Here is a 251,704-nt window from a genome sequence, read left to right as displayed (position 1 = left end):
GCAGCCGTAACGCTGCCAAGGTATCGACCCACAGCCTGCCACGGCACTGCCCCTGCCCTGGGCTGCGGTGCATCGCACCCCACCATCGCCTGTCCCCCTACGACTGCAGCTGTGCCGGTGCAGGGACAGCCTTGCCTGCCCGAGCACTGTAAGGTACTTGTGGCACTGGGGGGGCTCCACGCAAGTGACACACAGAGGAAACACGTACACATGTGTACACGCCTGCAGGGAACACCAGGGCGGAGAGCCCACCCATGGCCCTTCAGCAAGAGCCCTGCGTGCCCGTGGGCTCCGGTGGGCTGGGGAGGGGGGTGCTTACAGATACAGACACACAAGCCTAGCCCAAAGCCTGGCAGGCACAGGTTTTCACCCACACGCTGGCAGAGCACTGAGGAGCAGACCAGCCCATGCCAGGCGCTGGCTGTGCTCCGGGCTCACTCCTGCCAGCCTCGCACGGCCTCGCACCGCCCCGGGAGTGGGGGGCTCAGCCCCGTGAAGTGCCCCCCGCCCCTGCCGATCCCGGCTGCTGACTGCCAAGCTGCTGCAGGGCCGACATGTCAGCAGCTGCTGCGCTGCGGAGAGGGGGCTGGGGCTGCCCTCAGCCACACCGGCTCTTGGCAGCTCATCTGCTGCATCCCCGTGGGATCCCGTAAGGGCAGGCGCAGGGCCACAACACCCCTGTGCACCCCGTGCCGCGGCGGGCACTGCAGGGCCCTGCCGGGGAGACCTCAGGGCTGGGTCCCCCCACGGCTCCCGCTGCACCAGCTCAGCCAGCGCTGGCATTTGGTTTCTCCAGCTTGGCTGTGCCTCTCGAGGGGACGTGGGGCAGTGAAGACGCTGCTGAGGACCACTTCTCACCACGGCCTCCAATGCCTGTGGTCACAGAACTGAGCCAGGCTGCAAAAGCGTTTCCCTGTTTGCCAAGGTTCTTTAGCTTCTCTTCACCTGAACGGGACATTATGTGCTTTGTGTGCAACTCCCAAGCTCCCCTTAAACTGGTGTGTCTAATTGTTTCACTGAGTCATATGTTGAAGCTCACTCCTTGCCATGGTGGCACAGGACTCATTAGGTGGGAACACACTGTGATAACCCTCAAGATTAAGATCTTATCAGACGACCAAACGCGGAGCAGGAGCTCTAATTGTCATCTGGATGTAAAGGCCAGAAACACCCAAACGAGCTCTTGCTTATTCCTGGGCAAGACTGGGGAGGACCATCAGTTACTGTAGGATTATAAAGCTACTAATGCCTCGGCTGCGAAGGGAAACCACAAGCTACCGGACACCCAGGGAGACTGGCAGTGCTGGGGTCCCACCGCACACCCCGTCCCTCCTCCCTGCTCAGCTCTAGCGGGGCTGTCCCAGCTGCTGCAAGGACACGCTGAAGCAGGGGGGCCCTGGGGGGAGAGCCCACAGTTCTCGGGGCTGTCCGAGACAGCTCCAGGAGCACGCTGCAGGGAGAGCCTTCCCCCAGCACCACAGCAAGAAGCGAGCCCGGGATGGCCGGGTGCAGGCAGCCAGCGCTGCGAGGGGCTGGGTCCACCCAGCCCCCCGTGCCCCCATGCCATACCAGGATCACGGTTACCTGACTGGATCTGCCCGGCCCCGGCCTGCAGAGGTGTCGGGGTGAGAGGAGAGACCCCCAGGAGAGAGCCTGGCTTCGTGACAGCCTCAGGACCTCTGCAGCCACCGCTGGGACCCTCCACCCCAGTGGAGCTGGGCTCAGACCGGGGTGCAGTACTGCTGCTGAGAATCAGGTCTGCTCTCCCTGAGACCAGCCGAATTAGATCCTCCCAGGAGGACATCTTCCAAGCCGGAACCAAGGGCACTGAAAGGAAAATAATTCCCTGCGCTTCCTTTGGGATCGTGCTCCAGCGCTGACCCACCAACTGGAAAAACACGCGTGCTTTTGGCTTTCCTGGCTGCCCACCTCCGGCACTGGCCTTGCCCCACTCGGCCTCCGCTGCATGGCCACGAGGGCACCTGCTCCGGTGAGGGCAGGGCAGGCACCCGGCAGCACAGGGTTAAAGCACAGCCCTAGCCCCTCTGCTTCCCACAGACAGACTTCCTGGACGATAAAACCTCTTCCTTTCTTTCGAGAAGGCAGCACAGGATGGCAGACGTGGCTGCGGTGGCTTGTGACACAGTTCTGCCCAACTTCAAGAGAAGTCTTATCTTCTGCAGCTGGATGCTAGAGCAGGGGCAACTTGTGCAAGCCAATCGAGTGATTGGCTCCGGCTCTGCCCTCGACTTTCCTCTGTCAAACCTCACACCTCTGACGTGTGCCAACGTGGGCAGCGCCTGGCCGCTTACGGAAAACCCCTCATACCTGCCGTGAAGCAGCCACAGCCCCCGGCCCTTCCTGACACACGCCACAGCCATCACCTCACCAGTGCCACCGGGAAGCCCAGGGGCTCTCCCAGCCCCACGTCGGAGCACGGCAGGAGGGTCCTGCTGCACCAGGAGCAACACTGCTTCCCGGCACCGGCCGTCCCAAGGGCTGCGGCGGGACATGCGGTTGCGCAGGGGCCGTTTGTCCTCGCTGCCCGGGAGACGGGGAGCCAGGCGACAGCGCTGGGGCTCGGTGGGGCTGGCTGTAGCGGGCAGAGCAGGAGGGCTGGGGCTCAGCTCCAGCTGGTGGAGGCAGCAGCCACGACTGCCCAGCTCCAGCTCTGCCCCGAGAGCAGCGGCACGGGCAGCGGGCGCAGCGCAGACCCGCCGGCGGCTCTGCCACTGGGCCCCGCTGCGCACCAAGGGAGCGGCTGTTTCCCCAGGCTGTGCCAGGAGGAATTCGGCAACCCTGCCAAGCGCAGGATGCCTCCCACAGCCCGGCAAGGCCCCGTGGGAGTTAGGGTGATGGTGCTACCAAGACACCGAGCACACCGCGTCCAGGTGGCCGTGCCAGCAGTACTGGCTCAGCCTCCGTGGTTTGTCACTTCCACCCCAGCCCCACACAAAGGGGGAATCATAGAATCGTTTAGGTTGGAAAAGACCTTTAAGATCATTTAGTCCAACCATAAACCTAGCACTGCCAAGTCCACCACTAAACCATGTCCCCAAGCACCACGTCTACACGTCTTTTAAATACCTCCAGGGATGGGAACTCCCCCACCTCTCTGGGCAGCCTGTTCCAATGCCTGACAACCCTTACCGTGAAGAAATTTTTCTTTATATCCAATCTAAACCTCCCCTGGCACAACTCGATGCCATCTCCTCTCATCCTATCGCTAACTACTTGGGAGAAGAGACCGACCCCCCCTCCCTGCCCCCTCCTGCCAGGAGCTGCAGAGCGATCAGGTCTCCCCTCAGCCTCCTCTTCTCCAGGCTGAACACCCCCAGCTCCCTCAGCCGCTCCCCACCAGCCCTGTGCTCCAGACCCTGCCCCAGCTCTGTTGCCCTTCTCTGGACACACTCCAGCACCTCAATGTCCTTCTTGTACTGAGGGGCCCAAAACTGGACACAGCATTCCAGGTGCAGCCTCACCAGTGCTGAGCACAGGGGTACAATCACCTCCCTGCTCCTGCTGGCCACACCATTCCTGACACAAGCCAGGATGCTGTTGGCCTTCTTGGCCACCTGGGCACACTGCTGGCTCATGTTCAGCCGCTGCCGACCAACACCCCCAGGTCCTTTTCGGCCAGGCAGCTTTCCAGCCACTCTTCCCCAAGCCTGTAGCATTGCATGGGGTTGTTGTGACCCAAGTGCAGGACCCGGCACTTGCGCTTGTTAAACCTCACACAGTTGGCCTCAGCCCATCGGTCCAGCCTGGCCAGGTCCCTCTGCAGGGCCATCCCACCCTCCAGCTGATCAACACTCCCACCCAGCTTGGTGTCATCTGCAAACTTACTGAGGGTGCACTCAATCCCCTCATCCAGATCATCGATAAAGATATTAAACAGAACTGGCGCCAGTGCTGAGCCCTGGGGAACACCACTTGTGACCAGTCACCAACTGGATTTAACCCCATTCACCACAGCTCTTTGAGCCTGGCCATCCAGACAGTTTTTTACCCAGCGAAGAGTAGGCCCGTCCAAGCCATGAGCAGCCAGTTTCTACAGGAGAATGCTGTGGGAAATGGTGTCAAAGGCTTTCCCTCATCCACTAAGTGGGTCCCCTTGTCATAGAAGATCAGGTTAGTCAAGCAGGACCTGCCTTTCATAAACCTATGCTGGTTGGGCCTGATCGCCTGGTTGCCCTGTACGTGCCATGTGATGGCACTCAGGATGATCTGCTCCATGACCTTCCCCAGCACCGAGGTCAGGCTGACAGGCCTGTAGTTCCCCAGATCCTCCTTCTGGCCCTTCTTGGAGATGGGCATCATATTTGCTAACCTCCAGTCAGCTGGGACCTCCCTGGTTAGCCAGGACTGCTGACAAAGGATGGAAAGTGGCTCAGTGAGCACTTCCACCAGCTCCCTCAGCACCCTTGGGTGGATCCCATCCATCCCCATAGACTTGTGCGTGTCTAAGTGGTGTAGCAGGTCGCTAAACATTTCCCCTAGGATTATGGGGACTTCATTCTGCTCCCCATCCCTGTCTTCCAGCTCAGGGGGCAAGGTACCCTGAGAAAACTGGTCTGATTATTAAAGACTGAGGCGAAGAAGGCATTAAGTACCTCAGCCTTTTCCTCATCCTTTGTCACTATGTTTCCCCCGGCATCCAATAAAGGATGAAGATTCTCCTTAGTCCTCCTTTTGTTGCTAATGTATTTATAGAAACATTTTTAGTTGTCTTTTACAGCAGTAGCCAGATTAAGTTCTAGTTGGGCTTTGGCCCTTCCAATTTTCTCTCTGCATAACCTCATGACATCCTTGTAGTCCTCCTGAGTTGCCTGTCCCTTCTTCCAAAGGCCAGAAACTCTCCCGAGTTCCAGCCAAAGCTCTCTGTTCAGCCAGCACGGTCGTCTTCCCCGCCAGCTCGTCTTTCAGCACATGGGGACAGCCTGCTCCCGCACCTTTAAGATTTCCTTCTTGAAGAAAGTCCACCCTTCCTGGACTCCTTTGCCCTTCAGGACTGCCTCCCAAGGGACTCTCTTAACCAGGCCCCTAAACAGGCCAAAGTCTGCCCTCCAGGAGTCCAAGGTGGCTGTTCTGTTGACCCCCCCTTACTTCTCCAAGAATCGAAAACTCTAAATTTCGTGATCACTGTGCCCAAGACAGCTTCCAACCATCACATCACCCACAAGTCCTTCTCTGTTCCCGAACAACAGGCCCAGCGGGCGCCTTCCCTAGTTGGCTCCCTCACCAGCTGTGGCAGGAAGGTCTCTCCCACACACTCCATGAACATCCTAGGTTGTTTCCTCTCCACTGTATTGTATTTCCGGCAGACATCTGCTAAGCTGAAGTATCCCATGAGAACAAGGGCTAGCAATTGTGTGACTCCTCCCAGCTGCTTATAGAATATTTCATCTGCCTCTTCATGCTGGTTGGGCGGTCTGTAACAAACTCCCACCATGGTATCTGCCTTGTTGGCCTTCCCCCCTGATTCTTGCCCGTAAACACTCAACCCTATCATCACCATCATTAAGCTCCAGAAAAATCAAAACACGCCCTAACGTTCAGGGCTACCCCACCGCCTCTTCTTCCTTGCCTGTCCCTTCTGAAGAGTTTATCACCATCCATTGCAGCACTCCAGTTGTGTGAGTCATCCCATCATGTTTCTGTGATGGCAACTACATGGCTTTCCTGCTGCACAATGGCTTCCAGCTCCTCCCATTTGTTGCCCATGTGCTGTTGTGGTTTAACCCCAGTCAGCAACTAAGCATCACACAGCCGCTCGCTCACCCTACCCCTCTGGTGGGATGGGGGAGAAAATCGGGGAAAAGAAAAGTAAAACCCATGGATTGAGATGAAGGCAGTTTAATAGGACAGCAAAGGAAGAGAAAATAATAATAATGGTAAAGGAATATACAAAGCAAGTGATGCACAATGCAATTGCTCACCACCTGCTGACCGATGCCCAGCCCGTCCCCAAGCAGCGATCGCTGCTCCCCGGCCAACCCCCCCAGTTTCCATACTGCCCATGACGCCGTACGGGATGGAACAGCCCTTGGGGCAGTTGGGGTCAGTGTCCTGGCTGTGCCCCCTCCCAGCTCCTTGTGCCCCTGGCAGAGCAGGGGAAGCTGAAAAGTCCTTGCCTGGTATCAGCACTGCTCGGCAACAACTACACCATCTGTGTGTTATCAGCATTATTCTCATCCTAAACCCAAAACACAGCACTATGCCCGCTACTGGGAAGAAAATTAACTCTATCCCAGCTGAAACCAGGACACACACATTGGTGTAGATGCACTTCAATTGGGCTATTGATCCCCGCTACATTTTTGCGGGGAGACACCCCAGTTCCTACGTGACCATTCTCAGGCGCTTCTGTGGTTTCTAACACATCAATAACCCTGTGTCTTTGCTGCCGCATGGATCTCCATCCCCTGCCTCCACTGAGACAGCAGACCGAAGGACCTCACTAGCACACTGTCCCTCACACAGTGGCGTGCCACCCCCAGGATTACCTCTAGCGAGCCTGGGTTTATCCCTTTGCTCCTTCAAATCTGTTTTAAAGCTCTTTCAATGAGCCCTGCTAACCCCTGTGCAAAGATCCTTTTCCCCCTTTGAGACAGGCATACCCTGCCTGTCACCAGCAGGCCTGGTGTTGCGTAAACCGACCCATGATCAAAAAAACCCAAAATTCTGCCGGTGACACCAGGCTCAGAGCCAGGTATTGATCTGCTGGCTCTTCCTGTTTCTTCCCTCATCATTCCCTGCAACTGGAAGGATAGAGGAGAACACTACTTGTGCTCCTGATCCCTTAACCAGTTGTTCCAATGCCCTGAAGTCTTGATTGCCCTCAGACTTCTAGCTGCAACTTCATTGCTGCCTACCCAAAAAATCAATAATGGATAATAACCAGAGGGCTGTACCTGGGTAGGAAGGTTTCTCTTCACATCTTTTACCTGGGCCCTGGGGAGGCAGCAGACTTCCATAAGAAGCGGGTCCAGTCTATTGGGCCTTCTGTTCCCCTCAGAAGGGAGTCTCCTATGACAATGACCCCTTTTTTCTTTATGGAAGTGGTTCTGACACAGGGCGTAGGCCGACTTAACCTCAGCGATGCCTCCAAGCTAGATGAACCATCGTCCTCATCATTCGGTTCCACTTGCAGAGCCTCCTACCTATTACGCAAGCGCACTGGGCAGGTGGGGTGGTCACAGAGGAGTCGTGCCTGCTGCGCTGGGCAGGAACTTGTCACCATTGCCCCCTGTCCCTCAAGTCACCGTGTTCAGTCAGGCAGAGAGAGGACAGGGAATCCGGACATCATGTGTCCTGTCTGCCTGTCGGGCCTGTCCCAGGGAAGGCAGGGTGCGACTCCAGCAGTCTCCCTCGCTCTCCCCGATACTCCTCAACCTACTCATCTCCTCCCAGAGCTCTAACCGGAGCAGGCCGCCTCCCTGGGCGCACCTCCCGCAGGTGTGCTCCCTGCTGCACTCTGGTGCCGGCGTAAGAGCCGGGCACAGCCTGCAGCCCAGCGCCCAGCTGGCAGCAAGTTCCCACGAGAGCTGCCTGGGAAGCTGCGCCGGTCACGGTGGGTGCAGAGTTTAGAGAGGCCGTGGCTTTCTGCTGGCTGGTCCGTGGTAGAGCTGGCAGAGCTTCACCGCCCTTCCTGCGCACCCTTCCGCGCGAACTGCTGCACAAACCACCGCGCCGTGCCCTCGCTGCTGTGCCCTCACTGCCATGCCGGGCCCTGTCTGCCCGCCCTGTTGGCAGCGCTCCCCAGGGGCTTTATACACGTGGGGGGCTCAGCCACCGTTGCTCCCAGCCCTGCCCCGGTCTCATCAGCTGCTGGGGCAGGAACTGCGGGCTCCTGGAGGCTCTCAGCTCCCGCGGAGGTTCCCGATTCGGGAAATCCCCCCTGCGCACTGTGCTGGAGTGCTCCACTGCCGATCTTGCCGGCACCGGAGCTGCTCACCTCGGCAACCGAGGCAGGCGCAGGGTCTGCAGCAGGGGACGATGCCCTCCCCGCCCGTGGGCCGGCTGGCAGCCGGGGAGGCACCGGGGCCCCCGGTGGCTCGGTCCCCTCCCCTTCGCGCAGAGCGAGCGCCCAGGGCAAACGCTTCCATGCCCGAGCAGACGGCAACAGGCGGCGGCGGGGCCCTAAATCCAGCGCCCCCGCCTCTGCGGCACCGCTCGGACGCGGCCGGGGGCCCCTGGCGAGCCGCGCCCCAGGCGGGAGGCCGGGGCTGGAGCCAGGCCCCCCCGGCCGGCCAGCGGGAGCCCTGCCCCGGCGCTGCCCCGCTGCCCGAAGGGACCCCGTGCGCGACCCCGAGGGCGGCCCTTCCCTCCGGCGGCCGCCTCGCCCCAGCGCCTCGGCGGGTGGCGGAAAACCCACAGCCTCGCGTACGGGAACCGCACAGCCCGCACCGGGCCCCGCCCGCAGCACCCGGACCACCCCCGCCTGCAGCGACCCGGAAGTTCCCCCCACGCCGAGCTTCACTTCCGGCGGTCACTCGCCGGCGGCGCGCTCCGCTTCCGGCGGAAGTGGGAGCACGGTTCCAGTTCCGGGTGAGCGGCTGCGAGGAGCCGTTGTCAGTTGCCGCTGCTCGGCCCCGGCCCCGGCGCCACCATGTCGGTCCCCAGCGCCCTCATGAAGCAGCCGCCGATCCAGTCCACGGCGGGCGCCGTGCCCGTCCGCAACGAGAAGGGTGAGTGGGGGGGGCAGCGGCCGGGGCCGGCCCAGCCGTGGCGGCGGCGGGGAGAGACGCGGGCCCGGGGCCGCTGGTGACGGCCCGGGCGCCCGCAGGCGAGCTCTCCATGGAGAAGGTGAAGGTGAAGCGGTACGTCTCGGGGAAGCGGCCCGACTACGCGCCCATGGAGTCTTCGGAGGAGGAGGATGAGGAGTTCCAGTTCATCAAGAAGGCGAAGGAGCAGGAGGTGGAGCCCGAGGAGCAGGAGGAGGAGCTCGCCAACGACCCCCGGCTCCGGCGCCTCCAGAACCGCATCGCTGAAGATGTGGAGGAGCGGTGAGTGCTGGGGTCAGCGAGGAGCTGGGTCTCTGCCCGCCCCTGCCGTGCTTCCCTGCAGGTTTGCGCTCGCAGGGGGCTGGGGGGTCTGAACCCCGCTCTGCTGCAGTGCAGTGAGGAATCGCAGGAACGCCGGGCATAAGCTGAGGATGTTCTCCGGGCAACGTGGGAGAGTCTCTGACTCTCTCACGCCTGCGCTGCCCTGTCCTCGGGCTCTGGCCCTGCCATGAGCAGCCCTTCCAACCAGGACTCACCATTTCCAGGGCATAGCCCCGCATCTAGGGCTATTACCTCTGAAATAAAAATTAACACAGTGTGCCGAGGCTCAGGGTAGTCAGAAGGGATGGTGTCACATGAAGTATGCTCCGGGCAGGGAGTAACCGAGTGCCATTTGCCTCCTCCCGTGGAGCTGCTGCTGCTTTCAGTTCCAGTAACGGGGAGCCTTCCCCCTGGGAGCTGTGTTCCAACTCGGAGCATGGACAGGGAGGGGCTGCCAGTGCCCGGCCACTCCAGCCTCCTGGGAAGGAACGTGTGGGGTCTGCCCATGCTCGGCAGTTCTGGCGTTTACCACGGCCTCATTAGGAACAATTCATGAATAGTTAACTTCTTGCAGCCTCTTTATGCTCGAAGTGCCGTTGTTTAATTGGGGTCTGTTGCAGGCTGGCAAGACACCGTAAAATCGTGGAGCCTGAAGTGGTTGGAGAAAGCGATTCAGAGGTGGAGGGGGAAGCTTGGCGCCTGGAGCGGGAGGACACCAGCGAAGAGGAAGAGGAAGAGATCGATGATGAGGTGCGCTTGCAGAGCCAAATAATGGGCCTAGGGAAGCCCCTGAATGGCACAGGCTGGAACTGCCTTTTGCACAGACGTGTGGGCTGTCTGGTGGACCTGGATAAATGTCACAGCTGGCCGTGACTTAACTCGTGGGTTATTGTCCTCTTGTGGGGACGGGACGCCAGGAGAGGCCACCCTGCATCCGGAGGGACAGGCGTATCATCTCGTAACCAGCACTCCAGATGTCACACGTTTTGGACAGAAGACTCAGACGGAAACAGTAGCGGGGCTGGTCATCTAACTCATCTCTGTTTGTCTCCGTTAGGAGATCGAGCGTCGGCGCGGGATGATGCGTCAGCGAGCACAGGAGAGGAAAACCGAGGAGATGGAAGTGATGGAGTTGGAAGATGAGGGTCGATCCGGAGAAGAGTCCGAGTCCGAGTCTGAGTACGAGGAGTACACAGACAGCGAGGATGAAATGGAGCCACGTCTCAAACCTGTCTTCATCCGCAAGTGGGTGACGCGGCCGCGTGGGTCAGCCCTGGGTGAGGACACGGGAGTTGGGAGCTAGGGGCCGAGCAGACACTGCTGCCGTGGTCTCCTCTTCCTTGCTGTGGGGCAGCGGTTCACCTCCCCGGGGCGGGCGAAGGGTGATCCCTGTGCTGACAGCCCCTTGTCAGCTGCGTTGGGCGCTGCGGGATCAGGCTGTGGGTCACAGTTGCAGCTGGGTCTGACCGGAGCCCTTGGGCAAGTGCCGTACGGTGGCAAAGGGAAGGCGTCAGCAGGCTGTGCCGCACAGCTGGTGGCTTGGTCTCCCGTTGCTCGTGTGCGCGCCTGCAGCCGTAGGGCAACAGCGTGGTAGCCCCGGCATGGGCAGCGCCAGAAAGGGGAGAGCCCTGGGACTCAGCCCGTCCTTGGAGAGAGCGAAGGCTGAAAGTGGCTGCAGTGCAGGAGAGGGGAGAAGTCTGCAAGGAGCCAAGCGGCCGCGCTGGCTCACGGAAAGGCTGAAAGCTGTTGTGGTCCTTGCCTGCAGGAAGGACCGGATCACAGTTCAGGAGCGAGAAGCAGAAGCCTTGAAGCAGAAGGAGCTGGAGCAGGAGGCGAAGAGGCTGGCGGAGGAGAGGCGCAAGTACACGCTCAAGGTGCCAAGGGGTGGGCTGGGGGTCGCACGGGGGGATGGCAGTCACCACAGCAAGCTTAGCCTGCTCCTTGCTGCAGATCGTAGAAGAGGAAGCGAAGAAGGAACTGGAGGAGAACAAGCGCTCGCTGGCAGCACTGGATGCACTTGATACAGATGATGAGAACGATGAGGAGGAGTACGAAGCCTGGAAAGTACGTGAGCTGAAGCGTATCAAACGGGACCGTGAAGAACGAGAAGCGTAAGTATCGTCTGTGTAGACACAAGGCTGAGAGCCCGCAGCCCCAGGCCCCGCAGGCCCGTGGGCAGTTGAGGCGTCTCTTCCTCGGGCTTCCCTTTGGCAGCATGGTCTGAGCTAGACCAAGCGCCCAAAGCCTCTCCTGCCCGCCCTCGGGGTGCCTCTGCTCCCCTGCAGAGTCAGGAAATGTATGGGATGGCAGCTGGCAACAGCAGCTGTCCCGGGAGGGTGGTGTGGCGACGCAGGGTCTCAGGAGTTTCTCTCCTGCCCAGCATGGAGAAGGAGAAGGCAGAGATCGAGCGTATGCGGAACTTGACAGAGGAGGAGCGCCGGGCCGAGCTTCGGGCCAATGGCAAGGTCATCACCAACAAGGCTGTGAAGGGCAAATACAAATTCCTGCAGAAGTACTACCACCGTGGCGCCTTCTTCATGGTGAGTGGTGCTGCGAGGGCCTGGGCACGGCTGCGCCGGCAGCAGGGGCTGGGTCTACGTGCCGGAGGGGCTGTTCAAGACCACGGGGACGTCGTCTCCCTGCGGGGAGCCTCCCCCCGCGGTGCCCTGGGGCTGAGGATGCCCTGAGACAAGAGCTGGCCCTCGGAGGCAGCACGGGGCTGAAGCGACCGAGGTGCTCTGAACTCGGGCAGCTCTTGAGGCAGAGGGTGAGCAGTGACACCAGTGCGGTTGGGAGAGGGTGAGCGGTGACGCCACGGTGGCCTGCCAGGCGCTGGCCTGCAGCTGCTCTCCAGAGCCTGAGCAGGACAGGCACAGTTCCGCCTGGAGCTGGCCTGCGCTGCCTCTCCAGTGCACGTTAGGTCGAGGGTTCCCAGCTGAGACGGAGCTGAAGCAGCAGAGGTGTCCCTGTGCTGCTGTTTGGGCTGGGGGACCCTGCCAGAACCAAGCCAGCTCCACGTGGGCTCTGGAGAAGTGGCCTGAGGAGACGCGAGGGGGGGCTACCAGAGACAGGCCTGGGGGACAATGCTCGCGTCCTCCCCCTTTGGCAGTGGGTTAATAGGATTGCAAGCACTGTGGCAGCCCCTGGCAGAGCAGCGATACAGGCTTCTGTTGTCTCTCCCCCTCTTCTGCTGGCTTCTGGCACTTGCTGGAAACTTGCAGGCTGAGCAGGCGCGTTCTTCTCCTGCAGGATGAGGATGAGGAGGTTTACAAGAGGGACTTCAGCGCTCCGACCCTCGAGGACCACTTCAACAAGACCATCCTGCCCAAAGTCATGCAGGTGGGTGTGCCGGCTGGAGGGTGTCCAGCCTGTGTGCCGCGCTGAGGGGTCGCGGTTCCTCGACAGGAGCAGGAGCTCGTGCGCTGGGCGGGGAGGAGCCGCGGGTCCCTGCGTCCTCCCTGGATGGCTGCTCACGAGCTCTTCTGCTCCCCAGGTCAAGAACTTTGGGCGCTCGGGGCGGACGAAGTACACGCACTTGGTGGACCAGGATACCACCTCCTTCGACTCTGCCTGGGGCCAGGAGAGCGCGCAGAACACCAAGTTCTTTAAGCAGAAAGCAGCGGGCGTACGCGACGTCTTTGAGAGACCCTCAGCCAAGAAGCGAAAAACCACTTAAAGCAGTGGGCAGAAGGGCATTTCTCTGCCAGCTGCCAGGAGCCTGGGTAGGGACAGAAGGGACACGGCGCTGTGCCAGGACTCCTGTGGTGACAAGCCCTTCCTCTGTGCCCCTGCACCACGCCTGCCCTGTCGACGCAGTATCCCGCTCCCCACACTGTGGAGACCCGGCGGGCTCCCTGCCCGGGTGCTGGGGAGGATGACAGCCTGTCCGTGCTGGCCCGGCTCGCAGCCACACCACCGTCCCACCAGCAGCCGCCCCCAGCGTGTCAGCAGCACCTGACAGGGCTGTGGGGGAGCGCGGCAACGCCCCCGGCTCCAGCACACCCGCTTTCGGAGGAATTAATGGACTTTTATACCCGTCTGGTCCACAGCATCTCCCTATCACTTGTACTTCCCCCATTGCCATTTTGGGCCCTTTTTTTTGGTGTGGAACAGTGGTGACCCCCATCTCCTCACCCTGTTTCTGCAGGGCGTGGCTTTTCTACCTATGTGGGGTGGGGTGGGGGGGTCGGTTTGATTAAAGCAGTCATTTTCTTACACATTCTGGCCATGCTGTCTGTGGAATATGGCTGTCCTACTCTGCACCTTCCTGCGAGCCAGGGCGGGTGGGCGGGCGCAGCCCCGGGGGCGCTGGCCTGGGCAGGGTGTAGGAGAGCAGCCGTCACTGCACCTGGCTCGCCGCCACATGCCCCACGGGACCCATGGTGCCCAGCGCTGTGCAGACCACAGTGACAGCAAACTCCCACCGGTGCCTTTATTGGGTAAGGTAACACACCGCGTCTCCAGCCAACCCTGCGTCCGGCGAGGGAGCGCCCGTCCAGCGGGCCCGGCGCTCAGTTGGTGAGGGTGATGAGTGCCTCCACCACGTTCCCCATGTGCTCCCGTAGGCTGCGCTCCGCGGCTGCCCGCGAGATCTCCATCTCCGTCATCTGCAGGGAAACAGCCGCACCCCCGTACAGCGGCCGCAGAACAGCGTCGCGGGCCGGGCTGGGGGGGGTTGGCAGCGGGGGCTGCCCAGCCGCACGCCCGCTCGGCCCCAGCGTCACGGGCAGCTGTGCACCAGCCTCATCATTCGGTGCAGTTTTGGTGACCAGACGTCGGCTGCACCCGAGCTTTGGGACACGCCACCGCCCACCCGGCGTCCCGCCCCTACTCACAATCAGCTCCAGGTCCTCCTTCTTGATGGTCACTTTTGCCAGTTCCTTCTCCCTGTGGCAAAGAGACAGACAAACCGGTGACCGAGAGGCCCCCGCCAGTGACCGCCCCGGCCGCTGGTTCGGCTGTGCAGCGGGGCGGGAGCAGCCCCTCGCAGGGCTGTGCTCCGGGAGGATGCCGGGCGCCGCCCCGGCTCCCAGGAAAGGGACGGGACGCCAGGCAGGGAAGCCGTGGGCCGGTGCCCGGTGCCCGGGCCGTGTTGCGAGGGGCGGGACGGTGGGGGAACGGGCGCGGACCGGGCCGTTCCCCAGAGCCCCGAGCGAGCGCGGGCCGTTACCTCTCCTGCTTCGCTTTCTGCTCCCGGGATCTCCGGTCTCCGATCACCGACATGGCCTGCCAGGACGAGCGCAGTCACCGCGCTGCGCAGCACCGGGCGGCTCAACGCCGCGCCCCGCCGGGACGGGCACCGGGACGGGCGCAGCGGCGGCCGTACAGGCGCGGTGCTCAGGCCCCGGCTCGCCCCCCCGGGCAGGCAGCGCCCGGCCCCCCGCCCCGGTCCGCCGCCGCCCGCCGCACCGTCTCCAGGTTGGAGCTCTGGATCTCCTTCTCCTCCGCGTAGTCCGTGACGCGCTCCAGGTCCGCCGCGCCGCTGTCGTGCTTCCGCGGCTTCTCGGCCGCGCGCCCGCCCGCCCCATCGCCGCCGCCGCCGCCGGAGCCGTTGGGCTCCGTCTCCAGCTCCAGCTCCACGTCCCCCTCCGCCGCCATCCCGCCGCCGCCGGGCTCCACTTCCGGTCACGTGCGCCGCCGGAACCAGCGAGCGCAGCGCAGCGGCGGGGCAGAGCGGCGGCGGCCCCGCCCCCAGGTCCCGGCCCCGCCCCCCAGGTCCCGGCCCCGGCTCCGCCCCCAGGCCCTGGCCCCACCCCCAGGCCCTGGTCCCGCCCCCCAGGCCCCGGCCCCGCCCCGTCCCCGCCCCTCCGCGCCCCGCCCCCAGGCCAGGCCCCGCCCCCCAGGGCCAGACACCGCCCCCCAGGCTCAGGCCCCGGCTCCGCCCCCAGGCCCCGGTCCTGCCCCGCCCCCGCCCCAGACCCTGGCCCCGCCCCCAGTCTCAGGTCCCGCCCCCGGACCCGCCCCCTCCTCGCCCCGCCCCCAGGCCCCGGTCCCGGCCCCGCCCCCAAGCCCCGGCCCCGCCCCCCGGCCCCTCCGCGCCCCGCCCCCAGGCCCCGGTCCCGCCCCGGCCCCGGCCCTCGCCGCCGCTTCCCGGGCAGCGGCCCCGTCCCGGGCGCGGCCGAGCTGTGTCTGCCGCGGGCGCTGCCCCCGGGCCCGGGGCGCTCGGTGCCGGCGGCCCCCGGGCCGCCCGCCGGCCCAGCCGGCGCTAAGCCGGGTAAGAGGGTTAGGGATCCCGATTTGGCTCCCGCCGCAGTCACACGCGATGGAAGGAGGGGACCGGCCGAAGCGGCTTCCCCGGGCGCTGCCCGCAAGCGGGAGATGGCCGTGCCGTACCTGCAGCGCAGCCCCGGAGCCCGGCAGCAATGGCGCCTGGCTGCCCCGGGCACGGGCCGGGGAGAGCCAGGTCGTCACAGAATCGTTGAGGTTGGAAAAGACCTTTAAGGTCATCCGGCCCAACCATTGACCTAACATTACCAAGTCCACCGCTAAACCAGTTAAGGGGAGAGTCATAATTTCATGTTTCCTGGCTTGGTGGCTGGATTATTTTTTAATGAAGTAAAACTAGGAATCACTAAGGTTGGAAAGGATCTCTAAGATCATCAGTGCAACCACCAACCCAACACCCCCATGCCCACCAAACCATGTCCCCAAGTGCCACCTCTGCCCGTTTTTTGAACACCTCCAGGGATGGGGACTCCCCCACCTCTCTGTCACCACCGCATCCCTCCTGCACCACGCATCTCCCACCATGCCCTGATGGGGACACTGGGGACACTGCAGCCCCTCTGGGGACAGGCTGCACCCCACGCTGTGTGCGGTACCAGGCAGCTCAAGGGTGGGGTGGGGCAGGGAGCCCTTCCCATGCAGACCCCCACGCTGCTCTGAGTGGCTGCTTCAAGCCCCCGGGGCAGGAGCCAAGGGGTTGTCACCTGAAGGCAAAAGCACGGGCAGACCCAGGCACGTGGCAGAGGGATGTGTCCCTGCCAGGGGCTGTTGTGGCTGTTGTGCGGTGATGGGTGCTGAGATGCGCCCCGGGAGCCCTGCCATGCGTGGCCACACAGGGCTGCGGTGCCAGGAACGCTCCTCCCTGCACGCTGCACAGCTGCCAGGGCCGCCTCGGCAGCCAGCCAGCCCCGGTGCCACCCCGACGCTGCTGCGGGCCCTGTGCTGGGGGGCCAAACCGTGGTGGCAGCTCCATGCCCGCTCGGCAGGGCTGGGTGCCCAGGCTGGAGCACTGGGGAGATGTGGGACCTGCAGACCCTGGGGGGGAAATGCCACAGGCGCAGCGCTCCCCTGCCCTGGTCTGCAGAGCATCCCCGTGGGACTGCAGCCTCCCCTTCTCCCTGCTGGGCAGAGCGGCCGCCCCGGCTCTCTGGCCTTGGCCCCCGCGCTGCTTCTCCCTCGCAGTGCGCTGAGCCCAGGGGATCTTTACAGGACCCTGGCGCTACCGACCAGGGCAGCACAGCGCTCTGCTCCAGCCCCTCTCCGCTGACTCTGGAGGACAGCCCTGGGCTCTGCCCTGGGCTCTGCCCCGGTCCATGGCACACCTGTGCCTGACCAGGGAGCGCTCCCGGCGCGGGGTGGGCGAGCACAGGTCGGGTCTGACTCATGGGCCGTGCCAGGCAGCCAGGGACCCTGCGCCACCATTGCCACTGGGCTCTGCCGTCAGCCAGCCACGATGCCAGGGGCTGACTCCGCTTCCAGCTCTCCAGGTTGGCACCAGGGCCTCGCACCGGCCTTGTGGCACCTCCCGTCCTGTCCCCATGGTGCCTGGGGCTGCGTCCAGCTGTGCCATACTGGGCTGGCAAACCTGCCAGGGAGTCAAACAGAAACCAGCCCTGAGAGCGGCCTCCTGTACCAGACCTGGACCTGTGTCTGTCGGTCCCGTGCCGGTTCCTCCGTCTCCTGCACCCGCTGCGCCATGTGCTGCACCCACCTCTGTGACAGCCTCCGGGGCCCTTTCCCCCCACTGCTCCTAGTGCAGGGGCATGTGTGTGGGGACAAGGCAGCCCGAAACATCCCGCAGGATCCCAGGGGGCTGTGGTGGGCTGACCCGGCCAGCAGCCGAGCACCTACACAGCCTCTCCCCCCCTGCAGCGGGATGGGGAGAGACTAGGAAGAGCAAAAGCAAAAAAGCTCGTGAGTCAAGATAAAAGGCACTTTAACCTGTGAAGGAAAAAGGAAAAATAAAACAAACCCCAGGACTGTAAAGGCAGTTGCTCACTGCCTCCCACCAGCAGCCGGTGCCCAGCCAGTCTCCAAGCAACAGCCATGCTGGGAGCCAAAACCCTTCCTCTTCCTTTGCCTCCAGTCTCACCGCCAAGGGGACACGGTGTCATGGGCCGCCCCTTTGGCCACTGGGCTCAGCTGTCCCGGCTCTGTCCCCTCCTCGCTGTGGGGGAGTGGGAAGAAGGGAGAGCCTTGACCCCAGAGAGCCCTGCGCAGCGGCAGCCCCAACACCTGCGCCTTGTCAAGGCCGTTCCAGCACAAAGCCAAAGCAGCTGCGGAGGAGCAGAAGGAGGGTGATGCCAGCCCAGCCGGACCCAGCACAGGGCCTCTGGGGCAGCAGCAGACCCCCAGCATCCCTCTGGTTTGTCCCCAGCTCCTGCCCGCTCTGGGGAGATCCCGCTCTCTGGCTGGATGTGCTTGTTGCCATCCTCTTGCCCACACAGCCCCTGCACCCCCCCCAGGGCACCCTTGGGTGCCTCTGTGCCCGTGGGTGCCTTTGCAGCCCCCCAGCCCTTTGGGACCCCCACACGCCCCAGCCACACCGTACAGCACAGCTCTGGGACCAGCCATCGCCACGCAGGTGATGGCACCCGCAGACCTCACGTGCCCCCCATGCCAGTCCCTGCGCGAGCCGGCTGCCAGGGTCCCAGGCAGGGTTCCCTGGGGCAAGGGGTCACTGGTGGACCCTGGACAGGCTCCCCGCAGAGCACCCCGACGGCGGCTGCCAGGGGGTGGCAGCGAGCAGATGGCGGGGCGGGCCGAGCCGACAATCCCCCTAATCCCATCAGGGCAGCAGGGCAGAGCAGAGCCAGGCCAGGCCATGGCGGGCACACGGGCGCACGGCCGCCTCCTGCACTCGCTGCTCTGCCAGGTGGGACCAAGGGGCCTGTCAAGGACTGGGGGGGGGCTGGACCAGGGTGGGGGTGCCAGGCGAGGCTCAGGGGCAGCTCTGGCCCGGTGGGGTCCCTGCTGACCATGCCCCCCCCCAGCTGTGCTGCGGTTGTGGCTGCAGCTCCTGCCGCGGGCTCCGCGTGTCCACGGGCACCCGGATCCTCTACACGCTCCTGCATGTCCTGGCCTCCGCTGTGTGCTGCCTCATGCTGTCCCGCACCGTGGCCCAGGCTGTCAGGGAGAAGGTGATGGCGGGAGCTGGGACACCCAGGGTGCTGGGACTGCTAGGGTGCCAGGGGTCCCAGGGGTGCTGGGGGTCCCAGCAGTACCATGAGTGCACTGGGGGTGCCAGAACTGCCAGGGGAGCCAGGAGTACTGGGATGCTGGGGATACTGTGAGTAACAGGGCTGCTGGGAGTGCCAAGGTTGCTGGAGGTGCCAAGGGAAGAATGGGTGCCGAAGATGCAGGACTTTACCAGCATGCTGGGGGTCCCAGGGGTGCTGGGGATGGAGAAGGTATTGGGAATGCTGGGGTGTCAGGACCCCAGGGGTGCTGGGTGCCGTGGGCACCAAGGGGTGCTAGGCACACCAGCAGCCCCATCCCATTGCTCACCGTGCCTGCAGGTGCCCTTCTCGGCGGTGCTGTGCGAACACCTGCCCGGGGGCATGGACTGCGAGCGGCTGGTGGGCTCCTCGGCCGTGTACCGGGTCTGCTTCGGCACCGCCTGCTTCCACCTGGTGCAGGCTGCTCTGCTCCTCAACGTGCGCTCCAGTGCCGATTGCCGCGCTCAGCTCCACAATGGGTACGGGGATGGGGCGTGGGGCTGGGCCGGGCTGCCGGGGGCTGCCGGGGCTGCTGGGGCTGCCGGGGGCCCTGTCTCCCAGACGCTCGCTGCCCCGCAGGTTCTGGCTCCTGAAGCTGCTGGTACTGGTGGGGCTCTGTGCTGCCAGCTTCTTCATCCCCGAGGACAGCTTCATCCGAGGTGCATCCCCCACCTGAGCTGGCACCCCGGGCCCCCGCCTGCAGCCCCTGTGTGCCCCCCGGGCTAGCCCCACCTCTGCCCTCTCCCTCCAGCCTGGCACTACACGGGCGTCTGTGGGGGCTTCGCCTTCATCCTCATCCAGCTGGTGCTGATCACCGCCTTCGCGCACACCTGGAACAAGAATTGGTGAGTGCCGGCATGCCGGGCAGGCGCCTGCGTGCTGCTCGCTCTCACCCGCTCTCCCGGCAGGCTCACGGGCGCTGCACAGGACAAGCGCTGGTACCTGGCCGTGCTGCTGGCCACGGCCGCCTTCTACACCCTCGCCTCCGCTGCCTTCTCCTTCCTCTACAAGTACTACACCCACCCGGCCGCCTGCCACCTCAACAAGGCGCTGCTCACCGTCAACGGCAGCCTCTGCGGCATCATGTCCTTCATCTCCATCACGCCCTGTGTGCGGCTCAGTGAGTACTGCATGGCATGGCACGGCACGGCACGGCACAGCAGGGGCCTCTGCGTTGCAGGGCTGGCTGCATCCTGGGGCTGTGGGGGTGGCTGTGGGGTCCCAGCTCAATGCAAGTGCTTGGGTACCTGGGGAGGACCCAGCTCCCCAGGGCTCCTGCTGGCCCCTCCTGTGCCTTGGCCTTGGGCAGGGGAGCGGCAGGAGGGAGCTGCCTGGAGCTTGTGGCACTCCTGGGGCTCCAGCAACACCTCTGACCCCATCCATGCAGAGCAGCCACGGTCGGGGCTGCTGCAGTCCTCAATCATCAGCTGCTATGTGATGTACCTCACCTTCTCCGCGCTGTCCAGCCGTCCCCCGGAGAGAGGTGGGTGCTCCTGCCTGCCACCGGCAGCCCCTGCCCCGGCCAGGGTGCGCACCCGTCTCACCTCCGCCTCCCCACAGTGCTCTACAAGGGGCAGAACCTCACCGTCTGCTTCCCAGGCATCCGGCAGGACGAGCTGCAGACGGAGGACACTACCGTCGCTGTCCTGGGGGCCACCATCATGTATGCCTGCGTGCTCTTCGCATGGTGCGTGTCCCCGCGGGGCGGGCAGGGTGCCCGCAGCGCTGTCCCTTCTGGGCACGGGCAGCCCAATAGGCACCACGCGGGGACCCGGTCCCCAGCCAGTGGCATGGCCAGCGGAGCAGGGGGATGTCCCAAGGAACGGCAGGGCCAGAGCAGGCTGGGCATCTGCGGCTGGGCAGGGGCAGCGCAGTGACCCCAGGCATGGCATGGCAGGTTTCCTGCAGCCATGTCAGATCCATGGGATGGGCTGGGGGCCTGGCACAGGGCGGTGGGTCTGTGTTATGCTTTCTGCCTCTCTCCCGGGCACAGTAATGAAGCCTCCTACCTCGCTGAGGTCTTTGGGCCCCTCTGGATGGTCAAAGTCTACAGCTTTGAGTTTAAAGTGAGTATGGATGCTGCCCCTCCCTGAGCTGTGCCACGGGTACCCCAGACCTGCTGCCCCAAGCCCGCCCGAGCCCCCATCCCAGCCCCAGGCCTGGCGCAAAGGCAGGTTCGTCCAGCCAAGCGCGGGGGGCTTCCCACAGCACACCCCTGCCTGCGCCGGCTCCTCAGAGCCAGGCAGCCCCAGCGCCGGGTACGGCCAAATCCCGCAGCAGGGTCAGTCCCGCAGCAGTGGCCGCGGGGCCGGGCTGCCCTGCCCCAGCAGCAGTTGCCAGTGCACTGTGCTCTCTCTGCAGAAACCCTCCTGTTGCTTCTGCTGCCCCGAGAAGATGGAGGAGGAGCTGAGAGGTGGGTGCAGTAACACACCCCCTCGGGCGCCTGTGTGCCAGCCCGGCTGCGCCTGCGAGGAGGGGGTGCAGGAGCTGCCGTGCCCGTGTGCTCTCCCAGGCACCGAGCAGATGTGTGAGCAAGTGGAGGAGACGGCTGGGGGACAGTGCATCGTCCAGGATGAGCGAGACCGGGTGGTCTACAGCTACTCAGCCTTCCACTTCGTCTTCTTCCTTGCCTCGCTCTACGTCATGATGACCCTCACCAACTGGTTCAGGTAGGGCCCCGCGCTGCTGCCCGCTGCTCCTTGCTCTCGCTCCCCTTCCCTCTTGCTAGTGCAGCCATCCAGCTGGGGCTGCAGCCCTGCCAGCGTTGTCACCCCTGCAGCATTACCACCCTGCCAGCTCCAACCCGCTCCCCACGCGGGCTTGGGCTGCAGCATCGCACTCCTCACCAGCCCTCTGCTCCGGGCCATGCCAGCGTCACCAAGCTGGCGCCTGCTGCGGAAGCGCGTAGCTCTGCACCCACCAACCTGCACCGCTTTGCAGAGCTGCATGCGCTGCAGCGAGAGGGGCTGGGGTCTGCAGGGCTGGGGGGCTCCATGGCAGGTGGGATGTGCCCAGGGACACGTGGCTGCTGGGACACGGGGTGACCTGGCAGCTGCAGCTGGTGCTGGGATCCCCCATGTCAGTGTCCCTCAGGCACCCAACGCCTGCCCTCTCCCACCAGCTACGAGAATGCGGTGCTGGAGACCACCTTCACACACGGCAGCTGGTCGACCTTCTGGGTGAAGATGTCCTCATGCTGGGCCTGCGTCCTGCTCTACCTGTGGCTGCTGCTGAGCCCCCTCTGCCTCCACGGCTCCCCCCAGCACCGGCGCAGCAGCCCAGCCCTGCGTGTCCTGCGACGACGACGTGCCCCGCAGCGCATCAGCGTCTCCACGTAGTCCCTGCTGGGACGGACTGTGCCTGGCCCTGCACGCGGTAGCAGCTGCGGCTGGTGTCTGCCATGCCCTGTGCCCATGCCCATGCCCTGGCCCCGCTGGCCTCCCCTGACCTGCTCTCCCAGGAGACAGCGGCATCCGAGAGCCTGAGGGGGACCCAAAAGTGGGAGCTCCCAGGGACACCGGTCCTGCACTGAGCTGTGGCCACCCAAGGGGCGGGTGCATGGCACGAGGCGGCTCCTGCCATGCACCGTTTACTAGCCCATCTGCCCTGGCCCGGGGCTTGCCGGGGGAGCGGGGCTCTGCCCTGGCCACCTCCGTGTCTCAGCTTGCCTGCCAGCCATGTGCTCATTGTAAATAGCTCCTTGAATACATTTTTACATAAAACTCTGAGCTCAGCCTGTGCCATCTGTCCCCATGCAGGCAGCAGCTGTGGGGCTGGGCACGGAGGTGCCCACAGCACCGGCCCTGTCCATGCAGCAGTCATGGCCAAGGGTGCCTTCAGAGCGGCTCTGCTGGAGATGGGGGTTGAGCAGAGCAGGGAGCGCTGGCCTGGGGTCTGGGGCTCCAGGAGGGTGCTCAGCCCATGGCCAGTGCCCCCAGCACGCTCCCAGCTGAGCCCCTGGAGGAGCCAGCCCCCCTGCTCCGAGGACACAGGGATGGCTCCCACACAACATGGTGCTGGGTGCACTGGCCCAAAAGGTGCCAGCGGGCTGTCAGGGCACTGAGCCCCAGACAAACACCTGCCCAGGCAGCAGGGACTGTCCTGAGCTGCTTGGCCAAGGACCTGCCCCAGGATGCCGGGGACAATGTCAGCCCACGGGCACATGGGGACACGGCTGTGGGCACCATGCCCAGCCCCGGCTCCAGCTGCTCCCACCCCATCTTGTCCCACCACAGCAGCTGCCCTTCTCCCTGGGGACCATGGTCACAGCATCCCCAGACCTCCCTCCACCCCTTCCGCTCTCTGCAGCTGAGAAAAGCCTATGGAGGATGGATGGACAGGTGGCCAGATGGACAGAGCTCCTGGCACCTGCCAGTGCCCAGTGCCTCAGTGGGCCTGGCGGGAGGGGAGACTCGGGGGGAGCCGGGGGCACTGGGTGCAGGTACTGGTGCAGGCACCGGAGCGAGCCAGGGCATCATGGGGCGGCCCAGCCTGGCTGCCCGGGACAGCACAGTACCGGCACTGCTGCAGGATCATGGGCCGGCCCCGGGCCGCCATGCCACCCGTGGAGCAAGCAGGCAGGGCAGCTCCATGGGCCCGGCAGCACCACGGGGCCACGGCACCGGCTGCACCCAACGGGCCCCACGCGGTGGTGGCGGCAGCGGCTGGTGCTGGACAGGGACCAACATCCACGGCTGGGACCCCGTGCCCACCGAACCAGCACAGCTGGCAGGATATGGCCCCAAATGGGACGAGCAGCGCTGGGACCTGGCCTGGCCCCGTCCTGGTCCCAGTGCAGCCACCGCAGGGTCCCTGCCTGGAGTGGTGGCAGCTGCACTGGGAGCAGCAGGGGCAGGGGTCTGCAGCGCCCAGTGCCAGGCTGCCCCGGGGGCTGTGGCCTGCACCTCTCCCTCCCCGGGAGATGGAGGGACCCATGCGGGGCTCAGGGATGGGCATCCAGCGGCTGCAGCACCAGCCTGGGGACATGGCCCAGGTAGGGCTGGGAGGGGGCCGGGCAGGGGTCCCTGCACCCCAGGCACCCGAGGGCTCCCCAGTGCACCGCGCTGTGCCCCAGCAGGGACCTGTCTCACCCCGCCCAGAACAATTGGCTGTGTCGCACCCTGCAGAGGCCGAGCACCGCCTCTCCCAGCTGCAGGCGGAGCTGGAGTGGCTGCAGGGGGACTTCTCTGAGCGGGTCCAGCAGCGTGAGAGGTGGCATTTTGGGGGGAAGGGGATGGTGGGGCTGCCCCCAGCTCTCCAGGAGACCCCCGCTTGCACGTGGCCCAGCGCCAGTCCCGTGCAGTGCTCCAGCAGCTGAGCAGGCGGCACTGCCGGCGGGTGCCCCGCTGAGCCCGGCTGCAGGCAGAGGGGCTCTGCCAGACCCTGTGCGCTCCTGCCTGCCCTGCGGCCGTGGGGAGGGCCGGGCACCCATTGGGGAAACGCTGCCCTGTTCAGCCCAGCCATGAGCACAGGAAGCTGGGAAGCCTGCCCGGAGCTGCTGGCACATCCCACCAGGCCTGTTGTTGGCAAGCCCTGCGACGCTGAGTGTCCTTGGCGCTCCCCAGCTTTCCCAGCACCCCCCCGGGCCCCTCTGCCTCCCAAGGTGCGGGGTGCCTGCTGGGTTGGGGCTGTGCCAGCCGAGAGGGCAGGTGCCCCCAGGGACCCTGCCATGAGGATGCTGTGTCCTTGCAGGGAGCAGCTGACCCTGCAGGAGATGGCGGAGGAGAACCCGGCATTCGCAAGCTACGTCAGGATGCTGCAGTACATCCAAGCCTGGCCGGGCAGCAGCGGGGGGAGCAGCCAGGGACATGTTCCTGCCTGGGGGGTGCCACTGCTGCGGGTTCAGCCCTCCCCTGGGTCAGGCCCTGCTGCCCCCGGGCCTCAGGCTGCTCCCTCCTGCCAGGAAGATGAGCAGGAGCCTCTGCAAGAGCAACAGCAGCTGCGCTCAGCCCTGCTGCTTGGCTTGCACGCCAACCCGCAAGCAGCGAGCCCTGCAGCCGCTGCAGAGCGCAGGGCTGGCACCCACACAGCGGGGGAGGGACAGGAGCAGCACCCACCCCAGCAGTGGGGGAAGGCAGGGATGCCGGGCCCAGGGGCAGGCTGACCCGGCTGCCCTCACTCGCCCTGCCTGCACCCCTGCCTGCGGGGAACACAGCACACGAGCTGCTGCCAGCACTCTGGGACCCACATGAGCCCCTGGAACTGGAGGCCACAGAGTCCACCCCAGGGTACTCCCTCAACCCCCCACAGGGTGCCTCCATGCTGAATGCCACCTCACCCGCAGCCCCCTTGCTGCCCACCCGGAGGGCACCCGCAGCAGGTCAGCAATGGAGGGCGGAGGGGCTGCGGACCCCCTTCCCTGAGCACTGCCCTCCAGCACAGGAGCAGAGGGGACGACTCCCACCACAGCCCCCCTCCCCGCTGCAGCCCCCTGGGCAGACAGGAGACCTGGGCCACAGCGGTGCCGGCCTCGGGCAGCCGGGGAGCTCGACCTCCAGCACGGACACAGCCTCCTCGCTCAGCAGCACAGGCAGCCGCAGCTCGGAGGACAGCCCCCCGCCAGGCACCAAGGTGAGGGACCTGACCCCGGCCCAGCACCCTGGGCTGGGGAGAGGGACACAGGTCTGCTTGCCCACAGCTCCCAGGCTCAGGCCCCTCACCGTGGCATCTGTCACCCAGCAAACCCCGGGCCAGCAAGGCAGAGGGACCCCGCTGCTCTGTCAGGCGCTGCAGCAAGAGGAAGCTTCCTGCCTTCACACCGGAGGTAACCGGCAACTCCCCATCCGGTGCGAAGGGCAAGGCTGCTGGGGAGCTGGGGCACACCCACACCGGCCCCCCACCGCTGCTTGTCTCACCAGGGGTGCGAGAGGAGAGGAACCCATGCCCCCCTGCCCCACATACCAGCTGGTGCCCCCCTGCCCCACGTACCGGCTGGTGGGGGCAGGGGCACAGGGAAGTCCGGCTTCCTGCTGCACCTCCGCACGAGTTCAGAGGAGACATCTCCATCACCCTCGGTGCCGCCCCCCCGAGCACCCCCGGAGAGGCACAGGAGCAAACCACGTTACAGATCTGGGAACCCCCCGGGCGGGAGAGGCGAGAGCACGGGGCTGGGGCTCTCACAGCCAGGGCCAGGTCCTGCTCCAGCAGCAGCCCCGTGGGCCGGCAGTCGCCACACCGGCAGCAGGGTGGGCCTGGCCTGACCCCGCAGCAGTGACACCCCCAGCCCCGGGTACCGGGGCATCACCCAGTCCTACTTCCACAAAGCCCACGGCGTGCTGCTCCTCTATGAGATCAGCTCCCGGAGCAGCTTCCTCAGCATCCACCAGTGCATTGGGGACGTCAAGCTAGGGGAAGGGTCTGACAGGCACCCAGCCCCCATGGAGAGGGGCAGAGGCCTTGGGGCTTCCTCAGGGCAGGCTGGGCTGTATCGTGCCCCAGGCAGTCCTTGGGGAGCAGGAACAAGACAGGAGCAAGCCGGGCTGCTTGCTAAGCAAGGCGCAGGGCCAGCCCCTGGGAGCAGCAGGAATGCTTCCCCCCAGCTTTTCCCTTTTGCCGGTGTTTGCGCAGAGTCTGGAACCACACTCTGCTCCCGGGCACGGCACAGGCATGACAGAAGGCAGCTGGTGCATGGAACAGAGCTCTGTGGCTCCTGGAGGAGATGGGCCATGGCAGTGCTGCGGCTGGAGGCTGCCAGCCCCACGTAGCCCTGAGCCACCCCTCCCTGCTGCAGGCCACCGCCACTTGTGCTGGTGGGGAACAAGAGGGACCCGCAGCGCGGCCTGCCAGAGGCAGCCAGGATGTGCAGAGCCCACAGGCAGCAGCTGGCCATGGTGAGTGGGCGCCCAGGGCAGCGGGGACCCCACTGACACCCACTGCTCCACTGCTCCCCCCAGCTCCCCGTTCTGCGAGACCAGCGCCAGGGATGGCGCCAACATGGTGGAGGCTGCGGTGCTCGTTGCGCGGTGAGGAGCCCTGCCTGCCACGGCACCCAGCTCCAGGCTGCGCAGGGCTCGCGGCGGCTGCCGGGCTCTGTCCTGCCAGGGTGGTGGGACCGGCTGATGCTGCAGCTCATGGCCCCGCAGGGAAGCGGACAGTGGGCCAGAGCCAAGGCCACAGCGCTGGACCGGACCTCAGCGTCCTTCTGAGGGCAGCTCCGCGCTGCTGCTGGACCTAGCGCAGGAGGTGGGCTCGCTGCGGCTTCACATCCTCTCCATGAACAATCCCCTGCTCTGACTGTGCCCACAGAGGTGCTGCGGAGCAGGCAGCTCACCCCGCTTCAGCTCCTGCGCCTGCTTGTCCCAGCAGCTGCGGGAGCAGCTCAGTCCGTGCGCAGGCCCGGCTGCCATCTCCCCGACCCCAGACCCCCATCGCCTCCCCACACCCAGCCCGAGCCCTCCCTCCTGCCCTCACTACAACCCGTCCCTCTCCGCTGCAATCCTTTTCTGGCTTCATTTTTCTGGGCTTCCAGCAATCCCATCCTCCCCAGAGCATTTACCCCTCACCTCCCTCTGCCCACACCTCGCCTCCGAGGCTCCCTACATGCCCGCGGCTGCGCTCGGGGTCCCACGGGCTGCTCTGACCCCCCCGGTGATGCCCACGGAGACACCACAGGCCAGGCCCCACCTTTGTTCCTCACCGTGAGGATGCAGCTGCTCCGCACCGCAACAGCCGCGCACGGCCCATCCCTGCTCTTCGCCAGACGAAGGGCGGCCGCGCAGGCTCCCTCCTAGCCGGGGGCACGGCGGCGGTGCCCCCCCGCTCCCCAGGCAGCCCCAGCCCCCCCCGCCCGGGCGCACGGAGGGAGAAGACAGGGCCTGCAGAGCTCCACAAGCTACTTTAATAGGAGACGGACCCGAGGCGGCCGCAGGGCGCTACCGGGGTCCCCGGCGGGGCGGCCCGGCCCCGGGACTGCGCTGGGCATCCTGCCGGCGGGCGGCCCGGCCCCAGGGCGGCGGCCCGGCCGCGGGCTACTTGGCGCCCTCCTTCTTCTCATCGGCTTTCTTCTGCTTCTGCTGCATGATCTCCGAGTCCCTGCGGGAGAGCGCGTCGCCGGGCTGGCCGCGGTACCGGCACCACCGCCGGGACGGGGACGGGGATCGGGGAGGGGGAGGAAGGGGGTCGGCGGGGCCGGCCCGGCGCTCACCTCTGCTTGCGGGCGGCGGCCGAGAGCCCGTCGTCCCGCCGCTTGCCCTTGCCCGAGTCGCTCTGCTTCTTCAGGTTCTTCTGCCGCGCCAGTTCGCGCTGGTTCCCGCCTGCGACGGCGCGGCCGCCTCAGAACAGCGCAGCCCCAGGGCCCGGCCCCAGGCCCAGGCCCAGCCCCGGCCCTGGCCCCGCGGCCCAGCCCCGCGATCACGGATCACGGCGCCGCGCCGCACCGCACCACCACCCCCCGCCCCCGGCCCAGCGGGTAACGGGGCCGCCACTCCCCCGGGCCCGGCCCGGCCCGCACTCACGGGTCATGGCGCCGCTCCCTCCGCCCTCCGCTCCGCCGCCACGTCCCGCACTGGCCCCCCCACGCCCCGCCCCGCCCCGCGCTTTAAGGGCGCGGCACAGCCAATCGCCGCGCTGAGCCTGCCCCCACCGCCCTCCTATTGGCCCTCCGCTCAGGCTACGCTCCGCCTGATTGGCCGCGGGCTACGGCTGCCATTCCGCCGGCGGGGGCGAAAAAGCCGGAAGCTGCGGCGCAGGCGCCAGAGCCGCGGAGCCGCGCCCACGCACAGGGAGCGGGCCACGCCCCGTCATGACGCGGGGGGCGGGCCCCGAAGCCGTGCGGGGGGCGGGGCGAGCGACGTGGGGCGGGAAAAGGGGCGTGGCCAACGCTTTCCCCGCCCCTCGGCCGGGCGCGCGGAGCCGCTGCAGCCGCCGGGCCGGGCCCCGCAGCCCGTCCGCCATCCCGGGGGGCTCCGGGGAGGGGCCGCCGTGACCGCCCCCGCGCCCCCCCTCCGCCGCGGCCCGTCCCCGGGCGGCCCGGTTCGCCGGCGCGCCTACGCACCCGGGGCTCGGCGGCGGCGCTGGGCCGTGGCGGGGCTCCTGCGGGGCCGGGGGGCTCCGGCGCTTCGCCAGCCGCGAGAGCTCGGCGTGGATCACCTGCGGGCGGCGGGGCGGCTGCGGCGGGGCGGGCTCCGGCGGGACCCCCGGCGGCCCCGGTGCCCCCCGAGCCGGGCTCCCGCGGGACCCCCGCCCGCCCCGCCGGACCTTGCTGGTCGGGTCCAGCTCCAGGGCTCTCCTCAGGACGAGCGCGGCCTCCGCGTCCCGGCCCTGCTGCGCCAGCAGCTGCGGGGAGAGGAGGGGGCGGTGGCGGGCGGGCGGCCGGGGCGGGCGGGCGGGGGGCGGCGCGGGGCTCACCTGCCCCCGCCGGAGCAGGGCCCGGCCGTTGTCCGGGCTGATGCGCAGGGCCGCCTCGCAGGCCGCCAGCGCCTCGCCCGCCCGCTGCAGCTTCAGCTCGGCGGCCGCGCAGTTGTTGAAGCACTTGACGCGCTGCTCCCGCAGCTCCTCTTCCTCCTGCGGCCCGGGCGGGGCTGCGGGGCGAGCGCGGCCTCAGCGCCCCGGCCCTGCAGGAGCCCCCCAGGAGCCCCGCAGCCCCGGCTCCCCCCTCCCCGCCCGGTCTCACCGGCGGCGGGGCCGTCGAGGGCGCGCAGGGCCAGGCGGTAGGAGCGCAGCGCTGCCGCGAAGTCGCCCCGCGCGAAGTGGAAGTTGCCCCGCTCCCTCCGCTGCGCGCCCAGGCGCAGGAGGGCGGCGGGCGGCAGCCGCTGCCGCTCGGGGCCGTCCCGCACCTCCAGCAGCGTCACCTCGAAGAGCAGCGGTGCCTCGGGCGGCACGTCGGGCTCCCTGCGGGCACAGCGCCGGCTGCCCCCGGCCCCCGACGCCTCGACCCCCCGGCCCCGGCCCTCCCGGCCCCCGCCCGCCCGCCCGCCCTACCTGCCCGGGCGGCCGTAGCCGTAGGGGAAGGCGGCGAGGAAGAAGGAGACCTCCCCGGGCTGCATGGTGGGGACGCCCAGCTCCAGCGCCTGCGGACGCGGGCACGGCGGGGCTGGCCGGGCGCGGTAGCGGGAGGCGCTCAGCCCGCACCGCGGCCCGGCCGGGGCTGACCTGCACGACGTCGCCGTGGCCTGGCACGAAGCTGAGCCGCGGGTCCCGCTCCACCAGCCCGCCGTCCTCCAGGGCGCCCAGCACCTTCACCGACACCTCCTGGCCCGGCCGCGGCCGCGGGCCGCCCTGCCCGTCCCGCACCACACGCTTCCGCAGCAGCCGGTCCTCTGCGGGGGGGGGGCGGCCCTGAGAGCCGCACCGGGACCCCCGGGGCCCGGCACGCCCCCGGCCCGGCTCCCCCCGGCACCCCCGACCCGGCTTCCTCCGGCACCCCCGGCTCGGCTCCCCCCGGCACGCCCGGCCCGGCTTCCCCCGGGGCCGCCCGCGGGCGCTCACCCGTCAGGTCGCTCCAGCCGTCGGCCGCGAAGAGCGGCCCGAAGCCGCCGGGCCCCGGGGCCGCCAGCGCCTCCAGCCGCCGGTAGAAGAGCCGCTCCTCCTCGCACACCGACGGCAGCGCGATGGCGGTGTGGGGCAGGCGGAACCGCACCCGCCTGCCCCGGCCGGGCCCCCCCGGCCGCCCCACGGCCCCCGCCTCCCTCTCCGGGGAGCCGCCGGGCAAGGGTCCCGGCATGCCCGCCCCCGGCCAGCCTCGCCGCCCGCCGCTACCGGCCGGCCTCGCTCCGGGCCCCCCCGGGGCTCGGCGGCGGGCGTCCCCGGCCCCCAGCCCGCACCGGGCGCGTCGCCGCCGGCCCCGCCGCGCCGCGACCGCCCGGGGCTGCCCGGTCCGGAGCCGCCGCCGCCGCCGGGCGCATCCCGCCGCGCCGTTACCTAACGCCGGGAAGCCGCTCAGGGGATTAGCCCGGGCCGGCGGCAAAAATAGCCGGCTCAGGCCGAGCCCCGGTGCGGGGCTCCCGCCCCGCCGCTGCCCCCCGGGACCGGCCCGGGACCGCCCGCCCCGCCCCGCCCCGCCCCGCCCGCCGCGGTCCCGCACTCCGGGCCATGCCGCGGCCGCGGGCGGAGCTGCGCGGGAGGCTCCGGTACCGGCGCTGCGGGCCGGGCCCCCGGCTCAGCCTCCTGCACGTGCGGCTCTCGGCGGCGGCGGCGCGGGCGCTGCGGGGCTGCGGGCGGCGGCAGGTGGGACCGGGCCGGGCCGGAGGGCCGGGGGCGGCGGGCGCAGGCGGGACTCACCGGGCCCCGCTTGTTGTTGCAGGGGGCGCCGGGGCCCGTGATCGCCTTCCAGGGCAGCCGGGGGGTGAGTGGGGAGACCGGGGGAACCGGGGAACCCAGGGCGGCCGGGGAGCGGGGGGACCGGGAGGACCGGGAGGGACCGGGGAGGGGACCGGGGAACCCAGGGCGGCCGGGGAGCAGGCGACCAGGAGGGACCGGGAGGGACCGGGTGGGACCGGGAGGGACCGGGGGGGACCGGGGAGGGGACTGGGGAACCCAGGGAAGACAAGGAGGCGGGAGGGACCGGGGAACCCAGGGCGGCTGGGGAGCGGGCGACCGGGGGGGACCGGGGGGGACCGGAGGGGACCGGGGGGGACCGGGGAACCCAGGGCGGCCACGGCGGCGGGGGGCCGGGGATGAGTGGATCGGGGACCCGGGGAGATCGGAGGGCCGGGCCGGGTCCCCGCGGGCCGGGCCGGCGGCACCGGTGCTCCCGCCGGTGGGAGCAGGGGGCGGCCCCGCGGGGTGGACGGGGGGGCTCGGGGCGGCCGCGGCCCTGACGGCCCGTCCCGCCGGCAGTGCCTGACGGTGCCGGGAGGCCCCGGGACCCCCCCGCGGTTCTTCACCTTCTCCCGCTCCCGCTGCAGCCGGGACGAGCCGCAGGGCAGCTTCGAGTGCGTGCGGCTGGCCGTGCCCCGGTGAGCCCGCCGGACCCCGCGGGGCCGGCCGCCGGTCCCTCTGCGCTCGGGGCTGCGCCGGCGGCACCGCCCCGGGGTCAGCCCCAGCCCCGCTCCCGCTGGCGGGGCCGCGGGCACAGACGGGTGGGAGCGCGGCCACGGGGTCCCGGCCCCCACCAGCCGGGTTCGCTCCCGCTCTCCTCGGTGTCCCCGGCTGAGCAGCCCGGTGCTTTTGGGGTCTAAAAGTCCCCGACGCCCTCCCCGAGCTCGTGGCATCCTGAGCCCCCCGGTCCCCATAGGGGCATCCAGAGCGCTGGGACAGCGGCAGCCCTGGAGCCGGGGCCTTTGGAGACAGTCTGGGGACAGACTCCCTGCTCCCGTGCTTGCTGGGGTGCCCACCTTGCAGGGCCTTTCTGGGCATCGCATGGGGCCAGGGGGAGCAGGCTGGGCTCAGCTGGTGGGAGGTGTTGTCTTCTCCCAGGCTAGGTCAGAGCTGCCTGGACAGCCTGGGCAGCATCCAGGAGAAAATCACAGTCTGTGCCTGGGAGAGCACCTGCCCACCCCCGCGGGAGTGTGTGTCCTTAGGGAAGGAGCCCTGCGGCAGAGCAGTTGTTGAGCCTGATGCGGCTGTGCTTGGCTACGGTTAGTGGGGTGCTGCGGGCGGCACTGGCCCGAATGACAGTGGGTGCTGAGCCTTCACCCCCTGCCAGGCTGGGGTTTGATGGCTGCGGCGGCCCTGCTGTTCCCCTGGGACAACGGTGCTGCCTCCTCAGGGACCAGCTGGCCCTGGGACGTGGTGGGTGCTGCTCGCCATGGCCGGGTGGCAGCTCCACGTCTGGGGGTCTCAGGCCACACCAGTGAGCAGGAGGCACCAGTGGCACTGGGAGAACTGTACAGTGTCCCTGTCCCCTCAGCCATGGGGGGGGGGGGGGGCATGGTGGGCTGGGGGCACAGGGGCTTGGGGGGCTATTATGTGCCGAGACTGATGGGGGAGGAAAGCAGAACCTGGTGTGATTACCCCCAGGGGCTGACCCCATTCTGTCCTGATGTGTCCACAGGCAAAGGTGTCACAGCTCCTGAGAAGGTCGGTGTGACCGGCCTGCTAGGGAAGGGCTCTGCCTGCCATGTCCATGTCCCTACAACAGCCAGCCCCAGGGCTTCTGTTCAAAGCCTGGTTCAGCACCGGGCCCTGAGGCCCCATCACAAGAGCAGGCTCCTGCAGCAGCTGGATGGGATGCCGGCAGGCAGGCCTGACGGGGCACGGCTGCTGGCAGCGCTGGAGGAGGTGAGGGTGCTGGCTGCAGCGCCTGCTCGGGTGTGAGAGCGCTGGACCATGCCCACCCTGCTGTGCCCCCCCGCCCCAGGTCACAGAGCTGGATGCCACTGCCCACCGCTACCGTGTGAAGGGGACCCAGGCAGGCCAGGCACAGGAGGACTGGCCAGGGAACACGGCCCAGGAGCCGCAGCGGGCTGCCCTGCTGCAGCACAGGTAGAGCGGGAGCCCTGGGGCAAGCAACAGTGAGAGCAGCAGTGTCTGGGGGTGCTCGATCGCTGCTGGGGTCCAGCCATGGGCACGCTGCATTCACTCGGCACCCTTTGGGCAAGACTGGACCCACCCCTCTGCTGCCTGGGCACTTGGTGTCTGGAGTTGCCTTCCCCAGCCTTGGTCTCTGGTCTCTGCTGTCTCTCGTGCCCCAGGAGCCAGGACTGCAGACCCTCGGCCCCGTCCTTCCTGGTGCCTCTGCAGCAGCCTCCGGAGCACGGCTCCCCTCAGGCCACCAGCAGAAACCTTCCAGGGGTGGTAAGTGCTCATGGGCTCCAGCAGCAAAAATCCCCTGTGTGTGCGTGTGGGGAGAGCCTGGTTCAGTATAGCTGCTTCCTGAAGGCATCAGGCTTCTTCCTCTCCGTGCCTCCTTCCCAGCAAAGCCCCCTCAGGCCCCCCAGCCCAACTGCTCTGGGGCTCTGGAGTCTGCCCCTGCCTTCTGCCCTGGCCACCCCTGGGCAGTGGGGGAGCTGGCCCTGCTGTGACACCCCCAGCACATCCCAAAGGACAGGGCACACCTGAGCCGCGGACATGAATCAGATGCAGAGGCCCTGGGCTGCGCAGGCTGAAGCTGGTGGGAGATGCTGCAGCACCAGGTCCCAGCGCAGGGGTCCGGGACAGGCCTACGGCAGAGCGAGTTTGTCTTTCAGAAGCGCCTGGCACTGCTGGATTTCTCAGATCCAAGAGCCAGCAAGAGGTCCCAGGCCCCAGCATTTGGCCCTGGCTTGCAAGAGTGGCACCGGAGCTGCTCACAGACACTCAGCACACGGCACCCAGGAGCATGGGGCCAGCAGCAAGCTGGGCCTCTGCCCCCCAGCAGCCATGCTGGGGAGCTGGAGAGCCCAGAGAGCGAGGAGGTGGCCGGCGATGACCGGGAGGAGAGTGCCCCGCGCCCGGAGCAGCACCTCTCTGCCCCCAGAGGTGAGGGGCTGCCTGGGGAGGGGGGCCAGGGACACAGCCCAGGAGCACTGGGCTGGCCTTGCCAGCTTGTGCAGCAGAAGCTGGACCAGACCCTGGGAGGTGGTGGGTGGCCCAAAACAGGACTCCTGGCAAGCAGAGGGGCTTTAGCACAGAGGGCCAAGGCAAACATGGGGACGGTGCAAGCCTGGGTGAACTGCCCAGCCTCATGGCCTGGGGCTGTCTCTGCTGCAGCTGCATGGCCGAGCGGGGCAGACCCTGCACCCTGCTGTCCCCCGGCGCTCCCTGAAAGGCTGCTGGGATCTCCCCGGTGGGCCAAGGGCTCTGTGCCCACCAGAGCTGCGTGACTGCAAGCTCAGCTTTAGGGAAGGGGCCTTCCAGCAAGCCCGGGGCAGGACAGGTTCTGGCCGAGGTGGAGGAGAGGTGCTCCAGAAGGTCTTTAACCCTCGTGGATCTTCTGCTCCTTGCCAGATGCCAGGTCCCAGGCTCACAGTTGCTCCTTAGCAGAGATCCCGGATTACGTGCGGTAAGAGAGCTTGGCACTTGCTGCCACAGGGCTCCCTGTTGCTCAGTGTAATTTGGCCCCACAGACAGGCTACCTGCCTCACCTCTGACAGCAGCAGCAGAAACACCTGCAAGCCAGGCACAGCCTTGCATGCTCGCTGCTCCTCATGCCAAGGGCCTCGGCAGGAGGACACAGCACTGCTAGCCCCCCACCCCACCAAGAGCAAGGGCTCTGCTCTGCTGCAGAGGTCTTGCAGGCCCAGGGAGAACAGGCTTCTCCTGGTTGCGGCAGGAAATACCATACCATCTGCTCAGCAGAGCAGTGCAGAGCTTACGAGGCAGTGTTTAGTGCAGACTACACGGAGTACCGCTACCTGCATGCTCGCATTGGTAACGTGAGCCAGAAATTTATTCAGCTGGGAGCCAAAATGAAGACATTGAAACAAGGAACAGAGGAACGCAAGGCAAGTGGGAGACCTGGGGCATGATAGCAAAATACAGCCGTGCTCTGGTTCTGCTCACCCACTTCTTTCGGGTTTCAGGCACTTGAAGCTACAATTCTGCATGAGTACAGCCACTTCAAGAAGGTGAGGCTGGACACATGGCAGGGACGGGGTTCCCTCCCAGAGCTGATCCATATATATTTTATTTTTTTTCCCTTCAGACTTATCCTAGCTATCAGCAGGAGAAGCAGCGCTGTGAATACCTCCACCAGAAGCTGTCTCACATCAAAAGCCTGATTCTAGAGTTTGAGGGAAGGGAGAGCTCCTAGGCAAACCGCTGCTGCAATTTTTTTTTTTTCTTGCTTATCAGGACATATCCCCGAAATGGTGGAGGAAGCAGATCCCTGAGGGTGAGGTTCAGGAATATCCTGCTGCCATCAGTGCATCCTTCCTTAGCTGTCTGTTTCTCCTCAACTGAAGCCACTTTAGCTTCAGTTTAATTGCAGCACACAGTAAGGGATACCTGGGCAGCCTCCAGCACAACGCCCTTTCTCACATCCTTTGTCCCTCTCACCAGAAAGCTTCACCACTTTGACCAAGCCTGTGCTTGCTTCACCCCTGCGGGTCCGGGCACTGGCACCGATGCTGCCCAGGCAATGGGCTCTGGGCCAAACCCGCTGAAGAACGCAATTCGTGGTTAGCACCCAGCTGCCACCGGGTCTGAGGTCACAGAGTAGGGAGCAAAGCGAGGATCAGAAAAGCTTCCCCTGGCTCTCCCTCGCCTGGTGCAGGGCAGTACCCTGTCCATTAGGGAAGCAGTGCTCCAGTTTGGTTTTATGGAAGGTAGTCGTCAGCAGTCAGAAGTAGGGCCTGTTGTATTCCCCTGTTCCTCCCACTAGCGCCTGAAGTCTGCGGCCAGCTGCAGGCGTGCGGCCAGCTTGAGGTGCAAGGACCAACATCACACACGTACTCCCCCCGCCCCCAGGGTGCCTTGATGTCTGATCTGGGAGACAGAGCAGCCGATAGCCAGCAAGCAGAGTACAGGAGGTAGACATGGTTTAAGATACTGATGTAGCTGGGGAAGAAATTCTTGTACTGCATAGCTGTTGTAGACAGAGAACCGCGTGCTAAGCGTCATATGATCTACTGTACCTGGAGAATTCCAGCACCAATAAATAATTGGTACACAGCCTTTGGAGCCGTGGGGGAAGAATCCACAGAGAAAGCAAGCGCTGGCTCTTACCATGGTAACGGCTGCAACACAGCAGTGCCTAGAGTCTGCTGATCCTCACTTCAGCTCACACACAGCCCGAGAGACTTGGGGAGCCAGGGCAACAGCCCCTCTCTCCTCACCCACCGTCTCTCCTTCCCAGCCAGCACATTCCGGGCCAAAGGAAGGTAGGACTGCCTGTACCCCGAGACGGTCGGTCACAGCCCACACCATCCAACTGCAGCATAGGATCCTATTCCCCTCTCTCCTGAAAAGAAAGCCACAGCTACCAGCCTGCTTTCTACCAAGAGAAGTAATGATCTTACAATTAACTGGTCTTAACCACACGCAAGCCACAGACAAGCCTACTGGCTGTGAGAAACACCCTCAGCGCTGGCCCTACCTGTGTTTGGGTAGAGTAGGTAGTTAGTAGCACTCCTCGCCTACACTTGACTACTACTCTACCAGCTTAAAAGCAAATTTATTGCTGTTTGTATACTGCTGAGCAAGCCCTATGCCAGACTGCTCCGTACGCCTGCACTTGTCTAGATCCAACAGTCACATTAAGTACTGCATACCTCTGAACTCCCCGAGGCAGTGCTGCTACCCTATCAGGCAGAATGCAGAGAGCAAAAGCATTTGTGACCAGAGTCCCTAAGCCCAAAATCTGCATAAATATAGCACCTGAAGCACAGCACATTGGGACAGTTGCTGCTACGTTCTGGAAGGATTCGCATCAGCCAAGGAAGAAGGAGAACAGACTAAAGGCTGAGCTTAATATCTAGAAACAGACTTCTAAAGGCTCACTGGAGGAAACTAGGCTCACAGTAGGAAGTCGCTGCCTATGAAGAGCAGGATCCTGGCGTTACATCTGACAGGTCTCCATAGGACACGGACGCTTGGTCTTAAGGGGGTCATTTTATTATGTCTCTTCTCCGAATGTACAAAAGAAATTAGAAAATAACCCTACCCCCCACCCCCTCCCAAACCACAAAACAAACCAGTCTGGGGAGCCCCACAACAGTGCAGCTAAGAGACGTCAGGAAATTAAACAGAACTAGATACAGCAGCTGGGTCCCCTCAGCCCACATAGTCACTGGCTCTCCACAACCCAGAACTGGCCCCAGTCTGCCCAGTGCTTCCCCAATTCACACAGAGCTCATCCTGACAAGATGGCAAGTGGGTACTTTACAAATCCTCCTTCACCTTCTTCTTGGATTTCTTGGTTTTATCTTCCTCCTGCAGCACGGGAGTGTTGGTTGCCTCCCGCTTCAAGTAGCTAATGAAGTCACTCACTTCTCTGCCACCCTGCAGAAAGCACAAGACAGTAAGGCAGTGCCTGTGCTCCCTGTGGGACTCCTTCGCTAGAGGGGGAGTGCAGGTGCCAGGCAGGAGACCAAAGTGACTGCGAGCAGAGCTCTCCCCCGTGGGCCTGCAGCACACAGAACATTCCCAGACGGTACCACCGGGTGCGTTCCCAGGGTAACTAATGGGACAGAGTGCCACCCGCAACTCCAGAGAGGTTTGGCATTATTTGGACACCTGGATGCTACTTCACTTCTTTACAAAGCAGCAAGAGCAGCAAAAGACTCACCTCATACTTCTTTGGACTATGCTTCTTGCCAGCTGGAGCAAAATAGATGGTAGGGAAGCTGGGGAGAGAGAAGAAACATCCGAGCTCTTAACGTGCTCTGTTTTCTTTCAGACCAGCAGGCTAGCCCTCACCAAAGGAACTCGCACCCTGCATTCCTCTGGTTTAATGTGGTAACAGCTTCAGCAGCTCTTAAGCCAGCAGGTGTGGCCTCCAAAAGCCTGGCTATGTCTGCAGAGTTAGCTGAGCTCAACTATGTCCAAGTTTGCTAGCTAAACTGTTTTCAGAAAAGCCCAGCATTGTTTTTACACTGCCAAGAACAGAATCACAGCAGATTCAAAAGCAGAGGAAGGGGTTCAGCAAGACAAGCCTCCAGGCATAGCCAGGACACCAGAATCCCAGAGGAGCAAGGCAGATGAATGTCCTTTGTTTTCACTCTTGATTTCTTCACTCTAAGCAAATGCTTAGCAATTGCATGCCAATTGCCCTCGCCCATCCTCCCCGGGAGACTCTTTCAGCTCTTCTGTTGTGGTTGCTGGTGAGAGACAGAAGCCTGAACTCATCCACTGACACCACGGTGTAACAACAGTAAGACCTACCCTCTGACTTCATATGGAGAAGGCACATCATTGGCTGTAGCATCCATTTTGGCAATGATGATATTGGGGTCTTTGCTGAGCTGTTGGTAGAAAAAGCTTATTAGTAACCAATCCATAGTAGTTAATACCAGGAACTCACAGGTCAACATCATCTAAAGACAGTGATGTCAGAGGACAGTACACATGGTATGCTAAAAGGTGAGCAAATTTCTCCTGAGCTGTTCTCTTCTGCCTCAACAGGGGCACAGGAAACAAAGTCCCTCCTCGGTCAGCTGTACGCAGCACACATCTCCCAGTGGTACAGGCCAAATTGGTCTGGTATAACTTCTGGAGAATGCTTACCCCAGAGCAACTGCTTACCTTCAACCCTAGGAAGTGAGCTGTGAGGATATGCAGTGCTCAGGAAGGAGGGATGCCCGACAGCCAAACAGCAAAAGGCTGCTCAGATCTGGGAGAACAGATTTATTTACTCCACTCGTGAAAGCGTGCAGGGCAGTGTTATCCTTCACCAGATGGGAGACTATAATCATGCAGAGGGAAAAGACCCAAAAAGGAACTTTGCCAGTTGAGGCCAGTAATTGAATCGGGGAATATCTATGTGCCACAGCAAAGGGTGCAGGCTAAACCTACTAGCATGGTTGCTACCGTGCTCCAGATCCTGCTAATGCACTTCTGCATTCACAGCAGATGCCAAAACTCATAGTCCTCAGGAAGGCAAATTATGCCCCATTAACATAAAGGCTAGATAGACAGAACCTGCAAGATTGTTTAGTGCTGCAAAATTCTAGTTTGCATTTGCAACAGAGTCCCAGACCTACCTTCTCCCCCAATTCTTTGTATTTGGGCTCCAGATTCTTGCAATGGCCACACCAGGGTGCATAAAACTCTATCAGGACATCTTTGTCTTCTGCATTAACAATTTCATCAAAGTTCTCAGCAACCACCACCTGATAATGTTTGATCATACAAGTTAGTTTTTTCTCAGTGACGAGTGAGGCTGTAACATGACATGCTCCATACACTCTGCCCAAGAAAGCCTGGCCCTCCCACAGTAAGCAGTAAGAGTCACACTGCACCTACACAGCAAGCAGCAAAATGACCAAACACACAATTCTTCACCAACCTATGACATCCTCAACTTGCAGGTAAAAACCTGTCATAAGGTACCAGCACTACATGCAAGTGAGGTTTACATCTCTTATCCTCACAGGATAAGACAAAGGAAGACACAGGAGGACAAAATAATTTCTTTTTAATCCCAGCAAGTTCCAGGCTGAGGAATCAGTTTAGCAAGACTGGCTGAGGCCATCCCCATCCACACACAAACAAGCAGCGACTTCCACTCCCTTATAAGGCCCTCATCATAAAGTCAGGCCATGGAACGCTTTCGTTCAGGGCAGAACTTACTGGGAGGGATGAAAGGTAGGAGTTATACCACACCCCCAGTGATGAGATGAACACGTAACTCCTTAGAAATAGGGCAGTCACAACCAACTTGACAGCCATGCCATGAAGGAGCACAAGCCAAGACAGCAGGCCTTTGCATAATCCCTGTAAATTTGGATGATCCTGCACTTGTAGAGCACATCACTAGTGCGCCCAGGCAGTGGTTACTACGCTGAGAGAACAAAATGGAATCAAAACCGCAAGCTGCATTTCTCCCTTGGCTCAGAAAACTGCAATACAACAAGGGAGTGAATTCTTCTTCCATCTATCACAGCAGAGGCTTCTCAAGATGCCACAACGCAGCACGGCACACTGGCATATGACTAGAAGCTGCTGCTGAACAGTGTTTCGTCATCCACTGGTAGGAGCTGCTGCTACGCTTGATACAGCACTCACCTTCACAGGGCCATCATTGCTTTCAGGGACAGGCTCTGATTTCAGATACTTTTTCAAGTTTCCATCGAAGTAATCTTGCAGGAATCTCTCCAGAGCCTTTCCATCACGGCTGAAAGTAAAGTGATGTTTTACAGCCATCATCGTACATACAGGATGAGAGGGGAAAGCCTTCAAGGCTGATTTAAGCTCCTTCCACCCACAGAACAGATGCCACCTGCATCTCCCAGAGCACCAGTCTGCGGCTGGCTCAGAAGACCCCAGAACAAGTGCAAAGATGCCCTCAAGAGTTTTGATGGGAGGCTGGATGCACATCCCATTCTAAGTTTTAGGCCTTCCAGCACTTGTTTCTTTTTTGAAAAAGAAAGCTACGACTCCTTCCTGTGCCCTTTAATGCATGTTCCTAACCAGATACTTAAATCTCTTGAATTAAATTATCTACCTTTGTAAAACAGGAGGGGCTGCCAGCTCTCTAGAGGGCAGGAAAACACACCAGTAGGAGCCATTTTGACCCAGCAATCATTTCTTCCAGCTGGAACATCCAGCTGTCCTGTTTTCTCCAAGCTAAGAAGGTATGATCTGGTCAGAGACCCCCAGACCAAAGTCCATCAAGTGAGAGGTAACACTGCTAAGTTCGAAAACTTACGAGAATTCTTCCTGCATGACGTATTTATCGCCTTTAGCGGTTCTGATGGCAACAACCGGAGCCTCACCCACGCTGCTGTCTAGACCAAACTCTGAAAGCTCATGGCCAAATGTTTTCCGACTAGCAACAGCAAAAGACAGTTTGTGACCAGCATCTAAGAACTTCTTTGCAACCATCATAACTCTGAGGGAAAAAACAAAAAACACAAAGCATGATTCCTTGGAACATTATCTTCCACATGATTTAACACCCTTCAATCTGAACTGCATAGTGGACAAGGAATTCAGCGGTGGGATGCGTTCTGTATAGGCAAGTCCTATAGAAGCGGTGTTGAGAAGCAGGAGTAAGCTTGTGTCTGTTGTGAATGAGGCCTGTGCAAATGTTGTGTGCGCTCATCCTCCACCCATCAGCATGGTCACGAGGGTCGCAGGCACTGGAGAAAGGACAGAATCCCACACAACACCAGTAAGGAAGTTTGTGCTGAAGGTCTAAGGACTACAGATCCAAAAGCAAGCAGGTGGGGTTTCAAAGGATACGCATTGCATGCTTTGGGCTCTGCAGGTAGCAGCCACCCCAATACTTCCAATCAGAAACTCAGCTGGAAGCTTTCTGGGAGGGAAGAATTCACATATGAACAACAGGAGAAACTCTGTCAACTGAGCACAGCACAGATGCAGGGAACAAGCGAGAGAAGCTGATTAACCCCCCACCGCTGCGTACCTGTTGCGCCAGTAGTTGGAGCCCTTTGCGTTCTTCTCATAGTCCACATCATAGTATGCCACCAACAAGTCCTTTCCTTGGATCAAGTCTTTGTTGTCTTCAGTCATGTGTGGACAGATGCCAAAGCTATCAATGAGACAGATGTTAGCTGCCTCACCTTCACTGCTCAGAACCCATCACCTCCCAGGAATGGGCCTGATGCAGCACACCCTTGTTTCCCATCCAAGAACATTAAATGCTGGTAATCAATAAGACCTAAGGAACTCACATGTTCTCCTGAATAAATTTCTTGATCTTCCCACTGGTGATTTTGTCTTCTGTGTACTTGACAGAGCCGTCCTCAAACTTGTTTGTCAGGCGTGGAGGACGGAATAAGACTATACCCCTGAGGGGAAGCGGGCATCATGAATTAGTTTAAAGTATCCCTGGGCTTCCAAGGATGGCAGCTAGATGAGGCAAGAACCCAATCTCCAGTGACTAGCCCCATTCACCGTTCATATTTTCAACAAGACTATCTAGTTTCTTGGTGGCACTACTGTATTAGATCTACCTGTCAGACCCTTCTCCATTATTCAGACAGGCCACAATGAGAAACAAAAGAAGACCCCACCATAACAAGCAACACACCTCTGTTGAGATACTTCCCATCCAGAGGCAGACACTAACCCTCCAGAGCCTGCAACCATTTGTACCTTTTTATCTCAGTTCCAAAGAGATTAAAAAAAAAGAAATGCCACTGGCAGTTGGGGAAGAAACAAGACCTTAAACTATGTTCAGAAAGGGAATCCAGATAACAACTAGAATCCATGAATTTGTTCCAGATTGTCTCAGTAACAAGAAAACCTTGTGTTAAACAACTTACTCTCCATCTTCCTCATACTTCTGCACCAATTGGTCCTCACTGGTATGTGCAAAACGGTAGTTATCTCTTAGGTTGTTGGCAGCTTTCATGAATTCTGAATAAGCATCACCAGATGCATCTCTGAAGAAGCCTGCAGCAGAAAGACAGATGGTGACCCCAAACCAATTCAGCAGCAGTCACTGTGCAGCCCTCATCATTTATCTCTACAGTGCACTGAAAGATCACTTCTGAATTAAGTCCTCCAATGCATGTTCTGGCCTTCATCTTTGACAGCTTCTCTCCCGTTTTTATGGGAACCTTTCTACATTCCCTCCCTTCCACCAGCAGAAAGTTACTCAAGACTCTTGGCTGAACGACTAAGCTGGGCAAAGGCAGCTGTCCTCTGAGCACTAAGATATCCATTTGTAGCCATGTGACATTACTAGTGATAACAACTGCCAGTGGTACTTAATACAAGTAAGTTTGGGAATGCTGATCAATACTCATCGAGTTACACTTGTAAGATGGCACCCAATCTGCGCAAAGGAAAACTGCTATTACCACTTGTAAGCCATGATCAAATCATACAAAGTTGACAGCCTACCAGTGTCACGAGATAGCACCCAGATGTACTTTCTAGCAATCCAAAGATAACTGTTGTCAGCCAGCCAAAAGAGCAACAAACTTTAAAAAATATACGCTATGGTGCCAGGAGGTCTGACAGACAGTTAAAGAATCACAGGGGCAGGGAGGAAGAAAAGGAAAAAAGGTTGGAAAGAATCCCCAGAGGTCATTGAGTCCAACCTCCTGCTCAAAGCAGGACCAGCTTCAAAGTCAGATCAGGTTGCTGAGAGCTTTGTCCGACTGAGTTTTGAAAATTTTCCAGACTGAATGTTTCGAAATCCCTCTGGGCACACACCCCACTGCTTTATCGTTCTCATTATGAAAAATTTTTTTGCTCGCGTCCATCTGGAATTTCTCTTGCTACAGCTTGTGATACCGCCTCTTATCCTTTCACAGTATATTCCCCAAGACACCGCCCAGAGCCAAGCGTCCACTCATTTCAGTGCTGTACTGCATCTACTCACCCACTACAGAAGCATCTTTATCACCAATGAATTTCTCGAAATCGGCCAGAGAATTGAGAGCCACCGAAGCAGGTCCCGCCTGTTTCTTGAGATGACTGACAATCCCATCTTTAAAGAAAAGTTAAATGATTAAAGGGATCAAGACAAAGTTCCACACAACATTTTTCAAGCTTCCCAAAACAAAAGTTCTTTCTGCAGAATCCTTACACCTCTCCCATACAATAAATATGATGTGAATTGAAGGAGTGCTATCACCAACTTCACACAGGAACTTTCTGGCATTTTCCAGATACTGCACATCAAGAGTACTAGAGGTTAAAGATAACGTGGAAACCTTCACCTTTAAGAGAGCTTTAAGGGATACTAAACATCCAGGGCTCTGCCAGCACAAAGTGTTCTGGAAAGGGCAAGGGGACGTGTGTGCGTAGGTGGGAACCTTCTTTGTATCCCTCAACACCTGTAACATCCCTGACACAAGTCTATTATACGTGGGTCTGCCTTCCAGCACCATGTCAGCAAGCCAGATGCTTGCTGACGAGCTCTCACCTGCTGTCCTGGGCCCGTCATAGGTTCCCGCCTCTTCTCCATCTCGAAAAATCTTTAAGGTGGGATATCCACTGACTCCATACTTATTACAGGTGTTTGAGTTTGCTGTACAGTCAACCTAAAGGAAGAAGCACATTGCTACTCGGTGACTCAGCGACCTATACACACAAAAGAAAGTGGCTTTGCCATTGCCCACATTATCACAGTCTAGAGGGTCTGAAAGCTCTCGGGTGTCTTTAACCAAGGCTGGATTCCCTTCACAAAAAGCATAAGGATCTGCAAAGCATCTACAAGACCAAAAGCTGGACAGTCAAGACTAGGTAAGGAGGTAGCATGGGTGTAACGACAGGCCCAGAAAAATATTTGAGGAAATATTGGAAAGATTAAGTAGTTCCAAGTTTGGCCAGACTACACACAGAAAAATACTAGAAAGGGTAGATTCTTGTAATCCATGACAGGCTTAACAGGAATCAACTGTTCTCAGCACTTTATCAGTCCTAAAGTTCCTACAATGCCTGAAGAAAACAGGCTGGCCTGAAGTGACAAGGAGGCCATGGTGTCAAGAGTCCATGCCATTTCCCAGAAAGGAAGAGGAAGACCCTGATTTGAGAAAACCATACAAGTTTTCTGGTGGAAAAGAAAGCTCTTGCACGGCAAGCCTTACTTTGTAAGTCAAGGGACAACACCACGAAGTACAGTACTACGCTAGTTCTCAGGCTACGTTACGCAGCTCAAAGAAGGCTTCTTCCTCCCAGTTCGGGTGAGCCCTCTTTTCCGCACTAGTACACACCCATTTTAAGCTCTGCACACCATGTGAGTGGCAGCAGCCCTCGCAGGGTTCAGCTTCCAGATCATTCCCTGGCGTCTAAATCTTCAAGGAGACGAAGCCCGTCAGAGCTCTAAAGAGCCTCGAAAAGGCCCGATGCGCGCACGGGCAGGCGTTGTTAGCGGACTGCAACAGCAAAGCTTTTATTTGACCAAAGTCTATCCGTAAGCCGCCCCCGGGACAGAACCGCCCCCGGGAAGAGCTGGTGCAGCAAATCCTCACCTTCACGAGCGGCACGATCCCCTTCAGCCTGGTCGCTGCCGATTCGTACTCCGGCGCCAGCCGCTTGCAGTGCCCGCACCTGGGAGGACGGAGGTGGGTCAGGCCGGCCCGCAGCGCACCGGCCCTGCCCCTGCCCCTTCCCCGCCCCGGGCCCTGCCTGCCCCTGCCCCCCCCGCCCCGCAGGGCCCCGCTCCGCCGCTCCCGCCCGCCCCAGGCGGCCCCTCACCAGGGCGCGAAGAACTCCACGAGCACCAGCCCCGGGCGCTCGGCCAGGCCGCTCTCGAAGTCGGCATCGCTGAGCTCCACCACGTCGGAGGCGCGGGCGGCGAGGGCGAGGAGCGGGAGCAGCAGCAGCGCGGCGGGCAGCGGCCGCGGCCGAGGCACGGACATGGCGAGCGGAGCGGGGCGGCGCGGCGCGGGGCTCCCTCCTCGGCGGCGGCGGCGGCTGAACAGGCGCCGGGGGCCGCAGGCCGGAAGTCCCGCCTCCCCGGCCGGATCTGCCGTGTGGCAGCTCTCCGTTGGGCGCCGTGCGGCGTGTCACGCCAGCCCCGGCCAATGGGCTGCCGACCGCGGTGGGCGGGGCCAGCAGCGGCGACCCCGCCTCTCGCTGCCCCGGCCGGCGGCGCTCGGGATGCGGCGGGACCGGGCTCCTCGGGCCCCCCCGGGCCGCGGCTGGGCCCTGCGACGATCGCTCCCGGCTCGGCCCGGCCCGGCCCGGCCCGGCCCGGCCCGGCCCGACCCGACCGTGCTGGGCTGCCCCGCGCTCAGGGCTCGGCCCCGTCCCCGAGCCGCGGCGTAGCCCCGGGCTCCCTCCCGCCGCCCGGCCCCGTCCCAGCGTCCAGCCCCGAGTCCCGCCGGGCGCGGGGCCTGCCCCTGCCGGGCCTGGGTGCCGCGGCTGGAGGCGCAGCCTCCCCGGGAGCCGCACGCTGTGGGAATGGCTGTGGTCTCCAAGGGAAAGGGATTCCATTCATTTCATCACTGCGTGTTTGTTGAAAACCCTGCCGCGGCCGGCGTGTCTGCAAAGCACACCGCTAGCCTGTGCGGAACACAAGGCCGTGATGTCTAGTCTAGTCTAGTCTTAGTCTATGTCTAGTTTTAGTCTAGTCTACCCTTGATTGGTTAGAGTAGACTTGGTAGTGTAGGTTAATGGTTGGACTGGATGATCTTAAAGGTCTTTTCCAACCTAAACTATTCTAGGATTCTATGTTGAGGGCCTTGTTTCAGCCCAGAGCACCACGGGATGGTGTCCAGCTGAGCAGCACCCAGCACGCGGGCCGGCGAGGGCTGCGGGCCGCGCCGCAGCTCCACTTGCACACCCACCCGTGAACACCGAGCCACAGCATCCCACGGGAGCACCGCTCCTGCATTACGGAGGAGACCAGCATTCCCCTGGCTTCCAGCACTCGTGTGCTCCGAGCCAAACCCGGGATCGGGTCTTCCCCACTGCATCATGTCAGTCTGCACTTGCAGCTTTCGCTGCTTGGCTGTGTGGTCAGAAATACTCTCTTCGCTGTTCGGAGTATCTGCTGAAGTGTGCGGCGTCACCGGCCAGCTCTGTGCAGGCACACCCTGCTCCCACATCGCTGCCACCACACCCTGGTAGCACTGCGGTCCTGTGCTGGTCCCCTACGAGGAATACAATTTAAGAGCCGCATAAATCTGACCACTGCTAACAATCTCGTTTGTGGGAACGCATACAGCAGTTCCAAATTCATGCTACCACATGCTTTCTCCAAAAGCACAGGAGGAATTACAGTTCCTCAAACACCCCCAGGAGTGGGAAAAGACTCTAGAGATAGAACTTCAAACTGCAGGAATGAAAAAAAACTGAGCTTCCCTGTTACAGAGACAAAATAATCACCTGGGGCTTTTTTTGCCTTAGAGAAATTGCTACTCTAGGATCCAAAACCAGACCAGGCTAGCAAAAGTTTAGGAAGGTTAAGAAAAGAAGAATAAAAAGACAGAATAAAATCCATCCCTTCCCACAGCTCTGCTTGGGTTGCTGCAGGACGGTAAGTCAGCCCAGCCTGAAGGTTTTTTGCAGCTGTGCCCGTTCTCTGCTCAGGTCTCATCTAGACCAGGAGGAGGTGGCACGGCTATTCTCCTGCATCTGGTAATTTGGCAAACAGGAGCTGGAGTGTACGTATGCAGGATGCAGTAGTGTCCGCTTCCAAAATACTCTCCCAGTCTGTGCTTCAGCATCCTTTGCTGTTGGTACCACTGCAGAAAAGAAGCTTTTAACATTCCTGCACATCTCAGCTTAGCAGCCAGTCACAGGCTTGGCTGAGCCTGCACACAGAGCAGGGTGAACAAGATAGCTGGGGAAGAGTGCCTTGGATGGGACAGGGGCATCTGGACTCCCAGGTCCTGCTGTGTCATTCTAGGGCAGCCGCTGAGGCCATACATGACTAGATTTAAGGCACGTTCACAGCCCAGCCTGATCCTAGCTGGGTATCGTTGCTTGTGCTAGCTCAGCGTCGATACCCTGCTAAGAGAATTGGAGCACAGCCTCCTAAATTGTCCAGCAAAGCTGGCTTTTTCCCTCTTCATGCTGCAGCGACCCATCTGCTTCTGTCTGGAGGGTGCTGCCTGGCCAGGTCTTCTTCAGTGCCCTCCAGCTGCATGGCTTCCTACCCCTGCTGGGCAGAGGAGAAGGCAGAGTCTCTCAGGAGTTGCTTGATCTCTACACAGATCCCTGGAAGCAGAGGAAGGTGATGCTCACTGGCCATCACCAGCAGGTCTGTTTCAACATCAGTCGCAGCAAGACCAGAAGAATGCCTGTACAGCCCCATCAAGGTCCACATGGGCTGCTGGCCTTTCCTTCTCCTGTCGGTATCCCAGTTCCTGCACTGTATCCTCCACAGGCAGCCTGATGACAGCAGGCTTGCGGGAGCATCTGCCACACAGCAGCAGCAGCAGCACCAGCCACGGAACACAGGCTGCCTCCAGGCACGGCGGAGGCTGAGCTCTGGGAACCGGGTGGATCAGACTGGCTTTCTGCCAGGACATGGGCTCCGCGTACCGGCAGCCTGGACAGTCTTTGTCCAGGGCAGGCTGAGCAGGGACTATAAGAACAAATTAGTGCAGAAGGGCTGAATCACTGGGTCCCAAGCTCTCCTGGGACTTCTTTCTCAGGTGGGCAGCTGTTCCCCAACAGCTTTTCATGGTGGCCACTTCACAGCTTTTCCAGTGCTTTAGGTATCACTTGTCAAAGGCAGAACTCTGCTGCCAGTGTACCAAGACGAGGACCAAGCTTGTCCTGAAACCCACGGTCCATGGAGCAGCGTGTCCACAGTGCACCTCTGAGTCCCCTTTGCAAGTGCATCTGCCCATGGAGTTTGACAGGCAATAAGTAGTGTCCTGTGTTTTTCTCAATGACAAAACTCAGCCACTGTGTACATAAAAAGCATCTTCTTCCTGATCATCCTGAACACCCTTATCCTGATGATCGACGGTGGTGAGCAGGAACAGGCTCTCCGCGCTGCACAGAGCCCGCCTGACCCCGCCGCTGCTCCAGGATCTGCCTGGGCTGAGCGCTCGCTGTGTAGGAGGGCTGGCTGCACCCCGTGACACGCCACAGCAGCAGGCTTAGGGCTGCTGCCAAGGGACACTCTGCGTGGTAGTTTTGCAGGACATGCCCATGAGAGCCAGCGCTAGCTATCAAATTCAAGTCCAGGGCTGATTTCAGATAGCCACCTTCCCTGGCCACAGCCAGCGCAGAGCAGCAGCCTTCCCTCCTGCTGTGTCCCATCCTCCCCAGGACCTTGTGTCCCCAGCTAGCCTTTGCCCTCAAATCTCAGCCTCTGAGCGCTGCCTCCCATCACAGCCAGTCTGGCAGCTCAGCTGGACGTTGGGGGACAGTATTTAGTACCTGTGTTTCCATCTCACCATTTGTTTCTCCTTTGAGCAGCACGCTCCTGCCCTCACCCTGTAACCTGGTCTCTCTTGCTGACTGCTGAGTTTCAGCAGCTGCCCCCTGTTCCCCTCCCGAGCTGATGAACAGGACCAATGTTCACTAGGTGTTCACCACTGTCATGGAGGCAGCCATCTGGGCCATTTCCAGCATTTTTGTCATCGATATTGCACTGAAAAAGCCCAGCCCTGCGCCAGACATGTCTGACGATGCTCTGCCCCTTCCCCACTTCAGAAACAAAGCAGATCTGCTAGGCTGGATTTGGGCTAGCTCAGACCCAAGTACAGCAGCCAGGTGCTGGGGGAACATGGCTCCAGGCCAGCCAGAGCCAGAGCTGACCGGTGGGTTTCCCTCCCGCAGAGGGTTACAGAGCCCAGAGGTGGAGCTGGGCAGAGAAGCCGCTGCTCCCTGCGAGAAGAGCTCCGACCTCAAGCCGCCAGCAAAGCTCGTCAGTGATGCCCTCCTGGCGAGGCTGGTGAGTCTCATGAGCCACAGAGCCCCACGCCTTGAGCGGGGCACGGCTGGGCAGGCCTCGGTGGCGGGGCATCGGGCCGGGCCTGCGCTGCACGCCGGCGAGACACTGCAGCAGGGCGAAGCAGCTGCCCGTTTGCAGGGCGACATGCAGGTGGTGCCCCGCAGCGCCCCGGCAGCGGCACCTCCACCGGGACCTGCAGAACCTGACCGAGAGCCAAGGAGGCGGCACCGGTGGCCTGGCCCCGGGACTCACTCTTCCGCTACCTGGAGCTGCTGGAGCAGCTGCAGCACAGCCCGCTGGAGCACCGCAGGCCTGGGCCGGTGAGCGCGGGGCGGCCCCACGGGCGGCTGCCCACCCAGCAGGACTCGCCCTGCCCTGCCCTGACAGCCCAGCTGCTCGCCGCAGGGCCAGCTGCAGGGCTGGCTCAGGACCGGCACCGGGACCATAGAATCATGGAATCATAGAATCATAGAATCGTTGAGGTTGGAAAAGACCTTTAAGATCATCCAGTCCAACCATTAACCTAACATTACCAAGTCCGCCACTAAACCAGTTAAGGGGAGAGTAGCAATTTCATGTTTCCTGGCTTGGTGGCTGGATTATTTTTAATGAAGTACAACCAGGAATCACTAAGGTTGGGAAGGATCTCCAAGATCATCAGCCCAACCATCACCCCAACACCCCCATGCCCACTAAACCATGTCCCAAAGTGCCACCTCTGCCCGTTTGTTGAACCCCTCCAGGGATGGGCACTCCCCCACCTATCCCATCCCGTGGCCTGGGAAGAGCGGCACGCCCCGCCGGGAGCCGCCCGCCGCCTCCAGCCAAAGGGGCACCGCCACCCGCAGCCCGCCCGCCGCCCCCTCCCGTTACTCCGCGCCGGCGCGCCCCGGGGCCAGCAGGGGGCGCTGCCGCCCGCTCCGGGCCCGCCGCCGGTGCGGGGTGGGGGGGTGCGGGGGTGCCGTCCCGCTCCGGTCAGCCCGGGGGCCGCCGCCCTTGTGCCGGGCAGACCCACCGCGGGGGCTGATCCCGCACCGGCCCAGCCAGCCGGGCTGCCCTCGGGCCGGGCAGTGCCCCGCGGCCCGGCCGCCCCCGCCGGGCTCCCGGCATCAATAATGCAAGAGCTCGGCACCGGCGGCGGCCTCGGGTTACAGCCCCGAGCCGAGGCCTGCGGGAGTCAGCCCCGCCGCGCCAGGAGCTTCCAGCCCCGGCGGCAGGAGCGGCGTGAGCGGGCAAGGGCTGGGGCTGGGGCTGGGGCTGGGCAGGGGCTGGGGCAGGGGCTGGGGGGCTGGGCAGGGGCAAGGGCAAGGGCAAGGGCAGGGGCTGGGGCAGGGGCTGGGCAGGGGCTGGGGCAGGGGCAGGGGCTGTGCAGGGGCAGGCAGCGGGGGGCTGCGGCACAGCCCCACCTCGGCGGTCCGTGGGACAGGGGGTCTTTGGGGCTGCCTGTGTCGGAGCAGGGCTGGGAGCCACAGAGGATGCGAGAGTGGCTGGGCCTGGAGCCAGGGGACGCGGGCACCTGCCGGTGCAGGCCCCACCTGCCGGTGCAGGCCCTGCGGGCCCTCGTTCATCTCTCCCTCTCTTTCATTCCTGCCGGCCGCAGGACGCAGGAATGGCTCCTTCCCTTCCCAGCTTTGGGATGCTGCTCCTGCTGTTGCTGCGGGACCCCAGCTCCGGTGAGTGAGCGTGACCCCCCCAGAGGGCAGACCCCCCTGTGCGGAGAGGGGCATAGCTCCCGAGGCAGAGAGCCCGCTCCCGGGGTGGGGGCTGCCCTGCACACCTGGGCGCTGCGGTGGTCCCCGGCGATGTTTGTGTCCCACCAGCTCTGGAAACGCGGGTGGTGGTCTCGGGTGGTGACATGGTGCGGAGCTGCGCGGAGAACCGGGGGGGGGGGGGTGTCCCAAAAAGCAGGGTCCGCAGGTGTGCGCGCGTCGGCTGCCGGCGCGGGGCGATGCTCGCAGGGCCCCCGAGGGACGCGGACCCCGCGCAGGGCTGCGGGGGCAGCGGGGCAGCCCGGGGGCGGCCGGCGAGGACCGTGCGGTGCGGCGTGCCGGCCAGCCGGGCCCTGCCCCGCAGGAGCTGCCTCGGGCGGGAGCGGCGCCGCGCCCCGACGCCTCCTGCCCGTCCTCCAGGCCCGGGCCGGGCTGCGACCGAGCGGCACCGTCCCGGCCGTCCCGCAAGCCGCAGCCCGGCGGCGCGGGGGGACGCCAGCCCCCAGGCAGAGCCCGCGGGAGGCCGCGGGGGCCCCGCCGGCGAGCAGGGCTGCCTCGACCCCGCGGGGCGCCCGGGGGGGCGCGGGCGAGCTCTCCGGCCTCCCGTCCGGCCCGGGGCAGGCGGGCGAGCCGCGGGGGCCGGTGCGGCTGCAGCTCCCGTGGCGGGGCGGCCGGCGCCGGGCCGCGCTCCTCGGCCTCCCCCGTGGGCTGCGGGGCCGCGCCGTCGGGGGGCCGCCCCCCGCGCCCCGGGAGCTGCCGGCGGGCCGGGCCGGGGCGGGGGAGCGGGGCGCGGGCCCTGCGCTGTGCGGGCCCCTCCGGAGCAGCGCGCCGGGGCTGCGGGACGCCCTGCTGCGGGCGGCGGCGCGGGCGCTGGGGGCCCCGCGCACCGGCAGCGACGGGCGCTGCTCTGGTGAGCCCCGCCGCCGGACCCCGCTCCCCGCCGCCGGACCCCGCTCCCGCTCCCCGCTGCCCGGGGCCCCGCCGCCGCCTGACGGCCGCGCTCGCCCGCAGGGACGCTGCCGCAGCTGCTGCTCTGGTGAGTCCGGGCCGCCGCACGGCCCCGCCGCTCCCGGGGAGCCCGGCCCCCGCCCCGCGGGTCGCTGGGGCCGCCCGAGGCTCGGGGGGGGTGGGCAGCGGGCCGGGGCTGGGGGAGCTCGGCCCGAGGGTGCGGGGCTGCTGCGCCGGGTGGCTCCGGACCCGCGTCCCGGCTGGCCGGGATGGGCCGGGCCATGGAGCCGTGCTGGGCGCCCTGGCCGTGGGGTGGGGCGGGCCGGGCAGCGGGGGCACCTGGGCCGCCGAGGGGTTCCTGCGGGGCAGGCAGGGCCGCAGCGGGCGGCTAAGTTGGAGAGCGGTGCTGGGGCTGCCCCGGCCGGCGCGGTCACTGATCTGGTCTCTGCCCTCCAGGGGCTTCCACCGCAACCTCAGCTGGGATGCCCGGGGCCTGGGCTTCGCGGCTGGGGTGCTCCCCACGCCGCCACCCCTCCCTGGCTGCCTCCAGCCTGTCCACCGGGCAGCAGCTGCCGTGCCCCAGGGACAGCCCTTGCTCCTGCCCCCCGTTCTGGAGGCTGCGTGCAATGACAGCGTCCCCGGGCTGCCAGGCGTCTCCAACTTCACTGTCTACCTCTACTGCAACCTCTTCAACAGCTCCCGGGGCTCCGGCCAGGACCTGGGGGCTGCCTGCTCCAACGCAGCCTGGTACCTCTCTGCGGGCGAGGGGGGCTCAGCATGGGCCCGGGCCTGCCGCGAGCGCTACCCTGCCCAGTTCAACAGCACCGTCTGCAGCAACACCTCCTTGAGGGAGAACCCCGGGCCCCAGCAGGTCCTGCTGGAGCAGCTCTGTGCCGACCTGGCCTGGGGCCTGGCAGGGGGCTGGCCCCCCAGCCGCAGCGCCTGCCCACTGGGTGCACGCTGGGATAACGCCTGGAGCTGCTTCCTGAGAAGCCGCACGCTCTGGGGTGCGCGGCTCTGTGGCAGTGGGAGCCGTGAGTTACTGCTCACCAACCTCCGGGTCTGGCTTTCCCAGCTGTGTGGCGGTCCCCAGCCCCAGGCACAGACTCCCAGTGCCTCAGAGCCTGGGAGCACAGACCCCTGCTCCTTCAGGGGCTGGAGCCTGTGGGCACGCGGGAACGCCAGCCTCTTGGAGCTGTGCAGGACTGGAAGTCCCAGCTGCTTCCAGGAGCTGGTGTGCACCAACACCTCCCTCCTGCAGCTGCTGGGGCACCCCCAGCCTGCGGTCGGGGTGCGCTGTCAGAGCGCCCTGCCTGGGGGACGCTGCCTGCTGCAGCAGCTCCTGGCGCTCCTGCCCCTGCCCCTCAGGCTGGACGCTCTGGAGCTCTGCCCGGACCCGGCTGCCTACCTGCTGGGGCTGGCCTCGCAGCTCCCGCGATGCCAGGAGGAGGCTCCAGGCTGGGCCCGCCACGTGAACTACCTCCTGCGCCTGCTTGACCGCAGCCTGGCCCTCTCTGGACAAGAGGAGGCTGGGCAGATGGCCGGGGAGCGGCTGAGTGAGGCCATTCTCCTCTCCAGCTTCCTGGACAACACCTCCTTCTGGGGCTTGCTCGGGGCAAACGCGTCCACAGGCATCCTGCGAGCCGTGGGCCAGTACCTGGGGCAGGAGCACAGGGCCTCAGCCAAGAGGGAGCTGCTGAGCTGCTTTGGTGTGAGTTGGGCAGTGCTGGGGTGGCGAGTGAGGGCCCCCCTGGGTGCAGGGCAGCGGTCAGGGTGCCAGAGCCGGGGAGCCCTCCCACTGGCTGTGGGGTCCGACCAGGGTGCAGGCCCCCGTCCCGGGGTCCCTGTCCAGTGCCAGCCCTGGAGGGAGCAGGACTGGCGCATGTGGTCTGCTCAGCCACCAGCAGTTGGGAATGGCCGGTCCTGGAGTGGGGTGTCAGGGCTGCAGCTCGGCGCAAAGCCACCCCCGTTGCCCCTGTGTCAGCTTCGCGGCAGCAAGGCTGCCCCAGACCTGCAGTGGGCACTGGGCAAGGAGCTCTGGGGGAAGGTCTGGGCCAGGGCTGGGAGTGCAGTTCTGCTCCCTCCTGCAGGCTGTGCTCTGGGACCTGCTCCAGGACAGCGAGGGTGCTCCCGCCTTGGAGATCCTGGTGCAGGTACTGCCCGCCCCGGACAGGTTGGCTCCTGGCCCACCCGGGATCTTGCAGAGTGCAGGGTCTGCCTGCTCCCTGTGCTCCTGCGGCCTGGGTCCATGCCGCCGGCTGTGCTGAGCTGTGGCCTCCCCACAGGAGTATCTGCAGATGCCAGAGGAGAGCTTCCAGGGGCTGCTGCTTGCAGCAGGGCCCGAGTCTGTGCAGCGCTTCCTGGCCCTGCTGCACCGCTCCTGGCACCGGCTGCGTGGGGAGGTGGTTAGAGGGGCTGGGATGGGGCAGGGTGTGCAGAGCCCATGTGCGGTGGCTGCAGAGCCTGTGTGATGGGGGAGAAGAGCCTGCATGTGGGGGGTGCACAGCATGTGGGGGGTATGGCCCACACACAGGGGTGCAGACCCTGCACAGAGCAGGTGCAGAGTCTGTGCTCACCGGACTTCAGAGCTGCCACGTGTGAGGGGTTGCAGAGCCCATGCACGGGGGGGGTTCATGTGCAGAGCCTGGGTGCAGGGGTGCAGAGCCCGTGCACAGGTGTGTGTGTGTGTGCGCGTGTGTGTGTGTGTGTGTGCAGAGCCTGGGCGCAGGGGTGCAGAGCCTGGGCGCAGGGGTGCAGAGCCCATGCCAGGGATGCTCTCCTGCAGCTCAGCTGGGTGGCACTGGGCTGTGCTGGCTGCTCAGGGCTGTGTCCTGCCAGAGCTGGGGCTCACACAGCTTTGCAGGTGCCATCACCTATGTCCAGGGAGGAGGCGATGCAGTCGCTGGCCGTGCTGCTGCTTCGAAGGTTGCCCCATCTCACCCCAGAGCTGTTTGTCAGTCTGTCGCAGTTCATCCCCTTCATGGCCGTGTCCGACATTGCGAGGCTCCCGCCGGCCCTCCTGGCCAACGAGAGCGTGTAAGCAGCGCTGGGTGCCTGGGCTGCCTGCATGCGTGGTGCGGCCAGCTCCGGCCTGTGCCCTGCATTGCCGTCGCCTGCAGAGCCCCAGCCCAAGCCCGCCATGCGATGGCCATGCAGGAGTCTAAGTGCCCCTGGGTCCTGGGCTCTGCAGGGCACGTGCTTGGTGATGGTCTCTGGGGTGCCATTTGGGGTGGGTGCAGGCTTGGTGCAGGCCTGGGAGGTCTCTCTGCAGCTGTGCCCCGGCACTCTGTCCCCACAGCCTCGCTGCCCTGCGGACTCACAGTGCCCGCCTGACGCGGGGGCAGAAGGCCGCCTTTGCCAGGCGCCTGCTGCAGGCCCCCTTCCTCGGGGCTGTGTCCACGTGGCCCCTTGGCTTCCTCCGTGCCGTCCTGCCACTGCTGCCCCACTTGCCGCTGCGCTGCTTCCTGCAGCTCACGCCCCAGCAGGTGGGATGCGAACCCTGGACCCCCATGCAGGCTGCTCTGCCCAGCCAGTGCGCCCTCACCCCGTGGCAGGTGGGGATCCCAACCCTGCACCCAGTGAGCTGGGACCCCTGCACCCCCGAGCTGGGAATCCTGCTCTGCCCAACCCTGCACCCCTGATCCTGCAACCCCCTGGCTGGGAACCCTACAGGCCCTTCCTTGGCCCCGCACACTGATCCCACAGCTGGGAGCCCCAGCTCCGGTCAGGAGGCCTGAGCCAAGTCTCCCCTTTTGCCTGCCCAGATCTGGGGGCTGGGGGACAGCTGGCAGCTGCTGCGGCTGGGGCTGGTGCAGGGCCGCCACATAGCAGGCAGCCTGGCGAACAGGAGCCGTGCGGCTGGCCCCGAGCCGGGGCGCAGGTGAGCGTGACCGGGGCTGCCAGTGCCAGTACAGCCATGCCCAAAGCCGGGCTGGTGCAGGGCCTTGGTCCTGCTGCGAGGGCCATAGCCTTGCTGCGGAGCGGGCCAGGATGGGTGCTGGCAGGGCTGCCCGTGCCTGCTAACAGGCTTTTTCTGTGCAGGCTGGGGGCCCTTGCCTGCTTCCTGAGCCCCGAGGAGCTGCAGGACCTGGCATGGCTGCAGGACCCTCAGGGGGCAGTGGAGCAGAGCCTGCTGGCGTGTGCAGCCGCGGGGACCCTACAGCAGCACGGGCGGGTGAGCCAGACCCCAGGAGGGATGCGTGGGCTGTGCCAGGCCACCCCCAGGGGCGCCTCGTGGATGGGCGCCCTGCGGAGCTCGGCTCCCATCCCCTTGCTCGCTTGGGGAGCCCAGCCGCAATGTGCCGGCACGAGTAGGGGCGCCAGGGCAGCAGCCCCTGGTCAGGCAGCACATCAGCTCCGTTCTTTCCCCTGCCGGCTCCTGTGACAGGGAGTGGGGCAAGCTGCGCACCGGCCCTGGGCTCATGGCCTCTCCTGCTCTGTGCTGGCAGGTCATGCTCGCCCTGGCAGACTTGCTGCGCTCCACCAGCCTGTCCATGGTGAGCCCCGGGGAGCTGCCAGCGTGGAGGGGTGTCCTCCCTGAGATGGGAGTGGGCTTCCTGGAGCGCCTGTCATCTGCCCAGCTGAACGCCCTCCTGCCCGAGCTGCGGCCGACGCAGCTGACGCGTGCCCAGGTGAGTCCAGCGGCTGCACATGCCCTGGGCAGGGGGCCCCTGGGCCTGGGGCACTGTCAGGGACTGCAGCGCAGTGCAGCCAGGCAGCCTCCGAGCCTCACCCCCCGCCCCTGCCAGGGCTGTGCTAGCCCTGCTGACCACCACTGGTCCTGCCCCCCAGGCATCCTTCCTGCTTGCACGGGCTGTCCAGAGGGACAACGTGAGTGTCTGAGGTGCCTCTGCAGGAAAAGGACGGGCTGTGGGTGCTGTGCCCTGGTGCCTGAGTGCAGCCCCAGATCTCACCCCCCCACGCCTGCATGGGCTGCCAGCCACCCCAGTCCCCGTGCTGTCGCAGGGTCCCCGTGCAAGATGCAGCCCTGCTGCAGCACGGCTGCCCGAGCGAGGCCAGCGCGTTTCTCTGCAGGTGACGGTAGGGGAAGCAGCCAGGCTGTGTCCCCTGCTGCCAGGCCTGGGACCCACGGTGCTGGCAGCTGTCCTGGCCCCTCTCCGGGTCCAAGGCTGTGCATGCCTAGGGCCAGCCCTACCCCTGCTCTCGGCGGCACAGATGGCATCCCTGCTGCAGGCTCTGCAGCCCCTGGACAGCTGGCCCCACTGCCTGCTGCCCCTGCTGCCCCTCCAGCTCCTGCGTCCTGGCACACATGCTCTGTGGGGGGCTCCACGGGACCCGAACCTGCCCTGGTCCCCACAACAGGTCAGAGGCCAGGCACAGGGCTGCGGGGGAAGGTGCTGCACCCCCGTGCCTCCCACTGCTGCCCCCCCAACAGGCCCAGCTTCTCTGGAGGGAGGTGGGAGCCGGCACTAACTGCAGCCACTGCACTGCTGGGTGAGAGCAGCCCACCTGGGCTGGCTGATGGGTGCCAGCTGGGGCACAGGGACAGGGGCGTTTGGGAGCAGACTGTGGGGTCCCACAGAGGGAAGGGAGCTGGGAGAGGGTTGGTTGCCCTGTCCAGGAGGTGGGTGGGTGCCCTGGGCAGGGTTGAGCGGGTCTCTGTGGGGTGGGGGGCGGTGAAGCCCCAACAGGGTCTAACGCCGTTGTCCTGCAGTGCCCTGGGCTCGCTGGTGGTGGGCATGAGCTGCGCCGCGCTGCAGGAGCTGGGCTGGGAGGATTTCCTGGGGGCTCTCCGGACCCTCCACACACAGCCCCGCTCCCTGCCTGCCAGCCTGGTAAGGAGAAGGCTCCACGACCACCGTGGCTAGCGGGCAGCCTGTCCCTGCCCTGCGCTCACAGCATGGCGTCCCCAGAGGCGCTGCGTGCAGGAGGAGGTGCTCAGGCGTCCTGCGCTCTCCGAGGAGGAGCTGGCATGGCTGGGACCTCGGTTCCTCATGGAGTTACCGTAGGTGTTGGGAGCAGCCTGCCCTGGGAGGCAGGGATGTGGGCCACCCCTTCTGCTCCCACTGCCCCCTTTCCCTGGGGGGAAAAGCATTGCCTGCTGGCCTACAGCCCCCTCCTTGGGCCCATCACCCTCCTTGTGTCTCCAAGGGGCTGGTGAGCCCCTGCCCTGCTGCCCACAAGTGTGGAGCAGGGACGGGTGGCAGGAGCTGTCCCTGGGGACAGCCCAGGGTGCCTGGGCACCCCTGCTGTGAGAGGGGGTCTGCAGGATGGGGCTCGGTGCCCCATTCATCCCTGGGCAGAGCAGCCCCTTGCCCTGCAGTGCCCAGCTGTGTTCTGGCTCCCGCAGGGCGAAGATGGTGGAGATGCTGCCTGATGCCGTGATGCGGCTGGTGCTGGACCACACGACCCGCCAGCCCCGCAGCCTGCTGGCCCTGCCAGCCACCCGCCAGGCAGCTCTGGCCCGCAGGGCCCTGCGCTCCCTGGTAAGGGGAGGGAGCCCTGCAAGGGGTGTGGGGAGATGCAGGCACCCACCCTCACTCCTCTGCTCTCCCCGCTGCAGCAGCTCCCGGTAGGGAGGGAGCTGGCTGGGGAGGACCTGGACCGTCTGGGCCCACTGGTGGGGTTCCTGGGCCGGGAGAGTGTGGCCCGCATCCAGCCCGAGAGCCTGCTGCCACGGCTGGGGGACCTGCAGGACACCTGCCTGGCTGCAGAGGCAGCCGCCGAGCTGGGGCGGCTGCTGCTGTCGGAGCAGGCGCTGGGGTAGGTGGTGGCCAGGGGGGCACAGGGCCCTGCCAGCACCACCTTGACCCCTGCTCCCGCAGGCCCCCCCAAGGCTGGCACCTGCCCACCCTGCAGCAGCTGGGGCGCCTGGTCTTCCTGCTGCCCCTTGAGAGCCTGCGCGCCATCCCCCGGGTGAGCACCGTGTCCTGTCCCACTGCCACCGTGCTGCCCTGCGGCTGGCCATGCCCCAGCCTCTCCGCCTGGTCCTGCAGCTGTGTTGACGCTCCCCATGCCCCATCCCCATGGCTGTGCCATCCCCACTGGTGCCCCATCCTCGTGGCCATGCCATCCCCAGTGGCGTCCCATCCTCATGGTTGTGCTGTCCCTGCCGGTGCCTTGTCCTTGTGGCTGTGCCATCCCATCAACACTCCTGCCCCTGTGACTGTGCCGTCCTTGCTGCTCCCCTGGGCCTTTCTGCCGGTGGGGTCTGTCCTGGCCCCTCTCTCCATGTCTGCCTGGTGCTGCCCCAGGACTTGCTGAGCAGAGACACAGTGGAGCAGCTGCTGCAGAGCCAGCAGAACTGGGAGCAGAGTGAGCTGGGACGCCTCTGCCACCCCTCTGGCACGCTGGGTGAGGGCCCCAGCCCGCAAGAAGTGCTGGTGGCCCCGCTGGTGGCAGCTGCCAGGCCGGGCGACCAAGGTGAGACCATGCACTCCCCCCCCCGAGCCCTGCATGGCCCCTGTCCCGGCTCGTGCACCGCCTGTCTCTGGTGCCCTCCCATGCCCTGCCCATACGCTTTGTGCCCCTGCTGCCCAGTGTCCCCCATGCCGTCCCCTCCCTGGGCTGGCCCTGTGTCCCCGGTGCTCGGTGTCCCCATGCCATCTCCTCCCCAGGTGGTGTCCCCCCCTTGTGCACCCCGCAGCTGGCACTGCGGGGGACCTGGGGCTGGGGCCAGCCCACTCAGGCTGGCTCTGCAGCCCCCGTGCCCAGCTGTGCTGACATGCGTGCCACCTTCCCTGCGGCGTGGAGCGCGGCCCAGCTGGCCGCCATGGCCCCCCAGCAGCTGGAGGGCTGCCTGGGGCTGCTCAGCCAGGACCCGGCGCTGCGCCCAGACCAGCTCCGGGCTGCCCTGGGCCAGGCCCGGCGGGTGAGGGCAGATACGTGGGGCCATGCTGGTGGGTGTGACGGGGCTCTGCAGGGCTGGCTGGGCTGGGCTGGCCCTGGGGGAGGGGGGTGGCCTTGGGGGGCTGCCAGGGGGTGCTGGCCTTGGGGGGCTGCCCGTGGGAGGGCTGTGCTGGCCTTGGGGGGGGGTTGTCCTTGGAGGGCTGTGCTGGCCTTGGGGTCTGTCTGTGGGCAGCTGTGCTGGCCTTGGGGGGCTGCCCGTGGGGGTCCGTGCTGGCGCTGCCCGGCGGCGCTGGGCCAGGGGCTGCCGGCAGCTCGCGGTGCTGCTGGTGCTGCAGCTGTGGGGCAGCACCCGGGCGCTGGAGCCAGCCCAGACCCTGCGCCTGGGCCGGCTGGCCACCCAGCTGGGTGAGCTGGAGCTGCGGGAGCTGCTGCTGCCCGACTGGGAGACCCTCTCCGCCCTGGGGGAGCTGGACGGCTGGTCGCCCGAGCAGGTGAGGTCCTGGGGGCCGGGGGGGCGGGGGGCGGCTGGCCCCCGTGACGGGCTTTCCCCCAGATGCGGGCTGTGGTGTCCGCCTTCCTGCGGCAGCGCAGGGGGAGCGCCCGGGACCTGGGGCTGCCCGAGCTGGTGGCACTGGGGCACCTGCTCTGCGGGCTGCCGGTGGCTGAGCTGCGGAGCCTGGACAGTCGGGAGCTCAGGTGGGTGTGCGCCCGCGGGGACTGCGGGCTGAGCGTGCAGGGGTGCTGCGCCCCAGCATGCGGCCACCTGATGCTGCCTGCTCCCTGCAGCAAAGCTGCCCCGTTCCTGGGCTCACTGAGCCTGCGCTGCACAGAGCAGCAGGCGGAGGTGCTGGCTGCCCACCTGACCTCCAGTGCTGCCTTTGGCCTGGCCTCTGCCTGGGGACCCGAAATCTTCACGGAGGTCGGGACGCTGGCAGGTGAGGGCTGGGACAGCGCTATGTCCCATGGTTGTGGCTGTCTGCCCTGCTGGCCCCTGTGCCTGGGGATGGTGTCCTGACCCTGCACTCTGTTCCCCAGCTGGGCTCCCCGACATCATCCTCTCTGCACTGGTCCCCGAACAGATCTGGGCACTCACGCCCCAGGCCATCGCTGCTGTGCCGGCACCCAAGTTCGCAGTGAGTTCCCAGCATCCCCTGCCAGCATGCTCGGCTGGGGAGGGGGGATCCCAGGCTGGGCCAGCGTGGTGGGAGCCCCCCGCGCTGGACGCTGAGGGACGGAGGTGGGACGTGTCCTGGCTGTGCTGGGGAGCAGGCGCAGGGCCTCGCCGTGGCTGGCTGCCCTGTCCCCACAGGTGGTGTTTGGCCCAGCTCAGCTGCGCACCCTCTCCAGCGCCCAGGCTGCAGCTGTCACCCTGGGGCAGCGCCGGTGGCTCAGCAGCGCCCAGCGCCAGGCCCTGGCCAGCGCCCAGCGCGAGGGAGAGTCTGCCCAGGACGGCCAAGGTGAGAGCGGCAGGGTGGCTTCTGTCCCCATGCAGCGCCCAGCCTGCCCGCCACGGGTGGCTCCCCTGCCCGCTTGCCCCTTGTCCCTGCTCTGCACCTCTGGGCTCAGCACGGGCACCCGTGGATGCCGGGAGGGCTCAGGTTGTGCGGGTTTGGCCCCTGGTGCCCGCAGCACTGCCCCATGACAAGGCTGGTCCCGCTGCCTGCCCAGCTCACGCTCGCTGTCAGGCCATGTTCCGTCCCACCTCTGCCCAAATGAGACCTCCCTGCTGCTGCCCCTGCCCTAAACCCAGGTCCCAAACAGCCACTCTGGGGGCAGCAGCAGACTGCGCTGTCCCTGCCCAGAGCTGTGCATGCACGTGCATGTGCGCACGTGTACATGCGTGTAAACACCGTGAGGGCTCCTGGGAGCAGCAGGGATGTGAGCCCCTCCACAGCGTGCCAGGGCTGGCACGCTCAGCTCTGATGATGCTTTCTCTCCTGCAGGCAGGAGCGGAGCCAGGCCCCAGTCTGACTTCACCTTGGCTCTCCTCCTCTGCCTACCCCGCTGCTTTCTGTGAGCATCCCAGGAATAAACTTGTGATGGGCACAAGCAATGAGCTCTGCTCCCTGCCTGCCTGCAGCAACACGTCGTCCCAGAGCAGCTTTCCCTGCCCAGCCCTGACTGTCCCTGCAGCTCCTGGCACTGCAGCAAGCTGCCCCCCAGCCCTGGTTCCCTACCCACATGCGGTCCCTTGCGGCCCCCCAGACCAGGGCAGCCCCAGTGGCCCCCCCAGGCCTGCTCCCCAGGGCAGCAGTGGCTCAGGGAAATCCCGGGGAGGGCTGCTCAGGGCAGGTGCAGGAAACCCAGACCTGGGTGGGTGCACCTCTGCAGGGGCACGGGGTGCTGGGGACACCAGTGGGGTGGCGGGTGCTGGGGTAAGGAGGAGACCGAGCCATGGCTACAGCAGTGCATGTTTATGGGGTCTGGCCTGGCGCGTTGCGGGTAACAGGACGCACAGAGATCATGTAAGCTACGGGAGGAGCTGTGTCCCATGAGGCTGGTGCTGCCTTGGTCCAGCTCAGTGCCGGAACTGCGGCACCGGGGAGGGGATGCGGATGTCCTGCCCCTTCTCCAGCCGCCGCTCACAGTCAATCAGGTAGTTCACACCGTCTATCACCAGCTGCACCAGCTCCACCTGCACCAGGAGCACACACGTCCTGAGTCAGGGGCTGTCCTGGGAGCCATGCTAGCAAGGCACCCACCCGGCCCCACTGCATGAAGGGCAGGCGCTGCCACCCCCAGTCCCCACGCGCTGGCCCCAGCACACAGCCCTGGAGCTGTTTGGGCACCATGGGCCTGTCACACACACACACTCCAGAACCTCCCTAAACAAAAGCAGCTCTGCCCGGCACCCACCTCTGACTTCCCCAGCCGGTCCAGGTTGGAGATGTCGAAGACGCTGCCAGTAGCTGCGGTGTCCACACCACCTGTCCCACGCTTCTGTAGCCGGAGGTTCTCCAGGATCTTAGGGAAGCGGCTATCCTGGTGCCCAGAGAAGGTGTCAGTGCTCAGCGGGACCATCAGCAAGGGAGTTGGGGCTTTGAAGCCCTGGGGCAGCCCTCCCACTGCTCACAGGACCCCATCAGTGGGCTGGTAATCCCTGCAGGGAGCCCTGCCCTGAGCAGACCCAGGTTGACACCTGGGTCCCCATCCCCTCCAGCCATGGATGCAGGCATGGGCTGGACCGTACGCTCCACTGCCTGGGGGAACCTGAGTGAGGTCCGGGTCCGGGTCCCGTGCAGTCCTGCACTTCCCGTGTGGCTGGGCTCCCTGCACCCTGGCAGCCGGGGCTCCCCACAGCCCTGGCTTGGCTCCCCACAAGACCAGCCATGGTAATACCTTGCTGAGCAGCGGCAGCTTGATGTGGACGCCTGCTCGCAGCCCAGTGCCCAGGTTGGAGGGACAGGTCAGGATGTAACCCAGCCGCTCATTCCACATGAACTCCCAGCCTCGCTCCTGGATTAGCCGCTCCACCTGGGTTGGAGGCACAAGCAGCCATTCAGTCCCTGGCCATGGGGTGCCCAGGCCTCTGCACGACAGCACCGTGCCCAGCCCTGGCTGCGTGCATGGGGCCAGCCCCACAGCAGCCCTGCTTGTCCCTGTCCGCCTGTCCGCCTATCTGCCTGTCCATGGGGCTGGCGCAGTGGGGGCTGGCGGGTGCTCACCTCCTTCAGGCCCCGACAGAACCGCTCAAAGACGCGCTTCATGTTGCCACCCTTCTCCATGGAGATGACGCGTGTGTGGTCCTCCTCGTTGATCCAGATCAGGAAGGTCTTCTCATTGTTGTGCCTAGGGACAGGGCAGAGTTAGGCTGCGGTGGTGGCTGGCAGAGCCCCCGTGCCCACCCAGCCACCCGTGCCAGCCCCAGCCGTGCTCCTTCTGCCCCTGCAACCATGGTGCCAGTGCTGCCCCACGGTCCCAGTGCTCTGCCTGTGGCTGGGAGCACGTTGCCAGAGCACAGCCTGGCAGCAAGGCAGACAGCCAGGAGGTGCTCCTGGAGACAGGAGCGTGGGTGATGGGTCCTGGCTCCGGTGCCGTGGGCGCAGGCAAGTGCTGCTGGGGAGGAGCAGCGTGGTGTCAGCATGGTGGCAACCCTGCCTGGACTGGGGACAGGGCCACAGCTCCTGCACCGCGCAGGCAGCGGGAGGGGGCTGTGAGGCGTGGGGTGCACATTGGGACGCTGCGTTAGGGGGTGGCTGGAGCTGGGGACCATGTGTGCTGTGGAGGTGTTTTCCATGAGGCTGCTATAAAGGCGCTGTGCCAGCAAGGGCGGTGTGGGCGAGTGCGTGTGCCGGCTGTCACTCCCCAGGAGCGTGGGATGCTGTATGGGATGTGGCATGGCTGTGCAGAGATGCTGGGAGGGAGCAGTAAGATACAATTGCGGCAGGATAAGTTTGGGGGCAGGTAGAGTGTGCACAGAACCAGGAGGAGCACCGGGGACTGCCTGGGGAGAAGGTGGCAATTAGAGGTTTTGGGCAGCCTGGAGTGCAAGGTGCTGCAGGATGGTGAGAGCAGGCAGGACCAACAGCAGGGGCTGGCTCCGAAGTCCCACTTCTTAGGAGGACGCTGTGGCTTGTGTATGGAGTGGCTGGCTGCTGATCGCAGCGCTCAAGGGGCTCCCAGGTCAGGTGTGAGCAGGGAGAGCCCAGCTCTGCGTGGCCACAGAGCCCGGGGTGAGCGCTGCCCAGGGGAGCCGGTGCCGCATGTGCGGGGGCCTGCGGTTCGGCGAGCATGAAGAATGTGGGTGGCGGGGCTGGGGCAGCAGGACAGAGCAGCAGTGTCCCCCGCCTTTCTGCCCTGCTGACTGCCCAATACTGGGGCAGATCCTCACCAGATCCCTCGGGCGTCGGGCCAGTCCCGGGCCATTCCTGCTGCCGTCAGGAGCGGGGACACTGGCTTGTCGAAGAGGAAGTGGTCCTGGAGGGAGGCAGAGTGTGAGGGCTTGCCAGGGCTGCACGGCTGGTGCCAGGGCACACTGCCTCACGGGTCCCAACCTGCCGTGCAGGCGATGCACTGTGGCTGTCCCAGGCAGGGCAAGCTTGCCTGCTGTCCCCACCTGTGGGCAGGAGTCCCTGCTTTCCTGGCCATGGAAGCAGAAGGCTGCTGATGCACAGCCCACCCCGCAGCAGGGGCTAGCGGAGCACCGGCCATGTGCCACGAGCCCGCCTTCCCCTGGGCACGGGCAGGGACATGGGGTGAGAGCTGGCAGGGGCCATGAGCTGCTGGGGCTGGGTTCAGCAAGCTCCATCCTCCCCTGGCTCGGGAGGGCTCAGCAGCCCTGTGAGCACCCTCTACACTGCGGGACAGCCTCACTGGGGAAGGGGGTCCTGGTCCCACAGGGCAGTGGTGCTGGGAAAGGAGGATATGGCCCCCCGGAGAGGCAATGCCGGCGAAGGGGTCCTGCTCCATGGGCACCCGGGGTGGATGGCCGGGAGCTGCACTAACTCACATCAATGAGCTGCTGTTGCTCCTTCTCGGTCATCTCGCTGAGGCGGTAGTACCGGCCTGCCAGGTCTCCAGTGAGGCCGTTCAGTGCCTCTACGGCCACTTTCTCCACCTCTCGCCGCTCGGCACGGGTGCAGGCTGGTGGCAGGCTCAGCCCACGGATGCTACGCCCAGTCCGGACCCGGGACGAGAGCACGTAGCGCTCATCGAAGTGGCCAAACTTTATCTGGAACAGACACGAGCCGTGGGGTGCTTACGGGGCAGTGCCAGTGCTGGCAGGGGCTCTGTCCCCCAAGGCCTGGGGAAGGGCCCCCATGCACAGCATCACTGCCCAGCTCATGCACCTTGGTGGCATCCAGGTCTGTGACGTGTTTCATGGTGCGGGGGTTGTATCCGTTGTGCCGCTCCTGAATCACGGGGTCAAACAGGTCAGCAAACACCTAGAAGCAAACGGGATGATGTGCAGCACTGCAGACCCAGCACCCCACAAAGCCCCTGCCACAAGCTCGGCACAGTCCCGCTGCCAGCATGGGGGACGTGGCAGCAGTGGGGCTGCCGAGGGTGGCTGGGGGCCACAGCTCATCCTGCAATGCAATGGCAATCCACGGGGCTGACACTGCCTGGGCAAGTGGGGCTCAGGGGCGAGGATGATGAGGAGGAGGTTGCAGGACTCTAGGAATGGCTGATCTGAAGGAGCCCTGTGTCCCACAGGGACACGCTGGGGCTGGCCAAGGGGCCTCTCCAGCTGCCTGGGCTGGGCAAGAGGAGGTGGGCAGTAACATCCCAGGCTGCTGGATATACCACAGGTACTGGGACTGCCCTGGCTACTGCAGGTACCCTGGAGAGCCTGGAGCATGGCAGGGCTCTGGCCACCACTCACCTCATAGGTTTCTTCATCGCCAGCTACCATGCCCACAGTCTTGATGAAGGGGTGGCCAGGGTTGTCGACACCCGTCTGGATGCACTGGTCCAAGGTCCAGCCATTTGGGGTTGCTTTGTCACAGAGCCTGGCATAGATGGCTGGCGTCAGGTTGCTGGCCATGCAGTTGTTGTGCTTCCGCAGGTCAGGGTATTCGGCACTGCAGGAGGAGAGACCAATGAGTCCTTTGGGGCCAAGGGACCCCAGCACTCGTGCCCTTGCCCCACAGAGACCCTCAGGGCAGGTGTGGGCAGGGGAGCTCCAGGGAGGTCAAGCTGCTCTGCTTGTCCACACTAGCAAAGGCCAGCTGGGAGCGGGAAGGCAGCCACCGGCATCGCACAGCGAGGGCAAAGAGCAGCCCGAGCCGAGGGCTGACATTGCCACAAGGACAAGAGTCCACGAGCAAATCTGAAGTGGTTGTTAGGGTGTGGCTCCTTATCAGCCGCGTACCAGGGCCCTGGGGTTGGGAGAGCTTGCCAGGCAAGCGGCGGCGGCCACGTCAGCTGCAGCCCCGTGCTGGGGCACAGGCAGCTGCTGGGAACCCGTGCGCTGAGCTGCCAGGGTGGCCGGGCCGTGGAGGGGGGGCTCTCGCTCCCCTTCTCCTCCCTGGGGCTGCCCCAACACCAGCCCAAACGGAGGGTGGCTGCTCCCACTGCCCCTTCTGCCCGTGCAGCGGAGGCAGGGCATTCAGCCCCTGGGGGCCCTGGCGTGCCTGGCCCCTGGCCCCAGCCGAATGCCATGACCCCCGGTCCCTCCACCCCCCAGATGCCGCTGGGCAGGAGATTGGTTGACCCCAATCTGCAGCAGGTGGGAACCGTGCTGCTGCGGCGCAGTTTATTGTATTAGGGGGATGCTTTTCTCTAATCAGCTTAGCGGGAGGCCGTCCCCTGACCTCATTCCCACTTTAGCCAGGCTTTGTGCTTGTTCTGCGCTCACAGGGGCACTGGCAGGGCAGGACCTCAACAGCTCTCTCCTTGGCCAGGTCCCTCCTGCTGGGAGGTGGTGCCTGCGCTTGCCCCCGTGGGACAGGACTGGCACTTGTCAGCCCAGGAGATCTGGCTGGTGGCTGGAGGGGGTCCCAGAGCCCTGGGGACGCCTGTCTCCTGTCCCAGGAGGGGCACTGCCTTGAGGGGGGGGATCCATGTGGGAGAAGAAGAGCTGGGACTAGTGCGGATCCGGTTCGGTGGCAGCAACAGCCGGCCACCATCACCAGCAGTGAGGCCTGGCACCCTCCCGGTGCTCAGGTCCTGCTCCCGGGCCTCACACCCGCACAGGGCGCCGGGTCTGGCTGCCAGCGCCCGGCTCCCGTGCTGCAATGCAGAGTGCTGTCGCTGCTGCCGCCTCCTCCCCTGCGTCTGCAGGCCAAGGAATGTGCGTTGGCCCTTCGCCTACGGCTTGGCTACTGCTTGTGGCTTTCTGCGCTTTTCAGAAAGAAAGGGAGGTAGGGCTTACATTGTTTGCTCTGTGTAGGGAAGCGCTCGGCTCCAGCCTGGACCAGTGCAAGGAGGCATTTGCTCCAGGCAGGATCTCGTCCCAGGCTGTGCAGGCTGAGGGCTGCTCCCCCAGCCCACACACATATCTGTGCCGTGCTGAGGTGCTCCAGGTCAGAGGCTGAGTTGTCGTATATAGGATGCAGCCTGCCCCAGCCTCCCCCGCTGCTCCTGCCCCTGCCGTCAGCTGTCTACTGAACCATGTCTCCCCAGGGAGAGACACTCTGGTAAAAGCATTTGCTGATTAGAATGGGACACTTGGACAAGTTCCTCCCCCACCCCCTGCACGGCTAGTGCCGCCTGGCCTGCCAGGACCACAGCGTGCCGGCTGGGCTTTCCACCCTGGTGTCAGTGGACTACGTCCAGGGAGCCATCAAAGGTTGCTAAGGGAAGCAAGCTTACTTCCAGCAAGCAGAAGACTGCTGCAGGTTTAAGCATGCTGCCTGCTATGGGCAGTCCGTACCTTCACTGAAGTGTTCAGAGAGTCCAAAACCCTGAGACTCCGGCCCCTGCCTGCAGGGTCCGTGCCTGCTGCAGTGCTGATTTAGCTCCTGGCCTGAATGTACCCCCTGCCCCAGAACAGCCATGAATAACAGCCAGCAAATCCGGGGAATCTCTCCAGCCTTTCTGGAGCACCCAGACTAAGCTGGATGGTGCCAGGATTGGCAGGGCAATGCAGGGATGAAGGTGTTGAGCTCACAAGTGGTGCCCCGCAGAGCTGCAGGGGAGACTGCCCATTCCTGCAGCCTGGGCCACGTCCTGGGGCTGGCGTGGGAGGGTTTGTGGAGCGGGCACCGTGCTACCGCTGCACTCTCCTAGGTGTCCAGGTGTCCTTGGCCACAAGCATGAAGGCAACACTGCACTTGACCTTACTGGTGCCACCTCGGCCCCTTAGTTTTGGTCCTCAAAGCTGTTTTTTAAATTATGATGCTTTCAGCACCATCTTTTGTTCCCAGTGCCCCCCCCCGGCTCCCCAGACACAGAGGCTGGAAGTGCCTTTGCCGGAAGGCGGACGTCTGCCAGGAGCGCGGCTCAGCGCGGGCGCTTTGCTACCACCCGTGCTGTCCCCCGAGGCAGCTCGGCGCTGCCGTCCTGCCCGCGACCTCGGGGTGCAGCTGCCTGCAGCAACTGCTCCAGGGCGGTGCTTCACCCTGGAGGAGACCTGCTAAGCACTCAGCAGGTATTATTAGTCCGTCTACTGAGTGGGCAGCCTCTCTGGGAGCGGCAGCCCCCTGCATCTACCCGCAGCTCTTCACCGCTAATCCAGCTGCCTCCAGTGCCTTTCCCGGTGTCCCTGGCTCTGCAGGAGCCCATGCTGATGGCAGCCCCTGCCGCATGCGGCCTCTGGGGAGGCGTGGGGGTGCGTGGGGTGAGCGGTGCGGACCCTGCGTGGTGGCGGCAGGCGGGAGGGGCCGGGTGCTGGCAGGTTGCTGCAGGCAGTGGAGCATGTGGCTTGTTTACGCAGGGAGGAGGGGGCTCGGGCTTTGTGTGGAGACGCTTTGGCGGGGAGTCCCAGCGTGACCATCCAAACACAGCGTCGTGCCTTGTGTGGGACCCTGCCTGGCAGCGGGCACATCTGTGCCCACATCTCCTCAGGCGGGGGTGCCCATGCCCCCCTCAGTGTGGCCATTTGCACTGTGGCACCTCCGACAAGTGGCTGTGGAGCGCTGCTCACATCCCTCAAGGGTGTTGCCAATGTCTCTCCTTACTTAACTTAAAGACTAGAGGAGCAAAATCGCCAGGTGGGTTGACTTGCCCCGGCAGAGCGGGATGCTGCAGCTCACCCATGGGGCTCTGTCCAGGCTCTTTGCAAGTGTCAGCACCATCACAAAACTGTTCCCAGCCAAACAGACCCTCCCAGGAAGCTCATTTTAGAGCTTGTCAGCCACATCCCCTCCCTTGATTCCATCCCCTCCTCCAGACTCACTTCAGCCCCCTCCTTCCCACAGATGGTGCCTGGCTGTCCCCCCCAGCCCTGTCCTTGTTTTCACCATCAACCCTCTGACCTGCTGTTTTACCCCAGCCACCGATCCTGCCACAGCAACGCCTTTGCAGCACGGCCAGCTTGGCCCCTGCCCCTAGCCAAGAAGGACACAGCCGGTGTGTTGTGTGTGCAAGGGGACACTCGTGTGTCCAGGTTTAGCAGGGACAGGCCAGCTCTCCCCAGGCCCCAGTGCCCTTGCCCGCAGGAGCAGGACACAGGCACAGTGCCTGCCTTTCTCACACCAGGCAGCAGGTCTCACAGGGCCCGGTGCTTTTCCCTCACCACCCTCACTCGGTGAAGACCTGATGTCTGTGGCCCTGCAGTTGTTCAGAAAGCTTGAAAATACAACCCTCTTGGGAGTTTAATAAACAATAACATCCAGCCTTCATCATTCTTTGAACTTGCTCCATTTCCATCCCCTCGTTTCTGTGGCCCGACCCAGCACGTCTGAGCCCCCAGCGCTGGCTCTCAGCACACAGCTTTCTGCATGAGCAGGGCTCTCAGCCTGCAATGCAGCGCAGCGCCGCTCTCTAACTGCACGGTGTTTGCTGCAGGGATCACAGCTGCATGTGTTTGGAGCAGTAACGTGCTGCCTCCTTTCCCACTCTGCTCCTTCACTGTGCACCATCTCTGCCGGCATCAGGATGGGGAGGAAAACCCGCTCCTTGCTTTCCTGACCTGTGTCTGAGCTGTGCCACGCTGAGCAGCCGGTGCCAGTGCAAGGCGTAAGGACTCGCCGGTGGTTGCCACGTCCCTCTCCCCTCCCGGCCCTGTCCTTACCCTGCCCGGCCCTTGTGAGGCACAGGCAGCTCCTGCCTCCAGCCCCATCTTGTGCCCTGCCCTGGCCCTCCACGCTCCTCGGGGCCAGGCAGCGCGGGCACCGGGCAGGACCCGCCTCCACCTCTCCCGGCCGCCAGGCTCCTGCTTCCTTATTACTACGGGAAGCAGTGGTGAGCAGAGCAGCAGTAATGCCTCTGCCCACGGCAGCGAAGCGCCTGGCCCTCCTGGGGCCCGGCCGGGCTCCCCGGGGCAGCCCTTGGCAAAGAGCAGTTCGAAGGGGGCATGACAGGGGACCTTCTATGCTGGAGCTTGAGCCTTAGCACTGCTCCGCAGCTGCGACACTTATCTGGCTTAAGGGATCAGGCACCGGTTGTGTAAATAGGGCCAGCAGAGCCAGCATTACCCCAAAAGCACCCCTAAACCAGGCTGCGACCGTGCACATGCCCGCCTGGCCTGGCCTGGCGCCGTGCCCGCCTCCCAGGAGTCCCGACTGCACATCTCAAGGCTCATCTTCATCCAAAATTTACCCACAGGCTGCGGGCTGCCTGCTCAGCACCTGCAGGCCCCTCCAGTTCTCCCTTTAAAAGCTGCCCCTGAGATGGAAGAGCGAGGACCTGCCAGGAAACCTTCTCTTCTAAATGGAGAAGTCCCTGTCCCGAAGGCAGGAGTGCGGGAAGACTGGCACAGCCAGATGGGGTCGGGCCAGGAGCTGCCGCCAGCCCCGGGGGCTGCCGGGGAGCCCCCGTCTCTGCTTGGACACCGGCTCTTGCAGACTGAGCTCCTGGATGTTTTGCCAGGAGGAGAAAATGAGGCCTTTGCTCCGTCCTGTTCCCACCAGGACATTGGCAAGTCTTCCCCGGCTCCTGCGACAACTGGGCCGAGCGCGGGGTACGTCCTCACCCGTGCCGGCTGTCCTGGCGATGCCGCCGCGCCAGGCTGACCCACCTCCCCGCCAGCCCCCAGCCCCGCCAGCCCTGCGACGTGCCCCCGGCCCAGCCCGGCTGGCAAGCGCTTGTCCCCCTCCCGCTGCCGCCCGCCCCAGGCAGCGGCGCAGCCGCTTGTCCCAGCGCTCGGCGCCTGCCCCGGGCCGCCGGCACACCGGGGCTCCCGGCCCGGCCCCCGCAGCCCGCACGGCCCCGGCTCCGCCTGGGCACCGTGGCGGCCCGGCCGGCGCGGGGGGGCCCAGCCCCGCCCCGGGGAGCCGAGCCCCGCGCCCCGAGCCCCGGCGGGGCGGTTGGGGCCGCGCGGCCCCGGGGAGGCCGGGCAGGGCGCGGAGACCCCGCCGCGGCGGCGCCGGTGCCCTTGGGCGCGGGGCCGGCGGGGCCGGCGGCGGCGGTGGCCGGCGGGGCCGAGGCGGGGTGGCTCCGTCCAACGCGGCCGAGCCCCCGCCGCCCGCCCGGGGCCCGGTTCGGGCCCGGTGCCTGGGCGTCCCGGTCACCCCCGCCCGCGGACGAGCGCGTCCGCCCCCGCCGCCCCCCGGAGCCGCCCCGGGGCCCCCGGCCGCGGCCCCGCCGCCCCCCGCACGTGCGCCCCCGCCGCCCGCGCCCGGTACCTGGGCGGGTATCGCCGCCGCTGCCGGTCGCCGGCGCTGACCGCGTCCCGGGAGAGCAGGAAGCCGGCGGCGAGGGAGCCGGCGCCCACCATGGCCAGGAGGCCGGCGGAGCGGCGGGCGGAGAGGGCGCGGGCGAAGGTGCTGGCCATCGCGGAGCGGCGGCGCGGCGGAGCGGGCGCGGCGGGGCCGGAAGGCGGACGTGATGGGAATGGGAACGGGAATGGGAATGGGAACGGCGGCGGCAGGGTGCGCGGGGGGCGGGGAGCCGGCGGGCACGGGGGGGGCCGGGACGGCAACCGCCACCTGCTCGCCCGCCCCGCCCCGCCCCGCCCCGCGCGGGGCCGCCGCCGCCTTCAGCACCGCGCGCCGGACAGCGCCGGAGGGGCGGCAGCGCCCGGGCCGGGCCCCCCACCGGGCCCCGGTGCGGGCGGGCACGGCACAGCACGGCGCAACCCGCGGCGGCGAGGGTGCGGCCGGGGCGAAGCCCGCGCACCTGGAAGCGGGAGCGGCGGGGCGCGGACCCTGGGAGCGGCGGACGCGGCTCCCCGACGGCCCGGAGCCGCGCGTGCGATGCGGCCCGGGATGGGTCGCGGGGCCGGCGGCCCGTTCTCGGCGGCCCGGCCTGGCGCGGGCGGCGGTCACCGGCCCTCCCGCCGCGCTCCCTGCCGTTGCCCGCCGCCGGGCGCTGCCTCCGCGGCCCCCGCACGCCGGGACAGGGCGGTCGGCCCCGCGCGCCCCGTGCCCGCGGCACCGGCGGGGCTGCACCGGCGGGGCAGGGAGCGCGCCGCGTGCCGCCGCCGCAGACCGCGCGGGACGTGCGCTGGCCGGGGCCGCGCTGCTCGGCTCCTCCGGGGCGCCGGGAGCGGCCGCCCGGCACCGCCGCGCCTCCTGCCCGGGCTCCCGCGGGGCGGGGGCGGCCCGCGCGGCGCGGTTGCCGTGGTAACGCGGGACCCGGCGGCGCTGCCGGTGCCCGGTGCTGGGCCCGCGCCCCACGTGCGCGCGGCACGCCCGTCCGCGCAGCGATCCCCGTCGCCGCCGCCAGGGGCCGCCACGCCGCGCCCGCCGGGAGCCCGCCCGGCCCGCCCCCCTCCCCGCCGATTGGTTGGCCGCGGCCGTCAGCAGGTCGTGATTGGCCGGCGGCAGCGCCGGCAGCGCAGGGTGCTCTCGGAGGCCGCAGGTGAGCGGAGGGAAATGGCGGCGCCCGGCGTGGCGCCCCCTGCTGCCGCCGGCGGGGTGCCGGGGCGTCCCCGGTGCGCCGGGCCCGAGCCTGGGGCCTGGCCGGGGCGGGGGGCGGGCGGCGCCGGGCCAGGAAGGGAAGCGAAGGGGGGGGCGGCCGGCCCCGCCGCTGCTGGGCCCGGCTCGTCGGCGACTGTCGGGGAGCGCCGGGTCGGTGGCAGCGGCGGCCCCCTGGCGAGGCGCGGCCCGGCTCCCCGGCGCGGGCCTGCAGCCCCCCGCGGGGCTGCCCCGGCCGCCTGCTCCCCGCCGCCCGCTCCCCGCCGCCCGCCCGGGTCTCTCGGGCCCGGGGCGCCCGGGCTCCCCCGGCGCGGCCTGCCCCTCGGCACGGAGCGCGGCGCGGCAGCTGCCGCTCGGCGCAGGGCGCAGCGGGCCCCGGCGGGCGGGCCGGTGGGGCGGCGGGTGGCTCGACCCTGCCACGGCTGGGTCCGGCAGCCCCTCCCGGCCGCGGCGGGGTCTCTCGGGGAGCGGGCGGCCCGCCGCGGCGTGGCCTGTCCGTGCCGGTGTCGGCGCCGGTGCATCCCCCCGGCGCTGGGGCGGCTCGCCGGCTGCTGGGCTGCTTGCGGCCGCGCCGCTCTGCCGGGCCGTGCCCCGGTAGCTGCCCCCGGAGGAGGCTCCCCCCGCGCCCCCGGGGCCGCTGCCCCCGGCCTCCCGCCTGGAAGCCGTGCGGAAGGCGCCGCGCCGGGCTGGGGTTTGTGTCTGCATCGCCCCCGGCGTGCGAGGGCAGGGCAGAGCGGCAGCGGTTCCTCCGCTAATAACCCTTCATTAACGGGCTCAGAGAAATTCCGTTGCTGTGAAGGTTCACGCTTAACAATCTCATAAATCTCATTAAAAAAACCTCATTAAAAACAATCTCCTAAGGCAAGAATTGATCTTACCGCTACAGTTGCTATGTGAGCAACATTACACTGGCTCAGATGTAGAAGTGATAAGCCAAGAGGTTTTTGCTAAATTTGCAAACGGCATTGTCTAGCAGAAGGAGCTCCTGGTCAGGAAATGTGAAACGTTCCCACCATTGCTATGCGCTGGCTGGGTTTGAAGATATTGATAGATTTGGAGTTACCGAAAGTGCTGCTCAGACGGGCAGAACTGTACGTTTAGAAGCTTGATTTCAGCTTCCTGGTTGTGAACACATTGAACTTCTGTGTTGGTAGAACATGGAGAGCTTTCCTTGATACACCAAGTCCAAATAGCTTTTAATTATTAACTCCAGAATAGGTGTTCTTTTTCTTCGAGCAATTCAGTGTCTACGATAAGAGTACAGCTTTCACCTGTTGTATGCAAGTATGTAATTAACCTTAATACAAATAGCCCATGTGATGAGGGGAGTAGCTCTTTGGGCAAAGGTACTTCACTGATCAAGGCCTAAACTTTCAGGGTTGGGTTTTTTTTGTTTGTTTGGGTTGGCTCTTTGTTTTTAGTGCCCACAGCAGTTTCAGGTATTTTAACAAGACATTGCCTGCATTAGTGTTTTAAAATGCAGCTACGTGTATTCTTAAAGGTTACAGTCCTGCAGATAACCTGACCTGGCTCAAATCAGGCTGTGGGTCTGTAAGCTAAATCATCCTTGCAGCCTGTCTGCATGCAGTGGTACCCTGCGCTCCTTGGACCTCCCGCCTAACGCTTCCCCCAGGCTCCCTGTGGTGCGCAGGCCTGGCGTCCACGCCTAGAGCTGCCTCTTCCACCGCCTGCGGCTGGCGCACCAGCGATGTGATCAGCCTTGTCTGGTTGCTGCAGGCCTTGTCCTTCAGCCCGCCGCTGTAGGGATTGCGCTTTCAAATCGTGCATCTGCACCTAGAACAGGCTTTGTTTAAAAAACAAAATGAAACAAAAACCCAACACCCAAACCCAGTCTTTTAGTGGTTAATGTCACACTGAGTACAAAGTTAATACGAGACCTGATTGTACCTTCTTCTCTCTTAAATTTCTGGTACCTCAGAAGCAGGGCGCAAAAAAGTCTCTTTGCGCTGTGAACATCCTTATCTGAACAGCACCAGAATGATATGCTGGGGAACTGGAAAGTGACTATCTCATTTATTATCATTAATACAGGGTAGACTAGGGAGCTGAATTAGTCCTCAGACACTTGGAGGCAAGGTCTACATCTCAGTTTCAGGTTGCGTGTTGGCAGCTTTTGATTGCTGTTAGGTGATTATGGTAACCTTTGGTATGATTGTGCAGCAGATCATAGCTGCCCTTCTTGGAAGAGAATGTAAGAATGTCTTTGGCTGGTGTGTATTTCCTCATGTATCTGTGATGGAACTAGCAAGCCTGAATATTCTGTGCTCAAAGCCGGAACCATCTTTACCTTTTTTGTGTGTGCGCCAGAGCCGTGTTAATGTTTTTGTCTCTCTTGGACAATACAGCCAGCAGCAATAACTCAACACTTAATTTTCTTGCTGTGACTAGCAAAAGGTGAGACCTGTAGCACTCTCAGCACATGGGGACTGGTCTGAATGTATGACCTCTAGGAACAGTTAGCGCAGGAAGCAGAGAATGATGCAGAACCATCAGCATTGCATACCGTCAGAGCTTCTTAGAGCTCTAGGTTTGAAGAAAAGAAGCAACGGTGCGGTGGTGGTGTGGGCTGAGCGCTGTACGGAAACCTTGCTGGTACCGTTTCTGTAAGGGAAGTTGCCACCCTTCTGGCATACAAACTCTTTGATAGCCCAGCGCTAGAGCTGATTCAGGCGTGGTGGCAAAACCTCATGTTATTAGCCTTTGATACCAGAATAGAGCTCCACAGCAACAGTCTGTCTGAGTTTTAGATGCCTTAGTTATGCCTGTAGCTAAAAGTTCTGTTTCATCAAGAGTCTGTAGTCTCTCTTGGTATAAACCTAGTCAGATAAGGGATCTACTTTACAGAGAAATTTGAAGAAGGTTTTGGTTGTGCCTTCTCCCTTTCCCCACACCTGAAACGACCCAAGATCATGAGGCTTTCCCTGTTAACACCAAGGGTATGCCTGATGCATCAGTGGCCGTCGGCTTCACTGAGGCTCTAGGTTTTTGCCTGGTTTGAATATGGCGTGTCGTGGCCTCTAGAAATAGCTACAGAGCAAGGCAGAGGCTTTTTTTTTTTTTCTGGGATAGGAGCAGGAATATAGAGAACTTGTTGCTTTCTTAGTTCTTAGGGCAAAGGTTTTCCTGCTGCTTGATCTGTTTTTTCCAGGAGGGAGGGGAGAGTAAGAGATTGGAGAAAACAACCCTCCTCCTCTTCTTGCATGGTTTACTTCATTAAATCATCAGCCATCAAGCTGATAGTGTACTTGCTAAGGTCTCATTCTGTGCTGGCGTGCTGAGGCAGCAGGGCACAGGAATGAAAATGGTTCCTGAGCATGTCGGAAATCCTACTGTTGTCCTTGTGTGGAAATAGTAGGGCTATATGGAGCACACAGTAAAATGCCTATATAGCCTGGTCTGCCAGTGCTGTTGCTCCCGCCAGCAGAGAGCACTGATGGTGAATTACAGCTTTAACTCTCGCTAATCAGGACGCTGTTCTGTGCTGGGTGTGCACTGTGCCTCGAGGTTTGTGTGGGAGCAGGCAGCCCTGGGCTTGCTGCACAAGTGGAAGACGGCTTATGCTGGGAGTCAGGCGGAGGAGATTGTCCTTGGCGCGGTAGGTGCAAAGTCCGGGCTTGCTGTGTCACCTCTTTGGTTTCTGTTGGGCTGGTGTCAGCTCCCCCAGTAGATCCGGCGTGATAACCGATGGGCTTGCTGTGGAACTAGTGCCTGGTAGCGTGGGTTTGGGACCTTGTCTGGCATGCTTCTGCTCCAGTGCTTTCTCTGAGCGCTTACCTGTTACATCTCCTGTCCTTTCTGGGAGCATGCACAGCCTTTCTGCATGGAGGCATGCTTTATATTTACCCTTATTTCCAAGGGGATTTCACAGGCAGCTGGATTGCTCTGTGTGTTTGTTTCTTTTGCCTATTCCCACCCCGCTCAAATGGATTAAGGCAATCTCCCTCCGTTGTTCCTGGTGAGGGGATTCTCAACTACTGTGAAACTGTGCTGGCAGCAGGCCGATGGCGTTTGGGTGTGCCTCCTCTGCTCTGTGAAGAAGAGCTGCCAGGGGACTGGGAACTGACAGCTGTATGTGGCAGTATAGTCTCCTATGGTGTACTGGCTGTTTGGGAAAGCATGCTCAAAAGAGGAGGAAATACAGTAACCCTCAGTCTGGGGAATGCTGGAAATCATGTGAGCATGAGAAGCAGCGACAGAGAGTGTCTCATGTCCATTTTTAGGAAGTACTTAATAACATGAGGTGTTCACAACGTCCTCTTCTCAAGGTTGCACTTACATGGTAGGAATGCTTTTCACCCCTTTATAGTCGGGGAAAGCACAGTAAAGGGCAATTGCTTGACATTTAGGTATGTGCAGCTATGGCCAGAGGTGAACAGCTGTGTCCTTGGTGTGTACAGGTCATGCGTACTGTGTATTCAAGCTCTGTCACTTCTGCGGCAGACAGTGCTGCTATTGTAGGTGGTGGTGCAAGACACACTCCTTTTCTGGCATTTATAAAGCATAGCTTGTATCCCAATAATCGGCTTCCCTGGTCACAGAGTAAATCAGAGCCAGCTTACAAACCCAGAAGCCCTGACCTGCAACCCAAACTGTTGCTGAAGCTTCTTCTGTGTCCTCTTTCCCTGCCAAAGAGTTGTCGCTTCTTCCCTTTCCCTCCTCCCTGCAAATTCATGCACCTGTCAAACTCGTCTCTCTGTTACTGTAGGTCTTCTTGAGCTGAAAGGATGAAAATTGGCAACTGGAAAGTCACTGACGCTGTTCTAAGCTTCATCCTAACTTCTGGAGTCCCAGTTGATGTCTTTGGGTGTACAAGCCTGTGAGAGTGTCCACTGTCCCGTTCCATGATTCAGACAGCGGCTTGGAGCATGCATCATTGTAAGTAAGGTTTACATGATTTTGGCGCTGGCGGTGACACCGTCCCTTTCCCAGTCGGTGCAAAGGGGTCAGTGGCACAATGGAGCTGCCTATGCCTATCTAAACTGATCCTGAATCCTGGATCCCCTCCCAGCCTGAGGGTCTCTCCCTGCTCCCTCCTTTTGTGCACGTCCCTGGGCTCACTCATACCAGATCAGTCCCTGCCCTTCCCACCATCACCCGCTTCCAGCAGCGCAGCCAGCCCCTGGCTCGCCTTGCACCTGACCTTCTCTACCCCTTTTTGCACGCTGTGATTCCAGAGCGGGATGATCGACCACCGAAGCTGCAATGTCGTCCCTGACGACCTCCAGTGAGGGGGAGAACTCCACTCCCAGGTTTGTTGTCGGTTCCAGGGATGATGAGACAGACTTTCTGGGATCAAACATGAAGACAGACGAAACTGATTTCTTTGAAGATGATGAAGAGGAGGAGTCGGTAAGGAGATCCTGGCCTTCTGGGTTGGAGCATCTGTGCAGAATTCCTGGGTCTCAGCTGGGGTTTGCGCGGTTGCTGCTCAGGCCGCAGGCAGTCAGGACTTCAGGGGACATGGCACCAGGCTGCGTGGCACAACCGTAGGGAACGGCAAGGGATCTTGTACCTTTGTCAGATGTGTGGAAGAGCACTTGGTACTGTTTCTCTTCTACTCATAGCTACTTACTGTTGTAATCTCCCCTTCATTTTCTCTCAGATGAGACAAACAGACTGAGCTCCTGGACTTTTTTGCTAGAAAACATTTGCGGCTCTTCTCTGAGCCTACCTAAGTCCACCAACTGTCTTGGTGAGTTATGGGCCAGAGAACATGATGTGGGATTCCAGGCCCTGCTGCTTGTTCAGGTGCCAGATATTTACTTCTGACCTTAGCGTTAGTGCCCAGTAAAAGGAGGAGGTACATACTACCTGGCAAAGAAGCGGTTGTGTTGGGCTGCTCCTTAATGATGTCCCCCAGTGGACTCTAGTGGGAGCTGGAAGTGTGTATGGGTTCGAGTCCAGCAAGAGCCATGAGTGCATAAGGTTGGAAGAAAATCCCTTGTTTGTTCTGCATTGCTGCATTTCTACTGTTATAGTTTAAATTCAGTAAAGTAGTTGACCCTGTACTAAACTGATCTCTGTCTTCCCTTAGCCACCTGAACGGCAGATTGTGGTTGGAATCTGTGCCATGACCAAAAAGTCCAAGTCAAAGCCCATGACACAGATTCTGGAGCGTCTGTGCAAGTTTGAGTATATCACAGTGGTGATTATGGGGGAAGATGTTATTCTGAATGAACCGGTGGAGAACTGGCCCTCGTGTGACTGCCTAATATCGTTCCACTCCAAAGGTAAAAAGTCCGTGGCAGGCCTTAGCCTACTTGAGATCTGGGCAAGGGAGCTTCCACTCATTCTCCCCCCCCATATTTCAGGATTCCCCCTGGATAAAGCGGTTGCTTATGCCAAGCTGTGCAAGCCATTTCTGATTAATGACCTTGATATGCAGTATTATATCCAGGACAGGTAGGTGTCTGTGATCCACTAAAGCCCCTTCCTTCTTCCTTTGTCTGATTCCTCTCCTCAGCATGCTGTGCAAACTTCGTCTTCCTGGCCACAAGCAAATGAGTGAGATGGGGAGGAAGGGGACCTAAGCAGTGGCTTTTAGGGGTTGTTTCTCCAAAACATGGAGTGGGATAGATTTGGGGGTAAAACCATCGAGACTTGACATGTTTCATTGGCTGGTGCAAATGTCTTGTACGGAATGGCTAAAGGAAGTAGGAAGTGGAAGAGGTCTCACAGAACGAGACTGCCACAACTAAGACAAAAAGACTAGTCTCTGAGTAGGAGAGCCAAGTAGTGGGATGGGATTCTGGGACGGAAATTGGGAACAAGGCCAGGTCAGATTCTGAGGAGAGTATGTTGGTCAGACATTTCAAGAGGCCTCTCAGTCAGCTCTTGGTAGAGGCCACCAGCAGTCACGTACTTCAGTGCATACAGCCAGACTGCTTTGGCTGTGTAGGGGTAGGGCTCATACCAGACCTTAAACCTCCTGCCGTGTCTTTGGGTTGTGAGCAGTGTTCCTGTAGGTGCTGACAAGCACCCCAAGGTGTAGCTCTAGTGAAAGAATTGTGGTTTCCCCACTGACACAGGATGAGAAGAGGCTCTGCTGCATCTGCTTGGCCTGGGTGTTGAGCAGCTTAGCGTGACAGGGCACCCTTTGAGAGGGCAGATCTGGGTAGGTGGTGTGTGCTGGGCGCGTTGCTGTGGATTGGGCATGTGCTAGTAAATAAGCATCCATGTTTAGGCCAAGTAGAGATTTTCTCTGGGACACCTCTGTCTGGAGTAGGACTGAGGCACGCCCCATAGCCTGTAGGTCTTATCTGGAGAGCATGTGCTGAGAAGTATTTGCACTCTGTCTTGAGGCTTTTCTGTGTTCATTTGACTTTGTTCATCAGTGGGAGTGAAGCTTTTCCCTTGCCATGCACTGAGGACCTTCTAGACTCTTCTGACACTGTTTCTGTCCTCTACAGGCGTGAAGTGTATCGGATCCTTCAAGAAGAGGGAATAGACTTGCCCCGCTATGCTGTGCTCAATCGAGACCCTGATAAACCAGAAGGTCAGTGTCCAGGCTCTACTGAAAGCCATTTTCACGTCCTGTACTATTTCAGATGTTCTGCAGAGAACAGGTACTGATAATCAGCTTGAAGAGGCCTGATTCACAAGTCTGTTGGTTTTTGCGGACAGAGGTTCCAACAGCAAAACTGGCTGACTGGCCAGGACTGAAGGGCTTCGGTTCCGCACTAGGGCTGTCTCACCCTTTCCTAACATGCTGCTGCTGTGCTTTGTCTTCAGAGTGCAACTTGGTGGAAGGAGAGGACCATGTGGAGGTAAATGGAGCTGTTTTCCCAAAGCCATTTGTAGAGAAGCCAGTCAGTGCTGAAGATCATAATGTGTATATTTACTACCCGACATCAGCAGGTGGGGGCAGCCAGCGGCTCTTTCGGAAGGTGAGGAGGGGGACTCCAGTTTTGGTGTTGGAACCAACAGATCTGTGGCTCTGAGACTCATGTGGCTTCAGGAGGGAGTGTTGGGGCAGGTGAAGACAAAAGGAAGGTTTTGTGTTGGGGAAATCTAGACCTTCTTAGATCTTTTAGTTCATCCCCATCTACCTGGGAATTGCAGAAGGACATATTTTAGTGGTAGTGCTTGACTTTGCCTTCCCCATCGCCTGTTTGACCTATGTCCTGTCTAGCAGTCGTGGAGAACTGTGTCCCTTATTGAATTGCATGCTGTTTTTTCGAGATCGCTTCCTCAGTTTATCAAGATGATTTTTTTTAAACTTATGTTCCTGTCCTCTAACATCATTCTTGCCCTTCTCAACTTAGTGTAGCTTGCAAATGTGATAAATGCAATATTTGTTCCTAGATTCCACAGGGAATCTGTCCTTTCTCACTTCCTCCGCTTTGCCAGCAAACAGTTAACAGCTGTGATATATCTTTTTTCCAATAAGTTAATGCATCTGCCATTAATAATCTTAAAATGATTGTTTCCGTAGCTAACATACAGGCATGCCACTTGAGGTTGTATCCAAAGCCTTACTAAAAATGAAAACATCATCCTCTGTCCATAAGATCAGTCAACTGTCCTAGAAGGAAGTTAAATTGGTCTGATTATCACCTGTCATAATTTATTTTCATTTGCTTATTAGCTAGGCTTCTTACTTTCTAGGTCCTTATCCACTGTTTTTTGTTCCATATCCTTGTAGTGATTGGAGTCAACCTAATGGCCTATAATAACTTCTCTCCTTTTTGAAGCCTGGAAAAGGACACAACTACTGTCTGCATTTTGGAGTCTCTTTTGTCCTCCATAAATAAGCACGCTGTAATAGCTGGGGGTTCTGAGGGGCATTCTGCTAATTCTCTACATATGGGATGAAACTTAGGCTTTTTGTTCTTCCATCTAAGAAAAGGAGTGCCATGCTCTTCCCTGAGGTGTTTATTCTGTGCTTTCAGATCGGCAGCCGGAGTAGCGTGTACTCCCCAGAGAGCAGTGTGAGGAAGACAGGCTCCTACATTTATGAGGAGTTCATGCCTACAGATGGCACTGACGTAAAGGTGAGGAAAAGCCTGGAATAGCTCCTTCCTTCTCCAGGTCTGGGGTGGCTGAAGGTTGGGCAGTCCTCCTTAGTCCTACTTAGATTCTGGAGCGTTTATTTAAGCTGCGAGGTGCTGACTGTGCAGCTTGGATCCCAAAGCGGGGAGCGGGTGTTCTGTAGGTCGTAACAGGAGGAATGCACGAGACCGTCTGATCTTCTCTCTGTGTCTGCAGTAGAAATGCCTTCTGGAAGCTGCAGTTAGTCTAGATGGTTATGTCACGTATAACTGTTTCTCTTCCCAGGTGTACACTGTTGGGCCAGACTATGCCCATGCAGAGGCTCGCAAATCCCCTGCTTTGGATGGGAAGGTTGAACGGGACAGTGAAGGGAAAGAAATCCGTTACCCAGTCATGCTGACTGCCATGGAGAAACTAGTTGCCCGGAAAGTCTGTGTAGCCTTTAAGGTCTGTGTTTTCTCTCCTATACAAGCAGGATATACTCCATGAATGTCTGATTCGAATCTCGGTCAGTGTTAAAGCTTGAGCTCTGTTGCCCCGATGTGTCTCCGGTGTGGTAGTCTTCCACACCTGATGCCACGTGCCATCTCTGCTGGCTGGGTGCAGCTGGTTCTGCTGGCCATGGCAGTCTGCTGGTCAGAGATGACTGGGAAGGCAGGAGGGCCTGCAGCAAATGCAGGTGGCTGGTGTCCAGCATTTAATATCAGATTCTGAGCATGTGCTGTCCATCTGACCTGCACTTGTCCCACCTTTACTGTTTCCTAGTTGTGTTTGTGTAGAAAGCTTGGTGGTCTTTTCTTCTGGGGTGTTTTTTGGTTTTGTGTTTTTTTTTTTCTTTTTCTCTTTTTGATCTGGCTTTGGTGCACATTTGTGTTCTGTTTTACAGGTCAGTAGAGTGAGTGTGTGAGTCTAGGTATGGTTACATGATATGTTCAGCAATGTCAGCAGAAGAAGCACTCGGCTACTTGTTCCTGCTCCTGCTGCGATCTGCAACCCATGCAGTTGTGCTGATACAGCTGTGGGCTTGTTCTGCCTTGTAGCCTTTTCCACATAGTGATGGATGTCTTTGCCTGCACCGCTTATTGTCTGTACTTGTCAGTCTGGTTCGAAATGGTTGGATTTAGAGGCAAGAGCAGGAGAGCCAGGAGCTGCTCTGTCTTAAGCCTTTAGAGCTCTGGGAGGCAGGGGCGTGGTTCTGACGGCTTCATCCAGGGGCTCGTGGGTTGGGTCTTCGATACAGCTGTGAGGCTGTGAAGGTTCCTCTAAAGGGGCTGTTACTGCTGGCTAGTGGCTGTATTTTCACACTTCTTCAAGGCTCATGAGGTAGGCATAGAGTGGAGGACGGCTGCAGCACCAGTGGAGTCAAACTGGGCAGTGTATGCTGGTTGGGTCTGCATGTGCACCCCACTTGGCTGGGCAGCTGCTGTCCCCTTGCTGCATTCCCTCACAGTGTGCCTGAGTCCTGTGTCCTCTGCTTCCTCATGCAGCAAACAGTGTGTGGGTTCGACCTCTTGCGGGCAAACGGCCACTCTTTTGTTTGTGATGTGAATGGCTTCAGTTTTGTGAAGAACTCTATGAAGTATTACGATGACTGTGCCAAAATCCTTGGGTATGTAAAATTCAAGTTTTGATAGCGGGTAAGGTAACTCATAGCAAAGTAAAAATGGAGTCCTGATGAGTATGTTGGAGAAGTCTGCAGGGGGTTCATATGGGGACATTTGTTCAGCTGGTGAAAGCTTGGCTCTGGGAGGAATGGGTTAATTATTTTTAGCCCTTGGAGCTCCTGCCTGCATTAGCATTAGCTGTCTTTGTCTACAGCTAGATGTATCTTGCAGGACTTTTCATTGGATGCTAAGCCCAGCTGCAGTATTGGTGATGTGAGGGAAATTGGTGTCCTTTTGGGGTGCCCTAACTAGCCCATGGTGTGATAGATGTCTCTGCAAGGAAGGTGAGGAGAAATTCTGTGGCTCTCTTCAAATCCATCAGCTGGACCACTAAGGAGGAAGTGGAGAACCAAGGGAATGGAATTTCTTGTGAGTTTTGTATTCTAATTTCTTCCAGAAATATAATCATGCGGGAATTGGCTCCCCAGTTTCATATTCCCTGGTCCATCCCAACAGAGGCAGAAGACATTCCCATTGTCCCCACAACTTCAGGCACCATGTGAGTACCTGCCATCTTCTCAAAAGAATGCGGGTGATGGCTACATGAGGGACAAAGTGCAAACCCTGTCCAAGGGACAGCCATCACCCAGCAGCATGGCATTCTCCAGCTGCTGTGTTGGTTGCAACCCTGAAATGCCTGTGGGAAGGCTTAGCCATGCACACAAAAGGGGTGGTAGATGGTAAATCAGTCTTACATTTGATGAATGCAGATGAGCAGTCATCGAAGGAATTACAGAAACTGCTCACATGGCTTTCAGAAAGCCGAAATTCTTGATCAGCACAGGAAACAGATTAGGGCATCGCTGTAGCTGGCTCACTGTTTAGTAGGCTGCTACTCGGAGAAAGTGCATATTGAGCTGCCAGTGAAATGGGTGGAAAACACGTAGCTGAAGTATTCACGTTACCCGTACACTTGGCAGACCCTCATTTGATACTGTTGGCCTTAGTCATTTTCCACCATATAAGGTTAAAAGACCAAAGACAAAAGTTTCTTTGTGATCCTCAGCACGCTTGTACACTTGTATGAAGTGAACAAAGTAGGTGCTACAGAAAAGGTAGATTGAGAGTCTGTATTCATCCTTCCTTTACCGTGTGATCATTTGGAAGAAGTTGGCAAACACAAATACTGCACAGCTCACGGGGACTGCTGGCTTCAACGACACCTTGTGACAGTGAGACTGATAGAATTGATCCCTATTTCTCTGGGATCCTATGAGAAATAGTTGGATATTGTAGTATCTGAAAAAGCAAACTCATGTAGCCCTTATGAAATTAGCCAGCCTAACTACTGGTTCCTGCAGGTGGCAGATTGCTATGGGATTTTTCTACGTACAGCTCTTATTGGTTGCTTGAAGACAGGACCCCAGCTATATAACCATTATTCTGAACCAAGTTGTTTTTTCCTGGGCCTTTCTAAGTGGTCCTATGAGTATTACACAAACTGGGCATGAAAACAAGCTTGGCACAATTAAAAATGATATTTCTGTACATTTTGTAACATCCAGCCTGGTCTGTTCTGCTGCAGATGTGGTTCTGCCTGTCGTATTATGGTACTGTGGTGCTTTTCCCTGGTAGGAAGCCAGATGACCTGATAGTGTCTGCAGTACTTTGACTGCTTTTATAGCCTTGGCACTTGTGCCTGTGGTCTGGGAGAAGTTCTGCCACTGGTGAGGAAAGCAGCTGTCAAAAGGATGAAACTGAAAGAACAATGGGAAACTACTTTCTGGTGGCAATTCTGGAGTGTACAGGCACATTTGTCAGGTGTATCTTGTGTTTCCCCAGGATGGAGCTTCGTTGTGTTATTGCAGTCATCCGGCATGGAGATCGGACCCCAAAGCAGAAGATGAAGATGGAAGTGAAGCATCCCCGGTAAGAGTCAAGGCAAGAAGATGCTGTGCTGCTGGGAAGTGAGGAGGGCCCGTTTTCTGAATCAAGAGGAGGAGCAGAAGGGCTGAGTGCATGAGGGGCAGTGCTTTTTCCTGGCTCCATTCAAGCAAATGCTTTCTGCCCAGTTGAGGGAGTCCCCTTTCCCCCTAAAGATCCTGGCACCTTCTGTGGGAACACTGGAAGAAAGAGTGAAGGTCTGCTAGGTGCTGCAAAGGGAAGTGCCCCACTAAATGGGAAGCTAGTGGCTGCTTTCTTTTCATACCTGTGGCTGGAAACACTTGTTTTTTTTCAGAATTTCTGAAGCACAGGAAGGAGCCAGTGGGCCTGCTGGTTATCCCTGAAGAACAGAGCATGAATGCATATGTAGGGATGACAGTCCTTGTAGTACTGAAACAGCAGAAAATGGATCAGGGTTCTTTGTTGTCTGTTCAGGTTCTTTGAATTATTTGAGAAATATGATGGCTACAAGACAGGGAAGTTGAAGCTGAAGAAACCAGAGCAGCTACAGGTGAGGGGAGTCCTCTCTGGGCTTACTGTGTGGGACGTGCAGGTAATATGGATCCCAGCACAAGGCAATTCTTTGGGAGGGTGGAAACCCTCAAAAGGGTAACAGTCTGTCGCACAAACGCTCCCTTTCTCATTCCTCACCCCATGTACACTCAGCTGGGTGATAGTATGAGAGCAGAATGGAAACTGTTCCTGGCTGATGTGAAGACTGTAGGATGGGGATGACCTGATGCAGCTTGACCATCTGTTGTGGTGGCCTCTGGTGAAAGACAGATCCGCGCTAGGGAGCGGGGCAGTTGGAGGCACTCGCTTGGTTCTGAACGGGGCTGGAGCGCAGGGTGGGGATGAAGAAAACTGCAGCGTGAAAGTTTGTCCTGCCTGAGCTGTGTCTTATGAAATGCCGTGTCTCTGACGAGTGTCTGTGTGGACCTGATGCTGGGTGAAGCCATCTGCAGGCCTTGCAAGTGTACAGAGGTGAGTCGGAGGCAGAATTGCTGGATGCTTGAGACTGTCTGCTCTCCAACAGGAAGTGCTGGACATTGCACGGCAGCTTGTGGTGGACCTGGGAACCCACAGTGACTGTGAGATTGAGGAGAGGAAATCCAAACTGGAACAGCTGAAGAGCGTCTTGGAGATGTAAGGGTTCATATCTCCGGGCACTGTGAGTTTGTCTCAGAGCTGTGATGTACGCAGTCAGCATGTGATGTAGAAGCAAGCTGTGCTGCCGATGTCCTGGCCAGCTGGCTCCCCAGAGGTCAGAGTCTTCTCCATCCCCTGTTAGCAGCTGTACGTGAAAGGTGCCATGTGCTTAACGTTTTCTCCTTGGCATCAAAACCACCGCTGATTCTTGTTCCAAGGTGTCTGTTTTTTGGCTAAACAACTTGAGACAAAACTGAGCTTCCTTTGCTGTGGGAGAGGAACTGGAGTCCTGTAGGGACCACACTGATATGAAGCGTTTTGATAAATTTGGAACAAATGTTGTTTTAAATAAGGTTGTCCTGGTGCCAAAAGTTTAACAAAAAGGAGCTTGGAAAACATCAAAAAATGTTTGTGTCCTCTTAAGTTTCGTACAGCTGAAATAAAAGACAATATAGTGGTGTTGGCATCTTAGAAACAAAAGAAGGGTTTCTCTCAGAACTATAGCTCGCTGTGGCATACACAGGCAGTGTCTGTGTTTGAGCCGTGTCTGTGGAGCACAGAGGATGAATTTTTGCTATGATTGCTTCTCCTGCTCTTTCTGCTCATTAGAGATGTGGTTATCCTCAGAGCGGCTGTCAGATTGGGGTTTTTTCTGTGATCTCATTAATTCACTTGTTAAAGATGTAGCTAGAAATTAACTAAGGCTGATTAAAGCCCCGGTGGGGTATGAGAGCACAGAATGCTGTCAGCTGAAGAGCAGGCAAGTAAATGGATCTTTGAATTTCATTTGGGGGAGTTGTTTGGCTTTTTTTGGGGGTGCGTGCCAGGTCACAGGTAGATGGCAAAAATGTTCATGTTCCGTGGCAATTGGTGTTGTAGCAGAACGTCTCTTGCCTGTGCTGTGTTTTTGCTGTGTGCTGCCTAAGGATCTCCGGGCAAAGGGTGAGTGGAGTTGATTTGTTTAAATTTTTTTGCCTCCTCTCCTTGTGACAGGTATGGACATTTTTCTGGCATTAACCGTAAGGTTCAGTTGACCTATCTGCCTCATGGACATCCAAAAGCTGCAAGTGAAGATGAAGGTAAAGAAACCTGATGTTGCTGCCATGATCTTAAAGCCTGATGTTCAAGAGCGCATGCAGATATCCTACCTAAATAGGCCTCTGGACGTGCAAGCAAAATTAGTGACCCATATCTTTGCTCACATCACATGAAGGGTCGGAGTGATGCATGATGTAGTGTACCAATATACCCTGGATGGTGCTACAGAGCTTATGCTTCCAATTTCATGAATGTCAGCACATACCTTCAAGTATATCCCCCAACCTGGGGATTTTGGGTCAGGCTTGTGTTGAGAATGCTCTGCAAGGTGCTGATGACAACCTCTTCTTCCTCCCCTCCTCTCCCCCTGCAAGCTCAGCTTTGAGATTTGATGTAGTGAGTACCTGTTTGTCTCCTAGAAGCTCGCCGAGAGTCTTCCCCATCCCTTCTTCTGGTGCTTAAGTGGGGTGGAGAGCTGACACCAGCAGGAAGAGTCCAGGCAGAAGAGCTGGGGCGAGCCTTTCGCTGTATGTACCCTGGAGGCCAAGGTAAGCTTTGTCCATGTATCTCTGGTCCTGTCCTGCGGCTGTGCCAGGCTGCCCAGCCCCGGTGACTAATCACCAGCGTGAGGGATGCTCAGACATCTGTGGGCTGTGTGCAGCCTGTGTGACTCAGGTGGTCACTGGTTTTGTTCTTTTGAGTTGACCTGGTAAGGATAAATTATTCAAGTGGGTTTTGCACCCAAAGATCCCTAAGCTGGCTAGAGGTGTCTGCTGTTAAACTTTAGTATGTCTTGGGGCACAATAGCATTCTTTCAGCTAATGTGCCAGTATTCAAAAAAGAGAAGCCATTCTAATAAGATACATTCTAATGCAACAAATACGATTCAAAATTTATATATGATTAACAAGAAATTTAGGTCAGATGTAGAGAACGGAGGAAATCTGTCTTGGAACACAGATAATCCTGCCTTGAGACAGGAGAATAGGAAGGTAACTTCTCCATATTTTCTATGCGATAATTCTGCGACTCTGAAAAGCATATAGTACACACATGGATCAACAAGAGCCCAAAGGGAAGAAGAAGAAAAAAAAAAGGCTGAGATTGCCTTTTTCATCTAAGTAAAGAGTCAAGAAGTAATACACTGCTACTGTATTGATCTGATGAGACCAGTATTGGATACTGCTTATCTTGGACTTGTATGTTTAATTAATTCAGTGTAACTAATTACATTTGAAATTAATTAAGCTAATTTGAATTGAATTGGAGAAGATTTCCTTCTGGAATAAGGAAGTGTTACCTTTGGTGGAAGAGGATCGGGTCAGGCCATACTTAAGCAAACTGGACATACATAAGTCCATAGGCTCTGACAGGATGCACACACAAGTGATGAGGGACCTGGCAGATGTCACTGCCAGGCCACTTTAGATTATCTTTGAAAGATTATGGGGACTGGAGGAGGTGCCTGAGGATGGGAGGAGAGGAAATGTGACTCCTAGCGTCAAAAATGACAAGGAGGAGGACCCAGAGAACCGCAGGCTGGTCATCCTCACCGCAGTCCTTGGGAAGGTTATGGAGCAGCTAATCCTGGAAACCATTTCTGGGCTATGACTTCAGTGTGGCTTTCAACCCTGTCTCTGGTAACTTCCTCATAGCTGGTGAAGTATGGGCTGGATAAGCAGACAGTGAGGTGGATTGAAAGCTAGCTGAATGGCTGGGCTCAGAGGGTGGTGATCAGAGACATAAAGCCTAGCTGGAAGCCAGGAACTAGCAGTGTAGCCCAGGGGTGAAAACTGGGTCCGATCTTCTTTAATATCTTCATTAATGATCTGGATGATGGGGCAGAGCGTACCCTCAGCAAGTTTGCAGATGACACAAAACTGGGAGGAGTGGCTGGTACACCAGAGGGTCATGCTGCCATCCAGAGGGACCTTGACAGGCTGGAGAAACAGGCTGGCAGGAACCTCATGATGTTCAACAAGGGGAACTGCAAAGTCCTGCCTCTGGGGAGGAACAGCCCCCTGCACCAACATGTGCTGGGGGCCAACCAGCTGGAAAGCAGCTTTGCAGAAAAGGACCTGGAGGTCCTGGTGGACAACAAGTTGAACATGAGCCACCAAAGAGCCCTTGCCACGAAGGCGGCGAATGGTATCCTGGGCTGCATTAGGAGGAGCGTTGCCGGCAGGTCGAGGGAGGTGAGCTGTGAGGTCGGATGCTTGGGATTTCAAGAGCACATTTTGGCAAACATGTGAGGATAAACTTTCCAAAATATGAGAAGAGTAGGTGCACATGGTGTTGCTTACTGCAAGGTGCCAACAAGTAGAGCAGACTGTCAGTGCACAGAGACTAAAGGAGGAGGAGCAGTAGCGGACAGAGGATCTTCATGACAGTGCCTGTGTGCCATTCTTGAAGATGGGAACGGTGAGCTAGAAAGGCTGGGGACTTCCTGGTGCTGTTGTGGGTCTCTGAAACCCAGAGCTGAGGGCATCAGCCACTGACTTGGAGAAGAGATTGGGAGACCAGAAGACAGTGTGCAGGAGAGGCAATTCCAGTGGAAGTACAGGGAGCAGATTGCAGTGTAGTGAGCCAAAACCTGAGAAGAGACTTGTCTGCAGACCTCTGGTCAAGTGGCGTGCAGTTACCAGCAAGCTGGGCTGAGCCCTAAGGTATGGTCTATGCCAGTTCTGAACTGACTGCTCCATATGTGGTGAGCGCCGAGTGGTTGCCTTCTGGCTCACAGTGGAGCTCGGTCTGATCGTGTACAAGGTAACTTCAGCCCTTCTGAATCATGGCTTTGGAGACTTCTGCTTCACGTGGTCATTCATAGAGAGGGAGAGATCTTATTTTGCAGTGAGATGCTGTGTTCCTGGGTAGCAGTTGGTACATGGCAGCTTTGTCCAGATACACAGCTGACTTCTGGCCGGTGTATGTCCTTGTCTAGCAGGGTGTTTCTCTGAGTTGTGAACTCAGAGCTCGGAGCATTTTTCCCATCTTCTCATGCAATGTGATTGGCTACCGTGCAAAATCATCATGGGATTCTAGGCAGCAGCAAATTAGTCACCACTGCGCTGTCTTTGGAGGGTCAGACTCAAGAGCAGCATGCGTTGCTTTCTCCCATTACAGATCTGACTCCTGTGGCTGACTCAGCCATCATAAATAAAACAGCGTTTTGTGCCGCAAGATAATTATAGCTCTACAGGATACGCTTTGGAAGCCAGGTGCCTCCCTACTGAATAGCTCTGCCTGCTGTTCTGGTGGCAGCGGTACCTGTTCTTGTGCAGAGAGCAAGTAGGAGGAGGCAATATTTTGTGCATCTTTATTCTGTACAGGGGTATTCAGGCTAGCAGAACAATTGTGGACTGTTCAGATAGGGTTGCTGCAGAATTTGGGCAGCATCAGACTTGACTGGTGAATGCTCACTTTTTTCCTCAAAATGACCTTTCCAAGTTAAGCAAAGCCTGAATCAGATTTCTAGTCATCATGTATGGCTAAAGCTGTCTATTTTGGAGCAGCCTAAATGCTAGCTATGAAAGTAATTAATTCTCTACATAACTTTGTTACTACAATAAAGTGTGTTGTCTAAAGCAGCATATTCAGCTGATAGTTTTGCCGGTGTCAGAATATCAATTTTGAGTTTGTTCTCCGTTCCAGGTGATTATGCTGGTTTCCCTGGATGTGGCTTGCTCAGGCTGCACAGCACCTACCGTCATGATCTCAAGATCTACGCCTCAGATGAGGGACGAGTTCAGATGACAGCAGCAGCTTTTGCAAAGGTCCTTCCTCTCTTTCAGGCATCTGTTAGTTCTGCTACATTAGTCTTAAAATATACCAGTTCTAAAGGTAAAACTCTGGTGATGAGGAAGGAGCTGTCCTAGGAGCTTCCCCCTCTCTGTTGGGAGGACTGTAGTACACTATGCTAATAGCAAGCGCATGGGGCGGTACTGGAAATCCAGTGTAGCTGCACATGTATGTTGTTACCTTTAGTATCCTGTCCAGAATAGGACTTTGACTGGAGGAGGAGTTATTTATGGAGTATTGCTGGTGTTTGATGTTAGAGCACATCAAACCTGTTGCTGAGTATTAATTGCCTACAAAATGAGTATTTCTTGGATGACTGCCCAGCCAGAGGGGTTATTCCTTGACTGCTGGATTTAAAAGGGGAATGAAATCTCTTTGGTGCAGTGTGGGGTGGGGGTTGGGAGAAGACAGGTTCATTTGCAGTTAAAACTTGAGGCAATGGGAATCCTGTGGTGACCTTAGCTGTTCTTCAGAGTCTCTGCTGTATCAACATTTTCCAGCAAACTGAGTTGGCTGCTCAACAGTTGCCTAGACAAATCTGGGCCTGCTGTAGGCAGAGCTGGCCTTTTGCCTCGAATAGCTCTAGAAGCATGCCAGAGTCACTGGTGACTGTAGGTGCTGTTGCTGTAAAACTGCTCTTCAAGGACAGTTGAGATTTCACTCAAGTTGACTGAAGGCTGGCCATGAAACTACCAGAAGCGTTTGTTGCTTGGGCTGCACATAGCTGAAATCTTGTCCTGTGTTGCTTTAGGGTCTGCTGGCCCTGGAAGGAGAGCTGACCCCCATCCTAGTGCAAATGGTGAAAAGTGCCAATATGAACGGTCTCCTGGACAGTGACAGTGATTCCCTTAGCAGCTGTCAACACAGAGTGAAGGCACGACTGCATGAAATCATGCAGAAGGATGCTGAGTTCTGTGAAGAGGATTATGAAAAGGTAAAGCACATGTGTGGCTTTATTGCTTCCTGTATCTGGAAGGAGAATAGTATTGCTCCAGTGGTTTGATGTGAAGCCAGCTGGTATGTGAATGGTAGTTGGTTAGTCTGAGATCAGTTCTGGTCAAAATTACAGGATACAAACAGAACTTAGGAAGGGAAGGGGCAGGTTAATAGCCCCTACCCTTCTCCAAGTGAAAATCCTCAGTGTTGCTCCACTGCCCCTTCAAGAATCATCATGGTACCTTCCTCTCCCTTTACAAGTCCTAGTGCATTTTATTCTCATGGTGTGCTAAAAGAAGAGTTCTCATGGCTTACTGCATGCTGCCCAGAACAATCCCAGTTGCTGTGGGCAGGGAGTACGCCTTGCCAAATTCTAGATTGGTGCTCTGTGCATGTGTGAACAGATCTTTTGGATACAAACTCTTCTGTGGTCCTATCAGTGTCTGATAACTGCAGAGTAGAGAGCATGGGCTACATCCAGCACAGCAACCAATAAAAGCACTACAGCTGCTTCTCCAACAAGTCCCCAAAACACTCTTTTTCACAGACTCTGAGACCTGATTACCGGACTGAAATCCATTACCATTAAGGAACATATTTATCACCTCAAAGAACTACTTAAAACTTCTATGAAGCCCTTCCACTCTAGCACAGAAGCAAAGTGAGACAGGTTTGGATATTGTAGGTGGAGGGAGGTCTGATCTGATCAGAGCAGTTGTTTGCTCCCTCGGTCCTGAGGAAGTGTTTAAAACATGCCTACCTACCCCTAGGAACAGGCCAGCTTATTACCCTCTTCTGGGAGCCCAACTTTTGTACCTAATCAGAAGGCAGTACAGCTGCAAAAGGCAGACATTTTGTGTTCCCAGTTTGTAAAGATACTAACTAATCTCTACTGGTATCTTCTCTCAGCTAGCACCTACAGGCAGTGCTTCTCTACTCAACTCCATGACATTTATCCAGAACCCAGTAGAGGTCTGTAACCAGGTGTTCACCCTGATTGAGAATCTCACCTCCCAGATACAGAAACGTCTGGAAGACCCAAAATCTGCAGGTGAGCATCAGAACTAGAAAGCTTCTGGAGCAGATTTATTTATAGTTACATCTTCAGAGCTCCCGAACGCCACTATTGTTTATGTTTGTCTGTAGCAAAGAAATTCTAAAGTGAAATTCCGTAAGTAGAAGGCTCCGATTCCACTTTCAACTACCGTTAGAGAGAGCTGTAATGTGAAGGAAATGATATGTGCATCTTGGGTTTAGAGTGAATGTAAACAGCAGCAGTATAGCCTGGGGACGTATGCCTGATTTTGCAAGCATTTCCTGGAGGGGAGCTCAAGACTATAGACAGCAAGTTTTTCAGTCATGATTTGCTCATCTCTAAGAACTTTCCTAATAACAGTGCAGAGGTTTTAAAAAGGCATCTGTAGGACATTTCACAAGATTTATTGCAGACATAAGCCAACAGGCAAGCAGTTTCACTTTTCTCAAGTATTTTGGAAGTAGCTTATTGCTGCAGGTTAAAACTCGGTGCAACAGGTCCAGTGGCTTTTCCAGTCTAGGATTCCTGTGGGTGACGTAATAATCAGAGCCCTTCTGTGCTGGGAGAAGTCAGTCATAGCTGTCACTTGTAGAAGTAGTGAGGATGTGAATGTGGTTTGGTGTTCTCTGCTGTTTAGACCTGCAGCTGTACCACAGTGAGACTTTAGAACTGATGCTGCAACGCTGGAGTAAGCTGGAGCGAGATTTCCGCATGAAGAATGGGCGTTACGACATCAGCAAGATCCCCGATATCTATGACTGCATCAAGTATGATGTACAGCACAACTGTGCGCTGAAACTGGAAGGCACAGCTGAACTCTTCAAGCTCTCCAAGGCCCTGGCAGATGTAATCATACCCCAGGTATAGCATGCCTTGCCTGTGTGATGATGTCTGTGGTGTCAGTTTCTGACACTTTCCCTGTCTGTTTTTTCTTGACTCTCTTGCACGTTAACTCTCAAGGCAGCATATGACAGGTAGTTCTCAGAGATATCTCTTAGTGTTTATATAAGGCCAAAACCATTTATGACTTCAGATGTGGCAGGGCTGGCTTCCTGGATGAGGATTCTGACAGTATCAGAATAATGAACAGCTGAGCAGCAGCTTTTCCATGTTCATCGTAGTGCATTATAGCACAGCTTCGAGCTGAGTGTGTGTGCTATAGCAACATCCCATTCTCCACCTACAAGATTGTACAGGGGAAGAGAGATTTCTGTGTTGAAGTGAAGGCTTGTTCTGGCAAGTTTGTTATTCTTGTCAAACTAGAACTTGTTCAGTTTGCAAAGTTGGCTTGTTTCTCACAAAGTTTATGCCCACGAACATGGGAGGGGAAAGAAAGGCCACATGCAACGGATCTCTGTATTCACCATTGTTCTGTCCCATTTCTGGCAGAAATGCTTTGTTTATATGGTATGAGCTTCTACCAGCAAGGTCCAATTGCACTTGTGCCCATGCACAGCAGAAGTGGTCTTCCAAACTTTTTCACAGTGTCCTGATGAGCTGCAGTTTGGCTATTTCCAGCATAGGACTTCAAGTTTTATCTTTGCAAATAGCAGTTGTTGCATTAATGCTCACGCCAGGTCAGGGTATAAGTTTGTGTGTCACGAGAGGAGGTTCCCTGATGGTACTTGCACCTCTCAGCTGTTGGAAAAATACTGACAGTCATGTCTAGACGGATTGGAATTCTTGCAGGAGTTTCTGTCCTCTGTTACCCTCTACAATATGCAGAAAAAAAAAAGAAGAGAAAGGTGCTGAGTGACATTTCCCTTTCTGTCCTTGCTTAACTGTAGTGGTGCTTGCAGACAGGACTGTTGAAGTCCAGCCTCTTTTCATGTGAGGATGTGGCAAACAGCCAGGGCTCAGGGGTATCTATTGTTTTGTTCCTGCAGGAATATGGGATTAATAAGGAGGAGAAACTGGAGATTGCTATTGGCTTTTGTCTTCCTCTCATTAAAAAGATCCAGTTGGACCTACAGAGAACCCATGAAGATGAGTCTGTCAACAAACTACATCCCTTGTAAGGAATGTGCTGCATGCTGTTGCTGGTGGGGAGGGCAGCTTTGGAGCAGTGTATGGGAGCCACACTAGAAGAGCATACTGGTGTGGAAGGAGGCACTGAACATACACTGAAGGACACGCCAAGAGGGAGGCACGTTGGTGCTCCTAGAACTAGAAGGGAAATGGAAAGGCACCTTGAGACCACTGAGTGGGAGCATGGTGCCACAGAAGCTTAAACCCATTGTAGCTGGATGGTGGTGCCTTCATCCCTGTCTCTGCAAGGAGCAAGTGCCCGTGTGATGGTGCCACCTCTGCCCCACCATGTGTCTCCATTAGGATACCATAAAACTTGCTGCTTCTGTGCCCAATGCTCTCACTGTTTGTTGTGTTCCTGCTGCTTTTTGACAGTTCCCAGTGGGAGGTTATCGTATTCCATTAAGTGTGCAGAAATGCTGCTGTATGATAGATGGCAATTCGTTGGCAGGCTATGAGTAACACTGGTGATTTCGGTATAGGTACTCAAGAGGAGTTCTGTCACCAGGTCGCCACGTTCGGACACGGCTCTACTTCACCAGTGAGAGCCATGTGCACTCTCTGCTCAGTATCTTCCGCTATGGGGGGCTCCTGGATGTAAGTGTCCCAGCAATGCTCACAGAGTAAGCCTCCCTGCTTTTTTTCAGTGGCCCAAGGTGTACAGTGTATGTTTGTAGGTTGACCCTCTAGCCAGCTCCCCCAGTAATGATGCGCATCAGTGGCCTCTGGCCAACTCCATCTCTGCTGTGTTTGCATGCTGCAGCTTCCTGCCTTTCTGGCATGTAGGAGGATTGTTCTTCCTCAGTCCTGACACCGCCTGCCTTGCTTGTACAGAGGCACATTTTCTCCAGGAGCTGTTCTGCTGGTTTCAGATGAGTAGACCACTTACCTGTGTAGGAGGATAGCAGTATGAGGCAGTGGGGATGAGGGAATTTCTCTCTTCCTGCTTCCTTCAACCCTTTATTTCAAGAGCTTGGCCCTGTTATTTAGTGACTTTCTGTCAATGCTAAGTCAAGAAAATCAGTTTGCTTACAGAGGAAGTGACTTGAGGTTGCAAATGCATAGGGGGTGCTCTCTGTCAGAGGGTCAGATGACACATTTTTAGGGGACTAACTCATCCAATCCAACCTTCACTTGCTCTCATAACCTGCTTCCTGAAGAAATTGGCATGCGGACCCTGAGAAAAGCTCTGCTTTAAACTCCTCGAGAGGCTCTCTGACTTATCTTCCCATTTTTAAGCATGGTGTTCTGAAATGCCTTGAGAGTTTGGGCATGATTTCTGATGTCTGTAGAAGCTCAGTGTATCTGTAGGCAGTGATCATGCAAGTACCTCTGAATTGCTCCGTGAATAACATGCTACTTTATTCCCTGACTTGAGTGTCAGAGGATGCTGTGTAGCCAGCAGAGGGGTATTAGGCTGCATCTGGGTTCATTTGTACTGGTGGGGTTCATTTCATGTCCATCAAGGTGGTGAGATGCTCCACAGCAGCATGAGTGGCACTTCAGGTACAGCTATTCCCTAGCAGTGTTTGGAAACAACGAGGGGTGGGCTGCCCTGCCTTGTGGAGCTCAAGAGTCCAGCGTGGCTCTGTGGACTTTTCATTCAGCACCGTGTAAAAGCAGCTTCACTTGGTCCCTTATTTAGCACAAGTCCATCCTGCGTGCTTTTTCTTGAGGTTTCTCTAAAATACTCCCACTATTCGAGGATGACTGTGTTTGGGAACCTGCTGTGGGTTATGCTTTTCTCCAGTCAGCATGGCATAGGGGGCTTGCAGCTGGATGTGCTCAGACCTGCACGTGGATTTTATGGGTAGCTGTAGCATCCCTCTATGCAGTTGCTCCTTACTGTAAGCACCCCACCCTCATTGCAAGGTCATCTCTCTTCATGCAAGTTAAGCAAGGTGTTTTTTGTCCTGACAATGTTGTTATCTTGTGGAGAGACAAGCTCTCTGACCCATTTCACTGAATGCTGCAAGGTGTCTGCTGTTGCTTATTCCATGCGACTGTTTATGTGTATATATCAGGAAAACAAAGACCAGCAGTGGAAGAGAGCCATGGACTATTTGAGTGCTATCTCAGAGCTGAACTACATGACCCAGATTGTTATCATGCTCTACGAGGACAACAACAAGGTGAGGGATATAGCTGTAGGATAAAATCCTTCCTGCCGTGATGCAAGGCACAGTCCCCGAGAGATGAGTTCAGCTGGCAAGTTTGTAACCTGAGCTCTCTCCGCTTGTGAATAAAGATGGACGGATCATTAACACAACTGCTAGTTTTTATTTTTAGGTGGGAGGCAGTGGCCCAGTTAATGCTTGTTACATGTAAGTGGAATGCCACCCTGAGCAGTAATACCAAACTCAAGTAATCAATACTATCTATTTTAAAGCATTTCCTAAAGTAAAATAATTGCTATTTCTTAATATTAATTACAAATGAACAGTAGGAAAAATAAATAAAAACAAATTATATTTGGCAGGTTTTTTCCAAATATTTCTAGAAAATACCTAGAAATTCCACGTTCGTAAACTTTTATTTAAAAAATATACTGATATAGTTAGGGAATTATATACCAATATCTTCAGGAAGTAAAGAGAATCATTTAAAAAACAGCTGGAATGTGGAAACTGATGGTGATGACTGTAAGTAGGTTTGGCACTGAATTGCATGTATTGAATCCCAGGTCCAGTGACTCAGGCCCTGTAGTGCAAGAGGTTGTAGTGGGTGAGGGGAGCAGTCCCTTTCCTCCATATGCTATAGAGTTAGAATCTTGTATTCAAAAAGCTGATGTGGGGTTTTAATGGTAGAAGTGAAATATTTCCTAGTGCTGTTTGTCAAAAACACCCCCAAAACTCTGAATAGAGCTCTTAGGAGCGGTGTAAATCTCTTAGTAAGTAGAGAAGGTGAAACTTTTGGTTTTACATCATTGGTGCCAGATACTGCAAAAGCTCTGGCCTCCCTTAAAAAAAAAATTAAAAGTTTTATATTAGAGACAGTTACTTAAATCTTGGAACAACCTGACTAAAGGTCCTGGAGAGAACCAATCTCTCCCTGCCCCGGTGTGTGCTGGTTTTGGTACAGGAGTGGATCAGAAGGGGCTGTGTTTTAGGTTTGTATATATACATATAGCCCGATTCTGTTTTGGTCCTCTGGTGGCTGTTGTCACAAAATAACAACAGTTTGAATGCCTCAGCTTTGTGCTAATAAGGGCTGTCCTTTTGGATGAGACAAACCTAGAGCCATTATGTTCGTGATTTCTTGTTGCTTCCGCTTTCCTTCCAAAAGGATGCGCTTGGGATGCGTGCTGCACCGGCATGGCAGGGTGGCCCAGGTCCAGACCATGGCCTATGCTGACAGTGGGACTGATTTTTATTTATTTACGTATTCCCCATGCCTCACGTTCACAGGACCCATCTTCAGAAGAGCGTTTCCATGTGGAGCTGCATTTCAGCCCTGGCGTGAAAGGCTGTGAGGAAGACAGAAACGTGCCCACGGGGTTTGGCTTTCGGCCCGCTTCCGCGGAGGTGAGCGCGCTGCCTGGATGCAGGCTGCCCTGCTTGTTGGGGATGTGGCGAGCGTCGGCCTGTCGGCAACCTTGCTGCTCTGCCAGGCTCTGCTGCCATCCAGCAGCAAATTTTTCTCTGACCTCCCTCTTGTGCCTGCGGGCTGTTAGCGGGTTGTGTTCCCTGCCTAACTCCAAGGGTTTGTCAGGGCAGTCTTTGAGAATGCTGGCATCCTCCTGAGCTCAGCAGAGCTGGGAGATTCAAGGCTGGATTCAGTGCCTGGGCAGTGCTGGCGAAGGCCACGTGCCTGTAGGTGTCAATGTTTCCTTGCTGCAGAATGAGGACAAGAAGGCAGACCAAGGCAGCCTGGAGGACCTCTCCAAAGAGAAGGGCATTGATGAGCCGGATCGCGCACAGCAAAGGTCTCCGCAGCCTTCTGAGCCCGTCAGCGTTCAGCGAAGATCACCACTGATCAGGAACCGGAAGACAGGGTCCATGGAGGTAACAATGCAATGGGCACCCTTGGTTGTTCTAATGAAGGTCTTTTGCTTGGTTTTTGTTTCCTGGCATTCCTTTTAACATGACAGAATTTGAGTTGATTCTGGGAAAGGATCTGCAGAAGTGAAAGAGGGATTTTTTTGAAGGCAGACCTCCCAAACTAACTCCTCCTCACTGAGGAAGGACAGGGGGAACACAGGTCAGAGGAATTGATGAGGAAGAGCAAGTAAGGAAATGCTTGAGAAACACAAGAAATATTTGGTTTACATGGTCTGTAGAGGCATCAGTGTAACCAGCTACAAGACTGCATGCAACCTCTTCACCTAGCCACAGTGACATCTTTGCCTTCCCTTAGACTCCAGCCTTTGCCTCTCGCAGCCCAGCTCCACATTTCTTCTCCTGTCTCCCATCTAAAATCTCATGCAAATCGGAGGTCCCTGCTAACTGGTGGGGTTATTACAGAGTGTTTAAACTGTCACAGGGTTTTGAACTGTCCCATTCACTGATCTGCTAAAGTAACAAAGATCAATTTTATTATTCTTACTTCTCTGCTTCAGGGCCGCTGTGAGTCAAGGCTAGCTTCACAGTCAGCAGGTAGCTGGTACCTTCAAAGTGCTCTAGCAATTGCCCCTCCTTTTGAGGGGTTTCACAGGCATTTTTGCTATCTGTTTTCCGAACCAGTGAAAGCAGAGAGTTAGGGCTTGAGGCATTTGTTAGCTGGCTTCCATCTTTGTGTCACTCATGATGTAATTGTTGCATGCAGCACTCGGGGACCCTTTGTAACAGGCACATACTAAGTTAAAGGGGATATACTTTCCTGCTGCTAAAGAAGGAAGTCTATGTCCCAGTGATCCCAGCAAGAGTCTTGGGAGACAGGGAGCTCAGTACACAAGTCCCTTTTGAAACCTCCACCGTTCCACAACCCAACACAATCTTGAAATTAAAATTGAGCATGCGCTGTCACAATCTTAGCATATGTGAGTACTTTTATGCTTCTTGAAAATGGAGATTTTAAGGAAGAGACGTACTTTTCTTTACCTTCAATTGATGTATAAAGGCTTTTGAGGCCAGTGGGTAACTTAGAGCACAACACTGATTATACTGTCTGTCTTTGCAGGTGCTATCTGAATCTTCTTCCAAATCAGGAGGTTATCGCCTCTTCAGCACTTACTCCAGACAGTCTTCTGAGATGAAGCAAAGTGGCTTAGGTACTGTATTTTACCTGTAACCAACCAGCCTGCTCACCTGTACCTCTGTATTTCTGTGGGCATCTGTCTGTCTCTCCACATATACATCTGGCTTAAGTTCCTTGTATGTCTCTATGTGGGTATTATGTCTCCTTTTAGTGTTCCTGTTTAGACCACTGTAGAGACTGTCTTACTATATTTCCTTTTGTGTATGATCTTCTCCTTCAGCTTCTAGCAACAGAAGATGCACTTTTCATCCTTTATAGTATGGGAGCAACAGAGCAAGCTGCCTATTTGCAGGTTGACCTTCTGGTTCCATGTTGTTATCATTTGTTATACCATTTCTGAACTTAGCAGGAAGAGATGAGTTTACATGAAAACTAGCGTGCTTTCTGTTCCACAAAACAGTATTTTACATGCAAAGCTGCTTTTCATGTAAGACTATTATATTTCTACCTTTGCTACATACAGATCTCTTGTATGGAACAGATCTGTCTTCTGTGACGGTGTTTGACAACTCTTTAATTGAGCTGGAATCCCTGGTTAGCCATTCTTTGCATGGTAGCCAGCGGAAGAGAATATTTTGGGGCACTTGGTGTTCTCTGCCTGTCCTTGAGAGTACCATTCCCTGTCATCCTAACCTAAACTATGTCTTAATAGTTGAAATTCTTTGTGAAATATTTTTGCTAAAGCAAGATCTACTTGGAAATTGAAAAGCTGTCTTTGCTGTCATGAGGTTCAAAGATAGCTGTGAAACCTAGGTCTTGCAGATGACTAATAAGCACCAGGAGGTGGAAATGCCCAAGTTATGCCCACTTTCTTTAAAACCATATTTGCATTATGGCATGGCCATAGACTTGCAGCAGTTCTGACTCATCAGTTCTTTACTCTGTTATGTGCACATCGTGCAGCCAAGAGATTTCTGAAAGGCCTGGTAATTTCTTTGTCACTTTTGAATGAGCTACTGCTTTGGAAGCTCACTCTTACCAAGTAAAGGGCATTTTCTTCAGAGTGGTTAGGAAGTATCCCTGGAGTCTGCCAGTTGTGCTCCCAGCCAGTTGAAAAAATCTAAGAAGGAATGGCTGATGCATATTATTTTCATAAAGGCACAATAGCCTTGGCCATAGTGAATTTTGAATGTGCTATTTCATGTGGTGCATCTACTTCTGCCTTTCACAGACCACCTGCAGGATTAAGTAAGCTGTAATAGACTGCCTTGCTTAGGCTTGAAGAAACCTGTGAATCCATGTGAATCAATATGAGAATTTCCAAGATGGCACACAGTCAAGGAAGTGCATCTGTGTGGAAGATTACGGAGAACCTCAAATGCTGCATGCAAACTGTCTTTGCTGTTTGGATGTCCGAGTACCAGACGACATGTGCTCTGGAAAACAGATATTACAGCCTTATTTACTACAGCCTTTTCCAGGTTTCTGAGGAATGTCTGTTTTGGCAGTAGAGAAGACTACTACTCTACTAGATCCTTGTACAGTACTACCTTTCCTTGACAACAAAATTTGAAATGTGATCCCAGCAGGTTTAATTTCAGGTTCTTGTGTGACTTTCCTTGCTGGGAAGCCTTTGCTGGTCACTCTCCCAACTGTGAAGCTCTGCAGAGACAAAACTTTGAGTAGGAATTGATAGACCTGATCTGTGACAGCAAACCTCTAGCTGGATACTCAGCCCAGCCATCATTCTTCTCTATAGAGTCTTGCAGCTGCAGGCACAGAAGGGTTGAGAAGGAGAGACCTGTGGTGCAACACTACCTTGCACAATCCCTGGTTATTAGGATGTCTGTGTTTCTGTGAATTTATCTTAACCTGAGAACCGTTAAGAAGAATGATGCTTCTTTACCTGTGAAAGTCAAGCTCTTCAAGGAATCTTCCTGATTCTTTTCCTGCTTGTTTTGTAGAAATCTAATTTCTTCCCACTTTAGGATCTGAAATGTGCTCTCTCTGGGAGAAATAATATAGAACTCACGGGAGCTTGAACTTTGGCTTTAATACTTGTCTCAGCAGCTGTGCTATGAGGGGGTTCATTCAGATACTACCTGCTGTTTCTGAGCTTTTCTGAAATTGAGCCTATCTCCTGTTGCCTGACCTTGTCAGTAGCTGGTTATTGTTATCTCTAGGAGAATGGATTCTCTGGGAGAATGCCTGTTCAGGTATAACCTCATATGCTTAGGCATGCAGAAACGGGGAGCAGGACGGAGCTCCTATAATAACCCTGCTGCCATACCTGCCAGAATTGTGTCTTTACTGTAACTTAAAAAATGCCTTGAAATGTCTGTTTGGAAAAGGGATGGGCTGCAGCTTGCTTTGTCTGTGCAAAGTGGTGCTTTGGAGTATGCCATGTTTTTCTGGGCAGGAGCAAGTGCATTATTGTGGATTGTCTGCAATAGTGTGCATGCTTCTAGCTTGAGAAGCCTAGGGAAGTTTCAGTGCCTCTCTTTGCTTGCAAGAACACTTCAAAACGGGGTAAAATCACTCCTTGCTATTTGAGCAATAGAGGTGGTGTATTGCTGGCGGGCGTGAAGCTTTGTGCTGAGACTCACATTCCTGTAGGGAAATAAGGGCTGTACATTTTTTAAACATCTGAAACATTGAATGTACATCTGAAAATTAAATACACAAAAAGGATCCAGCACATACAGTAATTTCTAGCAAATGTAGCTACATCTTAAATCCAAATGGCTAGGTACCATTATGTTCTTTAGGATGTGTGCATGTGTGTGTGTGTTAACTTTGGCTACAGTCATCTCCTAGAGTTCACCGTAGACAATTGCTGTTGTCCATAGCGTCATCTTTGTAAATTGTCTTCTGGCTTAAGGGTGCTAACAAAAATGCCTCTGTCTGCTGTAGGATAGCAGAAACACTCGAGTATCCTTAGCTTAATGATTAGTGGCAGGAGGTTGCTCAAGATAAAAAGTCATAAAAATTTTCTGCTCCATTTTTATCTGCCAGTAAATGAGTCTGTTGGTTTTGTTGTTGTTGTTTGTTTGTTTGTTTGTTTGTAAGCCATGGAAGGACAATTAGGAGTGTCATCCTGGCTGCTGCTTGACAAAATTTTGTTTGCACTCTGACAGATTCCAGTTCATGCTGAGTCAGCCCTGAGCTTCAATTTAAGGCATTAGGAGGAAATGTTCTAAGACTTGTGTTATCAGTCACCTTGCAGGCAAGAGTTCTTTCTTTGTCCAAGGACACGTATGTGCTAGTCTGTCCTGTGGAAAGCTACCAGCAGTGTCACGGTGGTGGAGTAGCTCAAGTTCAGTGCATATGAGAACTCTTTTGGTCATCCCCCACTGTTCCCAGGAGCAGATATTGTCAGCTTAGGCTGAGCTTACATGTGAATAACGCAAAACTCAGGATCTGTGTGTGTTTTCTCCAAAGAAGCTCTGGCTAAAAAGGAGCTTTACAGAGAAATAGCTGGGGTCCTGAAGAGCAAGGAGTGGATGTGAGGCAGCAGTGTGTCCTCACACCAAAGGCGGCCAACAGCACGCTTTGCTGGATTGGCAGGAGTACAGCCATCAGGCTGAGGGATTTGGTTCTACCCCTCTATTCACCTCTTGTGAGACCACGTCTGAAGTACTGCTGTCATGTCCTGGGCTCCTTAGTGCAAGAAGGGTGTGGATGTAGCGGGTGTAAGCCCATTAAGGGGCAGTGGAGGTGGATGGGGGCTGAAGCACACGACCTGTGAGGAGAAGCTGAGAGAGCGGGGCTTGCTCAGATCAGAAGCTGTGGGAAGTGGAGACCTTAATGCTGTTCAACCACCTAAATGGGAGGTTACAGAGAAGGTGGAGACAGACTGCTCTCCAAGGCGCATGGTGATAGGATGAGAACCAACAGACACAAGTTGCAGCATGGGAAATTCCAGTTAGCTAGGCGGAACAAATTTTTCACCGTGAATGTGCCAGATATTGGAACAGGGGCCCAGAGATGTTGTGAAATCTCCTTTCTTGGAGATGTTCAAAACTTGACTGGACAAACCCTAGCAAACTGATCCAAGCTGGCCCTGCTGGGGTGTTGGGAAAGAAGCCTCCAGAGGTTCTTCCAACCTAAATCATGCTATGATGCTGTATTTTAGAATTGAGACCTGCTTGCAATATAGGCAGGATCTTTGTAACAGTAGTAACAGTTGCACTGTTCCAGTTAAATACTAACAGGCAGTATGTCAGCCTTTTTGCCTTGGCAGACAAGGTGGGACAAGATCAACCTGCTTGTTTCTGGAAGCCTTTTGTATGCAGGAATAATGTTGGGTTTAGCGGTTGGTATTCTCAGTACAGAATGCAGCATCAAGATGGTTTAACAGAGAATTTATAGCCAATCAGTGGCTTCGTCTGGGCCGTAATAAGGTTTTTGTCTCACTCACAATTGCTTTCCTCAGTCCAAAGAATCCTGTTTTAAAAGCCCGATGTTCCCTAAATATCACATAAAGTCAACTCACTCTACAGAATACTGTGCCTTGCAGGAGCAAACACACCAGTAGCTGCCAAAGCCACTGGCATTAGGTTTGCCCTCCTATGTATGAGACCGTCTTGCATGCCATATTCCTCGCCATAGGGTAAGCAAAGTTCCATGCTGTGTGCACATCTGGTGCTTTGCAAGGGTAGTTCATGGAACAATTGGACCTACTCTGGAGTAGCAAGACATGACCAAGCGGATGTGAAATATCATCTGGGTAGCAGCTTGTGAAAGAAAGCTCTCTGGTCGCATTGCTTTCCTTACTGCTTGACAGAGTGATTAATCCACATTTGCTGATCAACAGATCAGGCAGTCCTTTCTTGTTCTTGCTGTCCTACAGAAAAAGGAGCTTTCCAAAGAGAAGGGGCAGAAGAGCAGAGAAATGAAGCCCTGTGACATGAACACCAGTGATTTGGCATCCTGGCTTTTCTGACATGAGTGTGCAGATTCACTGACTGGAGGGTGTCAAGGTGTTTCTCCTAGGTCAGGGCAAGAAAGCCAAATGGAAATAAACCCCTGGACAGAGTTAGGAACTTTCCTGGTGCTGAGTTTTGGGCTACCTGTTGTGCATTTAGCACTACTGAATTTAGAATGGGGAATATTGCCCCCCTATGCTCCCTGGCATAATTTTTTTTTTTCCTGAGATTGCCTGCAAAGTGGCCAGTTCGTTCCTCATTCCTTGACTAACCCTGCTTTTCTGTAGTTGCATGCGGTGGAGATATAATACTAACACCTTCCATGCCTTTCCAGGGTCACAATGCACCGGCCTGTTTAGCACCACTGTGCTGGGAGGCTCCTCCAGTGCCCCCAACCTCCAGGACTACGCACGCAGCCATGGCAAAAAGTTTGCCAGCAGCCTGACATACAAAGACGGTATGTGTGTTCCCTGTGCAGCAGGCGGTTAATGTGTGGACTTTGGTGTCTCAGGATGCTACTGAGGCAAAGACTTAGACAGCTAAGAAGAATGACAGTTGTATGTGTATATTCGCCGCATCTACAGTAATGCATTTTATCATATCCCAGGAAATTGTGATCCTTGCTAGGACAAGACAGGAGCTGACATTGTGCGAGGAGTTTTATGCTGATGTACGGTATTGCTGGGGTCTGATTTTGGTCTGACATTTTAATACTACTTGCTGTTGTGGAGGAAGATTTATTGGTCTAGATATTAAATAGGTTTGTCCTGGTATGGAAATCCAGCACATCACATCATCTTGCTTACCTCGGTGATCTTGCTGATGCTAAGTGAGCTTTTGTGGACACAGTAATCCTTACCCTGTGGAAGATGGAGCCGTCCCAAAGGCAGAATGACACGCTTGGGAGTGGATAAGATGGGTACTAGAGTAAGGCTGAGCACACAGAAGAGTCTGAGGTAGCTGTCAGAAACCAAGTGTAATATGCCTGAAATGCTTGAGGTAAGTGGGATACTTGGATGAAATACTGCAAAAGGACTGGAAAGTCTAGTTATTGTGCAGTTCTGCAGAAACTGCCTTGAAGTTCAGCAAGACAATCTGGTAAAATGTGTTTGAGTCATTAGTATAAATGTTGCCCGATGCACATGGGTGAAGGGGTGTTACCAGATGCAGACTGATCTGCAAGTAGTACAAGTGCATTATGCATTGAGGAGCAGAGAGTGTGTTGCTACTTCCAAGAAAATTGGAGCACAGGTGAAGACTGAGGTATGCTGGAGCTGTTGAAGGGGTGTAATGCACAAGTGCAAGTGTTCGTGGTGATCCTGATAAGAAAGGCACTCAGACTCTGTAAGTACTGATTAACATAACCATTTGTTGGAATGCTGAGTTGAGCAGCACTGAACAAACCTCTCCAAGGGTAGGATCTGCACAGCGTGCTGTGCCCTAGCGGGAAATCCACCTAATGTTGTACAATTCGGGCTTCCCAGCATCGGAATGGATGTAAGATTATCTATTCTCTTCTTGCTTTTTGTGTTCTAACAAATGGTATTTTAATCGGTACTTTACAGAGACCCTGTAAGACTTAAGAGCCTTTCTTATCGGGATGATAACAAACGCTAGCACTGGTGGATTACAAGGTGGGGAGACGATTAAGGCAGTAATTCGGGGCCATTGGGGAAAACAGGAGGTTGATTGGTTTGGATTTTTTTCCAGTTTTGAGGCAAGGAAAATGGCCTAGCAAATCAGGGTGGAAAGATGCTATCCAGTTCTCAGACCTATTGGAACCTCATGATTACTGTTGTATTGAGACCATTATGTATACTGGCTTTCTGTGCTGCTTTTCACGGTGTAAGAGAAAACTGTTGCTTCCTACATCTCCAGGGAGCTCCCTAGCACACAACAGGCTGTGAGTGATAGAGACAGGGAGGGTGAAGTGGGGGGTTTTTAAATCCTCCTGTACCAGTCTGAGCTGCTCAAGGCAGCAAGTGCTGGCTACTCATAGGTCCCAGAATAAGCTCATGGTATTTGGCACAAGACGGGGGTGTGAATATCAGGAGAGCTGCTGAAATGGCCGGCAAGGGCTCTGGCTGCTTTTCTTCCATAACTCTGCAAGCAGTGTGAATCCAAGGCAGCACTAATTCTGAGGGGAAAGCATCAAAGGCTGCTTGCTCTGTACCCAGCTGGGAGCAGAACAGATTCTGCTTAGTCCTGGTGCTGTGGTGCCTTTCTCTGTAGGCTGTGTAGTAGGAGTGTGCCGGCAATTGGCTACTCTCATTCAGGGGCCAGAGCAGAGTCCTGCTGCATTAGCCTAAATTCAGTGACAAGGTCTCTGCGTGCTGAGACGCAGTTGTGCCCTCAGGTACTTAAAAGGCAGACTTATTTAACTAGTGTGTGACTAACACAGCCCAGAGTCATTAATCTTGATGTTACACTTCTTTTTTCATGTTTCTTAGTGTGCCCTGGCACCTTGTGCTACCAGCACCTTGCTGCAATAAGAGCAATTTTGAGGAAGAAGCAAGGGGCTTGGAAAAACAAGTAGGAGGCAGAAGGGTGTTTAGCTTCTGGGGAAGGTAGTTTGGAATGTGAAAAAAGCCCTTGATCTTCATGTTCCTGCTTAAGTGAGCACCAATGAAATGCTGAACAATGACATTTAAACCAAACATCACTAGAACTGAATACAGTAGTGACACAGCAGCTACAGCAGACTCTTGGAATACATTTGTATCAAGGCCTTTTTCACAGTCATCAGGCTAATAATGTTTAAAAACCTTCAGATTCTGAAACACATCTTTGCATGAACTCTTTGATATTTTTTCATGGCTGTGATGCTTCAAGGTGTGGTGCATGGCTTATAGCACTTCATCAAAGACTTGCTCAAGGGAAGTTAAAATGGCCCTTATTTCTGAAGTCTTTTTTGCTTGGGGCTGAAAGAGGGCTAAGGAACACTTCAGTGGCCAGTTGTGACCCAACCTCAGGTTGCGGGAAGATCCGCTGATGGTTGTGATTTGAAGTTGGCTTGTCTGAAGCCAGGGATCCAGTAAGCTGTGTTGCAGTACCATTTAAATTGATGTGCTGTAAAGGCAAGGGGGAGATGTGGGGTGGAATGGAGATGGTTACCAGCTGGCTGACTGCAGCTCCAGGTCTTGGACACTTCTAAGGGATTGCATGTGTAAGGAAGATTGTCATGCTCTATTTGTTGAGTTTAAAGAAAGAAAAACAATTTTTAGGCCTGTTATGCTGGCAAAGGAAATTGCAGCAAGTTTGGGAGTTGGTTTAAATATATTATTTGGCCAAGTCAGTGGATGTAGCTAGAGAAGCACAATGGGGGTGTGGAGCATAAATTGATATGTGTATCTCCTAACCTTGGTGTATAGGGATAGGCGTACAGACCCTATTGACTAGGTAGAACGGACGCATGAAACATGAAAGAGAAATAAAACCATTTTCTAATATTTCCTAAAAGTTCCTAAATAGCAGCAAAAGGTATGATTGGCTGGGGTCTCACATCAAATCCTGCATACAGATGGTCTGATCTAGGCCACTCTTTCCCATGATAGCCAAGGAATTTCCAGAGTGGGAATAAACTGAAGTATTCAGCCTTTTTTTTGGTGCATAAGGAGACTAATCAATTTCTTTTAAAGCTCATCTGTTTGCACTCCATTAGATGCACAGAATCTGTCCTTGCACTGTCTTTCAATGTGTGATTTCTATGGGAGAACCTGGCCTGGCCTCGGACATGGCCAGGAGAAGCCTGGGGACCACCCTGACAGGTGTATCCCAAAACCTCTTCTGTACTGAAATGCTTTGAGCAACAGAACTGTAGAGGCATGTCTTCATGGGTCTTCTGTTTGTTCCCTAATTAGTTTGTTGATTTAGGTTTAAACTCATAAATAGCTCTGTTTAGCTTGCATTAAGAGGATGTTTTGAGCTGCACTTACCTACGCCAGGGCTCTTCAGTTCCTCTGCAGAACGGTTGTCATTTTCCTTGGGCAGAGGTGAATCCTGAGAACTGTCCTCCTGTGGTGCTGCTGCTTGCTTGGCCATGTGCTCCTGTGGCTGTGAGCATGGCCTAACTGCATCTTGCACTGGACTGAGCCTGGGTTGCTCTCAGGATGGCTGCAAGTGTGGTGGGAAGGTATGAGATGCTGTCTGTGACTGCGAGAGTGTGGCTGAGGTCTTTGTAATGCCAGGAGAGACCCTGGCAGGGCAGTGCAAGGGAAGCGGGGAGCCGGCAGAGTGCGAGGAAGCCAAGAGGTCAGACCTGCAGGTAGAGAGTGCCCAGGGTGCTACAGGAGTGCCAACGGGAGCATGTGCTATGGGGGTCAAGAAGGTGAACCTGAAAGGGTAGTTGCAAGCATATGAAAGTCGGGGGATCCTTAGAAGCAGGCTGTTAACTGAGATGATCTGTTTTTATTTCCTCAGAGCTCTTGTCTATGCCAGCCGTAAAACGATTTTCTGTGTCGTTTGCAAAGCATCCAACTAATGGTACGTTTGCTTCCTTGATTTGACGTTCCCTCGCATTTCTAACCCCATGCTCACATTCAGTTCTCTCTGCACATATTCTCCTCTCAGCCTTCTTGTGGTTTTTTTTGTGTCTGTGTATCTGGTGTCCAAACATGCTTCACCTTCCCCCATTGTCTCATTGTGACTAACTTGTTCATTCATCCTCTGTCACTGCTCAGTGGTTCCTCTGCTGTCCCCCAAGGCGTTTGTGTCCCAGGTGAAAAAGCAAGAGCAGTGGCTCTGTGAATGGACTCCTAAAGCAGCCTGTAATTCCACTGCTGACATTAAGGCCTTCTTTCACACTCCCTTTTTGGGGGGTGGGGGTCAGGGGAAGAATACCATTGGATTTGGGGGGGGGGGCAGATGTCCACTCCATAACCTATAAGAGCATCAGCAGCTTAGGTCCTCAGTTTCTACAATGCAGATTTGCAGGAGCAAAACAAGGATAGCCTGAGGCTACCCGTGTGTTGCCTGGAAGATTACAATCTATGGTGGGAGAGAAGGAGGTGCTAACAGCATTCCCTCTGCGTGTGATATTCCTCAGCACAGTCGTTTTAGGAGTACTGGTAACCTCATGGCTTCCTATTTGCAAACTTGTCTGTTAGCGTGGTCCCTTGGTTACTCCAAGCATGGTGGTGTTGGCGGGAGTAGGCTCACCTTTCCTGCAGATGTTATCCTGGGAACGGTGTCTCTCCAGAACTTTCACTCATCTGTTGGTGGACAATGCTGGCTTGGGCCTGCCACCTTGCTGAGGTGGGAGGGCACTGGCCCACGCCACCCAGGGTGATGTAACCTGCTTCGCTCCTGTCATGCTAGTAGCCTTGAAGAGGCTTGGTAAAGAAGGACATCCGACGATGCTTCTGTTGACTCGCCATCTCTGCTTCATATTGCTACTAACCTAACATGTGAACTGTGAGTCTTTTGAGGCTAAAGACCATTAGCTCTGTGGTAGCAGATGCCTTGAACTAGTGTTTATTATCCAAGTCTTGCACAGAAACTTTTGAAAAGGTTTGTTTCGCAGCACCACTCCTACCTCATGGCTCCTGCTGTTGAGACAAGTTAGAACCAAAGCAGATCACTGAAAGATACAAGGTTAAGTATTTCTGTCTTATGTGATCAAAGCTGCTTCTGCAATCTTGTTGCTTAGTCAATATGAAGAAATTGTGCTCTGCATGATCTGGAAGATGAAAGAAGTTCAGAAGACTGTTATGAAAACCAAAGTTTTGGGAAAGGTGAAAGGGCAGCTAAATGTGGCTTTATTGTTTCAAATATCTGAAGGGAACCTATTTTCTGTGTTTGCTAAGTTTTGTTTTTCCCAGAGTGGCCAACTGCTTGATTTGTTTGTATGTCTGGATACCATCTGAGCTCACGTGGTGTATGTCAGCAGGATGTGTCGTTCTATCTTGCCAGCAAAACTTGTACCAAGCACCAGTCTTTCCTAAGCCACACTGTAAAGCAACTGCCCCCGTCCCAAATGCAGTGAAGTGAAACGGGGCATCAGGTTTTTCCCAAGAACCGAATGAATATTTCTAACGGCAAAGTGCTCCTTAATCAAGAAAACAAAGACAGAGGTCCAGCAGGTGTGAGCTTGAAGTTAGGCCTGTTTGGTCTAGGCTTGGCACTGGTTTTAGCAGGAAGGATGTTTAGCCACATGAACCACTCGCCAGAGGATGCAAAAGCTATTCACAGCTCTGAATCTGGGTTTTGTTTCTGAAGAGCTGCCCCTATGTGGTGAAATGGGATGGGTGAACCAGAGCAGTGGCAAAGCACAGTGTCAGGCCAGATGCTTTATGCCCTGGTCTCATGAGTCTTGGGAGTGTGACATGAGTCCCGAGGCTGTATAGGTGGAGGAGAAGACATGCCTGCATGCACGTACCTTGTCTGCCATGCAAGGATATCACAGAAGATTGCACAGGGCTGTTCTGAGAGTCTAGAGAGAGGAGGTCAGCACTTCTGTGCCCCCTCTGTTCTTCCGTACTCTTAAGCACTATGCTCTCAGTCAAACCATGCTGTCCCCCAGTGTCCCTTCCACAGCCTCCGGTCGTTTGATGCGTGGTCATTTGCTTTCTTCCATGTGCTGAGGTGGCTGGCTGTGTTTGGATGCAGGACTGGAACGCTCTGTTGGCAGTCTGGATTTCTTGTCTCAGCTGGGGGAGGGTGAGTGTGGGCCTGACCTTCTTACCAGGCCAAACCTGAACTGTATTGGACTTAGAACATGTCCTAAAATTTATTTGCTTGTCAGACTTCCACTTACAAAGATGAAACCTCGCTGCTCAGGGACTGCCCCTGCACTGCAGCTGTGTTTGGCAAAGGCCGGGCCAGGTGGGAGGCTGGCCTGCTGCAATGTGACTCGGGGTATGTAGATCTAAGGGTATTCCTGACCTGCTCGCTGCAGGAGGGATTGGGCTTCAGTGTGTGGTGTGGGTCTTTCCCACCCAGCGGCCCCGGTGCTGGCAGCTCCATCCCCACATCTCCACAATTTCTCTGTCCCCAGCTGCACCTGCCCCTCTCCTCTCACTCTCTATGGCCCCTTTCCTCCAGATGCGTTTGAGCACCACCACGTTGCCCAGTTGCTGCGCCGTTTTTCCTCTGACTATGCCATGAGCCGGAACATCTCCCTGGATGCCACTCTAGCCCATCACCTCCAGCAGTGCTCCTACCACCTGCGCCTCTTCAGGAGCTGGCTGACCTCAGGGCAGGATGACTTGGAGTGTCTTTACGGTACTGCACGCTGCAGCTGCCTTGGTCCCGTGCTCTTGTAGCTGAGCAAGGACCACTGTCTGCTTGAGAATGCAAACAATGCTTTGCTTCTAAAAAGGAAAGCGTTTCCTTCACTGCATCCCTTAAATCTCTGGGCTGCTGCTGCAGCAAGCTGTGTGGGCTGTTGCACCTGGCAGTTTTGGAGCCTTAGGCATTAGCCTTTCCACATGGAGCCAGTGCTCTTTGTGTGGCTGTAGCTGTGCTCTTTCCATCTTTGGCAATTGTTCGTTGCCTCCTTCCTTTAGCCAGGGTAAGCCCTTAAGCTTCCTTCAGGTTAGGTGCTGAGCTCCTACCAGCATGATGCCCTGCTGGCGTGATACCCCTGTGCAGATCCCAGTGGGGTGCCGCGAGGTGCCCCATTATTAACAGAGGAACCAAAGTACATAGTAAGTGTGTGGAAAGAAAGATTAAGGAGGCACTGCAGCTGGTCACGTGCAGAGTACACTTGCTGTGGAAATTTTGGGGAAGTGAGTGTTTGTGGGATTGTGTTGTTTCTAGAGAGACCAAGTTAAGGTAGGGTAGAAACTGAGCTTCTGTGTGGCTGCATTGCATGGCGTCTGTTCTGCCTGTTAGGACCTCTGCAGTGTGTCATGTCTCTGGTGGGAAGAGGTAGGCTATTTCAGTATTGAATCTAGATGCTACAAAGCAAAGCTTGCTACTGTTTCTCTGGTAATTCTCAGCCTCTGGCACAGATGAGAAGTCTGATGCATTGAGGTCTCAGTGCTTCTAAGACAAATAGGAAGATTCCTCTGTGAGAGAGGCAGCTAGCTAGGGCTGGCTGTTAACGTTTACCTTGCACCATAAAACCTGCTTGGTGCATGTGGCTTGCTGAGCTGTGTGGTGTGATGCATGGACCTCCTTTTTTTATTCAGACCGATAAGTGGAAGGGGCAGAGACAGTATAGCTGTTCGTGTAGTGAAGCAACAGGATCAAGCATTTTCAGAGCCTGGAAAAGAGAATTTTTTCTTACACAGTCTGTTTTTTCTTGATACGGCCCTTTCTGTCAAGTAGGCAATTTGGAGATGGCAGTTACTTTTCATATATAATTAGGACAATCCTTGGTCTCCTAGCAACAATACTAAAGAGGAGCAAAATTGCTTCAAGGGAAGAGATGCTGGAACACAGCAGACTGCTCCAAAGCCAAAGCTGAGCTTCCCCTGCTGCAGATCTCGGCCATCTCCTGTGAGCTCTGGTAGGCAAAGGAAATGAACTCAGTGCTTTGGGTGGCAATATGCCAAATATTGCAGCACGGTGCTGGGCTGTGCAGCCTGCCCTAATGCAGCCGAACGTATGAGTCATGTACCTCAGCGTAGCAACCTTCCTGTGTAGAAATCAGATCTCTGCAATCAGTGAGTTCTTTCTTGCTGTTTTCTCAGTCTATCATCAAGCCCACAGTTAATTAGTGTGTTTGGGATTCCTGCTGGGGTTCTTCTCAGAGCAGACATTTCTCTGGTCTCTGTAGCTGACAGCTCAACTTCCCCCCCTTGTGAAAACTACATACTCCTATCCTCTCTTTCTTGACTTTCAACCATACTTCTATCCACACAAAGAAAACATGAATTAAAAGATGGAATCAGGGAGTTAAAAGTATGCAGTTGGCATCCATAGTTGGACAGATCAACAGTGGAGCCCTGAAGCAATCTGTCTGGGAACCCATGCTTATCTGTGTGGTCATAGCTGGGTAAAAAAAGAGTGTGAAGTAAGTTCATATTGGTCATGAACTACAGTGGTACTGGAGCCAAAGGTCAGCTGTGAAGAAACAGAGAATGACCCTGTGATAATGAGTGGGCAGTAAAACAGCATGTGCTGTTCAGTGTAAATAAATTTAAATGACAAGGGGAAACAGCCCCAAATTCATATATAAAGTAGTGGGCTCTGATCTGACCATCACCACTTGGGACGATGTGGAAAAGGTAGAAATTTGCAGTCTGGGAAAGATGTGTGTGATAGTGGTCGGAGTGGTCTGGAGAGGGGTGGTGGGGATCCGCAGTTCAATGTCCGGTCCAGTACAGGAGCTAGGAGTGAGTAGAGGCAGCTTTAGACAGAAGTGATTTTTTTTCTTTCCATGCAGAGTGAAACTCCTCACCACGGTACGTGGGGGTGTTAGGAGCTTAACTGAGTCCAAGGGGAGACTGGAGAATATGGAAGAGATCCATCAGATTCAGAGCAGTTCTGAGCTGCAGATCGCTGGAGTTTGGGGGACTGGCTGGAGGAGGAGTCACTGCATGCTGTCTAGTCTCATACCCCTTCATTCGTAGCTGCTTCTGGCACTGTGGGCAGAGGGGTGCTGAACTAGGACAGACCTTCAGGCTGACTGTACAGGCTTAAATTTAGAAAGGCTGGTTAGCAAAAATCCTAGTTCATGTACATATCATGTATGCATGTATAAACGCATACAAATATACATGTGGCATGTTGGAGTTCTCACAACAAAATGAGGCTGGACTGACCAAGTATGTTGGAGACGAACCTGCTGAGTGTGCTTTCTCCCATGCCCTTCAGAATCTGTGCTGAGACTGGGCAAGTGCTTCTTTACTCCAGAAGAGCTGGCGTACAGACTTTGGGGGATGTGCCAGGTTGCCGTTGATCTGCCTGTTGCTTTCGGGATCTCCATTAGAAAGGAACAGGCACCCTCTCCGCTCCGATGTAGAGCTCACAACTGGAGAGCTGGGTAGTTACCCGACAACTTCTGCTAATCAAATTGTGTGTAGTAATGTTCAGAACTCTCAGGCAAAAATATAATACACAAAAAGGATTGCTTTGGACCAGAAAGACTTCTCACCTGAGTCTTCCTTGCCCTCTGTCTTTGTTGGCTGACAGCAGTTTGGCTGCTTTCTACTTGCCAGCCTGCTGCAGCAGCAAGTACATTCTCTCTTTTAACAAGCCCACTCTGCTAGTAGAGAAGCTTGCCGCATTTGGGGCCTCAGCTCAATCTTAGTAAAGCTGAGGAACATACCATTTGGACTACTTGAAAACTGCTCTTGTCATGCCCACTAGCCAGGAATTCTGCTGGCTCCCAGGTGATCTGCTGAATTACCAGCTCTGAGGGATAATCACACCAACACTGATTTCATTCTGGGGGATGCATGTGTTTCAGATAAACTCAACTTTCCCAACTCGTATTAGGCAGTAAGCTTTCTTCTTGTCTCTGTGGGACATACATAGAATTTAGGAAACTTTGTCTTACCTTGATTCAAATTAGACGCTTCCTCGTAATGAAATGGTATTGATTTCCTCTTGAGGGTTTAGACTGGGACATCTCATGCAGTAACCAAGAAGATTCAAATGAATTCAATGTCTTGTTTTCTCCCTTGTTCTTCCCTTTTCCCAGTATAAAAATCTGCTTATTCTAGTTCTGCTGCTAACACCGTTGGCTGAATTTTCTTTAAGACCTCAGGGTGACTGAAGGAGATACAGCTAAATGGATGAAAGTACCTGTTAAATCTGCAGTGAAAGAGCGGTAGGGTAACACAGCATATAGGGTTCGCTGAGAGATCTGTAATGTGTTTGCTTGGCATTCAAGCCATGTAGTCATAAAGTAGGTGTTGGCTATTTCAGAATTTGTCATGGTGTAGTCCAGGTAAAAAGGTGGCACTTCTTGACTCTTTCTTTGAGGTCATCTGCTAAGAGGTAGCTGTTCACAAGTTGTATCTGTGTATTCCTGCTGCAGTCTCCTAGAAATCTGTGATTCTCTGGTTTACATGGAAGACATCAGACAGGTGCAGGTCTCCATTTGCTTTATATGGTATACTGTGCTAGCTGATCTCTGCAAAAGGGTCCTTATACCCAAATCATCTTCTTAATACTCTTATGAAGTGTTGTGTGTCGGTACTAGGCAGCTCTGAAACAGTCTTACTCTAAGGGGAGAGTCACTCCTGGAACATCTGTAAGACTTTTTCATAAACCGTGATTACACCGAGTAGACTCTCTGACAGTGTGCAGTAAAGTGTGCACATGCCAAGGACGTGAAGCGCGGGGGAGAAGAGCTCAAACTGGAACGTAGTTAACTCAGCTGTAACGTGGGTGGGCCTTCAGCTTTGCCATCAGCACGCCTGGGAGAGTCAAAGCAGGACATGTAATCCTCTACCTGGATTGTACCGCTGGTGCTCTCACCTGCAGAAAGGCTCTTCAGGCAGTAGCGTTCTCTCTGCTGCTGTGTCAGGATGCTGCTGCATTATTGATTCAGAGTGGAGATTCCCCCATAGCTGCTCCCCCACATCACACGCAGTCTCCTTGGACATACAAAATAATACGTGCTCAGCAGACTCCTCCGCCTTGTGTATCTTAAGGTTTTTTCCCATAACCAAATCTTGTTTTCTTTACTCTAACAGATGGTTTCTTCCTATTTTACTGAACAAAAATTTTGGACACATAACCACGCTGTACTCCTTGCCTGGAGAATATTACAGTTGACTTTGGGATTAATTTTTAGCTATTCTGGTCTGCAGACCCCTGCCGCGTGCCTCTCCCTGCGGGGCAGGCCTCACTGTGGAGGAAGCAGATTGCCCTCTGCACCCCTACTGCAGCTAGTGTAGTCAAGCCTGAATGAAATGAAAAATGAAACTTATTCCTCTGTGGGCTGCTGTTTGACTTTGGTACAAAATGACTGGAATTCTAATTTCTTGTGCCATTGACCGCATCACAGACTCATGCCCTGCAGGCCCCAGGAAAAGAGTTTCAGGAAGCATCAGCAGTAGCCGAGCGGTCAGCACTGGGTGACTGTCAGGCTGGAAGGGTTCCTGTGGTTTGCACTCATGCTTTATTTTTGTTACCTCTTCCCTAAGATGTTGGTTCTTCACTAAATGCGTGTGGTGCAGCAGTGGTCAGAGCCTTCGCTGGGGACTCTGGCTGCTGCTGCAATACACATAAGGATTATGGTCTGTAGCTGTAACTTCTGCTTTGGCTCTACTGTGGAGGCATGAAACTGCCATTGTTGGCATCCCCACAGCAGCTAAGCAGGTCAAGGGAGATGTGCGGGGAAGTGGGCTGCCATATGCAAATGAGAGGGATTCCTTGAAAATAGTACTTCTGCCTTTTTCTGTACTTGCTTGAGACCGGTTAAGTGACATAGTGCTGAGCAGAGCTGTGCAAGCAGGCATTTGGCACTTCGGGGATATAGGTGTATCATTTCACATCAGTAGCGTTGTCAGTGTCCCATGTTTCCTTTAACGCTGGACCTTTCATTTCCTCTTTTTATTAGATCCCCATCAGTGCTTCCAGTGTATCTTGTAACTACGTTGCTTTGCCCTATGTTATATTCAAACTTCTTCCCTTTTTCTTTGGAGACCTGAATAACTGAGCCAACTTTGGCCCCTCTTAAACCAGATTCTGTTGTGAAATTACATTAGCCTCATACTATGCTGCTCTACAACCATCTCCACATGACTGTTCATTAAGTCTTGCCCTCACCCTTTTCCTTTAGCTCTGTCTCCCAGAATGCCTATGAGAAAATAGTGAACAGACACTCTTCCTTATTCAGCACTTCCACTCTAAGGACTCCTCAGCAAGGGACAGAAAGAGTATGGTATTCTTGTGGTGTCTTGCATTTCTTCATCCTAGCCAAGGATTTGCTATCCTTCATGTTTTGAATTGATGTTTGTAGGCCCCTTGTGGCATAGGTAACCTCTCTGGACTGTCTGGAGGGTTTTATCTCCAGTAGCTGTTACGGCAATGAACGTCTCTGCAGCACTGCAAGCTAGTGATGATCTGGTCTGCAGCCTCCTCATATTGCCTGTGGATTCACTCTAAATACCATCTGCTGGCTCGTGCTTCTTGCCTCTTGCAAAACTGGGATAGTTGAGCAGATTGGAGCAGAGCTTGTCCTGGAGGTGATTGGAACAATGACTACACTTAGCAGATAATCCAGGTGCTCTAGGTCTTCTCCTTAGGTGCTGTTAAGCTGCAGGGATCAATTTTAGCCTGCCAGTGTGCTGGGCAGCAATCCTGACACAGTAGTGCATCAAGAGCTGTTGTACTTTTTGCATTTCAAAGTAATTTTCCTTCTCTGTATGAACAAACTGTATTCCTTCCCAGGGTCTTAATGAGCTCCTCAGAGGGAGCTAGGGAGCCACAGAATGGGAAGTCTAAGCTTAAGAAGTTGAGAGGCCTTTAAACTCAAGAGGTGCAGAGCAGGAGGAGGCCTCATTCCCATATGCCCAGAGACTCATTTGTTTCTTCCTTGCTCCTCTGACAGTTTCAGATTGGCTTGGTGCCACAAAGCGTTGCCAAGAAGCTTGGATGAAGAGGAAAATGCTTTGCTGTAATACTCCACTGGTTTGAGTAGCAAAGAATTTATTGTGAATGGTTGTGATGCAGCTTAGCTCTAAGCAAGTGTCTGTTAAATGTCGAGATACCTATTTCTACTAATTGTGGGTTTGCTAGCAGTGAAGTCTTAAGGGGATAAATACTTCAAACCGTTGCCCAGCCCTTCCTTGGGAGACAGTCTGCCAGGCGTACACTGGAGGGTCTGGTGTGAGAGAGGGAGGTTCTGCCACTCCCTGCATTTCTATCAGTGTGCACTACCTCGCTGATGGGGAGAGGGTGGACTGTGTCCCAGGCTGGGTGTCACTAGTGGTGGGAGTCCTTTCATGGAAATTCTGTTGACGTCACTCAAACTCTGTTTAGTTTCTGTAAAGTGTGGGGCACTGTGCCAAGTTCTCCATCATAACCATATATTTTAGCAAAAGGGTCACAGGCTTTGCAGCAAACACGTCTGCTGCTAGATTCGTTTCCTCCTCTTCCCCCTCCTTCTGCGTGTGCCTGGACGCTTGCTTTCAGGTCTGTTATTGCATGTGATTGCCTAGTGGTGATTTTCTTGGCCTAGAAGAGGTGACCTTAGGCCTGAGTGTGCCTGTTGTTTGGTTCCCAGACTGCCCAGCTCCTTCAGCCATGAGTGGTCCTGCATGGATTTAAGTTTGCTGTTTGCTCTATTCATTTTCTGATTGGGTTTCTTTCCAGGTTTTGAAGGCTGTTCCATGGTTCCCACCATTTATCCCCTGGAGACCCTGCACAACTCCCTCTCTTTGCGACAGGTCAACGAGTTCCTGACGGCTGTGTGCAGGAGTTGCAGCGAATCGCATGTCCAGTCTACTGCAGGTACTGGTGAGGTGGGCTTGTCTCTGGGTAAGCCAGAACAGAGTCGAGGCAAGGAGACCTTTTGCTTTTTTACATTATCAGGACAGATCAGCATGATAGGACTGGCAATAAGCAGAGTCTGTGAAACCTGTTCCAGGATGTTCTAGCCCAGGAGTGAGCTATGGGATTCAGCTCAGAGCCATCTTAGGCCACTTGAGAGACAAGTAATCAGTCAGGTCTGTCTGTGGCTGATAAGTACAGTGACATGGATACAAACTTCAGCTTGGGAAATCTTAGCCTCACATTCCCAGGAGCTGAGGGACAGGCATGGCTCTGAATTTGCACTGTTCTTGAGTTCTTCCTGGAATGCCTGCTTGTGGCTGCTGGACTATAAGCCATGCCTTTATGTCTGTCTGAATATTACTGATCTGTGTATTTTTTTTTTTCTTCAAGCTTTGTTTGATTCAATGATTGGCAGCCAGATACCAGGAGACCCCTTTATGTCCCAGCGAATCCTGTCATCCTCCTCTTTGCCATTGCGCCAGCGTTCAGATAAGCCCCCTTGGTGTGAGTGTGCTCCCTTCTTGATCAGGGGTGAATGTGATGGTGAGGGAGGGAAGTAAAGGGTGCCAAATGGTGGAAGCCAAGCATTGGTGCTCGGGGTTTCTATACTCTGCCCTTGAAGGAACAGAAACAGAAAGGGGAAATAGGTAAAAGGGAAAGTAGTCATATGTCCTGTGAAAAAGCTTCCAAAGAAAGATGCAAAAAGGGAGTCTTTATAGTATTGTATATAATGGGGACATCCACTGTTGGATGGATGCTGTCTCTCTAGACATCCTCTGCTTTGTGCACTAGGACATGGAGGCCTGAACGCACTTCACTTTCATCTCAAGTTTTGCGATTCTCCATGACACATGGCCAGCTCAGTGTTGGCATGTGGAAATGCCTTCCTTTCCTAACCAGTCACGTACATGTCTCACCCAGAGCTCCATATAGGACAGCCGATCGTTTAGTTCTTCACTTACAGGCTTTTCTGCAGCTCCTGGGCCTCACTTGTCACAGTCTCTGCAGAGCTGGTGACTGTTAGTTAATCCGCTTTGCAGATCTGACTGGCACTCAGAGGAAAGGATTAGCCAACAGTTGCACAGCAAGTGCCATAATAACACACGTCAAGGTTGCCACTGAAAGAGCAGTCCTACTCTTCTCCTGGCTGTACACTCCTTGTGCCAGGAGTAGCGTGTGTTTGTGTAGGCAGCAAGGTCAGGGAACTGATCTGACTGAAAACAGTTGTTTAATTTACCCTCCTTTATTGGATTAGATATAATCTAGATCTGTTCTCTAGTTTTGCTCATTGTACAATATAAGTCAAGAATAAGCCTTAGTGGAGGAACAATATTTCTTCTTCCAGTGGTGACTCTAGCTCAACATTCAGGGATAGTGTGTGTCAGGAACCAAGAGGAGCAAAGTTGAAGCTGGGAGTGTTCCATAATAATGAGGAAATGAAAGAAACTGCTTTTCAGCTCAAAGCCCAACATCACATTTCACATTTTGTTCTATAATGGCAACAGAATCCACTCTTGGCTATACGCCAACATAGCACTGTATGACAAGATGTACGTGTGGTGCTTGTGCTTGGGTTTTCATCAGCTGAGCCACCAGAAACACACCTAAGAGCAGCTGCAAGCCCCTGCTAGGTTGCATGGCATGTAGACGACCCTCACCCATTGGCTGTAGAACTGTGGGACTGTGACAGCCTGGGTCTGCCCAGGCTTTGGGCTGGGGAAATATCAGCTAAATGTTTTAAGATTTTTCTTCCTCTTTGCAGACAGCAGTGGCCCCTCCAGTACTGTCTCCAGTGCAGGCCCATCCTCCCCAACCTCTGTGGACAACTGCGCTCGTTTCAGCTTCACTGAGAAGCTTTCCATCAGTCCCCCAAAAAGTGAGGAGCAGCTGACTAGCCAGTCCCCTGAGCAAGGAGAGAGCCAGCTTCCAGGCAGAGGGCTTGACGTGGAGGTGGGGATGTCTGGGTTGTCAGTGATGGAGCCGAGTGCCCCAGAGACCCTGACCTGGAATAAGGGCCCAGAGCCGGGCAGAGTCCTGGAGCTGTGCAAGAAGGAGCTGGTGGAGGAGGACTCTAGCCCAGAGGAGAAGAGCATGGTGGAGCTGGATGAAGAAGAATCAGTTGGGGAAATATTAGAGCCCAGTAACACAGGAAACCCAAAGCATGGTTCAGGGTCTGATATAAGGCTGCCTGGGGAGAGAGTGAAGCCAGGTGAGGGGTATACAGGGGGAATGACTGGCCTGGATCAGTCAGGGCTGTCCAAGGAGATCTTGGTGCCCTGTGAAGAGGAGCTGCTGGGAGAGGTGTTGGACCCAGAGCATATGGGCAAGGAGCCGCTGGGGGACGGTGCTCTGTCAGGCCAGCTTCTGTCTGATCACCTGTGCCAGGTGCAGCCGTTGCCTCCTGAGAAAAGCGTGGAGGACCTGCAGCCGCTGTGTCGGGCGGATCAGCAGAATTAGCGGCTCACTGGACAGCACACTGCAAGCGCTTCTACCCTGGAGGCAGCCCAGCTTCCTGCACAGCACCTCATGCAGCTGGCCGTCCACAGCATAAGCCATGTCCCAAGGCCACAGGACTCTGGGGTGTGGAAGAGTCTGCTCTGCTCATCCACAAGCCAGCTCTTTGCCATTCGGCAAGAGACAATGCCCCATCTACCTTGAACAACACATGCAGTCTTGGTACTGGCATGGCACCTCTATGGAGCAGGGACATGGGGCTGCATTGGTGTCCCAAGGGCTGTATGCTTGCTGGGACAGCAGAGTTAGAGGATTGGTACAGCCAAGGCTTTTGGGGTGGTAAGTCCAAAGGGGACAGATGCTCCCTTGAGATTTTTTGGCCCATAGCCTTCGGAGAAAGGCATTCTGGGCCCAGAGTAGTCAGATCCATCACAACCACCGACCTCCTCTCTGTTCCTTCCTTCTTCCTCTCTCATTTCCCAGCACTGGCCACCAAAAACAGGTCCAGAGAGTCCATGGCAGGAAGACTAGGAGAAGCAGAAAGCATTCTGAATGAGTGTGGGAAGGAGAGTAATGAGGGGATCAGGTTCAAGACTGCCACTTGCAAGAAAATGTCTCTTTGGCGTGGACTTGAATGTTTTCCTGCTGGGCTGGGGCAGGCAGGCAGGAGCCGGGGATCCAGCCTGAGAGAGGTGGGCAGGGAGGACACACACGGGTTTTTTTTCTAGTCCCCAAGGGTCAGGCAGGGTACAGCTCTGAAGTCTTGGTGACAGAAATTAAAAGAAACTGCTATTTGAACAAATCAGGATTAGTAGAAACCAATAACGAGAAATCTTTATTATATATAAAATGAAAAGTATTTAATACATATTTATGTAAATTACTTGTGAGCACAAGCCTGAGGGCAAGATTGGCACAGATGTCCCTGCCGCATCCTGAGTGCAGGCCAGGGCTGTGCCTCCTGCGCCTCCTGTATTTAATGAACAAGTCTGTGTGTTTGTCTGTAGCTAGGACCTGTGTTTTTTGTGAAGCTGTGCCCAAAGATCTCCGCGCTGTGTTGTGATGATGTGTGTTCACAGTAAATCTATGCTGTGCGTCCCACGTCTCTGTCTCTGATGCTGACTTGTGCAGCAGTGTGTGTGTGCCAGAGCTTGCAGGTGCCTGGGACAGCAAGCCCTGCTCGTTCTGCACCATCCTGGAAGAGGAACTGTGGCTGAAGTCACAACTGAAGTGAGTGCACAGATGTGGGGCTTTGCTCGAGAAGCCCAGACACCTTTTTTTTCCCTCCACAGAAGAACTGGTCATACTGGGGAAGAGGTCCTGGCTTCCCAGGTCCTAGGGTGGTTTGCGGTAGAACGAAGACGCTGGGGCAGCGTGTTCAGCTCCTTTCACTTGGTCCACACCTTCTCGTCAGTTCCAAGAACGTCTTGGGTACCGTGTCCTCTTCCTCATGCCTGATAATCCCTAGCTGCCAGTGTGGCTATTTAAGAAAGGTCGTGCTTACTTGCACTTGAAATGCAGCAGTCATACGTCTGCCTTGAGTGCAGCGCTGTGCTGGGAGGAAGCCTGGCCCCCCCCTTCCACAGGGCTGTGCCAACCTGCTCTTCTCTTGAAGAGGGGCCTGCCTCATGCTGTAAGGAAGCCCTCTGGCTTTCATTACTGACCCTGCGTTAAGGACCTGGAAGAACAGATACCCTGGCTGGTGCCTGTTGGGCCGAGGCCGCGGGCCTGCAGCGTGCCCCTGCCCTGAGAGCTGGCTGTGGGAGCGCGGGAGGCAGAGCAGCACTAGATCCCGCTTGTGCCCCTCCGGCAGTGCCTGCACCCTTGATCCTGCCGTTCCGCCTGCACCCTCCCAGGGTCAGCAGTGTGTGGCACCTGCCACCGCCAGCACCGCTGCTCTGGCAGCAGGGTCCCTGCCGGACACCAGAGCTGCGGCTCCTGCCAGGATTTGCGTGTTTCTCTCTGGGGAAGGCAGCGCCCACCTCTGCACCCATGGAGTGCAGACCATGGCCCAGGCCCAGGCAGGGTGGTTGCCATGATGGACGCAGCATCACCTGCCGCAAGCTGCCACTTCTGGGTGGGGCACGGCCCCTTCAGTGGTGGCATGAGCAGGTCCCGGAGCAGGGTTGCGAGGGGTGAAGGCCTGGCTCTCAGGTGCTCACCCCCACGCAGCTGGGAGCTTGTCGCTTCTAGGGCCCTGGAGCCTGCTGGTGGAATGGCTTTACTCCGTACAAACGCCCGGCAGATCTGCCTGCCTGCTGCCCTTGCATTGCAAAAACCAGCCAGGGGACGGTCTCAGTGCCAGCTGCCCTTGGGCCTCCTGCCAAGTAGCGCAAGAGGCAGGCTGGACTCTGGGTGCCAGGGAGCCCGGAGGGCGCTTTGGCGTCCGGAACCCTTTCCCTCAGCGAAAGTGGCTACTGGTTGCAGCGTCCTTGTGCTTCCACGGCTTGGCAGGAGCGGCACAAGTGCCGTGGTAGCACTGCCCAAGAGCTGCTGCTGCGGAAGTGCCACGTCATCTGAGCACAGAAGTGGCCTTTCTTGTGAGGCTCTGACGGCCATGTACTGCAAGGAGGGACGGCTGAGTGCTGCAGTAGTTGAATTCCTGGGTAGACGGCTGCCACTCACAAGAACCACTGTTATTTATAATGTTCCCCAATCTTCAGCCCATTTCTCCACCTGGAAATGAAAAGGGAATGGCACTTGGGAAGCAGCTCGTAGCTGTGGCTCTGCAGCTCAGTGAGAGATCGGGCCCAGGGGAGAGGCCAGAAGGGTTTTTGTTGTGATGAAAAATACAAACCTCCATATCCCTAAATTGAGAATATGTCTATGAAGTCTAATTAGTGACTAATTTTGGCTTCTGAATGTATCTTTTTGTTGCTGGAGTCCTCTAGCCAGAAATGATCTGGCTGCATTGGTACTTTGCATACTGGTAATTCTGTGAAGTTTTGTTCTCCAGATAGTTTGTAGGATCAGAGGGCTTCCTGATGCAGGGCAGAGTAACAGGGAGACAGCTGATTACTTGTGGCTGGTAGTGCTTACGCTGCGGAAGCAAATGTCCTGAACTCAAAGGCAGGTATTGTCCCACAGGCAGCCAAGAAAGCTGGGCTGCCTGCAGTGGAGCAAGAACGGGGTTCTAGTCTATGTCTGCTCTCCTTGATGGGTGGGCCAAGAAGGGATGGTGCCCTTTTTGTTTTAAAAGAGCTGCTTAGTAGCTGCCTCTGTTGAGAAGTCTGTGGTCTTTCATGATGCTCTAACACTTCCAAATGAACACCTGCAGAGTGTGTTGTGAAATCTGAGCACTGACCATATGCTCTTACCAGTGTCTCTACCATGTTTTCCTTGGCTTAGCAGCAGGAGTGATTAATGACAAAGCCCTTTCCAAACAGAAGGGTGGTGTAAGGAAGTGCTGTGAGTCACAAAGGAGGGGAAAAAAGAAAAGGACAATCGCACAATTTCTGGATACAATGGCAGGAGCTCATATTTTTAGCTTAATCCTGCCAAAGCCAGTTCTGGCTCCTCAAATCTATGCTGATGCATAAACTGCACTTTCAAATGCTTTTGGGCTGCATAGGTAGTGATATGCACAAACGACCGCTGCATGGTCCTGTGCCTCTGGCTGGGTGTAGCCACAAACTTTGCCTACAGTAGCTGGGACAGTCTGGATCAGGCTTGTCAAATCCCTGGCAGTTGCAGCTAAACAAAAGTCTTTTCCTGAATCATTGTCGCTGTGTGCAATGGGAAAGCAGTATAGAGAAATGGGTCCAGGTCGTGTGGCAGAACAGGCAGGAAATACCAACTGTCTGTACCATGTAGCTAGAGCGTGGCAATGGCTCGCGTAGCCTGTGGAAGTGACAGGTCCTCTGTCAGTCGGCACATATGAGCAAAGTCCTTGGTGCTGGAGAAACTGTCAGGTTGTACAGCATATGCAGGCCTTTGGCCTTTGGCATGGCAAGGTCCAGGCAGCCCTGATTGTTGAAGCAAGACCAAACTCAGTGTTGCTGCTATTGCCTTGGACACACCTCTGGCTCATCAGTTCGCAAATTTTGAAGGAGCTGGTTGAGGGAGGGCTATGTCATTGCCTTCCTGGGACCTGTCTGTTGCTTATCTGTTCTTCTGCTTTCCCAGAGCCATGCCACTTCCCCACAAATTACTAACCCTTATCTCCTGAAGTCGTACGCAGCAAATGATGGACGCAGCTGACCAGCCAATAGCTGGTTCCTGTCCTTGGTGTGAGCGTCCCATTCCACCCCACCCTCCCCACCCCACCCCCCCCACACACACCCCCCATCCTGTGGTCCAGGACTGTTGGCTCCAGTGCTGCCCAGCTGATGCCTGCCTGTTCGCTGGCCACAGGGGAACAATAGGCCTAGGAGTTTGAAGGCTTGCTGCTTGCCTCTTCTTGTTTGAGTTGAGAGAAGTCCAATCTGTCACTGAACTGTAGCCCTGGCAAAGCCAAGGCCTGCTTTGGAGGTCTAGGCTGATCCAGTTCCTCCTTGCAGACACCTGCCCATGGATCAACACTGATGCTTTCATCCAGGTTTCATGGGCGTTTGAAAGCTTCCCAGCCTCAGTGTACTCCTACTCATTGCTGGAGGAGCATTGCTTCCTCAGGACATGCTTATGTGACTTACACCACTTCCCTGCATGCTGCTGCTTGTGTTTGCCACTAGGGTAACCTGGTTGTGCTTCCTTTCTCCTGCAGAACAGCCTGTAGTGGACATGTTCACCACTGCCTGCACGGTCCATCTCAACAGCTGACCAGGGTGCTCTGCTCTGCAGGATGGTACTGAACAGGTCCTCAGACTCCCAACAATGTACACCTTTGGGAAATGCATGTATGGTCACAGGCTCTCAGCAGGAGCGTGGCCATATCCCTATGCTTGTTTAGCTGGAAAGCAGCTGTGGAAATAGTTCCTGCTTTATGGTAACGGTTTGTGGTCCCTCCCCTGTCAGTAACAGCTTTGGCAGCTGTCCTGAGCTCTCCATTACATGCTGCACAAGCTGTGGTATGCTCTGTGGCCACGATGGCTTCTCTTCTGAGGATTGTAGCCCCGTACCTGCTTTCCTTTTTCCCTTGCATTCAACTGTGCCATTGTAGTTCCTCCTGAGGACACCTGGTAGGAGCAGAGCTGACTGGGCAGCAGCCTCTCCTGACTGCTATCCAGTGCAGGCGGAGCAGAGGGCTGCTGTCCTAGTTTTCTGCTCGGTAACTAGAAGAGCTGAAATAAAGTGACTCCCCCTTCAGAGGTGAGTTTGGAGTTCTGCAGAGCTGCAACGGCCTGCTGCTGCAATAGGGACAGGCAGCACGTGGTGCCCCATCCGTGCCTGGCTGGCCACAGGCCCTGAGCCGAGCCCCTCAGGCAGGTGCACTGCCTGGCAGCAGGCTGCTGGCTGCGCAGTGCAATGGTCTGCTTCTCACAGGGCCAGAGGCGTTTCCAGTTCAAGGAATGCCAGCAGTGCTGGTCTGAGCTGCCATTCCCAAGAAGTGCAGGGACAGGCAGAGGGCCACAGTGGAGAGCATGATTGAGTCAGGGACTGCGAGGAGCTGCAGCGTCAGCAGGACAGGCCGTGCCAGCTCCACACAGGAGCATCGAGGGCTGCGGCCCTGCCTGGGCCCTTGGGCCAGCTGTGCAAGGGCCCAAAACTTCCTCTGAGCTGGAACTGTAAATCACCCGGCTGGGGCCAAGGAGGGAGGGGTGGGTGTCCCAGGTAGGCTCTATGCCCCGGTGTGAGTGTCCCTGGGGCCACAGGAAGTTTTAGCAGCTGTGAGTGACGGTGGTCTGCTGGTGGAATAGCCAGGGCTCGCCTGAACGCATCAGCTGGGAGGCAGCTGGCCAGCGCCGGGAGTGGAGGTACGGCAGCAGCGGCTGCGTGCCCGCTGCCTACAGCGTGGACTCACTCAAAGAACAGTTTGAAACAGTTGGCAGTGTTCTTGTTCGCAATTAATGTGGCTTTATTATTAATGTGTTGGGCTCCTCTCTTGACAGCAGTTAGTTACAGAGTGTTTCACATGGAAATGGGCAAAAGGACAGAACTCAAGGAACTAAATTCAAATAGAAACATGATGCTGAAGAAAAGAATCAGGGCTCTGTTCTTAAAACATTTAGCATAGAAGAAGCTAGGAGCACAAGTTGCCATTTCAATACAGTTAAGACGTTCACTTTCTTTAATTATAGGTTTAAAATAGTATTTTGTACCTATTACATACAGGAAGATTACGCGTTGTTGCCCACATGCAGAAACAAGCAAAAGCAGAGTTTAACTGTTTCTCTCTATGGTGTTGTATTACCTCTGGCTCTGGATGGGTTCTGCTGGCTCCTGCAGGCTAAGCAGGGTCAGACTCTTTACAAATTGGCATTTTTACAATTTTCCCCATAGTTTTTTAAGACTGGGGGGGAAGGGAGAGGAGGACAAGGGGAGGAAGACAGGGAGGGAGAGAAGCTGAAGGCAGAACAGACTGCCACAAAAGACTTTAAAAAAAAAAAAAAAAAAAGTGTGGAGCCTTGAGGACAGGGAAGCGAACTGGTGTAGGATAAAGCCGTCCAAGCAGCATAGCTGCGGAGTGCAGGAGCACAGCACGCAGAGGGCCGGTGTTTTTACTGCCAATGCCAATGCCTGCACTCCTGCCTGGAGGACGCAGGCACCTTGCAAAGCCTCACTATTACTGCTGCTTAGTCAGAATTGCTTCAAGTTTAAAGTTGAGAAAACATTCATGTGTGGGTCTATCTAAAGTTAGTGCATTAGCTTTTAGACCTAGCCACGCTTAGGGATCCAGGGAGCCAGTCAATGAGGGGCACATTTGTTCCTCGAGGGTCTGGCATCCTGCGCTGGCTGGCAGCCAGTCCCATTGGTGGGTGAGCCAGGATCTCCCCAAAGCACTGAAGGCAACACCCCCCCCCCCCCCCCAGCAGCGCCCGGGGGAGCAGGAGCAGGTGTGTTAGTGCCTGCAGTTGCTTGCCATAACCAACATTCACGGACGCTGACCCCATCGGGTTACAGAGAATGACATTTATTCTTCTGGCAGACACACCATGATTCCAGGGTTAGAATGAATACAGCACAGGGCAGGGATTTGCTAAATCCCTGAGTAAGCTCACATGCTCCTAACAAGGGCTGTGTCAAAAGAGCTGGCTGCTCCTAGGGGAGGGGCTGCTAGCCTCAGGCTTTGTCCTGCAGCTGCTGGGTTTTAGACACAGCCTTGCAGGCTGTAAGCAGAAACCCCTTTTACTGCCAGCAAGTTCTCTACGGTCTTTTTATGTTGTTGTTGTTGTTTAGATTGCAGCATCTACGTTATTTGTACTGAGAAACCTCTGAACTGACACTAAGAGCACATGATGTCATGTTAACATGTATAAATTAAAATATTAAATCCACACAAAATGCAGCTTAACATGAAAAAAAATAAATATATAAATTAAATGCAAAATAAACCATTTCCCTAGAAACTCCATTGTAGTCCTAGGAACAGGTTTCTAAGCAGCATTTTCTTTATGTCAGCTGCCAGAAAAGTAGCACTGAGACTGAAGTGTCCCAGGCAAGCACAACACAGGGTCCTAGGATGCTTATTATGGAGCCAGACCGCGGCTCAGGGCCAAGCACAGTGGGTGACACAGCAGATGGAAATACCTTTGAGTTGTATGTATGTCAAGCCTTGCAGCATTGCTTTCTATCTCACCTCTCCTTCCCCAGAGCACACCCTACTGCCACTCTCTTTGTCTTAGAGGAAGATAAAAGCCATCTTTGTGATAAGACCCGCTTGCAAGCCTCTCAAAGGCTCACTGGTGCTGCAGGCTCAGCGCTCCTGAGCACTAACACTCCTGGAGCTGCTCTCCCTGCAGGGGCTGGGAGCCCCACAGCTGGAAAGGGTTTGCATGCCAAGGAGGCTCTGGGTGAGTGTTCAGTAGCAATGACGCGCTCATGGCATACAACGACACTTCTGCCAGGATGGCCAGAGAGCAAGGACATACGCCCACAATAGGTGTGCTAGCAACGGGCTGCGAGCTGCAAGGTGTACGCAGCAGAGTTTTGACAGCACCTCATCTATGCTGGCAACAAGAGTCTGCATGTCCCTACCACGGGTGTGGAGGAACTAAGAGCAACTACACTTACTAAACTACTTTCCCCAAGTGTTTTTGGAAGGGGGTTCTCTTTCCTCACACCACAGGTTCTACTCCCCGCATCCTGGACACTTAGGGGGACAACAAAAAGCTTGAACGCAGCTAAGAGTCTTGGGCCACCGGCATACAGGCAGCAAGGAAACTGCTGATGCGTATCAGCTACAGCGGCCAGAAGCTAGCCTCTCTCAGTATGGCATGTGGGTTCCTCAGCTGCCTCACCACAATCCTCAGGAAAGCCTTTGGTTTACAAGGACAGGGAGGTTTCTCGTACATCTTAGGCCAACAGCGGCCAGGGTTGTTTCAGCCCTTCTGCTTTAGAGGGGGCTGTAGTTGTGCGTTTGGATACTCTTTTCGTGTGACTGTTCAGGCAACAACCCCTCTGTGCCTCCTACTGTCACACAGCTGATGTGCAGGAGTAAGTTGGCCACTGTGTGTGCAAAGCTCAAGTTAGCAGGTTAGGAATGTGCTCTTTGTAGCAAAGAACAACAGGCTGAACCCTCCTCTCCCACCGCCACCCCCAAACAAACGTGTCCTTCATCCCAGCTCCTTGAGCAAGGTGAGCAGGTGTTGCAGGACGCCACAACCAAATACTTGGGACAGAAACCTGCAGAGCTGGCAAACGGCGGTCCTGCCTAGTTGGCGTACAGGTCCCCTTGCTCAGAACACCACCTGTATGTTCAGGATGGGAGATGGAAGAATGACCTTCACTGTCATGTTACAGTTGGAGGGTTTTGCCTTCCCTCATCTCCTAGGTGCATTTTCTTTGCAAATTAGTTTTCTTCTCTGCCCCCCCTGCCCCCCCATGCACTGTCTACATGCAGCAGCAGCACTTCAGTCCTCACCAGAAAGACGAGGTTCATGGTGCTACAAGTCAAATGGCAAGGCAGCCAGGAAGAGAGTAAAACAAGCTCTCACAGCAGCAAGGCAGCCAAGATAGTCTACAGAAACTGTACAGGCAGCAGAATAAAGCAGGGAAAGTGAAAGTGCCCCTGGCCTGCAACTGCTCTTGCACAAAATCTTAGCTCAGTCCAGAATATTACAGAGCCCTGCACTTCTTTCTCATGGCATCCAGTGCTGAGCTAGATGGATACCCGATTGCCTGACAAATGGGAACCATGTAGAGGACTAAACCAGAGAAGAACTGGACTGTGATTAGATGGTGTCTCTGATGTTGCATCGGTGATTGGAGAGTCAATGGATGAACGCAAAGTGTGGGAGATTTAGAATTCGATCTTACAGGCTGGAAAAGATTCATCCTGCATCACAACAGTGCTGCTGCTTGCCAGTACCATGATGTTTAGCTCCTGCTGTTTCTCATGGGTCTGCTGGTACCATTCTCGTGTCACCTCAGTATCATGTGTTGGGATCAATGTCACCTGGGAAAAGAAAGCAGCAGGGATGATTGTCTGAGAACAACTGCAGTGCCAAACAATACCCATAGGAGCTGAGGCTAAAATTTCCCATTAATTTTGGAACACTGTACCCTTGGTACTGCTTGTTCTATTTAACGTCTTTCAGATGTCAGGTTCTCTAAGGCAGAGCTGGTGCTTTATTTCATGCAGTACCAGCACAATGGCGCTCTGAGCTGGCTGCGAACTGGCAGTACTAACACCATAATGATGAAATGGCAGCAGTGCAGGGGAGAGCATCTCTCTGTGGAGCTCCAGAAACAGCCTGAGAAAGATTCCCTCAGTGTGAAAAGGAACAATGCCGAGACCATCACTGTTAATGGCCTGATATGAGATTTTATTTGCCTATTGACCTAATGTGCAACTCAGGGACCTTGAAATCTGACGCTGCTTCACCTGAAAGAACATACACACTTTGTTGTACCTGTCTTCAGAAAGAGTGCCCGCCCAGGATGTCCTGCAAACCTGACTAAGCAAGAACACTCTGCTTTCAAAGCACTAATAAAAAGTTGCTAACAGAAAGATCTTCAGCAAGCAAGGCTGGCAACAATTGTCACTGGGTGTGGGACACTGTGATGAAAATTCAGACTGTGATGGTGCTTGCTTTTGCTTGAGGATAGGCTCATCCTGCAGCAGATAAGGAGTGTCCGATCTCTAAATGCTTCCTCCCCTCAGAAGGATGTGGAAAGGAAGACATATCTGCTTCCACTCACACCATTTTTTGTCTCCTCCTCCTCCTCATGGGTACAGTTACTCTTCTAAGATTGCAGAGCAGGACATGCCCAGTACCATTTACTCCGTCTTGGTGTACTCCCTCTGGGTATGTTTGTGACACACACCTTCTCCCCAGCACTTATGACACAAGGAGCATCAGACACACTCCTTGGCATTTCCATGACCTACCTGCAGGTTCTCCCCCCACTGAGACTTCCCTTCCAGGAGCGCATCCAACACTGCACGGCTTGGTTCTCCATTGGCTGCATCATTCCCACTCACAACATAATATGATGCTCGAACACGCTTGAAGAACTCTGGATCTGTGTTCTTTCCGCTGCAATGGTTGGGGATGTATGCCAAGTCCACATAGACAGGTGGACCCATGGGCACAGGCAAACTGCTCTTAGGACTACTGGAAGCTTTGGAAAAAAGAAAACGGAGGCTATCAAAACCCTTCTGGAAGGGACAAACACGCAAATTAACACTGAAGGACGAATTCCAGAAAGGCTTTCTCCTGCAGCTGCAGCAACAAAGTTAAGATTTATCCAGGTTCTGCTGCTCAGAGGTGACCTGAGTGCATTTCTGGGCCAGTGCTGTCACAGCTCTTGGGAGGGAAAGGGAGTTCTGAGTTCTGCTGTTCTTTGGGGAGGGACTGGAAGGCTTTAGGCTCAGAAGCCTTTCCTGGAGAAGGGAAGCAAAAAAAACCACCAAAAAAAAACCCCAAAAACCACAAAACCCCAAAACCCTCCATTTTACTAGCTTTTGCAGAGTTGTCATCCCAATCAATATTTAGTCCTAATTTTATTGTTTAATAACCTACATTTGCTAAAGAAACCTGTTCTGATGGCCCTTATATGCTATCCTATGGTATTACAGTAGTCTTTCTGGAAGCTTCATCCTGGCTTTCTGCCACCCCTGTGAATCGCTGCTGTTCCAAGGACTCTACTGCTCCTTCCTATGAACCTTTTGTACCTCTTTTCTTCATTTGCTGCTGCTTACATTTACGAGATGAGAGACGGTCAAACAAGAGTTGTTGTACTCAGCAATATATATGCATATATATACACACACAACCCTTTCCTCCCTCCCTGCTCTCTGTGGAATCACAGAGGCCTCTGTCCTCTTTTTCCTTCCATATATAATCTCTTGTAGTCTCTTCTGTCAGCAAAAAGCCACTAACTACTAGTGTGGACAACTCACTGTGCTGCCTAGCTGCCAGACAAACAAAAAATCCCTACCCATCTCAGCCAGTCTTATGGATGTCTAGTCCTCATCCCACTTTTGATTTGGGCAACTCACAGCACTGCTCCATGCACAACTTCTACATCCTATATCTTTGTCTCAACCCTCCCTTCAGACTCACGTATCCAGGCACTGCGTCTTGTCAGTCCATTCTGTGCAGCGCCTCTAAGACACGACCGTTCTGTACAGACACTCTGCTAATACCCTGATGCAGGCTCTCTCTTGACTCTACCCTATTTGCCTGTCAGCTGTTCATGAATGTTAGCTGGCACAGCCCCTGTTCCATCCACACTCCTTTGCAGAGCCCTCCCTGGCCTGGCACTGTGACCACCTCACTGCTCCATCTGCTGCTTTCCTCTCACTCCCCACTACACTGAGCAGCCCCTTCATCAACCGCTTGGCCTGTCCGTCGCCCTTGCTGTCAGTGACACCAGTTTCCCTCACCTGAGCTGTATTTGCAACACACACAGAGCTCCCTGTAGTGCCTCTGCAAACTTCCCCCACTTCTCCTGCTACACCCTCTCTTTGCCACAGTGTCTGCAATGTGCATCTGCTGAGACCACAGCACATAGCTGTGTTTCAGTTTTCTCCATTCCCCCATTCCCCCTGGCACTACCCGCCTGCTGGCTCTTGTCTTCCACTCAGCATCAATGATCTGGAGCAAAGGATTAGTATTTGCTCTGTGTCTGTAAAGTGCCTGGCACTATGGGGTCTCAGCACCGACATGGTGATGATGCAATACTCTATCACCTAATACTGGTATCATCTGGTAGGATACCTGTAGAGGACTGGTCTCCGTGTGAACACTTAACAAGAGGCCATGGGTTGTACACACACTTGAGGCCGAGTCCCTCTTTCACCCCTTTATTTAGGAAAAAGAGAAGACCTTGGCTTCCAAGAGCCAGACTGCCTGTTCAGTGCGCCCTGTGTGTGATACTCAGACATGGGAGCTGTTCCCATGCCATCTCTGCTTAACGTTTCAGAGGAAAGGACATATCTGACTACGGCAGTGTCCTGTTATTCTAAGTGACCGCTTTATCTCAGTCCAGTGCAATGTACTTATGCCGCTCACAGGCTGAGAGGTTGCCACCTCTTTTTAAAACACACAGGTATTTTGTCCTTCAATCGCTGGCATTTCTTTGACAGCACCCACCTCTAAATACCTACTGCCCCTCCACATATGTAGCCCCTGGGTGGAACTGAATCTTGGCCTATAAAGTTCTGAATTAGGTCTCACAGGTCTGTCTCTCTTCAGAGATGGTTGCGTTTGGCTGTACAGAGGTTGAGAGTTTTCCTCAAGGTTTTGATCTTTTTCAGTGATTTGTGTGACAACCTCTCTACCTTATCACTGCTTATAACTTTTTATGCCTGTCTGGGAAGTGCTATTCTCTGTTCTGCTACATTTAACCCAGTGCTTTTTCTCTGTGTTGGACCTAAAGAGAAAATGCATGCTTAAGGAAGAATTTCTTACCGGGGTTTGTTTTGATGCCATTAACAAGGCTCTTGCCAGGGTTGCTGTGACTACTCCGGGATAACTCATCCTCTGTGTGAGGAGGCTGCACCAGCGCACTGCGTGGTTTGGGCTTCTCTCCTCCATCTCTTTCTTTTTTGGCAGTGACAGATTTTGGAGATTTGTCCGATGGCTGTTTCACAGGAGTGGGTGATCGTTTCCCTTTCACATCTGATTTCCGGGCAGGTGAGGAAGATTTGGGTTTGCTCAAAGGCTTCCTTGCACCTTTGTTCTTTTCTTTTATGTCTTTCTTGGAAATTTTATCAGTTCTGCTCGTGCTTTGCTCATTTACCAACATATCAGGGTCTACCATGCAGACATCAGGGTGAGGAGGATGGGGGTGGGGATCTACCATTGGAACAGGCTGAGGATCATGGCTGGACCTAGAACTGGCGTGATGAGCATTCCCAACAGCTTTGTCCACTGGGAGGAAATCGGCATCTTCATCCGAGTCCATGTTGGCATCTGCTGTGATAGATGGACATTCTTCTGTCTCCGGTGGGACATCCGAGTCTGACTGGGAGGTTCCCGAATCACTCACTGATGTTGGAGGGGTTTCCTCCACTGTGGCACTTTGCATGGGGCTACTACCAGTGTGGGGTGGTCTTCCTTGCACTGAAGGATGACTGTCCTCCTGTGAGAGGTCACTGTCTTCAGAGAGCTCATGAGGGCTCGGGTTGATGAATGAGGGAGAGAGCTCTCCCTTCCTCTGCTTGTATTCACAGGAGGAAAATTTCTGTCCACAATCAAAACTGCCTCCTAAATGTGGCTCCATCTCATGGGAAGCATCTCCACGGTCCTCTGGTTTCCCACCCCTCTGCACATCTGGGAAAAAGGGCTGGAAACTGTGTTCAGGGGACATCAGAGAGGAAGGACGGCTCTGCCTCTCTGTGTCCTCTTTGCCTGCGCATGGAGAAAAACTGCTGTCAGAATCAGCACATGTTTTTTCATCTTTTGCCTCTGCTGCACGGTATGTACTTTGGAAAGCTTGCAGACTGGTGCTCACCTCTGTTGGACCATTGGCTGTGGTTTCATCTTCATGCTGATGATGAGGAAATGATGTCAACACATCAGGGAGAGACGTCAGTGTCATCAGCTGTTCTGTAAATGGTGCCTTCTGCTCTGGACTGCTCACACAGGGTTGCCGTTGTTTCTCTGCAGAGAATGGTGTGGGCTGTGAACTCTGGCACTCCTTTCTGCATGGCGAAATGCTGTCACCCATGCCACTTGTGAATGGAGAACCATGTTCTTCAGCAAACACAAAGTCTTTGGTTTCAGCTGTATGTGTTTTCATGGCATTATCTGGAATCTGTGGAGACACATCCCAAAGACTCCTGGTACCTGGTTCCACTCCTCTACCTGTGTATGTGGAAAGCATATGGGAGTAGAAACTTTCTGCTGTAGTCGGTATCACAGGCGTGGTAGCTTCAGATGAAGGTTCCTCTGACAGGCTGGAAGAGTCATCTTTCAGCTGCTGTTGGGGCACAGACTCTCTTTCCACAGCTTTGGAGAACAACTTATCTTCTTCATATGGACTCAGTGGTGAGAATTTAGTAAAAGATGAGTCAAGGCTGCTGATTTTCTCGGAAACCTCCAAGTACTCATCTTTCTTCCCCTGGTCTGAGAGCAAAGCACAAGGAACCTTTAAAGGAAGAGAGATATCCCCTAAATTGCTTGCTGAGGTTTGCTCATGTCTGAACATACTGGATGTTTCACTCTTTCCTAACAGGGAGCATTCAAATCCAGAAGAGCTATCCATCACTCTGCCCTCTACTGTTGGGTCCTTTTTGTATGCCTCTCCCTCTTTTCCGGAAGCAGATTTCAAGTATATGGCTTGCTCTTGGCACTCTGAGACCACCACTGCACTTGGATAATCTGTTACACAGAAATGTGATTCCTCTGTGGATTTTTCAGCAACCTCTATCTTTTGTGAGGAATCTTGTCTTAAATGGCACATTTCTGAAGCCTGCTCATCTCTGCCTACGTCTGGCAGGTCACTGTAACCAGCAACATATGTCCCCACAACAGTGGCTGATGCAGTTTTCTTACTTCCGTATTCCTCTTTCCACCCTGGATCAGAGGGTGATGAGGCAGTAGAACTGGGTGAAATCGACTCCTGATGCTTGCTTTGCAGAAGGGGTTCCGATACGTGAAACTTGTCCATTTCTGAGATGTGTGCATAGACTGTGCCTGCAGCTGCAACAGGGCTGTGCAGTTTAGACTCCTTTTCAGATTTCTCCTTAGCACCTTTTTCTAACTCCGAGTCACTCGTGCTTTCTTCCCCTCGACCTGCTTTTTCATAGTATGTATCTTTGGGACTTGAGCTTTCAGATTTCAGGGACAGAGGTATCTGTTCCTGGCTAGACAAAATGATGTTCTCATCTGGACAAGCAGCATCAATATAGGCAGCTGATTTTTCTTGATAAAATGTGTCAGTCATGTCTGTGGGAGAGGCAAATGCTGTGCTTGCGGACGATGGGTGCAGTTCAGAGTCCAGTTCTCCTGGCAAAGCAGAAGACAGCTTCGGTTTTTCCTGTCCTTCAGATATCCTAGTCTTATCTGTTGCAGACAAGGGCAAGTATCTTTCATGGATGTCTGTATAGTCAAAGGCTGAATCTGCTTTATCTTTAGGGGATGCTGGAGATGACAACTCCTTCTCAGCAGAGGTATAAAGGCAGGATTCTTCTTCCTTTGCAGAGACGTGAAAACTTGGACCTTTTTGAGAGATCAGTGCTGTTGCTGTGATCTCTGGCACCTTGTCAGTGTGACCTGGGCTGTCTGCACCCTTGGGTGTGAAGGGGGAGGGTGCAACTCCAGACACAACTATCTTCTCATAGATATCAGCATACTTGAAACTTCTTTCATCAGGGTAGGGAGTTGGTTCTCTTTCTTCTTGCTCTTGTCTTGTGGAATGGTCATCACCTCTAGGTCTGCAGACCCCTTCCTCATAGGAATAAGGCTCAGGGGAGCTCCTGGAATAGGTCTCTGGAGGATATGCCACTTGGCTGGCAGAACCCACAGCCTCAGCATGGCCCATGGCAGCACTGCTTTTTTGACAAGGGCCTTGTCCTAGAGGGGAGCGTGCATGCTGCCCTGACAGTGCAGCACTTTCTTCTGGGGACGCTGCTATATATTCATATTCTGCTGGTCTTGTAGATTGCAACAGAGCAGATGCTGCTGCCATCTGCTCTTTTCTTCCTGTAGAGTCATAAAGACCCTCAGTGGATTTGCAGTCATCCTCTTGCTTTCTCTCTGACTTGTATTTACAGTCTATTTCCTGATACAAACCACTGATGTCTGATTTCTTCTCTGCGTCCTTCGATGGGACTTCCTCCCGTAAAGGTGGCTTGCACTGATCTAACTTGTAAGACCCTTCTGTTTCTGGTGTTGTGTCAATCTCCTTTTCCAGAGTGGTAGCCATTACAGACAAAGGAGATGCCGTCAGTGCTTGGTCTAGTGACTTTGCATAGATATCTAGGACAGCTTTCTCCTCATCATCTAAGTAGGAGTAATCTTGTTTAGATGTCAACAACAAATCTTGCCTTTCTTTGTTTCCAGTTAATGCTTTGGCCTGATTTTCCTCACCAGAGACATACCGAGAAGACAGAGGAGAAATTTCCATTTGTGTTCTTTCTGGAAGAGTGATGTCAGCAGGCACTATTTCTACTTCCTTTGTTTCTGATGTAGGTTTGGCACTCTTCTGTGTGTCTTCTTTGTAATCACATGGTTCCATCTTTAAACATTCTGCTTCTGCTTGCAGTAGCACAGGTTTGTCTTCAGTGTCATGGAGATCCTCATCCTCCTCACTGGATAACTGCCCTCCTCTTCCAGTCTCTCCTTCTTCCTGAAGATACGCAAACGCAGAGCCCCATGGGTCCCTTTCTGCTCTTCTCCAGCTGTGACTGCCAGGCACTGCAGGAGACAGGATCTCCTCCTCTCCCATTTTAGGAAGGGATTTTGTTTCATATTCTGGTACCTCATCCAAGAATGTGCTCTCTCTCTCTTTATCATATCTCTGCCGCCTTCCCTGAACAGGGATCTCCTCCATCTCTTCTGGAAACCACACTTTCTTCTCATAACTTAAATCTTTCATGTAAAAGTCTTCCATTTCTGGAGATTTTTCTTCTTGAGCTTCCTTGGACCTGCAAGATTTTACACCTTCAGCAGAAATGTGTGAAGATGTTTTATCCTCAGTTGGGCTAGATTCTGTAAAGTGTAAGCCCTTTGCATCTGGAGATACTTCCTGAGAGTCCAAGCCTGCAGTTCTCCCCCTAAATGGGCCCTTTTCTGCTGCAGAAAATAAACTGCTGTCATCTGGAGACATTTCTTCACTTGAAGTATCTCTGGGTGACGTGTCTTTAACTGAGCTACTTTCTGGGCAAGGAAAAGATTTTGACACTTCTTTTGTGAGTTCTTCGGCAGAAATTTTCAGTGATTTTTCATATGTAGCTGGGCTCTGCTCTGTGAAATCCATGGATTTCACAGCTTCTGAAGGAAATTTGTCAGTAAAGTCAGACATAGTTTTTTCTTTTGCAGGTATCTCTTCTGTGAAACTAAGAGATTTGATGTCTTCTGGAGAAATTCCTTTAGCAAAAAGGTCTGAAGAGATTTCCTTGCTGGGACTCTCAGTGAGAGAAATGGATTTGGTCTCTTCTGGAGAAATGTCTTTAATGGAAACATGAGAAGATTTTTCTTCCTCTGAGGTGTCTCCTGTGAAACACAGCAGTTTTCCTTCTTCAGTAGTCACTCCCTTAACAGAAATATCTGAGGATTTTTCCTTACCAACACTGTCTTCTGTAAAAGAAAGTGATTTGGTGTCATCTGGTGAAAATTGTGAAGATTTGTCACTTTCAGATTTGCTTTGGCTTGTGAACTGTGGAGAATCCACATTTCCTAGAGATGTTTCTGTGGTAGAGAATGGCTCAAAGGACAAATGTTTTGAAAATCCCATTAAACTTTCTGTCATGGTTTTAGTTCCTTGCTCTTTTTCTGGCTCCAGAAACACATCTGTGCTGGGATGGGGCAGCACGGGATGCTCCTCCTCCTCGTCCCCTATCACCACTGTGTCCTGCTTGTGGTAGGAGAGCCAGGGCAGCTCCTCCTTCCTCACCGGTTCGTCCTGCACCTCCTCCCCAGGAGACACTGGAACGTCACTGCCCAAGTCCAGCTTGTGCTGTACAGGTCCAGGCACTTCTTTTTCATGTCTGTATTTAGCTGCAGATACCTCGTCTTCTCTGAGAGGTTCACCCTTGGCTCCCTTCACCACAACAGAAGTTGGGCCTTCCAATTTCTTGGCAGCAGCATCTGTTTGTTTTTCAAATAGATCTGAATCTACTGTTTCTAGTTTTTCCTCCACTGGAGACTGGTGGAAAGGTGTGTGTCCTGCACTAGTGGGGCCAGATGGGGTGGGAGAGGCCATTTTGACTGTACTATCATCAGGACTCATGCATCGTTCTTCAGCCTCTGCAGAGTCAACCTGGGAAAATGGTGTTTCTTCAGTGGATAATGGCAGACCAGAAGTTTGCATCACTTCCATGGGAACACTGATTAACACATTATCAGCACTTCCTTGAGGAGCAAACACGGGGGCATTGTAATGCCCTCTGAGTTTCTCAGGCATTTCAATATTTGGAGTCCCATCTTCTTCTTCCTCTTCATCTTCTGCCTCTTCATGAAGATCCTTTTTTTGAGCTTCCAGTTTTCTCTCTCCTTCTGCTAATGCATGGAAATCTTCAGGGGGTGGAGATTTAAAACATTTGTCTTCCTCCAGGGATGATGTGGGAGAGATTGTGCCAGCGGAGGGAACATAGTCGAGACCTTGGGTCGCTTCAGTCCGAGAGGAGGGCATGCTGTTTACTGTGTCTAGAAGTAAAGAGCTTTTCCCAGTCTCTTCTGTTTGTGGTGCTGTTATAGATGCAACAGATTGATCTTCTGCTACTGAAGTTGCAAAAGATGAAAGCTTATCACATTCTGTAATGGAGGTAGCAGAGGATATATGTTCCTCCTCAGCTAGAGGTGCTGCCACAATGTTTGTAGGATATGCCAGGATTTCAGACTCCTGGCCAGCATAGCCCTTGGCTGAAAGGTCAGCAGTAGGCATGGCCTGTATTCCATGTATTGCTTCAAAAGAGCCTGGGTGGTCAGGAACAGAAATGTCATAGGCATTGACATCATACTTCAAGTGTGGGATCCTCTCTTCCTGTTCATCATGTATTTCTTCATCAGAAATGGTCTGCTCTGTTTCTGAGTAGCCTGGGATAGTTTCATCTTGGATATATGAAACATGTTCTGCTGTCGCTCCTGGTGGGACTGGCAGACTGCTCAGATATGACTCTTCCTTTGTTACGTCCTTTCCAAGTAATTTGTTTTTCTCACCCATGTCACTAAATTCTTTTTCCTTTTCTGTAGTGGCAAATATTTTGTCCTCCCTCTCATCCTGATTCAGCTCATAGAAATCTCTATTTTTTTCCACCTTCTCCTCTGCCTTCATGTGCTGTTCTTCTTTTTCTTCCAGTTCTGCCTTTTCTATCACATCTTCTCTCTTTTCCTTCTCACCCTCTTCCTGTGCCTCTGTCCCCTCAATATACTTTTCACAAGTCTTTGTTTCTGCTTCCCTCTGTTTTCTGTCCAAAGAGATTTTCTCCTCTTCCTCCTTTTCTTCTTCTCTGAACGCTGATGACCAAACACCCTTTGCTAAGAGGTCTGTCTGTGACAGTACCTCTTCTTTGTCTGGAAACAGCTGAACTTCCTTGTCCTGCTCAGCTTTTCCCTCACAGTACCTCATGTCACGATTTTCATCTATCGTTCTTCTTTCATCCTCTACTTTTTCAGCATGACCTGCTCTCAGTTCTAGCTGATGGACTGCCTTTTCCTCTGCTGGTGATTCTTTTTCTGTATCAGTAGTAGTTATTCCCTGATCAGGAATGTTTGTTTTCAAAATCAGATCCACTTCAAGGCAACTCTGAGCAACCATGTCAGCAGATTCTTTTACCTCTGTTTCAGGTACTCTCATAATCTTATCACTAACCTCAATATCAGACATTTCTTGAGTCAACTGCAAGGCCCCTTTCTCCTCATGCTTCAGTTCCTCAAAGTCCTTTGTAAGATCTTCTGGTGAAGACAGGACTAACCTCTGTTCAGCTATGGAAGTCTCTCCTGGCTCCACCTGTACAGGTCCCTTCTCCATCGGTGATGTCTTCAGGTCAGCAGGTACTTCCTTTTCAGGTTTGCCTTTGATCTTCTCAGTTTTGAGTCTGCCTGGAACTTTTGCCTTGTATAATGTTTTTCTTACTTCTGGGGTAAATGGTTTTAAGTCTGGTTTAGAAATTTTTTTGGGCTCTGGTTTGGTTTCTTTCTTTTTATCCTCTTTCTTTGAATCTTTTTTTTCCTCTTTCTTTCCATCATCTTTTTTTAAGTCCTTTTTCTCCTTCTTAATCTCTTTCTTTTCTTTGTCTTTCTTCTCCTCCAGTTTGGATACTTTCTCCTTGAGATGCTTTTTCCCAACCTTGTCTTTTGCCAATTTTCTTTTCTCAGCTTTGAGAGCATCACTTGTTTCTGTCTTTATCTTTTCATGTTTAACAGGTTTCTCAGGAATTTTCTCTGAGTGTTCTTTAACCTTTTTCTCAATTTTAGCATCCTTTATGACTTCTGGTTTTACCTCCTTAATCCCCTCCTCAACTGCCTCTTCTTTCTTAGTTTGCTTTGTCACAGATGGCTTGGGGGAAGATTTAAGACTCTCTTTACTGTCAGTTCTTTGTTTAATTTTGGTCTGCTTCAGCACAGGTGGAGGTAGTCCAGAAGTGATATCTTTCTGAGTAGCCACTGGGTACCTCAGAAAATCCAGATGCTTGAGTTTCTCAAGACCTTCCAGTATCTTATTTTGAGGAGCATTTCCAGGAAACAAAACCCTTACAATTTTCTCTGTTGGGCTAGCTGGCAGCCACACTACTAGGGCTGTGATGGATGTGAGATAGGGAACAGAAATTTCACCTTCTTTCCCACTTGCGAGAATTATGCCAGTCTTTGCTTTACTATTACCAGCCCATTTCTGCATTAGAAACTGCATTTCTTTACTGTCCTTGACAGGATTCAATATATACATGTCCAGCTTACCCACTCCCATTTTGTGGAAAAGTGTGATAGGTTCAATGGTACTGCTCACCACCCTGTAGAGAGGCTCTGATTTAATGCCCAGTCTGTTGAGATACTGCAGTGTCAGACAAGCTTCTTCGATGCTCCTCTTTACTTTCATGGATGATTCAGGCATCTTCAGTTTTTCAGGAACATTAAAAAAAACCACCCCTAGCTCAGGAGAAATTAGGTTCTTCATCCAGTCACTGTAGTTGGTAGAGCCCTGGGATTGCTCCTCCTCTTGCTCAGCAACTTTCCTCTGCAGCAGCCCATTGATGCCAGGTAGGTTGTCTGCACCAATGTGGGTGAGCAGGATTGAGTCAATCCTATCCAGGTGCCTTACCAGCTTCCAGAAGCAAGATTTCCTGTCAGAGCCACCATCCACAAGGATGTTAAACCCATTGACAGCAAAGAGAGCAGAATCACCTCTCCCCCCAGGGAATATGTAGCAGCAGGGTTTAGAAAGCTTCAAAAAGCCCCCTGAGGTGGGTGGCTCCAGGAGATCAAATGGAGACGGCACATCAACTGTCTCAGAGACATATTCTGCAAACTCAGACACGCCATCCATTTCTGGCAGAACTGGATCAGGATTCAGTTTCAGATTAATAATTTCCTGAAATCGAGGATGCCCAAGGTTGCTCCAGTCTCCTTCTCCCAAGCACGACACAGTAAGGGAGGCCTTGATGTCTGAATCAGTGTTGCTAAGAATCTGGGTGACCTAATGAAACAAGCACAGACGAATAAAGGTCAAATAGAGCTCTGAGACCAATTCAGCACTTAAAAAAAAATAGCCAGTTAATGCAGAAATACTGAAGACACCATAAGCACTCTACTGACAGGAAACACTGGGGATAGATTAAATAGTCCAAAAGCCCGTAGCAAATAGATGCATGGGGCCATGTTCTGCTCTCTTTTGAAATTCTTAATGTTAATGGGCTGTTATGCTTCCTGACTGTTGGGAGTGCATGGTGACAAGACCTCAGGAAACAAAACGAAAGCAGGAACCACCTTGTCCTCTTTCCTTACTTCTTCCTATTTAACCTGGGATATCAGTCCCAGGCTTGTGCTCAAAAGTAGTTTCTTTTTGCTTTGTGAATTCTAACCCTGAGATACCCTTTTCAATGCTAATCATCATTGTTTGAACTTATCCTCACTCATTGGCTAGTGAATGATCATATAGCACTTTGTGCAGTTTTAGTGCCATAGGACTTTCTTTTTTATTCAGATTAATCTTTCCTGGGACCTATTTTGAAAGTCGTGACTCCATCTCGGATATACATACGGGGTTGGGGACATGCTACCTGATTAGTAAGTAGAACTAAGGTTGATGCAATTTCCAGGGCTCCTTAGAGCTATGCTGAACATATCCCGAGCAAAGAAGCATTAAACCTCAGACTTCCTAAGTATCTGGAATGAGATGAGTACACTTCTTTACACTGTGTTCTCTCGCTTAGACAAGCCTTAATTGACTAGTTAGTGTCCAAATAAATGGGTACCAGAAATAAATGAGAACAATCAGCCTAAAATAAAGTGGGTAGATTTGCTGATGTAATTACAGCAACAATGATATCAATTGTCAAAATATCACCCAGCCATTCCTGCAGCAACTGTACATTCAATCAGATGGAGACATTCTAAACATCTGGCACACAATGATCAAGGGAAGCACGGCTTATCAAAAACTGAAGCAGCATTCTGTATTGTCAATGAGCACCAATAGAGAGTTTAAAGCCTCTGAGGAAAGCTATAGTACACCTAGCTAAGGTAACTAGCATTGGACCAGAGGTTCAGAGATGTCCTATAAGGTTTTCAAGACCCCACTGGACAAAGCCCTGAGCAATCTTGTCTAAATTCAGGGCTGACCCCGCTCTGCGCAGGAGGTTGGGCTACAGACCTCTCAAGTGCCCTTCCAACCTGAGTGATTCTGCAATTCTATGATTAAATAATGACATCTGTAGTTATTTAATCATCATGTAGTTACTTAATCAGCATTTTGTCATCCCCTCGTCATCTTTACACACTCCTAATGAACACTCTAAACCTTGCAAACAGCTTATGCTTGCTGGACTGACTGTGAGATGAAGAGAAATACCCACATTTACTAGGGTGATGATGGCCTCTGTTGGCTGCTTTCTGGAAGCTGCCCACAGATACTTTAACAACCGCTTTAAGAAATTTTGAGTGTCTGCCCACTGCAGAGCCAGTCTGGGAGGTTATTTCAAGCTGAGCACTTAAAGGTGGAATTACCCATGCCTGTCACCTTGGAAAACTTAAGCCAGGGAGTTAAAGCAAGATGCCCAAGACTACAACATGAATTATTTACGGTGTGCAATTTTTTGCTGGATTCCAAGCCCATCTCTCTGCACATCTGCCACCTGAAGGAGTGGCGCAGGCTGCATTGCTCTATCATGCACTGTGTGAACAGGAGGGGACACACTGGCTTACTGCTCACACTCACCTCTGGGTCTGAAAGTATCTCAGCAAACTTCTGGTAAGTGAAGGTCCCCGTCTGGAGGATCAAGTCTCCTTCCTGGTCTGAGCTCTGACCACAGAAGATCAGTAGTTTGTGGGCTGATGAATCACACACCAGTGAGCGGACCTGTTACCATTAGACAGAGTGTTGCAGTCAGAAAGTTATCTGTATTCCTCACCAGCACCCAGAAGCCAAATCACATGGACAGGCAATACTTAACACATTATTCACAAATAGCCAAAACACAAATTTTCTACATACAAGAGAGTAGGTTACTGAAGAGGGAAGACACTGCTACTGCCTGCCCAACACAGCTCCATGTCACATCATAATTCACATTGAGAAAGTAGGCCAATGCTAAGAGAAAATGTTTAGTGTTACACTGCTGTGTAAGAGGTCGGCACATTTAGACTCTCATCAAACTAGAATGCTCAAGGTTCAGAAGCCCTCCACCTTGTTTGCTAGGAAACGCTACAAGCTCCTGAGAAATCCTTAAAAATCGGGCAATTCTAAGGCACTGACTCCTCCCGGAAGCAGCTCATTCCTAAAGGGCTAGCACACAAGAAACCATACACTCTCATGTGTTCTTTGTCTAGCAGTAAATTCTGCCACAGAATACTGGTTCCTGCATGTATCTTGTTGGCAAGACCAGAACACCTGGCCACTTCACCACACCTTGCAGCAGACTGGCAGCATGTTCAAACTCTCCAGAAGGTGCAAAGTGTGATGATCATGACCTCTATGTCAAGCAAGGGCAGGAGAGCTGATGTGGAGAAAAACCCACTGGCATCTGGTCCTTACCTCAGACACGACGCTGTCCACATTGGGATTTACCAGGATCACTGTCTCCAGGGTATCACTCCGGTGATGGAGGGTTCTTTGGCCTGGGAAGAGGCAAGGGATTAGACAGGATGTGAGGAGCTGATGAGACAGTATCTGCCTACCGATGTTTTAACCACTTCAGCGTGGGTTTGATTGTAAGGCTTCAACTTGCATTCTAGACCCAATTTAATACCTGGGTCTTATAGAACAAAGCAAACTCTTTTCAGTAACAAGGAAAAAATCCTAGTTCTGGATCAGTACAATTTGCAACTCAACTCCAATGTGTTCTGAAGTCCACAGTGCCAGGCATGTCAAGCTGCCCTCTTGTGCCAGACAGCTGTGCCCCCTAAATGCTGGCACAGACCAGTTATCCCCTCCAGACAGAAGTATCTTGCCTCATTGCAGCTACCGTGGAGCGGTATGTCTGGATGTTGTCCAAGCCTTAGTCACCATAGGGCTTTGTGTGCCAGCCACCCTTCATTGGAGTGGTGCAGCACTAATGATGAATCTCTCATCATTCTTAGTAAGTTTTTTCTCTTATGAAGTGTTTTTCTTTAATCCAAACATGCACCTCTAGAGGTAAACTGCTGCTGTGGGAACCACCTAGATGCTAAGAATGCTTGTTCTCCTGTCTCCCTCCTGTGAGAGCCACAACCAGGCGCCCAGACAGGACCCTGCTCTCTCTATATATTTAGGCAAAAAAGGAAGAGCCTAAGAAGAAGAACAAGCAAGAGCCTGGTAGTGCAAAAAAGCAGTTTGTGTACTCACCTTGGCATGGATATTTGGCAAAATAGTTACATAATGCCTGGGCCGTATTAATTTATTTGAAAGAACAGTGGTGAGTGCCTGCCATCCTGAAAGGCAGGGCTAGAGCCATCATTGTGTACCCACATCAAACAGCTCTGGGAAGCAGGACGATGTCCAGGACCTTCCTGCAGCACTTCCCTTGACATCGCAGGCAGTACATAATTTTTGGATTCTGGTCTTTGCAAATACCTACCTCTGGCCACTACATCCACTCTACAAACCAGGCACTTTGAACTTAACTGTTAGAACGTATCATTTATACGGTTTAAATCTTTCACAGGCTTTAACCCCTCATATAGACTGGAGGGCCATAGATCTTCATTGAAAATGGACCTCTATTTCTATTTTTCATCTTCCAAACAACTGCTGCTCTTCCCTCTCTATTCCACAACCTCCCAATCAGCTCTCTTTCTAGGCAGATCTCAGTCCTTCTAAAATAGCTTGATCAAACTGGTATTTCAAAGACACCAAAAGGACACAAAAAGAAAGAAGTCAGAGAAAGGCCAATACTCAGTATAGCTTCAATCAAACTCAGTTTACTGGGATGTTTTACTCTGGCTGCCAGCAATTAAGTATAAACCAGACAGATATGCCCAGAAGGCAACTTTCAGCCCAACATGAGAGTGGCTCTAAGCTCTCAGCAGAACTATTTATACTATGCATCTCTAGCTGCAAGTTGTGTTCTTTCAGTTTGTCTAAAAATGGTCACTCCAGACTGAAACAAAACCATCACTGTGCAAAGGAAATGCTTGCACTGAGTTCAGTGGCATTTCTGCCACTTGATGTGGGATGTGGTGTATGGATGGGAGAGGCTGGGAACCAAGCCCCTGCAAAAAGAAGGAATGCTGCAAGTGAGCCCGTGGGGAGCAGTGTGGGAGGGCGGCAGGTGGCGCAGATAAGGAGGGCCAGGAAGTGTTCTGGGGCATGCGCTGCAGCCAAAAGAAGCAAAATCCCACTCATCCTCGAGGTAATGGTAATTGTGAAGGCATTGCTGATAGCTTGGCATTGCTTCGATCCCAGGAGCAAACACAAGGAGTACCTCGTTTCCTCACTGATTGCATCGTGCAGTTTTCACACAGCTCACCCCACACCAGGACCTCCACTCACACCCTGCTCAGAGCATCCAGAAGTGATCTGCTCCCATTTGTCAACAGTAGGTCTGGGACAAAATGAAACCCATGCCATTCACCAGGCTTCGACCTCTGCCACCTTACTTCCTCTACGTACCAGGCAGATGTTTTTGGAAGTTGTTACCCACGTCACTTGGAGAACACAGCTTGGTGTACAGAACCAACACCAGCACTCTTCCTTGTGCCATGTGAAAGGAGGGCCCTCAGGCACAGCGTACTCACCGGTGCCCATGTGGGCATCCTTCCAGGCACCAGGTGCCAAGGCGCTGCAGAGGCAACGCCAGCCTGAGGTCTGTGGGCTGGCCAGTGCTTGGTGGACAATGTACAGGAAAAGGGGCCTGTCTGCAGGGCTAACAGGCATGAAGATACTGCTGCTCTTTGCTATTTCTGTCGTTCGAGCCCAAGCAGCTGAGCTGTCACCGCCGAGACCGGTAAACAAAGCGTGGCTGGTTAGCATTCTGCTCGCATCCTCCACCCCCTGGAGGGGCTGCCCCTTCATACTTGAAAGAAAGAGAAGGGTTCAAGCTGCGGGGCCAGCTGCTGCTGGCAGATGGAAGGTAGGAATGGCGAAGTACTGAGTCTTGTGAAGGGCTGTGAAGATGATTAAGGGACTGAAGCATTTTCATATGAGGCGAGGCTGAGCGCGCTAAGACTGTTTAGGTTGTAAAAGAGAAGGCTTGGGGTGGGGGGGGGATCTTATCAATATAAATACCTGATGGGAGGGAATGAAGAAGAGGATGTCAGACTCTCTTCTCAGTAGTGCCCAGTGACAGGACAAGAGGCAAAAATTAAAGACACATGCAATTCCATCTGAACACAAGAAAACTTTTTTTTTACTGTGAGGGTTGTCAAACGCTGGAACGGGTTGTACAAAGAGGTTGTGGAGTATCCATCCTCGAAGATACTCAAAACCCAGCTGGACACAGTCCTGGGAAACCTACTCTAGCTGACCCTTGCTGAGCAGGTGGGATTGGACTAGACGATCTCAAGATGTCCCTTCCAACCTACGATTTGGTGATTCTCTGACTCTGTGAAGCAGTGCAGCCCTCCAGGGCTTTGCTCCTGACCTGCTGTTGGGCAGATGCCCTTTCTTCTGTTGCAGCAGTTGGTTCTCAGAAGCATACAGGAGCACAGCCATACAGACAGGCCACTTCCAGAAACACTGAATCACTGCACACACACACACACATGCATGCCAAACCCCAAAACTGTTCTTCAGCTTAATTCAGAGATAAAGCAGAACAGCACAGAAACTCCAGGCTGAACTGCAAACGGTGAATGAGACAGCAACATGGTGACCTAACCCGGCCTGTGAACTCACCAGGGCAAGTGCGCCAGTCCCTGCTCACGCCCAGGCTGCTAGCAGCTGTGTCCCTCCGCTCAGTGACAGTAGCACCCCTGCATGTGACACAGTAAATGCTGGGCTGCGCCCAGCGAGGGAATACCCATCATCCCAAAGTCTGGGAATCCAAGCACTCGTCAGTCTGAGGAGCCCTTTGCTGTCTGCTTCCTCTATACAGGTCTGCAGAAGCAGCTGCAGACAAAAGATTTAAACACATGGACTGGGGCATCCTTCTTCTTATCAACAAAAATTAGGTGCAACAGAAATGAGTAGCGGTGCAACTGACATTGCGGACATAGTGATTGAAAGCACACTGTTCAGGTCATTGCCAGATATTTGTCCTTACTAGAGCCCTATCACAATGAAATGCATGCCTGGAAATACCACTGCAAATGGCGAAATCCCTTAATTAGATTTACTAGTATGAGGAATATCCTTCTCAGGTTCCTGAAGACCGCTGTCTTCAACTTGCCTGGAACAACACTCAACATAGCACTCTGACCACAGATCTCTACACGCATTCTGAACACAGATCTCTGACCTTGCTCAGCCCTCTCAAACTATGCTCGCAAGCTGCTACATTAAATGAAATCTCCTCTCCCCCAGTAACTGTGGGAGTAAACTTCATTAGCATTGGATTTCTCATTTCATACGAATCTTCACTTCGTGCATTCGGGCAAATTCTGATTACTGCAGTCATCGCAATGCCTGTGCGCTTCCAGAAAACGTTTCTATCCATCACGTCCCCACCAAGGCAGAAAGCCTCCAGTCTTTACCATCTGTTCCTTAAGAGGAAAGCTTCTCTAGTCCCTCATAACCACTGTCACTTACCCCTGAAACTCTTCTAGTTCTGCTGTGGCCGTTAGGATGAGTAAGAGCAGAAGTATATAAGACGAGAAGGAACACACAAGATTCACAGGGTGGCATTATTGTATTTTCTGTATTATTCCCCATCCTATTTTTTTATGCCTCATAACATAACCTGACACTAGCTTTGCACCAAGTAATGATCTTCAGTTAGGGGTACACAGTGACATCCAAATTTCACCTTGCCATGACACTATTAACTGAGACCTTATAAGGAGTCTGGAAGGTTTAATTTTTCTACTGTGCTTGATTTTGCATTTTTTGACAATGAATTTAATGGGACATCATGATGACTGTTCAATTTAGTTGCAGAAGTTCCTCACGGTCTTTTCTAGATATAAGTAACTGAGTCAGCTATAAATTTAGCCACCTCCATGTTCATTCCAACCCCTTTGCTTGTCATTACTGTATTGATCAGCTTTATATTTAGTAGGAAATCATGAAGCCCTTGTGATTTACCTCTGGATGCTGCACAAACTGACCATATATTTGTTTTCTAATTTGTTTTCTGCCTCTTAGGTAGTTTTTGACTCATGGCATTAGTTGCCTTTTACCCACAGAAAGTGCTTGCTGCATAACATATGTAAAGATTTAATACAGAAGTGCACCTCATTCGTGACCTGGCTGAAATTTCAGAAAACAGACAGGGGCATTCTCCTTCTCCACATAGATCACATTACTTATCATTTTGCAGAAATAATATCACCTTCACCCTGAAGGACCACAGAGGGCACACACAAAGCTCTCTTTCTACAGGGCAGCCACCTCTTTGACGGCAGTCAGCTGGAACTGACCATGGAGGCATTACACAAAAAATGTCCCAGAGGCACTGAACAACAGCTTCTCCAGGCAATACTAGAGAAACTTTCATGGCTAACACTAAGGGGGCATTTCAGGATGTGCAGGCTGCACTGATGGATCGTTAGTGGGGAGGGAGGAAAAGTCTGGTTGTTGGTTTGGGGTTTTTCTGGTTTTGGGGTGTTGTGGTTTTTTTTTTTTTTTTTTTTTGAAGAGTATGTATAGACAGGTCCCTTCCAACCCAAAGCATTCTATGATTCTATAGCTTACATATCAGAAAGGCTGAGGGGTGACCTCATCACAGTCTACAGCTTCCTCAAGGGGGGCAGCGGAGGGGGAGGTGCTGATCTGATGCCATAGTACACAAGGAAATGGAATGAAGCTGGCCAGGGGAAGTTCAGGTTGGACATGAGGAAAAGGTTCTTCACCGAGAGGGTGGTCAGTCACTGGAACAGGCTCCCCAGGGAAGTGGTCACGGTACCAAGCCCGTCAGAGTTCAAGGAGCGGCTGGACAAAGCTCTTAGTCGTATGGTTTAGTTTTAGCTAGTCCTGCAAGGAGCAGGGAGTTGGACTCAATGATCTTCATGGGTCCCTTCCACCTTGAGATATTCTATGATTATGTGGCCCATTGAGTGCAGAATTAATTTGGTTATGGCAAAGGATAGCAAGTGATGAGCAAAGCCACGCAGATTTTGGAGTCAGTGTGAATTAACCATCCAGGGCTGTCTACATGCGCAAAGAGACAGAGGGTGGGAGAACAAAGGACCAGACACTTTGGTTTTAGTGATTAGCAGTCAAGCAAAGAGGACTATGCGGGGAGGTCAGTCTAGGCTAAAACAAAGGACAGTGCTCTAGGGTAACTATGTGACAAACAGGATGCCCAAGGAAGAGATGATCCTAGAAGTAGACAGATGGCCGTGGAGGCAGAAGAGGAGGTCACGCTGCCAATACGGATCCCTGTATGCAATGTGTTTTGCCTCTCTAATTGAAAGCACCTAAAACCCCCTGTAGCTGAACAGTAAATTCTGGACTGGTCCTAAGGGCTGGCAAGGATAGCTGCAAGAGCTGCTGCTTGTCATTTACTTTAATCTTTCAGACCATCAAACCTCAGAGGTCTTATTATTCTGTTGATCAGAACTGGAAGAACCGTGTTTACAACTCACCATGCTGAAATCAGAGACCAATTGTCAGGGCACTGGAACCCAGGTCCTCACCTTTGTGAAACAGGATCACCTAGGCCAGAGCACTAAAGAGTCGTCTTTCAAGGGCGAGACTGTGCTGAAGTCAGTCATGATGCTCTGACTGGTACACCAAATTGTAACGAACCATAAGGGCCACAAAGATGATTAAAGGATTGGCACATCTCTGATGAGAGGAGTGCTGAGAGGTGGGACTGTTTAGCCTGGAAAAGAGAAAGCTCAGGGGAGGGATCTTACCAAAGTTTGCATGTATCTGATGGCAGGGTGTAAAGTCTGGCCTGCAGAGCTCTCAGGACCTTGCCATACAGAGGATGGAGACTTCATCTGACCACACAGAAACCAATCCTCTCCCCATGCAGGGAGCATTCTTTATTCCTCATTACCTCCCTTGTCCTTCCCACACCCTTTGCCTCCTTTGTCCCTAAGATTATTTGGGCTTACCAGGCCAGGTTCTACCTTTAAAGCAAACACTAATAGTACATTGATAGAAAAACACCAAAATTTCAGTCTGCACATGTTATCAAGGCACACAAGCCACAGTGATTGCAAACCAACTCTTCCTAACTTTATGATCTCTTACCTGATGTTATGAACATATCTCTTCAGGGTGGCACTTCTGAAAAGACTGTTCTTACAAGAAGATCCTAGATATTGCTATGGTTCGGTACCTTTTGCTACACTTTAGCAAAGAGCTGAGCCTTGTATTACATGGTCTTCCTGATGCTCTATTGAAAAAAAAAGTCCACCTCTGAAGACAGTCAAAACCGTGCATGAGGGTTCTCAGAGTGCATAGATTTGCATAATTAACATGACCAAGTGCAAGCTGAAAGACTGCCATTTCCTTCATTCTGAAATGACATCATAACGCTGAGATAGTAACTGACTCTTTCATTCTGAGGCTGTGAAGTCTCCAACTGCAGCTTCTTCAGTGCCAATGGGAGAAAAAGGATCCAGCCCCAAATGGTGTCCATTCAGAGAATATTAAACAATGCATTCATTCACAAACACTCCAGGACTGTACCGAGTACAGCAAGCTACAGCTCCTCGGGAGAGAGACTATAAAGACCAGAGGAAAGGGAGGAAAGGTCCTGCACAGAATTCTGAGCAGGGTCCTGCCTCTTATCCCATCTGTGCAAATACACTTTCCTATCTCCTACTGCAATATGGACCCACCCCTCCACAAGACCAAGGAAGCCCTGTGTTGTTTATCAGTGAGGGAGAGGAGTGAACATACTCTTGCTGGAAGCAATGTCCTACACCCAGCACCTGAAGGGCACACAGCTGCTGAAGCTCCTTCCTCCAGCATGCAAATTGAACAGCGTACAGCTGGTGGGATGAGGTCTGGCTGGCTGGTGGAGATTTGGAAGCTCTGCCAGCTAGTCAGATGGGCTCAGGAATTAAAAAATAAACACAAAGATTACTTTGACAGCCAGTATACAAGCCAGCAATTGCAAATTCATCATTCAGCTCCTCCTTACCTACAGACTTGTGTGTCTCAGAAACATCTCTTAGCTTCTCTGTACCTGGGCATCCTCACTGTACTGCAGGAGTAACAGCCCTGACCTGTTGCAACGGGTCAGAGGGATGTATCAAACCTTGAGACGTGCTTAGGCAATTTCATAGCTGCGGGCAGAAGTGTGGGCAATCTGTGGGCAACCACAGCACCAGCAGTATGAACTGGAATGTGCTGCAGAGCAGCATGAGGAAAGCTTGCACACAGCCTTCCTGCTGTCTGTGTGCTCAAACCATGCAAGGAGAGAGTCCTCGATAAATTTAAGAAGAAACCCCTCTGCAGAGGGGTGGGCTGAAGAGATTCTGAACAGTGTGCGGGCATTTGTGGTGTGTTCTAGAAAGGAAAGATTCTGGGCAAATTCAATTTTAAAGAAAACTGTCATTTCCTTCCCTTAGCAGAGAGAGGCAGCTGCCTTAAGCACAGCACGGCACAGGGCCCAGCCCTGTGCAAGCAGCAGTAGCTGCCACTGCCACCAACACAGCACAGAAAGCAAACGGCTATGTCTGGCTCTGGCTTGACCTTTAGAGGCTGAACGCGAGCCTAGAGCGTGCTAGCATCAGCCTCTGCCCTGGCCGAGGGAAGGCGGCTTTCTCCCATTCTGGAAGCTTAGCCATGTAGGAGACGGCCACCATCGCATTCTGAGCTACAGCCCGCTTCCAAAGGAGACTGCCCAGGCACACGGAAAGCAGCTCGGCCAGTTCTTCACACTCCAGAGAGAGGATGACCCACAGTCTCAGCTAGCTTCCACAGGCTGTAAATTAGATTCCAAAGCTGATGTAGGGCTTTTCTTGGCTGCAACAGTAAACTGTTTTACTAATGAACTGTCCTTAAAAAAACGTTTATTTTTATTTCAAAGGACTAGATTAAGGTTTTTAGATTACAACACAAATTCTTTGTTAGAGTGAAATAACAGCAACAATTGCTGATAAAAGCAATTAACTATTTCTTCTTGCAGCAATCCATCAGTTATTTTTACCTCTCTTTCTTTCCCCTAAAAGCTTTGAGAGAATCCTTTTCAGGATACTCTATTTACGTACACAGAATCCCAGGCTCCCAGGTTTTTTGTTTTGTTTTTCCAGACAACAATGGCTGTATTGGGTTCAGCATATGTTTTGATTGAGACGATATGATAAAGTCATTGTACTTCCTCAGTTTAAATCTCTTTGTTATTTCTTGCCATGACCATTTTGCTCTCTGGGCTCTTGGGATTACTTTTTCATTCATCCTGACTGTTCGAAACACCTTCCAATTTGTTATTGTCCATGCCTACGGTCAACATGCTGTTTACATCCCAGTCCTGGTCTGCCTTAAAGGAGCATTAAGGAGACTGGAAGAGCGTATTTCAGAGCAGCTCTGCCGGGGCGCAGGAGGCTCGGCTGCCTCAGCCCTCGCGGCCCTGAGCCAAGGCTCCCGCAGGGCAACCAGCCCCCGCTGGGGACTCCACAGGCACCAACCAGCGGAGCAGCTGCAGAGGCAACCGCTGAGAAACAAAAACTGGGCCCCAACACTGCGCCATCGCTTCTGCGCTCCAACGACAAGAGAGCCTCACCGGCAGCTCCTCCCTTGCAGTCCTGGGTGGAAAGCCAGAGGCCTGTACCCAGTTGCCCTCTTCTCAGAGGACGAGAGAGAACCCAAAAGAAGGCGGCACAGCGGCCTGCTCATCGGCACGTTCTCTCCGGAGATGGGTGACCTCTGCCTCCCTCCCTGCCAGAGACAGAGCAGGATTGCTCTCAACCCCTCCGGCTGAAGCTTCTCTCTTTTGTGGACAGCCGAAACACCCACTAGCACAGAGATGTGAACGGGACCTTCACACATCTGCGTCCCAAACGCCAGACTGTATAGTGAGTGTCTTTGCTCCCTCCCCCAACAACTCTAAGGAATAATTAGTTAATTATGCAAGCCGCGCTATCTCAACAGGGGACACAAAGAACACCCTTGGACTGGCAGCGCCCCGTGGTTAGGGAGTCATCTTTGCTTTGGTGCAGTCCTAAATCTGTGTGTTGGCTCCAGCTCAGGAATTCAAACGCAATCTCTAACACCCCAGTGGATGCACTTGGATGTGTTTACCAGAACGGGAGGACATCTCCCACTCTACTGCTCCTTACCTTTTAATGGTAGCGTTGTGTCAGATGAGATGAGACTTTCAGGCAAGGTAAGTGGAAAAACACCAGGTGAGGGCTACAGCTGGAGCTTGGCGTAAACTGCCCAGAAAAGGCTAAGAGATATTTTTAGTGCTAGGTGGGAGCCTGCAGTGCAAACTGGTGCCTAACTGTTGGATTCCGGTGCCTGAAGAGATGCAGCGATCCCAGCAACTCTGGGCACATCCAAGCTCTTTGTTTCTTTTCCAGAGACGAGCAAAGGGCACAGCCAGCTCACTGTGTGATCACAGCTGAAAGGGCTGTCCCACAGCCTCCTCCTCCAGCTTGTATTTACAACACATGACGGCTACAGTAACTACTTACTATAATAAAAACATTATTAGGAAAGTGCTGTAGTTTTAGGTTTCTAGTGTGATTCAACAGCTGAGAATGATGAGTAATTGGCTTCAGGCAGTGCTTTGTGGTCCACCAGCAAGTGTTCTGCCTCTTGTGGTCTGAAAAAGTCTACAGTAAAGATTTATTTCATATACTTTCTATTTTTAGGTCTTCAAACACTCTGCAGAAATAGATAAATAAGTATCTATTTATTTATCAATGGCTAAATCTAAAGATCTATCTCCTTAAGAGTTCAGTGATTTTCTCTTAGCTAAAGAAAGATAAAAATCACTGTATACTAGGAAAGGGAAAATATATTTTTAGTGGGAATACAAAAATCAGCTGAAAATTGAGAGGCAAGAAGCTGTAGCAAAGTGCTGAGTCCCTGTAAGGGAAGGCTAGGGCAGAGCTATGCGCTGTCCTGTGGAGCAACGGAAGGGAGTATACAAGCGGTCAGCAAACAGGTCACAAATGAAACCACACAGGACATAAAATGAGGGATTTTAAACTGCACCTAGAAAAGAAGGGGAAACCAATGGTGTTTGAGCCGGAAAGTACTATTGTATGTATGAGTTTTTATTTTTTATGGAAGTTTCAAAATAGCGTGTGATGATTTTGCATATTGGGATACTGAGTCACATAGTTAAAATTATGGCACCACTGAAATAAAGCCCTGTGAATGTACAATAGGACACACGCCTTATCTGGAGGAACTGAATAAACAATTACAAAGGACAGGGAAACACAAAGCAGTGTGCAGACAGAGTGAACATTTCCACGAAGCAAAGCATCGCCTAGGGACTGTAGACCTGAAAGCACACCCACATTGACCTCAGCCTGCTAACAAGGGGAAATCTCCTGGTATTGGTTTTAGCTTTAGTTAACAACCCAGCCACAGACTGATGGGAATTTTGTGTACGCATGGTATATTTACCACTACTACCCATATTCCAGTTAGACTGAAGATAGGTAGAGGGTAGAAAAGCACCCACTCAGGAATACAAGAACACATGCACTAAAACCCCCTTAGAGTTCAAGGGCTTTCTGATGTGTGGCTCTGTACATGGAGAAAAGGGTGACAGGCACTGCACCTAACCCCGACGGGAGGCTTGGCAATACAGCACACAGAGGATTGAGTGCAGAAGGATGCAGCACATGCAAGAGCGTTAGGTGAGCCAGAGCAGAGCCGGTGACATGTTCTATACTCCTTCAAGGGCTCCAGATAGAGTTTCCAACCAGAGCGTCTACCCAGTTGTCTTCAGGAGGACAAACAGGACAACTGGTCACAGATACGCTTCCAGAAAACACCAGTACAACCTAATTCTCTCAGTGTAAAAGGAGCTGTAAGTGCTAAGAACAGGAAAGAAGAGAGCAGCTGATTTGGGACAAAATAGGCACTGACTTTAGAACAGCTCAGAGGCAGAGAAAAAGCCTTAAAAGCTGCAGAACTCTGCAAGTAGAGAACTTGGTGTAAAAAGGTACAGAAAGAAGACAGCATCAGCAAGACAACTCCAAGAAGGAGAGAAGTTTCTCAACAGGCACAGAGTCAAAGAGTGAAATTAATTGAGAACCACACTAGGCAGGACAGAGAAAGGAAAAACACAGCAGTAACCAGTCATTAGGGTCAAAAGACAACTATCTCTGGGAGGACCAGACAGCAACAGATTTTCAAGAACATGGGAAAGCACAACGGATTAATTACTGCCGAAACCAGTAGCATGTGGTGTGGAGACCTACACAAAGCAGGAGGGGCACAGAATGGTCTGGGGTGAAGAAGAACAAGGTCCCGTTTCCAGAACCATTGCTAAGTCTGTCAGGATGGAGAGGGCTGAGGTGTCTGAAGGCATGCTCAGGTTTCCTTTTGTGGATATAGCTGGAGATATTTAATAACTTACCTTACCATACTGTTACTGCATGTCAGGAGAACTGATTGTGCTTTAAGGTAAGAACAGGCTCTGCAAAATGACTGACTGCCTCCTGGGGAACTACTACAAAGGTGAACCAGCAGCATGGCAAGAGAAGGAGGTAAGATACGGGAGGTTGTGGGCACTTGCCACATCCAAGGAGATACTCCTCTCCTAACCATTTGCCTGTGTCTTCCTATCTTCCCTCCTCCCTGTGATATTTTCCATCTACAGCTCCTCTCCCAGGCAACTTCTATTTCTATACTGTGCTAACCATAGCAACCATCTCATTGCTTCCTAATGGCACATACTGTCTCACTTTTATGCTAAAGAGCAATTTGATAGCTCAGCCATTTTAGAACCACTAATTGAAGATACAGATGTTCACTTTGGAAACAGCTGTATCTATTTCCAGAAGTTACTGTTCCTAATTGTTCATTAAATGCCCCTCAACTGGAAGTTACACCACCACTGAGCTACATTAATGGATAAGATGAGCACTTCTATCTAGTTTGCCAGGTGCAGAATCGGTCACAAGACATTCTGTTCCCTTCAGCAGCTTTGCTGACTCAAGCTAGCCTTGCGTGCTTTTGCTATGAAAAGTGTATGGCATTCACATGAATCGAGAACACAGCTCTGCACAGGGGCATTATCTCCAGCTGTGAGGAGCCGGAGCTGTAACTTGTTAAATGTCTCCAGCTAAACCCACAAAAGGAAACCTAAACACACCTTAAGATACCCTCTTATCTGGGACCCTCACTCCACAAACTCCTGGCAGACTTATAGATGGTCCCTTTGGAAACCAAACGAATGTTCCATGTTTTCCTTGTCAGTGGGACTTCAGCTGTGATTTGCTGCCAGTCCCTGAACAGAGGCTCCCACAAAACTGTTCCTGTTGGCATTGAGGCAGATGCCCTGTTCCAGATTCCAGGGCTGAAGACTCCTGTAAGTTGCAGAGTTGGACAGCTTCTGATTTCTTAATTTTAATAAGAATATGCATCGTAGGATACATGTTCTTACAAACAGAACATAGCACGGATTCAAGAAAACTGCATGTTTCTCCTAGTTTTGAACTGTCTAGGTAATGCTGATTCTGACTGACTTGGAGGTACAGCTCATGATCTGTCCTATTTCTCTGTTTTGTTTTTTTTTTTGACAACTGATCAATATGAAATGTGTAAGCAGAGAGAACCTACTTGTATCAAGGAGGGAATGGCTGTCACAAATAAGGAAATAATTCTGAGATTTCCTCCTGTCTGCCTATTGAGATACCAAATTTCTGGCAAGAGGCTCCTGTCTTGGATTTCTAGCATCTATTTAGACTCCTTAAACCTCCCTACTGTTAACAGTCTCATTCTAGGTAGCTTTCCTTCCCTCTCACCTGCTTGTTTTGAAGATGACCTGCTGAATGTCATCTCCTTTTAAGAATCAGATATTAAACCAGCTGTGGACTCTGTGTGGCTGGGGTGGTAAAGCACAGAAGGACTGTATTCTGCTAGCCCTCGAGAAAAAGCAGCTGTCCTCTGCCAACGTCTGTCTTTGCTGCATTTTGACTTTGCACTCTTGGATCTAGTTGCCACTTGACAGGATTCTCTGCATGGTCTGGATTCCTGGGATTTGATTTACAGCATGGAGTACAGTGACAATGAGTGGGACAGAGAAAGTTATTTCAAAGTGCAGAGCTTCAAGGCCTCCTGTCCCTTCTGCTAGCAAATACAGGCTTTGTCTGTTCAGCATTGAAAAGAGAGGCATTTGGGAGAAGCCAAGGAGGTTCCTAGCAGAGTAGGGACACCTTCTTCTCTCAATACTGGTGACAAGTCAACTCAGCCACTGCCTTTCACCAGTCTGCCTTGCACTGAGCTCGCCGAAGTCGCACTTGATAACAGGAACCCCTCCTTAATGCTACCCAGTCTGGCCAGGTCTCTTTCAGCTTGCAGATTACACAGAGGAATCAGGAACTGAACTTACTGACTTGGGAGAATAAAGAGGACTAGAAGAGGCCTCCACCACCACGACACTTTTGTCTCAGGGCCTCTCACGTGTTCAGCTCCGTCAGAGCCATGCAGGCACAGAACCCTTCCACACTCCCCTATCTCCCTCTTCATTGACAATTAATTCTCTTTGCCTTTGAATATGGACCAACAGCAAGAAACCCCATAACAATTAAAACTCCCATGCAAATCTAGCAACCAGGAACTAGGTCAAAACACATATTGTGCTTGTACCTACCAGCCTGCAAGCTGGTTCTTCAAAAAGATGCCACGCAGATCAAAGCCACAGAGAACCACCCTATCCAATGTTTTCCCACCACGGAAAGGAGTCATATTTGTTTGATGCCATTTAGTTCTTATATGGCCTGGGCAGAGTTTGCATTTCTGTCCAAGTACTGCAACCTACCCCTCTTAAACCATTATAGGAAGCTTTTTGGAACACAAATCTAGTCCACCAGAAGGTAAATCACTGGTTTCTTGCCCACTTCTCCTCTAAGATAGCTATCAGCACCTTGAGTGCCTGATGACAGACTAACATTCCTCAGGCAACGTTCAAAAGAGAGATATTAGTGGCCTTTTCCTTCCAGTTTTCTCCTTAATTATTTAAGAATTTGACACTGGAGCTTAATAGAGAGTGGCACAGGCGAGATGGTTGGATCGAGTGAAATAAAGGTCAGCTACAGCATGCGCAAAAGCAATTAACTTAATTTCTTAACTTGAAAGTCAATAGAGGAAACAAACGATCCAGACTTGCCAGTCATGCTGCCATGATTTTTTAGCACAATCTATTTGTAGCTACAGCACATTGTAAAAAACGGCACTAAGCTTTTACAGACTTCATCTTTTCACTGTAAACAACCAAAAGGGCTTTTCTCCAGACTGCCAAAATACATGAAAAGCAGAGCTAGCAAATGCCAGCCCACCCATACAGTGGTACCATGCAGTACTGGACAAGTCTCCAGATGAGAGCTAAGGCTATAGCTTGGGCTGCTTATGTCCTGCCAGCTGGTATTTCTATTTTCTTACCATGGCCAGTGTCCCAAGGCAGGAATGGACTCTCCTTTCCAACCTTAAACAGCTACAAGAGTTTCAGGTCAGTTATTCTATGAACATACTCAATAACAACCGTTCATTAAGCCACTGCTACCTGAGGCATTTAGCTGACTCCCAGGGGAGTCAGAAGAGGCTCAGCCTTTCGCATAGGAGGGGTCTGAAACTGTCTTGCTGTGCCTAAGCTCTGTGATTTGTTTTCACCTTTGCTTCACACGAAAGACAAGGAGAGAGATTTCCACATGCCTGACTGGTGACTATAGAAGAGTTCTCCTCCTGTCGCATGTTCTTCTCCATGATCTCAGAAATTAGCAAAAATTTACAAAACATTTCTTGTTTTGCAGAGTGCCAGAGACACAAAGAACCTTACATACCTGGTCAAACTGTGAACGCAGGGCCCTGAAGTAGGTTCTAGTAAATTGCCAGGGACTTTGGTGCTTCACAAGAAGGCTCATGAAAGACAATATGTGCAAAGAGACACACACAAGTTATTCAGTAGGACATACCGATAACAGACATGCATATTAAATCCTACCCCCTCTGTGACTTACATGTCTCCTTCCTTTTGAGGTTCTCAACCTTTGTCCTCTTAGAGGAAATATCCAAGCCTTCACTTTCAAAAGCAAAGAAAGGGCTCACTCATTTCTTTCAAAACACAGAAACTGAGATCATGATGCTTTTCAGAAAGGTAGATGTGAATCAAAATTGCAATCCCCATTTAAAAAAAAAAAATCCAACCCAGTACTATTCTATACATTTGAGAGATGAGGCCAGCAAGACTTAAAGGCCTGTCTCAGAAGAACTAAGAACCTGCTGGCCAAGGACACCAATGCTCAAGTTCATCTGTGAATAAAGCCGCGGAAGGACAGAGATTTCCTGAAGAGCTGGATACACAACTAACTGTTCCTTTAGTACTAACTTTTGAGATTCTGGAGAGGAACGCGTGAGAGGAGGAGAGCTGATCTACAGTCACCAGTCAGCGCATACAGAGATTTATCGCCATTTCTTTAGTGTGAAGCAAAGGTAAAAACAAGCCACAGAGCATGTCCAAGGCATGGAACTAATGAAGGCTGCTTTTTGTGTGCCCACCCTGCCCTGTCCCACTGCAATAATGCTAGCTCCCTCCATGTTCCCTGCAGTCCACTGCAATATCCTCAGTTCCTCTCACGAGGCATAACTACCAGTCGGTCAAGTGGCAGCACGCTTGGAGATGGAAGCGCAGTGTCTGAAGGCTGGTGCATAAGCGGTGACTGCCCATATAGCCGGCCAAACAGAATGTGTACTGTCCCAGTGAAGGCACCGACTCGGAGCGCTCTCCTCTACTGCCCCACAAGTTTTCACAGAACTGGTAGAAACTTGTTATTTTTAATGCTTTAGCAGAAGGGAAGGTGTTTACTCCAGACAAACACAAAGCATGTCTATTTGTAAGAGGAATTCGTACTACTCAGCCAAGCACCTCTAAGGGGATGGAGAAACAACTAATATAAACTGAGAAGTTAGAACCAAAGTAGCTCAATACTTTCTCTGATCTTTCCTGTCAACAGCTACAAGGCTTGTGCTGGAGTCCAGAAAGACACGGCCCTGTAGGTAATTCAGGATTTTTGAGGGGAAAGAAAAATAAATCCTCTTTTTCCACCTCAGTAAATTCCCCCCAGAATAATTCCTAAGCATTCATTTATACATAACTTACTCTGTTTTCTCCCATACAGTTACTGGGCTGACGGGTAGTCTCTATCACCTCCCTTTCTTCCCGAGGTACCTTTGCCTAATGAACACTTCACAGGCTAGCAGATACACTCTTCACTTTGAGCTAGCTACTAGCTAACAAGACAATCTCATCTTCTTTGGCCTCCCATAGCATCTCCTTTCAAGGGCCTGGAGGTTTCTCTCTTCTACCCATCAATTAGTAGTGAAAAGCCTGTGATCATGCACACAGCACACTTAGCTGCACTAGCCCAGCGGCCAGAAGTAGCGCCCGCAAGGATCTCTATACTCAGACACCTATCACAAAGATATATTGCTGGAGCCTTATTTGGCTCTCGGTTTCTTCTTCTTTTGTGAGATGCGGTCATCCCAGGAGTTACCTAGGATGGTCTGTGTGTGAACATGCACAGAGAGCACAAGACCATGTCCCACAGAAGCTCATACTGAGGAACCCCTCTTCCACCCTTACTCTGGTGTCCAGCCATGCTCCTCTGAATGAGACACACTGCACCTCTTGTTTGTGTGCACACGGCTTCCTCGCTTTCACCAAAGAGAGCACGTGCTGGCTATTGCTCACCATACTCCTGTGCTCAGGTATGCCAACAACACAGACATGAGGAAGAGTGGCAAAAAGACATGACAGGACACGGATTGTTTTGTCAGGAAAGAAACTACTGCAAAGCTACACATCTCTCCGTCTGCAGAATGTGAGCAGGGTGGAGGATCTGACAGCCTGGCCTGGTCATATTGCAGGAAAGGAAAGGAGGGGAGGGAAGAAAAGGGTTCCCAGCCTATATACGATAGCTGCTTGCTGGAGAAAGCGTAAGGACAGACATGCAGCTCGGATGCAGCCAGCCAGTATGGAGCCATCAAGGAGACAGGGAGGGTACCGACCTTATACAGCAAAAGGCCCCCTGCCCCATCAGAAGAAAGAGGAATCCCTGTCATTCTGGAACAGCGCCCAGCCTGCGGGGCTTTTCACAGTGCAACCAGAGCTACTTGGAACAGAAACAGCCTCGTCTCTGAGATCAGAGAGTTTAAACCGGAGCTTGTTTTTTCTGCAGTCATAAGCCAGCAGGCACCAGCTGCAGAATTTGCCGCAGTGTGTGTGCGCGCGTGTGTGTTTCTGCGTGTGCGAGTGTGCAGCAGCCATGCTCCTCCCCTCCAAGCTCACTGTGTGATAAATGTGTCCAGCTCCCTCCTCCTTCCCCTCCCTACATCACTGACAGTCCCAGTCGGATCGCTCTCAGCCCCCTCTCTTCTCTATTAAAAAAGCTTTTGTTGGCATCACTACTGACTGCTTTTTCATCGCCCCCTCCCTGGTCAATGAGGTTTGCCTCTCCTCCTTCTCCTTCTTACCCAAACCAGCAGTGTCTGACAGATATTCATGGTCACGTACACTGGTCTGTGCAACGTGCCAAACCCTGCTCCAGCTCCTCTAGCTCTGGACCCTGGCGATAAAAGGCCCTATTCTGAAGTACTTCAATGCATTTTAGCAGTAGCATATAGATGATTTAACACTTCTAACAAGATGTTTGCTGGTGGCAACACTAAAGGGTGCCAAAAATACCCTATGAAAACAGAACCCTGCGTGTCTGTGGACTGCAAAGGCATCACCGTCACACTGTACCACCGGTGATGCAGCAGAGCTAATCGTAAAGGGAGAAGCTGGCCCCTTATACCTCTGTGCTACATGGGAAATATAGCAGGGTAGGGGATGACAAAGGACTACTGCTAGGAAAAAGAAAGCACTTTGCTATTCCCACTTCTAAAGCACAAAATCCCTCCCTACGGCCTACTAGGATGAAAATCAGCTCCAAGCCTGGCCACATCTCCTCTCCTCTGCTGCCCTAGAAAGGCTGCATCACTCACATTTTACAAGAACCTTCCCTTTTTCCTCCCCCACTAACTGGACACATTTGGATGCTTTTTGGCTTTCTGTAGTGGAAGAATGTAGTGTTGAACAGCTCAAAGCCAGACTCCAGCTACTTCAAGACTACTCATGTGTGGGTGTGCGGCACCAAAGGACAGAGAAATTGCAACAGGGGCCCTGTATCTCTCTTCCATCTAATCAGCAGCATGACAGTCCACCTTAACAACCCTCCCCCCTCCTGACTGGCATTAGCCTCATCCCAGCATCAGCACCGAGCTGAACAGCGATACAGACATTAATACTGGCTTTCACCAAGCCTTGCCCAAAGGGAGTGTCTGTGAGATGCCTTGTGCCACCTCCTCCCCTTCTCCAGCAGAACACCATCTTCAGGAAAGACCATACTGGGATAAATCATAATGCTGCAGGACTCCTTAGGTCCCTGACAGGCAGACTATCTTCTCCAGATTATTCTCTAGACCCATCTTCACACATCCTTCTCCGTGTTTGAGCTAATGACACAAGTGCAGTAAACAGCTGAGCAGCTAGGGAATTCGGCTTCTGTTCCTATACTCAGGGCACAAGCAGCTGAGAAGGGGCGAGGTCCTCAGATAGATCATATAAAAAATAAGCTCCATCTGCAGCCACCTTTCCCCCTTGTCACTGGTCCTTTCCCCCTCAACCACCGTCTGTCACCCTCCCTACTCCAGTAGGGTCACACTCCAAGGAAAGAAAAACGCATCTGCTACAGACTGCTCGGCAAAGGCTTCCTCACCTGCTCCTCTGCAAGGGCAGGACACAGCAACTCACCCCCTGAGAGAAGGCAGAGGACAGCAAGAGAGCCTGGTGAGGGCCAGGACCGCTTGCCAGGTACCAAAATTTACAGTCAGCACCCCCAGAATAACGCGTTCTCCCCTGGCCGACCAGCGTTCTCCAAAGCAACAAACAGCATCAGAGCAGGAACAAAGCCAGTGCCGGCTGCCTCGGTGCTGCGCCCACCCCACCCCGCGCAGCATCAGGGCCATTTCTGACCGCTGCCAGCGCCTCCCCCGCCCACCCACAGCCCCGCAGCCTGCGGCTCGGGCCGCCGGCGGAGGAGGGAAGGTGCACGTACCATCCTGTCCGGTGCGCGGTGCGCGGCCCACGCAGCAGCAGCAGCAGCAGCAGCAGCAGCAGCCGCCACGGGCGCCCGGCAGCCGCAGCGGCAGAGGCGCAGCCCGGGCTGCGGGAGCCGCCGCGGTGCCCACGCCAGCGGAGGGAGGAGCGGCCGCCCCGCCCCGCCCGGGCCCGTTAACCCTCTGCGGGCGGCAGGCCGGCCCTGGCGCGGGGCCTGGGCAACGCGGGACGGCGGCCACGTGCCACTGGGCCAACGCCCGCAAACACCTGGCCCGTGCTACCAGGACGGGTTTGCCAACAGCCTGCAGCCAGGCCGCTCCTCACGGGAGCGCCCTCCCGATCTCGTCTGAGGGGGGCTTCAGTTGGAGCTACTCCGAAACTGGAAGCTCATGCCTGGCTCCAGCTGCGGTGCAGCTCCTCCAGTTGGAGAAGGCAACACAAAATACCAGGCACAGCATCAGCAGCCTGGCTGCGGCGCGTTGTGCCCGCTATCACATACCCCGTGTCCGGCTGCTAGCGAACGGGGATGTGCCAGTGACAATCTCAGACCCCACCGAACAGATAACACAACTTGAATGAGCGATGCAAGCACACCAGCAACCTGCCCTCTAGAGACCTGTTTCCAGCACCATTTTCAAACAAATGTTTAAATCATTTTCTAAGAACCTTGCAACTCGTTTCATAACCAGTATCAGTGTCTGGCTCATTTGACAACCAAGGCCCTTGACAGAGAAGCATGCTTCCTTGTTCCTGCTCTGCTGAACAGGCCTATCAGTCCAACATTGGAATATACAGATTATTCCATGGCATGCTAGTTGCTAAAAGTGACCTTTTTTCATAGCAAACGCTGAAATCACTACTGTTGCTCTGCTTGCCTTATACAAAATCCTGGGTTAGTTTTAGGTTCCAGAATTAACTGGAGATGTCCTGCCTGCCCTACAGCAAGTCTCCCTCTCGGTGATCTTCCAAGGGCTGTCAGAGACAATGGAATGCTCAGGAATAAGGATATCACAGAATTTTGATGAGTTTAAAAAAACCCAACAAACTAGAACCTTCTCTTCTGTAGCTTTCAGATGATGCCAATCAGTGGCAAATATCTGTGAACCTCAGGAAAAATTAATGCACTGGAATCAAACATCTTCAATTTCTGTATGTTTCAAACAGGTAACACATCCTTATCTTAACACACTATTTACAAAGACCAAAGATTAAAAAATTGTCAAGGGACAAACTACCGAAAAAAATAGTTCCATGCTAAGGGAGCTGCTGAAGTGCTCCATTACATCCGTCACACCCCAGTCTTCTGCTTGACAGTTCCAACACGCAGGCAGTAACACCAGCCACTTGATGATACCAATTAGTCTACTGCGGTGGCTGGGGACCACTCCCAATGGGCTGGAGCCTCTGTGGTGAGCACTGGGAGGGAAGAGAGCCTGCTGGATTCTGCTTTCACCTCCAACACAAAAGTCACTGCAGGGAGCAGTTCTGTAGATCTGCACCCAACCACCCACTTGACAGTCAAATCAGACAACCAACAGATGGTAAGAGGCACAGTTCTCTTCCAGTCACCAGAATCATCAGTACAGCATAACCTCCCAGCCACAGGAATACAGCAGCAACTGCAATGAACCGATTGAGCGCTTCTTTTTAATATATGTCTTTGGACTGTTAAAACCTGGGACAAAGTGTTGGAATGTTCTCTGAAAGGTCTGCAGCAAGTAGCCCAGAGGGGCAGCTGGTTCTGGTCACCAATATAAAAAACTACAGGTAGCAGTCAACACTTTCAAGCACGATTCTCAACTGAGATACTTAAAAGGGTTTCATCTTTGGAAGGAAAATGAGGGTTCAGTCTGAAGCCAGCTTTTTTGATGCTTTCTTTTGTCTGAGGGATTCTTGTCCCTGTACACGGGGCTTTGAAAAGGCCTCAGAGCCTCCTGACATGTTAGGTGCAGTTCCCTTGTGACTAGGATATGGAATTAAATGTCGAATTAAACTGTTAACAGTGTGAATACTTATTTCATCACTGCACACCTGAGTCGGTATCACACTGACAGGAACATTCTGGATTACAAATATTAAGAAGCCACAGACTGGCTATTCCCCCAGGCCTGCATAAATAACAAGAGTGATGACTTAAAACATTTTTCTGTTATTTTCAAATTTTAGGCTGCAGCCAGGGTCACATCTCCATGCTTTTCTCTACCGTGATGTTTAAAACATTTTTATATAAGTGAAGGCTGTGTGTCTTTATGATACGACACCTCCAAGAACCACAGCTAAAGGATAGTACTGAACAGGGCTTACAATATGTGTTGAGCCTAGAGAGGTCATGCTTCTCTGTCTGAACAATAGCTCTGAGTTGCCCACTGTCTTATGCGCAAATACACTTGATTTCCTTCACAACTATAGGCCAAAGGTTTTAATGAGAACAGAAATTCTAATGAAAAGTATACTAGCTTCTGAAAAGTGCTGGGACGAAGAATAACCATGGCTGGTCCCAGCCATAGCCCTGATACTAATTTGAGTTATATGCTTTTATTAGGAAGGACAGGTATTTCTCCATGCCTCTGCATGAAAAGCATACAGTTCTCAATGCACAGAACTCTAATCTCGCCTTTAGTCTGCGTCCCAGGCTTGTGAGATCTCATTACACAAGACCATTAAGTAATTACAAGAGAAGTGGTAGCAGGCTATCACCACAACATGCTGTACAGAGAAGACTGCAGAGAAGTGCGAGGATTTGTTTGCATCCATCCCCTGGGAACATTTGGGTTTTTTTCTTTGACTATCCAGTTACTGACTTTCACAGGCTATCTGCTTTCAATAAACCAAAAGAACCAATTACTTGTTCAAGTCTTTGGCAAATCACTTCTAAAATCCTCTTGGCTATCCTCATTTCTGTCTAGGTACAGCAATTTTTAGTCTTTTCTACAGGGTTTACTAGGATGTTCTTAAAGGATACTTGTTTTTGCTGAATACTTCTGTATCTTTCTGTGCAACTATTTAATGAGTCTTCCCTGCTTCCTATCTCTTTTTTTATTTACAGATATTTTTACCTTTTTATTCTGTATGGTTGCTTAAATTCTGACTAAAGATTTGTTTCCCGCTTTTGTCAAGTCTCCTTATTTTTTAAATAACCATTTCTGAAACGAAGTGACACCTCGTTAGTTGTTTGTATACTTCTATTTCAAGGAACCTTTGATCCCTTAAGTATTTTATTCTTTCAGCTGCTTTGCAGGTCCAATACAGTTACATATTTAGGTTTCTCTTCCTTAATTTGAGAATAATCTTTTCATCTTTCTGATACTTCAGGGCCTAAGGAGTGATTATCTGAGCTACTGACAATTAGCTTCTCTAAACTTGCTGTGGTATTTGACAAGTCTATAGGTGGATAGCCCAAATCATCTATTCCATTCAGTTCTTTATCATTTTCTTCACCAAGTAAGGTTTTATTTTTGTGTTAATAGCATCCCTAATGCAGGTCCAGAGAGACTGTCAGCACCTGTTACCAGCCTCTTTTCCAATTCCTACTTTAAACAAATTCATGAACCCTGTGAGTTTTCTGTGGCAACACTCTGGTCTGTCTTGTCCCAGAAAATAAGGTTTTAAAAATGGTGATCCTAATTTAACTCAGCAACTCAAAAGCTTTAGGGAAAACGACAGATGACCTGTCTAGAACTCTCGGTGGAAAGGATAAAGAGGTTTATAAATCAAGGCTGCGAAACTGGAGCAAACATGAGCAGTACTAAAAGACCAGAAGGAACGTGAAAAGAGGGATTGAGACAAATACTGGGGCGCAGTAAGAACAGCAGCGTGTCCCCTGCATGAGTGCAGTGTGACTCCCTAGCACCCAAAAAGGTGGTTAACGTGGCAGAGAAGAAGGAAGGACTAGGATCAACTCCTAGTGATTTCTTAGTGACGCTTAGTGTTTTCCTAAGAACACTAACACTGAGTTGAAGGAAAGACTTCTCCAAAAGTGTTTCCAATAAGCATCATATGTCTACCTGAAGAAAAACCTGTGCCTTCTACACAGTGTTCGGGTTGGCTGTACTTCCTCAGCAGCCTTTGCCAGCATCAGTACCCCAGCAGCGCCCAAAGGACTGCTCCAGCCAGAGGCACAGCAAAGCTTTCCACATGTCCCAACAGACACACAGAACGAAGGAGAAGGTACAAGCCAGGTCTAGCACTGAAAGAAAGAAAGAAATGCAACCGAGGCAATGTGAGAGAAGCTGCAAGAGCCAAAATATGGTGCAAGATTCCTCTTCCTGCAGAGGGCATCTTTCTCTTCCAGACAGGTTTAACTGCCTCAGATCACATTCTTCCTCTAAAACAGCTGTAAAAGGCACCAGCTGCCCTGAGAAGGGTCAGATTCTTGGGAACTTGCCGTTTTAACTCTGTCTCCAAGGCCTGAATAGAGGCAAAAAAGGCTGCTAACATCCTTATGAAAGAGAGTGTCAGGCAGCCAGAGGCACCGATTCACCAGATGCCCTGTTAGTTATCCAAGTAACAGATGTCACGCTGCTTTAGAGAGCACACCTGTAGGACAGTTCTGACAAAATCACAACAGGATCCTGGGAGACAGGATCAACAAGCATCAGTGGCAACTGCAAAGATGATGCAAAAGGAAGGCAGGGAGCTAAGCCTGGCAGACAAACCAAAAGGCAGGCTGGGGAGAGGGTAGAGTAGGGTTTAGAATTGGCAGTGGCACAGGTAAAATTTCCAAGACAAAATGCATTTGGGAAAGTTGACAATACTCTGAATATACTGCCATGTTTATGTAACTATGTCAAAGGCTATAGAGGACTTGCTTAAAAAAAAGGTACAGTTTTTATTAACGTATACCAGTCCTGCTTCATTTTTCTCCTCAGTATGATATTTAGATTTGGAAACAGAGATGTTGAAATGCAGGCGTTTTTCTGAAAGCAATGCAAAACAGCTCTGCCACACTCCTTGAAGCTGCAGAACCCATAATCTGTCAGGTTCACGCAGATGTAACTGGCATTGTATGGAGGCTTCTCTCACAATGAACCTAAGTCTGAAGACAAGCTAAAAGGTCTAAGAAAAAACTACCAGCCACAGGATCTAGTTGCTACTACATACAAAGATACCACCAGAAACAACCATATGCTATGATTACAGAACAGGAACAGTTTTTCCAGGCATATTCTAAATTTAAACAGATAAAATGTTAGTCCCTCCAAACTAGTGCTAGTAAATTGTGTGTATGTTTGGGATATCACAGCTACCAGCCATTTGCTGATTATAAGGCCTACTAGTCAAGAAACAGAAAAAAGATGCGAAATAAGCAAGTGTTCTTTAGACATCGATCAAATAGGACGTCCATTTTAGGCACTATTCCCTCCTGGGTTTATGCCCTCCTGTAAGATGAGATCAGCACTGCAGCACATGCTTTCTTGCAAGGGTGTAGCTCAGATGAAACCAGAGATGAAAAACAAATGGAGGGGAGGAAAAAAAGAAAAAAAAAAAAATCAATAACCACTTTGAATTATTTGTCTCCATGAAACAGGAACAAAAATGCATGCAAATTCCATCTTTAGAACAGTGATCCCAGGAGAATTTTCTTTACAGGAGTCAGACCGTCTACTGCAGATTTTCCTGCAGAATCATTAGTACTCAATAAAGTTTCGGAGGTAAAGAGGTAGGATTAGGTCAAACCTAGACTATTCACCTCCCTGAAGGCAAAGTAACATTGTGAATAGCCATAGCCAATTTCCACAATAGCTACTGTCAAAGCGAAGACCAACAAAATCCAGAACAGGACTCAGTTTACAAAAATACGAGTAAAACTACTGAGAACAGGTCATCTGAAAGAAAAATCTGGCCTCGTCCTATTCTGTTGTTTAGGGATTTTTTCCTGTCTTTTTTTTTTAACCATGAGAAATTTAAGTCACATCCAGCTTGTCTGTCCTAGAAAGTTCTACAGATAAAGACCAATATCACTGCGGAAAAAATGCCACTGTTTTAAATGGATTCAAAATGCGTTCCACCAAGTCCATTTAATAAAGGACTGAGAAATCAAAATAATTGAGTTATTCGCAAGCTACTACCTCAAGGATAGACCAGTGTAGACTTAGTACGTCTTTTAAAAAGCAAACAACAAAACACCCACATCTACCAGGACACAAAGTACTAAAGAAAACAAAACAACAAAATGCTTCTTTTACTCTGTCTCCTGAAAAAAGGTCCAACCCTCCCCCAACAAATCTCATAATTATTCTAATCTTCTATCAAATTAAAGGGTTAATCTTCTCTCAAGGTCCATTCAAACAGATCCGAACACTGTAAATCTCTCCATATGAAAGATAGTACAGCAGAACTGGTCCAGCACAATGCTCCACCTCCACCTTCCTTGAAGGATTCAAAAGACTCTTCCCGGACAAGCCCACTTACTCTTTACTCTTTGCCTCCGTATAGTCTTCAAGAATTTGAACTCCATGAACTGCCAATAACATTTAACCACAATGTCTGGCTGTAGAAGTAAGAGTAGTAATTTAGTAGGGCAGGTTCTAACTTTAGAAAAGCTACCAGTGAATTCATGGTTGCGGTGATTTCAACTCTAGGAGCTTTGATCTAGGAAACCTGCAAAATTGGAAAGTTAGTTATCTGTGGAGATAAAATGCAGAAACCAAAGGGAAAACCTCACCAAGCATTATTTTTGTCCGTGCTTTGTGTAAGGACTGATTTTGAGTAGAAAATTACTATATCAGTTTATTTCTAGTTAAATAATTATATAACAATCTGATTTGTGAAGACATTCTCTAATAAGTATGCCTGCATCAGGAATTCTACCACTAGCATTGTACTGACAGTTTTGCTAGTAGTCTTCCCATATGCACCAGTCCTAAGTGATGCCTAAAGAAAGGAGTGGGGTGGAGCACAACAGTTACCTGTATTGGCTAGGTTTCGTATCATAGCAGTGTCTTACTGCCCTTCTGCAGCAAATGAGCCCCACACATAACACCTATGGCAGATAGTTCATTCTCTACCATTTCCCCCCAAGACAGCAGGAATCTTTAGCTGTGCTGAACATTTTCCTTTAATGAACATGTATGCCTGTAGTACTCCATTTAGAGACAGCAGGTCAAAGAATCACACAACACAAGAAATGAGCTTGTGGTGACCACTGGACCATGTAGGGACTCTTATATTACCAAATTTAGCCTCCAAGAAACCACATCTGCATGTGTCATTTTCATGCATGCAGCGCAGTCCTACTCCCCATGAAGTTTTTTATGACAAGCTATACCCTGCAATTTTAGGAGCCATCCTATCCCTGGACTCAAGTCATCGACCAACCTGAAGCAAGAATCAAGATTTGGACTATGACTCATGGTTCTATGGGGAAGCATATTCAGGCAGCCAAGGACAAGTCTGATGCGTTTGTGTTGTCAGGAAGAAAGCAAGCAAGCAAGCAAGCAGTTCCACGTTCTAGAAGACTGTTATCTTATATTGGGAAGGTTAAAATCGGTTTTAAATTATGGACAGCTGATGAACAGATATTTGTTCAAGATATTTCTAGGGGAATGTCATATAGCTGTTGTTATCAAGGAATTGATTACCTGCAAGAAAATACACTAATTGTTAGCTGAAACGCATGACTGGTACCAAAATCATTGATCTGATTTGTCTACTGGACTAGACATGTTACAGACAAGAGCAAGACATTTACACCATACTTGTGCAATGTTGGGTTATATTTTAGCAAACAGTAACTTCACAGATGAGAACAGCATGCATGAGCTCAGCTCAGTGTAGACAGCTAGCTGTGGATGTATTCCAGGCTATTAATTTACAGTAATCAACAATGTGGTCATTACAGAGACCGCTCAAGTTTTTTGTTGGGATTTTTTTTGGTCTACGGTTTTAATCTTTGACAGGCAGATTCTAAGATTCTAAAACTGAAAAGGTCCTAACACAGTTACAAGCATTGTTTGAGGTCAAAACACCCACGATTAGTCTGATTTATAGAACAGAATGCATTATAAATGTAAGAAGACAGCTGCAGGTAGTAAAATTTCTTCCAGAAGAGAACTCAGACCTAGTAGATACAGGCAGAACACACTATAGTGGCTGGAAACCACAATAAACAAATTCAACCTAGAAGTGAGGCACAGTTTTAGCCACAGGTAATTAACCACTGAACCTAATTACCCATTGTTTATAGCAGACTACTTGCAACCTGATGCATTCAAATAAAAACAACGCCTCACCTTAAAAAGTCTGTATAACGCAAAAATCATAACACCCCCCCAAAACCAAACACAAACAATAGTTAAAACATTCATGTGGTTTAAAATAAAAATAGAAGACTGTCTTCAGGCAGTGAATTTATTTTCTTCGCAGTACTTTTAGTTTTCCAAAGCTTGAACTCAGAAACTGACTCATTTGTTCCATTACTGCTTCATACAGGCTAGCAGGATAAAGCAAAAAGTAAAAAAATTACAGATGGAATAGGGATCTGGTGTGGATACTCTGCAGTAGCACATTTGCCCTAGCAAGAAATCCGGAAAAGCTGATTGCTTTTGCACACAATCCCCTAAAGTTTCCAAATCAAGCAGCAAGGCATTCCATTACAGAGAATAGAGTGAAAACAAGTTGGTACTTCAAAAGAAAGATGCCTCTAGACACAAGCCCTTAGTGATCCCTGTTAACTCCACTTCTAGAATTCATGATCTGCTAGCACAAAGACTATTATAATTTCTCAGTATCAAACAGAAAGCACGTCATCTCAGGTTCCCCAGGAAAGAAGCAACACCAAGATCAAGAAAGGAAAACAGTGCCTCCAGTCTGCAATTTTAAGTTCTTACAGAGGGAGGAAAAAGGCATATGTTCTAGCAATGCCATGGTTAATAGGGCAAGACGAAGTCCTGGAACAGAGCCAGTCAGACTGAGGGACATCTGTTTTCTAAGGAGGTAGGAATTATGGCATTAAAATTACAATAGCACATGACAACAATTAATCTCATGGCAAAATAGGATTAACAGGCTCCTTCCACCCTGTTTTTCAGTCTTCTGAATCTGCACCTAGTGGAAGAATTTATTTCCTGAAATAGCAGCTAAGATCCTAGATGAGATCACTTCAGGGGAATTAATTCAGTTCCTTTGCCCGAGCTGGATGCAGCAGAGCACCAGAAGCAGCATTATCTTCCTCAGGCTGAGGGCCTGCCACCATTTCAGAGTGGTGCATGTGCGCCTTCTGCACCAGCACAGGCAGCTGATGACACAGCCCATTTCTCTTGCATCTAGCTCATTAATGCCGCCAGTTGCTCTGCTCTACACTGGAGCAGTGAGATAGTGCACATTTGTTGGCTGTAAGTGAAGAGGCTTTCCACTTCACGAAGCCACCCTGGGAAGTACTGCAGAAACTGATGGCCAGACCTTTCCGGGTGTATCCATGAGCTCACACACAGTAACGGCTCAGCCCAGGGGCCTCAGCTCCAGAAGGCGGCCGGCACTGCAACACCCAAAGCCACTTACCTCCAGTTGTTCAAGCGCAAATCTCAGGGAAACAGGAATTGAGAGCAGCTGGTCAGAGACTCCCTCCTCAAGCCCATACCAATACTAGGGATTCTTTCAAAGCAAAGGAAGAGTTGGGAAACTGCATTCATAGCACAGTGGAGGGAAACAGACCAAGAAATCTGTCAGAAAATTATACACAGCTGTTGAAACTGTCACATGTTAAAGATTATTTTCCTACTTAATCCTCCTTTCCCTTTGCTCATCTTGCTCGTCTTAGCAAGGTCCAGTTGACAAGGATTGGAAAAGCCTACTCTTTAAGTGACCAAAGCCAGGGACACTAGAGGAGAAAAGCATACAGAGCCACAGTCAAATAATGACACACTAATAATACATTAACAAGGCTTTCGTTACTAATCTCTAGATATGACTGATGCCAGAAGCCCAGCAATATTCGTTAAAAAAAGTCACCTAAAGCTTGTATTAGTTGCAATAAGTATCTCTAGTTTCAACATCTCTGCTAAACACAGAACAACATGAAGACTCCAAAAGAAGTGTGTATTAGAACTAGTCTTATTTAGGAGATCGCTGTCATTGCAGCTGCCGTGCTTACAATGCACACGGCCACCAAGAGAATGCTGCCTTTGTCAAGTTAAAGAAATGCTACTGCAACACACACAAAAAAACCCCACACCAAAACCAGAAATGCCAACCCTCCCCCTCCAAAGTTATTCTGTGTGCAACTACTGTTTCATGGACAACATGAAATAGTTATCAGAGCACTGTTTAAAGAACTGTTCCGCATCATACAGATCCTCCCTAAACTGTTATCCAGTGACTGAAAGCTGCTAATTTTATAAGATGGAGAAAATGGTGTCTTCAACAGCCTTTGGTGTTTTTCTGCTGGCATTGAGTGGAAGCACATGCCCCTTCTTTCTTTTTTTTTGTTCTTAACTGGCTCACTCAGAGCTATTGAACGCTTCTTATTAAAAAAAAAAAAAAATAAACAGCTTATCAAAAAGTAGAGATAAGAGAATAAGGCCAGACAGTCAATGAAAGAAAACGCTATTCTAGGCAAAAAAATAGAAAGAATTAAAATGGGTTACACGCTAAAAGATGGCAGGTGTCTGCTGAGGAAAGAAAAAAATCTTATGTAAGGTGCTAAAAACAGTGCCTGCAACCCTTGAAATGCCTGAGTTGTCAGAACAATGCAACTGGGTGTTCACCAAGGTCATAAAAGACGCTGCTCTGCATACTCAAATGCCGAGCCCTAACAGCCACTTCAGCTTTCCAGCAAAAGGCCCCAGCTTCCAGCACCCAGGCCAGTAGTGCACCGACCTCAGCCAAACTTTATGGATTCCACAGGATGCTGAAGTCTGGAGCGCAGGTAGCAGGGTTTATTTTGTGGTGATGTCACTCATGAACAACAGCTGAGGATGAGAATAGGAAATCTTACATTTATTTTCAAGTACTACAAGAACTCATATAAGCACCATACTATAACTAGTGTCCATGATTACAGACAGGCAGTAACACTGAGTATTCATTAAAATAGGGAATCCAGTATTTCGCTAAAGTTCTTATGCGATGGACCTTGTTCAAAGGTGATGTGTTTTTTCCATTCTTTAGAAGTACAGCTTAATAAACTCTCTATTATCTTTATGAGGGTAAAAGATGATCTAGGGTAGCACTGCATGCTGTTGCTGCTTGTGAAGATAAAGTGTTACATTTATCGATTCACGTTCAGCTTAGATAATCAAAATTATTAAGAGGTTTGAATGGTGGCATTATCATAAGAGTCTTAAAAGTCTGGAACTCTTCAATTTAGAAAGGAGCTTATTAATTTAAAAAAAAAAAAAAAAAATCAAAGCTAGTAGATCGGGTCATTACTCACCAAACCCTAAAATGGTAGATGCTAGGGAGCACTCAGTAAAGCTAAATCAACTTAAAACAGAAGAGGAATTTCTTCTTCAGACAGCAGTCAGTGAATTTCAGGAACTTGATGCTACACATGACTGTGGAGGCAGGCAACGTCTGTAGATTCAAGAGAGATTAAGCAACTTTTACTAAAAGGAGTTGCTCGTGGTGTGCCCTTTAACATCCCTAATCCAAGCATTATGCATAGTGAGTAACCTGTGAGGGGGAGAAAGGGCAATCAAAAGCAGTTAGTCTCACGTGCTTCCCTGAATTGCGTCTCTTGTTGCTACTTGTGGAGATGGAATACTGGGCTAGGTAGACCACTGATCTGATTCAGTAAGGCACTTCCTTTGATGTTATTTGCTTTTAAAAAGCTGAACAGAATTTTCAAATTACTATTCAGTAGAGGAAGCTTAACAGAAACAGAGCATCTATGAAAAATTGTTTATTTCATAGGAATGGTGCTTCATCTGAGTAGATCCTGTATGATTTTACTGAAGCCTCAGCAGTTTCAAATGTATCACAAATATGCACAGAAATGTCAGTTGCAGAGGGCTGGTTTAACGCTGACATGAATTTTGGAGTGAGAAGCACCATTTGCCCTTTCAGTCAGTAATCAACATTTGGACAGAACAGCATGAGAACAAGAAGCTGATGTTAAATTAACTTCTGCTTAGCTGAAGTACAAAATAGCTTATTGGAGCTCTGGCTTCTTATCTTCACCAAGAAGCCTTTTGGATATCACAGTGAGAACCATAATGTGTACCTTATAAACAAAGGAACATTTCGAAGTATATAAAAGGAAAACAAAGATTAATCCTGATGACTTCCTAGCCCGGCCTACCAAAGAAGATTCAGTATGCTGGCTTCAAATGCATAAAATGCAGCCCAATATTATCATCACAGAGAGCTCTGAAGATGTGTAGTTTCCAGAGGAGCTCTCTTAGTATTAAAAACATCTATTAAAAATGGTAAAAGCAGCATTTTGAAATAAAGTTTTATATATGATCTTACAAGTTTTTGCTTTTGTGCTATCTCTTGTTTTAAAACTTAGCTCTGCAGGTCAAATAGAGCCAGAAATATTCAGTAAATATTTCTGGTCTGTATTTGGAAGAAATGAAGAATATCTTTTAGAGACAATGATATTATTTCTATTTTAACAGTAATGGTGGTGGGAGATTGCAGCAATCAGACTAAGTCTATACAAACAGATAATTTCTGTACAAGATCTAAGAGATTGAGTAAGTAGCTCTCAGCTTCCAATCTGAGCTCCAGTGCTCTGGCATTTAAGTCCTAGAAGACTGGAAAAACCCATCAGCAGTAAAGACTCAAATAGAATACAAAATGAATGCCAATCAGCATAGCATTACAGAAAATATGACCTTACTTCTTAATAAAAACTAAATAAGCTTGTCAAAATCTCAAAGGTTGTATTGATATAGTGTAATTATTATTTCATAAGGCACGTCATATAAGCCTACACCGGGGCTCGTGCTGTTCACCATATTCATAAACAACCTGAAAAGGAGGAAAGCAGACGGGTGGCAAAGCTTATGGATAATACCAAGTTATGAGCATGGCTGAGGATGAACTGCTGACGGAGACTTCACAATGCTGAATTTTATTTGCCATTTTATTTATCAGTATAAATCATACATGAAATGACACTATTGCTAACTATTACCACTGGGGAGAGATCTTGAGGTTATGATAAGTCTTAGTTCTATTCAGCAGTCACCTCACTGACTGCTCAGCAGCAGTCAGAAAGTGAATGGATATGTTAGAAATCTGGAAAAGAAGAAAAAAATCTTGTGATACTTTGTAAATACATAGCTCTAACCCACTTTGAACACTCCACGCTTCTGATCCCAGCATCTCAAAGAGGTAGATCTGGAGGACGTTAATAAAACAAGAAAGATGAATGGTATGGACTAGCTTCCCTATAAGGAACCATTAGGTAAGCCAGGCCTCTTCAATCTGGAGAAATAGTGAGAAGGCAAATATGCCAAACCTGTCACACAACTAGATTGGACAAAAACTGTCCAATGTAGGAGGGTACATCAAAATGAGACCAGACAGGAATGAGAATCCAAGGAAATAAGAAGAGGTTGCATGTTTCTTCCTGCAATGTCACTGAACTGTTCTATTCCTTGCCAGATTTTTTACTACTAATAGGGAAAGACTGAAAAACTTTGTGGAAGTTGAAAAGTGCTGAGCGTTACTAAACACACAGAAAACATACCTCTCCATGAGCTGGAAAGAGATATGAGCTGGAATAGTACAAGGAGGAAGTATTTTATACGCTCATCTTGCACTCTTGCCCGCACATCCATTTTTTGTCACTGTGCTGGGGGTACCTTTTGCTTGAACCAGTACAACTACCTACCCTAACATATCCTTACAGAATATGTGTTCTTACAGAACGCACAAGTAACCTATTAAAGTATGTCTAACTGGTAGATCTTGGCGGTGCTTGCAAGTCCCACAAAGATATTCTTTACCAGTTATCTGGGAGAAAAATCTAAAGCTGTTTGTGACAGAATTCAGCTGAAAAGAGCAATGCTAGGGATTGCTGCAGCCACACGTAGCAGCAAGAAACATGGTCCGAACTTACAGCATGGAAAACTGTATTTTGGGGGACTGCAATTCATGGGATCTTTGAGGTCATGCTCAGTGTAGTTACTATGAGAGCAAACAGAGCCCTCAAGCACATAAGGAGGAAGCACAGAAGCTGACAAGTGCTTTCTCTGGTCAGAAGTATGCTGGCAGATAAATGGGGCAGGAAAGTTAACTGCTCGAGGACTAGAAATCACATCTAAAAGTCCAAAGAATCATTACTGCATCTGTGAAAAAAAAATAATGTTGACCATTGACTTTTTTACTACCTAAACATGCAAATTTAGGACATAGTAGTCCTTTTACTAACAGCCAAGAGCTAAACAAAATCCATCACTGGGTGATCTATGTTACAGAAGTCTCTCTAGCAAGAGGCCACAGCTGCGGGGAACATACACTTTCACTGTAATATAATTTTCACAAGCAATTGGTCTTTTGCTTCTTTGCTAGAACAGCTTTTGCTTGAACATACAAACTTGTCATCTGTACTATCTGGGAGCTATAATTTGAAGAAACAAGGCAGCGTTTTTTACTGTCATGCACTCAGATTGATCACTGAAAACTAACTAAGCATTGTAGTGGAAAAAAGTATATGGCACAAGCCAACACTCAAAGCCATTCCAAGTTCCATGAAGAAGATGAGCCACTTGTACAAGTAAAAACATTAATGTATGAGATATTTGTTATCGTAAAAGGAGGATCAAATGCAGACTTTGAGACTAAGATGTGCATAGTGGACTTGTGCATTTGCTTTTGCTTCTTACTGGGTTTGTAACTTAACACAACCTGATTTGTGCTGCTAGTAAAACTCCTTGTTCTTTACCTGTTGCACAGTTGAATTCATAGAAGCACAGAACAGCCCAGGCTGGAAGGGACCTCAAATGATCATCTGGTCCAAGTTTTTGTGGGAAAAGGAACATAGATGATATTATCTAGCACCTTGTCCAATCACATCTTGAAAGCTTCCAGTGATTGGGACTCTACCACGTCCCTGGGGAGGTTGTCCCTGCGACTGATTGTTCTCATATTAAGAAAAATTTCTTTCTTACCTTGAGTTGAAACCTTTCCAAATGCAACTAGCACTCATCGCTCCTTGTGAAGAGAAAGCCTCCATCATCTTTGTAGCTGCCCATAAGTTCTAGAGAGGCAGTGAAAACAGATTCTTCTCCTCCTACCTTGAATTAATAGCGTTCTAGGAGTACTCATTCAAAAAGACAGCTGCCGTCAGGAACTATAATGCAACTTTGCTACATCTTCAGGGGGCTGTGGCAGATATACCTGTATCCTCAGTTGGCATTAAATGTAAAACAAAGACATCAGCAGGATGTGAAGCATGTGCATTAAGTTGAGTATGAAAGGCTTCAGAGCCTGAAGTCCATCTGCCTGCAAGGCAGCTAGTTATTAGACTGTTACACAAACCCTGCTGGCTTTCAGCATAAATCATTAAGTTTCCAAAAAAACATGCATGCTAATACTTGAAACTGTTTAATATTTCTGATACTTTTCTTGCCTCGGTAAAAGGATTATCTCATCAATGTTTCATTATTTCAAGCATTTGTTCCATCAATTCAACCTGAATGTTGCTCTTGTTTGATTTTCAATTGTGTCATTAGTTATTTATAAAAAGTTTTCTGAAGACTAACACAAAGTACAATTTGAGAGGAAAGATCACTGGGATGGCAGTCGAGCTATATAAAATCCCCTAGTTGGACTGAAAGCAGCTGCTAATATTCGTGTAGAGAGAACCGTTTTCAGAAGAAGCAGCTGTTTTCTCTGAACATGAATATACAGATATTAGAAAGCATACTTCCCTTGTGCTGAGAAGCAATTATTTTGAGCATCTCACCTTGCACCATGTCAATTTTTATTGGAAAGAGACAGTCCCTCTCAGCTGTAAAGAACTATTAACATCCAGCAGAAGGAGACACTGTACCTGATCTTAAACTACTATGGCAGCCAGCGGCAATTGACAACTGTGCACAAGTGCACATGGGGCTACCCTCACCATGTAAGAGCACACAAGCCTTCAGTGTTTCACCTTGAATTGCTTTGACACTTCTGTTCATTTTTCTCATCACATCACCTTCTCCCTCCTTCAGACCATTCACTAGCTGCCAGATTCTCCATAACACATACAAAGTTTGTCATGCAAGGTCTTCCATAATTGTTCCTACCTTTTTCTGTTCTGCTGTTTCCATCCAGGACTGCCTCTTTTCCCTTTGGGCAGGTCATCATCACATCTGTACTTGGTTTCTTGCTGTCCCTACCATCCATACCCTGTAAACTATGCTGTGAGATTACCCCTACAGCAAGAGTCATGTTTGTGATACTCAGAAAAGAGCCAGCAAGTTAGTGTAGAAAAAAAGAAACTCAAAACCCACAAAACCCCAACAACTTTCATAAGGGGCATTAGGTGCCACTTGTATGACCACCTCACCATCATCACCTCTGTCCTCAGCTTTTCTCCTCTCATTTGTACCACATTTGAGTCTCTTATGTTCCTCATCATCTCTAAACAGACTAAAAACTTGTCAGAGGGATAACTGTGCCATCTCTGTTCCCACAGAATACTGCAGTTACATTTTTATTTCAGCTTCAAAGACTAAGCATTATCATAATACAAATACAGTTTGGAAATAACTGCTGTAACCGAGTGAGAAATTGCAGATAGGAAATTCTTGGAATATTCGGTTAGGTAGACTGCTTTACTTAGTCGTATTGTATTACCAGCCTTCATCTTTTGTTTCTTGCCAGTGGTGTCAAACTGGTTACTGGTTGTTATATAGTCTATCGAGTGAGAAGCCTTTTGCATTAAATAGAAGGTCAAAGAACTACTCTGGCTTTACAGTAACTGTTATGCTCCAGCTGACTTTTCCCAAATCACAGAGCACAAACGTCAACCATTAAGGGAATGATATTCTGAAATCAATGCACATACTTCTGAAAAGAATAGTTTTACCCTCCAACGACACTGCTAAGCATACCAGTGTAGAGGTACATGTCCCTCACACAAGCAAGAGTGGGATCTTTCAAGTAGGATTGAATCATAAAAACAATAGCTGGAAGGGATTTCAGGAGATCTCTAGTACAGCCTTCTGCTCAGAGGAGCTAACACCAAGCTATGAATACTAAGAGGAAAATCAGTTGCAGCCACTCTTCTCTATGCCCACAGCAGGAACAAGAGGGCACGTACTGTGTAGAGCTGAACAACTCCTACTGTTAAAAGTTTCTAGTTTTATGTATGTCCATGTGGAGCAGAATGGTGATGAACACACGTCTTCATAGGGCTGTTACAGGATATGCAGCAATGAATTTCCAGTAATTTGCAACAGAAGTTAATAAATTAGAAAATTCTTAACCATTAAAGTAATCAGTATAGAATAGCTGCTCAAGCAGAAGCACACAGCTAAAAGAGCATGTGTTTAAGACTGCAGCTATCTTCCAAAGGGTATTCCTGATGGTACGTATGGAGAGGCAGGATATCTAGTATCACATTAAGCTGCAAGTCTCCAATTCAGGATCAAGTCTCTATGGACAATTTCAGCTCCCTTAGTGAAATCAGATGAGCTGAGCTAAGAAGAGTTTGCACAACAGAGAGAGTCATCCCAAACTCTTTAATATGGTCATGATCCTTAGTGATACCACATTATCAAAAAAGCAGCATGGTAAGAGAGCTTAGTAGTATTAGCCGCTGCTAGCAGAGAGACTGCAGTAGCTCTAAGTCACACTGTCTTTTCCTAGGGAAAAGAATCTGACCACCACCCACTTCTCTCCCTGATTCTTCTCAACCAGGTGGCTCCCAAAGCTATCAAACTACTGGAGATATTACTTCTGTTACATGAACTGCCTGCATCATCTTCCAGAAAACAAGCATAGCTGGACTTGTCCAAAATAGCCACATCAAACCATAAGGATACCTTTATTCAACAGACCCACAGGACAAACTCAAGTACAAAGGCAAGACCTGCTGAAGGGCTTACAGACTTGTCTGTTTGGGGGATCTCCGTGTAAATAAAAGGTGTAAGTTAGGACAGAAAACCCAACCTTTGTTAGACAGTGTGTCACTCAAAACTTGCCTGCCCTGCTCCAACTGATCGATGACATTAGTACTTCTGTAGCTGTTGTCTAAGTTGTAACTAACGCATCACAGCTACAATAGCGCTGTTCATACTAAATGGGGTTAGGAATTCATACCAGGAGTTCCTTTTACAGCATATGAAGAGCAGCCTCCCTCAGATTAGTTTACTCAATTTGATAGAAAATACCTTATTTGGTGTATTACTTTTGAAGAAATAACAGTATCTGGGAAACATCTTATACTGCAAGAGCTACACCTGCATAAACAAAACCTAATCTTGAATTGCAGCACCTCAAGAAGCCATATATAGAGACTATTCTTCAATATATCCTGCATCAATATTTGCTATAGGATGAACTCGAATTGCACTTGATCCCAGGTGACAAACCTTTCATTGAACACACACAGGGGACAGACTGGTTTGGGACAGTTTGCAGGCAAGTTCCTCCAGGAGAAGCTGGCAATTGTCCTAGAACACAGAGCGCATCCCATCCATGTCTAAACTCTGCCACTCTTTCTCCATGGTGTTACTCAAGTACAGCAGCGCCAGAATCTTAAGGAACAATTTGACTGAGCCAACTCCAGAACTTTCTCCACCACACACCGGTTAATACATAGCAACATGTGAAATCCCTACATCAAGGAAGAGCATGCACATGTGTGTTTCTTCAGCTCTGCCAGATCCTGCAGATAGCTATGGCTGCTTAAAGTCTGCAATGTGGCACTAGAACCATTACTGTAGAAAGGAAAATAGATATCAATTTCTTACTTTACACTGTCAGAAGATAGAAAACAGACTTACAGATCACAAACTGTTCTACTAAAGTGACAGGCCATTGTTCTGTTGCTTAGTTAAGACCACCAATATCTGTCAAATTAAAGCATAATTATAACAATTAATCTGTATTTCTATGTAGATGAGATAAAATTACTGCTACTGATCAGCAAGTTTCTCAGTGAAGCATGCAGACAGTCCATAGAATTCTTCATGTTACTAGAATCCTATCCATCCCTAAACATGCCTGAGCTCTTTCCTGAGCAAATATTCTGCTAAGGAAGCTCGCGGCTCATGGCTTGGACAGGCATACTCTTCGCTGGATAAAAAACTGGCTGGATGGCTGAGCCCAGAGAGTTGTGGTGAATGAAGTTAAATCCAGTTGGTGACTGGTCACAAGCGGTGTTCCCCAGGGCTCTGTTTTGGGGCCAGTCTTGTTTAAAATCTTTATCAATGATCTGGATGAGGGGGTTGAGTGCACCCTCAGTAAGTTTGCAGATGACACCAAGCTGGGTGGGAGTGTCGATCTGCTGGAGGGTGGGATGGCCCTGCAGAGGGACCTGGCCAGGCTGGACCCATGGGCCGAGGCCAGCTGTATGAGGTTTAACAAGGGCAAGTAACTTTGGTCACAACAACCCCATGCAACGCTACAGGCTTGGGGAAGAGTGGCTGGAAAGCTGCCTGGCCGGAAAGGACCTGGGGGTGTTGGTCGACAGCGGCTGAACATGAGCCAGCAGTGTGCCCAGGTGGCCAAGAAGGCCAACAGCATCCTGGCTTGTATCAGGAATAGTGTGGCCAGCAGGAGCAGGGCAGGGATCGTCCCCCTGTGCTCGGCGCTGGTGAGGCCGCACCTGGAATGCTGTGTCCAGTTTTGGGCCCCTCGGCACAAGGAGGACATTGAGGTGCTGGAGCACGTCCAGGGAAGGGCAGCGGAGCTGGGGCAGGGTCTGGAGCACAGGGCTGGTGGGGAGCGGCTGAGGGAGCTGGGGGTGTTCAGCCTGGAGAAGAGGAGGCTGAGGGGAGACCTGATCGCTCTCTACAACTGCCTGACAGGAGGGTGTAGTGAGGTGGGTGTTGGGCTCTTCTCCCAAGTAACAAGCGATAGGACGAGAGGAAATGGGCTCATACTGCATCAGGGGAGGTTTACATTGGATATTAGGAAAAAATTCTTCACAGAAAGAGTAGTCAAGCATTGGAACAGGCTGCCCAGAGAGGTGGGGGAGTCCCCATACCTGGAGGGGTTCAACAAACGGGCAGAGGTGGCACTTTGGGACATGGTTCAGTGGGCATGGTGGTGTTAGGTTGATGGATGGACTGATGATCTTAGAGATCCTTTCCAACCTTAATGATTCCTCATTTTTACTTTTATTAAAAAATAATCCAGCCACCAAGCCATGAAACATGAAATTATGACTCTCCCCTTAATTGGTTTAGTGGTGAACGTGGTAGTGTTAGGTTAATAGTTGGACTGGATGATCTTAAAGGTTTTTTCCAACCTAAACAATTCTATGATTCTATGAACACTTTTTATCATATGCCTGTTTAATGCTAAGCACTATTGGGAAAACAGGTCAGGATCTTTAGACCCCAGTGTGATAAAGCAAGGATTTTTCAGGTCCAGTGATAGCACAGCACTTTATTAAACAGATTAGTGTTAGCCTAGCCATTATCTTACAAATGCAATGTTGGCAGTAAGAACCTGAGTCCTTAAGATCGCAGTGGATGAATAGCAGGAACCTACGATCCTTTAGGCCACATCATGACTAATATCTCACATTTTCCAGATAATTAGACCTGAGTGAGGAAGCCCACAGGAGGTTTCATTGAACCTTACAGGACTCTTACAGAAATAATTTCTGTGGAGAAGATAGGTAGCATTTTCAAATGTTTAATACATTAAATATTTGCAGTTGTAGGGGAAAGCCTTCAGACAAAAGGACCTGCCATGCTCTACAGAGGGTCAGAGTCTAATTCCATTTCCAACCTTACAGCCTGAATCAAGACAATGCTTCAGGCTCCAGTAACATTGCTCTAGAGTTAAAGCTGTTCTGCCATACACAAATGGAGACATGGCTGTGAGATTAAGTCAACTTTTAGGTCCTGTTCACCTACAGAACCACAAGGCCACAGCCACGACAGAGGCTTTTACAAAGCAGCTATTTGCCAGCTCATGAAGAGCTTGAAAGTTAAAACAGGGCACAAAGAACTGGTAGCCAGAGGCCCTACAGTGAAACACTGAACTGTCTACTATCTTCTATACATGCTGGAGTTTTGTTATTTCTTGTTTTCAGACCTAAACCTAATGGGATGCAGACACATCACCATTATCCCAGATAAAAACTAGAACATAACAAAAAGCAAAAGCAAGACAAAAATCATAAGTTTTATACTTTCAGTTATCAGTGGGTTTTGATTGTCCAAAGTTAGGGTTATGCCAGTCGAGAAAAGCCAATAATCTCCCTTTCTGTTGAAGCCTAGTTCATGAGTTTCTTCTTAACTAGCAATAATTACTGTTTGCTTTCTAAAAAAAAAAAAACAAACCCCAAACAAAACCAAACCCAAAGGATCTCTTTGAAATATTTATTCAGTTTCCTTTCTGAACCACACAAGCTTCTTGCCAAAGGATGTCAAGATAAATTCTATGGCTCCACTATTGGTTGAATGTGCACCCATATCACCATATTTTCTTTTGAATGTGACCTCCGCCGGTTTCATTTAATTCCCCTAGTTCTTGTTCATCTCTTTAGTCAATTCTTTTCCAAACTGAAGCATCTCAGCTTACTTGATTTCTTGAAAGAAAGTTACTCCAGACCTCTGACCATCCTCATCACCCCTCTGAGCTCTACTGCAGTTCCACTACATTTGAGATAAGGGGACCAAAACCACACAGTATTCAAGATCTGGGATCTAATATACAGTACCGTGATGGTCTTTGTTTTGTTCTCGCCCACTAATTCCTAACATTTTATCTGTTTTGTTTGCTGCCAAGCACTGAATTAATGCTTCCACCTTTTTTTTTTTAATTGGAAGCTACATTTGGGGGTTGTTTTTGCATATGGACAGTTACCTTACACAGCTTAAATTCTTCAGTCAGGACTCAGCATTACTGAGTCCTGAATGACTTTGGATTATCGAACTTGCCTCACTGCTCACCCTTTAACATTTAAATAGCCATGTTAAGTAGCATGTACCTTGCTGAACTCAACTGGCAATCCACTTCCATTGATGGAGCTGGCTATTTACATCAGAACTTCTGTTTACCCATCCTTCTCTCAGTAACGTCTGCATACCAAAGCCTGGCCCCTAATTCTATGGTCAATAGGCTTCCTTAAACAGAGTTCATGGACATAGATTCCCAAAACATTTTTGGCTGGTAGACTAAATCACTCATCTATATGTTTGCTGATCTCTTCAAAGAGCTTCAGGACATTTGAAAAGCAGGACTTCCCTTCACAGAACCAATGGTGACTCTTCCCAGGCAGACATTAATTCTGCCTTTTATTGTAGTTACTACCGATTTGCCCAGTAGACCTGGCAGTTGGTTAACAGACCGGCAATTCCCCAGCTCCCTCATGGAACATTCTTTATAGACTGGCATCACACTTATCACCCCTTGCTCCTCAGGAACCAAGGCAGGGAAGTGATGGGGATACATGTTGCTAATTAATCCAGATATTTCAACCGTGAGTTATAAGAATTCTTGGGCAAATGCTATACTTATGGTGACTTGTTAGTGCTTAGTCCGTTTGTACCATAGACTCTGTTATAGTCACTTCAAATTTAGACAGATCTTCTGCTGAGTGTTTCAGCTGATATGCTTCATACACAGTATTTTAATCCCGTGAGTGTGTGCTGCTTTGCAAGGAGTGAGACTTTGTCCCCATGTTAAAAAGTCACAGGAAAGTTAAAGAGTCCTCTCCATCAGTGGCACATTTGAGAATAGTCCAGGCACCCTCTTTCACAGCTATCCATTAGGAGAACAACTTCCCCAACTGGAAAATATATTCAGAAGCTTTGACAGAGTGTAAGATGTACAGTGAACTATAAGGCAGTCTTATATAAAAAAGATTTTGCAACAGTGTCATCTGTGCTTACTATAGTAACTTTAACATACATTACATATGATTATTACAAACAGCCTAACCGGAGTGCAAACTTTTCACTTTCTAACTGTTAATGTCATTTTTATAACGCTCTTATTCATTGTTCTTCTCAGGAAAGGGAGATAGGCCTTCAAAAAAAGGGATTCAGAAAGTCATTTGACTAGTCTTACACACTACTTGCAACACATTTTCTGCATACAAAACTACATTCTAAAACCCAAACAGAAGAGAGAGATAATAAATAGCTTACATAATAAAACTATATTGTGCCACCTGAATAAGGTACAGAAGACGGACAGACAAATTCTAACTTACTAACTTAACAGGCTTTTAAACAGCACTTGTTTCTACTCACTCTATTCTCAGTAGTAAGATATGTAATTTTAAGTTAAATTCTTTGCATCCAAAAGATCCTTAAGATAGTTTTTCTTCTTTAGTATTCATGCCTCCAGAATCCTGGGCAAACAACTCACTCATTGAATTTGACATTCTAAATCACAATCAGCTTTATTCCGATTTGTTGTGTGTCCCCCCCACCCCCAAACCCAAAAGAAAAGTCAAAAGTTAATGCTGATAAACCAAAAAGCTGACCTTTGACTTCTGAAGAAAACTGAGCCAGGTGGCGGGTTACAAAGAGTCGCAGTTGCTGATTCAGGTCACAGGAGAGAATGTTAATGTTCCAGGAGCGAATTCCTGCCCAACAGGAGGAAAAAAAAAAAAAAACACAAAACCAAAACAATAGTGAGCATTATTACATTTACTCCAGAAACAGAAGTGGAAACAGAAGTTAACAGGACACACAAGGACCAGTGATGCTCTTCCAGAAGAGCATACTTAGGATGGAGACAGTATTCAAAAGCAGAGGGCCATAGGATGCTTACCTTCCATAAAACACCTATTCCTGAAGTACATGCAGTGAGCAAGTCTTCATTCAACTTGGGCTTCACGCAAGCGAAACTAACAAGCTACAAGGGATTGAGGCAAAATAAATTACACTACCGCCTAACCAAGCAAATACCTTATGTTAGTTTTGCATCTGCTGCATTATCCAGTATTGGTCACTAGTAGAGATGGTCTACCGGATGGCTAAACTATTAAACAGCTCAGAGACACCAGCTTCTCTGCTCTTACAGTCTGTGCATCCTCCAAGTCACAGAAACCACCCCCCCCAACTTGCTCTGCCTAATCATTCCTTCAAAGCCCCTGATCCCACGGAGACCCTTTGAGTTTGCTCTTTAATCTATGTAATCTTTGTAAGCTAATCGCCTTCATATCACAGCAGGAAGCAGCATCTGCTCCCAAAGCAAGTGGCACCACGCCATGCTGGGGAAGTCACCTTCAGACCTCAGTGTGAGCAGTTGTACATTCTGGATGACACCAAACACTACAGATCACAGATCTTCACAACCCAGTAAGGAGCAGACTCTCCTAGATGATGCGATACTACACTCTGGCACCATGAACAAAACCAGGATATCAGCATGAATCGCTACGCCAGCATCTTGTTGCTGCCTGCTGAAGTACAGATGTCGAAGGCTAATGCCACAGACTTTAAGAGTTAACTAAAACAAGAATTTCAGCCCCAGTGTTTATTGATGGGGTTCTCACTGAGAGTTCTCCCACCATCTTCTGGAGACATTGTCCTCTCTTGCATAAAATATAAAGTTTTATTGCATCTGCTATCTGCCTCCTTTCAAGTGAAGCATGTTCATTTTTCTTGGAGATATCATTCCCAGTTACTGCAGTTCTAGTTCTCCAGCACACTAACTCCATGTTGTGCAACTGCTTCTGCTGGCCACTGGTGGGAAACAGGATCTTCTAGGATACAAGCTCCAGCTTTCTATACATAACCAAGATAGAGTTAGTAATCATTGCATCACACAGTTCAGTAGTCTCAAGGCCTGTATAATCTACAGCAGCTCAAGAAAATTTTGTTCTTAGTTTCTTTTTCTGGTGACAGCTGACACAGTAGAGTAACATAGCTTATTTATTACCTGACAGTCTGCACTGCAGAGTGCACGAAAAAACCTCAGTAAACCCTCTGAATGTCAGGTGGGGGAAAAAGAAAGGAAAGAAAAAAAACAACTTACCACCACCTTCAGTGTCACAGAACATCTATTCCTTTCAGTCTGGGCATGGGATAGGAACACATGAAACATGTAATAAAAGACAGGGAGCAAGAAGGTGAACAAAATGTTTTCCTATGCTGTACCCCTGGAAAGCATGATTGTTTAAATAAGTGTCCAATATAAGTACATCTTAATGTAGTACTGATGAACATTCTGACCTGGACAGGAACAAGGTGGCACTCTGCAGGGCAAATCCTGCTGACTGTAGCTGCTGTGTCACCGTCATGGTGTCCTACTGCAGCAATAAACGCTATCTGAGGTACTGCTACATCCTCTAGGATACAGAAAGAGGAGATCCTCTTTCAGAGCAAGGAAAGGCAAGAGTGAAATGATCATCTCACTCATCATCCTACTTGCAACAGTTTATTCAACATTTTTCCCCTCCAGGTAGTCTTGAAGTTACTCCTAATCTCTCCCCACTTGCCACAATTTCAATTTATCATCCCATGGCACAGGAGCCAGAACATTGTCCTTGCCGATTAGGATCCTCTACCTCCCGATACAGGAGTGCAGACTGTACCATAATAAGGTTTCTAAATATTCATGCTCTTTGCATATGCACAGCTTGGGTAAGGTACCATGTGACTCATCAGTTTTCCATCTCTTCCCTTATGCCCTTGTGAACTTTTTTTATCTCCTGCTGAGGTTAATTGGCTTATAAGATTTGGCATTTGCCCCTAATACCAGACCTAGTCTTCCAGATATTGTTTCAAAACTGGACGAAAGTCACACAGGAACAGAAAAATAAGACCAGTATTTATTAGACAGCATTTCAGAATAAGTGTTGTTCAAGCATCCCACAGACAGGCAGTGGCATTGTGTAAGAAGCACTACACATGGAAACAAGCAGGTTCCCATAGTGTCCTATATTGACTATTCCATTCTCCCAAACAACGGTATAGGAAGAAGTCTGGAAAAGCACACTTTTTGGATCAGCCAGAGCAAGAGATTTATTCGCTGAAAAAAATCTTTGTGTTTTTAGGTTTTTCTAAAGGGTGAAAAAGCTAGGTTTTGTTTTGTGTCTGTTCTGTTGACTGTGGTGCCGTGCCTGTGCAATAAAAAAACCCAGTCTAGATGTATAGTATCTAACACTTAGGACCACCTTTGCTTGCCAACTTTATTTGCCAGTTTTGTTAATCAGATTGTTATCAAGGCTATAAGCCCCTTACCATACTTACCAGAGTTGCAGAAAAATGCTTTTCTGAAGTGCAGAAGCATTTTGTTATTTACACTGCTTTGTTTCCCAAGGAAATCAAATCTTCTGCTCAGGCCTGTTCAACCCTCACACAAACCACACATGAACCCTCTCCAGCAAGCTATCACTTAAGAAATGGGAATCATCATGTGTGTACCATTTCCACATTTCTTGAACTCCCCGAATCAAAAGTATAGCTATCTCCAACATTATAACATGCTGTCTGTTGACAGATCTCAAGACCCTGCTGTCATTTTATATATAGGCCCCCCATCAAGGGGGCCTACAGGAAGGATGGGGGCAATCTTTTTAGCAAGGCCTGTTGTGACAGGACAAGGAATAATGGATTTAAACTAAAGAAGAATAGAGTTAGACTAGACATAATAAAGAAATTTTTTTACAATGAGGGTGTTGAAGCACTGGCACAGGTTGCCCAGAGAGGCAGTGGAGGCCCCATCCCTAGAAACATTCAAGGTCAGGTTGGACGGGGCTCTGAGCACCCTGATCTGGTTAAAGCTGTCCCTGCTCGCTGCAGGGGGTTGGGCTGGATGATCTATAAAGGTCCCTTCCAACCCAAAGCATTCTATGATTTTAACTATTCTTACTTTTTATATCCATCTTCCAATTTGCAGATCTTGGTCTATTTCAAGAAGACTTCATTCTCCCATTTCACAGTGGGGAAAACTTCTCTATGACTTGCTGGAGGTCCTACTCCAAGTCAGTGACACAGGAAAGTCCAAAATCCAGGTTCCTAGTTCCCTCAGCAGTTCACTTCTACTGTTAGTAACTTACCAATACTGCTTAAATGGCTCTCATGCAAAGAAGTGTTTGCACTTGGCAGAATTTCAGTAGGTTTCTGGTCAGACAAAACTAACTGTAGAACTTAGTTCCGCTGTGGCAATGACAATTTATGTTGCAAAATTGGCATTTATTTTTTCTCTCCAGTGGAAATTCCCAGGTTATTGGCATATGACCACAGAAGCAAAGAGCAAAATCCATTAGTTTACAGTCTGGTCTACCACTATTTCCAAGATTCAGAGAATGGATAAGGATTCACGTTGTCATACCAGTTCAGTGAAGTGCCAAGCAAAGTTGATCATCCTGTTGTGCAGAAAGCAGGAGTAGCCACCCCTTCAAAGAGGGGCTTTCAGAGGCCAAAAGGTCATAATCTGACCTACCCTTACTGAATAAATCCATCCCTTGGAAAAGGGAATGAAACACTGCTCTCAAAGTAGCTGGTAAATGGCCTGCCAGCAGAGATGGATGGAAAAGATGCTGAAGTGGAGACATTGGACCAGATTTGACATTTTTACACCCACCCCCTCTCTTAAATTGCACTGTCCATCTGTTCCTCAGTACTGTTGATGCTTGAGAGGAAAACAGTCACAGAAGTATCTCCAAATAACACAGTTTGGCCAATAGTTACAACTGTTACCACTGGGATCCTTTAAACCAATGTATCTTGGAAATGGGGTGTGGGGGGAAAGAAGTGCATGCAAAGTTAAAAGGCTGTTCCTTTATTTCTCAGAGGTATACTAAACTGCTTATTAGAACAGGGATTCCCTTAAGGTCCTGATGTAGCACACAACCTCCGCTTTCCCTTTTTCTGAGGAACCATCAGAAACTGCCACAAAACAAGAACTACCATCTCACCACCTCCTTCCCCCTTGCTTTTAAAGAGCACTGCATCTAATACACAAAGACACTCATTGCCAAGGCCCCTGGGTGCTACCACAATATGGATAACAAAGGAGCAAAATGTTACGGCAGTCCAATCTTGCTCTGTGTCATTCCTGTAGCAGTTCACTTCACTGTTGTGCCTTATCCTCCCGCAGCCTCTCTGGTCCACGTAGCTGCTCCTTAGACAGGGAGAGGCCATAGCACAACCGGCCTCTGTTTGCAGCTGTCCCCTTGCACCGCAGTAAACAGGCAAGCTAGACAAATCCTCCAACTAATAAGATAGAAGTTTAGGGTAAGATGGAAATAAGATGGAATCCACTGACGCACTAATCAAATAGAAACTTGGGGAAAATTAGAACCATAAAATGTCTTCAAGCCTTAAGACATTCAAAAGCAGTGTTAACTGCATTTCACTAATGCAAATAAAGGAATGCTCGGGGGAGAAAAGAGGCTCAGCAATGGCCTGAACGCCTGCGAGCGTGCGGGCACGGAGCCCGCCTGACCCGCTGCGGGTGCCATCTGTCCCTGGGCTCCTTCTCGCCCGAGCGGACGCTCCGCTCGCCGTTAGCCCTGCGGGCTGCGCCACGGGCCGCGGGCCACGCCCGAGCCCACGGAGCCCACCCGAGCCCCGCAGAGCTCCTCCCCCGGCCCCCGGCCCTTCCCGGCAACGGCGGGCCCAGGACGCGCCCACAAGCGGCCTCCGTCTCCCCCGCCCCGGCGGCCCCAGCAGAGCGCCAGCCCTTCCCTGGGCCGCCGCCCGTGGGCCTCCTCCCCCGCCCGGACCGGCGGGCCCGCCCCGCCGGGAGGCGGCCAAGCCCTGCGGCAGTGCCGCACGGCAGGGCGGGCACCGGCGGCTCCGCTCGGGCCGGGCGGCGGCGGGGAGCACACCGCGGCAGGCGCGGGCGGGCTGGCGTCCCCCCAGCACTCGGAGGCGCGGGCCGCCCCCGCCTCGCCCCGGCCCGGCCCGGCCGCGGGGCCTCCCGCCGCGGCCCCGCTCCTCACCGCGCTCCAGGGCGCCGCGCAGCGCCCCCCGCTCCGGCTCCGTCCCGATCTCCCCGATCACGACGAGCAGCGCGTGCCTCCGCGGCTCCCGGCGGCGCCGCCCGCCCGGCAGCCAGGGCGCTGCCGTCTCCATAGCGACCGGCTCGGCCGTGGTCTCCATGGCAACCCCGGCGGCCGCTGCTGCAGCGCGCGGTGACTGGCGCGCGGCTCTTAAAGAGCCCCGAGCCCCTCCCCGATTGGCCGAGCTGGCACGTGGTCCCGCGCTACTGCGGAGGAGGGGGGCGTGGCCCCCGCCCCGGCCCGCGCCAGCCCCTCTGCTCGCCGGCCGCCGGCTCTCGGGCTCCGGCCGCGCCTCCGAGGCCGCGCCGCCGTCAGGCCCGCGGCCTTTCGCCCGCGCAGGGCCCGGGCAGACCCGGCAGAGCCTCGGCTCCAAGAGGCCCCGGTTCTCTCCCGGCCCAGGCAGTCCCCTGCGCGGGCTGCGCCGGCCTGCCGCCCCCGGCCTGCCGCCCGAGGCCGGCCTGTCCGCAGGCCCGGAGCACGGCGCCGTCCCTGAGAGGACAGCGGCCGCCGGCGAGCTCCAGCCGGCGCGGGGGGAGCGGGGCTCCCGGTCCCCGGCTGGGCACGGCTGCGCTCCCTTCTTCTGGCCTTAGGGGAGGAGTGGCACAGCGGCCAAGCTCAGATGCTCAAAACTGTGTGCCGGGCTCAGGAGCTGCAAAAGAGTAATCCGGAGGGGAGTTCAGTTTACTGAACGTGATTTGAGTGTGAAAGAGTTGTATTTAAATACAGAAATCCACGGAGATTTTTAAATGCCTGGTGTTGAGTTGTTGCAATATCCACAATAAAGACATGGAAGCCAGCAGTGCTAAAAGATGCCTCGGCTTGGCATCATCGTTTACATTCCTTCTTTCTTCTCCATCCCTTGGTAGTAAGCAGAACAGTCAGGTCAGATCTTCGTCTCTTCCTGGTGGTTCTTCCTCCTGTTCAATTAAAGACAAGTGTAATGGTCTCCAAAAGTGAGTGATGAGATTCCCTAGATTCCAGAAACACGAGATACGAGAAAAATCTCTCTGAACTCGGCCAGCCAGCAGTGTAAAACTGTTGTGAGCTGTCAACTGCTGTGCAGACAGACAGCTGTGTAGACAGGAGTTCTGAACGTCCCGGGTGACCAAAGAGGGCTTTAATTCAGGGCACAAGTCCGTATCACTAGCAGTCTGTTCTAGCTAGCCACATTGTCAAAGCACTTCAACGCAGTGTGCGGAAAAGCTGAGCAAACTCGAAGTATGAGACTTCTGCATGCTGAACAAGGGAAACCCACCAGGTGCAGATAGAAAAATCCATGTCTTCCGACAAAGAAAAGAAGATTCATCCTGTGCTGATGCAGCTGGGTGGAAAAGCAGCCCAGCTATTGTAAAACGAGTCAAGTCAGCAATAATCTGCACTGTTTCCTAAAACAATGTCAGTTCTGCCCCCTGCAGTCTGCAAGATTTCCATAGAGCTGAGCTACAGTTAGGAGGCTTGATGGGTAGATAACCCAGTGTCCTGCCCTGTTTGTTTTGTTCCTTAGTACCCACCAAGCCTGCAGTGAAGACACAGCTGAAACCTCAGAAGGTTCGGACAGCTGGCGTTTTGGCAAGCATATGTGAATCTATAGTGTCATAAGACTCTGCCAGAAGATAATCAGGAAAAAAACCAACCACAGAAAGGGGGAAAAATCCAGAATAATTATCTCTGCAGGCTACAACTGATGTTACTAGCTTACAGAGTTTTCTCAAGCTGAGATCTTTAATCAAAAGGTGCTCTAGCTCTCAACAGATAACTTAGGAGATGATGCAATAGGTCTTTTTCACATTAAATTGTGGTGACACCACTGGCTATGATCTTTGTGAAATAGATCTCATAAACAGAGAGAATTAGTGCATCAAAAGGGTTTAATTTATTTCTGTGTGTTGTAACCTCCATAGCAGTATTCATTTAGTTTGTCTCAAGGGATTGCACTGAAGCAGGTAAATATGTGAATAAAGCAATAAACCTGCAAATAAACACCAGTGTACAATAAATTCTATCATGAAAGTAGGATTGTAGATCACAGAGGGAAAACATGATGACAAAACATGAAGATTAAAGATTTTCAGAGATTTCCATACCAGCTGGTAGAAGTGCCTTCTGTTTTCAGGTGATTCAGTCTTAATACTTGCTGCTTATTTTTGACATGGTAGCTTTCCAGAGCTGCAGCTTTTCACTGCAGTGCAGAGATGCTCCTCCAGCTGGCTTCCTGCCAAGGAGAAAAGAAACAGGAGACATGCAAACCGGAGTGAAAGCTTGAAAAGAATATCCAAGCATGGTTCTGTACCATAGAGACTAGAACCTCGAGGGAAGACTGTTTACAATTAGGAGGTGGGTTTTTATGATGTGATCCATTTGCGTACTTCTACTGTACCATCAAATGATAGAATAATGATATTTCTGTTGCTTTCTGATGTGAATCAGAGCTGTCTGTGGTCACGGTAGAATTGGTGTGGCTTGAGTCCTAGTGTGTGTGCACTGCATAAAGCAGTGAAATGAGGGATCTCCAGGCTAAGTTCCTCCTTTTCCCTGTAAATTTACACTCTGGATCCATATAGTAGATCTGTATAGCAATTATGGTCTAAGTTTCTGCTTTCATGCACTGCAGCAGTAGCTGGCACCCCCATGAAAGATCAAGAGCTGACTGGGCTGATCACAGATTAATTAGAGGTCCTGACAAGCATCACAGAATGAGAGGTGGCAAAAGCAGGCAAAAGAATTACCTCTGAACAGTGAAGGACGATGAATCACAGGTAAATGACCATTATAAAAATGGATTTAGAAAGCAGGCTTAAAATAGCGTAAAAAGGATCTTCATAATATCACGGGAAGAACAATCTACACAATTTCAGTTTCTCAGTCCTTTAGCCTGGAATGATGACTTCCTGTCCTCCCCAGCTAAAAATGTCCATATGAATAAAAATACTTCTGGGAACCAGAGATCTATGGCAGTATCTCAAGGAAGATAATGCCTTTAACTGAGGTAAAATATAATGTTGTTTTGGCTGTGACATTTCTAAGAAGCAGGGAAAAATAGGTGACTGCCTAAAGGGACTTTGTTCTTTGTTCAGGCCTTGATCTTTCCTGTGTGTCGTGGTTCAGCCCCAGCCAGCAGCTCAGTACCACGCAGCCGCTCGCTCACTGCCCCTGCCCCGGTGGGATGGGGAGAGAATCGGAGGAGTAAGAGTGAGAAACACTCCTGGGCTGAGATAAGAACAGTTTAATAATTGAAATAAAGTAAAATAGTAATGATAATAATAACAACATAATAATGATAATAATAATATACAAAGCAAGTGATGCACAAGGCAATTGCTCACCACCTGCCAACCGATGCCCAGACAGTCCCCGAGCAGTGATCGCTGCTCCCCAGCCAACCCCCCCCAGTTTCTATACTGAGCATGACGTCATATGGTATGGAATAGCCCTTGGGGCAGTTTGGATCAACTTCTCTGGCTGTGCCCCCTCCCAGTTTCTTGTGCACCTGGCAGAGCATGGGAAGCTGAAAAGTCCTTGACTAGCATAAGCAGCACTGAGCAACAACTAAAAACATCAATGTGTTATCAACATTCTTCTCCTACTAAATCCAAAACACAGCACTGTGCCTGCTACTAGGAAGAAAACTAACTCTATCCCAGCCGAAACCAGGACACTGTGGTGAACACAGCTATCCTTATGTGGAGCAGAAGAACCCAACTTTGACAGTGCTTCCATGTAGAGATGGAGCCATGTGGCCATTTATACTGTCACTTCCAGGATGTGTTGTGAGATACAGAAAGAGAAACAGAGTTTGACCAAACCGCATATATTTTTGCTTCTATTCAACCCCACGGGTGATTTATCAGAGCTGTACTCCTATTCCTCCCACTTTTGTCTTACAGAAGGTGTTGCAAGATGTTGAATGTCTCCTGTGCAATTTGGAACAACTGCAGCTCTGATCAAGACTAGGATCTAAGTGCCTATGAAATTATCATGTATATTCATTGTGTCACTTCCAGTGATCCAGAGCTTTGGAATTAAAATAGATGTTTATGAGACCAAGAAAGGTACTAACTTGTACTGATGCAGCAAACCCTCTTTGAAGCCAAGGTGATTTTTAATCGATAAAATATTAAATACAAAGTGGCCAGAATTCTTCCCTCTTTGTTTCATCTTTCCTCATAACTAAAAACAGTCGAAATAATGTAGCTGAAGCAGTCAGGCAAAGCACAAGCATAAAAAATGAGCACAAATGGAATATTACTAAGATTTTTTGCAGACTGAACTATACGGGTTGCCAGCAGCCTCACTGAACAATGCAAAGAAACCATAACACTACACTTTCCACAGAACTGTGTATATGTCTTTCACATACACTTCCCTTGCTCAGTAAATCCATGCAGTGATTTTAAGATTTCTCCAGAAGGCGGCACAGAGAAACTATGTGATCCTAGCTTATAGTGAAATACCTAAACTGTGGCATTACATGGTGCATTTTGTGTTACTGAATATGTTAGGAGTATTCAAAGGAAGTGATACGCAAGTCAATAAGTAAAATGTACGCTTAAGAAGGAAGTTAATTTGCTGTGGCAATCTTAGCCATGCAAGGCTCACATGATTAAATATCTGTCCCTTTTTTTGTTGCATTCATATGGCGAACACTTCTTTGCGGTCAGTCTTTCACAAATTAAGAATATACATGCATTGCATTAATGGTAAGAGCCTTTGCCTGAAGGCTACAGGGGAGCAATAAATTGCATTGTCATTCATGGTTGATGCTAGTCCCACCATCTATCTTGCAGTGTCCTACTACTCCTGGAGCACGCAGTCTCTGAACACCGGTTAACCATCAAATAAACCACAAATCTTGTATGTTTGCACTGAAATTCAACAGCAATGAAAGACTAAGTAAACCAACTTTAAAATGAATGTAGAAATATCTGACTAAAACAAAGTTTGACAAAGAGGTGTATGCAGATATTAGAAATAGGGTTTAAGAACACAGTAAGTACAAAAATGCTGTTTCACTTACCCTCTGGGACTGACGTAGAGGTTTGTCTGTCCTGCAGTGTTTGGCATTACTGTGACCTAAGGAAGCAGTCCTCAGGTCTGCTGCTTAAGGAGTTTGTGATATCCCAAGTCCATCAAGAGAAGCAGAGAGCTCCACTTTCATGTCTCAAAAGGTAACACACGCAAATTAATTGTTTAAATGGATTTATCCCACAGCACAGCTCACAGTAATGTCTCTAAATCCCGCAGTCATGTGTCCATCTGTACACTGTTATTTTAAACTGTCTTAGCTTTCCTTTAACGTTTGGTTGAAACAGAGTGTCCGTTGCCCATACATTACTCTTGGGTCAGCGTAGTGGAGCTTTAGGAAGTGTTTTCTCGGCACGCAGTTTATCTTTCTCAAAGAAATGCACACCGATGTCAGCAGGGCAGCCTCTAGGGACCGCTGTGTAGTTGCTTGTACACTCCTGTGTTCTGGAAAGGATTTAACGTTACCGGGCCTGTGAACGAGAGATGGACAATGCTCGCATGTTCCAGGCAGATATTGGGCAAAACCCTAAGCCTTCTGATGTCCAATAAAACCATATCGTACATGTGGCGTCCATATCTTTGTCAGATGGAGATATAATGGCTATAGCACCTGTCTGAATTTCTGTGTTAAAAATGAAGTAAGGTACCCGATAAAGAAATATAATTTGCTTGTAAGGTTTAAAAAGTCTTAAAAAATTCTTATTCCTGTTTTTTTGCTTTCCCTTTTTTAAATTCTGCTACTGATTCCCTCTCTTGGCCCAGCTGCCTCTCATGCTTTCTTCAAAACAGGAATTACAACCTTTGCAGATATCCATTAATTCTCTTTTCACTCTGTCCATGTTAAAGCTAATGGTCAAAGTTCCAGATAGTTTGTGCCTGCTAGAAATTTTTCCAGTAACTTCATCAGAGCATTACTTTTTACACTAGCAAAATCAAACAGGTATTTATTTTAAAACAGAGAGACTGTTGAGATTAGGTTGAAAGGGATGCAGAAATAATACAGACAATTCTCTAAAGGTGTTTCTGGTTTAGGGAAAAGCTGTATTCTTACCAGGCTGAGTTACAGTGTCTCACTCAACAGGACAAAGCAAAATCTTAATGAAGACTGGGCAGTTTTAATAAGACTTAGCAGGCTGCAGAAATGGCTTTGTGACTTCACTTTTGACTTTTTTATCCTACGTACAAGTTATATGCTTTCGCTGGGTTTTTACTTTGGGTTATAGCTGTCGTGTGATAAAAATATGGGTAAAAATACTACCATTATGGAAGAAAAGGAGAATGCTCTACAGCAAGAACTGAATGACCTTGAGGACTACAAAAATGAAAACAGGATGAAATTCAGTATTGCAGAGAGCAAGGTTGTGTATTTGGTGGCCAAGAATAAGAATTTCTGTTACCAGTTAGGCACTAATCACCTGAAGGCAATTGAGGAGGTTGAAGCCCAGGTATTTTAGTTGCTCAAAAGCCAACTGACTTTACAGCATGATGGAGCCATGAAAAAGCCACAGTTTGTCAGTTCCAGGATGAATCAGATGAATTATTCCCAGCAGAGATCAGAAAGTGCTAATGTCAGCAGGCAGTGCTGGTCTCATCTAGAATACAGCATACAGTTCTGGTCACACACGCTGAAGGAATTCAGACCTGAAGAGTGTAGAGAAGGGCCACTAAGATGAGCGAGGAGATAGTAAGGTGCAAAGTGCTAAGAAAGGTGCTAAGAAGAAACTATTTTACAGAGGAGAGTAAAGGGACCGAACGGTTCATCTCACCAAAATAAAACTAGATTATAAAGACTATAGATTGCACCTATAAATATATCAGGAAAAATAGCAAGGACAAAAACCCAACAAGGTATACTGAAGGACAGTGATGGCATGAGAACAAACATATAAACCAGCCATGAGCAAAAGTAGGCAAGAAATTAGAATCATAGAGTATCTTGAGTTGGAAGGGACCCACGAGGATCATTGAATCCCACTCTTGACTCCACATAGGGCAACCTAAAAATTAAACCATATATCTAAGAGCATTGTCCAAATGCTTCTTGAACACTAACAGGCTTGGGGCCATGACCACTTTCCTAGGGAGCTTGTTCCAGTGCTTGACCACCCTCTCAGTGAAGAACTTTTCCCTAATATCCAATCTGAACTTCTCCAGATGCAGCTTTAAGCCATTGCCTCACATCCTATCACCAGACACGAGAGAGATCAGCACCTCCCTCTCCGCTCTGCCTCATGAGCAAGCTGTAGACAATGAGGTCACCCCTCAGTCTTCTCTTCTATAAGCTGAACAAACCTAGTATCCTCAAGCCGCTCCTCGTACATCATGCTCTCTAGTCCTTTCACCATCTTTGTTGCCATCCTTTGGACACATTCAACTATTTTTATATCCTTCTTAGATTGTGGACCCCAAATCTGCACACAGTACTCAAGGCGAGGTTGCACCAATGCTGAGCATACAGGGACAATTACTTCTTTCGACCAGTTAGCTACGCTGTGCCTAATGCCCCCCAAGGATGCAGTTGGCCCTTTGGGCTGCCAGGGCATGTTGTTGACTCATATTGAGCTTACCATCAACCAAACTCCCCAGATCCCTTTGTGCAGGACTGTACTCCAGCCTCTTGTCCCCCAGTCTATATGCATATCCAGGATTACATCCTCCCAGATGCTGAATCCAGCATTTGTCCTTCTTAAATTTCATACAGTTGGTGATTGCCCAGCACTCTGTTCTATCAAGATCTCTATGTAAGGCCTCTCTACCCTCAAGGGAATCAACAGCTCCTCCTAATTTAGTACTGCCGGCACACTTAGTCTGCAGTCCACTCTTGCGTCCAGGTCATTGATAAAAACATCAAAGAGAACTGGTCCTAAAATTGAGCCCTGGGGAACACCACTAGTGACTGGCCACCAGCCAGATGTTACTCCATTTTCTACAACTCTTTGAGCCCAACCCTTTAGCCAGTTGTTCATGCATTGTATTTTCTGCATGTCATAGAATCACAGAATCATAGAATGGTTTGGGTTGGAAGGGACCTTAAAGATCATCCAGTTCCAGCCCCCCTGCCATGGGCAGGGACACCTTCCACTAGACCCGGTTGCTCAGAGCCTCATCCAACCTGGCCTTGAACACCTCCAGGCAGGGGGCATCCACAACTTCTCTGGGCAACCTGTTCCAGTGTCTCATCACCCTCACAGTAAAGAACTTCTTCCTAATATCTAATCTAAATCTACCCTCTTTCAGTTTAAAACCATTACCCCTTGTCCTATCACTACACTCCCTGATACAGAGTCCCTCCCCATCTTTCCTGTAGGCCCCCTTTAAGTACTGGAAGGCCGCTGGAAGGTCTTCCCAGAGGCTTCTCTTCTCCAGGCCAAACAACCCCAACTCTCTCAGCCTTTCCTCGCAGGGGAGGTGCTCCAGCCCGCTGATCATCCTCACGGCCCTCCTCTGGACCCACTCAAGCAGGTCCATGTCTTATGCTGGGGGCCCCAGAGCTGAACACAGTACTCCAGGTGGGTGTAGCTGTATGCTGGACACTTTGTCCAGAAGGATACTGTGAGAGACAGTATCAAAAGCTTTGCTAAAACAAAAACCCCAAACATATCCACTGCCTTCCCTCCATCCACTAGGCAGGTAATCTTGTCATAAAAGGATATTAAGTTAGTAAGGCATGCCTTTTCCTTCATGAACCCATGTTGGCTTTGACCGATGACTGCATTGTCTTTCGAGTGGTTTTCAATAACTCCCAGAATAATCTTCGCCATAACTTTACCAGGCACCAAAGTGAGACTGACAGGCCTGTAATTACCAGGGTCTTCTTTCTTGCCCTTCTTGAAAATTGGAATAACATAACTAGCTTCCAGTTGACTGGGACCTCTCCAGATTCCCAAGACCATTGATGAATAACTGAGAAAGATCTCGCAATAACATGGGCAAACTCTCTCGATACCCTGGGATAAATCACATCAGGCCCCAGAGACTTACGTGCATTCAATTGCAGCAGCAAATCCCGTACAAGTTCCAAGTCAATTGGGAGCTTATCACTCCCCCAGTGACAGTTCTCCAACCCAGGGCTCTGGGCATCCTAGGGCCCATCATTGGTGTTAAAGACAGGGATGAAGAAAGCATTAAATGTCTCTCTCTGCTTTATCTTCATCCCTGTTTGTGAGGTGAACAACATCATCAAGTAATGGACCAAGGTTTTCTTTGTCCTCCCTTTCTTAAAAAAGCCTCTTTTGTTATCCACCTCAGTACTGATCAGCTTCAACTGCAATTGAGCTTTGGCCGTACGAATTTTCTCCCTACAGTGGTGAACAGCATCTCTGTAGTCCTCCTGGGTAGCCTGACCTTGCTTCCAAAGCCCATAATGCTTTTTTTTTCTTCCTAAGTTAGGAGGAACTTTCTAGCCACTAGAGCAGTCAAGTTCTGAAAGACTCTCTCTGGTGGCCAGACACGTACTAAGTCTGAAGGCAGAATTTAACATATTTATGAGGTTTATGTGGTAGGGACGCCTGTGATGTTAAAAGCCTGAGCCTCCTGAAACAGGAGATTCCTTTTAGTCATGTTTCCTAAACTTCTTTGTAACACTATCGCTTCCTTTTACAGCTATGTAAAGTTCACAATGTCTTGCTCGCTTGTTATCATCTGTGAGAGGGAGGCTATAATGTGCCCGACACGTCAAACTGGGAAAAAAATTCATTTTGAGGGTTAATCCTTACCCTTTGTGTCCTTTACGCTCACCTAATGAAACTATGCTAGGGGATGGCCTTCTCTGACACCATAATATCCACTGCTCTTTAAGCCAATAATTCAACAGTTTACTAATGTCTCCTGAATCAAACATCTTTAGAAAAGGATGCCAGCAATCTACAAGCTATATGGCCAAATTCAACTATCCTAAAGAAACTAGACTTCTGAAGGCACACCTGAATTAGCAAAGTGCTTAAATAAGTGTTTACAGTGAAGCAGCTCTAAAATGTTTTAACATTTTTGGGGTTACATTAGCCATCTTTTTTCTGGAGTTGCATACTAGAACAAGAGTTCCTAATCTTTTCACAGCCAAACCTCATCTAAGAAACTGATATTTATTTAAAAACAGAGAGCTGTAAAGGAACATGAACATGTTATAATGTCGCGAATGAACCATCACTTGGTGAATGAGATGACTGTGTTAAAAGCAAAGGCCGAGCTAATAATTCTTAATTAACAAGTTGGTACCAGCTCTGTGACGCGGTCCTGGAGGAAGGTGAGAACTGTAACAGCTTACAGGAACTGCACAGCAACACATCGCGGAGGCAGTGTCATGGCCTTTGGTCACACGCCTGGCAATGACCGAGGATGCTGCTGTGCCTCAGGATGCCCTCCGCTGCCTTGGGGGACCGCACAAGGCCCACGCAGGCCCAAGCCTGTGAGCAAGCCCAGGCCTGCTCGGGCTCTCGCACCTCAGGCCGCCTCGTGAGAGAAATGCAGAGTTTGGCCCTTCTCTTGCCACCCAGAAGATAACGAAGAGGTAGAGCGGAGCGCCCGGCTCCCGGCACGGCTGGGGCTCGCGGGAGAGGGACGCTGCCGCTCCGCCCCGGCGCCATCCGCCGCGCTGCCGTGCGTTCGGGTGCAGCCCGCCACGGGCCGGGCCCCCGCCCCTCGGCAGCGCCGGGGTGGGCCTCGCTCCCCGGGGGATCCAGGGCGGCCGGGCCTCCGCCCGCCCCCGCGCTCCGGCCTGCCCCGCAGCTCTTCCCGGCTCCCGCTCCGCCTCGGGGCCGCCGCGGATGCCCCCTCCGCCGCTGCCCCCGGAGCCCGGCCCGGGCGCGGCAGCCCGGGAGCCCCGGGCGCGGCGCGGACGGCGGGCGGGGTCCGGCCCGTTGCCGCCCGCCTGATGTCAGCGGGGCGGGCCCGGCGGTGTGGCTCGGCGCCTCCGCCTCCGCCCGAAGCGGCGCTACCGGCCCTGCTCGCCGGCTCCCGGCTGAGACCAGGTAAAGCGGCCCGGGCCGGGGCGGCGCCGCGCCGCGGCCTCCCCCTTGCGTCGCCTCCCCCCGCCCGCGGCCGCTGTGTCCGCTGTCCTCCGCCCGACGGCGGCCGGCCCGGGAAGCGGCGGGGGCAGCTCCCTCTGGCCCGCAGGGCGCGCGGGGCCGGCGGGAGCCGCGGGGCAGCCCTGCGGCGGGGCCGGGGGGGCGCTGGGGCGCCGCGGGGCCCGGCCTCGCCCCTCGGCCCGGCCTCGGCGCTGCGGCGGCGGCAGCGGCTCGGGGGGCGCGCTGCGGCCGGGCCGCCTCACCGGCGGGGCGGAGCGGGGCGGAGCGGGGCTGCGGCCGCACCTCGCGGGGCCGAGCGCGGCCCGGGCACAGCGCGGCAGCGACGCGCTCTGCTCGGGGCGGCCCGGGGAGGCCGCCGGGGGTGGCCGAGGTGTCCGAAGGCATCTCGCCGTCGGGAGGATGAGGGCTTTCTGGCTCGCTGTAGGCGGCGAAGTTTGGGAGGCGCAAGTGCGAATGGCTGCGCCTGCCCGGCCGCTGCCTCAGGTCAGCTCTGAGCCCGGGCCGGCAGCGCTGCGTCCAGCTCCCTCGGGGCACCCTCCGTGCGGTGAAGCCCGTCGGCGCCTGGTCACCGGTAGCCGGTGGCGCGGCAGGCGCGTCGGCTCCTGGTCACCGGTAGCCGGTGGCGTGCCAGGCAGTCTTGTTTGCCACTGGACTCGCGGCCCCCGAGAATGGTGAATACAGTGTTTATTCCCAGATTAGTAGAGCAGAGGATAATGCATACAGAAATTGGCCAGTTAGTTTTTAGACGCATTTCCCGTGTACATAATAACAGTTGTAAAAATACGGTACAATACTTAAATGCAGACTTTCAAAAACGAGCAGCATCCTTACTCCTTTAGTAAGTTTACCTATCTCGCTAGGTATCTTAGTTGAGGCATCTAATTCCCTCTTGGAATCAGGATGTGGAATTTGGTGCTTTTCGTATGAACACTATCCTGTTTTGAAGATGGGGCCTGGGGCTGCGCTGAGACACACAGAAATGGATTCACAGTGGAAGAAAGGGGAATGAGTACTAGCAGTCCTGCTGCTCGGTTTCCCATCCTAATTACTAGACTACATTGGACAGGAGTATTCAGAACGATATAAACTATGGCTTCAACTGTCCATTGCAAATTCTGTAAGATACAAGACATTCAGAAAAAATACTCCAAATATGAAAAATCAGACAGCCTTTATACCTTCGTTCATTGAAAATCTGGTGCTGGACATGTTTTGTTGGAAGGGAAAGGAAGCAAAGATTAATTTTGCTCTTCTGTCCTCTTTCTTAGATAAAGGTCGCCACACCCGAGTCATAATTTATGTTAAGACTCAGAAAAAAGGCAGTCTGCAAACTGAGGGGGCTATTTAGATCGAATATTTGTGTATTATAAAGCAAGCAGGCTGCTTTTTTCATAGCATAAAAAGATGGGAAAAAAAGAGATTACAAATGTAACACAAAAAATGTGCAGTCAGCTTTAAAATTCACATGCAGATTTGGCATTTACTAATTTGATTACCTGGACTGAGCTCTCAATTTTGTCCTACCCAGGTTTATGCAAAAGTACTGAATTGCAGAAAAATGAGCCTGGAAGGGAATCCTGGAGATGATCTAGTCCAACTTCCTGTTTCAGACAAAGATCAATTATACCTGTTTGTTACTACTTTAAAAAAACCCAAAGTCTTAAATGTTAGAGACCGCATAATCTTCAGAGCTTCGTTAGCCTTACTTTTTAAACATTTTTGCTTATTTCCGTTTGGTCTTACTTTAAACCTATTTGCAGTTCATGTGAACAAATTCGCACTTGTCCTCTGAACTGTGAACATGAAAAACAAATTATTTGCCATCGACTTTTTTCTATTTGAAGACTGTTACGATAACCGATTCCTTTGCCATCTTCTCACTAGACACAGTGCTTAGCTTAGGCCTTGCCAGTGTAAAGTACAAGAATTATTTCACGCATCTAACATATATGCATACTATACGTAAGTATAATGCTTGCTGTTTGCACCTTTTTCTGTTGCAGCAGCATGACACTGACTCATGATTAGTTTGTCGGGCACTATGCCCCCCGATTGCTTTATTTTACAGTAATGGCACATAGCCTAGCAGCCCCATCCCGAATTTGTGCAGACAGTTCTTTCCTTTTGTAGAATATTGTTCTTACCTGCATTGTACTTTGTCCATTTTCCAGACCATTTTAAAAAATTTTTCTTCTGCTACTTATAGGCCCTCTCAGTTTCGGATTGCTTGTGGGTTTAATAGGTGTACTCCTTATTTTGTGACCAAGGTGATTAAAGAAAACAGTGAACAGAATAGGAATACCACATTGATGTTTGGACCCTCACTCAAACATACTTGTTTTGACATACAACTGATGGTGATTACTTTCTGGGCATGGATACTCAACAGGTTTTTTACTTCTCTTACTGAAATTTCATCACAGCTATGCTTCCCTTGTTTGCTTATGAGAACCCCATCTAGATACTGCTAAAAGTCTTACTATAGTAAAGCTGTTATTCTGCCACTTTTCTTCTGTCCATAAGGCCTGTTGCTCTGACATGAGAAGAAATCAGATCGATGTTAGGTGCCTTGTCATTACAGATCTATGGTGGCTGCTAACTCCTCTCCTTGTTATCTTCTAGATACAAACTGGTAATTTGTTTGATGATTTGTTATTGTCGTGGTTTAGCCCCAGCCAGCAACTCAGTACCACGCAGCCGCTCGCTCACTCCCCCTACCCCGATGGGATGGGGGAGAGAATCGGAGGAGTAAGAGTGAGAAACACTCCTGGATTGAGATAAGAACAGTTTAATAATTGAAATAAAGTAAAATAGTAATGCTAATAGTAACAGTATAATAATGATAATAATAATAATGATACACGAAGCAAGTGATGCACAATGCAATTGCTCACCACCCGCCGACCGATACCCAGACAGTTCCCGAGCAGCGATCGCTGCTCCCCAGCCAACCCCCCCCAGTTTATATACTGAGCATGACGTCATATGGTATGGAATAGCCCTTTGGTCAGTTTGGATCAACTATTCTGGCTGTGCCCCCTCCCAGTTTCTTGTGCGCCTGGCAGAGCATGGGAAGCTGAAAAAGTCCTTGACTAGCATAAGCAGTACTCAGCAACAACTAAAAACATCAGCATGTTATCAACATTCTTCTCCTACTAAATCCAAAACAGCACTATGCCTGCTGCTAGGAAGAAAATTAACTCTATCCCAGCCGAAACCAGGACAGTATCCACCCCTTATTCTATACCATCTACGTCATGCACAGGCCCTCCCCTTTCCAATGTGTTCCAATTAATCACCACCGCTTTCCCTATCTTGATATACACACAGATATCATTCCCTTCGTCTATGGCCCATCCCTCTAAAATGTCCATTGAGTTCATTTAGCCCATGACTTTGGGTTCCATCTGTTATCACAGTCTTTCAGAGCAGGAGAGGTGGTGTGCAGTGTTGGACTGTTGCATGCTGAAGTCAGTTCTCATTCCAACATGGTTTCATCAAAGTTCATTTTCATTAAGCTGGGCAATTCTTACTGCAATACCATTGATGCGGCATATAGCAATCATAATATATAGTATTATATACTTAATATTAACCTACTATATTATTATATTAACATGCAGTTAAGAGATAACATATAGTTAAGAGATAACATACAGTATTATAAAGCAATTAATATTATACAATTCAGTTCATTGGCTATTTTCACCCAAAATCAAATTCCCTTGAGGTACACATTGGGCTTCCCCATCCTTTCGCATCACCCACCAAGTGCACCCAGGTCCTTGAGCAAAAGCAATCCCACGAATGGGTTTGCCTTTGCCAGAGGGGGAAGTAACCCAGACTGTCTTCCCCAGCATATTTTTCATGTGCACTACAGGAACTTTATCTCCTTCTACAGTACGTAAAAGTTTTGATTGGGCAGGGCCAGCTCGATTGGCAGATCCCCTGGTGTTGACTAACCAGGTGGCTTTTGCTAAATGCGTATCCCAATGTTTAAACGTCCCACCACCCATTGCTCTCAGGGTAGTCTTTAACAATCCATTGTATCGCTCAATTTTCCCGGAGGCTGGTGCATGGTAAGGGATGTGATACACCCACTCAATGCCGTGCTCTTTGGCCCAGGTGTCTATGAGGTTGTTTCGGAAATGAGTCCCGTTGTCTGACTCAATTCTTTCTGGGGTGCCATGTCGCCACAGGACTTGCTTTTCAAGGCCCAGGATGGTGTTCCGGGCGGTGGCATGGGGCACGGGATATGTTTCCAACCACCCAGTGGTTGCTTCCACCATGGTGAGCACATAGCGCTTGCCTTGGCGGGTCTGTGGGAGCGTGATGTAATCGATCTGCCAGGCCTCCCCATATTTATATTTCAGCCATCGTTCACTATACCCAAGGGGCTTGAACTGCTTGGCTTGCTTGATTGCAGCGCATGTTTCACACTCATGAATAACCTGTGCAATACTGTCCATAGTTAAGTCCACCCCTCGATCACGAGCCCATTTATACGTTGCATCCCTTCCTTGATGGCCTGAGGCGTCATGGGCCCACCGAGCTATAAATAATTCACCCTTATGTTGCCAGTCCAAATCCACCTGAGCCACTTCAATCTTAGCAGCCTGATCTACTTGCTGGTTGTTTTGATGTTCTTCAGTGGCCCGACTCTTAGGTACATGAGCATCTACATGACGAACTTTTACAACCAGGTTCTCTATCCGGGCAGCAATATCTTGCCACAATGCGGCAGCCCAGATTGGTTTGCCTCTGCGCTGCCAGTTGCTCTGCTTCCATTGCTGCAGCCACCCCCACAGGGCATTTGCCACCATCCATGAGTCAGTATAGAGATAAAGGATTGGCCACTTTTCTCTTTCAGCAATATCTAAAGCCAGCTGGATGGCTTTCACCTCTGCAAACTGACTCGACTCCCCTTCTCCTTCAGCAGTTTCTGCGACTTGTCGTATAGGACTCCATACAGCAGCTTTCCACCTCCGATGCTTTCCCACGAGATGACAGGACCCATCAGTGAACAGGGCATATTGCTTTTCATTTTCTGGCAATTTATTATACAGTGGGGCCTCTTCAGCACGTGTCACCTCCTCCTCTGGTGATATTCTAATGTTTTTTCCTTCTGGCCAGTCCATGATCACTTCCAAGATTCCTGGGCGACTGGGGTTTCCTATTCGAGCCCGTTGTGTGATCAATGCAACCCACTTACTCCATGTAGCATCAGTTGCATGATGTGTAGAGGGGACCCTCCCTTTGAACATCCAGCCCAACACCGGCAGTCGGGGTGCCAGCAGGAGCTGTGCTTCAGTACCAACCACTTCTGAAGCAGCTCAAACCCCTTCATATGCTGCCAGTATCTCCTTCTCAGTTGGAGTATAGCGGGCTTCGGATCCTCTGTATCCCCGACTCCAAAACCCTAGGGGTCGACCTCGAGTCTCCCCTGGTGCTTTCTGCCAGAGGCTCCAGGTAGGGCCATTCTCCCCGGCTGCAGTGTAGAGCACATTTTTAATATCCTGCCCTGCCCGGACTGGCCCAAGGGCTACTGCATGAACTATCTCACGTTTAATTTGTTCAAAGGCTTGTTGTTGCTCAGGGCCCCATTTGAATTCATTCTTCTTCCGGGTCACTTGATAGAGAGGGCTTACAATCTGGCTGTAATTTGGAATATGCATTCTCCAAAAACCCACAACGCCTAAGAAAGCTTGTGTTTCCTTTTTGCTAGTTGGTGGGGACATAGCTGTTATTTTGTTGATCACATTCATTGGGATCTGACGACGTCCATCTTGCCATTTTATTCCTAAAAACTGGATCTCTTGTGCAGGTCCCTTGACCTTACTCTGTTTTATGGCAAAACCAGCCTTCAGAAGGATTTGGACTATTTTCTTTCCCTTCTCAAAAACGTCTTCTGCTGTGTTGCCCCACACAATGATGTCATCAATGTACTGCAGATGTTCTGGAGCTTCACCCTGTTCCAGTGCTGTCTGGATCAGTCCATGGCAAATGGTGGGGCTGTGCTTCCACCCCTGGGGCAGTCGGTTCCAGGTGTACTGAACACCCCTCCAGGTAAAAGCAAACTGGGGTCTGCACTCTGCTGCCAAAGGGATGGAGAAAAATGCATTAGCAATATCAATTGTGGCATACCACTTAGCTGCCTTTGACTCCAGTTCATATTGAAGTTCTAGCATGTCTGGCACGGCAGCACTCAGCGGCGGTGTAACTTCGTTCAGGCCACGATAGTCCACTGTTAGTCTCCACTCCCCATTAGACTTTCGCACTGGCCATATGGGACTGTTAAAGGGTGAGCGAGTCTTGCTGATCACTCCCTGGCTCTCCAGTCGACGAATCAGGTTATGGATGGAAATCAGGGAGTCTCGGTTGGTGCGATATTGCCGCTTGTGCACAGCTGTGGTAGCAATCGGCACCTGTTGTTCCTCAACCTTCAGCAACCCTACAATCGAAGGGTCCTCTGAGAGACCGGGCAAAGTGGACAACTGTTTAATTTCCTCTGTCTCCAAAGCAGCTATACCAAAAGCCCACCGGTACCCTTTTGGGTCCTTGAAATACCCTCTCCTGAGGTAGTCTATGCCAAGGATGCACGGAGCGTCTGGGCCAGTCACAATGGGGTGCTTTTGCCACTCATTCCCAGTTAGGCTCACTTCAGCTTCCAGTACAGTTAGCTGTTGGGATCCCCCTGTCACTCCAGAAATACAAATGGGTTCTGCCCCTCTATAGTTTGATGGCATTAGCGTGCACTGTGCACCAGTGTCCACTAGAGCCTTATACTCCTGTGGGTCTGACGTTCCAGGCCATCGAATCCACACAGTCCAGTAAACCCGGTTGTCCCTTTCCTCCACCTGGCTGGAGGCAGGGCCCCTCTAACACTGGTCACAGTATTCGCTGTTCACTTCCTGTAAATGTGAATCAAAAGTCCCCTGATCAAGGTCGGAAGTAAAATTAGCCCTCTTACTCTGTCTCGGGAACTGCTCACTGGAAACTGGAGCTGCAATTTTCCTGGGAGAACCGCCTTTTCTAATAGTTTTTCCTTGCAACTCACGCACCCGTGCCTCTAAGGTTGAGGTGGGTTTTCCATCCCACTTTCTCATGTCCTCTCCATAATCACGCAGGCGAAACCACAGGGTGCCCCGTGGTGTGTATCCTCTATATCCTCTCTCTTGAGCATAGGGACGTTGACTCCTAATGGCTGAGACACTGGTCCGTGCAGGTGGGGAGTAGGACAGATCTTCTCTGAGTTGTTGGAACTCTTGGCACAGTTTTTCCACAGCTGAGACACAGGCCTGTAGGGAGGAAGAGAGCTTTTCTTCGTAGTCCCGGAGTTGTCTAGCCACTTCATCCACCGTTGGTGCCTCGTCGTCTTTCCAGGCTAGTATTGCCAACGAGTTGGAATACGATGCTGGTGCGCTCCGTACCACCTTCCGCCACATGGATTGTGTGCACCTGACTTCATCTGGGTCTTTGGTTAACCGCTTATCATTCAGGTCACTGTAAATCACCTCCAGCACGCCTAATTCCCTCAGGTACTGGATACCTTTCTCTACGGTGGTCCATTTGCTTGGGCAGTATAAAACATCCTCCTTGAAGGGATACCTTTCCTTCACGCTTGACAGGAGTCGCCTCCAGAGGCTGAGCGGTTTTGCCCCTTTTCCAATTGCTTTGTCAATGCCCCCTTCCCTGGAAAGGGATCCCAGCTGCTTGGCTTCCCTACCCTCTAAATCCAGGCTACTGGCCCCGTTATCCCAGCATCGGAGCAGCCAGGTGATGATGTGCTCGCCTGGATGACGACCGAAATCTTTTCGCATATCTCGCAGCTCACTCAGGGATAGGGATCGGGTGGTCACCATCTCATTTATGGGTTCTTCCTCCTCTGGTTCTCGTGATGGCCCTGGTTCATCTTCATCCCTTACTAAACGAACTGATTTCCTCGTGTATTTTTTCTTCTGTATAGGGGCAACTGATACCGGCGCAGGTTGGTTCTCTGGTTTAGCCGCAGTGTCTGTCACTGGGGTTTGAGTAGCCGCAGTGCTCATGGCTGTGGCTGGAGTAGCCACAGTGCCTGGGGCAGGGGTTTGAGTAGCTGCAAGGCCTGTAGTGGGGGTTGGAGTAGCCGCAGGGCCTGTAGTGGGGGTTTGAGTAGCCACAGTGCTTGTTGTTTTGTCATCAGATCCAGAGACCTTCTCTTTCTTTTGAGGGTACTGATTAGCGTTGACCACGGCTCGATAGGCATGGGCCAGTCCCCAGCATGTTGCAATGATTTGTGTCTCTCTGGAGCTACCAGGGTGACAACATACTTCTTCCAAATACTTTACTAATTCTTCAGGATTCTGCACTTGTTCAGGGGTGAAGTTCCAAAACACTGGAGGTCCCCACTGCCCCAGGTACTTGCGCATACGTTCCCACACACCCTGCCACTCATAACTATCCAGCCTTGGGGTAGATCTCTGGATGGTATTTTTAAACTGCTTACTGACCTTTATCAAAACGGAAACAACATTCCCAAGAATTATCAATAGAAGTATCTTAACTGCCCAGGGGTGTTCAAGATACAGGAAAGTTGTTGTAATGAAGGAGGAAACATCATAGAAGAAAGCAGCAAAGGTGCCATTCTGTATTTCCTCCACAACAAGCCTCTCAGAGTAAGAAGTATAATTGCTAACTCTCTCTATGAGGTAGTACCCGAAGTACAGTAGTGACTTCTGTATGAAACCCAAATACCAAAGAATGCTCAAGGTCAGGGTTTTGATAAGGAGCCTCCCAAGCAAAAGATCATGAATCACTGCAGAGCATAGCACACTACACAAACTGACAGCAAGCTTTAACGCGTGCTGCAAAAAAAAGAACATGGTGCAGATCAGAAGAACTAATATCGTGACCGGCAACTGTTAACAGACTCCTTAATACACTCTGGTTAATCTGTTGTTATCTCAAACCCTTCGTGCCCCACGTTGGGCGCCAAAAAGGACTGTCGTGGTTTAGCCCCAGCCAGCAACTCAGTACCACGCAGCCGCTCGCTCACTCCCCCTACCCCGATGGGATGGGGGAGAGAATCGGAGGAGTAAGAGTGAGAAACACTCCTGGATTGAGATAAGAACAGTTTAATAATTGAAATAAAGTAAAATAGTAATGCTAATAGTAACAGTATAATAATGATAATAATAATAATGATACACGAAGCAAGTGATGCACAATGCAATTGCTCACCACCCGCCGACCGATACCCAGACAGTTCCCGAGCAGCGATCGCTGCTCCCCGGCCAACCCCCCCCAGTTTATATACTGAGCATGACGTCATATGGTATGGAATAGCCCTTTGGTCAGTTTGGATCAACTATTCTGGCTGTGCCCCCTCCCAGTTTCTTGTGCGCCTGGCAGAGCATGGGAAGCTGAAAAAGTCCTTGACTAGCATAAGCAGTACTCAGCAACAACTAAAAACATCAGCATGTTATCAACATTCTTCTCCTACTAAATCCAAAACACAGCACTATGCCTGCTGCTAGGAAGAAAATTAACTCTATCCCAGCCGAAACCAGGACAGTTATCAAAGTTTTCAAGGATTTGAAGGGAATTTTGAGAAAGAGTGACTGGCACATTTGCCACTTCTAGTCTTCAGATACCTCATTATCCTCCATGACTTTTGAAAGGTAACTGTTAACACTTCTGAGACAACATTTTTTGTGAAGAAGTCTAGACTCAACAGGTTTTAAAACATCTGGCTTAGATTAGCACTCTTTAACCTGTTTCAGCCTTGTTTCAAGGATGAAATCTTGCCCTTTGTCATTGTTCTGTAACTGAGCTAGCTCCCGTTTTCTGTTAACCTTTTTAGAGAACAGTAACTGCTTCTGCCTTCTTGACATTAGCCACTCTAAGTAGTGTTCCCTCAGAACAGCAGACCAACAATTCTTACGGTTGTTGTTTTCTTACTAGTATGTCTATAGATCATTTTGTCATTGCTCTTGATATCTCTGGCCTTTTTAGTTTGTGTCTTTGTATGCTTCTGCCACTCTTTTATACTGATCCTTTAAGAAAGCTGATATAGTTCTGATTTCCTTGTTTCCCTTCCTCTGTTTTCTTGTCATACCTGAGTCAAATTGCCTTCTCCTACTACATTTCTTATGCTTTCTTTGCATTAAGATAGTTTGCACTTGTGCTTTCGGTAAAGAAACTGCCATCTCTTTGTCACTTTTTTTGTGCCGCAAGATCTTGCTTGCCAGTTACCCGTTTATTGACATCTGCTCCTCAAAATCCATTCTTTGGTTTTCTGCTCTCTTATTTTCTGCCGAAAGATACATTGTATGGCCAATGTCTACCCACTTGCATGTACTTCTTGTATTGTTATAAACACAATCATTTTGTCTTTTTTTCCCCCAGTCAGTAGTGAACTGTATCTATTGTAGAAACACCTTTAGACGAAAATCAGGAGTTTGAAGAAGGACTTGGCTTCCGTAGGCATTTCAAATGCACTAATGAAGAGCATGTATTCTCTAGGAGAAGCTAATAAAGAAGAGGTGCTGGCAGGATAGATGTGTAAAAGAAGATGATATGAGGAAGGATACAGTTGTTTAATGTTCTGTCAATAAGAAAAGGAGCTTATTCTTACATGCTAAAGGGGAAGACAGTAGCAAGTGTGGAAACCCACTAGTAAGTCCAACAAGGATCAGTAGTGAGTACCATAAACTTGCTTAAAAAAATGAGGGCTCACACTATCCTTGCGCTTAGGAGACAGCTTTACTTTCTGTTTTGCAAAAAAAAAAAAAGAGGAATTTTATATTTTATTTAATTTTGAGAGTAAGCATAAAGGAAGACCATTTGAAATGCTTTCATTCTGCTAGAAGCAGAATTCTGCTTGAAAGGAATTGAACAAACTGCAAGAGCTCGTTCTAAAACTTCTGAGACACTTGAGGGTCATAGACTGCCAAGTGTCCCATCACAATCCCAGTCTCCTTTTCAGTTCCCTGGGATAAAATATTTTGTGAACATGAAATCTGGCTTCTCCAGATGGCTAGCAAAAGTCTATGAACAACTTCATCTTTCAAAAGAAGGATTTAGTAATCGTAGGCCTCGTGGTGTTCTGTGGCATTGGGGCAAATTTCAGACAATATTTGAAGTTGTATGTATTTTTGAAACTAGCATACCAGAAAAACTTTTCAATAATACAGCTTAATATGTGCTAAAGAAGCATCTTCTGGGAGCTGAACAGCCAACCACTAAAGTACCTTTCATGTGTAGGAATTCTAAATAATTTACATTATTGTTTAATGTTCCTAACATGCGTGTGCAAATTTGGGTTTCACACCACACACAAAATTTGTTAACACAGACTCGTATTTACAGTGTTTCACTGTGTACAGCCTTTTGTCTATAACTTTGCATAATAACAGTTTCTTCCAGGCCAGGTATCGTTTTTTCAGCCTTCTGCGTTTTTGGTTCTACAACAGGGTTTTAAATAAAATGTATAGAATTCTCATCTATAAAATACAGAGGGGTGCAGAAATAAAAAAAGAGAACTTGCAAAAGCGGATTTAAATTAGTCTATTTAAACAAGTTTTTAGGCAAGAAGTGTAATGCTGAAAGACAACAGTACTGTCACAATTTGTGCCCAAGGCCTCTTCAATAACTGCCGTTTATTGATAGAAACACAGGGAAATTAGTCAGATAAGCAGTGTTCAGTTCCATGCCGGAGCCAGAGCCAGGGGCTGTGTTGTACATTTGATGGAAAGGGGGTCGGTAGGGCGCTGCGCTGACCCCCCTTGGCCTGACGGACACCCTTTAGCCTGACAGACAGACACCCCTTGGCCTGACGGATCCCCCCTTGGCCTGACGGACACCCCTTGGCCTGACGGACACCCCTTGGCCTGACAGACAGACACGCCTTGGCCTGACAGACAGACACGCCTTGGCCTGACGGACACCCTTTGGCCTGACGGACACCCCTTGGCCTGACGGACACCCCTTGGCCTGACGGACAGACCCCCCTTGGCCTGACGGACACCCCTTAGCCTGACAGACACCCCTTGGCCTGACAGACAGACCCCCCTTGGCCTGATGGACCCCCCTTGGCCTGATGGACACCCCTTGGCCTGACGGACAGACACCCCTTGGCCTGATGGACACCCCTTGGCCTGACGGACAGACAGCCCTTGGCCTGACAGATGGGCACCCCTTGGCCTGACGGGCACCCCTTGGCCTGCCTTCTCCGCCAGTCGGGAAGGCGCTGTACCCGCCCTCAAGCGAGCCCCGCCGCGGCCGCAGGCCCCGAGGCGCCCGGCACGGGCCGGGACAGAGCGCACGGGGCTGCTTTCTCTCTCCCCGCCTTCTCACGGACAGGCCGAGCGGGCGTCTGCCTTCGCTGAAGGAAGCGGCGGGCGGGGCAGCTGCAAACCCGCCGCCGCTACCGCTCCGTGGGCAGCACTGCCGGTGCAGAGCGCGGCTCCGCCCGCTGCGCCCTCCCGGGGCGCCTCGTCACCGCCAGGCCCCGGCCCGGCCCCGGGCCGCCCCGCGGAGCGCGAGAGCCGCCAGGCGGCGTCCGGGCCGGCGTCTCCCTGGTAACGGCGCCGGCGGCGCGGGGCGGGCGGGTCGCGCGCCGCCAATCGGCGCGCTGCAAGATGGCGGCCGCGGGAAGCGTGGCGCGGTGTGGCGGCCCGGTCAGGCTGGGCGGCGGGCGGGCGGTGTAGGGCCGTGCCTGGGCTCCGCCGGGCGCTCCGCCTCGCGTTCCGCCTCCCGCGGCGCCCTGCATGGAGCGCGGCGGCAGCCAGCTGGACCCCGGCTTCTCGCAGCAGGGCACGCCCCGCCTGATCGTGGAGGACTCGCAGCCCGGGAGCGCGGGCGCGCAGGAGGACGCGGAGCAGGCCTCCCTCGGCGTGCTGGCCCGCCGGCTGCCGGCCCGGCGGAGCCCGAGCCCCGTGCTGGTGAGCGCCCGGGGCGGGGGCGGCCCGGCCCGGCCCGGCCCGGCCCTGCCCTGACGCGGCCCGTGTGCCTGTCTTGCAGGAGATCGTCTGCGGTCCTGCCGGCAGCCGGGCTCCCGCGGGTGGCGGGGCGTCCCGGGAGCGACCCGCAGGTAAGAGCTGGGCGCGGAGCTGCGGCGTGCCCGGGGAGCCGCAGCCGTGCTAACGGCGCTGTGCTTGCAGAGCCGATGGAGAGCCCCGGCCGCCCGGCCGCCGCTGGCCCGCAGGGCCGCGTCGCTGAGGAGGTGGCAGCGCCCGGCGGGGAGAGCAGGTGCGTGGGCCGGGCCGCGGGGGCCGCCATCCCGTGGCAAGGCGCGCCGGATCTCGGCCGCCTCCTCCTGGGCCTCTCTCGCCCTGTGAAAGCGGGGACGGGCTTCACGTACGGGCTCGGTGCTGGCTGCGGCGCTGCGGCCGCGCCCGGCCCGGGGTGGTGCCGCAGGCGCCGGTGGCCCGGCCCGCGGCGGGCTGCGCGGTTCGGAGCGCTTGGGAGCCCTGCTCAGGTGCTGCAGCCGCGAAGCAGCCCCTCAGAACACAAGTGGGCCGTAAGAAGGCAGCCTGCAGGAAAGCCCAGAGCGGTGCGATTAAGTCTTTCTGTTGCAGTGCCCTTGGAGAGGCTGGAGAAGGAGGTGAAGGTGATGTTGAGGACTGTACTACTTCACCGTGTATAGAAGGTAAATCCTCCCTTTCAGGTCTCTTCTTGGGGCTGTGAATCTGCTCAACCATCTGTGTAGTTTTTCAGTTCGGCTGCGTCACTTGTCTCACTAGGGGTGGTTGTGCCGGTAATAATGGGTCAGCAATTGGTGTCTTTTTTCCAGAAGTTGATCTGTATGCTTTGGCATTTGAAAAAAAAAAAAAAAAAGGTAATTTCATATCATTGTTAACAAGGATCTTGGAGACAGGAAATGGCTTAAAAGAGGCACAGATGTATTGTGACCATTAGGAGATGAAGCCTTCTTATGGCAAAGTAAAGAACTGGCATAATGGTTGTTGTCATCAAAGGACTTTCAGGCACACGCTATGTATTATCAGGATTGTTTTCTCATCACAGAACCCAAATGTGCTGCAGTACCTAATGGCATTACATAAGACCTTGCTGATTAACGCTGGTTTCTGAGTTAATGACCAGTGTCCCTGTTCTGTGGCCGTATTTTTAATTAGCGCAGCTGAGATCAGAGTATGTTAGTTTATTCGGAGTTTCAGCAATAGCCTAAATACTTTTCTTGTTAGAGGGTGTATCTTTTGCCCTTGTAAAGTGATAGATGGCTCTTCAATTTTTTTTGGGGGGTGTATATATATTAGTTATGGATGTTTGGTGTTAGATACAGGCATGTCACAGCTGCCTTTTGGAGCTCTAGAGCTCTCACAGAGCCAGGACTTCGAGAGTGACTTTGTGCCCAGTGAAGGAGATGCTAGGCATCAGTTTCACCCTGGAGCTGCTGCCCCTTTTTCCAGACTTGTGAAGAACGATACTAAAGATGGTATGTGCAAATTACCTTAGATGTCCTTTTGTTGCTCTGTCAATTCTCTCTGGTTTCCTTAAATTATAGATGCTATGTTATGTTTCTTTGACAGGAAATACAGTGTTAGTAGTTTTCAAAAATGTGTTCACAGCTCATTGGTAGTTGAAAAGAATTTTGCCTTCTCTTTGCTTTGCACTTGTTCATTTGCTTTCTTGTAGCTGTCCAAGTGCTGTCATTGATTCTTGCACCTCTCTTTCCTAATTTGTTTCTAGAACATTCAGACAATCTGATATAGAATTCCCTCCCTGATAAAAACTTCATCCTGTCCTTTTTTATTCTTGTTGTTATCATTGATAGTTCAAGATTAATTTTTTTTTTCATCTAAATCTTCTCTTGGTACTTGTGTAATTTAGAGAATTACACTTTCTTCTCTTTGTACATTAATCCAGGTGACCTGAGTAGCAAATATTTTTTTCTCTCTCTCTTGCTAGAACTTTGTGGGGACAGCACGGAAACTGTCTCCAGCACAGAAGTACGTACCGCTTTGGAAGGCCAGCCGGAGAAGTCTGAAAGGTAAAACAGTCTGTGTTCTTTGTACGTGTCTTGCTGACATTCTGGAAGTTGATTTGTGCCCTTTTTACTTTTAGATGTAGGAGGTTTCAGGCTTCAAGGCAAAAGAGAAAAGTGAAGGGAAAGATGAAGTACTGATGAGACCTTTTTGCAGCAGTGCTGACTAAGGAGTGCTTTCACTGTTCCTAGCTGAGAAAAGAGGTGGTGTCAAACTCTTACACACAAAGATATCAATAGGTTTATTTTTAAGGGAGAAGTGCACTGGAAAATAAAACATATTAATAATTTTCTTCAGTTAAACGACTGGAATATATTAAAAGTACTAGTTCCATGTAAGTTATTTTAAGATAACTTAATCACTGCAGCACGGGCTTTGCCCTCACAGGAGAAATCTAGAGGCCGTGGTGGCTATTCCAGAATGCTTTTCAGTATTTCCTATTGTAAGCTTTATAGTTTTAATTATTTTTAAATGCGAAACTTCAGTTTGTTGAAAATTCTCTTTATATCTTCCATGCCAGATAGAATAATATTTAGCTCATCTTGTATTGTCATATTCTGCCACAAAATAATATTAAAAAGGGGGTGAAATAAAATTCCTAGAACCCACACTGAATAGAAGTCAGTAGAACAGTCTGCATTCCATTTAAGCATCACTTAGACTGGTAGAAAACTTACAAAACAATTCTGAAAATGTAACTTGTCAAGGATGAACATGTTATTTTGTCAGGAGAGAGAGGTTGGTCTTCCCCCCCCCCCCCCCCCCCCCGTGGTATACACAAGTGAATACTTTTCAGCTGTGCTAATAAATTTTCTTTACAATGTTGCAGTATTACTTCATACTTCGAATTTCTCACTTCAGTGACTGTGTCTTGCTTTCCCAGAATTCTGCAGGAAGCAGAAGAACATACCAGGAAACAAAAGCCTGTCTGTGACCCCACTAAAACTGAGAAATCCCTTGATTCTGGTCATGAGGAGTCGGATATCTTGTCAACTCAGGAAGAGATGTTTCCTGAGAATAATGCAACAGGTAACAATAGACAAGTAGAGCCAAAATGTCCATCCCAAAGATCATCATAATCATCATCCCTACCATCGTTTTAGGCATGTAGTCTTTTAGGGTGCAGAGTGCTGTGAATATTTTTCATGTAATTTCTGCTAAAATTGAGAACACTTTGGAAATGAAAGGCCACAACCTCTTTCAGTATACTATGGAGCAATGTCTAGATGTCACTTCTTGTTAGAACAGTTACACTGGCTTGTTAAATACATTTCATTTCCTTTCTTTCTGTGCCCCTTGAAGAACGGAACAAAAAAAAACCCCTTTTGCCCTCCTCTGAAACTGGCAATAATAATGCTCACCCTTTGTAGTGACACGGAATCTAAAGTGTGGATAAGTAGCCTAGGCAAATATTGTAGACTTTTTTATGCTGGGTAGCTTTGGCAAAACATTCCACCTTACTCCTCTGAATTGGCCTTCCTGTTTGGGATAGGATAGGATTCTGCAATCAAAATCTTTGTACCACAGTTTTGATCGGTCTTATTTATCATCTAGGTTAATGTTCCTTCCCTGTAAGAGAAATGATTACATGAAATAGGATCAGGAGAGAGGTCATCAGTGTATGTCTTGCTAGGAGGATGTCTATATCTGGTTTTGGTAGATAACTGAAAGGCTAATGAAGAAATACAAAGGTTCTTAACAATCTTAATAATGAAAGGCCTAGAAAATAAAGTTTTGAAAGGCAACTTTGTCACAGTTTATAAAGTGAGACTTCATTTAGTCATGCTTTACGCTTTTTGTTTAGTTTTAATATGTGCACAACTGTGTCTATACCAGTACAGTCTTGTGCGTGAACCCTCTGTATCCAGAAGGTTCAATAACAGCCTCCTACTCGCACTGAGTCAGTGGTCAGTGCAAGGTGTCTTTTCTTTTAAGAACCTTGCCTGTATTTGCATTCTAGTGTTGGGTCAAGTGTGCTGATATTGGAGCCATTGGGGATTTTTCTTTTAAAATTCCCAAGTAGGAAGACTTGTACAGTCTGGCCTGGTAAAAATGTATTCTGTAGATACAAACTTACCTTCTTCATATTAACTATATTATGCTCACATTTCACATACTGAACTTTCATGTGCAGTCCTTCTCCAACCTCTGTGTGAGAATCAGCTTGTCCTTGCCTACCTAAGAAGTAACTGTGCAGTAGTGTGAATATCATTCCTCAGAATTTTCTGATCGACTTGGTTATTGGCCACTTTTCTAATCTTACTTCCTTTTGTTCAAAACCACTGCAGGGAGTGGCTGTCCAATAACCAGGGTGGAAGAGGGAAGTTCTCTGGCGTGCACCCCTGCCCGCAGTCTGCAACTCCTGCAGCTCTCTGGACAGGGAGAGTCTGTACAGGAGAGTCATTCCACGTAAGCAAAAAATCCCCAGACTGTTGCAATAGCTTCATTGCAATAGTGCATTTCCACCACTCTTTTCTTTATTCAAGGACTTGTGCTTGATTTTAAGTAATCGATGTTTTAATTTTGCACTATGAGAGGAGCATGGTTCTATTTTGCGGTGAACTAATGATGCTCATGTGGTCAATGGCCATTTCTCAAGTCTCTTGCTAGCGAACAAGTCTTCTCTTTTATGGAAGACTCCTATTGTGACAAGCTGGAGGTGCATTTGGGGAGAAGTTAATGCATTTTCTAGTGATGTGTGGTCTTTTCCATATTCCCTTTTCTTGGTCTGCAGTGTCTCTTCAGGCCTAGTTATTCCTTCTCCTGATGCCTTTGGATCCAATGCTCTTGTCCCCAGCAGTCCTACTGAACAGGAGCAAGCAAAAGGTAAAGTTTTCTGCATACTGGTCTGTCATTGTGTTTCTGTGCTCTGTGGTTTAGTCTGAGCATGCACCCTTTTCAAAACCTGCTAAAATTATATTTAAAGAGTAAAGCAGGATTGAGAACACTGAAAGAGGTAGATGAAGGGAGTTCTGTATTTGTGACTCAGATGCTGATGTGCTGTCGATATTTCCTGCATAGCTATCATAATAAAATTAGTACCATCGGCTAGCTTCCCTTCACTTGAAAGATGGGAAATATGTCATATGGGATACAGATTGCTGCTTGCAGTTGTCCTCCTTTCTTAGGGACAAGCCATTCTTGCTATAGGCAGAGATCTGTAGTAAGTATATACTGTTAAGGCAACAGAAAGGATGGAGTAAGACTGCATCATAACATTTTACCTTAACTTGAATGACTTGCACAATATTTTAAAAAGCTTTTGTATGTTAAATGTATGTATTCTAGAATGCCATGCCAAAAGAGGGATTGTTCTATATGATACCTTGGTTCTGAAACATTTTCTCTATGCACCTGTTCGCCATCAGGGATAAGATATCCATCCAGGCACGCTTTTAGTATGATAACAAGATCACCATTGTTTTCTGTGAGATTCCTGTCACAGAACGTGAAGTACTTTTAGAATAGGTATTTTGTTAGCCAGGGTCTGAATTTGGTTGCATTTTAATAAAGATAGCAAAAGGAAAAAAAAACTCAGAGAAACGCTTTTTATAAATTTCGGATACCTTTTCTAACTGTAGAAGTTGTAGACCTGTAGCAAAATAGTTATATGAATTCTTAACAAAACACTTTCTCCCCCCTCTTAAATTTAAATTTTCTGTGGATTCCACTCCCCCCACCCCCCAAAAGAACTCACCTGGAGAGAAGATCTTAGATTCACCCATTAAAGTATGAGAAAGTTGCGTACACCACTGAAGACAAGTCTCTTAATAGAATGTTGGAAACTTTAGGTACAATGCAAGAATTTGCTAGTAATGTGTTTTCTGTTCTTTCAAACCAGATGAACAGATGGATATATCTATCCCTGCAGAAGGAAGAGAGCTGATGCAGAAGCAGAGAGGAGATAAGCTAGTGGAGATGGCTATCCCATGCATCCCACCAGGACCTCTTGTCCCGCCACAGGCTTCGACTCCAGTGTCCCAGAGCACCCCCACCTTCTTTCCTGGATCTTTATCTATACCATCACAACCAGAGTTCTCTCATGTAAGGGTTCATGTAGATACCTCTTCTGAGGTTTTTATATGGCTGTTGCAGAAGATGTGTGTTTGAGTCAGCCTCTGTGCTTCTGTGTTGAACTTCCCTGCTAAGCTGGTTCTCATGAGCTTCCCTGTTCCCACCAGTCACAGTTACACATTGATCATACTGTGTGGCGGTTTGTCCCACAGAGAAAATGCGGAACAGCTTAAGAGGGCATAGTGAGTTACTGAACTTAGAATTTGTTCTCTTCTAATCTATGCTAGAAACCCTTTTTGTGCTTTTTTTTTTTTTTTTTCCTTTCTCTCTTTGAAAGGCTGCTGCTTTCTGATGCTGAACTGGGCATCCTGCATCTCAAACTGCATCATAAATTAGACTTTTATCAGGATAGTCCTTAGCATCATTTGTTGTGGAGAAAGTGAGGCTGTTTTGTAATACAGCATTTGTATTCTCCTACAAGGCTAGACTTCGTTTACTGCATTTTTCAAGTTGCTTATTCTTATTATCTGTGGTTTCCTTTGTGCTTTTTGATTCTGGAAGTTACTATTGTTCAAAGGGATTTAACAGACGGTTGGTGGCTTTATAGCTTAATATTACAAATTTCATCAACTTAAGGCAGAAAATAAAGGTTGTACTAGAGACTTCAGTAGTCGAAGCAGGGCTTCTCCTTACCTGAAAGTGGCTTTCATGCTAATATAAAAGACTCCTCCAGAAAATCTTTCTAGAACCCTTACTTGTTTGACTAAAGTAGCTACTAATTTGCCATACTTGACCTGTACTTCATGATTTGGTAGTGTGAGAGGTGTACCAAGGACTTTGCCACAGAGGTACTAAAAAGTAATGGGTGGTGATAATTTTTCTCAGCAAGAACAGGGCAATTATGAATCATATAAATGGGGGGGGAGTTTGTGGTTGGTTGTTTTGGTTTGGTTTTGTTTTGAATCTGTGGTTTTGTGTGGAGGTTGTTCTGCTCCACAATCCAGTGTAATGTTTTGGGAATAACAAATAAACAGGTCTACTTTGCATGCCCTGATGCTCTGTGTCCCACTTTTTTCATTTTAGGATATCTTTGTTCCAACTCAGACCCCAGAGAAGAAGCATGAAGGAGAAGAAAAAGCTGCTGCTTTAACCCATTTATCCTTACCAGGAGATCTCTCTGGACCCACAGATGCTTTGTCAAAGATGTCTACAGGTGACTCTGTGTCACAGGCTTCTGAGTCCTGTAAGCTGATGCTTTCTGCAAGTGAATGTAGCCAGCCCACAAATACAGAGGTCAGTTCAGGCTCTCTGAACATGGGCCAAGATAGTGAAATCACACAGGTAGAGATGATTTCTGAATGCAAGGCCTCAGACTTGAGACTCTGTTCTGTGGACAATGACAACATAAAACTGAGGCTGGATGCAGGTGATCAAGCCCTCTCTGAAAACTGTGAAAAAGCAAAAAAGGATGATTTGCAGGCTGCAGGAAAGCCTGTAATGCAGGTAGTTAGTGCAGATGTAGCAGGAGATGGGTCATTAGCCCCTACAGCTCATCAGGAGACTGAGCGTATGTCTGGAAGTCAGGCTGCTGCAGATCAGTCTGGTCTGCCTGAGATTTTGTCATACACTCAGGGTGGAGAAGCACAGTCTGAGGATTATCCATCGGAAGAGACTTCTGAAACTGAGGCAGTTCCTGAGACTCAGTGTGAAGAACAAGAAGAAAAACTGCAAGTAAAAGAGAAGCAAATAAATGAAGATGGGTCCCTTGTTAATGTAATGCTTTCTCAGAGGTTTATTCTTGAAAGGGAAGTGCAGTGTCATGAAGATATGGAAGTGGAATTTGCTGATGGTTCTTGTAAAAATAGCAAAAATTCATCTGATCAGGCCCAAGAACTAGAAGAGATTGGTCCAGAAAGCCGGGAAAAAGAAACTTCAAAAAGTTGTACTTTTGGCACTGGAGAGGCAAAGAGCATGGATAAACTGTCCTTTAAGGCTGCTTCGGAAGACATGCCAAAGCTTAATAAAGTTTTGTCTAAGCCTTCTGTAGGGGAGTTACTGGAACAGCACAACAATTTGTTTCTTAAGTGTGACGTTCCATCGGAAGTGGCGTTGTGTACCAAAAAACATCCGGGTTGTTCAGAATTAGGACACATAATGATAATAGGGAGTCAGCCACCACTTCAAGAGAGAGGGGTTGACACGCTGGTGACTCAGCAGGAGAATCAGGTGCCAAAGAATATGGAGGATACCGTTACGACAAGGAATCTGGAGCAAGAAGAGGAGATGCAGCCACAGGAGAAGGCAACTGCTAAATCCCCCAGTCCTTCCAGTGGTAAGTGAATTTAGGTTAGTAGTTCACAGGTGTATATTTTGAATAATGTCAAGGACAGCTGTGTACAGTCCTCAGTGTTTTCAGGGAGCACTGATCTTGGATGCGTGTTGAACGGTGTCTCTTAAGAGCAGCACTACAAGTTACTGTGTTACATGCATAACGTGCCTTTTCTTTTTTCCCCCTTGTCACACTACTGCAGGCAAGAATGATAAGGTAATTCTTGTTCCTAACGCGCTCTTGCTGTTCTATGGCAGAAACGCAGACCAACTTTGAAAACTCAGAATGTGACCTTGGTAATGCTCAGGGATTTTTGTACCTTCCCCCCCAGAAGCAACAACAGTAGTGTCCTTGAAAGAAAAAGGGTGTGTAGTAGTCTGTACTTTCCCTCTTGTAGCTCTCCTTACTTTTTTTTTTTTTTTTCCTTTTTTTATTCTCGGAGGAGAATTTTCTTTGTGAGGGTGTATAGAGCAGCTTTGAGCTAGAAACTAATACAGCAAATTTATCTTGAGATTATTTTAAGTAGAATGGCTTTTCACTTGTGTAAAGTGTGGCTTGGCAGGTATTGTCATGATGCATTGAAATCCCTCTAACATGCTGTTGTGTAGTTAGACAAGAAATGTGGGATGCTATAGGTGAGTTTTGTGGAGCTTTTGCCTCTTAGTTGGCTTCATTTTAAAACATGGAGTTCTGTATTCCTCAAATGAGAAAGTAATAGAAAACAAAGTTTTACTAGAGCTTTGTCTTGAATTGTACAAGTTTTTGAGATCTAAGTTATCCTTCATTAAACTGCAGGATCAGAGAGTGAGAGAGAGTTTTCTCCCCTCTTACGATGAAAGTAGGTGACTTCCAGTCTCCTGAAGCTGGTGATTATGAAAGTTGAGGGTCTGAAAACATTAGTTTTCAATAGGTGATGGTTGTCTTTACATCTCCTGAACAGACTGGTATGTTAGTAGAGGTTTATTTAACTCTTCACTGATTTGCTCTGGGAGTTACCCAAGTCCTTCAGTTACGAGTACAATGGAAGATCAATAGACTTGTGCAGTGCTATTAGAATTAAATGTCTAACAGGGAAGATGTTTGTGAGCCATCTGATAGATGGTTCAGATTGACCAGTCTGTGATTTTGATTTGTGGAACCTATAAAGTTGTGGGCTAGATAGAATTTCTCTTTCCACTTGGAGGTCATGGTATTGTTATATAGCCCTATAGTCTGTTCTGCAGAGCTTTGTTCAAGTGATAATGTTTTCTAGTTTTTCCTTTTGAGAAATTAGTGTAAGATGCACTGCTTAAAAGAACATTTTCTAACACTCTGCCTTCTTTTTCCCTTTACGTACTCAGTTGGTAACCGGTCTGAATAATTCTCTATTCTTTGTCAGTGAGGGACATCTCTCTTATTTTCTGTGCCAATTTATGTTGGGGTTTTTTTTGAGAGCTGTACATTTCTTCAAAACTTCTTCAAAACTCCTCTCATCGGTCTCATGAGTCCAATATTTTTTGTTAATGTTTTCTGAACTATTTGTTTAAATTTTCCAGTTACGAACTGATCCTTACTGCTGTTTATGGCAGCTTTCGCTGTTGCTTCCTGAAAGCCTTTTGAGCTCGTTCTTATATGGTTCCCTCCCCTTTTCTTCAGTTCTTGTGACCTTGAACGGTGCTGACTTCTGGAACATGAGATCCTGTTTGGAAAGGTCAAAATGGCAGATTTCAGAAAGGAGCAAGATGAAGAGCTTTCTTCTTTATGTCTGAACAGAAGTAGGTGAGATGACTTTGAAGTGCTAGATGGAGACTTGGATGAAAAGGGATTGAGTGTAATACTTATGTGTGTTTTTAATACCAAATTTGCTGACAAGTTTGAGAAAGATAACCATTTCATAACTGTCCGGTGAGAAGAAACTTGAGATACTAAAAAATAGGATGAAGGTAGTATCTTATGTTGTAAGATAAGAATGACAGGTGAATATTGATGCCTGTAGAAGTTAGATTACAGCGAGGTGTGGAAAAGAGATTTGAATGCTTATGCGGGTCATCCGTTTTGGAGAGACTTCCAGCAAAAGATAATAACAGTTTTCAAGCTAGACTTTGCTATAAGTGTCTGTTGACCTAATTTAAAACAAAATAGAGCTCAAATTGTTTTCAAGGAGTATGGATCCTTGTGGCCACAGCTTTTTAACATCACTGACATCTGAGAAAAGCTTCTGCAGTGGTGACTTTATTTTGAGCTAAGTATATGTTTAGTCATGTAAAAATTCCCATCCTTTAGGGGTTCTCTTACCTTCTTTGTTTAGATTTAAAAACTCCACTTTCCCAGTAACGTAGTCATATGAATTACTCTTAATTGTCAAGCATTGCTTAATATACCAGCTATCATAGCAATTTAATTGATGTAACTTTTGTACCCATTCTTCTGAATGCAGTAGGACTAGTCAGATGTTTGGGACCTTTTTTGGTTTTGCATTCTTTAACGTCCCATAACTAGTGATCATCACTTTCTTTCAGAATGTTATAGCAAACTGATTCGTTGTTGACTGTGAAAGTAGAGTATTTCAGTTGGCCAGAAATGCAATGTTTGGTTTTTTTTTTAAATTTAGTGCATTCTCTAACAGTAGAGTCTTTGTTGGCTTAGGGAACAGGTGCTAAGCAAGTAATGTGCTGTAGGCAATCTGGTGGGTTGTTTTGTCAATGAAGACAGTAGTGTCATGAATTTCAGATTTAAGTTCTTAGTTTGTGGTATTTAGATGTGTCTTAGCAACTTCTTATCCAAAGTTTGGAGGCTGCCTCTCTGATGATATTTAGGGAAAGCTTTGAATATTGTTTATAAGTGGTACAATTGAATCATGCTGTAGTTTTTCAAATTAGGGGGAAAAAAAAGCTTCAGTGACAGATTTTGGAGACTGCACACAAAATCTGAATCACCAGGGTCTGAGATACTTTGTGGACCAGGAAGAGCAGCAGCTTTGTTAGTGTTAGATTATTCTGTTGCCATTTAATGGTTGTTTGTTGTTGTTGTTGGGGTGTGGTTTTTTTCAGGCTTTCCCATTCAGTGGCTTGCAACAGGTCATTGTGCCTTTGTGATAACTCTGAACCAAAGACTGAAAATCATGGTCTCTGTGAATTGAGATAGTATGACAGTCAGAAGAACAGTTACACTGCATCAATTTAGCTTGGTATACAAGTTCCCCCAATATTGAATAGCAGATGCATATGGATGAATATAAGGGCAAAAATGCAGTGAGGAGGTACTGCTTCAGAAGTATCTCTCTTTCATCATCAAGAAGAGTATGGTTTAGGAACACGCTGGGTCTGAAGTGACATCTTTGGTTTTTGATATCTTGGATAGGTGTGTTTTTCTCACCCACCGTGGAATTTCCGTGTGTGTTTTTTTGAACCTCTGTAAACTTTTAGGCTTCAAAGCTTTGTGTAATAGGAAGTTTGACAGCTTAATATACAATGGGTAAAAAATCAGCTCTATTTCACCAGGTGTTAGTTTCATTTGATGCCCCCTAATTCTGAAAACTTTAAAATCTGAGAACTTTAAATTTTATGTAGAAACTTACATGTGGCAAGAATAAAGGAACTCGATACTAGTATCAGAAAATCTGTCTCCCTTCTATTAAGTCTATTAGGGAAACATTGCAGGAGCTCAAATGTTATTTAACGTGAAGTTGAATGATGAAGTTTTAGATACAGTATTCTTAATTTCCTTTAACTGAAAGAAGAAAAAAAGTTTTATTATATAGAAAACAATGCTTTGAGGCGATCTGGCTAAAATACTGGTCAGGAAGTTCAAAGGTGTTCTGATCCCATTGCATTTTGTGATCTCAAATTAACTTGTCTATGAACAAGTCCAGGGCATTTGGTATGTTGGGACTGCGTATTTCTTAAGACAGTTTAGCATAATCAAGAGAACAGTACTGGTCTTTGAACTTCAGAACAGTGTAGGTTTTATTAAATAAAATAGTATGTTTGGCAGTATACTACTGAAATGATGAGAGAGATGAGTAGCTGTAGTTGCATAACAAGGTTGAATGTTACGCTCCACTTCGGTATGGCCTTTCGCGGAGCTCACAATCCAAAACTTACTTTTTAAGAGAGCGCGAATGAAATTGCATTTAACTTGAGGTAACGTTTTCCTTGTTACATTGTACTTGAAATGTTTTTTTCTTAGATAAATCTAAATGCAACTTAAACACATCACACTTGGCTGGGTTTACTTTTGAAAGAGAAGAATAAGCCACTGTTTGGAGAAAATGAACTCGGAAATTAATGCTGGTGGTTGTCTTGCGCATTTGTATTACACTAAAGGGCTGATCTGTGTTAGGAGAGAGTTCAGGCTTTTGAGATGTTCTGCCTGCTGTCTTCAGACTTATGAAGCATGGTGGAAAAGTATGTAGAGTGATACTTGTTCTCTTACCATCACTCAGTTCTTAAGACATGAAGAGCTTTAGAGCATTCCTCGTCTCTTAAAGCAGCTTTGTTCTCATAATAGTTATTTCCAACAAGAGGCCTGGCTAGAGTGATGATTCTTAATCTGGAAACTTCTGGAAGTAAAGTTGTTTCTCATTTTCTAGTGGGGTCCTTTTGATATATCACAGCTAGATAGGAATTACCAATGGAGAAAATGTATGTAATCAAGCTTTTGTCCTGTCTATTAAATAGTCATGCTGGTGAGTTAAAAACAGAGCTAAGAAAGGGCTTTTTGAAAGGGTAAGCAAAAGTTCTTAAGTAGAAGTCATGGGTTTCTTTGGTGTGGTGGTTTTGGGGTTTTTTCCCTGCCTTCTGTATGCAGAGAAAATAGAGTGGCCATCTCCTACTGCTAGCCTTCTCTGTAGATCTTCATGTGGCTGAAAGCAGCAGTAGATGTGCCACATCCCTTGCAGAGGTGATAGGAGAGAAGAACTAGAGCAGAGGGAGCTGTGCTTGAACTGCTTGAGAGCTGCAGGCTGGCCATCCGTGTGGTAGCAGTGGTGTGCAAGAAGCATCACAGTATGCAGAAAAGGCGGTGGGACTTACCTTTTCATCTAGAAGAGGACGATAGCTCTGCTTCACTTAGTTTGACGCAGAGTTGGGAGATTGCTTTGTCTCCTTCCATTATGAGGGTGCAGTTTTGTGCGGTGCTGGTAGTTGCCATCCGCACTGCGCTAGAAACATCCGACTCTCCCTGTGAAAGTGTTACCCAAGCAAATGAAACTTGTATACCTTAACATTAGCAAACCTGAGAGAGACAAAGTGGGACAAAGAAAGATCCAATTTTTTGATGCTGAAAGATAAAAGGAAATGTTATAGGATGAGGTCTTAAGGACATAAGAAAAGTTTGTAGACAGAATTAAACTTTTTCATTGTTACAGCAGTTGGTGCAGTTACGTGAAAGTAATTAAGCTTTCAGACGTACACATTTTTTTCAGGTCTTGTGAGTGTGAAAGCTTGTTTGTTTTCTCTAAAGGTATCTGTTGGTTTAGTAACTAGATTATCTCCTACTAAAATGCAGGCTGATCCCTTCATAAATTCTTTTGATCATTTGTTATTAGCCTGCCAAATGTGGATTTGTAGGCTAGAAGGGATTGTGGTAGCTAAATTGATCCAAATTCACTGGAGTTCTAAAGACTTTAGTTTTTAAATAAAACATGTTTTAAATGGAGATCTGCTATAGGTCACGATATGACAGGCATTCATAAGGTGTTTGTGAGGAATGGTAGTTTTGATATATGGTGTACCAACAAAGTGTGAGTACCGTTGCACTATGAAATACCTACTCACTGCAAAAATACGCTGAAGTCCTTAGGTTGATCTCAAGGATGTTGCAATTGCTGAACCGTATCTTTAAAACGTGTGACAACAGGACAGGTGATGGTTTTCAAATGGACAATAGATGGCTTTTCACTAGTGGTTTTTTTTTTCTGTGAGGGGATTATGTCTTTGTCATGTGTTTATGGCTTCTTTTGCCACAAGATAGTTGTGTAAATCATATGTCAGCATCTTGTGTAACTGAAGAATGATGCACTGCATCTGGCTATAACTAAAAGTTGTATCTGAATATGTAGTGCTAGCTCTTGAATGTAAGTAACTTGAATTTGTGTTCTCATGACCTTAACTAACAATTTTCCAATACTATTTAGTTTTGGGGTTTTTTTAATACATGCTTCTTAAAATTCAGGAGTTACGTAACTTGTGACTTGCATTATTCGAGTAATATCTTGAATGAAATCCAAATAACAAATACAGTTTTAGGAAAAAGGAAGGATAGTCACAAAGATGATGAAAACCTATTTTGACCTCAGTGTGGGGAGGAAAGGGTTATTCTGTTAGTTTTGCTAAATACTTCTATGCAATTTGGAAACAATGCAGCCTGCAAATTACTGATATGTGATGTTGAAGGTTTGCAAATAAATGGCATGGGGTGAGGCAAAAAGAGGGAGCATTTTACGAGGTTTTTAATGTATTTTATCTGTTAAATCCTGCAAGATCCACACATGGTAAATCCACCAAGGTGTGGTTTCCCTGATGGGATAGGCTACCTCAGCCTGCAGACCCTGCAGACCCTTTGTGCTGGAGCCTGCACGAGAAGGGGCAGAAGTATTGGGGAGGACAGGAGGATGGGGCCAGCCCTTCTGGTGGCAGCCTGCAGCTGGTTATGAAACTGCAGTATCTGTTATTTCTCTTAAGCTTACTCTCAAGGCAAGTTTCTGCTGTCATTGTGTAACCCTTATTTGACTGCTACTAATTGTTCAGGCTCATAGGCGCTATCTGAAGTGTAACTGCTGACCTTTTATCCAAGGCTGTTTGATGATAAAGCATCATTCTGTGAAAGTTTCAGGTTATTAATTCAGGCAACACATAGCTCTGCCAGTTCACTTCTGTCCTAACCTTCATTTCTGTTTCTGGCCTCATCTCCCTTTTCTGTGGAAAATCCTGAGCATTTCTGAAGCAAAGCTGCATTCTGTAAAAGTCCTATTTGTGTTGGGTTATTTAGTCTCACTTTTATCTAGCACCTGGGGACAGTTGCATTAAGTTGACCACAGCCCAGATTTTCACCGAGAGAGATTTTCCACGCAAAATGTGAGGAAGATCAGGTAGAGCAGCTGTCCTAAAACCAGTAACTATTCAGGGGTTTTGTACAGGACAGCACCAGGGTTGTGCTTTTCCCCATTTCCACAGCGCAGTGAACCTGTGCTTTTGGTATTTGGACCAAAGTCGTCCCCTGAAATTACTAATCCTGGCGCTGTGTGTCTTTTAGGAACACCATTTCATTTTACTTTGCCGAAGGAGGGTGATGTCATTCAGCCCTTGACCAGCATAACGCCACCTCTTGTTGGCCAGCTTAAAATGGGACCCAGAAGGCACAGCACACCAATTGGTGAGTTTGACCCAAATGGTTCCGTTCTGCAGTGAAAGCCTGTTCGGAAGCTGTTGATTCTTGGTGCAGGATCTGATGGGATAACTCAAACCTACCTTGGCAAAAAAAAAAAAAAAATTGCTGTTCTATGGGGAGGTCTCATCCCTTCTCCACGCTTTCCTTGTTATGTTCTGTCCTCGGTCTCTAGTGAAGGTGTTTGCTCCCTGAGTATGGGGTGGTATGGAATGTGTCTTCCTTGCACTCATTGCGTTCCCACATAGAAATCCATTAAAGAATGCAAAAGACCCCTCCTAGTACTGGAAGAGCTTAGACTAAAAGAAGATTGTTCCTAGTATTCATCACCTTTTAGGAGGACTTTCTCTGCTGGGTTCACAAAACAACACCCTGCATTTGCTGGATGAAAGGAAGTGTGTATTTCTGCTTGGGTAATAGTGAAGTACTAGGATGATACCTGTGCTACAGAGCTTTCATGCTTGAGAACTCTAGATAGGAATTTCCACTACTGCATTATTACTAACAATGCGTGCAGGGAAGCATCTTCAGAACAGAACTGGGACCTGAACCCCAACAGTGTGAATGACCGTAGCTACTTTTTGGCTTACTACTTTTGTTTTCCTATTTTCAGTGGATGATAGTTGCCCAGACAGCACTATAGCAACTAGTGATGTGACAGCAGAAGGCACAATGGGGACCAACAATGTCACCGTGGAAAGTGCAATGGTATCAGCCGATGTGTCAGAAGTGTGTGAGAAAGGAGATTCTCGTGTGGTTCCTGAGGCCGATGCAAAACTCTCTCTGCGAATGAACCTTGTTACTCCTGTGAATGATGGGAGCGAGGAATCCCTGCCATTCAGCTTGGAAAGTAAGAGGATGAAACCTCGAAACTTACAAATCCTACTAGATCTCAGCCCTAACTCAGAACCTCTTTGTGGCATTCCCCGAGACAGTCTCTGAGTATCTGTAATTTTTCTCATTTTTGTTTTTGGGCAGTGTCACTCAAATTTGTTTCTCTGTTTCTGCAATGCTCTAAGCAAGGATGGAGCGAGAGGAGAGGCCTCTGTTGTGAGGAAAGTTATTTCCAGCAGACTGAAAAACGTGTTGTATAGTAGCAACATCACAGGACAGGAAGTGGAGTTTGATTATATTGGGAGGGAAAAGATTTTAAAAGTATAATCTGGCCAAAAAAGTTTGACAGCATTTTAATCAGAACAGTGACGTTCAGTCTAATAGTCTAAAACTTGTAGAAACTCAGGTCTGTGATGAGATGTTGGGCAGGGAGGCCTGGGCACCCTTTGCCCAGCGTTACTCAACCTCTCTCTTTGCTGAGTGGGGGGGGCTGGGAAGGGAGGCAGGAGAGTCTGTTCAGGTGACACCGAAATCATCCTTCCCTTCCTTCTTGTTTCAGAGCCTACAGGCAGTGACAGGAAAGATGGATCCTCTGCCGCTGCTGGAGCTGCTGCCAGGTAACTGGGCTTGTTGCTGCGCAGAGTTAATACAAAGGTGTGGGTAGGTCCTTTTTCCACTCGTTACCAGCAGCAGGGGAAAAAAAAATGAGACACAAGCAGGGAATGCTTTTAGTAGTAGCTACAACATTAACTCTTTAGCTCTCGCAGCAGGTTTTAAGTACATAGGCAAGGTGGGTGCCCCACCTGCTCTTTCACTACGGGCTTTGTGCTTCCTACTAGTATCAGCATTTTGCCGCCTCCTGATTGTAGTCAAAGCAGAAATTCATGTCTTGTGTAGCCTGAAATACAAGTCTGCCCTGTCCACCTCTTAAATTTCAAATACATGGCTTTCTGCTTTCTTCCCTTATTGTGCAATTTTCTGCAAAGAATCTCTGAGGACTTCTGAAAGAGAATTCTCTTTTTGATATGAAGCTGATAGAAACATAACCACGTCACTGATATACTGAAATCACGGTTTAACGTGTTGACCAAAATAGAAGTTACTCCCTTGGTCTTTTGATTTGTATGTATCTATCTGATCTCACATTTAATGCCTAGCATTGCTTGATTTTAGCTTTTGGGGAGTATGGGTTGTAAGTACTAATAAGAATCTGAGTCAGAAGAAAGTGACCGGTAGTCATCTGAGTGAAGTATAATGATTTAAAGGAGTGAGAGACCTTTGAAATAAACTCAGTATCTCCTGTCACAGGTTTGCATGCTGGATGGTAATCATACCTCAGTGCTGAGGATGAGTGGCAGTCATTCCTCACTGGTGGAGGATGGGTTGCCTTTCTAGGTATAGGTTGAACTTGATCTCTCAGGGTCTGCTTTATGACTGTGACTCCCAGTATTTTTGCAGTGTCATGAAAATCCTGAGAAGTAAGCCGTGAATGGTCTAATTGTGTCCTCTGGTGGGTACCAGAAGTAGTAGGTGGTGAAACTCCTGCTGGCACTGCAGTTTTCCGCACTACATTTTCTGGAATTATTACATTGCTCTTGGCTGTTAGGGTGTCTGGAGCAATGACAGAAATGCTTATGCAATTGCAGCTTTTTTCTTGACCTTTGAGACTGGCCATCTCACTCATTCTGTGGCTGTATAGGTCAACAAGCTCAATACCAGTTGTTGCTTTCCCAAGGGACTAGACAACTCTTGTTTTTCTGTATAAGGGATTTTCTCACTCCCTGATGCTTTTTTGTTTGTTTGTTTGTTTGTTTTAAATCTGCACTGCTAGCTCCCAGAAAGCATCATCTGTGTTTAGTCGTGTCTGTGAAGTTCGTCGAGAGGATGAGGCCAGAGGTCATGGTCTTTCCACTTCTCCGTTTAGGTAACTCCTCACAGTCTTTGCCTGCCAGTCCTGGTTGGATTTATATGCACATGTGCATTTTCTACATCAAAGAAATTGCACTAAGTCATTGTCTTTGGGTGACTTAGAAGGTTGGGGACAATGGGGTAAGTATAATAAGTACTGTATGTTTGTATCTCACATGGTAATCAGACTTACCTTTTTGACTGAGCAGCAGTGTGATTCCAGCTGGCTAATACGCTTCGGTAAAATCTGGGGCTTGAGAGATCATACTTACAGCTGTTGAAATACCTTTTCTTTCTCCTGTTCCAAGATCTTCTGACCTATTGTGTTTGTTGTTGTTTCTGCTATTGTCTCCCTTCCAAGTCCATCAATTTTTGCTGTTTCTGGTTGCTTTGAAAAGGACTGTACTGCTGCATATCTTACGGTGATAAGGGTGCTGGCTGGAGAACCGGGTGTAGAAATCTGCTTCTTCAGTGTTTTCCATTCTATCTTTTGACGGGGCAGTGAGGTCTTGGTCTGTGGAGAAAAAGTAACCTATATTTCAAGAGCATTGAACAGTTATACTAAAGACTAGTGAATAGGGAGTTCCAGTGCTGGGCGATACACAGACAGAACGGAAGACGGTCACTCCTCAAAGTCCTCAAGTACACAAGGGAAGCCAAATGTATACTTCTAGTAAGGCTCAGTATACAGCCCCATGTAGTACCTGATAACGCTTTTGACAGGGCAGACAAATTCTAATAAAAACGTTAGACAGCATTTGTGTTGATGGTCCTGCCTCTTCTCGCTAGGTGTGATTACCAGTTTCAAGCCAATGAAGTGCTGAAGCAGCCTGTAGCAACCTAAAGACGGCATGACTTCCAGAAGCATGTTACATAGCCGGTGCCTGACGTGTGGAGTATAGATTGCTTTATTAGTGTTTGGAAAAGCACCTAGTTCTCTACAGGTGTCCCCCATTCTTCTTGCTACCATGTGACACAGTTGAGAGATGTTGAAAGGTTATTTTATAATTTGAGACTTACCGAGTTCTGTGCAATCTTAAGAAGCAATTGAATGACTGCCAGGGTTTTTTTTATAGTGTTTTCACTTCAGTGGCAGCATATTGGCTGTCTTGCTTTCTTAATCAATAATTTTGATCTGTATATAACTGGTTTGCAGGGGGAATCTTTTCAGTTTTCCTGGCACGCAAGACGACGTTGAATTAGATAAAAATCCCGGTCATTGGCAGTACCAGCAACACAAGGCAGATGACAGTGGCGGACAGGTCCTAATTCCTCAGAGGATGCAGCAGGACTGCCATCAACAACCTTCTGGTGCAGAGGATGGGGAGTCTGTGGAGACTGGTACTGTAAGCACTCAGACAGAAGAAGGGAGAAGAATGCAGAAGAAACCAAGTAAGGCTGTTAAAATTGATGAAAGCCGAGAGAGGTGGGCAAACACCAAGAATAAAGGGACTCAAACTACAGCAGACTGTCTTTTTACCCCAACAACTGTTACAACAGCAACACAAACGTCAGAAGAAACCTGTAGGCAGGTGGAGGTGGGAACCAGTATGTCTGGGCAAAGACCTGGGCGACAAGATGCAAACGTCCAAACTGAGGAGAGTGGGGAAAAGCTTGTGAACGCCTCTGGAGAGGACACGGACTCTCTGCACAGTCAGGTGGGATGAAGGCTGCCTGTATTTAATTTTACTGCTTTAGAACAGTGAGGTACCCCTTGAGCCAGTAAATTCACTTAACAGTAGGTTCTCTGTCAAAAAAAGCCAAAAGATCACTTTCAGATGTTAATGTTGCAAGCTTTCCTGTATCAACTGTGCACAACTGCTAAGGTAGCAATACTCAGTGGGCAACATAAGTTTGGGAAGTAAATGTCTCCGTATTTATTTTCTGGAAAAGATATGACAAGTTTTGGTTGGTTGGTTTGGGGGGGGTTTTTTGTGTGTGTCCAGATGCAGTTAACACTGTAAAATAATTTCCACTTTTTGTTGGATGGAGCTGGGAGTTGCATGAAATTTTGAATTAAGGGTTTGATGCCTTCTGTTTTGCACCAACCAATTTCTGACAGCTTGTTCTGCCCCTCCGTCCAATGTTAATGGATAAACACAGGAAGGGAGAGCTCCTCCAGAAAAATGTTCTAACAGGATGAGTAACCTTGAATTAGTATTTCAGGAAGTATTGCAGACTCAAGAAAAATCACTGCTTTGCAGTTACAGCTTGTATATTTTCTTGTGAACACAAAGACTAGAAAAATGTTTTTTTTGGTTTTTTTTTTTAAAACTTGAGTTAAGAATAGTGTGTCTTCTAATAGGAGATTAGGGAAACAGGAGATTAACAGGGCCAGAAATATGCAGTGCAATGTTGATGTGATATGTCTGAGCGTCCACTGAATGGAAGAGTATCAGAAGCCATGCTAAGCAAGTTTGCTGTTTCCTCCTTGGACTGCTGTGATTTCCCTTCCTCTACCTGTCAGCAACTCAGCAGAATGTGTTCAGTTCTCCCTTGTTTAGGGTCTGTTGTGGTGTTGAATCTAATTTGTAACAAGATGCTGAAAGGTTCCTTATGCCAGTACTTGAATATTGTGTGAAGAAACTGTACTGCAGAGATAGCTCTACCCAGAAATTATTTGCTTTTCGTCATCTGTTTTGTTTTTAATTTGTCCTGTTTATTACAGGGAGAGGAGGAGTTCAACCTTCTTCACCCACCCAAAGGCCGAGTTCAGCATCGCCACATGCGAACTATTCGAGAAGTGCGCACTGTTGTTACGCGTGTCATAACAGATGTTTATTACGTAAATGATGCAGAGGTGGAACGAAAGGTAGTTGAGGTAAGTTTCTGTTTTGAGGGCTAAATGTAATGATACATTGGTTGAAAAATAAAATTAATTAAAGTGAGAATGTGTTGTGGCTGCAGAAAATGAGTTGAGCGAACAAGTCAGCGTGCTGTGATGACAGACTTTTCTTCGTGAGCAAACACGTAGACCATTTAGTGCATTGTGAAAGCTGTATATTTGTTGCTGGTGTATTTCATGACCCTTACTGTATTCTGAAGACGCTGACTTTTTTTTTTCTTCCCAAAAAACTGAACAAAGGACTTTACTATGTACGTCTGACTGTTTAAATTTCTTGGGGTTTTGTCAGAATAGAGAGATTTCAGAATGGGCAGAAATTCTATTAGTAAGCAAAAATCACTTCTGCCTGTAAAATTGAACTAGGTAAGGTAGTTCAATCTGTTTTGCAGCTCTGTCATTTTTAACCTCACTCTTTTGAGTCCTGCGGACCAGAATCTATAAGAGGTCTACAAAAAGCAACTTAAAAGCAAAAAATAAACAAGCCTATTGTTAGTACACTTGTGTTGGTGTACGTCCATTCATTAATTGGACATTTTTTAGGGAATCTCTAAAGATAGCTGGCAAATGCTGATTTGATGTGCACAGTAATCATATCAGCCTGCTAGTAATAAAATGTTACTCCTGTTCTGCTACAAATACCATAAGAGTCTTGTGCTGTGTTGTTACAATGAGTAATGACATCAAAGGATAAATTAGTTCAGTGCAAAGCTTATACTTTCACACCTGATACTACACATGAAATTGCTTATTGTAACATTAAAATAGAGAATTAAGTTTCCTGAAATGTGCTTACATAGGTTGTGTAATCACAATCATATACCCATTTCCAATTTATCTACCAACTTTGATATCACTATTTTGTAGATACATTTTTTTAATATCCATAAAACCTTAATGACTCCAAATGACTAGCTGTCTGAAATTGATCTTGGATTATTAGTAACCAAAGGCTGCCAGTGTCTCGTGTATTTGTTGCGCTCTCCAGGGGTGGGAGTTACTCAAAGCCAGACTGATTTGATACCAATCAAGCTCTGTCCTGTTGACCGATTTCTTAATGTGACTTCTAGAGCAGCTACAGGCCTACAGTGAGAGACACACTGCCTACCATTGACCAGTCCAGACTCAAACCTGCATGACTACCTTCAGTTTCATGAATGTGGTCTCAATTTGTCTGCGCTTTTTCCTGGTGATTGTAGAGCTTCCATCTAGCAAGTACATCACCTTTTACAAACCTTTTTTTTTTTTTCTTTCTTTTCTTCTTTTTTTTTTTCCCGTAAGGAAACTGAGGAGCCTGTAGTGGAGTGCCAGGAGTGCGAGACTGACACATCCTCCTCTAGAACTGCAGCGGGCTCATCACTGACCTCGGGGGACCTCGGTGATGTCAGCTCCTTCTCATCTAAGGCCTCAAGCCTCCACCGTACATCCAGCGGAGCAAGCAGTGGTCACTCTGCCACACACAGCAGCAGCAGCAGCTCAGGGCGAGGAACCGGAGCTGTCAAAGGGAAAGCATGTGGGACAGAAACCGGAGAGTTTGCTTTACCCATTGGCAGAGGCGTCTTAGGAAAATTAAGGTACGTGCAGAGCCTTGGGAAAGGAAGAACAGATATTTTGCAGAAGTGAACAGCTGGCTTGGGTGGAGTGTGAAGCAGGGTAGACCCTAAACCAAGAATTTTCTGGGAAGGATCTGGCTGGATGAACAGAAATTAGGAGATAGTCTTTGCTTTCACATCTGTTCTTCCTAAAGGAGTAGTTTGTTTCCTTGTGAGGCATTGCTTTGCCTAAGCTCTTGCCAGTTTAGCAGTGATGAGGCAAACTTCTTGACCAGTTGTGAGATCATGGAGAAAATGGGGGATCCTAATGAACTGGCTTCTCTTTTCAGAGCAGTTAACTCATAAATGCTTTAGCCCTAGGAAAGGATCTGGTCAGCCAGCATCTCCACTCAGAGTTAGCCAGACAGGAGCACTGCCTTGTGAGGAAGAGGAGGACTCTATGCCTGGCACTCGTCAGGGTGGCAGAGCACCTGTGACACCTCGTGGGCGAGGAAGAAGAGGTCGCCCACCATCTCGAACAACAGGAACAAGGTACCCTGGAAAAAGGAGACTGTAACTTTAATTTATTGCCAAGGAAGAGGATGGGGAGCTGCTGTCTTAATGTGACAGAGAAAAAGGAGTATTGAATATGCCAGGAGCTAGTTTTTGGTGATAGCATGTAGCAGCTGCAAGCATCTCGTCCAAGTATTCTTTGTTTAGTAACTGTTCTTCCTGATCCTTCTGGGAGTGCTTTTCTCTTTCTTGCCTTCTGGGACTGCTTTTCTCTTTTCTACAGAGATTTAGCTGGACTGCCAGGTGTGGAGGATCTCTCAACTACAGCATCACCTGAGGAGAAATCATTTGCTCGTTCAGTTCGCCTGCCAGAGGGAGGGGAGAAATCTGACACTTCTGGCTTCTGTGCCTTACGTCGAAGTGACTCTCCAGAAATCCCATTACAAGTGGTGACTGGTCCTTCGGACTGTGCAGACTCATCCTCTGGGAACAGCTTTGTGGGCCTCAGGGTTGTAGCAAAGTGGTCCTCAAATGGGTACTTCTATTCCGGGATGATTACCCAAGATGTTGGAGCAGGAAAGTACAAGCTGCTCTTTGATGATGGATATGAATGTGATGTGCTAGGAAAAGATATTTTACTCTGTGATCCTATCCCGCTGGAGACTGAGGTGACCGCACTCTCAGAAGATGAGTACTTCAGTGCAGGTAAGAGCAGTGCTTGAGCTCCATCCTTGACTTTTCTGAGTTGCTGAATGCAATGGGAGATGGGTGCTTGTTCAGGAGGATGACAAGTCTGGGTATAGTTGGTTAACAGGTGTTATTTGCTGTCTTGTCAGGTGTGGTGAAGGGACACCGGAAGGAGTCTGGAGAGCTATACTATTGCATTGAAAAGGAAGGCCAGAGGAAATGGTACAAACGAATGGCTGTTATCCTGTCCCTGGAACAAGGAAATAAGCTCCGGGAGCAGTTTGGGCTAGGTCCTTATGAACCTGTCACCCCCCTGACCAAAGCAGCTGACATCAGTCTTGGTAAGGGGAGGTGCTGTTGAGCTGCTGGCTGTGCTGTTCTGCATCTTGTGCCTTTGAGATGCTTCTAGTTCCTGACCTGAATTACCCATGTTTAAATCTTTCTGGGTATTCAACAATGCTTTTGGTACTTTATAATGGGATCTTTGAGATGCTTTTCCTGTTTCATGTCTCGCTCAGACTTAGTGGTATTGACTGGTTTGTGGAGAGTGGCCTGCTTCTAGGACAGCGATGCTTGCTGTACTCATTTACACATGGATGGCTGCTATGATACAAACTCTTCAGCAGTGCTGGGAGGAAAAGAGACGGGTGGGGTACAGGGCTTGAGAAGAAAGATACACAAGTGAGAGATTTTTTTCTTGCTCTTCTGTGTCAGAGGGTGGTAGTGTATGCCTTCTAGGTACTATTGAGTTTAGCCACCTCTGTACATATGGGTGGGGTGAAAGCTCGTGGAGTTAGGTGACAGCCAGTGACTAATCTCTGCGTACTATATTACAGATAATCTTGTGGAGGGGAAGCGGAAACGACGTAGTAACCTTGGTTCTCCCAGCACTTCCAGCAGCAGCACAACTCCCACTCGTAAAGGGCAGGAGAGTCCACGCATCCCACCAGGCACACTGTCTGGGAAAAGGAAACTTGTTGCTTCTGAAGATGAGAGATCCCCAGCTAAACGTGGCCGCAAGTCAGCAATGATAAAACCTGGTGAGAACCTTATTTTCTGCTCTTAAATTTGCATTCAGCTATTTTTTTTCCTCCCTGGTATTTCTGTAATTAATCTTTCCACTTCCCATAAGCAAAAAGTAGATGAGATTGCTTGTTTGCCCTGCAGGATTTGAGACTGATTCTCCCTGGATGCATTCAGCAGCCAGAGATATTTTTAGCATAGGCCGAGTACTTACTTACCTGCTATCTTTTCAGTTCTGCATTTTAGAAATGTTCTTACCTTAATGTTGTGATTTGCCTCTCTCCTTTCTTACTCTTATCTGTTTAGTCAGTCCTGAAATGCCTAGCTGTTAAAGGGACCCTTCAGAGCAGTGTTGTTTCAGGATGTTGATGGACTGGCAAACATTGTCCCATTAGTCACTCAGGTTTTGATTTGAAGATTCTTTGCAACCAGAAGGGTAAAAGATCCCTACCTATCCTAGTGTAATCTTAACCCTATCCTGCCTCCCTCTGCCTCCTCCAGTAAAATAACTGAAGTTGAACATATCCCAAATCTTACCCAGGGTCTTTGTGCTGAACCTGACTTTTGAGACTTACAGTGCTTCTGTCTCTCTGCAGGGGCTGTGAGAGCCGGAGAGTTTGTAAGCACCTGTGAAGGTGTAGATGCTGTAGATCCCCCGGTACTGGAAGACCATCACGGACCCTTCCCCCAAAATAAGACCCTCTTTTTGGGCTATGCCTTTCTCCTCACCATGGCAACACCCAGTGACAAATTGGTCAATCACCAGAAGCCATCAGATGGTCCCACAGGGAGCAGTGAGGAGGAAGAAGGTGAGGCAAATCTTACCCATTCCATTTCCAAGTGGAATGCTGTGGCTTTAGGAAAAACTCTGGATGTTGTCTGATCAGGTATTTGTGTGAGTGCTTGTTTTACCCTTTTGCTCTTTAATCCTTTGCAGAAAGGACCTAAGACTCAGTCTTTGCTTTAGAGAATTTACAGCCCGAAATGTGTCAAACCTCAATGATGATCATAGGGCTATTCAGCAAGTTAAGAAAGGTGTGAAAATTAGCAAGAACAGCAGTCTCAGTATAATATGAGAAGGAAGGTTTTGAGAGATAAGGGATAGTGCTGGGAAACATAGGACTCGAAAGCATGAATGGGTTGCTCCAGTTTGCCTTTGCTAGGGGTGTGTTTCATGCAATGAACTGCAGCATGAAAAAAGTGACAAGGTGCTCACTTGGCTAGTTTGGCCAGTGCTGTGCTTCTCTTTCTGTGCTCTTTTTTTTTTTTTTTTTTTTTTGTGACTCTTCCAAGGGTTTTCTCTAGATATTCTTGGGAGAAAGGTTGGGGTCCCTTACTGGAATGGATATGAGCACTCTCTAGACTGAGGAGTGTATGGACATAAGCAGATAGATTATAGCCAAAAATTGAACTTTCTGTTTCTGCTCTAGAATTTTTAGAGATGACTCCGTATGACAAACATTACATAGCACAGCAGCTGCGAGCAGGAGCTGGCTATATCCTGGAAGACTTCAATGAAACCCAGGTAAGGGCTCGCTTACTAATCTACAACAATAGTCACAGAATAGTTGTGATTGGAAGGAATTTCTATAGCTCATCTTGTCCAAGCGCCCTGCTGAAAGCTGGATGAAATAGAGCAGATTGCTTAGGTCCTTATCCACTTGGGTTTTGAGTATCCTCAAGGATGGAAACTCCACAACGTATCTGGGCAACTTGATCCCATGTTTGACCACCCCCTTTTTTTAAAAAAAAAAAAAAAAAGAATTTCCTGTATTTCAATTTGTACCTGTTGCTTCTTGTCCTTTTAGTGGATAACACTGAGAAGAGTCTGGCTCCATCTTTTGTACACCCTCCTATCAGTCATGAATATGCATTGATAAGACCACCCAAGCCTTCCCTTCTTGAGCTTAAACAAGCTGAGGCTCTCTTAGCCTCTTCTTGTATGTCAGATGCTCCAATGCCTAGATATCTTAGCGGCCCTTGGCTGGGCCTGCTCCAGTACGTCTTGTGGTTTTGTTGTACTGCAGAACCTAGGAGTGGATGCAATACTCCAGATGTGGTCTTACATCAGGTCTGTGCCTCAGAACGCTTAGAGGTAGAGCTCCTCACTCTTCACTTACCAGATCTACTTGGACAACTAATTTCATTTAGTGTCGCTTTTACTTAAATTTAGATTTTTAATAGAGGGGGTAAATTGTTCTTGGAGCATCTTGCCTGAGGATGCAGAGTCTTCTCTAGTGACTTACTGAGTCTTAAACTAAAAGGTGAATCTTCTCCTTTGTCTGAACTGGAAGATATGGTTATGATACAAAAACTACTAGGCAGAGTTTTTGCCTGTGAACTGCATGGCTTAGAATAGGTGCTTATTATAGGTACTCCTAATTTCAGAATCTGTTTATCTAGTTCACCTTTCACGTAATATGGCTGTGAAAATCAGGGTTTCATTTGTTTTCTTCTTTAAAGTGTTTAGCAGCAGGATAACTTCTGGGTTTTTTTGCACTGTCTCCTGTTTACATGTCTTTTTATCTCTCTTTAAGTGTAATGCAGCATATCAGTGTCTTTTAATTGCGGACCAGCATTGTCGAACTCGGAAATACTTGCTGTGCCTTGCCAGAGGGATCCCTTGTGTGTCTCATATCTGGGTCCATGATAGCTGTCATGCTAACCAGCTTCAAAATTATCGGAATTACCTTTTGCCAGCTGGTTATAGCCTCCAGGAGCAAAAATTGCTAGAATGGTAAGTGCTAAATAACCATGATCTGAGTCCACAGGCTGAGGATTTAATGAGAGAGAATTGTTACAGTTGGGAGGCTCTTGAATACTACAGGTACTGACAATGTTCCTAGTACTGCTCCCCATGCTTTCCCTTGCATATAGGAACAGCACTGCATCTCTTTCCTTGGATTTACAGTGACCTCTAACACCAGGGTACATTTGGGTGCCATATACATAAAAAAGACAGTCTCCTGGGAAGTAAGAAAGATGTCAGTCTCCTCATGAGGAAGACTGAATTCAGGCAAGGCTTCCCACACACCTGGCCGACTTCTCTAATTGCTCAGAAATGGATAAAAGAGAGCAATACTACTGCAATTTCCTTTTCCTTTGGTATGTTTTGAAGCCAGCTTCTGCATATTCTATGGAGTCTAATCTGGTAGGTCTGTTCTGAGAGAACAATTGTCAGGTCAGACACCTCCTCAGGCAAGGTGAAGGGAAAACAAAAACAGTTTGTAAATCTCTGTGGGCAGGAGACTGATGCCTGCCTGCTGAGCCCTTTCAAAGCGGAGGCATTTTGCATCTGCACAGAAAAGATGGTTCAGGATTGAGGAGGAGCTTAGCCTAACTTTGGATTTACACACCCCACCAATGTTCTCTAGCTCTGTTTTACTATCTATAAACAGAGGATAATTGTTCCAAGTATTTCAGGAGGGGTGGTAAGAGAGCAGGTCGTTGTATGCAAGATATTCAAAGGACCAATATGGGAGCCAACCAGGTGACTAGAAGTAGATAATGGTCCTCAAATAAAGTCTCAGACTACTAGATATTCTTAGCAGTCTGCCTTTCTCTTCTTTATTCTACAGGCACCCACGAGAAAACCCATTCCATAACCTGAAGGTTCTCCTGGTGTCAGACCAGCAGCAGAACTTCCTGGATCTGTGGTCTGAAATCCTCATGACAGGGGGAGCAGCATCTGTTAAACAGCATTACTCAAATGCTCACAACAAAGGTACTCATTGACCAATTTCTCAGGCCTAGTAGCTGGGAATACCATGCCACTGTGGTCTAAAGTATGGTTTAAAAGCATTTAGGATGGCTTACAAGGTTGTCTATAAGCATAAAGGAAGGCAAAGTGCAGACACTAGCTCTCTGCTTGAATGTAGTCTAGAAGATTACGCCAGAGAAGACGATGGTTGCAGCAATTCCAGGACACAAGCCATCAGCTTTCAGCCTATGTTGAAAGTGAAAAATAGGCAAGAGTTGCTCCTGGGCCTTCTGTCGGCCGCTAAAATTGTGCATCCTTGTCCTTCTGAACTCAGCTGTCTCTCCCTCTCCATATGGGATGTAGGCCCTGGCACTCACAGCCTGAGGTCAGGGCTCATGGTTATCTAGTCCGGCCTGTAACATTGGCTACTGGTTTTCTGTTAATTTCTATCTGGATAGAGGGAATATTTTACTTGCAAGATGCAGTGTTGCTGTAGAGCATGTCTTAGAATTCACTGGCTAGGAAAGAGAGGACATGGAATAGAGATTCATAGTGGTGAAACACGCTGATCTGCTGCTGCAGAGATCCTTTTTCTTTTTTTCACCTGACAGATACCTGTCTTTCCTCCTGTGCAGATATTGCTTTGGGTGTTTATGATGTGGTGGTGACTGATTTCTCCTGCCCAGCTGGTGTCTTGAAGTGTGCAGAAGCTTTACGGCTGCCTGTTGTCTCGCAAGAGTGGGTGATCCAGAGCCTTATTGCTGGGGAGAGAGTAGGCTACAACAAGCATCCAAAATATAAACATGACTATGTCCCCCACTAAACTAAAACTTTGCCCTGCTGTCCCACTGTTGTGCAGACTGTGTTTTAATCAGGTTTTAAATGTTTGTGTAATTGGACAGTGTGCATGGAATACTGTATATAGTTTTATCTGCTGGACTTTTATGATGAAATAAATGTTCAATCTCTTGTGCTAGCTGCTGTGACTCCTCATTTCTCTAAACTTATTCCAGGGTCGTGCCTCCAGAGAAGGAGGGCAGAGAGAAAAGAAATGCTTACATTAATATTCTACTTTCAGTAAAGGCTGACCTCAGCGCAAAGTCAATTACCAAGGAAGGGAAAGGTGTTCTCAACTGGCAGCCTTTACTTGCAGAAGTGAATACCCTATGACCAAGTTCAGGGTGGCAGCAGCAGCACTTCTGTTTGTTGGAAGAATGGTATGTTGTGTACTCCTCCAGCCTGATGTTGGTATTTTCCATTAATTTCATCAAGATGTTGCTGAAGTGACTGGTAAGAATTTCTAGGACAAACTGCCATTTTGTTTCAGCTACCTCTCTTTTTTTCCCTGTTGTGACTATATAGGTATTAACCTGCCTTAGTGCAGACTGGCACTACGTAAGTAGAGATATAGACACAGAGACCTAGGACAACTAAACTGCTGGGAGACTGAGGTACAAAGCGTATGTAAGTGCGTGCTGTGTATCTTTGTTTAAATGGTAATTGGCTAAATTATCTGCTTCTGAGCTGCTGCATGCACAGCCAGGCAGGCACCTTATCTTAGCAGTCAACTGGCATAAAGGCAAAAGCTGAGTTTGAGAGCTCTTCACTCTAGCAATGCTATAGGCCAGAGGGATACTCAGCCCAGGCTCATACAGTCTTTAGGCCCCTGCTTCAAAAGCCCAAGTTTTTCTTTATGCTGTTTTTTTCTGCTATAATGTCCGTGTTCAGTCACCTTCTGACTGTGTTAGTCTGTAAATCCCACATCCAAACTTCAACACCCCCTCTCCAGTTTTCTAGCTTTTTTCACGGTCACAGGCTTTTAAACTTTGCATCAGGCATAGTCCTGCCATGAACGGCTGTAGTGCATTGAAGATGCCAGGCCTTCTACTTGCTGTCTGTTGTTACTGTGTCTTCCTGAGTGAGTGCAGAGACCTTCCCCTGTCCCCCTCCCCCAAAGAAATGTAACTTTCTTGAGATCTGCAGCTTTGGACACTAAAAATACCAACCCTTTGAGGGGAAGGCTGATTTCCTGGCAGCCTTTGTGTTCCAATTGGGAAACCTGATACCACACCCCAGTGACAGACTGGAGGGCTCTCTTCTGCCATTTATCCAAGATTGTCTGTTATCACAAGGCCAGGGAGGCTTAGTAACATGCAAGAAGTTCCTGCAAGATACTGCTTTTCATTGAAATAGGATGCTGTGCCACTCTAGTCCCTTTGCACTTGGGTGCAGACATTGACAATATTCCACATAATTGCATGACAAGATGGTTTTATTTCAGTGCAGTAGGATAGTCACTAGTAGCATTCTAAATAGTCTTGAATTAAAACAGTACATTTAGAGCTGGCATCCTAGTTAAGTTTCTCCTTAGTTTTAGTTCTAGCGCACTTCTATGCCAGGAGAGGGAGCTTTGTACTTTGAATAGGGCAAAGCTCCTACTTCTGTCTTGATGTGCGTAATTTTAGCACACAAAATATATTTTCATAGAGAAAGCATGTGAGACCACTAGTGGCTCCTTTGCCTATACAGCTATGCTAGAACAGTGCACTGTATGAGAAGAGATTCTTAAAATCTATTCCTTCTTCCCTCCCCCTTTACCTCAAACTGCTATTGCAGTTGTTTCATTTACCTGGAGGTATGGATTTGATTAGCAGAGACTGTGTGCTGTAGATCAGTTTACTGTACAAGTGGAACTTCTGAATACAGGCAAAGCTTCATTCATAGTCAAGAACAATAGACTACTTCCTCCATACTCCCAACTTGCAAGGGATCATAGTCCAGCTGAAGAGTCAAGACATCATAATCCTTGTTGCTTTTTCACTTTCTGAAGAGGCACAGACTGCCTCCTAGAAGCATTTATAAGTTTTATGCAGGGCTGCAGAAAGCATGGGTTTTCTACTAGTTCAGAAAAAATGGAGTAGCTTTCTGCAGTCACTGGGCAGCCTCATATAAGTGGCACTTCCTGCCAATTCCTTCTGAAACAGTGGTTCACCAGGCAAGAGCCAGCTACAAAGAAAAATTCGGTTGTGTGCAAACTCTCCAAGAGCACCAGTCTCCACTGCTTGATGTGTTATTGGTCACAGCCTGATGACC

The 251,704-nt window shown here is 51.3% G+C and overlaps 11 protein-coding genes across 13 annotated transcripts; 5 read left to right on the top strand and 6 right to left on the bottom strand.

Annotated features, from left to right (window-relative positions):
* The first annotated feature begins 8,611 nt into the window (after positions 1-8,611).
* MFAP1 (microfibril associated protein 1) lies at positions 8,612-12,930 on the top strand. The gene is made up of 9 exons (XM_075713904.1): positions 8,612-8,690; positions 8,789-9,008; positions 9,668-9,797; positions 10,105-10,292; positions 10,813-10,921; positions 10,998-11,158; positions 11,428-11,587; positions 12,297-12,386; positions 12,541-12,930. Exons 1-9 carry the CDS (start codon positions 8,612-8,614, stop codon positions 12,721-12,723), a joined length of 1,320 nt encoding a protein of 439 aa, XP_075570019.1. The 3' UTR covers positions 12,724-12,930.
* A 540-nt stretch (positions 12,931-13,470) lies between these two features.
* On the bottom strand, positions 13,471-14,645 carry HYPK (huntingtin interacting protein K). The gene is made up of 4 exons (XM_075714508.1): positions 14,457-14,645; positions 14,218-14,273; positions 13,883-13,934; positions 13,471-13,654 (listed from the first exon to the last, which is right to left on the bottom strand). The coding sequence occupies exons 1-4, from the start codon at positions 14,643-14,645 to the stop codon at positions 13,559-13,561; spliced, it is 393 nt and encodes a 130-aa protein (XP_075570623.1). The 3' UTR covers positions 13,471-13,558.
* Positions 14,646-18,096: 3,451 nt separating this feature from the next.
* On the top strand, positions 18,097-21,828 carry SERINC4 (serine incorporator 4). Its single transcript, XM_075714398.1, has 12 exons — positions 18,097-18,147; positions 18,266-18,412; positions 18,791-18,969; positions 19,070-19,149; positions 19,242-19,335; positions 19,399-19,610; positions 19,878-19,973; positions 20,051-20,177; positions 20,484-20,556; positions 20,852-20,903; positions 21,003-21,159; positions 21,612-21,828. The coding sequence occupies exons 1-12, from the start codon at positions 18,097-18,099 to the stop codon at positions 21,826-21,828; spliced, it is 1,485 nt and encodes a 494-aa protein (XP_075570513.1).
* A 5,622-nt stretch (positions 21,829-27,450) lies between these two features.
* Positions 27,451-27,970, bottom strand: SERF2 (small EDRK-rich factor 2). The gene is made up of 3 exons (XM_075714439.1): positions 27,943-27,970; positions 27,633-27,741; positions 27,451-27,520 (listed from the first exon to the last, which is right to left on the bottom strand). The coding sequence occupies exons 1-3, from the start codon at positions 27,947-27,949 to the stop codon at positions 27,457-27,459; spliced, it is 180 nt and encodes a 59-aa protein (XP_075570554.1). The 5' UTR covers positions 27,950-27,970; the 3' UTR covers positions 27,451-27,456.
* Positions 27,971-28,123: 153 nt separating this feature from the next.
* LOC142593916 (peptidyl-prolyl cis-trans isomerase FKBP8-like) lies at positions 28,124-30,149 on the bottom strand. The gene is given in 7 exon segments (XM_075714112.1): positions 28,124-28,576; positions 28,685-28,762; positions 28,835-29,007; positions 29,100-29,317; positions 29,408-29,509; positions 29,511-29,745; positions 29,915-30,149. Coding segments are annotated over 7 exon segments (1,494 nt in total).
* A 6,822-nt stretch (positions 30,150-36,971) lies between these two features.
* Positions 36,972-45,288, bottom strand: PDIA3 (protein disulfide isomerase family A member 3). Its single transcript, XM_075713866.1, has 13 exons — positions 45,125-45,288; positions 44,899-44,977; positions 43,851-43,968; positions 43,305-43,412; positions 42,238-42,367; positions 41,644-41,760; positions 41,376-41,501; positions 40,656-40,838; positions 40,013-40,121; positions 38,989-39,117; positions 38,171-38,250; positions 37,575-37,632; positions 36,972-37,288 (listed from the first exon to the last, which is right to left on the bottom strand). The coding sequence occupies exons 1-13, from the start codon at positions 45,286-45,288 to the stop codon at positions 37,169-37,171; spliced, it is 1,521 nt and encodes a 506-aa protein (XP_075569981.1). The 3' UTR covers positions 36,972-37,168.
* Positions 45,289-49,118: 3,830 nt separating this feature from the next.
* STRC (stereocilin) lies at positions 49,119-61,769 on the top strand. Its single transcript, XM_075714111.1, has 23 exons — positions 49,119-49,516; positions 52,400-53,654; positions 54,034-54,096; positions 54,229-54,348; positions 54,807-54,979; positions 55,242-55,428; positions 55,708-55,823; positions 55,985-56,117; positions 56,392-56,574; positions 56,978-57,219; positions 57,618-57,738; positions 57,817-57,908; positions 58,254-58,389; positions 58,467-58,666; positions 58,729-58,819; positions 59,158-59,326; positions 59,521-59,774; positions 60,088-60,243; positions 60,306-60,448; positions 60,539-60,687; positions 60,788-60,885; positions 61,062-61,209; positions 61,696-61,769. Exons 1-23 carry the CDS (start codon positions 49,119-49,121, stop codon positions 61,767-61,769), a joined length of 4,701 nt encoding a protein of 1,566 aa, XP_075570226.1.
* Positions 61,770-62,270: 501 nt separating this feature from the next.
* On the bottom strand, positions 62,271-72,071 carry CKMT1A (creatine kinase, mitochondrial 1A). Its single transcript, XM_075713911.1, has 9 exons — positions 71,923-72,071; positions 66,078-66,276; positions 65,542-65,637; positions 65,202-65,423; positions 64,584-64,669; positions 63,418-63,541; positions 63,092-63,226; positions 62,609-62,734; positions 62,271-62,387 (listed from the first exon to the last, which is right to left on the bottom strand). The coding sequence occupies exons 1-9, from the start codon at positions 72,069-72,071 to the stop codon at positions 62,271-62,273; spliced, it is 1,254 nt and encodes a 417-aa protein (XP_075570026.1).
* Positions 72,072-78,378: 6,307 nt separating this feature from the next.
* Positions 78,379-122,618, top strand: PPIP5K1 (diphosphoinositol pentakisphosphate kinase 1). 2 transcript variants are annotated; one of them, XM_075714638.1, is made up of 30 exons: positions 78,379-78,525; positions 79,211-79,406; positions 79,488-79,578; positions 80,586-80,671; positions 80,908-81,062; positions 82,068-82,169; positions 82,453-82,614; positions 83,655-83,776; positions 84,229-84,330; positions 85,614-85,700; positions 86,151-86,226; positions 86,752-86,861; positions 87,858-87,943; positions 88,322-88,450; positions 91,554-91,675; positions 92,452-92,634; positions 93,546-93,687; positions 94,310-94,533; positions 95,559-95,686; positions 96,183-96,297; positions 97,725-97,832; positions 99,108-99,224; positions 99,540-99,704; positions 100,819-100,909; positions 106,099-106,221; positions 110,184-110,246; positions 112,806-112,985; positions 119,982-120,119; positions 120,552-120,665; positions 121,924-122,618. In XM_075714638.1, the coding sequence occupies exons 1-30, from the start codon at positions 78,379-78,381 to the stop codon at positions 122,616-122,618; spliced, it is 4,359 nt and encodes a 1,452-aa protein (XP_075570753.1). The 2 variants fall into 2 exon arrangements, with proteins under 2 accessions (XP_075570753.1, XP_075570754.1); XM_075714639.1 differs by lacking the exon at positions 112,806-112,985.
* Positions 122,619-131,952: 9,334 nt separating this feature from the next.
* On the bottom strand, positions 131,953-195,932 carry MAP1A (microtubule associated protein 1A). Its single transcript, XM_075714304.1, has 7 exons — positions 195,773-195,932; positions 190,358-190,459; positions 147,015-147,097; positions 146,199-146,339; positions 135,572-144,458; positions 133,045-133,277; positions 131,953-132,108 (listed from the first exon to the last, which is right to left on the bottom strand). Exons 1-7 carry the CDS (start codon positions 195,930-195,932, stop codon positions 131,953-131,955), a joined length of 9,762 nt encoding a protein of 3,253 aa, XP_075570419.1.
* Positions 195,933-219,626: 23,694 nt separating this feature from the next.
* On the top strand, positions 219,627-249,440 carry TP53BP1 (tumor protein p53 binding protein 1). Of its 2 annotated transcripts, XM_075713888.1 has the most exons (28): positions 219,627-219,800; positions 219,880-219,949; positions 220,020-220,107; positions 220,437-220,507; positions 221,156-221,314; positions 221,788-221,869; positions 222,748-222,898; positions 224,143-224,273; positions 224,599-224,690; positions 225,706-225,908; positions 226,962-227,511; positions 227,548-228,210; positions 235,441-235,560; positions 236,186-236,422; positions 236,966-237,023; positions 238,238-238,330; positions 239,471-239,972; positions 240,983-241,135; positions 242,438-242,730; positions 243,064-243,240; positions 243,485-243,906; positions 244,038-244,229; positions 244,725-244,928; positions 245,508-245,720; positions 246,342-246,436; positions 247,449-247,648; positions 248,490-248,635; positions 249,247-249,440. In XM_075713888.1, the coding sequence occupies exons 1-28, from the start codon at positions 219,627-219,629 to the stop codon at positions 249,432-249,434; spliced, it is 5,727 nt and encodes a 1,908-aa protein (XP_075570003.1). In that variant the 3' UTR covers positions 249,435-249,440. The 2 variants fall into 2 exon arrangements, with proteins under 2 accessions (XP_075570003.1, XP_075570001.1); XM_075713886.1 differs by having other exon boundaries at positions 222,748-222,893; positions 224,153-224,273; positions 226,962-228,210.
* The last annotated feature ends 2,264 nt before the right edge of the window (positions 249,441-251,704 follow it).

This window comes from Pelecanus crispus, chromosome 7, assembly GCF_030463565.1.
Source record: "Pelecanus crispus isolate bPelCri1 chromosome 7, bPelCri1.pri, whole genome shotgun sequence".
Lineage (NCBI taxonomy): Eukaryota > Metazoa > Chordata > Aves > Pelecaniformes > Pelecanidae > Pelecanus > Pelecanus crispus.
The sequence above is the reverse complement of the archived record's forward strand: the minus strand, read 5'-3'. Positions and strand labels throughout refer to the sequence as shown.

Coding starts and splice junctions, on each gene's coding strand:
- MFAP1 (XM_075713904.1), top strand. CDS start 8,612: ATGTCGGTCCCCAGCGCCCTCATGAAGCAGCCGCCGATCCAGTCCACG. Junction 8,691..8,788: donor GCCCGTCCGCAACGAGAAGG/GTGAGTGGGGGG, acceptor GGGCGCCCGCAG/GCGAGCTCTCCATGGAGAAG. Junction 10,293..10,812: donor AAACCTGTCTTCATCCGCAA/GTGGGTGACGCG, acceptor CCTTGCCTGCAG/GAAGGACCGGATCACAGTTC.
- HYPK (XM_075714508.1), bottom strand. CDS start 14,645: ATGGCGGCGGAGGGGGACGTGGAGCTGGAGCTGGAGACGGAGCCCAAC. Junction 13,935..14,217: donor CAGAAAGCGAAGCAGGAGAG/GTAACGGCCCGC, acceptor TCTTTGCCACAG/GGAGAAGGAACTGGCAAAAG. Junction 13,655..13,882: donor AGGAGGACCTGGAGCTGATT/GTGAGTAGGGGC, acceptor GTTTCCCTGCAG/ATGACGGAGATGGAGATCTC.
- SERINC4 (XM_075714398.1), top strand. CDS start 18,097: ATGGCGGGCACACGGGCGCACGGCCGCCTCCTGCACTCGCTGCTCTGC. Junction 19,974..20,050: donor CAGCCGTCCCCCGGAGAGAG/GTGGGTGCTCCT, acceptor GCCTCCCCACAG/TGCTCTACAAGGGGCAGAAC. Junction 20,557..20,851: donor TCTACAGCTTTGAGTTTAAA/GTGAGTATGGAT, acceptor CTCTCTCTGCAG/AAACCCTCCTGTTGCTTCTG.
- SERF2 (XM_075714439.1), bottom strand. Junction 27,521..27,632: donor GCCGCCGCCCGCAAGCAGAG/GTGAGCGCCGGG, acceptor GCTCTCCCGCAG/GGACTCGGAGATCATGCAGC.
- PDIA3 (XM_075713866.1), bottom strand. CDS start 45,288: ATGTCCGTGCCTCGGCCGCGGCCGCTGCCCGCCGCGCTGCTGCTGCTC. Junction 42,368..43,304: donor TAAAGATGCTTCTGTAGTGG/GTGAGTAGATGC, acceptor TTTCTGCTGCAG/GCTTCTTCAGAGATGCATCT. Junction 39,118..40,012: donor GCAATGATGGCCCTGTGAAG/GTGAGTGCTGTA, acceptor AAACATTATCAG/GTGGTGGTTGCTGAGAACTT.
- STRC (XM_075714111.1), top strand. CDS start 49,119: ATGGCTCCAGGCCAGCCAGAGCCAGAGCTGACCGGTGGGTTTCCCTCC. Junction 54,097..54,228: donor CCTTGGAGATCCTGGTGCAG/GTACTGCCCGCC, acceptor GCCTCCCCACAG/GAGTATCTGCAGATGCCAGA. Junction 58,667..58,728: donor CTGTCGGAGCAGGCGCTGGG/GTAGGTGGTGGC, acceptor CTGCTCCCGCAG/GCCCCCCCAAGGCTGGCACC.
- CKMT1A (XM_075713911.1), bottom strand. CDS start 72,071: ATGGCCAGCACCTTCGCCCGCGCCCTCTCCGCCCGCCGCTCCGCCGGC. Junction 65,424..65,541: donor CAGACCTGGATGCCACCAAG/GTGCATGAGCTG, acceptor TGTCTGTTCCAG/ATAAAGTTTGGCCACTTCGA. Junction 62,388..62,608: donor ACCGGCTGGGGAAGTCAGAG/GTGGGTGCCGGG, acceptor CTCCTGGTGCAG/GTGGAGCTGGTGCAGCTGGT.
- PPIP5K1 (XM_075714638.1), top strand. CDS start 78,379: ATGTCGTCCCTGACGACCTCCAGTGAGGGGGAGAACTCCACTCCCAGG. Junction 82,615..83,654: donor AAGTCTGTGTAGCCTTTAAG/GTCTGTGTTTTC, acceptor TTCCTCATGCAG/CAAACAGTGTGTGGGTTCGA. Junction 91,676..92,451: donor CAGCAGCAGCTTTTGCAAAG/GTCCTTCCTCTC, acceptor GTGTTGCTTTAG/GGTCTGCTGGCCCTGGAAGG.
- MAP1A (XM_075714304.1), bottom strand. CDS start 195,932: ATGGAGACCACGGCCGAGCCGGTCGCTATGGAGACGGCAGCGCCCTGG. Junction 190,460..195,772: donor GCGCGGCGCCCTGGAGCGCG/GTGAGGAGCGGG, acceptor CCTGTTGGGCAG/GAATTCGCTCCTGGAACATT. Junction 146,340..147,014: donor TGGACAGCGTCGTGTCTGAG/GTAAGGACCAGA, acceptor TAATGGTAACAG/GTCCGCTCACTGGTGTGTGA.
- TP53BP1 (XM_075713886.1), top strand. CDS start 219,627: ATGGAGCGCGGCGGCAGCCAGCTGGACCCCGGCTTCTCGCAGCAGGGC. Junction 220,508..221,155: donor TACTTCACCGTGTATAGAAG/GTAAATCCTCCC, acceptor GTTTGGTGTTAG/ATACAGGCATGTCACAGCTG. Junction 245,721..246,341: donor GAGCAGTGAGGAGGAAGAAG/GTGAGGCAAATC, acceptor TTTCTGCTCTAG/AATTTTTAGAGATGACTCCG.